Genomic DNA, 215,000 nt, shown 5'->3' on the forward strand with positions numbered 1-215,000 from the left:
GAGAGACAGGAAACGCAGATGGGCTTATTGGGTCTCTACCTCAGAAAACGAAACGTCAGGGACCTCTCTAGGGCCTAACATATTCTAAAAAATAATCGTTTAAAAGTGATCTGTTCTCATTTTATTTTATTAATTCATAATTTGACAACATCTAACCAACATGTTTCTGATGGGGAAATAAACCCATAGCTGCCTGCTCAGTTGATCAGAATTTTGCAGTTCATTGCTGGATAGATGCTGTACTGTGATAGGCTTGCCCGCTGGAATTTCAGCAGAGTGTGTCGTAACCTTCCAAGCCAGCTGGATTCCTGTGAGATCTTGAGATCAGATCATGTGATGAATCCATGTTGTCATGAGGCCACGCGAGGCTGAGTGGCTGAAACACCCGAAACTGCTCAGGTCCAACCAATCAGCTGCAGCTACGGGAGGGCTGGGCTTTAGGTGTGTGACGCCATCGACAAGCGCCCGCCTGTTCCTTCCATTCAGCTATAATGGCGGGGGGAAAGCTCATAGTTTTAGCTGTACAAATGTTAATATGGCACTTTATGAACTTTTAAATGTGTAGTAGACCAACGTAACAGTGTAGTTATGAGGTCAGTTTATCAAAATAATGCTATTTGGATTTACGATTTTAGAGGAGCAGCCGGGACCGGGGGCTAGCCGACCACTCACTCAGCTAGCTAGTAGACCACTCACTCAGCTAGCATACTTCAGCTAGCAGACCACTCACTCAGCTAGCATGCCTCAGCTAGCAGACCACTCACTCAGCTAGCATGCCTCAGCTAGCAGACCTCTGACTCAGCTAGCATGCCTCAGCTAGCAGACCACTCACTCAGCTAGCATGCCTCAGCTAGCAGAGCTCTCATTCAGCTAGCATGCCTCAGCTAGCAGACCACTCACTCAGCTAGCATGCCTCAGCTAGCAGACCTCTCACTCAGCTAGCATGCCTCAGCTAGCAGACCACTCACTCAGCTAGCATGCCTCAGCTAGCAGACCTCTCACTCAGCTAGCATGCCTCAGCTAGCAGAGCACTCACTCAGCTAGCATGCCTCAGCTAGCAGACCACTCACTCAGCTAGCATGCCTCAGCTAGCAGACCTCTGACTCAGCTAGCGTGCCAAGCCACCTCGGCTGGACAACATCACAGCACTGCGTCTCTGTGCACTGTTCCTTTCTTAGTGGTGATGAATGGGCCACAGTGCTGTTTCATTAAGCTCTTTAATTTACCTACAATTAGACGCCATCCCTTTTGTAAGACAAAGCAGATTGTGCGATTGGTAATTAAAAGACGGGGACGATGGATGCTGAAGATGTAGTCTAGATGCACCTCTTCTGTTTCCCCACCAAGCCCACCTACAGTTTAACATATCTATCTATATATCTATCTATCTATCTATCTATCTATCTATCTATCTATCTATCTATCTATCTATCTATCTATCTATCTATCATCTATCTCTATCTATCTATCTATCTATCTATCTATCTATCTATCTATCTATGCCTGTCTGTCTAAAATAATTTGAACAGTTTACTTATGGTATACTACTTTGTCTAATCAAATAGTAACTTATTCAATTCACCAAATTTATTCAAATTTACCAGCCAAGTTATGTTCTACTTCAGAGTACTATCCCTTCCACAAAAGTCATAAAAAGCCTGTTGTTGTCAGCCATGCCGTCTGGTTTAGAATATGACCATAATATGCCAAAGATTTGGGAGGTGTAACTAGGAAGTAGCGTACCAGGAAGTAGCATACCAGGAAGTAGCGTACCATCAAAATATCCCTAGTGAGCGGATGTCCCGCCTTATATCAGTTTTGACCAACTTTCCCCTCCAGGAAGTACAGACTGGTAGGCGGGATCATTTACAAATTGCATGGTGCATGGTGTCCACATTCTACACATGGTCAACATGGAAACCTGTAGGCCTATTATTTGAGATGGGATTGTGGTCTAAAACCTAGCAAGATCTCATTCAGTTCTCATAGGATGAAGGGTTTAGTCCAGGGCATCAGCATTATAAGACCTCTTCAGTTCTCATAGGATGAAGGGTTTAGTCCAGGGCATCAGCATTATAAGACCTCTTCAGTTCTCATAGGATGAAGGGTTTAGTCCAGGGCATCAGCATTATAAGACCTCTTCGGTTCTCATAGGATGAAGAGTTTAGTCCAGGGCATCAGCATTATAAGATCTCTTCAGTTCTCATAGGGTTTAGTCCAGGGCATCAGCATTATAAGACCTCTTCAGTTCTCATAGGATGAAGGGTTTAGTCCAGGGCATCAGCATTATAAGACCTCTTCAGTTCTCATAGGGTTTAGTCCAGGGCATCAGCATTATAAGACCTCTTCAGTCAGTGGCGTTGGAAGTCCATTTAGGTAGGGGGTGCTGCAAGGGAGGGACTCACGGTGTTGCCCGCAATGCGGGCAGTGCCGACGAAAATTTGACGTTTTTTGGACTTTAAACATTCAGGAAACAAGGACACGACGGACGAGAACAAACGCGACTTGTCTTTGATCTCACGGGATCTGCTCCTTCCCATATATAGGCTGCTTTCGCCTGCTCTGGGCTCCCAGGTCCTAGCGTCCCACCTCTCACATACTGTTATATGTCATTATTCAGTATCTTCTCCTTTTCTCACTCACTTTCATGAGTACAACAGACAGCAACACAGGCATAAACACTGAACTTATTATTATTATTATGGAAAACCAGATTATGATGAAAATCAAACACTTTTGAAGAGAGAGCGTATGAAATAAGATTAGAGCTGGGAAGCACAAACTGTTTTTTAATGCATTTTGTTGCTGTTTAACACAGGACAGCACAAAAAACAACATCCACTTAGATACATAAACACTCAAATGAAATCCTCAAAACTCAAAACCTTTAGCACAGACTGAGCAATTAAATTGTGCCTCATCATGTCATGTGTGTCTTCAAGTAAAACCTTTACCAGACTGAGCAAATATTGTGTTTCTCTCCTGTGTGGACTATCATGTGTCTCTTCAAGTGTGCTTCATTACCAAATATTTTCCAAAAACTGAGTAGGAATATGACTAGAAATAACAAAAATGGTTTTAATGAATTCTGCAGCATATATTTAGTAGTAGTAGTATAAACATATATTTCAATCTTCAAATAGGGATTTTAAATCCTCATAACCTTTAGCACATACTGAGCAATTAAATTGTGCCTCATCATATCATGTGTGTCTTCAAGTAAAACCTTTCCCACAGACTGAGCAAATATTGTGTTTCTCTCCTGTGTGGACTATCATGTGTCTCTTCAAGTGTGCTTCATTACCAAATATTTTACCAAAAACTGAGTAGGAATATGACTAGAAATAACAAAAATGGTTTTAATGAATTCTGCAGCATATATTTAGTAGTAGTAGTATAAACATATATTTCAATCTTCAAATAGGGATTTTAAATCCTCATAACCTTTAGCACATACTGAGCAATTAAATTGTGCCTCATCATGTCATGTGTGTCTTCAAGTAAAACCTTTACCACAGACTGAGCAAATATTGTGTTTCTCTCCTGTGTGGACTATCATGTGTCTCTTCAAGTGTGCTTCATTACCAAATATTTTACCAAAAACTGAGTAGGAATATGACTAGAAATAACAAAAATGGTTTTAATTAATTCTGCAGCATATATTTAGTAGTAGTAGTAGTAGTATAAACATATATTTCAATCTTCAAATAGGGATTTTAAATCCTCATAACCTTTAGCACATACTGAGCAATTAAATTGTGCCTCATCATGTCATGTGTGTCTTCAAGTAAAACCTTTACCACAGACTGAGCAAATATTGTGTTTCTCTCCTGTGTGGACTATCATGTGTCTCTTCAAGTGTGCTTCATTACCAAATATTTTACCAAAAACTGAGTAGGAATATGACTAGAAATAACAAAAATGGTTTTAATTAATTCTGCAGCATATATTTAGTAGTAGTAGTAGTATAAACATATATTTCAATCTTCAAATAGGGATTTCTCGTTTCATTTATTAGTTTACTGAATTTTATTATGGACTAAGCCTAATAGGCTACTCACTTTTATTTGAAGGTGCCGAAGGTGGCCTTGCGTTCTGCTGTGTGCTGCACAAATATTTTAATCAAAGGCTCAATGTCCAACCTGTCCAAAATGTCCTGATGAACATGCAGCAACGCCACGTGTGTGAGTCTTTTTTGTGTCATGGTACTCCTTAACCATGTTTTTAGCCGCCGAAGTGTGGAGAATGACCTCTCGGAGGAAGCGACAGACACAGGCAGGCAGAGACAAAGTTCCATCATTTTTTTCACCTCTGCCAGCAGATGCTGAGTTTGTGGCTGCAGTCCCCTCAAAAAATCTGCAATGTCACTGGCTGTTCGCAGTCCTTTATCTTTAGTAAGATCACCCAGCAGTGTGAGTTGCATGTGCAGGCTAGACTTGTTAATCTGACTTGGGAGATGGGCAGCAGCAATGTCATCCAAGCCTGAGTAGCGGCCATTTGCAGCATCTATTACAATTTTCTCTCTTTGGGCAGCAATTTTCATTCCAGGCTGATCAAATCGGCGGTCCAGCTCTGATGTTACAAGGTCCACAGCCTCAAAGAATTCACGTTTCCACTGCTGATGTCCTGTGCATGGTGCGACGTCCTCCTCCATCTGTGTATCTCTCAAACGAGCCGGGGTTCTGCTGGTTCTTGGTGGATCAGGCATTTGTAAATTGTTCTGTGCTGCACATCTATTCACTTTTGCCAATATTTCTTGTACATAGGCATCTTTTCTCAGGGCCTGCATGCGTTTTTTGAGTATAGCAACACACTCCAGGGCACCCCTTGCACTGGCTTGTTTATCTTGGAGTGTGGTGGCCACTGTTTCACATGGCTCAAACAGGGCTTCACAGCTCAACAAGCCGAAGTAGGTCCTGGCCTTCGTTGCTTGCCTGTACAGACCAGATAACTTAGCTCGTGTGTCACCTCTCATATTTTTGTCTTGCTGCAGCACTTTAAGGGTCTCCAAAAGCACTGGGTATGATGAACAAACACGCTTGATTGCCTTTGTGCGCACAGCCCATCTTGTGGGGCACAGTGAGAGTAGGTTGCGCACAACATCTTCTGCTCCAAAAAGTGAATGGAAAAGTGCCTTGCGTTTTGATGACTCCCCTATTGCAACAGAAAGGCCCTGCACAAAATTGAGGGTGTCTGCGACCAGGCGTATGTCCCTGGCAGCCTCTTGCAAAATCAAATCCAGTGCATGATTGCTGCAATGAACATACAGTGCAGTGGGACATTGTGCTTTGAGCTTTGCCTGGACACCTGCAAAACGGCCAGACATGTTGCTCGCGCCATCAAAACAAAATCCTTGAAGGCGATCAATAGGCAAATTTAAACGCTTAAATATGTCTATGATGCAGGAAAAAAGTGTTTCTGCCGTGGAATCAGGAGCATTGTAGAACCCGAGAAAAACATTTATAGAAGATAGTGTTTTGTCCACATACTGTAAGCTACAGGAAAATTGCTCACATGCACTTACATCGGTGGTCCCGTCAGCCGTTAGTCCAAAGAAAGTGCACTTCCTCGCCTCAGACACAATTTCTCTCTGTACTGCATGTGCTAAAATTTCCAACACTTCATTTTGTATATTGTTGGACATCCAGTTGTCTCTTCGCTGAATCCACTCACGTTCCACGGGCATGTCATGCGTCCGTTCCATCATCAGTTGCCATAAAACTCCATCCCGATTGCTATGCCCCCGCAGTGGAAGCCCTTCGCGTCCAAGGAATTTTATGGATCTAAATAATAGCTCCAAAACAGTGCAGGCAATTTTCTGGTTATTCTCAACCTGATCAGAAAGCAAGGCGATTATACTTTTTTGATTGAGAGATGACAGCATTCTCGCTGATTCAAGGTGCATGTCTGATATGTCATGATTGGAGAACCTAGTGGTCCCTTTACGCCAGTTGCAAAATCCCCCACTCGTGAAGGGACTGACCTTTCCTTCAGCGTGGCAGAAACCCTTCTCTCTTGCCTTGCAGCAAACAAAGCATAACGCAATGTTTTTATCTGGCACATAGTGCAACCACTGCCACCTCGTAAACCAGCCTGGCTGAAATGATCGTTCAAATGTTTCTGTCCCAAATCTCCGCCCTGGAAAGCCTGAGTTTGGCTGGCATGGTTTCTCAAATCCAGCAGTAGGCGAAACAGGTGTTGCTCTCGGGCCCTGCTGCTCTGTCAGTGTTAGCAAAGGCCGCGGCTGCTCTGGCGAGTCCGGCTCTTGCGGGTGTGGCAGCGGCTCATCAGCTTCTGCTGCCGCGGCGAAAGAGCAGCTTGGCCTTGGCGTGGTGCTGCTGCTGCTGGTGGTGGAGGAAGGATGAGCTACAGCAGGTGTAGCTACTGTAGACGTAGCAGAGACTGGCAGTGGATCCGTGTCCTCTTCATCTTGTACATCTTGAACAACAACTCTTGCTGCTGCTTTGGTAGCTTTAGGGTTTTTAGTAGTCTGGGCACCTTCCACCCCGCTTTTTGTCATGGGGGCGTAAACCCCGGACCCAGAATTAACACCGGATGGCAATGCGCCTAACAACGTCTTTGTTGCCGTTAGCTTGACGCGGTGATGTTACCTAAACTAGAGTCTGATCAAAACAAAGCTAGCGTTACATAAAACAAAACGTTCATGCAATATGGCATCTCCGCCACCACCGCCTGACACACCGGTCAAAACGGTGAAAGAGGATTCTGATACTTGGGTCAAATTGTCAAGTTAACGTGAAAGTTGACGAGCTAGAAACGCTGCCATCCGGTCTAGGGCGGGCTCTAGGCCGGACCCAGTAGGGTGACAAAATCAATTGTGGGCGGGAGCCAGGCTCTTTCTCGCCGAGAAGAGCCTGGTGACGCGAGGTTAGGTTTTTAGAGAAAAAGTCTAATATTCTTTTCTGCGACATGATGCCGCCCGCCGCCGGTAACTTCCGCGTCCACGCAAAATCTCTCCGGGGAGTTTAGCTGGCCCACTGACTGACTGACCCCTCCCTCCCTGATGGCCGCACGTCAGGTGGTCAGTCAGACTAAGATCAGAGTAATTAATTAAATTTGCACATTTTAAACATCCTACACATCCTACACACCACACATATTGTCTGGCAGAGACCTTATAATATGCTGCTGCGTGTACAATATATTTAAATAAAGAAATAAATCAAAATCCAACAATTTCGAAAATTTAATCTCTTGCCACCAGGGGGTGCTGCAGCGCCCACCGCACCGTGCTTCCAACGCCGTTGTCTTCAGTTCTCATAGGATGAAGGGTTTAGTCCAGGGCATCAGCATTATAAGATCTCTTCAGTTCTCATAGGATGAAGAGTTTAGTCCAGGGCATCAGCATTATAAGACCTCTTCAGTTCTCATAGGATGAAGAGTTTAGTCCAGGGCATCAGCATTGTAAGACCTCTTCAGTTCTCATAGGATGAAGAGTTTAGTCCAGGGCATCAGCATTATAAGATCTCTTCAGTTCTCATATAGGATGAAGAGTTTAGTCCAGGACATCAGCATTATAAGATCTCTTCAGTTCTCATAGGATGAAGAGTTTAGTCCAGGGCATCAGCATTATAAGACCTCTTCAGTTCTCATAGGATGAAGAGTTTAGTCCAGGACATCAGCATTATAAGACCTCTTCAGTTCTCATAGGATGAAGAGTTTAGTCCAGGGCATCAGCATTATAAGACCTCTTTAGTTCTCATAGGATGAAGGGTTTAGTCCAGGGCATCAGCATTATAAGATCTCTTCAGTTATCATAGGATGAAGGGTTTAGTCCAGGGCATCAGCATTATAAGACCTCTTCAGTTCTCATAGGATGAAGGGTTTAGTCCAGGGCATCAGCATTATAAGACCTCTTCAGTTCTCATAGGGTTTAGTCCAGGGCATCAGCATTATAAGACCTCTTCAGTTCTTATAGGATGAAGGGTTTAGTCCAGGGCATCAGCATTATAAGACCTCTTCAGTTCTCATAGGGTTTAGTCCAGGGCATCAGCATTATAAGACCTCTTCAGTTCTTATAGGATGAAGGGTTTAGTCCAGGGCATCAGCATTATAAGACCTCTTCAGTTCTTATAGGATGAAGAGTTTAGTCCAGGGCATCAGCATTATAAGACCTCTTCAGTTCTCATAGGATGAAGAGTTTAGTCCAGGGCATCAGCATTATAAGATCTCTTCAGTTCTCATATAGGATGAAGAGTTTAGTCCAGGGCATCAGCATTATAAGATCTCTTCAGTTCTCATAGGATGAAGAGTTTAGTCCAGGGCATCAGCATTATAAGACCTCTTCAGTTCTCATAGGATGAAGAGTTTAGTCCAGGGCATCAGCATTATAAGACCTCTTCAGTTCTCATAGGATGAAGAGTTTAGTCCAGGGCATCAGCATTATAAGATCTCTTCAGTTCTCATATAGGATGAAGAGTTTAGTCCAGGACATCAGCATTATAAGATCTCTTCAGTTCTCATAGGATGAAGAGTTTAGTCCAGGGCATCAGCATTATAAGACCTCTTCAGTTCTCATAGGATGAAGAGTTTAGTCCAGGACATCAGCATTATAAGACCTCTTCAGTTCTCATAGGATGAAGAGTTTAGTCCAGGGCATCAGCATTATAAGACCTCTTTAGTTCTCATAGGATGAAGGGTTTAGTCCAGGGCATCAGCATTATAAGATCTCTTCAGTTATCATAGGATGAAGGGTTTAGTCCAGGGCATCAGCATTATAAGACCTCTTCAGTTCTCATAGGATGAAGGGTTTAGTCCAGGGCATCAGCATTATAAGACCTCTTCAGTTCTCATAGGGTTTAGTCCAGGGCATCAGCATTATAAGACCTCTTCAGTTCTTATAGGATGAAGGGTTTAGTCCAGGGCATCAGCATTATAAGACCTCTTCAGTTCTCATAGGGTTTAGTCCAGGGCATCAGCATTATAAGACCTCTTCAGTTCTTATAGGATGAAGGGTTTAGTCCAGGGCATCAGCATTATAAGACCTCTTCAGTTCTTATAGGATGAAGAGTTTAGTCCAGGGCATCAGCATTATAAGACCTCTTCAGTTCTCATAGGATGAAGAGTTTAGTCCAGGGCATCAGCATTATAAGATCTCTTCAGTTCTCATATAGGATGAAGAGTTTAGTCCAGGACATCAGCATTATAAGATCTCTTCAGTTCTCATAGGATGAAGAGTTTAGTCCAGGGCATCAGCATTATAAGATCTCTTCAGTTCTCATAGGATGAAGAGTTTAGTCCAGGGCATCAGCATTATAGGATCTCTTCAGTTCTCATAGGATGAAGAGTTTAGTCCAGGGCATCAGCATTATAAGACCTCTTCAGTTCTCATAGGATGAAGAGTTTAGTCCAGGGCATCAGCATTATAGGATCTCTTCAGTTCTCATAGGATGAAGAGTTTAGTCCAGGGCATCAGCATTATAGGATCTCTTCAGTTCTCATAGGATGAAGAGTTTAGTCCAGGGCATCAGCATTATAAGACCTCTTCAGTTCTCATAGGATGAAGAGTTTAGTCCAGGGCATCAGCATTATAGGATCTCTTCAGTTCTCATAGGATGAAGAGTTTAGTCCAGGGCATCAGCATTATAGGATCTCTTCAGTTCTCATAAGATGAAGAGTTTAGTCCAGGGCATCAGCATTATAAGACCTCTTCAGTTCTCATAGGATGAAGAGTTTAGTCCAGGGCATCAGCATTATAAGATCTCTTCAGTTCTCATAGGATGAAGAGTTTAGTCCAGGGCATCAGCATTATAGGATCTCTTCAGTTCTCATAGGATGAAGAGTTTAGTCCAGGGCATCAGCATTATAAGACCTCTTCAGTTCTCATAGGATGAAGGGTTTAGTCCAGGGCATCAGCATTATAAGATCTCTTCAGTTCTCATAGGATGAAGAGTTTAGTCCAGGGCATCAGCATTATAGGATCTCTTCAGTTCTCATAGGATGAAGAGTTTAGTCCAGGGCATCAGCATTATAGGATCTCTTCAGTTCTCATAGGATGAAGGGTTTAGTCCAGGGCATCAGCATTATAAGACCTCTTCAGTTCTCATAGGGTTTAGTCCAGGGCATCAGCATTATAAGACCTCTTCAGTTCTTATAGGATGAAGGGTTTAGTCCAGGGCATCAGCATTATAAGACCTCTTCAGTTCTTATAGGATGAAGAGTTTAGTCCACGGCATCAGCATTATAAGATCTCTTCAGTTCTCATATAGGATGAAGAGTTTAGTCCAGGGCATCAGCATTATAAGATCTCTTCAGTTCTCATAGGATGAAGAGTTTAGTCCAGGGCATCAGCATTATAAGACCTCTTTAGTTCTCATAGGATGAAGAGTTTAGTCCAGGGCATCAGCATTATAAGACCTCTTCAGTTCTCATAGGATGAAGAGTTTAGTCCAGGGCATCAGCATTATAAGATCTCTTCAGTTCTCATAGGATGAAGAGTTTAGTCCAGGGCATCAGCATTATAGGATCTCTTCAGTTCTCATAGGATGAAGAGTTTAGTCCAGGGCATCAGCATTATAGGATCTCTTCAGTTCTCATAGGATGAAGGGTTTAGTCCAGGGCATCAGCATTATAAGACCTCTTCAGTTCTCATAGGGTTTAGTCCAGGGCATCAGCATTATAAGACCTCTTCAGTTCTTATAGGATGAAGGGTTTAGTCCAGGGCATCAGCATTATAAGACCTCTTCAGTTCTTATAGGATGAAGAGTTTAGTCCAGGGCATCAGCATTATAAGATCTCTTCAGTTCTCATATAGGATGAAGAGTTTAGTCCAGGACATCAGCATTATAAGATCTCTTCAGTTCTCATAGGATGAAGAGTTTAGTCCAGGGCATCAGCATTATAAGACCTCTTTAGTTCTCATAGGATGAAGAGTTTAGTCCAGGGCATCAGCATTATAAGACCTCTTCAGTTCTCATAGGATGAAGAGTTTAGTCCAGGGCATCAGCATTATAAGATCTCTTCAGTTATCATAGGATGAAGAGTTTAGTCCAGGGCATCAGCATTATAAGACCTCTTCAGTTCTCATAGGATGAAGAGTTTAGTCCAGGGCAGCAGCATTATAAGACCTCTTCAGTTCTCATAGGACGAAGAGTTTAGTCCAGGGCATCAGCATTATAAGACCTCTTCAGTTCTCATAGGATGAAGAGTTTAGTCCAGGGCATCAGCATTATAAGACCTCTTCAGTTCTCATAGGATGAAGAGTTTAGTCCAGGGCATCAGCATTATAAGATCTCTTCAGTTCTCATAGGATGAAGAGTTTAGTCCAGGGCATCAGCATTATAAGACCTCTTCAGTTCTCATAGGATGAAGAGTTTAGTCCAGGGCATCAGCATTATAAGACCTCTTCAGTTCTCATAGGATGAAGAGTTTAGTCCAGGGCATCAGCATTATAAGACCTCTTCAGTTCTCATAGGATGAAGAGTTTAGTCCAGGGCATCAGCATTATAAGACCTCTTCAGTTCTCATAGGATGAAGAGTTTAGTCCAGGGCATCAGCATTATAAGACCTCTTCAGTTCTCATAGGATGAAGAGTTTAGTCCAGGGCATCAGCATTATAAGACCTCTTCAGTTCTCATAGGATGAAGAGTTTAGTCCAGGGCATCAGCATTATAAGACCTCTTCAGTTCTCATAGGATGAAGGGTTTAGTCCAGGGCAGCAGCATTATAAGACCTCTTCAGTTCTCATAGGATGAAGAGTTTAGTCCAGGGCAGCAGCATTATAAAGCTCTCCACTGAGAATAGCAGGCCAGTGTCATGCTATCACACCACCATGTTTCAGTCAGCTGTGGTGGGTCAGCCATGTTTCAGTCAGCTGTGTGATGGGTCAGCCATGTTTCAGTCAGCTGTGTGATGGGTCAGCCATGTTTCAGTCAGCTGTGTGATGGGTCAGCCATGTTTCAGTCAGCTGTGGTGGGTCAGCCATGTTTCAGACAGATGTGTGATGGGTCAGCCATGTTTCAGACAGCTGTGTGATGGGTCAGCCATGTTTCAGTCAGCTGTGGTGGGTCAGCCATGTTTCAGACAGATGTGTGATGGGTCAGCCATGTTTCAGTCAGCTGTGTGATGGGTCAGCCATGTTTCAGTCAGCTGTGTGATGGGTCAGCCATGTTTCAGTCAGCTGTGTGATGGGTCAGCCATGTTTCAGTCAGCTGTGGTGGGTCAGCCATGTTTCAGACAGATGTGTGATGGGTCAGCCATGTTTCAGTCAGCTGTGGTGAGCTAGCCATGTTTCAGTCAGCTGTGGTGAGCCAGCCATGTTTCAGACAGCTGTGTGATGGGTCAGCCATGTTTCAGTCAGCCGTGGTGGGCCAGTCATGTTTCAGTCAGCTGTGTGGTGGGCCAGCCATGTTTCAGTCAGCTGTGATGGGCCAGCCATGTTTCAGTCAGCTGTGGTGAGCTAGCCATGTTTCAGTCAGCTGTGGTGAGCCAGCCATGTTTCAGACAGCTGTGTGATGGGTCAGCCATGTTTCAGTCAGCTGTGGTGAGCTAGCCATGTTTCAGTCAGCTGTGGTGAGCCAGCCATGTTTCAGTCAGCCGTGGTGAGCTAGCCATGTTTCAGACAGCTGTGTGATGGGTCAGCCATGTTTCAGTCAGCTGTGGTGAGCTAGCCATGTTTCAGTCAGCTGTGGTGAGCTAGCCATGTTTCAGTCAGCTGTGGTGAGCCAGCCATGTTTCAGACAGCTGTGTGATGGGTCAGCCATGTTTCAGTCAGCTGTGGTGAGCCAGCCATGTTTCAGTCAGCCGTGGTGGGCCAGCCATGTTTCAGTCAGCTGTGGTGGGTCAGCCATGTTTCAGTCAGCTGTGTGGTGGGTCAGCCATGTTTCAGTCAGCTGTGTGGTGGGCCAGTCATGTTTCAGTCAGCTGTGTGGTGGGTCAGCCATGTTTCAGACAGATGTGTGATGGGTCAGCCATGTTTCAGACAGCTGTGTGATGGGTCAGCCATGTTTCAGACAGCTGTGTGATGGGTCAGCCATGTTTCAGTCAGCCGTGGTGGGCCAGCCATGTTCCAGTCAGCTGTGTGGTGGGCCAGTCATGTTTCAGTCAGCTGTGTGGTGGGCCAGCCATGTTTCAGTCAGCTGTGATGGGTCAGCCATGTTTCAGTCAGCTGTGTGGTGGGCCAGCCATGTTTCAGTCAGCTGTGATGGGCCAGCCATTTTTCAGTCAGCTGTGTGGTAATGTGTGTAATGTAACAAAAAGCCTATCTAAGAGATTTTGGAAGTTATGGATGGATATTTCGCTGATTTCAAGAATTCGAGGCTTTTGAATTTGACGGCCGCCCCCTATTTCTTTGAGCCAGAGTAACGTTATAGGGATTACAAACTGAATAGCCGGGCATGGAGAGACAGAGAGGAGCAGCATGCAGAGAGGGTGAACAAACACGCTGCTGCAAGGTAATACAAGCGTTCATTTTCTCTCTCTCTTTTATAATAACAATCTGAGCCTGTGTCCTTTTGCAAAAAATAAGCTTGTTTAGTGGACGTATAGGTGCAGGCAGGAGGGGCATGCGCACAAAGTGGCGGCGATCAATACTGCACCAATTTCAGAAATTTCTGCTCAGATTAGTTATTTATACATAAAAGAAAATGTACAAAAATAGGGTCCAGGTTGAAAAATGCCAGAATTCTCCTTTATGTACAAACAGGCACGCACGCACCGACAGCTATGGGGCCCTATCAAAGTCAATATCAAAGGACACATGCGCAGCAACGTGTGTGTGCCTGTGTGATTAACATAGTAAATTTTGTCACACGCGCACACGCACACATGACGTGCGCAAACTACATCACGCGTGACAACAAGCTGCGTACTGTAGCTACTGACAGCGTGTACACGTGTGGCACTGTTGGAGAAATTGTAGGTAATATTTTGGAGATTGTGGGTAATATTTTGGTCAGGGTGGATGCGACGCCTGTGCGCGATGCAGATAAACCTCCGGTGGCGTAGTATCAAGAATGCGAACGCGTGTGTGTGTGAATGCGTAACAAAATTTATCCAATAGTGCCACACGTGTACACGCTGTAAGTATAGCTACAGTACGGATCTTGTTGTCACGCGTGATGTAGTTTGCGCACGTCATAGTGCGTGTGTGTGCGCGTGACAAAAATGTTCTATTATCTTCATGTGTGCGTTTATGCATGCGTTCGCGAGAAACGCATAAACATTACGCGTAACATTACGTGTAACGTTGAGCGTAATTTTACGCGTAATGTTATGCGGGGTGCAGCAGTCAGAGCGCGTATGCGTGCGCGTGCACGCGTGACCATTACAAGTCAATGGGGAAACTACATGACACGTCAAGCGTTGCTTTGCTACACAGGCATCAAAGCATGCGTGTGTGACGCGTTCAGTCAATAGCTGCGCATTAGAGATGCGCGGATGAGCTTTTATGCCATCCTAATCCGCGTGTATGCATGAACCGCCCGCCCGCCATAAATCCGTGCAAATTATTTCATACTATTTATAGATCGGCACCCACCATGTACCCGATGCTATAAACGCTATAAAAGGAGCGAACTTACGTTTTCTGCTGCCGTTGGTGCGATCGCTGCAGTCCAAGAGCATGGAAGTCCTAAACTTCCATGCTGTATTATGTCCAGTGCACCACTTGCCCTCATGTAGTTTACTCGGCTAACGCTATAGTTTACTAAAGTTTAGTTTACTTGATTGCCTCATTGTATGGGAAAATACGAACGCGTCTTCTCTTCAAACACGTCTTCAGCGGAGACTCCTTTTTGAGGGTGACATCATTGACCATATATGGATGAGCACATGGCTATTGTTGTGTTTACGGCCGTCCAGGCCGTGGGTCCTTTGGGGGATCTACAATAGGTGACTAAGAATGTGCGTGACGAAAAATGTTGTTTAAAATACGTTCATAGACTAGTGAACGTAATTAATATTATTTTTCCTCATTAATGATACAACGTTTCAACCACCCGCATCCCATCCGCTATTAATCAGAATGTTTATTTTTATGATCCAGCCCGCCCGCGGGGCGGGATATCCGCGGTCAGCGCGGTTATATAACTGCGGCCCGCACATCACTACTGCGCATGTTTAGTGAGTCGTTTGGACCTCCATACACACACACACACACACACACACACACACACACACACACACACACACACACACACACACACACACACACACACACACACACAGTATGAGAGGGTCTAAATTCTGTTCAATATGTCTCCACATATCTTTGAGCCTTTGTGAAAGGACAAAGTGGGGACACAGGGGATGCTCAGTGACAGACAGGTAAAGGGACAAAGTGGGGACACTGGGGAAGCTCAGTGACAGACAGGTAAAGGGACAGCTGGCCATGGCCTATCCTTTGATAGCATTGTAGTTAGTGAATGGGGCCGGGCGAGAGAGGCCTGCTTATTCAGGGAAAAAGAGAGAGAGGATGAATGTAAATGAAGGTTTACGGTGACTTTTTGAAATCATACCCCTACAAAGGAATAGGATGTTTGACATCTCTTTGCTGGAATCTGCAATCCCTTCTTGATTTGACAAATATGGGGGTTAAAGGCCAATACTGATACAGATATTTTTGACTGAAGGTGCCAGCAGAGATCTTTTCTGTTGGTATTGAATTATCTTTAGAATTTGGCCATTTCCATGCCCTATAGGGATGAGGATAATACTGGGTTCAAACACAATTTGACAAAATGACCGAAGATTACTTTTATAAGAAAAAGAAGAAATTAACCCCTTGTGCATGCTTTCAACTTTAACTCAACAAAAGACCTTAGCATATAAAATATGCATCAATAAGACTGCCATAAAAGATATTATCTATTAATGTATTATTATTATTTTTTAATTGGTATTATTATTAACTTCAGCAGCTGACAGGCAAACCCATGAATGTGAGGCCCCTTGTACGAGTGGGAGGGGATAGGGGCGCAGAAGGAAAGAGCACGGAGGCTGTTCATTTTCAAATCTCTTTTCTCCAACGTTGCTTATATCCTATAGCTTTAAGAATTCATCCTGGAGTTAAAGCGTTACTATTTTACTATTTCCCACGAGTTTGGCATAGGGATCCCTTTCATGTAAACTGCATGAAATTGATCCTTATGCCAAACATGGGGAAATGGTGGGGAAAAAGTAAAACACTGTAAAAACTATTGTACAAATTTGAAGCCTTAAATCCAGGATGAATGGCTAACATCAGAGAATTCATACTTTTATGCAAACATGTCTGGAAGTTGAAGAATTTAACTTTTTATTCCATTAAAAACAACAAAACAAAAAAATCTCATGGCTCAAAAAGTAAAATGGCCAAACTGATGGGTTTTCGTAAAAACTATAATTTTGAAGCCTTAAAGCTCCATTCAGCGATGTTTTGGTGTTAAAATAGGTATAAAGCAGCTCTATATTCCCTGTATGGTATCTGGTCGTGGCATTATTACCACAGTGCCTTCTCATTCTCTAGAATGAGCTCAGAAAGATTTTGGGGTCCGCCAAACTTGATCCAATCAGAAGGCAGAACTCCATAAGAGTGGAGCGCGCTGCACACTCGCGCTCTGCTGCGCTTTAGTTCGGCGTCTGTTCTATTTTTTACACGAGCCACGAGCGAAAGAGACCGCGGTATTCAAGATTCAAGATTCAAGATTTTTATTGTCACTCCATGGTACAAGTATCACGTGTGAAATTCTTGTGCTGTGGACTCCGTTTACAACATAGTACAAATATAACAGGGCATATGAGTGCAAAAACAACAAGAGACACAACAAGCAATAAGGCAGTATAGTGATAAGACAAGTCAGAGACAGTGGCATATTCACTGCACATAGGTGCACGTGTCGTGTGCATACTTTAGACGTGCTTAAACATTTTAAATTCGGCGTATTTGACATACAGGTGCAAATAGCATATTCCTTATTAAACATACAATTAAACTCAGCGTTTTAAATTCGGCGTATTTGACATACAGGTGCAAATAGCATATTCCTTATTAAACATACAATTAAACATTAGACATACGTAATGGTAGCAGCTACAGTACGGTACAGTACGGCTACTACACTATTTGTGTATGTTAAGGAGTCTCGTGGCCTGCGGGAAGAAACTGTTCCTCAAGCGATTTGTGCGTGCTTTCGGAACCCTGTATCTTCTCCCTGAGGGTAACAGGGAGAACAGGCTGTTGTGGGGATGGTTTGTGTCTTTGATGATCTTCAGGGACCTCCTGAGGCACCGCTGTTTATACAGTTCATGCAGATCTGGCAACTCACATCCTGTTACGTGCTGGGCCGCGCGTCTCACTCTCCGTAGCGCCCTGCGGTCCATGGTGGTACAGTTCCCGTACCAGGTGGTGAAGCCGCCAGTCAGCAGGCTTTCAATGGTGCCTCTGTAGAAGTCCCTGAGGATTTCTTTCCTTAGCCCAAATTTCTTCAGGCGCTTGAGTCCGTGTATTCGCTGTTGGGCCTTTTTGACAACAGTGGCGGTGTGGCCGGCCCAAGTCAGGTCCTGGTGGATATTGACTCCCAGGTACTTGAAGCTGTCCACCCTTTCCACCACTGTGCCGTTGATGGTGATTGGGGGGTGTGCGCCCCCCCCCCCCTCCTGTAGTCTACAATGATCTCCTTGGTCTTGAGCCCTTTTCCCACATGCGCTTTGTACCGCAAAATGACCGGTACGTGGTCTAATGCCTGCATGTGAGAAAGGCGCCGTGCCGGTATAAGCGCGACCCCGTCGTCCCCGACATTTCACCAGTTTCGACCCAGTCAGAAGACCGGTATGCTCTTAAGGAGACGCAAGTGGAAACGGTTCCAGTCATTTTCCGCGACAGCGGTCCTTCAATCATGGGCGAGGAGTAGCCTACACACGTTGCTTAATGTTCCAGCGGGCATAATCTAATCATTCGCGCACATTAAAGCAAACTGGCGAAATGATCTTGTGATAGCCTAATAAGAGCAGTATGTCAGCTTGCTGATTTCCGAAGGCAACCCCGGACACATCAAACGAAGCCAGTCTGTAAAAAGTGCTTCAACGCAACGCAGGTGAACGGATAAACATCGAACCAGCAACTATTTCTCTCAGACACGGATCCCAACTTCTTCAAAGTGCATCAACTAATCATTCGCGCACATCAAAGCAAACTACTTCCACGGATTTCGCTTGTGCATTTGCTGTGTCATTCGCTGTGTCTGTCCGTGGCTGCTGCTCTCGAGCAGAGAGGGGAGGGGGAAATCGGCTGTGTTGATTACGCTGGCGGCTTGACGCTGCTCTTAAGTCAAACGAGTGTGATTATTGTGTGACAACTGACAAGCGAACTTATTTCGAGTTTTGCCGACCCCCCAAAATAAGCTCCCCCCTCCCCCCGCCCCCCAACATACAGGAAAATTCGCTGATAGATTCCCACATGCGCGAGCCGAAGTGTGAAGGGAAATGTCCGATATTGACTTACAGGTAATTTTCCGGTACGCATGTGGGAAAAGGGCTTTGGAGACGTTCAGAGAGAGGTGGTTGTCCTGGCACCATTGTTCCAGGGCCCCCACCTCCTCTCTGTAGGCCGTCTCGTCGCTCCCCGAGATCAGCCCCACGACTGCTGTGTCGTCTGCAAACTTCACGATGGTGTTAGAGGTTTGAGTCGCCACGCAGTCGTGGGTGTAGAGGTCATACCAGAAGGGGCTGGAGACGCACCCCTGGGGCGCTCCTATGCTGATGGTTAGTGGGGAGGAGGTGAGGTTGCCCACCCTCACCACCTGGCGGCGGTCTGTCAGGAAATCCAGGATCCAGTCGCACATTGCTGTGTTAAGTCCCAGGTCCTTGAGCTTGCATACCAGCCTGGAGGGTACTATGGTGTTGAATGCTGAGCTGTAGTCCACGAACAGCATTCTTACGTAGGTGTCCTTCCCCTCCAGGTGGGACAGGGCGGTGTGGAGCACGTGTGCTACTGCATCCGCTGTGCTCCTGTTGGGGCGGTATGCGAATTGTAGCGGGTCGTGGTCCGAGGGGGGAGTGGGGCGGATCTTTGATATGACCAGCTTTTCGAAGCACTTGCTGGCTATTGGCGTGAGGGCTATTGGGCGCCAGTCGTTGAGGCTGGTCACTTTCTGCTGCTTGGGGATGGGGATGATTGTCACTGCTTTGAAGCAGGAGGGAACGCGTCGGAGGGAGAGAGACTGGTTGAAAATGTCTGTGTATACGCCTGCCAGCTGGTGGGCGCAGGCCTTGAGGACCCGCCCGGGGATGCCGTCCGGGCCGGCCGCCTTGTGAGGGTTGATACGCAGGAACGACCGGCGCACCTCCTCCTCAGTGATGGTGAGAGGGCGGTCTGGGTCTGTGGGGGGTGGGAGGTGGGGGGGGTTGGTGGTTAGGTGGGGATGGGAGGGGGTGGGGGTGCTGAGGGGTGGGGGGGGGAGGGGAGGTGGGGGGAGAGGTGGCGGGGAGAGGAGGGCAGTGGGGGGGGGGGGAGAGGAGGAGGGGTGGGAGAGGAGGGGGGGAGGAGGGGAGGCGCTCTGGCAGAGGGGTCAAACCTGGCGTAGAACGCGTTGAGTTCGTCTGGCAGGGTGGGTGACTCGTTGTTGTTTTGCTGTTTTTCCCCTTTGAAGTCTGTGGCAGCGTGGAGGCCTCTCCACAGGTGTTTGGGGTTGTTGGGAGCAGGGGGGAAAGAGAGAGAGGTGGGAGTGACTAGAGAGAGACAGAGAGAGAGAGAGACTAGACCTACCTACACAACAACGTTGTTAACAAACCCTTTTTGTCCTACTGTGGTCAGTCATTCAGTGTTTACCCCAATCCCAAGACATGGACATGCCATGAACAGTTGTCATGAACACATGAGCTTATAAACTCATGATCAAAATGAGGTAGATATGTGAAAACAAAAGATGAAGACGAGTGAGTCGCTGATGCCCGGCGTGGAAAAATGCGCTCCTTGTGTGGACAGCCAGGCGCCTACTCGTGAGGAAAATGCGCTTCGCTTCCGCCCCCTGTGTGTCCACAGCGTTAGGTAGTTTGGGGGTTCAATTCTCTAGCTTGAGGTTTGACACCCCTGCTAGTTAGGTAGTTTGGGCGTTTGAGTCTCTAGCTTGAGGTTTGACACCCCTGCTAGTTAGATAGTTTGGGCGTTTGAGTCTCTAGCTTGAGGTTTGACACCCCTGCTAGTTAGGTAGTTTGGGCGTTTGAGTCTCTAGCTTGAGGTTTGACACCCCTGCTAGTTAGGTAGTTTGGGCGTTTGAGTCTCTAGCTTGAGGTTTGACTAGTTAGGTAGTTTGGGGGTTCGAGTCTCTAGCTTGAGGGTTAACACCCCTGCCAGTTAGGTAGTTTGGGGGTTCGAGTATCTAGCTTGAGGGTTGACACCCCTGCCAGTTAGGTAGTTTGGGGGTTCGAGTATCTAGCTTGAGGTTTGACACCCCTGCTAGTTAGGTAGTTTTGGGGTTCGAGTATCTAGCTTGAGGTTTGACACCCCTGCTAGTTAGGTAGTTTGGGGGTTTGAGTCTCTAGCTTGAGGTTTGACACCCCTGCTAGTTAGGTAGTTTGGGGGTTCGAGTATCTAGCTTGAGGTTTGACACCCCTGCTAGTTAGGCAGTTTGGGGATTTGAGTTCCTAGCTTGAGGTTCGACCTGCTTTGCCCATGACTTTGTATCCAACTGAGAGTTCACCCCCCTTTGCCTTGGTCCTCAGTGTGTGTGTGGGGTGGTCTGGATGGATGGGTGTAACCTCAGTGTGTGTGGGGTGGTCTGGATGGATGGGTGTACGTTTGCTCTCTGAACAGCAACCCTTGACCCTCGTGTTCAGTGATGAATGGTCTTTTAGGTGACAAATCACCCCTGAGGCACAGAGAATGGGGCAGCCAGCTGCTGGACAATCGATGCCACAAGGTTTGTCTTTTCACTCTTTTGAAACAAAGCTGTGTGTCTGTGTGTGAGCCTCTCTGTATCTGTGTCTGTGTGTGAGCCTATCTGTATCTGTCTCTGTGTGTGAGCCTCTCTGTATCTGTGTCTGTGTGTGAGCCTATCTGTATCTGTGTCTGTGTGTGAGCCTCTCTGTATCTGTGTCTGTGTGTGAGCCTATCTGTATCTGTGTCTGTGTGTGAGCCTCTCTGTATCTGTGTCTGTGTGTGAGCCTATCTGTATCTGTGTCTGTGTGTGAGCCTCTCTGTATCTGTGTGTGAGCCTCTCTGTATCTGTGTCTGTGTGTGAGCTTATCTGTATACCTGTGTGTCTGTGTGTGAGCCTCTCTGTATCTGTGTCTGTGTGTGAGCCTCTCTGTATCTGTGTCTGTGTGTGAGCCTCTCTGTATCTGTGTGTGAGCCTCTCTGTATCTGTGTATGTGTGTGAGCCTATCTGTATCTGTGTCTGTGTGTGAGCCTCTCTGTATCTGTGTGTGAGCCTCTCTGTATCTGTGTCTGTGTGTGAGCCTATCTGTATCTGTGTCTGTGTGTGAGCCTCTCTGTATATGTGTCTGTGTGTGAGCCTCTCTGTATCTGTGTCTGTGTGTGAGCCTCTCTGTATATGTGTCTGTGTGTGAGCCTCTCTGTATCTGTGTCTGTGTGTGAGCCTCTCTGTATCTGTGTCTGTGTGTGAGCCTCTCTGCATCTGTGTATGTGTGTGAGCCGCTCTGTATCTGTGTCTGTGTGTGAGCCTCTCTGTATATGTGTCTGTGTGTGAGCCTCTCTGTATCTGTGTCTGTGTGTGAGCCTATCTGTATACCTGTGTGTCTGTGTGTGAGCCTCTCTGTATCTGTGTCTGTGTGTGAGCCTCTCTGCATCTGTGTCTGTGTGTGAGCCTCTCTGTATCTGTGTCTGTGTGTGAGCCTCTCTGTATCTGTGTGCTTGGCTGGCTTTCTTTCCATTGTCTTGTGGGTCTCAATTTCCATCTGTGTCAACAGTGTAGAAGTTGTGGCGTTCTTTCAAAAATGAAAGTCTCATTTGATACACTTTTCCACTCGCAAATTCTGCTCAAAAGTCAATAACACAATTCATAACTCAATCCGTTCTGACAGAACACCACAACATATTGGAGAACAAGAATCAGAGAATACAATTGATTGCTTCCTTTAACCATTGTCTTCACTCTGAACAAAAACACCCACTTAAGCAGAAACACTGAAACGGGAGCCATGTGTTGGTCTTCCATCTCTCTCTCTCTGGTTCTTCTTTTCACCCCCTCCCTATCTCCATCCCTCCCTCCCTCCCCATTCTTTTGAATGGCTGAATGTGCACAACCATAATCGTTCATCGTTTCTATTTTCATATCGTCCAATTGTGATTACTGAAGGTCATGATAGGCGATTGAATCACCATAATCTATTCATTAGTACGGGTAGGACGATACATCGATCTGCAGAGATGCATGTTCCGGAGAGGAGCTCTGTATCTTCCCCGCCGTATCCCGGTGGAGGATTTGTGGCGAAGAGGGCCTCGACCTCATCGCAAAATCCCCGGGTTGATCGGCCGGCCACTCGCCTTCGTGGTCGCTGGGTAATCCAGCTAGTTTGTCATTGCCAACATACATCGTCTCAGGGCTGCCTGCCACCTACCCCGCTCACCGACTGAATGGTCCTGTCTGCAAACGCCTCCTTGGAAATTGTCGTCTTCAAAGGATTGGTAATAGGTCGTCGGCTGGGCTAAGGCTTGGTGCTGTTGGGCTACGGCTTAGTGCTTTCGACATGGTTTATGTTGAACACCATCGTGAACGTGAACGGCTGAACGGACTGAGCTGCTATGTCCCTCGTGCCTTCTCATATAGGCATCAATGACATCACCGGTGTCATGGTTGTGCAATGGTAAGCGCTGTGTCACCTCACAGCTAGAAGGTCCTGGGTTCGATTCCCACCTGGGACGCTGTGAGTGCTGAAGGAATGCGTGCCCGTCCGCATATCCTCGAGTGCCCACCGCCCGGGTGGGGTCGTCAAAAGGGCCTTTCTGTGTGGAGTTTGCATGTTCTCCCCGTGCCCCCTGGGGGTTTCCTTCATATAGGAACCCCACACCAAAACATGCAATATCCTGGTTGCTGATGTGGTGCCTCCTCTGGTCATTAGGGGCGCCTGTTCAGAGGGAGGGGAACTGGTTGGAATAGCGCGATCCTCCCACGTGCTATGTCCCCTGTCAGGTGAAAAGAAGCGGCTGGCTAACTGCCCATGTCTCGGAGGAAGCATGGAGCCAGTTTCGGCTCTCCCCAGATCGGCCGAGGGTGGAGCAGCAACCAGGATAAATACATTAAAATAGCACTAATGGGGGATAAAAATGGCATAAAAAAAATCTGGGGGGGGGGGGGGGGGGGGAGTAAAAAAAACAAAACAAAAAAACATCACCGGTGATGTCTACATCGTCGACATCATGATTATGACATCATCAGCATCGTGATGATATTCGTGGCTCTGATGATGTCATCGCCGAGATGTCACATCACCGATGCAACCATTGCATCCGATGATGTCATTTGTGCTGTCATCGCTGTCTCGTGGTCCCATTGCGATGTCATACATCACTGATGATGTCACTACTCATGGGGCACTCCACGGGGCCGACCGGATCCGGAGGCCCTGGATTGGGGCCCATGGCGGGCGCCCCGCCCCAGATTTCTAGACATCATATTTATAATGTCATCTTGCGATCCCTTCAATCACAGACGATCAGATTGTGTTCAACCTGTCCCATTATAGATTATCTATAATGGGACAGGTTGAACATTATACTGTCTGAGGCTGTAACATGGAACACCAGGTCTCAAGTCATGTCCATTCTTTCACTTTGCCAACATTTTCATTTGTGTATTTGTACATTCAATGGCAATAAGAGCAATATCACATATAACATCTGTTTGCAAGTGTTTGTGTTTGTGTGTGTGCGTAAGAGAGAGTGTGCATGTGTGCATGTTTGTGTGTGTGTGTGCGACACACGCAAGCACGCACACACACACACACACAGAGCGTAAAGGTCAGGAGAAGATTGGTTTCATATTGAATAATAAATGCGATCATCTTTTCTGTGAGGGTGTCTTTCAGGTTAAACAACAACATGAGCTGATTGGTCTTAGACTGTTGATGACCATGTGACTTCCTGTCAGACACCCCTGTGTGTGTGTGTGTGTGTGTGTGTGTACACAGCACAGCTAATGTCTCTGGCTTTTTGGTAGGGTCACACACACACACTCACGCACGGACGGACGGATGCGTGCACGCACGCACACACACACACACACACACACACACACACACACAGGGGGTTGTGCTTACCTCCAAAAGCTGTTGGCACGTGTACTACTGTACTAATATTACTGTAGACCAATACAGGTGGAGGAGAGAGAAGTGAAGTAACGTTACTGCCAGTAATAGGCTAACGTTCATAGTCGTAGTGCCATCTTTGCAGACAAGGAAGGAAACATTAAACTGACAGATTTTTGAATGGGCTTTGGCGCAAAGTTCTCTCCATGCGTGAGAGTGGAATGTTCAGTTTGGATTGCTGTATATTGTAGGCTAATCATAAAGTGACTGATTTGGTAGTTTTGTGATTTCCAAAAAGGCGTGAGTCACCCTCTGAAACGCTGTTTCCATTGGAAAATTCAAAGACAGCTGAAAGCTCATAGTGGCTGGATACCAAGCAAAAAAATAATATGCAAATTTGTAATCTAGTTACAGTAGCTAACGGTTAGTTCTCCTTCTCCCCCTTGAGTTTTGTAAAGTTTGCTTTTGCCAAGTCTTTTCAAGTTAACTTGGGTGGCCACAGGGGTTCCCAAACTTTTCAGACCCCACTATGCACCAAACCAAATTTCACAGGGACCACTTCCCCTGCGGATACAAACAATCTGATTTAAAAGAGGCGTGGTAATCTGCTGCATAAAACAGAGCTGGAAGATGACAACAAATAGGTAGAGAAATTCACGCCTATTTGTTTTGGTGCGAGTGAAATGTTCTATTGTCTCTCCTGATTCTAAATATAGCTGAATCGCTTGGTTTGACCAAGTAAAACTATTTTTATAAGCATTTGATGAAATGTCTATGGGAAAATAAATGGCGGTTGAAATCCTTTGGTTCGTATGCCTAACCTGGAGGTGGGTGTGACTTTGGTACTCTATTTTGGGCAGGGAACAGGACAAGGAGTTTGATTCATCACTGTCTCAACAGCAGAGATTAATATTTGAGTGTAATTATTATTTCCCCTGCCATTACTGACCGCACTAAATGAAATCATGTGTGAAAGAGAGAGAGAGAGAGAGAGAGACAGAGAGAGATAAGCTTTTCATTTAAGTTCTATGGAATTGGAGGAGGAGATATCACACACAGGCTAAATGAAGGCATGATTGGAGAGGTTGAGCGGGCGTAGCTGAGGAGAACACCTGGCATTCTAATGAGGGCAGATATTAGCATCATCTGGCCAACATGAAATAAGGCATAAATCAATGACAGCACAACATTCGTGTTCAGATTGAATTGGATTTCTTATAATCACTTCAATCACTTTGCAAAGCTCCACAAATCAAAATAAGGAATTGGAAATGTGTATGTGCTAAGTAAACACTTCCATGTAGTATGTGATTTTTACATTACACTCTGCTGTCCCTTTCAATGCAAAATGGTGGATGCCCCAAAACACAAGCCAAATTCAGGTCAGGCAGTCAAGTAAGCCTTGGTCAGAGGGCCTCTAGACTAGAGCAGTGGTTTTCAACCAGGGGTTCGTGACCGCTAGGGGGTCCACAGAGGTACTGCAGGGGGTCTGCCAATTTTTTGTCAAAATAATTGTGAAAATTAAAAATATATATATTTTAGACAAAATAATCAGTGATGTCATAAGAGTCACACTTCACACTGATGATGTCATCAGTGATGTCATAAGAGCATTATATATATATATATATATACGGAAGTTGGGGAAAAATGTAGGCTATCCGATTTCATATGGCCCTACATTATGCATCTGATCGTCCTGCACTCCAATCTTGGTGCCTCAGCTCCTCGGCTGAGCTCATGTTCTGTCAGGGTTAATCAGCTTGTCAGGGTCTGAGTGCCGGATCAGAGCTGGCTGGCTGCTGGATCCACCACATCTCCACTGCTCAACAGCCACTACATCTCCACTGCTTAACAGCCACTACATCTCCACTGCTTAACAGCCACTACATCTCCACTGCTCAACAGCCACTACATATCCACTGCTCAACAGCCACTACATCTCCACTGCTCAACAGCCACTACATATCCACTGCTCAACAGCCACTACATATCCACTGCTCAACAGCCACTACATCTCCACTGCTCAACAGCCACTACATATCCACTGCTTAACAGCCACTACATATCCACTGCTCAACAGCCACTACATATCCACTGCTCAACAGCCACTACATCTCCACTGCTCAACAGCCACTACATCTCCACTGCTTAACAGCCACTACATATCCACTGCTCAACAGCCACTACATATCCACTGCTCAACAGCCACTACATATCCACTGCTTAACAGCCACTACATCTCCACTGCTCAACAGCCACTACATCTCCACTGCTCAACAGCCACTACATCTCCACTGCTCAACAGCCACTACATATCCACTGCTCAACAGCCACTACATCTCCACTGCTCAACAGCCACTACATCTCCACTGCTCAACAGCCACTACATATCCACTGCTCAACAGCCACTAGATTTCCACTGCTCAACAGCCACTACATATCCACTGATCAACAGCCACTAGATCTCCACTGCTCAGCCACTACATCTCCACTGCTTAACAGCCACTAAGGCTGGCTGGCTGCTGGATCCATCTCCACTGCTTAACAGCCACTAAGGGAGTCCTGAAGAATCAACAGAAATTAAAATGCCCAAGATCGTTTTATTTATGCTGGCATACAGCACACTGTAGCCCTTACCTGCAGTTTGGATCATGTGTGTGTTTGTGTGTGAGCGCATGCAACAATGTGTGTGCAATTTTTGTGCAAAATGCGCGCTTGCACTTGTGTGTGTGCAGGTACACATGTTGAACCTACTTCAGCCAGCTTTTTTGCCCTTGACTCCCCATATCCAGCCAGTCAAATGTCTGCTCGCAGCTCTCGCCATGATTTATAGCCTGGTATTGTTGTTGCTCTGATATTGTTCAATACTGCAGACTGTGATTGCCTCTTCAAACCCCTTGCCACTCTGGACTCTGTACTGTCACCGGGGGGCCCCGAGGGCCCTACACATACTCTAATTGGTTTGGGAAGGATTTGGTGGCCTTTCAACTACAGAGAGACAGAGACTAAGAGAGGAGAAAGACAGAGGAGGTAGAGATGATGTGTGTGCGTGTGCGTGTGTGTGGATGGCTGTGTATTCTCTTGCCATCCCTATATAGTGTGCAACGCAGAAATCAATGCAATGCAATAACAGCAACATATTAAGACAGTGTGCATTTTACACTTGAATAAACAATATATTGACATGCGCACTAACGCACACTGCATGTAAAGTGACCCTCAAATTGGACAGATCGGAGTGGAAATGAAACAATTTCACATGCGGACACAGAAGGGGAAGCTAAAACGTGTCAGCCAGACAGAAAACTGTCAATTAAAAATGATCTCTGAAAGCCAAGGCTTTTTTTCCAAGTTGGTCCAGTCCCAACACTGCCCTTCCCCATTTTAAGTCTGATCAGTTGAGTTAGAAATAAATCTCAGCTGTATCATTTGAACCTAAAGTAACGAAGTAATAGCATAGTAAAAAAAAAAAGTGGTCAATTAAATCAAGGCAGTATTATCCGCATAATATATATTGGAGGGACATATCCACCCAATATTCAAAGATATTCTCAAAACTGCCCTATTCTCAAACCCTGAAAACATACAGTAGCCTACCAGACCAACCAGAATAACTGATAAGATGTCATGCATCATGCCTCACTCAAACGCCAAGATGTTGTAAACATGATAACCTTCCACATAGTTCACCATCTTGGCTCATTCACAGGGGAAAAAATCCCTGTCCAATAATCGTACACTTTGAGCTCCATTGCTCTATTGACATCATGAAGAGCGATTTCTCTGAAATGTGTGTTAAAATGAGCCAATGACACATCCCTTGCATAGGGCAGGCTACATTAAACTGAGACCACTGATGCTTTTAAAGCAACTGACAGTAGCAGGCTGGTAGGTGGCCTTAGGGCAGAGGTTCTCAAATGTTTTTCAGCCAAGGACCCCTTACAAGATAGAAAATATCCCGGGGACCCCCTCATTCTGATTTGTGATTTTGGGCTAAGCTTAATTGCTTCCACGGTAACGTGCTTGACTTTTAATTTGATAGGTTTGTTAATAGAATGTAATCCATGAACCATTTTAGATTTAAAGCATAAACTATTTTCGTTGAACTATGAAGATTTTGCAAAAAATATATATATATATTTTTTTATTACATTACATTACGTCATTTAGCAGACGCTTTTGTTTTGTCCAAAGCGACTTACAATATCACAATTTGTCAACAGTACAGAAAACCACTATGCAACACAATCAATGACAGCCAAGATATTTTGATAGACTAGCACCATGTAGGAAGTAGTTTGAGAAGGAATAAGTAACATGTAGCATTTTATTTTTTAATAAAAAAAAAAAAAAAAAAAAATGTACCTGAAAACTTTTCGGGGACCCCCTGGCAAAGTGCCACGGACCCCTGGGGGTCCGCGGACCCCCATTTGAGAACCACTGCCTTAGGGATCTCAGGGCATCACGGCTAGAGAGAGGGGCAACACAGGCCATGGCCTGATGGCCTCCGTGTAATTCCCACCCTGGTACAGGCTCAGAAATGTAATAAAGTATAAAAGTAATAAGTATTTCTACCGACTGTTTCTGTGCGAGGCTAACTGAAACGCACGTCATATTAAGACTATTAAACTTAAAAGATCTCATCCAAATTTTAAGATGTATAAAGACGATACTTTGTTTAATAATTTGTGTGATATTGTTTTTCCACAAAAAAGGTGCAAAATGCGTGAAAGCTGGTAGAGCACGAGATGAGAGACAGACAGACAATGTTACATCTTTTCTGTCTGTCGTGCATTCAAACTAAAGTAATCAACCTGTTTTGAAAATGTAACGAGTAGAAAGTGTCATGGAAAATTATTGATCAGATGCTTATTGATTGATTAGTTATTGGCTATGGCAATTCCATGCTGTATTTAGTGAACTGTGTTTTTCAGCAATGCAGAGGATTGCTGTTCTGTGAGAACATATGTCTTGTTTTGGGAAGTGTCTATGGGAATAGAGGTTCCTGTGGGAACCTGTGTCTTGTTGTGACTATAGACTGGATTTGTTATGTATTCCAGTGAACATCAGATTAGCTACATGGATGAATGGAAAGAACTGCCCCTCCACGAGAAGAGGGCGGGCATCGATAGTTTCAGTATATGATGTGAAGTAAACAATAATGCGGGGCTCTTGCATTGTCAAATGTAGACAAGAGGAGACCTCCGTGCACGGAGAGATGATTGTGGAAATAAAGAAAACCTCCTATGAACATTTAAAACGGATATGTCATTATTGATGAATCAGCAGGGCACTGCAGTGGATTTTTTCCTCTACAAAAGTACAATTATTTGTGCTAAAATGTAGGGAGTAAAAGTAAATAAAAAGTTGTAAATACTCCGTAAGATAACTGAAAATCCAACAAAGTATTTGTACTTTGTACAGGATGGTGCATCTGAGACAAGACGCCAAAGTCCAGCAGGCTGCAGCTGCACGGTGAGGCTAAGCGGCTCCTGGTGATGGATGACAACGGCCAGCTGAGCATATTGCTGCCTTAATAAAAGCTGCCCCGCAATCCACACACAGCTACGGGTGTCTGTGTGTCTGCCTGCCTCCCTCGCTCCCTCCCTCCGCCCTGCCCTGGCTTTTAGGAGAGAAAAGTGCTTTAGGTGTCAGAAAGAACGATGCCCCTCGTCAGACGGTGACTCACCTCTGAGCGGCTATATTCACACCTCGTGTCTTTTTGCTTTCTCTGTATTTTTCACGGAGGACCCCGAACAACAAGACAGACAGAAGGCATCATCAAACGTTCACCTGGAGAGTTCCAAAAGTTAGATGTTTCAGTCTTTGACTCTTTCTGGACACAATCACGGGACTGGAGTCCAGTGATTATTATTGTCCAGTCACTGGACAATAATACAGAAGCTGGTTGAGAGCACGGTCATAATGGAACTGTAAACACAATAGATTTAGTTCAAGCACAGAGACAGAGAGAAGGAAGAAAAATCCTTGTATTTAATATCCAATGAAAATACAAAACATTGCAAGTAAAAAAAACAGGAATAACAATCACATAAACAAGGGCTGATCCCAGATCAGTCTCGCCCCCTGGTAGCCTACCCCCTTACTACATGTTCTCCATCAGGGTCATGCGTGTGTGGCGACTGTGTGAAACACACACAATTAGTCGGGCCGGTGTAAAAACAAAAAACAAACACACCGGTTTGATATTATGCCCAACACTGAACCGTTAGACCGAATTAAAGAAGAAAAAAATACATGGATTTTACCACTAGGTGTCACTCAGTCAGCAGCCGCTCCCGAGTGGATCAAGTACAGATTTACGTCTAAGCTTGTTTGCCAAACGCCAATATGCCTAAACACTAAATAAGAACAAGCGATTGTAGCACGCCATGACTTTTTTTCCTGCTGTGTTTATGGTAGGCTATGCGCCACGTGAGTAACTTTCATTGAAATGAGAGGGCCGTCATACAAACAAACCAAGGGATTTCGTCCGCCATTTATTTTTCCATAGACATATCGTAAAATCAAATTATTCAGTTATGCGTAGAGTAGAATCAGGAGAGACCATAGAACATTTCACTCGGAAAAAAAAAAAAAAAAAATTGCAGATAAAAAAAAACACAGACCCACCCCCCCCTCCCGCAAAGTTATTGGCATAACTACCGCTCCACCCGGCTCAATCTTTGTCGTGGTGCTGGACGCTTCAGTGAGTTCAAAATGAGGAGAAGGGATTCCGCACAATTAATAATACAAAATGTACAAAAGATGTGATCAAAAGTCAACATCTAAAATGACAGCTAAGACAACTTACAAAAGGCATGCTGTTTGCTGTTGGCTGATGTGGCTAGCGGGTAGAAATGGGGAGGTCTCGCACCAAGTGGACTGAAATCTGGAAGCATATTTTCTTCTTCTTGGGACCTGTTTCATCCATTTCCAGTGGCAAAGCGAGCTGGAGCCCATATATATTTGGTATATGCTTATTATACCACACCTAAGGGTCGTGCTTCGAAAACGCCATTACGTGTGGTATAATAAGCATATATCATGGTCTGAAGTGATCTAATTGCTTTTATAAAACGGTTACCAAGTATGGCAATATGAAAATGATTAGTAGTAGTTATTATATATTAGTAGTAGTTATTAGGTATGGAATACAAGTTTTAATTATTATTATTATTATTATTATTTGTGTGTCTGTGTGTGTGTTTGTGTGTGTGGCCTACAAAGTCTAATGATCAGGTTTACGGTTACAGCGGGGGGAGGGGTGGAGGTAGATCTGAAGTGTAAAAACGTTGGGCACCCCTGTGCTAAGCTAGCTGTGCTAAGTTATAAAAGCCAGAGAAAATTGTACCTTATAAACCCGTGATTAATATTGACCTACGCTAATACAGCAGAAAAGCAATGAAAATAATATTGTTAAAGATTCCACTCAGTGTGAATAGATCAGTAGACAGTGCAGTTGGCAGAGGAGCGCTGGGTACACAGGAAGTCACTGGTAACCTCTTTGTAACCTCTGACCTCAGTCAGACCACTTCCTGTTAATAAAAGCAGACAGAAACAGGAATGAGCATGTCAAGCCTTATGCACAACACCTTCAAACAGAGGTTACTATCTGATAATTATGTTATAAATCTTTATAACACCAAAGCAAAATTGATGACAATATGAAAGAAGAAACTGACTTATGGGGTTATAACAATGGGGCTATACAATTGTATAGCACAGCTACAGTACCAAGCTGAGTCACAGGTTGTATAGCACAGCTACCAAACGTAACAAGTCATAAAGATAATGTCTCTGATATATCAAATCATAAATTATAATTCTTTCAAGTGGATAATGTCATGCATAATGATCAATGTCCCATATAGGTAGGGCCTTCATTTATTATGGCGGCGCTATTTGTTTTGTTATTAAATTTGTATTTTTTGTATAATTTAAATTGGTGAGCGTGTGTGTTTGTAGGGAGAACGCCGTTACTGCACCAGGTAACTTCAAGGCTCCATCCCGGAGCATGGATTGTGCTTCCGCCTCTAGAGTCAATGGCTTTCACAGTGCACATTGTGCCCCGCTTCTTCTCCACGCGCAACCAGTGTGGCGCCACCTCCCGATCCAGCCTTGGATTTTGGCAGCAGAAAAAATCGGCAAGCTCTCTGTCATGGGAGCAGCCAGCCGCTTGACAAAGGACAATATTGTATCGACTATAAATAAATCCAAAAATGGAAAATAAATAAATAAAATATTGGTGAGCTCCATGCTCCTTGGTGCAGAGGATCGCTGCTGCTTATTGCAGGGGGATGCTGCGGTGGTACTGTGCCCAAACCCTGCATTCTGCCCTACACCAGGGTCAGAGTCCTAAGCCAGTCAGTCTATGGAACTGCAGCCTTTCCACCCTCCACAGGACGGTGTGCTCAGGGCAGTGTACAGGGCCTGATAGACTGTGCCTCTGTGGCCACGGTTCTTACGAGGACCTTGACCCAGAGCTCTTCAAAGCTAGCTTTGTAGCCTGGACAGGATAGACGCTCCTAGCCTGGGTAAACCCATCCCCCACGTGACCTGCTCTCAGACCTGTTCTCAGTCAGGAACTGAGAGAGCAGGTCACGTGGTGGCTGGGTTTACCTAGGCTAAGACGCTCCACCCATTTACAGCTGGCCTTAGCATCTAAGCTAAGTCTCTGTGACATCTTGGGCCGAGGCCATAGGTTGTAGAGGTTACCTTCCGTGAGGTTGTCGAGGTTAAAGTATAGCATTTTCCATGCTTTCTGATCTTACCTTCCATGAGGTTGTCGAGGTTACAGTACAGTATTTTCCATGCGTTCTGATCTTACCTTCCATGAGGTTGTAGAGGTTACACATACAGTATTTTCCCTGCTTTCTGATCTTACCTTCCATGAGGTTGTCGAGGTTACAGTATAGTATTTTCCCTGCTTTCTGATCTTACCTTCCATGAGGTTGTAGAGGTTACAGTATAGTATTTTCCATGCTTTCTGATCTTACCTTCCATGAGGTTGTAGAGGTTACAGTATAGTATTTTCCATGCTTTCTGATCTTACCTTCCATGAGGTTGTAGAGGTTACAGTATAGTATTTTCCCTGCTTTCTGATCTTACCTTCCATGAGGTTGTAGAGGTTACAGTATAGTATTTTCCATGCTTTCTGATCTTACCTTCCATGAGGTTGTCGAGGTTACAGTATAGTATTGTCCATGCTTTCTGATCTTACCTTCCATGAGGTTGTCGAGGTTACACATACAGTATTTTCCATGCTTTCTGATCTTACCTTCCATGAGGTTGTCGAGGTTACAGTATAGTATTTTCCATGCTTTCTGATCTTACCTTCCATGAGGTTGTAGAGGTTACAGTATAGTATTTGCCATGCTTTCTGATCTTACCTTCCATGAGGTTGTCGGGGTTACAGTATAGTATTTTCCATGCTTTCTGATCTTACCTTCCATGAGGTTGTCGAGGTTACATTATAGTATTTTCCATGCTTTCTGATTTTACCTTCCATGAGGTTGTCAAGGTTACAGTATAGTATTTTCCATGCTTTCTGATCTTACCTTCCATGAGGTTGTCGAGGTTCCAGTATAGTATTTTCCATGCTTTCTGATCTTACCTTCCATGAGGTTGTCGGGGTTACAGTATAGTATTTTCCATGCTTTCTGATCTTACCTTCCATGAGGTTGTCGAGGTTACAGTATAGTATTTTCCATGCTTTCTGATCTTACCTTCCATGAGGTTGTCGAGGTTACAGTACAGTATTTTCCATGCTTTCTGATCTTACCTTCCATGAGGTTGTCGAGGTTCCAGTATTGTATTTTCCATGCTTTCTGATCTTACCTTCCATGAGGTTGTCGGGGTTACAGTATAGTATTTTCCATGCTTTCTGATCTTACCTTCCATGAGGTTGTCGAGGTTACAGTATAGTATTTTCCATGCGTTCTGATCTTACCTTCCATGAGGTTGTCAAGGTTACAGTACAGTATTTTCCATGCTTTCTGATCTTACCTTCCATGAGGTTGTCGAGGTTCCAGTATAGTATTTTCCATGCTTTCTGATCTTACCTTCCATGAGGTTGTAGAGGTTACAGTATAGTATTTTCCATGCTTTCTGATCTTACCTTCCATGAGGTTGTAGAGGTTACAGTAGTTGGTGCCGTGATCTTTAATGGCATACCAGGACTCAGAGATGGACATGGCCTACAGACAGACAAGAAGACAGAGAGGAAAGAGACCTATAAGGAGTGAGACAGACAAGACAGAGAGGAGAGAGGCCTATATGCATGCCCGTAACTACCATTGAAGACACCAAGGTCATGACCTCTGTATTTTCTATTAATTATTATTTTATTTTTTTAAATAGCCCCGGCCCCCAGATCTATTCATCTGTCATTGATGTTTTAAAACCCTCATACATAACATGATGTATGACATAGTTGATCAGAAATGCAACAATTTGCTTCCTCTCTGTGTGCTAGAAGGAAGAGTCATAACTCACCACAACGTTCAAATTTTGCATTGGGGCTAGAGTTTGGGGACAGTTCTATTGAAGTGAATGGGTAAGTAACTCCCCTGTGTAAGGGGAGTTTATGTGCACATAAGTCCCATATGTGACCTGTATGCAGAATATATATTATGTGGGGAGACATTTATTTTTTGTATCATTGTAAAGCAACAGCACAGTAAAGAGGATATTAATCTAATATGATGTCTGTAGTTCTTTATAGATCTAGCCACTTAATTTTGCTCTCAAAGTGCACCAGATTGAAGCATTTTACTTTAAAATGGACACAATCTCGAACCGGGGGCACACAGCCCCCTCCGGGGCCCCCCACGCCACGCTAAAATGGTGGCCTGTATTTCTCAAACCCTGGCTACGGCCATGCCTATAAGGAGTGAGACAGACAAGACAGAGAGGAAAGAGGCCTAATAAGGAGTGAGACAGACAAGACAGAGAGGAAAGAGGCCTATAAGGAGTGAGACAGACAAGACAGAGAGGAAAGAGGCCTAATAAGGAGTGAGACAGACAAGACAGAGAGGAAAGAGGCCTAATAAGGAGTGAGACAGACAAGACAGAGAGGAAAGAGGCCTAATAAGGAGTGAGACAGACAAGACAGAGAGGAAAGAGGCCTAATAAGGAGTGAGACAGACAAGACAGAGAGGAAAGAGGCCTAATAAGGAGTGAGACAGACAAGACAGAGAGGAAAGAGGCCTAATAAGGAGTGAGACAGACAAGACAGAGAGGAAAGAGGCCTATAAGGAGTGAGACAGACAAGACAGAGAGGAAAGAGGCCTATAAGGAGTGAGACAGACAAGACAGAGAGGAAAGAGGCCTATAAGGAGTGAGACAGACAAGACAGAGAGGAAAGAGGCCTAATAAGGAGTGAGACAGACAAGACAGAGAGGAAAGAGGCCTAATAAGGAGTGAGACAGACAAGACAGAGAGGAAAGAGGCCTAATAAGGAGTGAGACAGACAAGACAGAGAGGAAAGAGGCCTATAAGGAGTGAGACAGACAAGACAGAGAGGAAAGAGGCCTATAAGGAGTGAGACAGACAAGACAGAGAGGAAAGAGGCCTATAAGGAGTGAGACAGACAAGACAGAGAGGAAAGAGGCCTATAAGGAGTGAGACAGACAAGACAGAGAGGAAAGAGGCCTAATAAGGAGTGAGACAGACAAGACAGAGAGGAAAGAGGCCTATAAGGAGTGAGACAGACAAGACAGAGAGGAAAGAGGCCTATAAGGAGTAGGGGTGGGAGAAAAAATCGATTCACCTAAGTATCGCGATTTTTAATGTCACGATTTTTTGGATCGATCTTTTATTCCAGAATCGATAATCGCAAATTAAAAAAAAAAAAAAAAAAAAAAAAAAAAAAAAATTTTTTTTGGTGCTTGCAGTCAGGCCACTCACTGAACAGCAGGCTAGGCGCCGCCTACTGGTTTACTAGTGGTTTTATTACTTTATTAGTTAGTCTGAAGTAATAATTACACTTCAGGGTTAAAGTGGGTGCATCTCATTGTAAAATTGGACTTCAAACGGCCCAAATCTGGCTTCAAACGGCCCAAATTTCACGCGCGTTGGCCCATATCGGCCTGGCCTGCTTGGTATCTAATGCCCGGCCTGAATTATGATCCCAGTCCGCCCCTGTTTTTAACTATATCGCCCAGCCCTACTCATGATATATAATATACAGTCTCTAGTGTATGATTCAACTTTTCCCATGTTCTAATCTAGCGTAAAAAAGCAAACAAACTGAAAAAAGAAAAGAAAAAAATAAACAAAAATCGCAATAAATCGTAATATCGAATCGCAATAATCGTAGAATCGCAATAATCGTGAATCGCAATATATATCGAATCGGCACCAAAGTATCGTGATAGTATCGAATCGGGAGATAAGTGAATCGGCACAGCCCTAATAAGGAGTGAGACAGACAAGACAGAGAGGAAAGAGGCCTATAAGGAGTGAGACAGACAAGACAGAGAGGAAAGAGGCCTAATAAGGAGTGAGACAGACAAGACAGAGAGGAAAGAGGCCTAATAAGGAGTGAGACAGACAAGACAGAGAGGAAAGAGGCCTATAAGGAGTGAGACAGACAAGACAGAGAGGAAAGAGGCCTATAAGGAGTGAGACAGACAAGACAGAGAGGAAAGAGGCCTATAAGGAGTGAGACAGACAAGACAGAGAGGAAAGAGGCCTAATAAGGAGTGAGACAGACAAGACAGAGAGGAAAGAGGCCTAATAAGGAGTGAGACAGACAAGACAGAGAGGAAAGAGGCCTATAAGGAGTGAGACAGACAAGACAGAGAGGAAAGAGGCCTATAAGGAGTGAGACAGACAAGACAGAGAGGAAAGAGGCCTATAAGGAGTGAGACAGACAAGACAGAGAGGAAAGAGGCCTATAAGGAGTGAGACAGACAAGACAGAGAGGAAAGAGGTCTAATAAGGAGTGAGACAGACAAGACAGAGAGGAAAGAGGCCTAATAAGGAGTGAGACAGACAAGACAGAGAGGAAAGAGGCCTAATAAGGAGTGAGACAGACAAGACAGAGAGGAAAGAGGTCTAATAAGGAGTGAGACAGACAAGACAGAGAGGAAAGAGGCCTAATAAGGAGTGAGACAGACAAGACAGAGAGGAAAGAGGCCTAATAAGGAGTGAGACAGACAAGACAGAGAGGAAAGAGGCCTAATAAGGAGTGAGACAGACAAGACAGAGAGGAAAGAGGCCTAATAAGGAGTGAGACAGACAAGACAGAGAGGAAAGAGGCCTAATAAGGAGTGAGACAGACAAGACAGAGAGGAAAGAGGCCTAATAAGGAGTGAGACAGACAAGACAGAGAGGAAAGAGGCCTATAAGGAGTGAGACAGACAAGACAGAGAGGAAAGAGGCCTATAAGGAGTGAGACAGACAAGACAGAGAGGAAAGAGGCCTATAAGGAGTGAGACAGACAAGACAGAGAGGAAAGATGCCTATAAGGAGTGAGACAGACAAGACAGAGAGGAAAGAGGCCTAATAAGGAGTGAGACAGACAAGACAGAGAGGAAAGAGGCCTAATAAGGAGTGAGACAGACAAGACAGAGAGGAAAGAGGCCTATAAGGAGTGAGACAGACAAGACAGAGAGGAAAGAGGCCTATAAGGAGTGAGACAGACAAGACAGAGAGGAAAGAGGCCTATAAGGAGTGAGACAGACAAGACAGAGAGGAAAGAGGCCTATAAGGAGTGAGACAGACAAGACAGAGAGGAAAGAGGCCTATAAGGAGTGAGACAGACAAGACAGAGAGGAAAGAGGCCTAATAAGGAGTGAGACAGACAAGACAGAGAGGAAAGAGGCCTATAAGGAGTGAGACAGACAAGACAGAGAGGAAAGAGGCCTATAAGGAGTGAGACAGACAAGACAGAGAGGAAAGAGGCCTAATAAGGAGTGAGACAGACAAGACAGAGAGGAAAGAGGCCTAATAAGGAGTGAGACAGACAAGACAGAGAGGAAAGAGGCCTATAAGGAGTGAGACAGACAAGACAGAGAGGAAAGAGGCCTATAAGGAGTGAGACAGACAAGACAGAGAGGAAAGAGGCCTATAAGGAGTGAGACAGACAAGACAGAGAGGAAAGAGGCCTAATAAGGAGTGAGACAGACAAGACAGAGAGGAAAGAGGCCTAATAAGGAGTGAGACAGACAAGACAGAGAGGAAAGAGGCCTATAAGGAGTGAGACAGACAAGACAGAGAGGAAAGAGGCCTATAAGGAGTGAGACAGACAAGACAGAGAGGAAAGAGGCCTATAAGGAGTGAGACAGACAAGACAGAGAGGAAAGAGGCCTATAAGGAGTGAGACAGACAAGACAGAGAGGAAAGAGGTCTAATAAGGAGTGAGACAGACAAGACAGAGAGGAAAGAGGCCTAATAAGGAGTGAGACAGACAAGACAGAGAGGAAAGAGGCCTAATAAGGAGTGAGACAGACAAGACAGAGAGGAAAGAGGTCTAATAAGGAGTGAGACAGACAAGACAGAGAGGAAAGAGGCCTAATAAGGAGTGAGACAGACAAGACAGAGAGGAAAGAGGCCTAATAAGGAGTGAGACAGACAAGACAGAGAGGAAAGAGGCCTAATAAGGAGTGAGACAGACAAGACAGAGAGGAAAGAGGCCTAATAAGGAGTGAGACAGACAAGACAGAGAGGAAAGAGGCCTAATAAGGAGTGAGACAGACAAGACAGAGAGGAAAGAGGCCTAATAAGGAGTGAGACAGACAAGACAGAGAGGAAAGAGGCCTATAAGGAGTGAGACAGACAAGACAGAGAGGAAAGAGGCCTATAAGGAGTGAGACAGACAAGACAGAGAGGAAAGAGGCCTAATAAGGAGTGAGACAGACAAGACAGAGAGGAAAGAGGCCTAATAAGGAGTGAGACAGACAAGACAGAGAGGAAAGAGGCCTATAAGGAGTGAGACAGACAAGACAGAGAGGAAAGAGGCCTAATAAGGAGTGAGACAGACAAGACAGAGAGGAAAGAGGCCTAATAAGGAGTGAGACAGACAAGACAGAGAGGAAAGAGGCCTAATAAGGAGTGAGACAGACAAGACAGAGAGGAAAGAGGCCTAATAAGGAGTGAGACAGACAAGACAGAGAGGAAAGAGGCCTAATAAGGAGTGAGACAGACAAGACAGAGAGGAAAGAGGCCTAATAAGGAGTGAGACAGACAAGACAGAGAGGAAAGAGGCCTAATAAGGAGTGAGACAGACAAGACAGAGAGGAAAGAGGCCTAATAAGGAGTGAGACAGACAAGACAGAGAGGAAAGAGGCCTAATAAGGAGTGAGACAGACAAGACAGAGAGGAAAGAGGCCTAATAAGGAGTGAGACAGACAAGACAGAGAGGAAAGAGGCCTAATAAGGAGTGAGACAGACAAGACAGAGAGGAAAGAGGCCTAATAAGGAGTGAGACAGACAAGACAGAGAGGAAAGAGGCCTAATAAGGAGTGAGACAGACAAGACAGAGAGGAAAGAGGCCTAATAAGGAGTGAGACAGACCAAAGTGAAATGCATGACTGAGATTGAGAGAGTGAGAAGGACTAAGGAGGGAAGAGAGTAGGGCTGTATCGAATATAATTGTCTTCACATTTGAATATTCTATTGAGGTTTTCCACAATTATTTGAATGTCTCCTGTGACGTCATCATTACACAAATAAAATAAAAATAACAATAACAATAAAAAAAACTTTTGAATTTGAATAAAGTGATTCTTTTTGTCTTTTTGTTAAATCAAGTTTCTTTAAAGAATATAAGTGCACTAGCGACTCCTCTGGTCGGTCGGGCGGAAGGGAACTGGTGGGAATAGCGTGATCCTCCCACATGCTACGTCCTGCCGGTGAAGCTCCCTGCTGTCAGGTGAAAAGAAGCGGCTGGCAAGTGCGCATGTGTCGGAGGAAGCATGGTGCTAGTCTACGGCTCTCCCCAGATCAGCAGAGCGGGTGGAGCAGCGACCGGGGAAGCAGGGGAAAAATTTACCAAGTACAATTGGGGAGAAAATGGGCGGAAATCAGAAAAAAAACATTCATGTACATTAAAGGCATACACCAACATTCTGAGAGTTTCACCTATTTGCCATATTGCCGATACTGAAAGAAGAATGTAGATTCCTATCTACATCTTCTTATCTTTATCTTCACTGTCCGTGCAGTACAATGTGAGGTACAGCCCTCACTGCTAATTAGCTTAGCACTACAATGGCAGTCTATATGGTACCACTGCCTACTCAAGTTCAGTCGCCCAAAATACACATACCAACAGCACCAGAAAGACTCATGTACATCATCTTGTGACTTGTGTACTCACCACGCAGTGAAATAATAATCCAAAGTTACGGGAAACGGTAATTTTCAAAGTAAATCCATAGCGAGAACTAACCAAGAGGGTTCCCTCTGTAACCAAAGTTACTTCCTCTTTTGCCTGATGCGCATGCACTGTAGATCATCAAAGACACAAACCATCCCCACAACAGCCTGTTCTCCCTGTTACCCTCAGGGAGGAGATACAGGGTCCCAAAAGCACGCACAAATCGCTTGAGGGACAGTTTCTTCCCGCAGGCCACGAGACACCTTAACATACACAAATAGTGTAGTAGCTGTACTGTACTGCAGCTGCTACCATTACATATGTCTAATGTTTAATTGTATGTTTAATTAGGTATATGCTATTTGCACCTGTGCAAACAGAATGTCAATTATGTTTAAGTATGTTTAAAGTATGTACATGCCATTTGCACCTATGTGCAGTGAATATGTCACAGTCTTTGACTTGTCTTATCACTTTACTGCCTTATTGCTTGTTGTTTCGCTCGTTTTCCTGCACCCATATCCCCTGTTATTTTGCACTATGTTGTAAACGGAGTCTACAGCACAAGAATTTCACACGTGATACTTGTACTACGGAGTGACAATAAAAATATCTTGAATCTTGATGACTGCACACAGCGCATGCGCCTCAGGCAAAACAAGGAAGTAACTTTGGTTAGAGAGGGCTGCTCTTTGTTAGGTCTCGCTATGGATTTACTTCGTTTCCTATAACTTTGGATCACTATTTCAGCTGTTGGAATGTATATTTTGGGTAACTGAATGGGAGTAGGCAGTGGTACCATATACTGCCACTGTAGTGCTAAGCTAATTAGCAGTGAGGGCTGTACCTGCACATTACTGCACGGACAGTGAAGATAAAGGCATCTACATTCTTGTTTTAGCGTCGGCAATATGGCAAATAGGCCAAACTCAAAATGTTGGCGTATAGAGACACTGCGAGGTGTGTGGTGGGCCTGCGCAGACAACAAATGTAAAAAATCGCCAATTAAAGTTTTTTTGTACTCCCGAGCAAAACAAGGAAGCCATTGAGCATTCGCGAGAAGAAAATGGGGATTTAGCTGTCAAGGAAGTAAGTTGGAGTGTTCATCTTCCATATACAGTATATGATCTTTGTGTGCAACTACGTGACATAGGAGAACGCCAGCACGTCTGATGCCATCTGTCTGACGTTACACCACCGTTATTTTCATTAATTTAAACATGCCTAAAAGCTCATGTCATAGTATTTCACTTCAGGCCACTGTGTGGGATCGTTTATCCAGCGTTGTTTGGGCAATGAAAAGGGACACTGCTCCAGGCCAAATGAGTTCATTTTCTCGATGTACCTTTCCCTCTCCGTTGGAGGAAGTGTACTGAAATAATCTTTTGACATTATCTAAAAAGAAAACTGTCCAAATCCCTGTAAAACCCTGCAAAACTATTTATATCTGATGAGAGTTTCTCTGTTCGCCCCGGTTTGTTTTGCTAGCTGCAGTCGTCAGGCAGTGCTTCCTTGTATTTCCTCCCGTCTTGGGCGTGGCTTCTGAATGATGACGCGTTTTGCAGGGTCTCTATCCCTTTAAGCTCTAGTAGTTTGCTGCTATGGCAACAATTTAAGATCAACAATCACACAAGCCACACACTAAGAGAAGGATATGGCAAAGTGCAAACTGCACTGAACGGAGCATTCAAATGGTGGCTTGTAAATTCGAATGTCACTATTAATGAACGAATATTCGAATGTCCGAACTATTTGGTACAGCCCTAGAAAAGAGAGACAAAGATACACTATTTGGAACCGATGAGTGTCAACCTACCGAGACGTGACAGCGGGTGAAGAACTGATAGGAGACCAGGCGAAAGTTGATGTCATCCACGTATCTCTTAACGGGTGTGGTGTGTTTGGCTGCTATGAAGTGGACGGAGCTAGACTGCAGCTATTCAACCAAATACAGAGAGAAGAGCCATGTTGAACTGCAAACAGGGTTGGGGAGTCACAGAATACAGGAGTAACTGTATTCCATTACAGTTACAATTTAATGGAAGGCGTTGCCGATTTTCAACAGCGCTTTGTATCATTATAATCTCGGGAATATAAGCAGATGGACAGTGTTTACCTTCTCTTCATGTTTTCTGCTCTATGTGCAGGAAAACACGAATAAAAGGTCAAAGCTGCCCTTCTGCATATATTACCCACATTGCAATAATAATAATAATGATTGATTGGATTTATATCCAATATATTTATTCAAGACACTCAAAGCACTTCACATATCAGGGGAGGGAACTCAACTCATCCACCACCAATGTGTAGCACCCACCTGGGTGATGCACGGCAGATACCTTCCTTTAAATTGGTGGCGTTCTGAATACAGTTACTGTCCTTAAAAAATGTATTGCTTTATGGGATTATTTTGTTTTTTGTTTTGTTTTATTTGCACTAAAATTCATATACCTCCCACACGCCGCAAGAGAATGGCAATGTGGGAGGAGACGCGCAGCCAGGACACTCTCAGGAATGTGTATTTGACATGGAAATATGGTAAATGGTAAATGGACTGCATTTATATAAATAATATAATATTTATATATTTATATTTATAAAATATAATATATAAATATAAAGAACATTTTACTGACAAACATACTGAAGAAGGTCACAACGTTACATCGGTGCATGTCACGACTGCATTGCCCTCGCACTTGCATACATTCAGAGTGACCCAGACAAATTGGCTTAGCAAGACGATTTCAAAGTATTCCAAAAGTAATCCAGTATTTATAATGTTACTTAACTTAATCTAATGGAATACATTACAAATTACATTTTAGGGCATGTATTCACTAATCTGTGGTGGAATACATTTAAAAAGTAACCCTCCCAACACTGGCTGCAAACCAGTGACATCACTCATGTTTTACAAACCAACAGACTCTAACTCACACACACACACACACACACACACACACACACACACACACACACACACACACACACACACACACACACTCTAACTCACACACACACACACACACACACACACACAGGAGGCTCGTCCATACAGGCAGAGGAGGTTGCTCCTCTATTTTTGAGAGAGGGAGATCAACAAAATATATAAAATATTTATATTTTGTATTAATAGATAGCAGTGACACCTGCAGGCCAGGGAAGGAAAGGGCAGTATGTGTGTGAAGTGGTGGTGCGGTTTAGAGGAGGAAGGAGCTCTCTGTCCTCCCTATGGCGGGAACTCATATCCATGTGTATGTAGTTCAGTTTTGTTCATGCTAATCTATGATTGGCCAAAACATGTAATGACACTGCTAACCAAAGAACGAGAATGCAATATTGACATCAGCCCTTACATCTCCCGCCCAGACAGGACAGGGCTCAGTTTAGCCAACCTCACAGTCTGTAATGTTAGCCTGCAGCTCAGCTCATACAGTATGCTGCAGCTAGCTAGCTGGCCAATGCCATGACAATAGTCACATAAATGGGATTAAAATGTGTCATGCAATGGTTTTGTACACGGGAAATAACAATACTTTCACTGACACACACACACACACACACACACCTTGTACAGGCACCTCTGTCCTCCCATGGCACAACCAGCTCTGCTTCTCCACTTCTTGATCTGCACAACTAAGGATTCATAAACCAGTCGACAGGAGATTCCAAAGTACCTGGAAAAGACAACATCTGTTAACTAATATATGTGTCACTCTTATTCTTTAAGAATTTTCCTTTGACTTTGTCACGATTTTTCTCCCAATTTTGTTGTCCCCAAATCCCAATGTGCTCCAAGGTCCCCCTGTGATTACACGAGGACTTTTTCCAGGAGAGTTGAACGTGTGCAGAGGTTCATGCTCTCTCCCCCTCGCTGAGCAGGCGCCCCGACCCAAGAGTGACTCCTACTGGTTAGCAGGAGTAATAACAACACGGACAGATCCCCTCAAAAGCTTCCCGCCCATGAACAATGCTGATTGTGTTCATTCATAAGCAGGCTTGGGGAGTAACGGATGTAATGGGATTACATAATCAGATTACAGTTACACTGAGTAAAAATTGGGATTACTAGCAGGATTAGAATTTTAAAATAAATGTTTACACATTACAACACTTGCCTCACACAAGAGCACTCTGGTCCAACCCGGCCTCATACGAAATAATAGTCTTCAGCCGGTTGCACCAGCTGACATTGTGTTATTTTTCATTTTGTATTGTTATTAATGAGAAGCAGGTGACAGGAGACAGATTGGCTCACAGCCTGCTGTAACCAACACATACGCTCTCAAAGAGCTGTTTTGATTGGCTCACAGCCTGCTGTAACCAACCCATACGCTCTCAAAGAGCTGTTTTGATTGGCTCACAGCCTGCTGTAACCAACACATACGCTCTCAAAGAGCTGTTTTTGGACAGGGGAATTGAGGTGGTGGGCCAGGAAAGGGAATGCACTGGGTTCACCAATGAGATACCATTTTTCATATACCCAGGCACCTGGGCACAGAGTAACCATAGTAAACCCAAACCAAAAGAGGAGCAGCACAAAAATTATACATTAAATTCTGTCCATCAAACCATCGGTTTAACTCGCAGGGGTGTGGGGTTGGTTGGTTCCAATCTGGTACCTAAAGGGCTAGTCTCAACGCCAGACCCATGAGAGTTCTTACGCTGATACACTACGTTACTGCATGCTGCAGAGCTCTCTCTGGGTCTCGGACACTTTCCCTCAGCCAGCTGGTTATTGGAGGGAACCGTTCACTTGGCCAGTGATATGCCAGTGGTGGATTCAGTCCTGGGCGCAACCCATTTTTCTAACCGCTTTCTCATCGGTGCTATGACCTGTCACTCATTCAATTTCAACCCGCCTTAAAAAACCAGCAGTGGCTGTGAAGTGGCACAGACTCACTTATGTATGCGGAGGGCAGCGATTCAACATAATATTTGAGGGGGGCACACTGCTGGAGGGTATTTTTTATTTTTATATATTTTTTTGTTATTCTAGGTCTCTTTGTTCTCCACAAAAACCTGGACATATTTTGTTAATGTCTTTATAATACAAGATGTTTCATTCTTCTAATCTACTTCTCTCTGAAGTAGCCTACATTGCGGTGTCTTGGAACACTTATTAGAGGAGGGTTATAAAGGACTCAAGTGGCTGTCCTAAATGAAATGGTGCCATCTACTGGCCAATTGTTGCTATTCTTAGACTTCTCCATACAAGTCTCTGTTGTCTTATCGTAGAGCCGTTGATAGACATTACAATTTCCAATGGTTATATAATTTATTTATATTTATCTAAAGTTATTGGAAATTAGAGTACATTTTAAAGCAGCATTTGGTATAAAAACAGTAGCCCTATATAGGCTTTGAGATGTTGAATTTGGGCTGGGATTAAGTTTTTGTGATATGATAAGGGTGTATCATGCACCTGCTAGCATGTGTTACTGTTTCTTCCAGGTGTTGCCTTGTATCTGTAGCATTTGGATAATAAACCTTATTTCCATAGCTAATTTTGTTAACCCTTTAAATTACAGCCCATTAATTAGACAATTAATTACCAGCCATGGTCACTACATCTTTACATACTACATCTACATACTTAAATCACTACATAACTTTTACTTTGATCAGAGTATTACATCTTTTTAAATATATATAAACTTATGAGATAGCCTAGTAAAAGCAGAAAAAAAAATCTGTTATCAACACCGCAACAATAACACTTGTGCTCTAAACAAAGAAATAAGAATAAAAAAATATCGTACCATTCTACTTTGCATTGAGCATGGAAAGGTCCAGCACGACACAGTTCCGAGGCACCACAGGCCAGGGCAATGAAGAAGAAGAAACGCACTGGCTCCATTCTGGCTGCAGACGCTATCTGACAGAGTTCAGTTTGGCAACAAGTCACACAAAGAAATCACAAGACAAGATGATCATGTGCTCTTCTGAAAAGGAAACGGCCTTAATTAAATTGACTTCAGAGGAAGAGATAATGATGAAGTCAGGCTACATAAACGGTTGGTTTACAGAGACACCTACAGGCAGTCTGTTGCAGTGGTGGCGTTTCTCAGATACCATAATACTTAAATACAGTACTTAAGTATTTTTGGGGGAGTAGCTGTACTTTACTTGAGTATTTATATTTCTGTCAACTTTAATTAGACTCCACTACATTTCCAAAATAAAATGTATACTTTTACTCCGTGACATTTCCCCCAAGCATCTTAGTTACAAAGTAAAATCAGAAGACATTAGCCTGCAGGCAAACAGGTTTGGCGAATCTGTGCTTCGTTTGCAATTTATGCTTATCACGATCCAAACTTTATTCTGAGCAGTTGGAATCCAGTTGGTCGCAGTAATGCACCATAATGTGTTGCCAACCTCTATAAAACTCAGGAAACATTTCCACTCAAGCCCACGCTGCCAGGCATGTCTTTATTTGCATTTTTATTTTGTATATTTTTACTTTTAATACTTATGTTTATGTATTATATATTATATGTTTTATATATTGTATTGTTTGAGCAGTATGTTGATTTACAATTCATGTTGATTTAAATGTACCACTGCAAGGGTAAATTATTTTGATGTCTTATAAACCCATGAGCAGAAAATTACCTTTGTACAATAAATATAAGATACTTTAAGACTTTTACTCAAGTAACATTCTAATGGGTGACTTTAACTTCTACCAGTGTCATTTTCTGGTAGGATATCTGTACTTTTACTCGTGTGGCTTTCAGCTACTTCATCCACCACTGCAGGAGACATTCAAATGCATACAGTACAGCTCTCCTGCGCTGTGCAGAGATCTTTAGAGGGGCAGGTGCTGCTCAATGCTAAAAAGGGGCACATGCAGACCTTGTGAAAATATTTTTGAGTGTAACGCTTAGGGGACATTCACACCAAAAGCACACAATCATTATCCCCGCCATATCATCAAGTTATTCAACATATAAATAGGCTATGCAGAAAGCAATACAACCATATCTTCTTGAGAAGAATTACGGTACTTTAACCCAGAGGTGTCCACACTTTTTTGAATGGGGGCCAGATTAGATAATGTGAAAATACCGGGGGGTCAGCTGGTGCTTCTCACATCATATGGGTTATAAAAAAAATCACATACAATACAATTGTACTCTAAAGATTTTGTTTACCATCTGAAAATTACCATCTGGGTTGTTCCTTTGGTGCTTGTGTACAAACTGCATGATAGTGGTCATCGTTAGGTGAACGGAAAAAATTCAAATTGAACTTGCTTGATTAACCAATACTGTGTGGAGGGCCACATTTAAAGTATATTTTGAGACAAGCTGAGGGCCACTTAAAATGGGTCCACGGGCCGCATGCGGCCCCTAGCTGGGCCAGACTTTAGAATGCAAACAGCTACTATATAGGCTACTACATTTTTACTGTTTTTTTTTCTGGTGCTACACATGAGAAGGCCTATGCGCTCAGTATGCATGGTGTGTGTGTACGCAAATTCTCACTGCCAGTGGATTTATACATTGAGAAACCCATGTAGAATGTGGTGCAGCAGTTTTCGTGTGTATGCCTGGTATATACGTTTTATACGTTCCAGAGGTGGAAATATGAGCAAACTATCTCACTCAAGTATAAGTGCTGCTACTTTGCTGACAATTTACTTAATTAGAAGTCAAGTTATAGGCATAATACAAAGCAAGTAAGATACTAATTTACATACTTAAAAATTATCGACTTCATATTACTATATATTATTCTATATAATGTACAGTAATATGATACATATATAAACATTGACTATCCAAAGAGGAAACATTGAAAAAATAATAAAACGAACAAAACAGAAATGTGCTTATTTTAATATTAAGTTAATTTAAATTGTTTCAATGGTCTGTCGGTGGATCAATGGAACCAGACTACCTTTCCTATTGTCCATATTGCAATCCACATATTAATAGCTGTATCTTTACCTCCATCGTGTGGCTATGAGACAGTAGTGGAGTTTTGCCCGCCTCTCCAGTCTGTCCTCACTCCTCATTGCGGTATTATTGTAAGGTTAATTATTATAATAGTCATATAATAGCCTATTGTTATTATATTACTATCATGGTATTCATTATTAGGCTACTACTATTATTATATTGCAGATATTACCACCTCCCTCAATTCGCATGCAGACAGACCAGTGGAGGAGGAGCGTCTGTGTGCCCTGCCACTGATTGCTACACTACTTAATTCCCCTCACGTGTGCTGGAGGCCAGGGGAAGATTCACCCAGACAACCAAAGAGACTGACTGAACCCAGCAGACAGCCGTAGAGACTGACTGAGCCCAGCAGACAGCTAAAGAGACTGACTGAGCCCAGCAGACAGCTAAAGAGACTGACTGAGCCCAGCAGACAGCCACAGAGACTGACTGAGCCCAGCAGACAGCCAAAGAGACTGTTGGAGAAAAATATAAGTTCCATTGGCATACATTATCGTAACAGCTAGAATAAGCAAAATAATAAAACAATGTCTTCATCAACTGGCCCTGCTGCTGGAGAAAGACAAGCAGTGTCGTGCGACACTGCTTGTCACTCAAATGGAAGATAGATGACATCTATCTTAGATGTCATCTATCTTTTCCATTTGATTCTCCCGGATGAAAAACCATCTCCATCTAGTGGTCACTGTTTGGTAAATCCCAGAGATTAAAAATAGAAATCATAGTTCAATATTTTCCAATTAGTTCGTTTTATACCCCACCACACTTTTTGTTTGTTTGTTACGCAGGAAAGCAGCAAGGGATGATCGGCTTTTAATCACATCTCAACCCGTTCAGCGGCTCTCTTGCCCCTCCCTTCTACCTGAGCAGTTTGCTCACACGGCTGCCCAGCGTCAGGTCAGCCAAAACAAAATGGAACTTTCGGTTAAAACTTTCAAAATAATGTCATTTAAACAAAAGGCAATAGTCTATTGATGCACGTTGGAGGACAAAATGGTTATTTCAACGAAGCAGCAAACCTTGTATCAAAATATTTGTGATGTTAAGATTACATATGGAGTGAAACTGCAATGTTAACGTTGGAATAAGGGTTTTATTTTTAAAGCCCTAAAGTGGACGACTCGACACTGGTGCTGCACTGAAAGTCATCTCACTTTTTTCTTTTGGCATATTCCGTCATTTGGGTTCCATTTGACACAATGTAAAGACAATGTAAAGTAATCAACTGTTAAGAAAGTCGGATATCACCTTTGGGAAGCGCCAATTTGATTATCAAGGTGCAAAATCTACCGTTTCGAGCGGGTGTGCTCTTTATATCGCCAGCCGTTCAGAGCCGTGGCGTTAAACAGCCAGCAGGGCTTCAGGTTCAATCTATCACCTAAACTGAATGGCTTGGTCACTTTTAGAGCCAAGAAAAAGACAGTCGTTTGTGGATATTAGTGGCTTTTTGGGCCAATCTAAAAGGGCCTTTATTGACACCTTTCCATAAAATAGCAGATATTTCTGACCAGTGTGGCAGCTTTACATAGCAGCTTAGGTATAGGTAGTAAAACGGCTAAAGGAGAATTTCTGTATTTTTCAACATGGACCCTATTTTCATATTTGCTTATGTGCATAGCTAAGTAATTTGAGCAGATTTGATGGCTTCAGTCATTTCCCCACATGCCCCTCCTGAGTCCTGCCTCGACAGCTGCACGTACGTCCAGTAAACAAGCTTGTTTTTGCAACGGACACAGGCTCAGATTCTTATTGTAAGAGAGAGAGACAATGAAGTCTTGTTTAACCTTGCAGTAGCTTGTGATTATGATTGACCCCGCCTCCTCTCAGCCTGTTGCTCCTCTCTCCATGTCCGGCACCTCACTTTGTATCCATATAGCTTTACTCCGGCTCAAATAAACACGAGCGGCCATCGAATTCAAATGCATCGTCCATATTCTCAAAATCAGGAAAATATTCAGCCATAACTTAGAAAATCCTTCAGCTACGCTGTGATTACTCCAAATTAAACATGGCGGCTTTTCTGACTCAAGTCCCGCACAGTCCCTGTCTGGGATCAGCAGGCAGATGGATGTAAATGGAGGCGCTTCTAATTCTGTCTCTATCATATAATATGTTTATGAGCCGGTGCGTGGCAGAAAATGAGCATTTTACAGGACGTACATGCACGGTTCCCACATGCCCTATCAACCTCTGTTCCAGGCCGTTGCGTGGCACATTCTAGCTCAATACTGCATCAATTTCTGTTTTGGGTGACTAGTTTAACATAGAATAAGGTCCATGTTGTTAACTCGTTGAGTGCCATGGACGAGTATGTTCGTCAATTGGTTTAGTAACGTAGAGTGCCAAGGACGAGTATGTTCGTCAATTGCGTTTTTTGACGGTGGGACGTGCATCAAAGCCAGATCCATCTCCTGTGAAAGTATGGTGGCTGTTGAATGTGTAAAAGCTATTTTAGGGACCCATTAGGTGGCGACAGTGCTCTCCAGATTACAGAAAGGCGAGGAAAAAAGAGAGAAGAAGTCGTTGGGGAAACGGAAATCGCATCGCATCCGTATGCATCGATATGCATGAAGCATAACGTTAGCTGTGCCTGCAGCAGCCAATCTGCTGCCACAATTGAGCACCTCCGTGTCCGCTGCGATAGCCCATCCGCATGATTTTGTTATTAGTTGTTATTATTCTCAACTGGAAGCATGGGAGCCGGTGACAAATACACGCGGAACGCTGTAAAAAAGCTGGATGTAGCGGACTTTTCAGTGCAGAGCAAACGCAGCAGAAAGCCCCAGAGACACTCCCATACGGAGGAGTGTGCAGTTGAGGGGGGGGGGGGGGGGGCACGCAGAGCAGCACACAACACTGACCCAGACAGACCCAGACAGCAGGACAGGATTGGCAAACGCAAGCCAGAATATCTGATGCCCACCAGCAGCAAATCAAGACCAGCAAGAAGCTGCAACCAGCAGCGCACGCAGGGGCCAGCGCTGCTGGTTGCAGCTAAAAAATATTGTTTTGCCAAACAAAATTCCTTGGTTTTCGCTGTTCTATTGAAGGAAATTATTTTTGAGGTGTGACTACATCAGAAAATATTAGCTTCAGTCAGTGATGTGCATGAAATGTTTAATTTCACAAAAGGCTCTTTATCTCAGCTTCTAGAAAAAAACGGCTGTTTTTGGTTAAATCAAGCTATCTTCTCCGGCTGATAACTAAAGAACGGAAAATGGTATCAATAAACTTTTTTTTGCTGCTGATACAATAGAGTCTCATCGTTCTTTGTGCGTGTTCGGTGTTTACATAGTAATATCACACAATATTCTGTGGGCCTCAAGAAATCACTGAAAATGCTCTGAAACTCTGGCACTGGGAGCGTCCGTTCTCCAAAAGTGGCTGGCACTCAATGAGTTAAAAAGAAAAGAAAAAAACCCAAAAATAAATTCTCCTTAAAGAAACATAACAAAAATGAACAGTGTAAGAGTCCAAGATTAAAGCCCCAATCAGAAACTTTTTCACCTTAATATAACAGCTTTTTAGTCATTGAAGATGGTCCTCTAAGAGGGAGAATGTCGATTCTATCGGTCCCACACCGCCCTCCAAAGGCCTCTCCTGGCACTAAGCATTTTTGTGCCAGCGTCCCGGCAATCTGGGAACCCAGAGTCTATTTTTATTTGAAAAATAGACTCTGGGACAGCCCTACCTTTTTCCCCAGCTTCCTGTACAGAGAGCCTCTCTTGCCACCGTTACTTCCTTTTCCACGTCCGTTTCGGTTACTAGATTGGCGTCCCGGAGGCAGCATGTGCGGCATACCGCGCATGCACTGTGTACAGCTGAAGCGCTGTGTTCAGGAAAACAAGGAAGTAACTCGGTGCGGATTTGCTACAAAAATGACGTTTCACGTAACTATGGATTATTATTTCATCACGTGGTGAGTACCCGATGTCACAACATGTACATAGAGCTTTCTGCCGCTGTGTTTTGTTGACTTTGAACAGCGATATCGCTATTGCACCCAGAGGGCGCTGTTTCCCCAATAGCAAAACTTGGAAAAGTTGCTGAATGGGGCTTTAAAAATGCAAAGCAGTGTTAATAAATGTTCATGATAAATAGTAGAGGGTACATTGTGATTTCACAAATGATTTGTGGAGACAGGATATGACAGAAAATAACAGGATATGAATAACAGGATATGTGAAAAGCAGCTGTCTTGCCTGGATGCTGATCATTCATAGCCTAGTAAACCATCTGGATCACATATTCTGTTTGCATCGCCGTATCAGTCTGGACTCCAATCTGTCCACAGTGATTTCAGTGGGTGGGAGTACTTGCCTTGAGAGACAACTCATTCAGCCAATCATTGTCACTAAATCCAGTCCTTCAGCCAACCAGCATCAGATCCAGTCAAATCCAAATCCACTTGGAAGAACAACGAAAATATATTTTCCGCCAAGAAACTCCGCCAGTGCATACTCCTGTTCTTGTTTTAATTGTTGTTATTGAGTCTATTTCTGCAATAACTGCAGTTACGGCTGTGTAAACTCTACGAATGTTAACGTTAGCGCTCATGGCTTCGGGAGCCGCAGAGCCATGGGAGCAGCCATTACTGCTTTGCCAGCAGCTGATTGGCCCGTGGACTTTGTGAAAAGGCCCGCCCCGGGCTGGAGGCCAGATTGATCCACAGAACAAAATAGAATATGAGTTCATGTGATCAGGATGCTTTACCAGGACAGATCATGTGATCAGTATGCTTTACCAGGAAAGATCATGTGATCAGGATGCTTTACCAGGACAGATCATGTGATCAGTATGCTTTACCAGGACAGATCATGTGATCAGGATGCTTTACCAGGACAGATCATGTGATCAGGATGCTTTACCAGGAAAGATCATGTGATCAGGATGCAAGACCAGGACAGATCATTCATAGATAAATCAACAGATTGTCATTTTCTAGAATAGAGTGCAGCTGGTTTGCATGCACTCATCCAGTTATTATGACACAACATAATTCACCACAGTATATATAAAATCCAATGTAGAAGACACTATGGGTAACTATAATATCTGGCATTCAAACAATTGATTTAAGCGAAACACAATCAATAAAATATGGATATTATGCTTCAATGAAACTATGATCAAAACAGTCATTTTTACATGCCCTAGTGTTCACTTCTTGTAAATGAAAATAACTGTGAAGTTGAACAATTCATCCATTTGCTGGGGACCCCCTGAAACGCCCTCATAGACCGCTGGTGGTCCCCGGACCTCATGTTGATTACCACTGGTCTAAGGCAATCACTCTCATCAACATGAACTGATTTTAATCAGACATATTGACATGTTCTAAATGCAGAAGAGCATTCTGGGGGGAAACACTGGTGGACCCCTATTGCTGAACTGTCCAAACACAAGTAGTACAAGTTCTGTAAGTTGGCTGATGTGAACTGGAGGCTTTGGCAATAGCAACCTACAGTGAAACATTCAGCAGATATTGCACAGTGTAACAGAGCGAAGCTGCTGTTAGTAATAATCCAAATCTCCCTGGTGATCCCAACCAGCCATCATCATGTTCACATTTTAAAGTACAGTATTGGGGGGGACTAACTCATTAACCACCGAGAGACAGGAAGGCATCTGTGTCCCATTTGGTTCAATAGAGTAGGAATAAAAAGGTATGTGAGCTAACAGCATGTCAGGATGGACAGTAGGAATAAAAAGGTATGTGAGCTACCAGTCTGTCAGGATGGACAGTAGGAATAAAAAGGTATGTGAGCTAACAGCCTGTCAGGATGGACAGTAGGAATACAAAGGTATGTGAGCTACCAGCATGTCAGGATGGACAGTAGGAAGAAAAAGGTATGTGAGCTAACAGTCTGTCAGGATGGACAGTAGGAAGAAAAAGGTATGTGAGCTACCAGTCTGTCAGGATGGACAGTAGGAATAAAAAGGTATGTGAGCTAACAGCATGTCAGGATGGACAGTAGGAAGAAAAAGGTATGTGAGCTAACAGTCTGTCAGGATGGACAGTAGGAAGAAAAAGGTATGTGAGCTAACAGCCTGTCAGGATGGACAGTAGGAATAAAAAGGTATGTGAGCTACCAGTCTGTCAGGATGGACAGTAGGAATAAAAAGGTATGTGAGCTAACAGCCTGTCAGGATGGACAGTAGGAATACAAAGGTATGTGAGCTACCAGCATGTCAGGATGGACAGTAGGAAGAAAAAGGTATGTGAGCTACCAGCCTGTCAGGATGGACAGTAGGAAGAAAAAGGTATGTGAGCTACCAGCCTGTCAGGATGGACAGTAGGAATAAAAAGGCATGTGAGCTAACAGCCTGTCAGGATGGACAGGAGGAATAAAAAGGTATGTGAGCTAACAGCCTGTCAGGATGGACAGTAGGAATAAAAAGGCATGTGAGCTAACAGTCTGCCAGGATGGACAGTAGGAATAAAAAGGCATGTGAGCTAACAGCCTGTCAGGATGGACAGTAGGAATAAAAAGGTATGTGAGCTAACAGCCTGTCAGGATGGACAGTAGGAATAAAAAGGTATGTGAGCTAACAGTCTGTCTGGATGGACAGTAGGAATAAAAATGTATGTGAGCTACCAGTCAGGATGGACAGTAGGAATAAAAAGGCATGTGAGCTAACTGTCTGTCAGGATGGATAGTAGGAATAAAAAGGTATGTGAGCTAACAGCCTGTCAGGATGGACAGTAGGAATAAAAAGGTATGTGAGCTAACAGTCTGTCAGGATGGACAGTAGGAATAAAAAGGTATGTGAGCTAACAGTCTGTCAGGATGGACAGTAGGAATAAAAAGGTATGTGAGCTAACAGCCTGTCAGGATGGACAGTAGGAATAAAAAGGTATGTGAGCTAACAGTCTGTCAGGATGGACAGTAGGAATAAAAAGGTATGTGAGCTAACAGTCTGTCAGGATGGACAGTAGGAATAAAAAGGTATGTGAGCTAACAGTCTGTCAGGATGGACAGTAGGAATAAAAAGGTATGTGAGCTAACAGTCTGTCAGGATGGACAGTAGGAATAAAAAGGTATGTGAGCTAACAGTCTGTCAGGATGGACAGTAGGAATAAAAAGGTATGTGAGCTAACACTCTGTCAGGATGGACAGTAGGAATAAAAAGGTATGTGAGCTAACAGTCTGTTAGGATGGACAGTAGGAATAAAAAGGTAGGTGAGCTAACAGCCTGTCAGGATGGACAGTAGGAATAAAAAGGTATGTGAGCTAACAGGCTGTCAGGATGGACAGTAGGAATAAAAAGGTATGTGAGCTAACAGCCTGTCAGGATGGACAGTAGGAATAAAAAGGTATGTGAGCTAACAGTCTGTCAGGATGGACAGTAGGAATAAAAAGGTATGTGAGCTAACAGTCTGTCAGGATGGACAGTAGGAATAAAAAGGTATGTGAGCTAACAGCCTGTCAGGATGGTCAGTAGGAATAAAAAGGTATGTGAGCTAACAGCCTGTCAGGATGGACAGCAGGAATAAAAAGGTATGTGAGCTAACAGTCTGTCAGGATGGACAGTAGGAATAAAAAGGTATGTGAGCTAACTGTCAGGATGGACAGCAGGAATAAAAAGGTATGTGAGCTAACAGCCTGTCAGGATGGACAGTAGGAATAAAAAGGTATGTGAGCTAACAGTCTGTCAGCATGGTCAGTAGGAATAAAAAGGTATGTGAGCTAACTGTCAGGATGGACAGCAGGAATAAAAAGGTATGTGAGCTAACAGCCTGCCAGGATGGACAGTAGGAATAAAAAGGTATGTGAGCTAACAGTCTGTCAGGATGGACAGTAGGAATAAAAAGGTATGTGAGCTAACTGTCTGTCAGGATGGACAGTAGGAATAAAAAGGTATGTGAGCTAACTGTCAGGATGGACAGTAGGAATAAAAAGGTATGTGAGCTAACTGTCAGGATGGACAGTAAGGATAAAAAGGTATGTGAGCTAACTGTCAGGATGGACAGTAAGGATAAAAAGGTATGTGAGCTAACTGTCAGGATGGACAGTAAGGATAAAAAGGTATGTGAGCTAACTGTCAGGATGGACAGTAAGGATAAAAAGGCATGTGAGTTAACAGCCTGTCAGGATGGACAGGTTTCCTCAGGTCTGATCCCTCACAGGATGACGCAGCTGGAGCCGGCCGCTTCTGGACTGCTGCACACAGAAATGCACACACACACACACACACACACACACACACACACACACACACACACACACACACACACACACACAGTTACTCAATGAAAACTCACTTTGACAAACTTTATTTTGAAACATTTCCAGTCAAATCCTATCCATTCAGGTAGAAACCCATGTACAGTGGAGTTACAATCCACTTCCTGTTTTGTGGCTACAGCAACCTCAAAAGGTCAAAACTCAAACTCTAAATTCCCAATGGGTTTAAAAATACGGACATCACGAGGTGGAGACATTGCATGGCAGGAGAGGGCATACCTGTCATACTGCACAGCTTATCCTACCGACAGTCGGATTTCAAACAAAATACACACCTAGCATTGATTATGTCCCTGTTTATTTGGTCATTTTAATCAATTTGCATGTGTTTCCATGACTAGAAAACTTCAAAAGAGGAGTTCACAAACAAATGGGTGACGTCACTGTAGCTACAGGGATAACATATTTTTGTAGGCAACCCCAGAAGTGAACTTTGTGTTCAGCAAGGTAATATTCACAAAGGTTCACACGTCGTGATTTTTAAAAGTCGCATTTACACTTCAAAAATAATAAAAGTGATCCTCGTTTGTGAAGATTATTTTGCGGAACACAAAGTTTGCCGCTTCATAAACCTTTGTTAACTACAAACCTTATTTCAAGCATTTAACCCAAATCCCCATGCAAAAATCCCATTCACTTTGAGACGAGGGAACCGGAAGTGCTATTATGTGGTCTATGTGAGTAACCCACCTCTGCACTGGAGCGTCAGACAGCTTCATCCTCTTGGGGGCGCTGTCCTCCCGCTCGGCTAGAGCCGTCTGAGTGCGCTCACTAGGCTCAGCACTGACCTGAGTGGAAGAGCGGCCATGTTTCAGCATGATGGAAAACGGATGGAAGTTTTCTCTCACCTCGAGTGTTGCAGTGCATTTCCCTGCTCGTCTTCCAGTAGACTTTCCATAGCTAAGTCAGAGCACTTCCATGACAGAAAGATGTTCTTCCTTCCTGGTTTTTTAATGTACATTTTTTAATACATTCTGCTACATTCCTAGAAATTGATCCATCCCATAATAACGCGCCCCCCCCCCCCCCCCCCCCCCCCCCCCCCCCCCCCCCCCCCCCCCCCCCCCCCCCCCCAACCACACACAGACATCCAGGGGGGGATGCCTGTGTCACAGGGGGGGCACCGTGGTGCAGTGGTAGCACTGTCGCCTCAAAGCTAGAAGGTCCTGGGTTCGATTCCCACCTGGGACGCCGTGGGCACCGAGGGTGTGTCCCCCCCATGTCCCCCTGGACCCTCGTCGATTGTTTTACAGCATTTCAAAAAGACAATGGTCCAACCTTTCCACCCCCTCCACCTTGGAAACCCAGCAGTGAAGTGGTCAAACTAAATGAGTAACGACTGTAAATGACATGAACTCTGGACTATGCCCGTTGAATCAGGTCCGGGCATTCGCCGGAGTTACCCTTCCAGACAAGAGGCATTACTGTTTCCACACATGAGGACAATCTCCGGTGTAGAGAGTAGGGGGGGGGGGGGGGTTAGAAAAGGTTAGAAAACGTGGGGTGGTGATGTGCCAAAAAGTGAGCCATTGCCAAGTAGAGGCAGGTCTGCCACAATTCTGGGGGCTTAGATCCCCTTTAAGTATATTTGGTTATACCCAGAGCCGTGTATATAGAAGAGTCGCGACATCTCCATTCACTCCAATGGACCAGTTTTTTTACTCTCAAGAGTTCCAGGAAGTAAGGTCCTGGATTAAGCAGCACTCTCGAGTTGCAGCAAAATGGACAGTTTGTGTTATACTTTTGATATTTTTTTTTTATCAAATTGTACATTATCAGCTTTATTTTAGCATTCAAAAGTAGCGCGAGACCCCTTTCCTGGCTGTTCATTGGCTAATGAGTCACGCATTTTGGTCCTCCGCTGACGCCACTCTCTCTCTAAATTGCTCTGGTTATACCTACTTGATGCTGATAGGCTCGTTGTCACAAGTGCAACAAATAGTTTGCTTGTAAGCACACGCTTACTCGCTCGCTCGCTCCGGACATGAGCCTGTACCGTCTAAACGAGAGCAGCTGTGCGAGCGACACCTACATAGCACCAGGGGCTTGGGTGGGTAAGATCCGTGTTGGCGGCAGCCCGCTCACCACGGACAATTGTGTCTCTACATACAGCCCCTCCGAGTGGTGTCTGGATATCTTCAGGAGTTCACTGAATGTTTAGAAAGGGCTATTGATAGTCAGTGTGGCAGAAGTGTGCGTATGTGAGCATTTGAGCATCCAGTTTGAGAGAGCGCGTGCAGCTCACCATGTTCCTCTTGCAGCCAGGCTTGGTGCTGGTGGTTGGGCTGTTGTGGCTGGAGTCGCTGGCTGAGTGGAGAGGTTTCCTGCACAGATCCTCTCTCATGTGGACGACTGTGTTCTTAGATTGCAGCTTCCTAGACACAGAACGTACAGTAGACAGGTAGACAGAACTTGTAACGCCACGCAATGCGAACACCTGCTGCATCTAGCTAATTAGCTAGATGCCTATTAGAAATAGGGATTTCCACAAATGCAAACAAACAAAAATATCTCTGACCAAATGTTGTGAAATTTGGTGCAATAGATTATCAGGCCGCTACACGGGCAACCTGATAATCTAGTTTGGTGAGACTCCGGCCCGGTGTTGTGTTGTGTGTGTGTGTAAGGTCTGTGTGTGTTTTGGGCACAACAGCCAGACCTAAAACCACCTAACAGCCTGACCTAAAACCACCTAACAGCCTGACCTAAAACCACCTAACAGCCAGACCTAAAACCATGTAACAGCCAGATCTGAAACCACCTAACAGCCTGACCTAAAACCACATAACAGCCAGACCTAAAACCATGTAACAGCCTGACCTAAAACCATGTAACAGCCAGATCTGAAACCACCTAACAGCCTGACCTAAAACCACGTAACAGCCAGACCTAAAACCATGTAACAGCCAGATCTGAAACCACCTAACAGCCTGACCTAAAACCACCTAACAGCCAGACCTAAAACCATGTAACAGCCTGACCTAAAACCATGTAACAGCCATATCTGAAACCACCTAACAGCCTGACCTAAAACCATGTAACAGCCAGACCTAAAACCATGTAACAGCCTGACCTAAAACCACGTAACAGCCAGACCTAAAACCATGTAACAGCTGGACCTAAAACCACGTAACAGCCAGACCTAAAACCATGTAACAGCCAGATCTGAAACCACATAACAGCCTGACCTAAAACCACGTAACAGCTGGACCTAAAACCACGTAACAGCCAGACCTAAAACCATGTAACAGCCGGATCTAAAACCACGTAACAGCCAGACCTAAAACCACGTAACAGCCGGATCTAAAACCACGTAACAGCCTGACCTAAAACCACGTAACAGCCAGACCTAAAACCACGTAACAGCCATATCTAAAACCTCATAACAGCCAGACCTAAAACCATGTAACAGTGTTTCCCATACATTGATACATTTATGTATCAACGCACTCGATGATCGCCACATCAGAATTTTAGTTTTTCCCCCGTTGCAAAACTCCACATTGGCCCGCTGTGATGCTGTCTCTCTCTCACACACACACACACACACACACACACACACACACAGGACAACAGCGTGATTGAGTGATATCAGGGCCAATCAAAGGCAGATTAGAACGGGTCTGTCCAGGCTTTGACGTTTGAGCCAAATGTGAAGAAATTCCGTCAAGGCATTACTGAGATATCACTTTAACGAGCTTGAAAATGGCATTTGTGAGGTCACAGTGACCTTGACTTTTGACGACTAAAATTTAATCAGTTCATCCTTGAGTCCAAGTGGACGTTTGAGTCAAATTTGACGAAATTCCACGAAGGTGTTCCTGAGATATTGCATTAACGAACATCGTATGTACGTACGTACAACCCGAAACCATAATGCCGCCGGCTCGGCTATCGCCGGCGGAGGCATAAAAACATGTTATTTTTTAACTGAAATGTGACGTCCCTGTCTCCCTTTTCCATGTCTTTTCCCCCCCTTTTCCTCAAGCTTGGGTGTGTGTGTGTGTGCAATAAAATCGATACGGCAATATATCGTGATATTTTGCCTGACAATATTGTATCGATATTTGGACGCCAAGTATCGATATTTAAAAAAAGTTTTTTTTTTTTTTTTTTGCAGGCCATGCCATGCCAGGCCACCGGGCATCTGCATCTGGTGATTCCCACCCATAATCGATACTGTATCGATATTTCCCATATCAATGTTTTTGCACAGCCGTGACACAATAAGAATACTTTTCATGTCAGTGCGTTCAGTAACACACTCAACACTCAGTAGTTTTGACTAAATCTGTCCACTAAGTTATCAGTATAAAGTGATGTACATATTACACTACCTGGGTGGTACACAGTGTGTTGTATCTTTAGCTCTATTATTTAATTTTGAGTAAATTGTGTAGAGTATTGCAATATATCGCAATATGTATCGCATCGCAATATATCGTGATACAATCGTATCGCGACCCATGTATCGTGATACGTATCGTATCGCGAGGTCCTTGCCAATACCTAGTGTGTGTGTGTGTGTGTGTGTGGGGGGGGGGGGTATATTTTCACACGTCTTGTGATTTGTATGATGTTTACCTGTTTTGTTATGACCTGAAAAATGAAAATAAAGTATTAAAAGCTTTCCCCTTGGGTTCGCTAACACTGTAGTTGCTGACAATAAGAGAACTATGTATGTGATACACAGATGGGAAGAGAAGGGGGAGAGCGGGGGTGTATTTCTCATCTAAAAACAATGAAAGCACATTGGGGAGCAGCAATCTGATATGATTTGGCAACGGAAAACGATAAGGTTTGAATTTCTGAAGATCATTGGTGGCAAAATCCAATAGATTCAGAGACAACGGTCCAGGCAGCACATAGACACCTTTAAATCAATAATTCACTTCAGTTGTACACGTACACGCGCGAGCACACGCACACACGTGTACACGCAGCCACACACACATGCACGCGCAAGCACACGCACACACACGCACACCCACAGCCTTCCAGTCATCCCCAGTGATCTCAGAGCCGATGACCCCGGGTCCTCTCAGCCTGTCCTCTCTTCGGTCCTTCCTCCACCGCTAATTCGGCTCCCTGGAGTTGAGCTGTGTGGTGCGGGGGGCTCTGACAGGGTGATCAACTCATTAGCCCGGGAGGTCGGGCGCGGCCGGCCGGGGTCGGGGCCCCTCAGCCCGGCCGGGGAGCATCATGGGGCCAGGCGGGCTGGGAGTCCTGTTACTGAGGCCTGGCTGATCGATGCCGAGAGGCTCTCTGCCAGACTGGCAGTGTCCAGGCACAATATCAGGCTATGTGCAAGTTTCAGGGAGGCCAATTCAAGACTTTTTAACACCTTTCTTTTTAATGCTATCTGGAATTCAATTTAAGAGCAATGAAAGGGAAGGGGGGGGGGGCTTTATTGTGTGCAAAACACTATTTGTCATTGGACATAGCTGGTGAAGAATAAGCTGAAAGTATAAATTGGCAGCATCAGCAAATGTGACAGTCTATTTACAGGGTCTGCAGGTTTCAGGAAGCTCAATTTGAGCCTTCTTGTGCTTTACACCTTTTCAGGGCCGACAATTCAGCATGGGGTTGAGGGTATTAGGGATGGGCATTTCTAGCAAAAACACTAGTCGAAATTCGCTGGGCCAAAGTTGACTTTTCGTCGAATTCGCCCACCCCTAATATACATACATACACACACATATATATATATATATATATATATATATATATATATATATATATATATATATATAATATATATATATATATATATATATATATATATATATATATATATATATATATATATATATATATATTCTTTAGCAAGTCAAATTTGACATGTTCTCCCCTGATTCTAAGTATAGTTGAATCGCTTGGTTTGACCAAGTGAAACAATATTTACAACCATTTTACAGTTTAAGGTCTATGGAAAAATGAATGGCGGATGAATAAGTAACATGTAGCATTAGTAGGTTTGAGAAGGATTTATTTTTTCAATTTTTTTAATTAAAAGACGTTAGTTCAAGAAGGGCCCAGGTGGAGCCTGAAAAGGTGAGTTTTTAGTCTCCGCCAAAAGATTGGCAGCGATTCGGCCGTTCTGACCGAAGGGGGGAGCTCATTCCACCATTGTGGCGCCAGGAACGAGAAGAATCGTGATCGGGGACGAGCGACTTTTGCCCATGCATTCCGAAGCATTCAGGCGATAACGTTGGGTGGCAATGTGCCAAAAAGTGAGGAGTTCCCTTTGTTACATCGCCCAAAAGCCTCAAAATAGTGGTCGCACTAACGTTAAACGGTGGATGATTACAAGTAGGGATGTAACGGTTACCGGTTTAATGATAAACGGTAACTTAGTAGTACGTTTAAATTTTTTAATTATCATTAAAACCGCGACGGTTTGATTACCGTGCGTTAAATGCTGTCAGCCACAACAAGCAAAGCATGAAGCACGTCTCCCTGAGTCCCTCAGACTTGCAGGCATGCGCAGTTGTCATTGTTTGGGATGTGCAATGAAAACATGGCGGACGAAGCTGCTCTGAAGTTTTCTCTCCATCCAAGAGAACTATTTCGGCTATTATAAGAATGCCGAACTGAAGGAAGACGGCAACCCTGTCTGCAGAACCTGCAAAAAGACAATCGCTGCAAAGGGGGGCAATACTTCGAACCTCATGAGCCATCTCCGTGACCATCATCCAATACTGTATAGTGAATGCAAGGTAAGCTAATGCTAGCCTAACTTTTAGCTTCTATTTTAACATTACGTTACTTGTTAATATGGACTTTCGCTTAACGATGTGTGGGGAAAAGGTCTTGGTTTGAAACGCTAACTAGCTAGCTAGCAAGCTAACGGCAGAATCCTACACGCTAACTCGTTGCTACATGCTGAAAACGGCAAAGTGGATTGTTTGAAACTATTTTCCAAGGGCACTGCCGCTAAGCGCCGCCCATCGCAATCCCACTATGGCAGGGGTGTCAGACTCATATTAGGTAGAGGGCCGGATTTGTTCAACTGAGACCTCATGGGGGCCGGATTTTTTTTTTTACTAAAATCAATTCGACTCATTTACCCATTTACTTCACAAAAGAAATACTGCTCTTTCCATTTCTCTTGAAACTGCCTGCATTCCGTGTCAACCTTTCTCTTTTTCGACAGCATCTTGTTCAGGGGCGGACTGGGATCATAATTCAGGCCGGGCATTAGATACCAAGCAGGCCAGGCCGATACGGGCCGACGCGCGTGCCGGCGTCCGAAAAATTTGGGCCGTTTGAAGCTCAATTTGGGCCGTTTGAAGACAGATTTGGGCCGTTTGAAGCCCAATTTGGGTCGTTTAAAGCCAGATTTGGGCCGTTTGAAGCCCGATTTGGGCTGTTTGAAGCCCAATTTGGGCCAAGTCCAATTTTACAATGAGATGCACCCACTTTAACCCTGAATAAAGTAATAAAACCACTAGTAAACCAGTAGGCGGCACCTGGCCTGCTGTTCAGTGAGTGGCCTGACTGCGGGCACAATTTTTTTTTTTTTTTGAGCAGGCCAGGCCAGGCCACCGGGCATTTGCCCGACGTGCCCGATTATGCAGTCCGCGCCTGATCTTGTTGATTCTTTTGTTTTTTGGTAGGTAGCTGAATGCGCGATTCAATTCCAGCGTGGCATCATGGCGGCTTTGTTTACACCTGATGACCTACTGACATACTTCCTTGTAGTCCAGGTTAATTAACTTATGAATGAACTCTTAGCTTGCTTATTAGCCACACGTAGTTCATGATAATGGGGTGCAAATTTAATAATAATAATTATTATTATTTTTTTAATATTCCAAAACATCTCGCGGGCCGGATGAAACCTGCCCGCGGGCCGGATCTGGCCCGCGGGCCGTATCTCTGACATCCCTGCACTATGGAGACCTGCGGCGCCAGACTCCTCGGATGGAAGGGAGAGGAGGCTGGCCAGCGAGACTACTACCAACCTAACATGGTGTTGTGTGTAATGACCTTGTGACTGTGCATGTGGTCATTGCATATACTCAAATCAACAGAGAAGATAGACTGTGTGTGTGTGAGAGAGAGACACAGACAGACGAGCCAGGATGATGATAATGATACGAATAATAAGAACAATAAGAATAAATAATACATTTGCTATTCCCTTGTTTACAGAGTGGGCGTGCAGCAGGCAACAGTGATGCTACAGCTTTGTCCTCCTCCTCCTCCTCAGTTATCAGGCTGCTTCGGCACCCACATAAAAAAAGGTCAAGATCTCAAAGCTCTTTCATATTGGATCACAAAGAACATGATATCATTCCAAATTGTTGAGAGGCCTGGCTTTCTGAGGCTGATGAAGCTTTTGGACTAAAAGGAGACTTGTGTTTATGCAATGTGCGTTGTCGCTTATTGCTGTTAATTTTAATTGTGTTTTTCAATATAAAACGTTGTAAAATGATTTCAGTCAGTCTCTCAGTACTTTTTGAACATTTTCAGCAATTTTGTACCGTGATAATACGATAACCGTGATAATTTTGGTCACGATAATCGTGATGTGAAATTTTCATACCGTTACATCTCTTATTACAAGTGGCATTCAAGTCATATCTGACTAGTTTTCTATTTATTTCTCCCCACAAAAGTGAGGCTATATGTCTGGAATATATAATGCAACACTCACCCTCTTGCATTTTCAAATAGCCTACAAGACAGACAGGTCGGGAAGAAAATAAACCATTCAAGCCGTTCACCCGTTCACTTTTCCCCTTAGGAACCGAAGTGCTACTTCTGGACTCATTCCTGCCGTACTCTATATATTCACTTTTTAAGGACCCGTGTGTGTGTGTGTGTGTGGGGTACATAGGGGCATACCTGATAGCAGAGCTGAGGCTGTGGTACCAGTCGTTGAGCTCCTCCTGGTTGCTGGACATCAGCAGCAGCTTGGCCTGGGGGAAGGTCAGCTGGAGGGGGGAGAAGAGGGGGGTGAGAATGTGTGTTAGGAATTTTGACAAAATCATCGTTAAGATAGCCACCTTCAAAATCTGTCAAACCCTAATCAAGAATAGATCAAACCTTTCCGTGGTATTTTCTGCTTTCCATTCTGGCTATGAAGAAAGGGTGGTCAACTGTGGCCCGTAGGTGCTTGTAGCCTACTCACTGAGAGTTCTGTAGGAATGTTGGAGGCTGCATTGTCCCTTTCTTAACCTTTTCTCCTGTTCTTAGTTTTTTTTATCCAGCTTTTTATTTATTCGTTTTTTTTATCCAGCTTTTTATTTATTTATTGAACATTTTTTTTAAACAGAATTTTGGTGAAATGCTCTCTGTCTTAACCGATCTTGGCACATAAATTGAAAAGAAATTTTGAAAAGATACAGAAATACCCATTGTAATAGGTGAGCGCATCAATAAACTACTGTAATGCATGTATAGTTATTTTGATAGAAAATGATTTATTTTGATGGCACAGGGGTTTTCTGGTCTAAAAACACAGGTGTTCTTTCAGTGTAACTGGTTGAAAAAAATACTGCACTTGGTATTGTTTGGCCTGCGACTTATATTTGTTCTGTATGTGGCCCACAAACAAAAAGGTTTGGCCACTCCTGCCTGCAATAAAGGATCATGTTTCAGAGAGTTGTTGCTTTATAAGGTAAAATAAACTGCTTCCAGATATAGCGGATTTTGTTAATCACAAACTCTGGAATTATAAAACTTTTAGTTTATATTTGAGTGGCACAGCCATGTGTTTGTAATTAGCAGCCTGGGTGGCAGGCCCGATGAGGCAGTAACATGATGCGAACAGTAGAGGGCAGGCCAACTCCACTCACAAACCTTCCTGCTCAGCTTGTCAGACAGCAAAAGCTTCTACTACTACTTCATAGACATTCATCCACCACGGAAAAAACTCCAGTTGAAATCAGAGGATGCTCTTTACAAGAACGCCGAGATGCAATGATGCAAACCTTAATACAGTCAGAGAAACAAGAACGCAGAGATGCCGAGATGCAAACCTTAATACAGTCAGAGAAATAAAAGAAGGCTGCAATCTGAAGAATAAAACATATACAGGAGGAGAAAACACTGATATAAACTGTTGAACTACAGGAGAAAAAAACACATTTATATTAAACTGTTAAACTACAGGGGGAAACAACACATTTATATTAAACTGTTAAACTACAGGAGGAAACAACACATTGATATAAACTGTTAAAACTACAGGAGGAAAAATACACTGATATGAACTGTTAAATTACAGGAGCAAACAACACATTTATATTAAACTGTTAAACTACAGGAGGAAAAAAACATTTATATTAAACTGTTTAACTACAGGAGGAAACAACACATTGATATTAAACTGTTAAACTACAGGAGGAAAAAAAACATTGATATTAAACTGTTAAACTACAGGAGGAAACAACACATTGATATAAACTGTTAAACTACAGGAGGAAAAAAACATTGATATTAAACTGTTTAACTACAGGAGGAAACAACACATTGATATAAACTGTTAAACTACACGAGGAAAAAAACATTGATATTAAACTGTTTAACTACAGGAGGAAAAAAACATTGATATTAAACTGTTAAACTACAGGAGGAAACAACACATTGATATAAACTGTTAAACTACAGGAGGAAAAAAACATTTATATTAAACTGTTTAACTACAGGAGGAAACAACACATTGATATTAAACTGTTAAACTACAGGAGGAAAAAAAAACATTGATATTAAACTGTTAAACTACAGGAGGAAACAACACATTGATATAAACTGTTAAACTACAGGAGGAAAAAAACATTGATATTAAACTGTTTAACTACAGGAGGAAACAACACATTGATATAAACTGTTAAACTACACGAGGAAAAAAACATTGATATTAAACTGTTTAACTACAGGAGGAAAAAAACATTGATATTAAACTGTTAAACTACAGGAGGAAAAAAAACATTGATATTAAACTGTTAAACTACAGGAGGAAACAACACATTGATATAAACTGTTAAACTACAGGAGGAAAAAAACATTGATATTAAACTGTTTAACTACAGGAAGAAACAACACATTGATATAAACTGTTAAACTACACGAGGAAAAAAACATTGATATTAAACTGTTTAACTACAGGAGGAAACAACACATTGATATAAACTGTTAAACTACAGGAGGAAACAACACATTGATATAAACTGTTAAACTACAGGAGGAAAAAAACATTGATATTAAACTGTTTAACTACAGGAGGAAACAACACATTGATATAAACTGTTAAACTACACGAGGAAAAAAACATTGATATTAAACTGTTTAACTACAGGAGCAAACAACACATTGATATAAACTGTTAAACTACACGAGGAAAAAAACATTTATATTAAACTGTTTAACTACAGGAGGAAAAAAACATTGATATTAAACTGTTAAACTACAGGAGGAAAAAAAACATTGATATTAAACTGTTAAACTACAGGAGGAAAAAAACATTTATATTAAACTGTTTAACTACAGGAGGAAACAACACATTGATATAAACTGTTAAACTACAGGAGGAAACAACACGTTGATATAAACTGTTAAACTACAGGAGGAAAAAAACATTGATATTAAACTGTTAAACTACAGGAGGAAACAACACATTGATATAAACTGTTAAACTACAGGGGGAAACAACACATATAAGCTGTTTAACTACAGGAGGAAAAAAACATTGATATTAAACTGTTAAACTACAGGAGGAAACAACACATTGATATAAACTGTTAAACTACAGGGGGAAACAACACATATAAGCTGTTTAACTACAGGAGGAAAAAAACATTGATATTAAACTGTTAAACTACAGGAGGAAAACAAACATTGATATTAAACTGTAAACTACAGGAGGAAACAACACATTGATATAAACTGTTAAACTACAGGAGGAAACAACACATTGATATTAAACTGTTAAGGAGGAAAAAAAGCATTGATATTAAACTGTTTAACTACAGGAGGAAACAACACATTGATATAAACTGTTAAACTACAGGAGGAAACAACACATTGATATAAACTGTTAAACTACAGGAGGAAACAACACATTGATATTAAACTGTTAAGGAGGAAAAAAAGCATTGATATTAAACTGTTAAACTACAGGAGGAAACAACACATTGATATAAACTGTTAAACTACAGGAGGAAACAACACAGATAATAAACTGTGAAACAGGCAAACGGACCAACATGTGTTGCTTAATGTCCCTACATGTCCGTGCTCCTCGTGTGGCGGGGTTGATGCCAGAGGCCTCTCCCTCTGAGTCAACACTAATGACCAGCTCTCTCATCCACATGACCAAGACCCGCCTCAGATTGCGCTTGTCAAACAAACCAATGGGAGCGGCCCGAGCCCAAACAAAAGAGAGCAGCTTTTAGAGCCGAACAATTAGAGGAAAGATGACAGAGGATCAAAATTAGGCCGTCACCATATGAAATAACCTTTCACGTTTACCTGAGGCTGCAGCCCCAACACGGTAAAAAAAATATTGGCCAGCGGTGACATATCGATCATTTCCATCTGTTTGGACAGAACTTTATGACGGTAAAGAGACAAGCATGTACCGATAAAAACAATATATTAATGATGTGTTTTTTGTAAGGAAGGGGGAGGGGGGGGGGGGGGGGGGGAGTGTCTCATTATACATTAAATGGATTAAGATTTCAAATGTACCATCATCAAAAGTATGATCTAATTACAGAGTTCAGTGAGCGGGGGGGGGGGCGAATGGAGCGGGGCGTGATGTTAGGCACTCGCCACTTGGGGGACGGCGGCTTGATTTATGCACAAATAGATTCCACTTCTTATTGCGACGCGGTAATTAGGGATTTGTCAGGAAATCTGACCCTCTTAGGTAGAAATTACTTTGTATAATAAGAACGGCGGAGCACGAAAGCCCGCTCGCTGCACATAATTTAGCTTAGTTATTTATACATCAAAGGGAATCTGTCAGGCATGTGGAAACATATTCAAACAGTGAGGGGATATTAAGGCTGGGTGGGAGGCTGGGTGGGGGGAGAGTAGAGCTGCTGTGGCTGGGTGGGTGGGTGGGTGGTGGGGGAGTAGAGCTGCTGTGGCTGGGTGGCTGGGTGGGTGGTGGGGGAGAGCGATAATGAGGTAAACCACAGCAAGCTGTGGTTACAGCATTATCGCGGGGACGCAATCACATCATGCCATAATTAATAAGAAGTGTGACTGCGTTAAAACAAGGGCCACGCAATGCGCAGAATAGCCCATTAGCGGCGACGTGATGATGGGAAGAAGAAGCACAGATGTGTCTCCAGTGGAGCTGGAAGTGTTGGTGGCATACATGCGTGTAGAAACCCCCGTAGAGTAGCAGAGAAGAGTTTGACCGTGTAAAAAGCCACTCAGTCTGGAACCACATAAAGTGAATGCAGTTGGACAACCCATGCGTGATTTAGTGGAGGTAAACAATGCCGCTGGTGTGATATCCTAAGCCAAAATGCCGAGCACAAATAAAGCCAAAGAAGAGGAGCCTTAACTCTCTTGGAGGAGCGAGTGAGGAGGAGAGCCTGGCTGAGGCACAGGTGCCAGTGTGGGAGAGATGCGGTCTACTGTAGTGGGGGGTGGGAGAAAAAAACGACGACGAAATATCGATCCCCTTGAGATACATTATCGATACATTAGCACCATAATTGTGATACTATACCGTGACATTTATGCTTGAGTGTGTATTTTTTGTCTTTGTTTTCTGTAAACTTAATTTGCACAGATTGAAAAGATTTTAGTGAGGCATTATTTTATCTTCACATGTGGACAAGACGTGTCAGTCTATGTGTGTTAAAGAGGCACTATTCTGTGAATAAATACATAATGCTCCGTTCATTTAGAACTCGCAAGTTGCAAATTGCCACTTGCTACTAGCAAAAATAAAATAAATCGCCACGTTGACTCAGAATTGCTACTCGCAAACTCGGGTATGATTTCTCAACACTTAGTTGTTCCCAGCACGTCGTTTGACGTCATTTCATCATGGCGCCCACGATTGTAACAATTTAAAACACAGTTTTGACACATTTTTTCTTTTCTTTTCAACAATTGTAAGCTTTAAGACCAATCAGCATACCAACGCAATAGTTGGTTAAAGCCATACAATTAAACATTAATGCTGTTATTAGCTGTTAGCTTAGACAGCTAACGGCTATGAGCATCCATGGTTTTGCAACTTGAAGCTCGAACGCCTTTTTAGGGACATTTGTCCTCTTCAGTTACACATATGTCATGATGTATCGTACATGAAATATCCTGTAATGCAACAATTATGGCAGGGTTGCTGTATCGTGATAGCATCATTATCGAGGGTCAAGTATCGTGATAGCATCATTATCGAGGGCCAGGTATCATGATAGCATCATTATCGAGGGCCAGGTATCGTGATAGCATCATTATCGAGGGCCAGGTATCATGATAGCATCATTATCGAGGGCCAGGTATCGTGATAGCATCATTATCGAGGGCCAGGTATCGTGATAGCATCATTATCGAGGGCCAGGTATCGTGATAGCATCATTATCGAGGGCCAGGTATCGTGATAGCATCATTATCGAGGGCCAGGTATCGTGATAGCATCATTATCGAGGGCCAGGTATCGTGATAGTATCAATGCAGACCTGGTGAAGGAATGGATATACACATAGCTGGATAAGCCTCACACACACCTCTCCACAGTGTGACACTTATTACGCACACGTTTTAGCGGCATTGTTGTCATCAGAGCAGTGTTGCTTAGACACTGGCTCAGAATAAGTGGCAGCAAATGCAGAGAAGAGAGTGCAACTTTTTTTGTATTTTTAGGTAATAGTCTGCATGATGTCTGCCAGACTTACATTGTGCATTTTTGAGTCAGCATACTGGCTTAAACCCTACGATTCTTGTAATGTATGAATGATGTAAATGACTGTGTCACTTTGACCGGTCCAAGAGACAGTTTTCAGCAGAGCTATCCTACCAGTGATGCTCTAGAGCCACATGCGGCTCCTGTATGTGTAGTTGTGGCTCCTACTTAAAATAAACAAATACCGGTAAATAAAAATCTACACAACAAAAAGAAAAGAAAATGAGGAAACTGACTTTTTGTGGATTGTGGCTCTTGCAACAATTATTTTTGTGTGTCAATGTGGATCCTGAGTAGGGCAAGGTTGCGTACCACTAGGGCCATATGATTTCTGGAGCGCAGAAAAAAACGGATGGAATCATGTAATTTGGTAATAAAAATTGAATGAAATTGATACAAGTAGGCCTAATTATCAAAGTCAGAAGTAGTCCTAATTATTGTAGTAACCTAAATGATTTATAATTGTAAAATAGGCCTAGAGAAGTCATTCAGTTTTCGAGTGGGGCGTTTTGAGAGGGGGGGTCGGTCTTTTCACTTTGAGAAACATGTCAAAGAGGCTGAGAGGGCCAAGTCAACTAAAACAAACAAAATCAATCCTAACCCCTAAATTAAAATTAAAATGAAAAAATAAATGAATTTGTCAAAAATAAATAAAACCGTTTTCATATGGCCTTGTGCGCCAAATGCTAAGACATGCTTTTCCTTGCTCTTAAATTCCGTGTGCATTCAGCAGGTGCTAACAGCCACCGCCTCTTGACAAATCACATCCACTGCCAATTTCCATAAATCCCTCCCTTTATTTTGTGGCCCAGCCTTGGAACACCTATGCAATTAGACCAAACCACATTTTTTTTTTTACATGCATAGGATTTTAATTTATTTCTTAACTGCAGTGCAAAGCCTTAATAAATGTGTAATGGCCTATCGACTGTTCCTGTTGTTATTTGCACATTTAGTTTCAAGAACAATTTGTTCTTTGTTCTTGCAAGCGTGTTACTGTCAATAAACACTGTTCAGTAGCCTATCCTATGTTGTCTGTGTTTTAATAACCAATGTGTGCTTGTCGAACGCCAACCGATATTCCTGCTCCAAATTCGTCTCTTAATGACAGCACTGGAATAAAGATAGACATTTAGACTATAGACTCTATATAGTCTAAATGTCTATCTTTATTGTATTCTATTCTATTCTAAGTATAGAGGCTATAAAGAATAGACTACGGAATAAAGGCATTTGAAAAGTTTATTTAGGAACCAATTATTTTATAATAACTGAGCTTTATTTTATTTTTTTATGGTGGCTACCGCAACGGTTTGAATGGCTTCGCTAATTTGTGCGGTGAGGTAAAAAAAAATCAATACCGCGGCAGCTCTAAGCGAGAGAGAGAGAGAGAGAGAGAGAGAGAGGAGGGGGGGGGGGGGGAGAATGAGGGAGATTGAGGAAGTAGGAGAGAGGAAGAGACAGAGAGAGGGAGAGTGAAAGGCAGAGAAACGGCCCACGGCCTGCCCAAAAAATAAAACCCCACTTTCTCCACCAAACATGCCCGCGAAAGACAAGAGAAAAAACACCGGAAATTTTAATAATAGCTTCTTCTTCTTTTTCAGACTTTGCATATAGATTGCCATGGCATTTACAGCTGTCAAATTTAATTTGGGTTTAATTCTTCATGGCCCTGGATGAGGAGGGCTCTGGAGTGCTGACAGCCCTTTTCCTTGAGCTCAGGTAGGGGGCCCGGGATCAATAATGTGTCCTTATGAGAAATTAGGCGTAATGCTATTGAGTATGCATTTGGGCCTGGGCGGATAAGAGGCTAATGAAATGCCATTTCTGCCATGAGATAACGTGGAGCGGAGCCGGAGCGGAGCGGCCTGAGGAAGATGTATTTACTGGAGGGCCGGAAAAGATGGATCTGCAGCCTAATCTGATCCAGCAACTCGCAGATTCTGTTACAGCAGGCAGCCGTCACCACCACACACACACTCACGCTGTCTCTCTCACACACACACACACACACACACACACACACACACACACACACACACACACCCACCAAATAATACAGACTAGCCTCCCTGTCAGCTGGCTTTTCATTAGTCACTCGCGGGATGTGTTTAATTCACACTCCTTTGAACTTTGAACCAATTAAGTCACATGGGCTCGGCCGGGCCAATGCGTCAATGGGCCTGTCAATAAAAGCGTGCTTGCTGGACAGGACGTGTAGTCTTCTTAATGGAGAACTTCACCGAAAAACAACGCTGATTTATTTTGCACATTACATGTATCTCGCACATATCTGAAAACTGTAAACAGTTGTCAGTTGCCTGCCAGTGATGTCGTTCATGCACATATGACATCACTGGTCCACAGCTTAACTCAAATTACCTCTTAATAACTGTCAAAAACGAAATGAATGTCTGCAAAATGGTTGACAGTTTTCAGATATGTGATCATGTGCAAAATAAATCAGCATTGTTTTTTGGTGAAGCGTCCTTGAATGGCACAGAAGAGGTGTGAAATCATGGCAACATTTTGTGGAGAGATAGGCATTTTTTTCTTCTAAATTCTGTTACTTCCATTTATAATTTTAATTTAGGGGTTAGGATTGTTTTTTTTTTTATGACTCAGCCTCTTCGACATGTTTCTCAAAGTGAAAACCAAGTTGTCAGATGACGTAAGGGTCCCACACACCGACCCCCCTCTCAAAACACCCCAATCCAAAACTCAATTATTTCCCTAGGCCTATTTTACCATTTTGAAATCATTTTCAATCAAATTATGGGAAACTCTGTAGTATTCCATGTTTTACAGTTGATTACATTTACCAAATTCCAATGATTCATTCCCCCCCGCCCCCCCTGCATTGTGGAAATCATATGGCCCTAGCCTGTCAATAAAACCATACTTGCTGGACAGGCCTACAGAGAAGAGGTGTGAAATCATGGCAACATTTGGGGGGTTATAGACCGGCGGTGTGAGCAGCCGGTGAGCTCTGCATTACCAGCAGAACCTGAAGAGCTCTTTGAGCAACATCAGCCCAAATGAATATTGATACGATGCAGCATCAGCGCTAAACACTCGCTGCATAAACGCTTTGGTTACTCGCTCAATGATGCGCGACTCCTTCCTTTGAATGTTTCATGACAGCGAGTACATCATATAGACAGTACATCATATAGACACAGTTCTTCCAGCCAGCAGCTGTACTGAGACGTGGGAGACGGATGAGACGGAGACGAGACGAGCAAAAGTTCACCTTTTCTGGGGCTACTTCCAAGATTTTTTTAAAAGTAATGAGTGAGTAATTAGGGGAGACTAAGGGACTAAGGGAACAGAGGGTCTCACCTGACAAGCAGAACAAAATTACATTTGCATTTCGTGGGGTTGTCACCGCGGTGTACGGGATGCATCATGGCAGTGTGCGGGATGTGTTTAGGAAAAGCCACGTTTTGGCAGAAGACACTACAGCGAGCAACCATCAAGTTCATAAGTGAGACAAATCAGACCAGCGCACATCAAAAGTGGAAATTAAATAATGTCTCTTCTAAGGATTCACTCATGTGTATATTCAAATCAATGAACAGATGTCTCCGCACCTGTTTCCCATCAACTACCCTGCACACACATTTTTCCCCCCTGTTCAGATATTCAACTTTTCCCGAATTTTTTCCCATGACCGACCTAGGAAGGAAATAAGCTGACGTGTCAATTAAAAGACAGGGTGGGATATCACCTCGTTTTGGAAATATATGAAGTTCTGTCCTAAATTGAGATCTCCTTCATTTGAGCGTACTAAATGAATGACTGCAAAGCTTATAAGAATTATGTTATTTCATGACAGTGACTGATGTCAGGCCTTGACTGACAAGAACATCTCTCCGTCATTTGTTGTCAAACCAGACTGTATTTTTTTTCAAGTTGGAAAATACATTCTGCTACATTGATCCACTTGTAAAATTCCCTGATTTCCCCAAAGACTTGATCACATTCTCTGACTGTCCCATCTGGAATACACCCCTCATAATTGCATGATATTGTAGAAGGCCTGCCTGGCCAGCTGGCACTCACGCTGAGCAGGCCTCCCTGGCTCTTGGTGTGGCCGAACACCTTCTCCACGGTGCAGTCCTGCAGGGGATAGGTGTGCTGGCCGGCAAACTTGTCCCCATTGGTGGGATGGAGCACGCTGCAGCGCTTGGCCTGCAGCAGCATGTCCGAGAACAGGAAGAACATCTTGGGCTTGGCCTCAGCGCCTTTAGGGGCCACCGTCTTCAGCCAGCCCTCACGGATATACCACCTCCCTGGGAGAAGAGGAGACACACAGGAGGGTTAGGACATACCACCTCCCTGGGAGAAGAGGAGACACACAGGAGGGTTAGGACATACCACCTCCCTGGGAGAAGAGGAGACACACAGGAGGGTTAGGACATACCACCTCCCTGGGAGAAGAGGAACGCAGGAGGGTTGGTTAGGACATAGTCTCAACGCCAGACCCATGAGAGTTCTTACGCTGATACACTACGTTACTGCATGCTGCAGATCTCTCTCTGGGTCTGGGACACTTTCCCTCAGAGGGCTGGTTATGGGAGGGAGCCGTTCACTTGGCCAGTCATATAAATATGCCAGTGATGGATTCAGTCCTCTCCAATCAGTAATGACTTTGCGATCAGACGACACGGGAGGCGCAGCCCATTTTTCGAACCGCTCTCTCATCGGTGCTACGACCTGTCACTCATTCAATTTCAACCCGCCTTCAAAACCAGCAGTGGCTGGGAAGTGTCACAGACTCACTTATGTAGAATGCGGAGTGCAGCGATTCAACGTAATATTTGAGTCTAATATTTGACATACCACCTCCCTGGGAGAGGAGAGACGCAGGACGGTTAGGACATAACCCCTCCCTGGGAGAGGAGGAGAGACAGGAGTGTTAGGACATAACCCCTCCCTGGGAGAGGAGGAGAGACAGGAGTGTTAGGACATAACCCCTCCCTGGGAGAGGAGGAGAGACAGGAGTGTTAGGACATAACCCCTCCCTGGGAGAGGAGGAGAGACAGGAGTGTTAGGACATAACCCCTCCCTGGGAGAGGAGGAGAGACAGGAGTGTTAGGACATAACCCCTCCCTGGGAGAGGAGGAGAGACAGGAGTGTTAGGATATACCACCTCCCTGGGAGAGGAGAGACAGGAGTGTTAGGACATAACCCCTCCCTGGGAGAGGAGGAGAGACAGGAGTGTTAGGACATAACCCCTCCCTGGGAGAGGAGGAGAGACAGGAGTGTTAGGACATACCACCTCCCTGGGAGAGGAGAGACAGGAGTGTTAGGACATAACCCCTCCCTGGGAGAGGAGGAGAGACAGGAGTGTTAGGACATACCACCTCCCTGGGAGAGGAGAGACAGGAGTGTTAGGACATAACCCCTCCCTGGGAGAGGAGGAGAGACAGGAGTGTTAGGACATACCACCTCCCTATGTCCACTGTAGCTTTTAAAATGACCCTGCTACAGCCATTTGATTGCCCGTGAAAATCGGGAGTGTTGGCAGACCACTCGCAGTACCTCCACGGCCCACAGTTTGGGAATCACTGAACTAAGACAATCTGCAACTCTGCAATTTCATGGCTCAGTAGTTACTTGTCTGACAGGTCGCAGAGAGTATTTTTTAATGGTTCTTTATCAGATAGTAGGGTCTTGAAACACGGGGTCCCCCAAGGCAGCTGCCTTGGACCTTTGCTATTTTTGATTTTCACTAATGATATGCCTTATGTCTCAGCAAGGCTAAGCTGGCTATGTATGATTCTACTCTTTACTTCACGGCCTCTACATGCACAGAGCTCAACCAGGTTCTGTCTGAAGAGCTGGTCATTTGATACAATTGGATCAAAGCAAATAAACTCATATTCAATAATATATCTAAAACTATGTGTATACTTTTTGGTTCTAACCATAGATTGTCAGACAATCCTAAAATGAGTTTACTAATAGAAGGTCAAACTATACAGCAAGTAAAAACGGTGAAGCTTCTTGGACTTTGGCTTGATAGCTCACTGTCATCATGGTCTGAGCACATCAAAAGGGCGGTTGCCAAGGTAGGTAGAGCTGTTGAAAGTGTGCATCTTTTGTTACACCATTATTACTTTGCTAAAGGCTAAAGGCCAACCTACTCATATTTTTTCACAGAGTTGTTCAAAATAAAACTCCCAAATTTCTTGTCAAAAACATAATTTATAGATCAGAGATTCACACACACACACACACACACACACACGCAAACACACACACGCACGCACACGCACACGCACACACACACACGACCAGATGGGCGATAGCTTAGATTTGTTTTCTTTTACTATGTGTTTTTGGATTTTAACTATTGCGTGTCATGTAATGTGTTTTTTGTCTTGGACCCCAGGAAGAAGAGGAAGGGGAGGGAGGGGGTGTGGCTGCTGAGGGAAACTCCTCTTTTTCACTGTGATTGGCAGCAGCGTGGTGAGGGAGGGGGTGTGGCTGCTGAGGGAAACTCCTCTTTTTCACTGTGATTGGCAGCAGCGTGGTGAGGGAGGGGGTGTGGCTGCTGAGGGAAACTCCTCTTTTTCACTGTGATTGGCAGCAGCGTGGGGAGGGAGGGGGTGTGGCTGCTGAGGGAAACTCCTCTTTTTCACTGTGATTGGCAGCAGCGTGGTGAGGAAGGGGGTGTGGCTGCTGAGGGAAACTCCTCTTTTTCACTGTGATTGGCAGCAGCGTGGTGAGGGAGGGGGTGTGGCTGCTGAGGGAACTCTCCTCTCTCTCTCTCACACTGTGATTGGCAGCAGCGTGGTGACAGCTAATAAGCGAGAGGCTGACATTTGGATAGATAAGATGAAAATTCAGCCTGGGTCCATTTTTGGTTGTAATTGCCCCAGCCAGTAGCCTGTGATTGCAGCTAGCCTGAGTGGCCATAGATGTGCCTTTGGGGCTCAGGGAGGACATCTTCAGCTACAGACAAGCCCACTGTGATGAAGTGAAGGGGCCAGGCGCGAGTCAAATTGCTTTTAAAATGCCATGGGTCTCAAATGGAAAAAACAGTCGGGCGACACGCCATGACTGTGTCAGGTGTTGTGTGGAGATTGCAGCGGCGGTCGTGACCACTCCAGTAAGAATCGTGTACATGTTCAGGGCTCCAGCACTGTCTTTAAAGTCAACTTATAGCACAGAGACACTACTACCCGATGGTTTTCATCGCCGTCTGTTCAGATGACACAACTGTCCGTCTTGTGATCAGGAGTCTTTGTGTGGTTTCGGTTTTCACGCTATAATAGGACTGAGCTGAGACAGGGGATCACACATTACATGATATTTCACCAGGAGAAACGCCACAAACAGTCTCACACAGGTCGGCCCACGGCTTTATTTCTAAACACACACACACACTCGCAGGACATACATTATGGGCCAGTCTTCTACACAACTGGTTCAAAGTCCAAGTTATCAAGTCACAGTTATTATGTTTACTGCTAGCTCAAATATTTTTTCGGGTTTCAATAGATAATAGAAAGATCTAAGATTTGCATATTTAAATGCTTATTAAATTAGATTTTTGGTTGTAGGAACAACAGTTTGTACCAATCCGGTACAGCGGCTCATATACTTTCTCTGTCAGACCACTTGCCTGCCTGCAGCCTTCTGCAGACAGCAGACATCATCCCAGCTGTGTCTGCCTTACTGCGCTCTCATTGGATGAAACACTCTTCCAACATGACCAGATATGACCCTGTTAGATATCTGTATCTGCACTCAGGGAGCAGATATGACCCTGTTAGATATCTGTATCTGCACTGAGGGAGCTCCCCGCTCACATCTGTGGACAGTTCACACGTAACATGCCAGCGCTGATTTTCTAGTGCCAAGCCGAACGCCCATTTGCCCTTGATCGGGGGGGGGGTGGGGGTCACCGACCTCCAAAAACTGCGTCTAGTCTGAAGGCATTACTTGAAGAGCAAGCAGTCACCGTTTGAATATGGGAGTGTGTGTTGTTACAGTAACTGCTGAAGGCTTGTCAATTCAAAGCGCAGTTCAGGTAAGGTTAAATGAGAGACGTTTGACATTTGATCAACATCAGCTGTGAGCGATTTCTCCGTGAAAACACAAACCTAAAGTTCTTATGTTCTGACAGACCTGTGGTATTTCTGCAAGCTGCCATACTGTATGTGGCAACTCCACCATGCTACTGCCTTCAGTCAGAGGAGAGATCTCTGGCCTCCTAGCTGCCTAGAAAGGCAGTTTCACCAAGTTACAGCGAAGACTTCTCAAGACTGTATAGTGCCGCATATAGTAAGACCAATTTTGCTATTGAAATGAAGGCGAAAATGGAAAACAAAATGCTATCATAGCGCAGCATGTGTCTACATACTCATCTCAGCAGAAGAACAGTGCACCTTGCAACCACAACAAGAGCTGTAGAACTGAATTTAAAATGTGATGTCTGGATTTAAAGCGGCAATCCTCCTCAGATGTTTTTTATTTCTGTAGATGCAGTCTGAGGTTCATAAAGGTGGCATTTGTCTGTTCAGCCACCGACATTATATTGCTGCTAATATTAACTATACAGTTATTCTATTTATGTTAGCACTCCTGTGCACCAGATGATTTTCTACCCGACAGCAGGTGCTGATAGAACAGCAAATGTAAAAGCTTTCATGAACTGACTACAGGGTTGAATCACTATTGTATATATCAATCGACAATAGAGAGTAGCAAAATGGATATTCCGATACAAATGTCATGGATGATGACTTTAAGAGGTCTTTGAGGCCTTGAATGTAGGTATTCAAGACATTTAAAGAAGTCTCCCTGATTATACAGGGTTGAGACAGAGGTTTGATATGTTGTGTGTGAAGAGGAGGAGGCATCTCTTGGTGGACCAGGTACTCTTCAGACCCCCAGTCTGCAACAGACCACCCAGAGTGCTTTGAGGCAGCAGCGGGTTCAAAGAGCAGGAAGCGCCAAGCGCGCTCCTTTCCATGTCCAAACCTTTCAGCCTCCCCTGTCAAAGAGCACCTCTGCTCTGCTACAAAGGCATCTGGGTTGGACCTGCCAGGTGGGGAAGAGGGGGGGGGGGGGGGGGTTGATCTACAAAGGTCCCTGCTCCTCCTGATGTGTCCAAAGCCAGATGAATGAAAGGTAGGAGCACGCCACACACCAATGTTGATGAGGTGCTGACCACGGAGGAGAGACACACCAATGTTGATGAGGTGCTGACCACAGAGGAGAGACACACCAATGTTGATGAGGTGCTGACCACAGAGGAGAGACACACCAATGTTGATGAGGTGCTGACCATGGAGGAGAGACACACCAATGTTGATGAGGTGCTGACCACGGAGGAGAGACACAACAATGTTGATGAGGTGCTGACCACAGAGGAGAGACACAACAATGTTGATGAGGTGCTGACCATGGAGGAGAGACACACCAATGTTGATGAGGTGCTGACCACAGAGGAGAGACACACCAATGTTGATGAGGTGCTGACCATGGAGGAGAGACACACCAATGTTGATGAGGTGCTGACCACGGAGGAGACACACCAATGTTGATGAGGTGCTGACCACGGAGGAGACACACCAATGTTGATGAGGTGCTGACCACGGAGGAGAGACACACCAATGTTGATGAGGTGCTGACCACGGAGGAGACACACCAATGTTGATGAGGTGCTGACCACGGAGGAGAGACACACCAATGTTGATGAGGTGCTGACCACGGAGGAGACACACCAATGTTGATGAGGTGCTGACCATGGAGGAGACACACCAATGTTGATGAGGTGCTGACCATGGAGGAGAGACACACCAATGTTGATGATGTGCTGACCATGGAGGAGACACACCAATGTTGATGAGGTGCTGACCATGGAGGAGAGACACAACAATGTTGATGAGGTGCTGACCATGGAGGAGAGACACAACAATGTTGATGAGGTGCTGACCATGGAGGAGAGACACAACAATGTTGATGAGGTGCTGACCATGGAGGAGAGACACAACAATGTTGATGAGGTGCTGACCATGGAGGAGACACAACAATGTTGATGAGGTGCTGACCATGGAGGAGAGACACAACAATGTTGATGAGGTGCTGACCATGGAGGAGAGACACAACAATGTTGATGAGGTGCTGACCATGGAGGAGAGACACACCAATGTTGATGAGGTGCTGACCATGGAGGAGAGACACACCAATGTTGATGAGGTGCTGACCATGGAGGAGAGACACAACAATGTTGATGAGGTACTGACCATGGAGGAGAGACAATTGTGGAGAGAGGTGGCACACATCAGTGTTTCGACCATGCGGTCTTCGTCAGTATAAGATATCCTGACGAAGACCGCATGGTCGAAATGTTGATGTTTTAATAAATATTATATTTTTGCATCGTGGCTACAAGTGCGACCTACTCTCGCCACAGGCCTATTAACCCTAACATACATGTGTTTGGTGGTGGGAGGAAAACCCACACGAACACGGGGAGAACATGCAGCAAACTCCAAACAGAAAGGACCTGGGATGGACCGGGGTTCGAACTCCGGGCCTTCTTGCTGTGAGGCAATAGTGCCAACCACTGAGCCACTGAGTTATAGACTAGCACATGCCTCCTCCGAAAAAATGGGCAGTCGCTAGCCACTTCTTTCAGAGCTCAGAGCTCAGTTTGTGCCCAGTTGAGATGTGGTATCCTGCCTCTGGCTCTGAAAACCGGACGCTTCCACTCAATCCCAGAGGAGGAGAGAAAGTGTCACCCGTGTGATCTGGGTGAGGTTGAAAATGAAATGCATTTTTTGTTCTGTTGTCCAATCTTAAACACAACCACGGTTAATGGGTTAATCGCTGCATCTCTACCCAGGGCTGTGGTGCTGAAGCTGTGTAGCAGGAGCATTTGAAAAGGAAGGAGACATTTGATCAATGTCACTCTCCATTCTAAACCTATATCGCTTTTTTCATCTCAATCCTTTTCTCTCAGAGTAACTCCCCCCCACCCCCCCTCCATTTATACTTTATTCAATCAGAGAGTCACATTGAGGCCTGAGACAGAGACGCCTGGCTGAGACCAAGACACACTCGTGACAACGACAAAGAATACACACAATAGCACTGGCTCAGTCAGTCGGCGGCACGCGGGCGGGGCGGGGCGGGGGTGGGTACATTAGAAAAAGAAATCGCAAACATCACAGAAAATGTGAGACGTTGCTTTAAGATCATTGAGGGGACAGGCATGCAGACAGACAGGCAGGCAGACCTCTCCAGCCTCCCAGGGAAACAGGCTGACTGTCTGCCGTATCGATGTCCCATTGATTCGGGGCTTTGCGTCTCACAATCGCCCCCCTCATCTCCTACAGAGCTACTTAATATGTTTGAGGGGCCCCGGCGCTTCTCGTGTAGAGAGGCAGGCAGGGCTTTTCTCTTCCCCACATTAGAAGCGGTGTTGGTGGGGAGGAAGGCGAGCGGGTCGGTGTGGGGTTGGTGCTCTGAAGTCTGCCTGGTGGGACCGACTGGAGCTTTATTGGCTGGAAGGGAAGAGGGCCTGAGAACTTAGATGAGAGGAAGCGTTTGAAAGTTCCCACATCGGCATTAGAGAGATGAGCTCTCGCTCCCCGACACACACACACCCTGCAAATACACACATGAATACACACACACACACCCTGCAAATACACACATGAATACACACACACACACCCTGCAAATACACACATGAAACGGGCCTGCATACACAAGTGCCTGCAAACAAACACACACTCGTGGCTTTGTGTGCACGTAGATAGCATGGGCGTGCACACACACACATACACACTTTGGCGTCCTTTTTATCTGCCGGCCCACAAGACGAGGCTGGGCTCTAATTGGTCTTGGGGGAGATTGGCAGGCCGAGCGAAGCAACCAGGAGGCCCGACTCTCTGGAGACAAACAGCAGCGCTCCTCCACACGTACAGAGCAGAGAAGAGAAGAGAAGAGAAGAGAAGAGAAGAGAAGAGAAGAGAAGAGGAGGAAGCAGGAAGAGATGAGCGAGAGGTATGGCAGGAGACACGTTCACTCCCTCCAATTAGTGGTAATGTTCTGCTGATAGGCCCGGCCCGCTTTGATGTGCTAAATTCCTGCGGAAAGTTCCGACGCGTTCCATCGATTAGAAGCAATCCAGACGGGCGTCTCCAGAATGTAACACCTCTCCGTACTTGACTCATTTCCCTTCAGTTTATCTAGCCTATGCCTCCTCCCCAGCGCGTCCCACAAGACCAGAGCGAGAGATGCAGAGAGAGAGAGACATACCTGCCTACATTAGGCTGTGAAAAAGAGGGAGATCTTCTGGGTTATCGGGAAAAGCACCTGATACCTCCGAAAGTTTCCTTTAAAAAAAAATGCTTGTGCTATCCTATTGAATTTTTTTTTACCTTATCTGTAAATGGGAGACTCGTAGGTATCCATAGAACCCATTCTCATTCACATATCTTGAGGTCAAGGGACCCCTTCTTTAAATGGTTTTTCCTTCACCAATATTTACCCTACATTTGGAGCAGCATTTAGCCCCTTTCCCAACAAGCTAGCATGACGTGCTTGGTACCTGTGGATGCTTTAGGTCATCTAGTTTCATATAATACCTCTGGCTTTAAAACTCAGCTCGCTACAGCCTCTGGAAGAGAGGGAGAATCCCACAAAAACCGGGAGTGTTGGAACGTATGACCACATCCCAAAAGACGAGAGCGATAGATGCAGAGACAGAGAGAAGATATGGAGGGGGATCTTCAGAGGAGATGAGAGGAGCATGTGATAGAGGCTCGGTCATGAACTCTGTTGTCATTTCCTTGTGTGCTCCTTCCCTCCACACCTGCCCTCAACGTTCCCTCATTAGGGCGCGTGTGTGACGCCTGTCAGCGTCTTCCTGGTATGGAAAAAGTGCTGCCTGGAGGGCTTTTTGTGAGGAGAAGCGGATGATAACGCCCGCTGCTAGCTTACCAGCAGCACTAACCACCTGGTTAACATAACGCCCGCTGCTAGCTTACCAGCAGCACTAACCACCTGGTTAACATAACACCTGCTGCTAGCTTACCAGCAGCACTAACCACCTGCTTAACATAACACCTGCTGCTAGCTTACCAGCAGCACTAACCACCTGGTTAACATAACACCTGCTGCTAGCTTACCAGCAGCACTAACCACCTGGTTAACATAACGCCCGCTGCTAGCTTACCAGCAGCACTAACCACGTGTTTAACATAACACCTGCTGCTAGCTTACCAGCAGCACTAACCACCTGTTTAACATAACGCCTGCTGCTAGCTTACCAGCAGCACTAACCACCTGTTTAACATAACGCCCGCTGCTAGCTTACCAGCAGCACTAACCACCTGGTTAACATAACACCTGCTGCTAGCTTACCAGCAGCACTAACCACCTGCTTAACATAACACCTGCTGCTAGCTTACCAGCAGCACTAACCACCTGTTTAACATAACACCTGCTGCTAGCTTACCAGCAGCACTAACCACCTGGTTAACATAACACCTGCTCCTAGCTTACCAGCAGCACTAACCACCTGGTTAACATAACACCTGCTGCTAGCTTACCAGCAGCACTAACCACCTGCTTAACATAACACCTGCTGCTAGCTTACCAGCAGCACTAACCACCTGGTTAACATAACACCTGCTGCTAGCTTACCAGCAGCACTAACCACCTGGTTAACATAACACCTGCTGCTAGCTTACCAGCAGCACTAACCACCTGGTTAACATAACACCTGCTGCTCGCTTACCAGCAGCACTAACCACCTGCTTAACATAACACCTGCTGCTAGCTTACCAGCAGCACTAACCACCTGGTTAACATAACACCTGCTGCTAGCTTACCAGCAGCACTAACCACCTGCTTAACATAACACCTGCTGCTAGCTTACCAGCAGCACTAACCACCTGGTTAACATAACACCTGCTGCTAGCTTACCAGCAGCACTAACCACCTGCTTAACATAACACCTGCTGCTAGCTTACCAGCAGCACTAACCACCTGGTTAACATAACACCTGCTGCTAGCTTACCAGCAGCACTAACCACCTGCTTAACATAACACCTGCTGCTAGCTTACCAGCAGCACTAACCACCTGCTTAACATAACACCTGCTGCTAGCTTACCAGCAGCACTAACCACCTGGTTAACATAACACCTGCTGCTAGCTTACCAGCAGCACTAACCACCTGCTTAACATAACACCTGCTGCTAGCTTACCAGCAGCACTAACCACCTGCTTAACATAACACCTGCTGCTAGCTTACCAGCAGCACTAACCACCTGGTTAACATAACACCTGCTGCTAGCTTACCAGCAGCACTAACCACCTGCTTAACATAACACCTGCTGCTAGCTTACCAGCAGCACTAACCACCTGCTTAACATAACACCTGCTGCTAGCTTACCAGCAGCACTAACCACCTGCTTAACACATTCAGTGCCACAGCGCTTCAGTAAAATTGTCTGGAGCCTGTGCCAGATTCACTTCCATTCAGTTGAAAACAGCTATAGAATTTTTTCTATTATGGCTATATTAACGGGGCTGGACTTTAATGAAAGATTGAACACTCCTGCTTCTTCCAAAGAAGAAATTTTGTTTCTAGACAGTTCCATTATGAAATTACAGCCTCTCAAAAAAGTGCACTTTCAATGGTTTTCTGTCGTTTTTTTTTACTTTCCAAGTTATAGGCCCTTTTATGAATACCTTTTGCACTCTAATTTCGACCACATTCACTGACTCTGGCTGGTGTTTTCTGATGTGGTGGCGTGTGGTGTGGTTTCTGTGAAGCCTGTGTGACACACACACCTCTCCCCCCCCCCCCCCCCCCCCTCCCTCCCTCCCTCCCCCCTCCCTCCCCCCCTCTCCCCTCTCCACCTCTGAGCTGCGGGCTCCTCCCACACGCACAGTTTGTTTTCTCGTTTTTGCCCCGGACAGATCCCAGCGCGCATCATTTCCTTGATGGGCAAACGCGACTGAACGAAAAGGCATGGCCGTTCGGCTTCGGATGCTGCCTTTCTAGGAAATCGTGTGGAGATAGATAGAAGCATAGAGCTCAGTTGTGAGCGCGGATGCAGCCGAGCCCACTCTCCGCTGTAGGCAGAGCAATATATACGGCGCTGGCAGAAAGCATGCATCGGTTTCCACTTTCTCCGCTGTCTCCTGTACAAAGTAAAGGATCTGAGGTGGGTGGAGCAGCTCCTGTGACGATGTTTAAGGTGGCGCCGTGTGATCCCTTGAAGGGATTCATGCTCACTGGCTAGGTACGACCTTAAACAGCAGAATTATGGAATAATATGAATTATGATTTTAGGACGTCCACAGACGTCCTTGGCACTCCTCGTTACTTTTTTTTAGGACGTCCACAGACGTCCTTGGCACTGAATGTGTTAACATAACACCTGCTGCTAGCTTACCAGCAGCACTAACCACCTGGTTAACATAACACAGGGTTGCCAACTCACACACTTGAGGCGGGTGAAACACTCTTTCACCTTCAATCTCACACACTCACGAACAATTCACGGCAATTAACACTGAGTGAGGTCGCCACATCTCTCTCTCTCTCTCTTCCCCCTCTGTCTCTCTGTCTCTCTCTCTCTCTTCCCCCTCTGTCTCTCTTTCTCTCTCTCTTTCTTTCTTTCTCTGTCTCTCTCTCTCTCTCCTTCTTGCGTGCGCTTGTAAGTGACTCCAAAGCGAGTGCAGCGATAATCCCGCCACTTGCATTTCAAATGGTAACCTTTGATTGAGAGGTGATCAAACGTTGGCTAATTGACACAATGAACTAACTACCGTGCTCCAAGCGTACAGAGACATTTGAATGGCAGAAATCTGTCAAGGATGACTCACAGGAGATCCATGTTTAACATGTGACTCACAGGAGATCCATGTTTAACATGTGACTCACAGGAGATCCATGTTTAACATGTGACTCACAGGAGATCCATGTTTAACATGTGACTCACAGGAGATCCATGTTTAACACGTGACTCACAGGAGATCCATGTTTAACATGTGACTCACAGAAGATCCATGTTTAACATGTGACTCACAGAAGATCCATGTTTAACATGTGAGATCCATGTTTAACATGTGACTCACAGGAGATCCATGTTTAACATGTGACTCACAGGAGATCCATGTTTAACATGTGACTCACAGGAGATCGTTAGGGTTGTGCTACAACCCAGGTTTTACGAGTGAGAACGAGAGCTCTCACTAGTGCCTACTTCGCTGCGTACGCAGCATTATGGAAGACTGTCATTTTTGCTCCAAAAATTACTTTTACATTAAAACCTGACCACGCCCCTTTAGGTGACGTGGTGCCCCCCTTGGCTGACTGCTCGCCCCCGTGACTACGTCACGGCCAGTCACCCCAGGGGCCGCCACTCATTTCTTCCAGCCAGCTGAGATCCGACGCACCCAGAGACGCATCGACGCAGCAAGGCTGGGTAGTGAGAGCTCTCGTTCTCACTCGTAAAACCTGGGTTGTAGCACAACCCTAACGTTTTACTTCGTTTCGAACTCAAGCTCTCACTAGTGCCTCCATTCAACCGACCTTGCTGCCGGGAGCACCCCACAGGGCGACCCGAAAGGCACCGGTGAACCACGGCCATATGGCAACGTTTATGCCTAACCGTCTGACATATTAGAGTGGCAACGATACTACTTTCTTGCCACCGACAGCACCGCGTGCGCGAACTGCGCACCGGACACATCGAGACTGTAGTACCTGACAAAAGTGTGATGAGAGGACCATGAGGCCGCGGCACACATGTCCTCCACCGACACACCGCGCAACAACGCAGAGGATGTCGCAACACCTCGCGTAGAAAGCGCCTTGATACCCTCCTGGGGAACCTTGCCCCCGGCAGAGTATGCCAACGCGATCGCCTCCACTATCCAGTGTGATAAGCGATCCTTGGAAAGGGGTCCGCCCTGGACCCTTTGCCCAAAGCAAACCAACAGCTGATCTGTAATGCGTAAAGAACGCGTCCTGGCCACATAGGCCGAGAGCGCCCTTACGGGGCACAGCATGAGCAAACGTCTCTCCTCGCCCGTCTCTAACTGAACGGCGGGGGACAGAATGCTGATAAGTCTATGACCATAGACCTAAAGCTGGCATTAATAATCTTAGGTTGGTACGCCGGGTTAGGTCGCAACGTAACCCTGCGCCCATCATTACCACACAGGCCTGCTGCACCGAGAGGGCAATCAGGTCACCAACTCTCTTTCCTGACGACAAGGCCAGCAGCAGCGCGGTCCTTAAAGACAGAACCCTTAAATCGGCGGAGTCCAAGGACTCAAACGGATGACCCGTTAGCCCGTCCAGCACCGTAACCAGGTCCGATTTGGGGGAAAAAACGCACCGCGACGGCGGGCGTAGTTTACGCGCCCCTTTCATGAGGCGCAAGACCAAAGGGTACGCCCCCACGGGGCTCCCTTCAATTCCCCTATGGCACGCAGAATCGCGGCTACATACAGCTTAAACGACTGCGGGGCCTGACCCGCGTCAAGCAGGCTCTGAAGGAAACAGAGAACTGGTCGCACACTGCAGTTCACTGGATCCACGCCCTTACTTGCTGCATAGTGCATCCCACATTATCAGGCAAGCCCTGGGCTAGCAACTGGTCCGGTTCAGGAGCCAGACCGCTAGCTTCCACCTGCCTGGGGAGGGGTGGAACACCTCCCCCTCCGCCTGGGATAGGAGATCGGCCCGTACCGGCAATGCCCAGGGCGGATCTTGCGCCAGGGAGACCAGGTCCGCAAACCATGTCTGCCTGTGCCAAACAGACTAAAACGAGCCGGAGGCGCTGTTCCCTCACCCTGTCCCACACCTGACGGATCAGGAGGGGTCGGGGGAAACGCATAGAGCCCCTCCCTTGGCCACGCGTGCGCTTTTAGCGCGTCATGACCTAACGGGGGCTGTCCTCCTGGATCGAGAACCACAGTGGGCAGTGTGTCGCGCGCCGCGATGCGAGAGATCGACGCAGGCGCGACCAACCCTGGCCCAAACCTGTTCCATCACCCGAGGGTGGAGGCACCACTCCGTATAACGGGGATTGCCTCGAGACAGCAGGCCGGTCGTAACTCCGCCGTCCCGGCAGATAGACCGCTGACACTGAAAGGAGACGGGGAAACACCCACAGGTGAATCCCCGCTATGGTTCAGCGCCCCCGACCGCACACCGCCCTGTTTGTTCAGGTGGGCGATCGCTGCCCTATTGTCCGAGCGAATCAGCACATGGTGCCCATGTGTGAGCCGCTGGAAGTGTTACCTCCGCAGGCCGGGGGGACTGCGGAGGCAACGTTCTCTTTCGAGTCTGGCCGCACGCGGACTTGTCCGGCAGTGCGGTCCCCAAGAGAGCTCCCAACCAACAATGGGCCCACGGCGCCATTGATGGTGGGCTTGTCCTGAGGCAGAGCCCGGCGAATCGCCTTCAGCTCTAGCACGTTTATGTGGCGAAGCTCCTGAGCCTCCCACCGGCCGTTCGCCGAAAAATGCCCGCAAATCGCACCCCCTCCCCAGAGGGAGGCGTCTGTGCGAATTACCATCCTGAGCGGGACAGGGCCCCACCGAGTACCTCTCGAGAGGTAACGGGGGTCCGCCCATATAGCCAGCGCCCGCCAGGCCTGACCTGTCAGAGGAACCCTGCGATGACGGTCCCCGGCCGAGTCCAGGCGAAGCCTGAGAACCATATTTGGACCACGAGAGCATGTGTAGCCTCCCTAGCGGGAGCACATGCAGTGCTGAGGCCATCAGGCCCAACATTACTGTGCACTGATGCACTGACACCGAGGGCACAGACCTAACGTCCTTGGCTTGCTGTCCGAACCGTGCGCGCCTGTCGCTCTGGCGAAAGGCTCGCAGGAAGTATAGCTCGAGCCCCAGGAAGGTCGCCGCCTGCGCTGGGACGAAGCAACTCTTCTGCCAGTTCACCAAAAACCCTAAGGTTTGCCGGTGATCGGTCACCACCTTGGTATGTTCCGCGGCACAGACCCTCGAGTCGTCACGCACACCGTGAGGGTTCGCGGGCTCAAAGACATGCCGAATGGCAAGCCACAGAACTCGTAAGCCTTCCCCCGGAAGGAGAACCTCAGGTATTTCCTGTGTCTCCTGACCATGTGGACATGGAAGACCGCACCTTCCAGATCCCTGGAAGTAAGAAATCCCCCTGTCTCAACTTGAACAGGCGGGGAAGAGAGCATTCGGGATGGGACTTCCTCAGCGTCTTGTTGAGACGCCGAAGGTCCGATTTTGGACGCATGGAGCCGTCCATGGCCTCCTCCTCCACGGCCAGATCGGGGGTCCCGTCGAACGTGGGTGGGCAAACTGTAGCGCGTATCCCCTGTGGAGGGTGCGCCGTAATAGGGACGGGGGAACATAGATGCTCCCAGGCATCGAGCCTGTTGGACAAGATGGTCTCTTGTGGCCAACGGAGCGGAACCCGTTCCACCACTCGGATCATACTCTCTCCCTCAATGTCCCCAAAGGAGACAGTGCACGGTCATCAAAAGCAGAGAGCATATGAACTGAATCAAGTCTCTCTGCCCGCTTCGCGCTCAGAAGAGTGTGGATAGCGAGACTGAACATTTTAGAAACACATTTCTCAAGTTAGAAACTATAGAAATGATCCCTGAAATATAGTCATGAGCATATTGCTGGGCCCCGGGACCTTTCGATCCGGTGCCCTGATGGGGGGGCGGGACGTGAGAGGCTACGCCCCCCCGCCGCATGGACAGTTCCGTAGAAGCTGTGCATGCTGGGGGAGAACTTCTTACGCAAGCTCCGCCTACTGACGCGCTGTTGTATCGAAGTAACCCCCCCCCCCCCCCCCTGCCGTGCGCCTTTCGCAGGCTGGGGGGACTGCGGAGGTAACGTTCTCTCTCGAGACGCACGTGGACTTGTCCGACAGTGCGGCCCCCAGACGAGCTCCCGACCAGCAATGAGCTGTTGGCGCCATTGATGGTGGGCTGTCCTAGGAGCCTCTAGCCGAGGCCAGGCCGTAGCCATGGACCAAGGCGAGCCTTGATGCTGGGTATGAGACCCTGGGCGAGCTCCCGACCGAACTCAGGCCTTGGGCACCGAGGACGGTGGGTCTAAAGCTACAAGCCGCAGGCTGGAACTAAGCCCAGCCTTGGTGAGCCAACCGGTGGGCTTGACCTGGGCGCCGCCAACCGAGGCCAGGCCGTGGCCATGGACCAAGGTGCGCCGTACCCCCAGCCAGGCTCCCTGCACTTGCAGGGGGCACCCCAACAAGGGAGTGCGACCCATGGAGAGCTCCCAACCACCCCGGGCCTTGGGCACCAAGGGCGGTGGGCTTGTCCTTAGAGCTACAAGCCAAAGGCTGGCACTGAGCCCAGACCTTGGCGAGCTGTAAGCCCTGCTGGACACGTAGCGCCAGCAAGGAGCAGTATGTCTATTGTAGCGGAGGTATCTCGCGCCCAATGTACTTACTAGCACACAGATACTAACTACACGGGTGCACGCCAGCTATCTGCAAAATGCTATCGTTCTGTGCTAAACAGTACTAATATTGCTATCTGCACCTATGCAAGGCAGGCTAGCTTTAAACTTCTTTGAGAGCGGCCTTGGCCAGCTCTCAAGAGCTTAGCTGCGGACCAGACCGAGGGTTCAAGGCGCCTGTGCAGCGTGCTCGTGCCCAAGGCCGAACACGCACTTAACGTGCCGATTCATACTCGGCCAAGTAGTTTTACACACGGCCCATCCCCTCCCTGACCTTCCCTGCTCAGTAGCAAGAGGAAGCAGGAAGCTAACCACTAATAGCAAGCTCCCGCAGGGCGCACCCTAATAGCGGGAGTACCGCTTAAGCAAGCTAGCAAAAAGCACATGCTAACAGTAAGCAACCCGGAGGCTAGCGAACGTGCGCGTGCAATGGTAACGTAAGCGGCAATAGCCCATCCCGAAGGGGGGGCACCAATACCCACAACCTGTTAACCCGAGAGAACAGACGTGGAAGCCACTAGCTAAGCTGGCATAAGCACTGAGAGACAAGCGTGCGCTAACACAAGCCTGCGCACAGGCCGGTGCAGCGCGTCTCTACCCTGAGTAACACAGGGAAGCAAGCGTGACCGCGAGCATTAGGCCAGCGGCCCGCGAAGCTAGTCAATCTCAGAAGAAACTCCTCAGAGGGAGTTGCAATCTAGTAGATGCTAATTGCACGAGGCAAGCAAACACTTAGCAGACAAGCAAGCTGGCTAAGATGGCGTAAGTACTGAGAGAAGCGGCCCACACAAGGTGCGGGGCGAGCTCAACTAGCTAGCGAATCGCCCAGCTAAAATCTCAGACGCCAGTAAAAGCTACACTACATTCATGTAGGTCCCAGCAACGCCTGTTCAAATTCATTGTGCCGGTCGTAATCGGCCCGCGTAGCCTCACAGCTAATACAGCACCTAGCTGTTCCCCCCTCTCTGTGTCTAACAGGAAACGGGGTTAACGTGCAAGCTAAGCCTGCACCGTAAGAGCTGGAGTACTACACATCGCTAGATACTGGCTGCACGGGGGCAAGCTAGCTACCTAGCTAATTCACTGAAGAGCATTACTACTCTCGCTTAAGGCGCGCCCTACAAGAGGTAGCTGGCGCGAATACTTAGCACACAGACACTAACTGCACGTGTGCACGTTAGCTATCTGTGCTACAAGGTAGTCCAAGCTAGCTGCACTGAGCAAACTAGCTAACTATCTAACGCGCGTGCTCTAAAGCCGGCGTTCCTAAAGTACCTAGCAACAGAAGCAACCGCACGAATGCATCTAGCTATCTGTGACAACTGTGCTATTTAGCCTGTTGTTCTAGTGCTAACGGTACAAGCTATTCTGCATGTATGCAAACCTAGCTAAAAGTTATGAGTGCAGACGTGAGTCTTGCGCTCGAGCCAAACAAACGTTAACCCAGCCGGGGAACGTTAAACGTGCACTGTACGGCGACAGTGATACACGCACTGCGCAGCGGCAGTATTATAAAACAACAGTTAGCAAGAAGATACTCTTAGCTTGGATGACTTGATCCGATGCCGCTGGTGAAGAGAACAGGAACGGGTCCCCGAATCCTGATTTATCTCGTCCACGCGAACCTCTTGAAGGCGGGCAAATTAACCGGAGCGAGTCTAATTGTCCAAACTCTGAAGAGCGCTGACTTCTAGCTAACCGTGGAGCTTAAGAAAACGACGTCCTCCTGCTGGCTGGAAGAAGCGAAGAGTGGCGGCCCCTGGGGTGACTGGCCGTGACGTAGTCACGGGGGCGAGCAGTCAGCCAAGGGGGGCACCACGTCACCTAAAGGGGCGTGGTCAGGTTTTAATGTAAAAGTAATTTTTGGAGCAAAAATGACAGTCTTCCATAATGCTGCGTACGCAGCGAAGTAGGCACTAGTGAGAGCTTGAGTTCGAAACGAAGTAAAACCATGTTTAACATGTGACTCACAGGAGATCCATTTTAACATGTGACTCACAGAAGATCCATGTTTAACATGTGACTCACAGGAGATCCATGTTTAACATGTGACTCACAGGAGATCCATGTTTAACATGTGACTCACAGAAGATCCATGTTTAACATGTGACTCACAGGAGATCCATGTTTAACATGTGACTCACAGGAGATCCATGTTTAACATGTGACTCACAGGAGATCCATTTTAACATGTGACTCACAGAAGATCCATGTTTAACATGTGACTCACAGAAGATCCATGTTTAACATGTGACTCACAGGAGATCCATGTTTAACATGTGACTCACAGGAGATCCATTTTAACATGTGACTCACAGAAGATCCATGTTTAACATGTGACTCACAGAAGATCCATGTTTAACATGTGACTCACAGGAGATCCATGTTTAACATGTGACTCACAGGAGATCCATGTTTAACATGTGACTCACAGAAGATCCATGTTTAACATGTGACTCACAGGAGATCCATGTTTAACATGTGACTCACAGAAGATCCATGTTTAACATGTGACTCACAGGAGATCCATGTTTAACATGTGACTCACAGAAGATCCATGTTTAACATGTGACTCACAGGAGATCCATGTTTAACGTGTGACTCACAGGAGATCCATGTTTAACATGTGACTCACAGGAGATCCATGTTTAACATGTGACTCACAGAAGATCCATGTTTAACATGTGACTCACAGAAGATCCATGTTTAACATGTGACTCACAGGAGATCCATGTTTAACGTGTGACTCACAGGAGATCCATGTTTAACATGTGACTCACAGGAGATCCATGTTTAACATGTGACTCACAGGAGATCCATTTTAACATGTGACTCACAGAAGATCCATGTTTAACATGTGACTCACAGGAGATCCATGTTTACATGTTTACGGGGCGGCTTTAGCTCAGGAGGTAGAGCGGGTCGGCCAATGACGCAAGGGTTGGCGGTTCGATCCCCGCTCCCTCCCAGCTGCTGTCGTTGTGTCCTTGGGCAAGACACTTAACCCTCCTTGCTCCCGATGGTGTGTCGGCACCCTGCGTGGTAGCCTGCCGCCATTGGTGTATGAATGGGTGAATGTAGACTATCTACTGATTGTAAAGCGCTATATAAATGCAGGCCATTTACCATTTGCCATTTAACATGTGACTCACAGAAGATCCATGTTTAACATGTGACTCACAGGAGATCCATGTTTAACATGTGACTCACAGAAGATCCATGTTTAACATGTGACTCACAGGAGATCCATGTTTAACATGTGACTCACAGAAGATCCATGTTTAACATGTGACTCACAGAAGATCCATGTTTAACATGTGACTCACAGAAGATCCATGTTTAACATGTGACTCACAGGAGATCCATGTTTAACATGTGACTCACAGAAGATCCATGTTTAACATGTGACTCACAGAAGATCCATGTTTAACATGTGACTCACAGGAGATCCATGTTTAACGTGTGCTGCTGCGCGTGGAGAGGAGAGGCACATGCTTTAATGACACAAGTTAATAGCCTACTGTTTGCCCTCCTTTGAGACAGGTATAGTGCTTCAATGGTGTGCTGCTAAAACAGTATCCTATATCATGTTGATTGTCATCTGGTTCAATGCGCCAAACTGTCGCAAAAATAATGATCAATAACAAGACTCCACAAGTTTTCTACACATGGTTTGAGCTTCAATTAATTCAATTAACTGAACTTTTCATACTGAAGAATCTAGTGTGTTTATAACTTGGCCGTGCTGAGCAGAACCAGTTCAAAGAAACTGTGCGCATTAGCACGCATAGCATCGTCCTGCGCATACCGCTCCATTTACCAGACTAGAGTTCACAACAAATTGCATCATAAAAGTCAATATTCCAGGACATCACCCTTCCGGTCTACATGTATATAGCGATGTGCCAATTATAATCCATCATTAAGCACCTCCAAGCCGCCTGGAGCATGCGTTATCTGCGATGCCTCCTCGGCGGTGTGTGTGGGCAGCTGCGTTCTGTTCTCGTGCGTCATATTTCCTTGCGAGGAACCCAAATATAACAGACTACGGCTATTGTTACCCACTGACAGTTAAGCTGCCGTTAAGAAGAGTGAGGTGAAGCTCGTGTGATGAAACGTGTCTTGCTGCGGGTTCAGGGAAGTTTGGAGACGGGCAGATCGAGGCGAGGAAAGCAGGAGGGGCGTGCCTGCATGATTGTACGCATCTCTGGGCTCTCGGATCAAAGGGTTGCTCGGTTAGGGAGTGGCGTTACTCGTTGTCTTTTACTCTCTCTTTGTTTAGAAAGGTAAAAACATTTTGTTTAGTCTTTATTGCATATTCAAAATCTTAATTTTAATCATTTAAAATCTAAAGGTTACCAAAAAATAATTTCTCCGAGTCATTTGGATGGGATAAGCATCGTGCACCAATCAGAGAGTAATAAGTAGGAATGGGACCGATCCGATCCAATATCGGTATCCAATAATCATGGGATGCAGCCGATCCACGTGCCAGCCGATCCAGTTTACATGGCTTGCACTAAACAATCAGCCCAACGTAACATGAGACACGCCTCCATTACAGAGATGGAATAGGAGGAATACGAGCTGCGTACGCGAGCTGCAGGGCGGGCGAGGCTGCGAGCCCGCCCTGCAGCGGGTTAGCCTAGGAATCGAGCGCGCATAGCGTGCGAGATTCCTAGTTACTTAAAGGAGAATTTCGTTTTCTTTCAACCTGGACCCTATTTTCCACACTGTATGTGTCTAAGGGACTCATCGTGACATATTTTTTACTACTCACCGAGATAGCCTTGTTTACAGCTCGAGCAATGTGCTCAAACAACTATCAGTGTAACTACACAGGGCAATACTGCACCGCATCGTCAATACACGTTCGCTAATAAAACTGCTTGTTTTGCCGTCTGCAGGAAGGCTCAAACTGTCAATAGTGTTTGGCAACATGGAAACGACTCTATACATGAGTATTATTCTCCGGGGTTTACTGTGGGACAGAGAAAATGTGCGTATGAAGAGGGGAGAGAGAGAGAGTAAGGAGCACAGCACAGCGCTGTTGACGAGAGGTGAAATCCTCCGTGTTGACACAGTGCAAGCTTCCCTGCTCCTCTCTCTCTCTCTCTCTCTTTCCTCGCCTGTTCACGCCCATTTTCTCTGTCCGGAGAGTCGTTTCCATGTTGGAAAATAGGGTCCAGGTTGGAAAAAAAACGAAATTCTCCTTTAAATATGGTCATCATGCCAAAAGAGAAAAGGGGAGGTAGGGGATATTCATTAATGTATTCATTCCATAAAGAAAAGTGACATCACTGCCAGTATGTTGCATGTAACATAAACCTCTTCCTTGGTGTGTGTGTGTGTGTGTGTGTGTGTGTGTGTGTGTGTGTGTGTGTGTGCTCCCGCCACAGCTCAAGATGCCATGCCATGCATCACGTGTACACAGGACCGATGCCATCAAAATCTCACTCCAGCCAGGTAACAGCCAGGTACAGCCAGGTAACTCAACGTTGGCAACCCTGCATAACGTTAACATGAACACTTCTAGCAGTAACGTTACCAACAATACCAATGTTGTAGAACGAGCATCCCACCAATCAGCTCTCCCCGTTTATCCCGTGTTCCTGCCTTCCCAGATGTTCCCCATTCTAGTTACTTACCTGTGTGTATCTTATTTCCTAGCCTGGTAAACCAGCCCGTCACGTAAACCAGCCCGTCACGTCAACTCACATTTCATTTGGTTCTCCGTGACGGTCTGGCCCCGGCGCCATAGGGGGGGGGGGTTAGCAGGGGCGGGAGCATGGGCGGGCGTAGTTGCCTTGACAGACAACTCCTCCAGCCAATCAGCGTCGGACCCAATCAAACCCAAATCCACTCGGGAGAATGGCAAAAACATATTTTCCGTCGAGAAACTCCGCGGTTGCGGCGATACTCCTGTACTTGTTTAATTGTTGTTATTGAGGCTATTTCTGCAATAACTGCACTTTATGGCTGTTTAAACTAGACAAACGCTGACATGACTCCTCGAGACGATCAAGCAAGGAGGCGGCCATTACTGTTTTGTTAGTGCAGTGCTAGTGGGGTTCCTGATTGGCCAACTTGCGCTGTCAATCACAGCGGAGTCGCTAATTGGCTCTTCCGCTTCTGCTAAACCCTCCCCATGGCGCCGGGGGCCAGACCGTCACGGAGAACTAGGGATGCACGATATGGATTTTTAGAGCCGATACGATAACCGATAAATATATTCTTCTTGGCCGATAACCGATACGATATAACCGATAATTATTATATAAAAAAAAAATATATATATATATATTTTTAGTTTTTAACCTGTATTTTATGCACACCTGGGGTTAAAAAAGGGTTAGGGTAGATGTATGGATGTAGTGAGCATAGTTCTGACCTAACCAAATCTAACTGACATCACTGTGAACGCAAAACGAAGAAAACTTCTGATATAATATGATTGTTTTAATAAAGTGTATCACTCAATTATAGTCAATACAAAAATAAAGGCTTTTATATAACGGAAAGCCAAGCTGCTTAGTCTGCAGATAAAACACAATGACAAAAGGCATAGTAATTTAGACTTGTCATACTGATCTGTTAAAATTTTGCATGGGTTCCAGTTCTCAGTGAGTTGTAGCCTGGGCCCAATGAATGGGGCAGGCACTATATAAACCATCTGTGTCGTTTCACTTTTTACTGAAAAATGCTGCCACCAGATTAAAGAAAAGAACCCTATGTTGACTGACTGATGCTTTTTATGTAGCCTAATGTGCGCGCGACTGGATTCAAGGATTCAAGGATTCAAGATTTATTAAGTGTCCCAAAAGGGCAAATTGGATTGCAGGAAGCGTAGTACGAAGTACATACATAAAAACAAATAAGACAATGCGCCTTTGTTTTCATTATTGGCTGTTAGATGGCTCTGTCCAGCACTATGGTCCAGCAGCTAACGCTAACTAGCGCGGTTAGCTTAACGTTAGCGAGTGGTTGCGAGTTAAATACACAATCCCTGGATGTTTCATTTCGGGTAAAGGGGTTTCCATTAGTTTCTATAAGTTTACGCCAGCTCTGTGTATTAAGTGCTTTTGCGGGGCTGTTTGATCACAAGCCACAGACTGTAAATGTCACAAGCATTTTGTCTGCCAAGCGGACGAGTCTGCAGGGTAGGCCGCACGACGAGCTAATGCTAACAAAACTCGCTAACAATAACAACAAACATATCCGCTGCATCATCGCCAGCTTTGGTTTAACGTAATGCCAGCTTATTGGTTTCCCCTCCTCTCGGAACCTGTGTGGGACATGGATTGCAAATTACAGTAGCTTGATAATTCTGAAACTGCAGCATACTGGCAGCAGCCATGTTTGCGTCGCAGCTGTGATGTCACGAATGTGCGACAACAAAAGCTCCGCTTCCGAGGCAAAAAATAAAGCAGGATTATTATCGGATAATTTATCGGAAAAAGGCCATTATCGGAATAATAAATAATAACGCAAATGGCCATATTGGCCGATAATTTACCGGTCCGATAATTATCGTGCATCCCTACGGAGAACCAAATGAAATGTGAGTTCACGTGACGTGCTGGTTTACCAGGCTACTTATTTCCTGTCAGCTATTGTATTATCAAACACTGCAACAGGAAGTAAGCTATGGGCGATTTACAACGCTTATGTTGTCAAGTTAAAAGCGTAGATTGTCTCAGTCTGTTTATAGCTCTTGTCGAGTCATTGTGTTTGTCAGTGTTACCTGTGGGCGGTGGTTTATCCCTGCCTGTATCTGAAGAGCTGCTCAGTAAAGGCTTTTGGTGCTGAATCCAGCCTGCCTGTGTCTGTCTGCACTTGGGTCCACAATCCAGCCTAACCCTGTGACACTGACCTGCAGACAGCACCTTGGTCTTCCGCCCTTTCAGCAGTTTCTGCACCCGGCGAAGCTGCAGCTGGTTGTCATGGCTGCGGGCGTTGTCGTGGATACGCTGGGACACCTGAGAAACCACCGTCACTGCCCCTGCAGCACACACGCACACGCACACGCACACGCACACACACACACACACACACACACACACACACACACACACACACACATCTGTATTACTCAGACTGTCGTAGCCTCTGTGACGTCACCCATTGGTCTGTGGACTAGCGAGTGAGACCATAAACTTATTAGGAAAGTATTTACTGAGGTCATACATCAGAAGAAGGGTAACTTTCCCATTGACTTCTATACAATCGTTTTTGAAACCACATACCGTATAAACTTTGAGTTATATAAAAACTCACCCCCCGTACAGTTGTTATGAACAGCGAAATTAGCTACATGTATTCACCTTATGTTCATACGCGGGGGTGTGCCAAATTCTTCCGGGTCGTGTTAACACTTCCGGCGGTCACGGCGCGAAATATAAAATACGTCAGAAGAAGAGAGTTGTTTTTGTAGCGGACAGTGCAGGGGGTAAAACGAAGAACGTAGCCTACTACTTTGAGCTCGGTACACAGCAAGCAAGCGAGTATCCACTGTTAGCCAGGTCAGATAACATTATCGACGACGAGCACTTTCTTGTAAAACATACCTGGACTCCAACAAAGAAAGCTTCAGATGGTCTGTCCTCCGAGCGCAGCTCGAGCCACTTACACCTATAAGACCCGCAGACGTTAACGTAATTCCCTGGAATGCGAGACTTAACGAGCCAGTTACATGGCATTTGCATTCTTAGACATTGCCGTTTGCTTTTATTTCATATGTTACATACAATTGGCTAAATTATTAATTAATTCAGAGTTAGATGATATTGGAGCAGCCGGCCTTTTTCTTTTTTTTGCCGGAAGTCGTGGCACGACCACACAAACGGGTCAAATGGGCGTGGCTACATAAGGTGAATAGAGACTAAAATATCTGTATTCTTTTGTACCTTTACCTTTATTTCTGCTGTATAGTTGAGCATTTTAACATGGGGGTGAATGGGGATTTAGTCGCTTTTGCAGCCAGCATCAAGCAGCCATTTGAGAAAGTGCAGTTGTTGGTACTTCTGCATTGATGGAAGGTTGGAGCTTGGTATTACTACAGTATAACTGTGAGGAGCATATCAGCATAAGTGATGAAATACACTCCCTGACCTCTGACCCCTGACCCCTAACCTAATCCTCATTTTACATTTAAAGGGGCATTCAGTAATCTATGCCCTGGTCTTTATTAGCCCCTAGTGGTGACTACGAATAGAGTGCCAAAGTCACACCCTCTTCCGCATTCAGTATGCAAACCAAGGAATTTCATCTGTTATTCATTTTTTCCATCTACATTTCGTAAAATGCTTATAAGAAATCGTTTTACTTGGTCAAACCAAGCAGTTCAGCTATATTTAGAATCAGGAGAGACCATAGAACATTTCACTCAGACCAAAATGTAAAATTAAAACACTTTTTCCCCCCAACCTACAGCCCCTACCTACCCCTTTAGGACTCTCTACATTACAGGGATGGGCAACTGGCGCCTTGGGTCAATTTCTAAAAAAAATAAAAAATAAAAAATATACAAGGCGGACATTTTTGGGCGAATAATCTACCAAATGGAGCGTGCTTGAGTATAGAAAGCTTGAGTATTCCATTAACCTCTTGCATTGCACCGTAACACGGGCGTTACATTTCTGATTTTTTGCTGTTCATCTGTCATTAACGTGATGAATTAGGTAGTTAATTCTGAACAATGCTGTTCATGCTACATACCAAATTAATCGTCTGAATCTTGCGCATCGAACCATGTCTTCCTTTTTCGGATCAGATCAACACAGCGGAAGTTATAGCCGTCTTTGTACAAAGACAACATTTCAGATTATTTGGCTTTTTCAAATGGCTTTTTGGACATCCGCCTAGGTATCTCCCTACAAAAACCACTGCCAAATACTCATGTTTTGGTATTTTTTCATCTTCTTTGAGTTGGGATGTGGTAAGGCCTGTGGCTATGTCTCCATTGGGTTTCTAGCCATAAATACAACAACCACAGGTAACTGTTTACACTCTAAAATTGAGTCATAGAGTCATTCTGACACTTGGAACAGAAACTTCAAAGTCTTACCTTTCAGAAAAGGTCAGGCAGTTGTCTGTAACCCTAGCGGTTCAGCCACAGTAAACATTTTAGTTTGGGTAAGTCGTTTGCACCATTTTCTTCAGAAATAGGTGGCTTTAGAAGAGGCAAATCTGTGTTATTTTACTGTACATCCCAGAACATGGCACTAATGGCACTAGCATTGTCCATCCACAAACTGTTTAACGTTAGCATTTGAGCTAACGCTATTGTAACAAATTATATCCAGGATGCATTGCTAAAGTGACTACTAATGTGATTAATGTGACATATTTGGGTGATGTACCCCATAAAATTGCTGTAGTGGGGGGCGGGGCATAGTTCTGAAGCTAGAGCGAACTGTCTGGTAGCAACTGAAACTAGAAGCCCTAACACATTGGTACCGACCAACCATGTCCTGCTAGCTTGTTGGGAAGGGGGATGAATAACGCTCCAAAGTTAGGCTAAATTTTGGTAAGGGTAAAACTGCCAGGGCCATTTTCAAAGATGTCCCGTGACCTCTCACCTCAAAGATATCTGAATGAGAATGGGTACCCACAAGTCTCCCCTTTGCAGATAAGTGCTTTGCTTGATGTGGTTACAGCCCCTCACGGAGAGCTTAAGCCTGGTGTGTGAATTAAAATATCACAACAGCCCTGCTTGGGGTAGATGGGCTGCTGAGTGTGTGTGTGCTGTGTGAATGTGTGTGTGTGTGTGTGTAGGAGGCCTTATGCACGGCCATATTAATTAGCGTGATGCTAGTCTTCACGGCAGGGCCCCTGCATCCCATAATGCATTGCGCCCCCCCTGCACATCAGCTGAGCCGTCATCAGGTAATTGTATGCAAACAACAGCATCCCCTAATAAGCATGGCTCATTTGGTTAAATCAACCCATTCCCTCCAATGTGTTTACCATCACATCAAACCAACTCCCTAATCAGCTCTTCTACAAGATGCTGCTGTTTTATCAGCTGGTGTATTGATCATGTACTACGGTTCCTCTATTCTACAGCTGCAACCGTAATTGTGGACTGCCAATTATTGTTTGTTGATGATTGATTAATCGTTTTGAGGGTTTTTTCTCTCCCAAATTCTCTGATTCCCAATTTGTTAAATGTGAATATTTTCTGGTTTCTTTACTCCTCTACGACAGTAAATTGAAGATCTTTGGGTTGTGGACTAGAGCTGGGTATTGGTTCAAATTTCAAGAATCGATTCGATTCCGATTCACAAGGTTGCGAATCGATTAATTTCGATTCGATTCGATTCGATTCCGATTCGATCAATTTTCAATATTGATTTGGTTAGTGATACCAAAACGTGGTTTTTGAGCTGTACCCTGAATTACATGACTGTCCAGTTATGTAACACAGGGGTTTCCAACCAGCCAAGTAGATACATGGGGGAAAAAAGTTGCAGACCTGTTGTCAATTTTAATGGTTTTAGTTACACATATATTTACTCACCACGTGGTGACAAAGGGTAAATAACAGCCTTTTCATCTGTCAATAAAGACACTTTCACAATTATGCACAGTGATTTGATTTCAGCCTATATAATTTCTAAAAGTAGATATTAATAATGATCAAACATTTCCATTCATGTAGCCTACAGTATTTATGTTTTTGTTTCAACTACAAACATAATTAAACGTCAACTTGAAACTATGTTTCAACTACCACACACAGCACAATATTTTAGCCTGTTTAGTAAAAAAACAATTTTTTTTTTTTTTTTTTTTTTTTTTTAATTAAAAAAAAATCGATCTCTGGACATATGAATCGATAATCGAGGATTAAAATGAAAATCGATTAAAAATCGGAGAATCGATTTTTTGAACCCAGCCCTATTGTGGACAAAATAAGACATCCGAAGACATCATCTTGGGCTTAGACCTTTGATGTGTGTGTGTGTGTGTGTGTGTGTGTGTGTGTGTGCATGTGCGCGACTGCGCGCGTGTGTGCATGTTTCACTGGCTTTGAGCTGCAACACTTTCTGTCTCCACTCTCAATTCCTTGTACAGCCGGGGGGCTGCTCAAATCCTGTGTGCACATCTCGGCAGGGGAGTTTCTAGGGAGTGGCCAGGGGTGGCACTGGCCACCCCTGAAATCTAATTGGCCACCCCAAAATCCTGAGGATGCTGGCATCTGTGGCCAACACTGTCTTTCAGAGGCTGTAGCGGGCTTATTTTTAAGCTAGAGTGAAGTTAGGCAAAATTTTGGTGAGGGAAAACTTTCTACATCCTTCCTAAATGCCACAATCAGTGCTACCCTTGCTTGAGTCTGTGCCCCACTTGGGCCACCCCAGTCAAGATGGCTGGGACACTGCATCTCGCCTCACACACATCTCGCCTTAAACAGACACACGTCACTTATAGATGCAAAACGTCTTGGGGGTAGAGATGTAACGGTATGAAAATTTCACATCATGATTATCGTGACTAAAATTATCACGATCATTGTATTATCACTGTATTCATAAAGAAAATGCTGAAAATGTTCAAAAAGTACTGAGAGACTCACTGAAATCATTTTACAACATTTTATATTGAAAACTCAGATCCAAAAAGGATTGATACTCACTGAAATCATTTCTCAAAGGCTGCACGTTTGCATCTGGGAGACTGTTGCCAACTTTGGTTGATGATGTACAGTATTTACCATGTTTTTCAAAGCACTGTAATCACGGTACCACGGTAATCATGGTACCACGGTTTTAATGATAATGAAAATTTTAAACGGTACGGTTATTGTAAGGAATTTTATCATGGTTATCATTAAACCGGTTATCGTTACATCCCTACTTGGGGGTATGCACACATTGATGAGTTTTGTTGGGGCTATGTTCACTGATGGCTGATAGTGGGCTCTCTGGAGTTCAGGTAAGAATTTTCCAGAAAGCAGATGACCTGATGAGAGCCTTGGATCAGATTACGAGTCAGACCAGAACAGCCAGACTTTGGGTTTAGGTCTTGGTGAACCCAATGATGCTGATGATGTCATACATCTGGGCTAGACGTGAGGGTGACTGGCTTCTCCATCTGACCACATTCCAGAAGATGCTTACCTACTACTTTGCAGCTGGCCATGTCAACCATGTCAGGTATGGCCTCTACTATCTTCATTCCATGGAGAAGCTTCATCCACAAAGCAATTTTCTCCAGGAGCAGCATGTGATGCGACACATTAGTGGAATATGGAATGGCCTGTGGAGCAACCAGTTCATAGAGTCCACTTTCATGAGGTACGGCCACAGTGATGGAGGGATCATTGGATTACCGTGAAGCCATAGGCACTGAATATCTGGGCCCTGAGCCACCACATATGCTGCAAGATTGTGTCAGACATGAAGGAGATAGAAGAGGATAAGACAGATAGGTTCATCTCTATCACAAGGTGGAGGCTAAAGCCATGGGTTAAGCACATGTCAAAGTCAAGGACTTTGTCAGAAACTGGAAACCTGCCTCCATCCATTGGATGCCAATGAACATCCAGGGGAAAGCATCATGAACATCAAGATCACCCTACCAACTGTCTATTGTAGACAGTGCCATAAAGATTGAGGAGGCAATGTTAGAAGATGTTGAGAAGACCTGGCCAGAGGGATCTTACAACACCATCTCAAACAAAGTCTCACCATCTCAAACAAAGTGAAGACAATGACAACAACCAAATCAATCCAAGTTGGCATCTCCACAATTTATTACCTAAATGCCATCGATTCAAGGGTAATCACACTGTTGTCTAGTGACCATGAAGTTGACATGAAGGATGTTCTCACCTATGAGCTGGCACCAGTCCCAACTGCCATGTTTACCGAGGACGGAATGTGAATTTGTAAATCCAAGTCTACACTGAAGAAGTCACTCCAAGTCAAAATCTCCAGGAGATAACCCATCTCCAATGGCAGTGTTGCAGATGTCACTGTCATTGATTGGACCATCCACTGGCCAGCTGATGGCACCATAGCTGATTTAATCAAAAATGTTATGACACGGCTGACTTTATATCTATCAGACAGTGATGTCTACCTCATCTTAGACAGACAGGTGCTATGATTACAGTATCAAGTAGTCCATCACCTGAGTTGTCACAGAGAGAGGGCTCAGCTAGAAACACCATCTCTTAGGTCTTATGTGAGGAACTGACCCAAGATCGGCTTTTCCATCTACAAGTTGGTGGTGACAGGGGAGGAGCCATGTGACAGGGGAGGAGCCATGCCCCATTGAGATCAGGTTGGAAGAAAGAAGGAGCCGATATGATCTACAAAATCAGCAGGAAGAAGCTGACACCATCATTGTCCAAAAGGTCCGCTGTGCTGGAGGAGCACATCAAATCTCAGTGGTTTCTGATGACACAGATGTGTTCATCCTACTCCTTCACCATTACCATCAGGAAGGACTGGATGTCCCACACATCATGGAATCGCCCCACAAGGAAAGGGCAATAGTGGACATCAAGTCAACACTGGCCAAGCATTCACAAGTTGTGAAGAACCTTTTACCAGCCCATGCCATATTGGGATGCGACACTGTAGCGTCTTACTATGGAAAAGGCTCTGTCATCAAAGTCCTCAAAAGTGTACAAACTATCGGCCATTGACAATGTGGTTACACTGTTCCAGCAGGTCCTCGACCAAGTCACTGCCTTCATCTCAGCCTGTTCCAAACTTAGCTGCTCTACCGCCATCGAATGAAGCATTCATTGAGAATGGGCCCACTTTCATGCAATCTTGTGGTGAAATCTCAATGTAAATCTGCCACTAGCATTGAACACTGAGGAATTTGGATGCAAAAAATGACACATGCAACAGGTCACTGAGCCCAACCACTCTACCGGAAGATTGCAAACTTGTCCCAGACACATTTTGGAGATGAAAACCCTTCTAACTCCAATAAGTGCAACTGTGAAGTGCATGGTTTGCCATGCACAATGTTCTGTGCATGTTTCAGAGTAGGATGCTCAAGATCCAAATAGGCTTAACTACCGTGAAGACCATCAGCAAAATGTGCCGTTCACTTCACACCTCCCAATGTGTATCATCTACTCTGAATCTCTACTATAGATGAGCAAAGGCTCAATGAAAGTTCTCATCCAGCACGACCCATATTGTCATAAAAAGTTTGTTTTGCTAGCACGGCCTAAAAGAGTTAATATTATGTAATTTGGAATGAAATACATTGTACATGACCTCCTTTATGAATAGACATTGGAGAAAACAAATGTGATGCATTTGTGTGATGCATTTGATTTGAGTATTTTGCATGAAATCTCATAAATCCTTATTTTTCTGCGATTTTGGCACTTAAGGGCTTAACTCATTGAGTGCCACGGACGTCGATCGACGTCAAAGTAAATAGTGACGTAGAGTGCCACGGACATCGATCGACGTCAAATGCGTTTTTTGACGGTGGGACGTGGATCAAAGCATCAGGCATCTCCTGTACAAATATGGGAGCTATTGAAGGTGTATAACCTATTTTACGGACTCATTAGGTGGCGACAGTGCTCTCCAGATTACAGAAAGGTCCGGAAAACTGCAGGAAAAAGCCGTGATCAAAGAGAAACCGATGCATGCTGCAGCCAGAGCCATATAGATGGCTCTGTCTGCAGCTGAAGTTGGCTGCGAACATCAGTCAATCCGCGCCCACAACTGAGCTCCTCTGCCTCTGTCTGTCTGTCTGCATATACCGTAAATTCCGGACTATAAGGCGCACCGGTATATAAGCCGCAGCAGCAAAATTGACTGTTTTTTACATATATAAGCCGCACCGGACTATAAGCCGCGGGTGTTTTGATGTTTAATTACCATATGTAAGGGTTCGTGCACAGAGAGGAATGTCGGGAAAGAGATGGCTGTTTGGGGAAGCTCCCATTTATTAACATTTCAACAAAAGGTGCTGTCAACAATCAAACCAGGTACCGTAATCCTTGTCTTCATCTTTTAGGTGAAGGTGCAGCGTCAAAAACAGAGTCAGAGTCAAAGTCAAGTCACTAATCCTCGTCTTCCTCTTTTTCCTCCGTACTGAAACCAGCAAAGTCCTCAACTTCAGTGTCGGAAACGAACAGGTTCAGGGTGGCTTCGTCAACCACTCTCCTCTCTCCTTCGTTGTCACTCTCAAAACCAAGGAACTCCTCTTCGTCACTGTCGGTGTCGGAATCGAACAGCCTCTGAAGGCGCCCAGCTGTGCCGGCGTCATCATCACGCAGCAGTCCAGCCTTTCGGAACCCGAATGGAGTTTGTGGTCTTGATGGCTGCTTTCACGGAATCTGTTATATGAGCCCTCATGCTGTCGAGAACGAGCAAAGCTTTTTTTTGGTGAAAGAATCCTCCAGGGCGCTTGACGTAGCACTCAGCCAGCCACTCCTTCATGACACTTTCCATCATCCACCCTTTCTTGTTGACTCTGAGGCATATCCCACTGGGAATTTTCTCTTTCGGCATCGTAATCCGCTTAAAAATCACCATTGGCGGCAGCTTTACTCCAGATGCAGAGCAGGCCAGAACACAAGTGAAATTCGTTCTCTCGTGCCCAGTGGTTCTCAATGTGATCGACGATTCACCTTTCTTGTTAACAGTCCGAGTGAGTGGCAGGTCGAACGTCAAAGGCACTTCATCCATATTTATGATCTGCTCCGGTTCGATGGAATATTCCTTGATCTTCCTTTGTGTGAATTCGCCGAAGTTTGTGATTTTCTCCTGGTAGTCGGGGGAGGGAGTTGTTGGCCGAGTGGCCGTTTGCTTACCGTAATTACCATATGTAAGGGGTCACGCACAGAGGGGATTGTCGGGAAAGAGATGGCTGTTTGAGGAAGCTCCCATTTACCGTATTACCGTAACATTTCAACAAAACAACATAACACAACACCACCTTTGTTTATTTTTACAGTGCACACAGTGTCCGCGGTGTGGTGAAAAGAGGGCAAGAGAGGAAATTAAAACAGAAGTGGATTTATAGTTAGAAAGAGTGCTAAAAAAGAGAGATTTTATTTGTATTTTTTTTTTTTTTTCTGAAAAAATCCATAGATAAGCCGCACCGTTATATAAGCCGCAGGGCCAAAAAACGGGGAAAAAGCCGCGGCTTATAGTCCGGAATTTACGGTAGTTTCTTCACACGATTACCCGCCAGAAAGGCAGCACCCGACGCCGAAGGGCCAAACCTTTCCCTGCAGTCCCGTTTGGCATTTCCTTGTCGCGCTGGGAGCCGCCCGGCGCAAAAACGGAGGCTCCGAAAATAGACTGGGTGCGTGTGGGGAGGAGTTTGTAGCTGAGGGGGGGAGAGGGGGGTGGGGCACGCAGGCTCCACAGAACTACACCACGCCACTACATCAGAAAATATTAGCTAGAGTCAGTGAATGTGCTTGAAATGCTTCATTTCACAAAAGGCTGAATATCTCAGCTTATAATTTGAAACCTGTCTTTTTGCTCAAAACAGCCTATCTTCTCCGGCTCATAACTAAAGAACGGAAAATGGCTTTTGCAGATGATAGAAGAGAGTCTCCTCGTTCTTTGTGCGTGTTCGGTGTTTACATAGTAATATCACACAATATTCTGTGGGCCTCGAGAAATCACTGAAAACGCTCTGAAACTCTGGCACTGGGAGCTTCCGTTCTCCAAAAGTGGCTGGCACTCAATGAGTTAATATCTGAAAATGCTCAAGGGTACTCACCGGGCACCCTCCTGTATTTTGAATAGGTACCCCCAAACTACAAGAATCAGCAGAGAAAAAAACTTTATCCGACGAAGCGAGGTTCAACCCCCACGGCTCCCGGACTATTAGAACAAATAGACAAATCATTCATGCGAGACAGAACCATCTAATGCAGCGCTGATAATTGCTGTAGACCTGTCGGCCTAACATCATTAACACATCCAAACAGATGTGTTAATGATGTAGACCTGTCGGCCTAACATCATTAACACATCCAAACAGATGTGTTAATGATGTAGACCTGTCGGCCTAACATCATTAACACATCCAAACAGATGGATTTCTAATTTCAAGCTCAACTTTTCTGCTTTTGTTCGGAGCGTCTGAACCTGGTCCTCAGGGCGCCTCCTCCACACTCAAATAATCACGGCCTAATTGGCTCGCTTAACTTCACAACAATTCCAATGTAAACCAAACAAGGCGTCCGCATAGACTTTTTTCTCTCTTACTGTACGCGTTTGGAATATTTTCCATTGCCTGCTTTAGAAAAACAACAACTGTTAATTACAGTACTCTTGGTCTCAGCGCTGGCCGAGGCATTAATAATACATGGAGCCCATTACAGATTCTGAAGACATCGTGTGCTTCTCGCAGCTCTTTATTCCATTTATCCAGAGTATTTAGACAGTGTTTGACCATGATGGGACGAGCACTCTGTTCACTGCTGCTATTAAATCTCTCACAGAGTTGGAGGAGAGTTGTTTCCCAGCCAAACTCGCCAAGCATCGCAATTACAACAATTAAAGTTGTGCCGTTTCCACGCCGAACGCAAGGCGCTGTGAGGGGGAGGGGGTGGGGGAGAGGGGAGGGGAGAGGAGGGGAGGGGGGGGGGGGCGACGGAGCAACACAACAAGAGGAATGTGGAAAAACAACAACAACAAAGCCTCTTGTGATTCTCCCCGCTAGTTTTGCTTAATCACATATCAGAGATTTGTCTGGAATTTCTTTTTGGAATAATTCCTCTTACAACACAACCAGGCTCAACCCCCCCACACACACACACACCCTTACAATACAACCAGGCACACCCCACACACACACCCTTACAATACAACCAGGCTCAACCCCCCCCCCCCCACACACACACACCCTTACAATACAACCAGGCACACCCCACACACACACCCTTACAATACAACCAGGCTCAACCCCCCCACACACACACACACACCCTTACAATACAACCAGGCACACCCCACACACACACCCTTACAATACAACCAGACTCAACCCCCCCCCCCCCCCCCACACACACACACACACACCCCCTTACAATACAACCAGGCTCAACCCCCCCCCCCCCCCCACACACACACACACCCTTACAATACAACCAGGCTCACCCCCACACACACCTCACCCCCCCCCACACACCCCCTTACAATACAACCAGGCTCAACCCCCCCCCCCCCACACACACACACCCTTACAATACAACCAGGCTCACCCCCCCCACACACACCCTTACAATACAACCAGGCTCACCCCCCTACACACACCCTTAGAATACAACCAGCCCCCCCCCCCACACACACCCTTAGAATACAACCAGCCCCCCCCCCTACACACACACACACACACACTTACAATACAACCAGGCTCACCCCCCCCCCACACACACCCTTACAATACAACCAGGCTCCCCCCCCCCACACACACACACTTGCAATACAAGCAGGCTCACCCCCCCCCACACACACACCCTTACAATACAAGCAGGCTCACCCCCCCCCCCCCACACACACACACCCTTACAATACAACCAGGCTCACCCCCCCCCCACACACACACACCCTTACAATACAACCAGGCTCCCCCCCCCCCCCACACACACACACCCTTACAATACAACCAGGCTCACCCCCCCCCCCACACACACACCCTTACAATACAACCAGGCTCACCCCCCCCCCACACACACACACCCTTACAATACAACCAGGCCCCCCCCCCCCACACACACACACCCTTACAATACAACCAGGCTCACCCCCCCCCCCCACACACACACCCTTACAATACAACCAGGCCCCCCCCCCCCACACACACACCCTTACAATACAACCAGGCCCCCCCCCCCACACACACACACACCCTTACAATACAACCAGGCCCCCCCCCCCACACACACACACCCTTACAATACAACCAGGCTCACCCCCCCCCCCCACACCCTTACAATACAACCAGGCTCACCCCCCCCCCCCCCCACACACACACACCATTACAATACAACCAGGCTCCCCCCCACACACACACACCCTTACAATACAGCCAGGCTCACCCCCCCCCCCCCCCACACACACACACCATTACAATACAACCAGGCTCCCCCCCACACACACACACCCTTACAATACAACCAGGCTCACCCCCACACACACACACACACACCCTTACAATACAACCAGGCTCCCCCCCCACACACACACCCTTACAATACAACCAGGCTCACCCCCCACACACACACACACCCTTACAATACAACCAGCCCCCCCCCCCCCCACACACACACCCTTACAATACAAGCAAGCTCACCCCCCCCCACACACCCTTACAATACAACCAGGCTCACCCCCCCCCCACACACACACCCTTACAATACAACCAGGCCCCCCCCCCACACACACACACCCTTACAATACAACCAGGCTCACCCCCACCACACACACCCTTACAATACAAGCAAGCTCACCCCCACACACACACACACACACACCATACAACCAGGCTCACCCCCCCACACACACACCCTTACAATACAACCAGGCTCACCCCCCCACACACACACACACACACACCATACAACCAGGCTCACCCCCCCACACACACACCCTTACAATACAACCAGGCTCACCCCCCCCCACACACACCCCCTTACAATACAAGCAAGCTCACCCCCCCCACACACCCTTACAATACAACCAGGCTCACCCCCCCCCCACACACACACACCCTTACAATACAACCAGGCTCACCCCCCCCCCACACACACACACACACCATTACAATACAACCAGGCTCCCCCCCACACACACACACCCTTACAATACAACCAGGCTCACCCCCACACACACACACACCCTTACAATACAACCAGGCTCCCCCCCCACACACACACCCTTACAATACAACCAGGCTCACCCCCCACACACACACACTTACAATACAACCAGCCCCCCCCCCCACACACACACCCTTACAATACAACCAGGCTCACCCCCCCCCCCCACACACACACCCTTACAATACAACCAGCCCCCCCCCCCACACACACACACCCTTACAATACAACCAGGCTCACCCCCCCCCCCAGACACACACACACCCTTACAATACAACCAGGCTCACCCCCCCCACACACACCCTTACAATACAACCAGGCTCACCCCCCCCCCCCACACACACACACCCTTACAATACAACCAGGCTCACCCCCCCCCCCCCCACACACACACACCCTTACAATACAACCAGGCTCACCCCCCCACACACACCCTTACAATACAACCAGGCTCCTCCCCCCCCCCCACACACCCTTACAATACAACCAGGCTCATCCCCCCCCCACACACACCCTTACAATACAACCAGGCTCAACCCCCCCCCCCACACACACACACCCTTACAATACAACCAGGCTCAACCCCCCCCCCACACACACACACACACACACACACACACCCTTACAATACAACCAGGCTCAACCCCCCCCCCACACACACACACACACACACACACACACCCTTACAATACAACCAGGCTCACCCCCCCCACACACACCCTTACAATACAACCAGGCTCACTCCCCTACACACACCCTTAGAATACAACCAGCCCCCCCCCCCACACACACCCTTAGAATACAACCAGCCCCCCCCCCTACACACACACACACACTTACAATACAACCAGGCTCACCCCCCCCCACACACACACACCCTTACAATACAACCAGGCTCCCCCCCCCCACACACACACACTTGCAATACAAGCAGGCTCACCCCCCCCACACACACACCCTTACAATACAAGCAGGCTCACCCCCCCCCCCCCCCCACACACACACACCCTTACAATACAACCAGGCTCACCCCCCCCACACACACACACCCTTACAATACAACCAGGCTCCCCCCCCCCCCACACACACACACACCCTTACAATACAACCAGGCTCACCCCCCCCCCCACACCCTTACAATACAACCAGGCTCACCCCCCCCCCCCCCCCCCCACACCCTTACAATACAACCAGGCTCACCAACCACACACACACACACACACACACACACACACACACACACACCCTTACAATACAACCAGGCTCACCCCCCCCCCCACACACACACACACCATACAACCAGGCTCACCCCCCCCCACACACACACCCTTACAATACAGCCAGGCTCACCCCCCCCCCCCCCCCACACACACACACCCTTACAATACAACCAGGCTCACCCCCACACACACACACACACACACCCTTACAATACAACCAGGCTCCCCCCCCACACACACACACCCTTACAATACAACCAGGCTCACCCCCCACACACACACACACCCTTACAATACAACCAGCCCCCCCCCCCCCACACACACACCCTTACAATACAAGCAAGCTCACCCCCCCCCCACACACCCTTACAATACAACCAGGCTCACCCCCCCCCCCCACACACACACCCTTACAATACAACCAGCCCCCCCCCCACACACACACACACACCCTTACAATACAACCAGGCTCACCCCCCCCCACACACACCCTTACAATACAAGCAAGCTCACCCCCACACACACACCCTTACAATACAACCAGGCTCACCCCCCCCCACACACACACACACACACACACCATACAACCAGGCTCACCCCCCCACACACACACCCTTACAATACAACCAGGCTCACCCCCCCCACACACACCCTTACAATACAACCAGGCTCACCCCCCCCACACACACACACACACCCTTACAATACAAGCAAGCTCACCCCCCCCCCACACACCCTTACAATACAACCAGGCTCACCCCCCCCACACACACACACACCCTTACAATACAACCAGGCTCACCCCCCCCCCCACACACACACACACCATTACAATACAACCAGGCTCCCCCCCACACACACACACCCTTACAATACAACCAGGCTCACCCCCACACACACCCTTACAATACAACCAGGCTCCCCCCCCACACACACACACACCCTTACAATACAACCAGGCTCACCCCCCACACACACACACACACCCTTACAATACAACCAGCCCCCCCCCCCCACACACACACCCTTACAATACAAGCAAGCTCACCCCCCCACACACCCTTACAATACAACCAGGCTCACCCCCCCCCCACACACACACCCTTACAATACAACCAGCCCCCCCCCACACACACACACCCTTACAATACAACCAGGCTCACCCCCCCCCCCCAGACACACACACACCCTTACAATACAACCAGGCTCACCCCCCCCACACACACCCTTACAATACAACCAGGCTCACCCCCCCCCCCACACACACACACACACCCTTACAATACAACCAGGCTCACCCCCCCCCCCCCACACACACACACACCCTTACAATACAACCAGGCTCACCCCCCCACACACACCCTTACAATACAACCAGGCTCACCCCCCTACACACACCCTTACAATACAACCAGGCTCCTCCCCCCCCCCCACACACCCTTACAATACAACCAGGCTCATCCCCCCCCACACACACCCTTACAATACAACCAGGCTCACCCCCCCCCCCCACACACACCCTTACAATACAAACAGCCCCCCCCCACCATCGACATATAGGTGGACTGAGGATCTGGTCCCGTTCCGTGAAGCCGCTGCATGTTAGATCGCCGCTCTGGAGGCAGGTGTCAGTATAGGTCACAAGGCCCGCCTCCCCATGTTGGTGGTTGGGGAAATCACAACCGAAATATTCACAGTACACATCAGATAATTTTTTTCCAAAGGTGGGTTGTATCATTTTAGATAGGTATTATCATGCTAATGCCTGTGCAAGTGGTCATTTTTCTGATCAGTTTGTTTTTAAGTAGTTATTTGACATATAAAACGGGATGATTGACAGCTGTGGCAGCCAGTCTCAAGCCGTCACTGGCTGGACAGGCTCTTCACCTTATAGATCTAGTAGACACTACTTGGTAAAACCGAAGGAAGACACTGCTTGATCTATCTACCAGACTGTATATCGTCGATGGACCGCAATAAAAAGGACATTGTTTTGAGAAAGGTGCGCGAGGAAGTAACGTTGGTTGGGGACTGAAGTAAGTTCAGAAAATATGTGTTTTATTAGTTAATCCAGCTACGTTATCGGTTATTATAATACACAATGGTTTTAATGGAAGCAGGCTAGCATTACCCGCTTGTGTTAACCGGCTGTTTTGCTAATGCGTTAGCGTTAGCTTATACAGACACTGGAGGTTTTATTTTTGGTATTAAAGCAATAAACATTTTTATATAGATATCTCAGGGAAGTGCTTTGACTGTGGGGATGTTCGTTCTTCACAAGCTCCTCTCTTAGCTGTTGTAAGGATATACAGAGAAGAGACCAGGCAGCCTGGCTAATGCACTGGGCTAACGTTGGGTAACTAAAACAGAAGGAAGACACTGCTTTATCTGTCTACCAGACTGTATATCGATGGACCGCAATAAAAAGGACATTGTTTTGGAAAGGTGCACGAGGAAGTAACGTTGGTTGGGGACTTAAGTAGTAAGTAAGTTCAGAAAATATGTGTTTTATTAGTTACTCCAGCTAGGTTATCGGTTATTTTAATACATCAATGGTTTTAACGGTGTCGAGCTAGCATTAGCCGGCTTAGCTTCATTCTTTAATGTCGGCATAACATTACCAACAATCTAACAACCGATAACGATAGCTGGAATAACAGACACATATTTTCAGAACTTACCAGGTTGTCCAACTGCCTGCGTATGCCAGGAAATGTGTTTTATAACGTTACAACTCCCGGGTATAAAATGAGCCTACACAATACCAGCCATTAGCGAATAGCTAACGGGTTAGCCTGTCACAAACAGACACTAGAGGTTTTATTGGGGTGAAGCACGAGGAGAGTATTTAGCCTATATATCTCTGGAAAGTGCTTTTACTATGGGGATGTTCACAAGCTCCTCTCCTCGTAGCTGTTGTATAAGGATACAGAAGAGACAGGCAGCTGGATAACGTTAACGTTAGTTAGACAAACGACCCGACTGAGAGACAGCAGCACTGGGCCGCCCAGTCAGTAAACATTACAACGTAGCCAAAGGTTCAGTTCGATTTCACCTGTTAAACCAACATTTGTTACAAAATGAATTTAAATCATAACGTTAACCAAATGCTACGGAAACATTAGCTAATCAACAGTGCTGCAAAGATCAGTTCATAGGATAATAATTTCCCCCTGTATGACGGTTTGTTACCGAGAGCACCTCGGAGTCTGGCTGGTAGGAGCAATCTCCGACAACCAAATTCAGATTTCCATACAGGCGTCATTTTCATAAACTGACCTCATAGTGGGAATCTACATGGTTACTTTTGACGAGACAAAAAATATTACAACTTAAAATGCCATATTTACAGAGCTAGACTGTATATAAATTAGTGCTGCACGATTAATCGAATCGCAATCGCAATCGCGATGTCAGCACGTGCGATTGCATAACCGCAAAAGTGTGCGATTATTTTATTTTTTTCACGTCTTTTTGAGTGTGTGTGTGTGTGTGTGAGAGCCTCCTTTAAACTAACGTTACACGCGACGCAGCAAACACACGTTTCTCAGCCATCACACTGGGCATCAATACTAGCGGGAGACTTCTCCCATGCACCCCCGCAAATAAGTAATGTTATGTGCAGCAAGGTACATATTATCTACAGAGAGGGCGAGAGAGAACATCCATGATCGCTAACAGCAAGCTATGCTAATAACTAGCTAGCCGTTCGTTCAGAAACGCATGTAAACAGCCGTGTGATCAGTGAGAACGTCAGTAAAATAAGGAGAGAGCTGCAGGTGCTTATGCAGAACTAGTGCGCGATTAAGTACACAGTGGGGATGACCCGCTGTGATGAAGAATATAACGAGATTAACAAGGTTGATAGCAAAACACTGTCGCAGCTGCCAGCACTGGCAGCATCACCTCCAGGCTAGCTAACTAGCCTGTCACATGACGCCTTCATGGTCCCTCGTTAAAAGTCTGCAGATGCACGTTCTCACCTCTCTCTCTCAAGAAGCGTCACGTGAGTGTGGCGTTTAAGGCCATCTGTCGCTACAAAATAAATAAACGGGGTGTATCATTCATTAGTATTGCTGGACAGACATGTAACTAACTTTGCAACTTTGCTGAGCCATCTTCTATGTGCTGTAACACAGTGCAGTTTCTATTTGACTGGTGTTTCTTTTTTACATGTTTGGGACAGGCAAATGTCTCAAAATGTTTTATTTTTTTGTAAAGATAATTTAATTTCAAATTGTTTTATTTTTTTAGTTTTAATATATTTTAAATTGTAACATATTTCATGTAGCTATTTTAGTCTGTGATATGTGAAACTGTGGTATTTTTGTCCAAGGTTATCATACCGTCAAAAACTCATGCCGGCACATCCCTAGATACCTAGTGGCAGTGGTGGCCCAACGGTTAGAGAAGCGAGCTTCAATCCCCGGGACCGGCAGGATAAATCTGGGTGGGGAAAGTGAAAAGGCAGCGCTTGCCCCTCCCTCATTACCACCACTGAGGTGCCCTTGAGCAAGGCCTTAACCCCAACTGCTCCAGTGGAGCTGATCAGTGACCAACAGATCAGACTGTGGTTGTACTGGTCAGCTTCCAGGTATGAATGTGTGTGTGAATGTGAACAGGGCACTCCTGAAAAAGAGAGCATTGCTCTCAGTGAGACTCCCCCTGTATAAATAAAGGTAAAAAAAAAAAAAACTCTTGTTTATTATATCGCAATCACAATCGCAATCGCAATATTGTCCACCCTAATCGCTAATCGCACCTTTTCCCCAAATCGTGCAGCACTAATATAAATACACAACGCACTGTGCGCATTCTAGAAACAGCAGCACTACATAAGAAGGTTCAGAGGGGCGGGGACCTTGGGGGTTCTAACTCAACGGAGCTACTGCGCAGAATCTGGTTCACTGAACTGGCAGGATTTTGGCTTCACTCGACCATACTGGGCGGAGATAGGCGTCATCTCTCCATATTCATATAGCTCAATGCCCCCCACACACTCTCTCTTACAACCAGGCTCACCCCCCCCCCCCCCCCCGTGAAAAGCTGAGGAGTTTAAAAAAGGATCTCTAATGAGAGGAGGAAGAGGCACATTTAGATATGTACCTTCATCTTAGAGTCAGAGGCTGTTTTAATTTGTAAGCAGAGGCAGCACACAACCAAGCACATTTTAATTGATACACATAAATAATTCTTTGTGTACATTTGCACTTGAGTCAGAGTCGCTGTTTATTTGACGATTGAAATGAGTCATTATCAGGATTCATGTTGATTTTGAAGATTTTATTTATTAATATAGCTCCTGCTTAATATCCTCTGATCCGCTCCCAATTAATGATGTCAAACTCCACATCAAACTCCAAGTTAGACTCACATTGAGCTCTGCTGCTCTCGTTCCTCAAGCAGCCGAGCTACGCTGTGACCAGGAAGGAGAGTTCAACAACCGGCAACAATGTGACTTCCGGTCGTATTTCTTCCAAATTAAAAAAAAACATTCCATACAAGTCTAAAGCACACAGATGCCATTGAAAACTTTGATCTTGAAATATGATATTGGAATGGAGTTATCTAGTGTATTAATTATCTTTATAATAGTCTTAATTTTGACGAATCCATGCACGTTATGCAAGTCAGTGCATTTACGTAGTCGATGACGTTGACGCGTCGGGACAGCCCTAGCCAGCAATAAAAATAAGTCCTAACATTGCTGTCCCTAACATGGTAGAAACATGGCAGAAGATAAGATGGCTGCCAGTGGTAAAATAAGTTGTTGTCCCTGTTGTCCCTAACATGGTAGCAACGTCATATAGAAGAAAAGATGGCTGCCAAGTCCCAACATGTTGTCTCTAGCATGATAAACGTGGCAGAAAGGCTTTAGGTTCAATTCAGGAGGGAAACTCGGACACAGGGACGTCATGTGGGCGTGTCTTCAGTCATTAATGGGACTCTGCTCTGTGACATGTAAACAGGAATATGAATGGAATGTTCTAAAATAACTCCTGTAAACACCTTAACTCATTGAGTGCCAATGACGACAGCTGTCGTCAATTCGAATACTAACATAGAGTGCCAAAGACGATAGCTGTCGTCAATTGCCTTTTTTGACGGTGGGATGTGGATCAAAGCCTTATGTATGTCCTGTACAAATATTGTAGCTATTGAAGCTGTATAACCTATTTTACGGACTCATCAGGTGGCGACAGTGCTCTCCAGATTAGAGAAAGGTCCGGAAAACAGCCTGAAAAAGCCCCGTGATCAAAGACAAACCACTCATGCTGCAGCCCAGAGCCATGTAGATTGCTCTGTCTGGAGCTGACGCTGGCTGCGAACAGCAGTCAATCCGCTCCCACAACTGAGCCCCTCTGCATCTGTCTGTCTGTCAGCATAGTTTCTCCACATGATTAGCCGCTAGAAAAGCAGCAGCCGACACTGAAAAGCCAAACCTTTCCCTGCAGTCCGGTGTGGCTTTTCCTGTCGCGCTGCCTGGGAGGCGGCGCACAGAAAGCACTCCGAAAATAGACGCTGGGTGCGTGAGGCTGTGTGTTACTAGTGTGGGGAGGAGTTTGCAGCTGAGGGGGGGAGAGGGGGGTGGGGCACGCAGGGCAGCACACAACTACACCACGTCACTACATCAGAAAATATTAGCTAGAGTCAGTGAATGTGCTTGAAATGCTTCATTTCACAAAAGGCTGAATATCTCAGCTTCTAGATGGAAATGCCTGTTTTTGCTGTTTTTGACCTATCTTCTCCGGCTGATAACTAAAGAACGGAAAATGGTATCAATAAACTTTTTTTTGCTGATGATACAATAGAGTCTCCTTGTTCTTTTTGCGTGTTCGGTGTTTACATAGTAATATCACACAATATTCTGTGGGCCTCGAGAAATCACTGAAAACGCTCTGAAACTCTGGCACTGGGAGCGTCCGTTCTCCAAAAGTGGCTGGCACTCAATGAGTTAATTGAAATATTGTCTTATTTAGATTAAGGTCAATAGCAGGATGATTGCCCTCCATCTAAACAGTCAGTGACAGAGCTTGCTTGGCACGGTGTGAGCTGGGCTGATTCTCTTTGCGTTTCCTCCTGTTGGAGTCGCCTGACAGGCTGGAACCGTTTACAGTCTCACAGGGAGGAATTCTGAAGGAACTCTGTGCCACTGATACAAAGCACATCAGGAGCACAAGCAGTTCTCTTGTCTAGGCTGCTGCTGCTCAATCCTGACACAACAAACACCAACCTCAGCTTCACACACGTGTGCAAATGACACAACAAACACCAACCTCAGATTCACATGTGTGTGTGTGTGTGTGTGTGGCTCCAGACAGATCTCTTGAGAATAAAAGCGCCCGCAAAAACGTAGCTGGGTTAATCCAGAAATATTTCCCCCTTGAAAGGCAACACGGTGATTATTGAACTAGCCACACGATGGGGAAGACACTTACTTGAAAGCTGCTGAAACTCTGGGTTGTCTGGACTGGTGTTCTCTGTCAGGTCCTGTAGGAAATGTTTATACCTGAGAGAAAAGTGAAAATAAACAAGGTCAACATGTGCAACGTGTCTAAAAATATCACTGACGAGAGTGTCAGAAGTAAAGTGGAACAACAAACGGTAGGTATAAGCCAGCGAGACGGGCTTTGGCTTTGTCATTTCAATGCAACGTTCTTCACGCCGCCCAGCCACTATCAGAGGCATGCCTTCACTCATCAGAGCACTCTGTGTCAACTCATCCTGTCAGCGCAAACCAGACACAGCAGCAGTGTCTGGAAGGCTTGGCTAAATAAACCAGACACAAACACAGCAGCAGTGTCTGGAAGGCTTGGCTAAATAAACCAGATACAAACAGCAGCAGTGTCTGGAAGGCTTGGCTAAATAAACCAGACACAAACACAGCAGCAGTGTCTGGAAGGCTTGGCTAATTAAACCAGACACAAACACAGCAGCAGTGTCTGGAAGGCTTGGCTAATTAAACCAGACACAAACACAGCAGCAGTGTCTGGAAGGCTTGGCTAAATAAACCAGACACAAACACAGCAGCAGTGTCTGGAAGGCTTGGCTAATTAAACCAGACACAAACACAGCAGCGGTGTCTGGAAGGCTTGGCTAAATAAACCAGACACAAACACAGCAGCAGTGTCTGGAAGGCTTGGCTAATTAAACCAGACACAAACACAGCAGCAGTGTCTGGAAGGCTTGGCTAAATAAACCAGACACAAACACAGCAGCAGTGTCTGGAAGGCTTGGCTAAATAAACCAGATACAAACACAAGGCCGGATTAACCATAGGGCAACCGGGGCAGGTGCCCCGGGGCCCTCCAAAAAAAAAAAAAAATTTTTTTTTTTTTTTTTTGCTCGGGCTCATGTTGGGCTCCACAGAACTATGACACAAATCTAAGACCAATCAGGACTAGGGATGTTCATCAATTATCGAAAATCGATAATTGATCGTTAAGGATTGGAATCGATCCTGTGGCATTTGGATCGATTTTTTAATTATAAAAAAAAAAAAAAAAAAAAAGATTTTTTTTTTTTTTTTTTTTTGGACTAGGTTTGGGTGGAATTCGTTCCTCCTCGCCCCACTCCATTGCACAGCCGACTAACGTGAGGTGGAGCTTCATATAGTCTCTAGTTTTCTGGCTGGGCACGGGCCTTTGTGCCAACAAAACTGTTTTAAACATGGGAAATTCACACCGGCATGCGCCGGGGACAGCAGTGTTGGAGAGGAGACACATTGAAATAAAGAGTTCATTGAGGAGAACGTCTTTCGTATTTTCTGCCATAGGCATTCATTTTGTAAAAAAAAAAAAAAAAAAAATAGTGAAAATATTGAAAATTTTCTAAGTATTAATATGATCGATAATCGATAATTGATCGTTAATTTTCACCGATTATCGATTTTGGAAAATTTTCAAAATGAACATCCCTAATCAGGACAAAATAAAATGTGTTTCCAAGAAGATTAAGTCTGATGATTTAGTCTCATTGGATGCCTGTGGGCAAGTGGTGACCAGGGGCGCGGGAAGTGGGGGTGCTTGTAGTGCTGCGGCACCCTCTGCTGTTTTGTATTGGAAATGTAATGTCAATTATTTTTTCATCATTGTAAAGCCACAGCACAGTGAAGAGGATATTAATGTGAAGATTAGCCTCTTCCTTTTGCTCTCAGAGTGCATCAGATTCATGCATTTTACTTTAAAATGTACAAAATGTCTTTGTCCAGGGGGGGCACAGCCCCCCCTAGAAACCCCCGAGTCAGACTAATATTTTTATCCTGCTGGTGCTACCTGTTTGCAAAGCCTTGAATCGCCTATGAGTGAGTGAGAAACAGAATCTCAGAAACTGAATAATGCCATAACAGTATAATACTAATGTTAATTTAAAATGAGATATTCCTCTAAATATGGCGAAAAAACATCCAAACATCCGGACGATGGGTAGGGGGGCCCCTGGGAGCTTCAGTGCCCCGGGGCCCCTGGGGGTGTTAATCTGGCTCTGCACAAACACAGCAGCAGTGTCTGGAAGGCTTGGCTAAATAAACCCCCGGTGACAGATTTTCTTTTATATTTTAAAGTAAAACGCATCAATCCGGTGCACTACCTAGAGAGGGTTCCAGGTTTAGGGACAACCTAGAGAGGGTTCCAGGTTTAAGGGCAACCTATAGAAGGTTCCAGGTTTCTCTAATTTCTTTAGTTTTTCACACTTTTTCACATCAAAAGTTCATTTTTCAAGATTTCATTGATAACAGTAATGTACAGTTTGCTGACGTCACCTAGTACTATCACATTTCTACCCCATTTCAACCAATCATTTCACGACATGCAGCTGTCAATCAAATCTTCATTTCAGGATAATTTTCTCTCCCAAAAGAAAGAGAAAATGGCGCCTAGTGCCTGTCATCTGGTAGAATTCCTATCCCATAAACTAACTACTAACTTGGCCAATTGTATGAAACAACAATAAAAACAATAATGTCTAAGAATGCAAAGAAATGTAACTGGCTCGTTAAAACACGCATTCCAGGAATATTATTTACATTTATAACGATAATGGCGCGCACCTCCGAGCCTGACAGCCTCCCTGGCTGCCAGGGGTCGTCTCTCGGAGATTCCAGGCGGGCGGGCAGCACCCATGCATCGGATTGTCCGCACGAAGCCGGTGGCTGCCTGGTACTCCGCGGATCCCTCGCGTAGCACGACAACACGCTGAATCCCACCCGATTTGGGGGTGGAACACGCCAGGATTGGCCGATGCCAAAGCCAGTCGACAGAATTGTCAAATCAAATCATCGACACCGTATATGGTCCGCCTCTCAATTTGTCTTCAGTCTGAAACGGACTCAGATGCGCGTGACGAACGGGTTCACCTCGACTTTAAGAAATGAGATGAGCTGAAGAGGGGAAAAGCGAGCGATTCTTTATTCAGGGCAGGAAAAGGGGAATCAGCTGAAGTGATTAAGTTAAGTGCTTTTGGACTCAGGGAAGTTTCCAGATGGAGCGTGTTCATTATGCGACTTTAGCTCGGCGTTTAAACAAACCAAAACAATGAACACCACGTCTCATCTGCTCCACACTGCTTCAGGTTAGGCTGCACGCTGTGCTTAACAGACTCATCACTGACAGTATCCACAGCTAAAATAGACCAGAAGAAATAAAAAACTGTCAAAAATATATAGTCGGTGTGTGTGTTTTTGTTGTTGTTTTTTACTTGTATTTATCTAGGGGAAGTCCAAAGAGCTTCATGCCTCTTCCAGCAAGGCACACATACTGGGGGCTGTCCAGCAGAGCTGAACAATTAATTCAAAAATCTAAATCACAATTTGAACTTCTGCAGTTTCCAAATCACAGATGCTGCAAAGAGAGGGAGGTCCAAAATGGACTTCTAAATGAGGTATTTTAGTGCTGCAGGTAATCTCTGCTCTAGGGTTGTCAGAAATATCGATACTTCGGTACCAGTAGCGGAGGGTACACCGGGGCAGAGGGTGCACCCGCCCCGGGCCCACTCCACAGTGGGGCCCCATCAAAAAAAAATTTTTTTTTTTTTTTTTGCAGGCCACCGGGCATCGGCCCGACATGCCCGATTATGCAGTCCGCTCCTGTCTGTGTGTGAGAGGGAGACAGGGGCAGACAGGGTGCTGTCTGTGACAGCCTGTCGCTGTCCATCTGCGGTGGTGCTGAACCGAGGGCTGTGCCTCGGTGCTGAAACATCTGAAGAGGCCTGGCTGGCAACCTGTGTTTTTATTTTTCTTCTTCAGAACAAGCTTGTCTGTAAAGTGGCTTCACTGTAGGCTTTCTTGGACATAATATTACTTGGCTCAATGAGTGACAAATTGTGTTTTCGGATATAGGGGCTATCAGCTATTTTACAGTTGTGACTTAAAATGACTTTATTTAATAAAGTCAGTGGTGTGAGTGTGAGAGGAATTCAATCAATAGACAATAACATTGGTGTGTTTAAAATGAGATTCCACTAAATATGGCTAAAACAGATTCAAATATGCAAAAAAGGCCAAAAGCTTCGCCCCCTCTGGGCTGATAGGGTCGCTCCGCCCCTGTTCGGTACTTACTCGATACTAAAGATTTTAAACGGATACAATACTACAATATCGAGTTTATCGATACTACAGTAGATACATCGCTTTCTTCGCCTCCCCCACACAAACTGGACACACACACACACTCATCACACGGCTGCAGCAGCAGCAGAGGCCTTCCTCCCTGCTCTCACCCGGCTTCTTGTTGTCTGCATGGTTTTCGGCTTGTCGCTAACAAAACTTTCCCTCAGTTTCCTGAGGGAAAGAGCCTTGTCAACACGGCAAGTGTCATAGTAGATCACGTCCACAACCAGTTAAGGAATTTCCAGGGGTAAGCTCCCATTTCAACGTTTCAACATGTATCAGAAACATTAACGTAATGTTACCATTATTAGGCGGTAGCCACATTAGCCGCTAAGCTATTCCAAATGTTATATTTTAGAGCCAGCAGCTAACATTAGGCCTGCCTGAGTAATCGACTGTTAATTTATTAAGACACACAATTATTTGCGTCTGATGTGTGACATTCTCTTATAGTCCCAGATTGAATCTGAGGAAAGAAGACCTGCAACAACTAGACCCAAACACACATGTATATATATATTTTTATATTATATTATATTTTCTCATGTTTTAATAATACAAAAATAAATGCCTCTTAATGTGTTGTAATTTCCGCCCCGTGGTATTGAAAATGGTATCGAGTATCGATATTTTCCAGGGTATCGATATCGAAGTTGAAATTCTAGTATTGTGAAGTACAATATTGGTGAAAAGCTTTCATCATACTTAAATTGAGTCAATTCTCCACACTTTTTTTTAATTTAGAAAATAATTTGAATTTACTATTTTAAAGTTCTAAAATATTTAACGAGGAAAACCTGTGATGATGAATCGTAGTTTCAATTACAATTCTGTCAAATAATGGCAAATCGCAATTTGATTTTTTTGTCTATATTTTTCAGTCTTCTAGTATTGGCCAATGGGATATTTCCAATATAACTGCAGTCTTTTACTTGTTGCCCTGTATAATGGCAGCCTTCTGCTGTGAACGAGAAGCTCAGTTTGGGGTTCAGCTCCTTGCTCAAGTGCACTTCAGCACAAATTGTTAAGGGAAAGGAGTGTTACTCACTCACTTTACCCATCAACATCTTGCTAACCCGTCAAGAGGATTCGAACCAGCGAGCTTCTTTGTCATAAGTCCGCCGCTTTCCCCTCTCGGTAACTGCCACTCCCAGTTTGCTGCTATTTTTTTTTTCCTATTTCAAATCAGTCTTACTCTGCACACTTTGGACAGCACAATCTATTTGCGGTGCAGTTAAGTAACTTATCCCCCCCGATGTCTCCATCTAAAGTAGTAGTTGTGGAGAGCGTCAGCTTGCTCAGAAATCTTTACCCTGTTTGGTGGGACGATGTGACCTTGAAGGTGCATTGACAATTGACATTGATTTCCACTGTGTCTGTCTCTGCCTTGCCTCCCTTCTCTTTGTGCAGTCTGGGCTTGTTTTAGAGACACAGCGGTGCCAGAGAGAGAGGCCATTAGCGATGCTAACAGACCGACTGCCACACACCACTTCTGCTGGCCCATCTTGGTGGCATCAGTGGGATGAGCCGTGTGTGGCATGGGAGATTGATGCTAAATGGACTGCATTTATAGAACGCTTTTCTAGTCTACCGAAACCACTCCAAGCGCTTTACAACATAATGCCTATAGATTCAGCCATTCACACACACACATTCATATGGTGGTAAAGCTACAGTGCCACACGGGGTGCTAGTGCAACCATCGGGAGCAATTTGGGGTTGAGTATCTTCTTGCCAAAAGGAGGATTTGTGTTTTGAAGGCAGTTTGATAGTGTTTTGGCTGCTGCCCTCTTGGTTCTTGCGCAGCTCACGTGAAATCAGGGGTTTCCCAAAGAGCCGCAGCTCCGCCTGCTATTGGGGTCCGTGATCCGCAAGCTGCGTGATCACTGGACAGGCGATCTGTCAATCATTCCATAAACATAGTCTTTTCTATCGTCTATTTTTCTCTAAACGGGTGAGTTACCGGTATATAAAAACATTTCATGTCATGTCATGTATGTTGATGTAAAAAAAAAAAAAAAGCTGGTGTGTTTTAAAGCCTTGCTTACTGTCAACAAATCTTGTGAAAAGAACACAATCAACAACTGGTTTGCTCTACTCCCGTTACTTTCTGCCTTCGCACATACCGTTTTTATCCGTTTACCCCAAAGTCACTGAGATAAAGGATAAGATAAAAAAACATTTAAAAACAGCTCACAAAGACATCGTAAGAAAAAAAGGGTTACCATGAAATTCCAGCTGTTGTAGTTATTACCAAATCAAATTCAAACAGGAACAAATCCTGCATTACACCCGGGGACTATTTTCAGTGCTACGGAACTACTTTCCTGAGATGGAAAACGTGTTGACAGCCGGCTGGCCCAGTGCAAAGGGATGGGTGTCGTTAAGATTTGAACAGGTACTACTACTCTTTTTATTGTTTATTTTTTAATTATTTTCTTGTGCATTTTTGCCCATCATAGGATTTGTTGACGGTAAGCAATGCATAAAAATAAAAAACACTTAGATGTGTCATTTCCTGTGTGGAGATGATTCCCCACCAGTGACCAAACTGACACCTCAATTTAATTTGGACAAATGGGGGTGACTCTAAAGCGTCTCAATTAGTGAGGATGGGAGGCGGCAGAACCCACTTTGTGGCCCACTTAGGCTGATAAGATGGCTGCATTTTCACATCAACATGTTGCTGTGGAATACACTCTGACTGCCTGCTAGCTTTCTAGGCCAAGGTGTTTACAGAGAGAAGCTGTTGCTGTTTGCTTCATCAGTGCTCCAACAACATGCATCCTGGAAGATAGGGGTGGGGGAAAAAATCGATACACCATAGTATCGCGATATTTTGCCTGACGATCGATATTGCAAAAAAAAAAAAAAAATGCAGGCCACATGCCATGCCAGGCCACCGGGCTGCTATAAACTTTAGTTCCAAGGCCAGCAGTAAACAAACGGTAGCATATTTTCATTTTGTTTTAACAGTAACAGTGTTGTCATAACAGTAATTTACAAATTCCCCAGTTACTGAATGGGCTGCACAAGATGTTTTGTGCAAGTGAAGTGAAATTGCATTGTTCAAAAACGACCCAAGTAGTCCACACACACATCCAGTTAAGGTGGACTGTAAGTAGACTGTAACAAACAGTTCAGTTTTATGAAACTTTATGAAAGTTGTTGGTCTGTCTACTTGACAATGTTGCTGCAATAAAATGGTTGAAGTCAGATGTACAGACTGGAAAATTGTTCTTATATAAACCAGATGTTGACAAGGTTTTCCTTTGGGGACATCATTTGCAGTTGAAAAAGTAAGAATTCGCAATATTTCGAAATATCGCAATATTCAATATATCGCAATATTCAATATATTGCAATATCGGCGATATCGCAATACTATCGTATCGTGACTCAAGTATCGTTTTAGCCCCTACTGGAAGACTGCTGCCATGACAGGTGGCCACAGACTTGGTTGGCCACTGCCAGGCTGTGTGGATGCTACTGTTAAGGCCACTGGCCCGACACTACAGGGGCCGGTTGCACCAACTGGTCTTAACTATGCCTGGTCGTAACTCCTACGTCGGTCTTAGTTAAGACCATGGACTTACGCCTGTTGCACCAACACGGCTTACGTCTGGTCTTAACTATGCTGGTCGTAGCAATGCGCGTCCATGTGAATTGCCAGGGAATGCAATGATGTTGCAAAAAATGTGCCTCGCGACCTGCTTGGAGCACTGTGCCACTACGCTCTATCAGCCACTACTGTAAAACACCCTCCCTCCTCTCACCCTCCCTCGCTCCAGGGGAAAAATGGCGGCGATTGAGCCAGAAAGACAGTCTGAATGAAATTGAATGTAACGTTCCCAATTCTATGTATTACATTCTAAAAAATTAACGGCAACATTTTGGAAGGCTAAGCCACACAACTAGCTCGTTGTAATCTAACGTCGTGCTTTCAAAGACGGCGAACTGGCGGTGTTACGACGATGACGGTCAAAAAGGTCTCCGCGGAGATCTCTGTTACAGGCAGGCTCTACGCCTCCTCCTGACCAGGCGTAGGAGTTACGCCTGGTCGTAGTGAAAATAAGGCTTAAGCCGTCTTGGTGCAACCGGCGTAGCTGTTAGGTCGTAAAGTTACGACCAACTTAGCTTAAGACCAGTGTAAGACCAGTTGGTGCAACCGGCCCCAGGTGAATAGGGTAAGAGTGGGCTGTTTTGTCTTCCTCATACTCTTGAGGCAGACATCTCCACTTCATTAGCACTTAATTTACATACACCAAAACCTTCAGCTTTTATTCCTGCTTTTTTTCTTCTTCTTCTTCTTCTTCTTATTTAGCTTTTTCTTTTTCAAGCTCCAAGGACGGCGTTTGTAGGCAGGACCTGCATGGTCCTGCCCGGAGGTGCACTCATTAGTTGTTATTTTTGAGGAGAGTGAAAAGAGTGAAGGTGTTTTGTGGGGGGAGCTGCAGTGGATCACCTCCAGACCCGTTGGAGGGGATCGGTCCAACCGCTAAACTCCCCCCCTCCCACCCGGGATCACTCCCAAGCCCGTAGGAGGGAGCCAGCCAGTCTGCTGGAGATCGCTGGGTCTTTTGTTTGTTTGTATTGTTTTTCCTCTCTCTTCAGTTTGGTTCTCCTTTCGACCAGCCTGATCCCTGTGCCTCCCTTCAGGTTTTATTCCTAACTATTTAGAAGATTTTTTTTACAGAGGGGTTTGTTCAGATATCACTCATAGCCTGATTTATATCACATTTTATTCGTAAAAAACATGGCGGAAATGGGATTTTGAATGACCGTCGGACAGTAGTTTTCTCATTTATATCCCAAATGACCTCTGTAAAAACCTTTGGCTCGAGAATTTTGAACCTGGCTTCATCCAATGTTCAGATTTCTGTTCTGGAAATCATATGTTTCTATAATCTAATGTTTAATTGTATGTTTAATTAGGTATATGCTATTTGCACCTGTACGTCAAATACGCCGAATTTAAAATGTTTAAGTACGTCCAAAGTATGCACATGACATGTGCACCTATGTGCAGTGAATATGCCACTGTCTCTGACTTGTCTTATCACTCTACTGCCTTATTTCTTGTTGTGTCTCTTGTTGTTTTTGCACTCATATGCCCTGTTATATTTGTACTATGTTGTAAACGGAGTTCACAGCACAAGAATTTCACACGTGATACTTGTACTACGGAGTGACAATAAAAATCTTGAATCTTGAATGAGCGCATTTCTAAGTAGATAATGCTTCATTTGCATATTTTGACAGACAATTTCAGAAAACTTGTCATATTTTGTTGTTGTTAATGTAAGTAATCAATTGGGGAACTTCCATGGTGATATCATAAAAAAAAAACTCTATTCTATGTGGCCTTATATGGCTCATTTATACTCTATTTTCATACGTAAATAGATGCGTCCGTTCCAAACGGTGTAATCGTCACTGCCCACATACTTCCACGTCTTTCACGTTGGTATCATGTTAATCAATACATCCACCAGTGGGCAGTAGAGAGTCCAATGTATGAGTGTGTGTGTGGTTCTGCTGCGTTTCATGCGTATCCGTAAGCTTTCAGATGACGGACAGAAAATGCAGGAAATGTCTCCGTCTTGAACGTATAATTGGGCCCTTACAGTAACACCGAGAAGCCACGGAGCTGAGGTGCACGGAGCCTCCGCAGCGTTGTTGTCGGCCATTACTCATTAGAAATGAAAGGAAAGCCGAACAAGCTCCAATTAAGCCGCCTTCAATTAAGAGACGCTTAAAAAGAGAAACAATTTCACTTCTTTCCTCGTCTCGTCTTGTAATAACAAATACATTACAGGCATTATCAGCGGCGGATGCCCTCGTCCTTATTAGGGAGGGGAGAGGAAAATCTAATTAAAGCGAGCGCGTAACAAAAAGGGAGCAGTCTAATGAGCATTATTACAGCACATTCCAAATAATGTAAACGGAACTCGCTCGTTTAGCCGCCCTGTCCCGCTCATTAGCCGGCAGAGCAAAAAAGAAGATAATGAGACAATGAGGTAATCTGAAGCATATTTATAACAGCTCAGATATTCTAATGAAGAATGCGGCTTTAGAAAGCATGCGCTGGCCTAGTTAGCCCGCCGCCGCCGCAGCTGCAGCAGCAGCAGCAGCCGCTAATTCCTTTGTAATATGCAGATGATATGCAGACTTTTTCCTCACTCTCTCCCGGCAGACATGTTGGGTCATTTGGGCACTTACACACACGTCAGTGAAGAAGAAGAGACGCAGGAAATATCTGTCTAATTATTTTTGCTTTAAATACGTGCATTACCCATTCAAAATGTCTAATTAAGAGACAACAGGCGCTGTCAAGCTTTTGCATGGGTTAGTGAACATGGCATAGGCTTGTGGGTAATTACTCAACTTTAATAGCTTCAAAAGAAAGGAACGCGCAGCCATAGTAAAGCCAGGACGAGCGGAGATACTCCGCTCTCCAAACTTCGGCAATTAAAATGTAATATGAAGTGATTGTGAAGACTGCGGTCTTATCTTCCTCTAAAAAGGGTGACTAACTGGGATTGTGCTGAAAAAGAATGTAACTTGCTGCAAAATGTGGATATTAGGAGACATTGTTCAGTCAAACTGCAGAATTACTGGAGCTTTGGTTATTGTGCGCCATGAAGTCAACTTCAAATCACCGCGTGGCGAATTTGAATTGGACACTTTTCAGTGAATATATCGCGGGGGAAATAATAGCCATTCAAGCCATGTATGGGGGGCCAATTGTCTGTGAATAGCTCATATTTAATAATCAGATTGTTGAACCCGTCTATTGAGCTGTGAAGTATGTTCTCTTCAACAGCGTCGACTAGTGATTAACAACAACACAATGTCGGGAGAGCCTCGACAATGGAGGCACATCATGGCCAGCCTCGCTTCGCTAGATGAGCCTATAGTGAAGTGACAATGAACTACTGGGTCAAGACAGACGACGCGAGACACCGATCATTCATTGAAATACAACTGGATGGCGGCGGAGCGCAGAGGAGGGAAGGCACTTAAGACGACACTTCACTCAGGATTCTTTCAGAAAGACCACAAAAGGAGAATTCAACAAAAAGCATCACCTTGCGTGGGAGAAGCCGAGCCATGTAAAGCTGCTGGGGGGGCTCTGAGCAGCTGTATCCCAAGGTCTCTATGTGAGAGCTAAGTCTCCATTATGGACACAAACACGAGCGATACAGACAGAGAGGGGCTGCTATTCACTCCAGACCTCATCGCTGTCATAATGCCCAGCTCAGTGGGGAGGAGGGCGGCCATCGCTGCTCCGGTGAAAGCCACTTAATAAAGGAAATGATTTTATTTCTCCCCCCGGCAGCACCGTTAAGTATCCACACTCCAGGCCCGGCAGCACCGTAAGTATCCACACTCCACGCCCTGCTTGCCATCCATCATCCTCGAAGGGTGATAAGTGACAACAATCGCCTGCTATTCCCCGCTGTGGAGACAGGGGGGGCGAGGTAACGGGGGGCGATTATCTGGCTGTGCCACTTAACATCATCATACAATTAAGAAAGACACATCCCTCCAGTCTCCAGAGTTTCACCCAGAAGAACGACAGACAGGCCAACCGATGACAGCGATGGGGGTAGGCAGGACTCGCCATCTTCGGCTGCTCGGAGTCCTCTCTGAACTTCCCTACAGCTGCGCAGCAATCTCTGACACTGCGGGGACAACTGTCGCCAAAAGGCTTATTTTGAAGGAATGGAAGTCCTCCTCTTCTTCACCTTCTTTCCAGGTGTGGCTGGTGGACATGGTCTCTGTGATACAGATGGAGAGACTCAGGTTCCTGAGAGCCAACTCATTTGGAAAGTTCTCGACTATCTGGGACCCGTTTTTAACCTACTTTGACGAGGTTAAGAATGACTAGTGACTGAGGTTAGGGGTAACTGACGGCTTGCCCAGCTGATTTCCCACAGACCCCTTGTATAAGATCCCATACGCATTATCTCTTACAAGCACATAAGCACCTTATGCGGATGGTAGCTCCACGTTACAATGCTAAATGTCAAAAATGTATGGATTTTTTTGATATTATTTTGATATTTATTATTGTTTTTTCATTTTTTTTATTTGACTTTTTATTATTATGACTTCTTTTCCTGTGTCTGAGCCTGTTTGTCTTGTATGTTTATCATTCTATAAAAGATTGAAAATAAAATATATTTAAAAAAAATAACAGCGATGAGGTACGGGGGGGAAGGAATGAGGGAGAGAGAGGAATGATACGTGACTGTGGTCAGCATCGTCACATCGTCACCCCTCAGAATGTCAAGAGTGGTTCAGTTCAGTTATGGTGTTTATAGTCCCTTGTTACACACGCATGTCTCAAAAGGCTTTACATAGCATCATCAGAGTATATACTACATCATATATCTACACGCAGTTATGTTACTTCATATACATATATACACATATTTACTACACAACACATTTGACTAGAACACATTATGAAACTACACAAACGCAGCATATCTTTAGACTGTGGGAAGAAACCCACACAAGCACGGGGAGAACAGGCAATCTCCACGCAGAAAGGACCGGGGGTGGAGGAGATTCAAACCAATGACCTTCTTGCTATGAGGCGACAGCGCTAACCACTGAGCCAAATCAAAGGGAAGATAAGCCTACAGTACGCTGGGGAGGAGAAACAGAACATAAGTTAGACGTGCAGTAAAAGTGGGTAGCACAGATGTTAAGGTGAAGGGTGGGCTCATCTCAGAGACATGATGGATGGACGTAACATCTCCAGTGCTCTGCTGTACGCACGCAGAGACGAGATGACGAGGAAGAGGGGCCTAATTAAGATACAAGCAAGCAGCTTGATAAAGCAGTGTCATGATACCTGCCGCAGCTCCGGCCCATTTCTCCTCTTTGTTCCACTAATTAACGAACGAGATCGAGACCGCGTGAAATTACAAACAACAAAAACGCTTGGTTAACTACGGAGATTTTGACAGTTTCTGGACAGTCTGAGTACTTGCATGGGAGCTATATCAAATAATAATAATTACATCTGTCACCAGGACTCTACGTTGTGCGATGCATCGGATGACTGGCGAAAAGAAAAGAAAACAGGCAAACAGCTCAAGCATGGAATCTATGAGCCGTCTACAACAGCCTTCTCCACAGTGGAGCAGCCATGCTGCAACTCCTCCACAAACTCACGGGAGTTTCTTTGGCACGATGACCAAAAAGCTGAAATGTTCTATGTTACTTCTAGGGATGGGACCGATCCGATCCAATATCGGTATCGGGTGCCGATATTGGCACTAATTCACGGATCGGATCGGAATCGGGGGGGTGGGGGGGTGGGGGTTGCAATATATTTTCTTAATTTTGTCTGCTTTTTGCAAGATATATATATATTTTTAATCTTTAATTGGTCAAATCTTTGCCTATACTGAATATTCAAGAAAAATATTGGTATCGGCATAATATCGGTATCGGCAGATATCCAAATTCAGGTATCGGAAACGGATCGGAAGTGGAAAAAATGTGGATCGGTGCATCCCTAGTTACTTCACTTCAACGTGCGTCGATTAAACACAGACAACTGAGGATGCAGTGAAAATGTTTCCTGGTACTTCTTTATTAACCCATTGATACCTGATGCAGCATTTGTGTGTGTATCCCTTTAAGACCGCGAACCGCGTCACGTGGTTCACGGTCTTAAAGGGATACACACACACACAAATGAGGGATATACACGCAAATGCTGCATCAGGTATCAATGGGTTAAACATCGTCAATCTGTGATGTCCAATGCATTCCAGCAGTTCTTTTGTGATGATGTCATTTACTTTTTTTGGTGCATACACTTTCCCTCAAACATCATCTACTTCTACTTCACTTAGTGATTCCCTACATTAGCCTGAGTGTCAGTGTTCTACTTCACTTAGTGATTCCCTACATTAGCCTGAGTGTCAGCGGACAAACAGTGTTGTTCAAATTCATCCACTGTCTAAAGATATGGACAGTCAAGGCCAATTTATGCTTGGTCTGGCCACACTTTTGAAACCGTCGCCGACAGAAATGAGGACTTGAGTCGGCGAGCAGTGTCTGCTACCTAGTGACATTTTTAGTGTCGCCGACTACGTCACGTAGTGTCGCGCAAGTCTGATTGGCTATATAGACGGCACGCGCGCATGACTTCCTTGTGTTTGGTTTTCGCTCGATTGAAATGAATGAACGTGTGTCCCCGCTATTTTTTATCAGCCTGTCCTTGATGTATGACTTCGTGAAAATCACAAAGAACACCGTGACCAATTTCCCAGAGAGAGAGGAGGTGAGTTGTGTGGTTGTGTGTTGTTTATATGCGGCTGCAGCCAAGTACGTTACATCTTGCCTCAGAGGTGGTTTCACTGTGCGTTCCCTCTCTTCTCTTGGCTGTCTGCACTTATAGCGTTCAGGTGTCACGTGACCGTTGAACCGAGGCGAACGTTCACTGAAGTATAAATGCAACACCATGAGCGACACTTTCTTTTTCGTCTGCGAAAATATAAATTAAGCTTCAGCGTGACGTTTGGGAGTCTGGCCGTCGCCATCTCAATCACTCGCAAAACATAGTCTTTTCTATCGTCTAAAACGGGTGAGTTATATAACAAGCGCAAATTCACAATAGCTGCAACAAATTACAAAAATGCAGTTGAAGACGTTATATTTGACAAACTATCATTCCATTTTGGTCTATCGAGGCTACTGTCTGTAGTGAGAGTGTGCCTGCTTATGAACGTTATTTCTTAGGACATGAATTATTAACTCAGCGTAAATGAATGACGTGAAAATATTTATTAAACAAAATTTCCGTGACTTTTCATGACCGTACGAACCCTGAAATGAGTTTGGTTGTACTTGTATTGTTCAGTAACTTGCAAAATAGTCTTAATCAATATGAAAAAGAATCGTGATAAGATCGTGGATTGTTCTCTTGCCTGAAAAAAGTTGTGATATGATATTTTTGCCATTTGGCCCACCCCCTAACCCCCCTAACCCCCCTAACCTGTGTGCCTTGAACATAAGGTGGTTCAAAATAAAGTGGTTAAATGAAAACTTTTTCTTGCTTTTCATGTTGTTTTTAACTAATAAAAACGGGTCATTAAAAATTAGCGATATCGACTGATATGAAATATTTTATATCGATATACTTTTTAGCTATATCGCCCAGCCCTAACCACCACAACAACAACAACACCAACAACAATATAGAAACAACACAATGTGCTGAGAAATGCAAGCTACATGGCTACCAGCTGTCTTGTGAGCAGTGTGAAAGTGTGTGAGGGTGAGGCTTACTGCTCAATCCTGTGGATGGGCAGCTGCAGCAGCTCCTCCAGTGTCTGCTTGTTGAACTCAGGTCTGTCCTCCTGCAGCTTCTTAAAGCGTCTGAAGGCCTTGTTCTTCTTCAGCTGGATCTAAGACAACAGACAGGAGACACGCTCTGTTACAATAGAGGATCTAAGACAACAGACAGGAGACACACTCTGTTACAATAGAGGATCTAAGACAACAGACAGGCGACACGCTCTGTTACAATAGAGGATCTAAGACAACAGACACGCTCTGTTACAATAGAGGATCTAAGACAACAGACAGGAGACACGCTCTGCTACAATAGAGGATCTAAGACAACAGACAGGAGACACGCTCTGTTACAATAGAGGGTCTAAGACAACAGACAGGAGACACGCTCTGTTACAATAGAGGATCTAAGACAACAGACAGGAGACACGCTCTGTTACAATAGAGGGTCTAAGACAACAGACAGGAGACACGCTCTGTTACAATAGAGGATCTAAGACAACAGACAGGAGACACGCTCTGTTACAATAGAGGGTCTAAGACAACAGACAGGAGACACGCTCTGTTACAATAGAGGATCTAAGACAACAGACAGGAGACACACTCTGTTACAATAGAGGATCTAAGACAACAGACAGGAGACACACTCTGTTACAATAGAGGATCTAAGACAACAGACAGGAGACACGCTCTGTTACAATAGAGGATCTAAGACAACAGACAGGAGACACGCTCTGTTACAATAGAGGATCTAAGACAACAGACAGGCGACACGCTCTGTTACAATAGAGCGGTGGTTCCCAAAGTTAAGAATGTTGCCGCCCACTTTGAAATCTGAAAATCTTCCGGAGCCAACCCAACCCTTTTATCACAAGTTAAAGTCGAGCTGAACCCAAAAATGACTTTTCTTTTCTTTTAGTTCAAATACCTGGGTATGCAGTGCACCTATTTAATAATGTATGCAAACAAAATCACAACAATCTAATTTCTTTAGTTTTTCACACTTTTTCACATCAAAAGTACATTTTTCAAGATTTCATTGATAACAGTAATTTACAGTTTGCTGACGTCACCTAGTACTATCAAATTTCTACCCCATTTCAACCAATCATATCACGACATGCAGTTGTCAATCAAATCTTCATTTCAGGATAATTTTCTCTTCCAAATGAAGTAGAAAATGGCGCCTAGTGCCTGTCATCTGGCAGAATTCCTATCCCATAAACTAACTACTAACTTGGCCTATTGTATGAAACATAAACAAAAAACAAAAACTATAATCTCTAAGAATGCAAAGAAATGTAACTGGCTCGTTAAAACGCGCATTCCAGGAATATCGTATTTACAGAAAGAGCGTAAATGGCGCTCGCTTGAGAGTGCGGTTGTCAGGGGTCGCCCGTCGGAGATTCCAGGCGGGCGGGCAGCACCCATGCATCGGATTGTCAGCTCGCTCCGCACGAAGCATGTGGCTGCCTGGTACTCTGCGGATCCCACTCGCGTAGCACGACAACACGCTGAATACCACTCGATTTGGGGGTGGAAGACGCCATGATTGACCAATGCCAAAGCCAGTCGACAGAATTGTCAAATCAAATCATCGACACGTACAGTATATGGTCCGCCTCTCAATTTGTTTTCAGTCTCCGACGCTCACGCTAGTGCATTCTGTTCCGGTTCACCTCGACTTTAACTCTGATCAGCACACAAGACTAAGATGATGTATTTCCCTATATGTTTTTTATATTATATATTTTTTTATATCATTAACAGAGCATTACTTGGACATAAGAGAAATTAATAATCCATCCACATACAAAAAAGAAATCGGCAAAATACCCATAAGCAGATTGCCAACATTTTCTCCCCTCTTACTCATCAGAAATATTTGCATGCATAACACATTTGTTGAGACTTAATGTGATGAGCAACAGAAGAAATCAATCCACAAGCTATTAGGCCAGTGATACTCAACTTGTGGCCCGGGGGCCAGATGCGGCCCGCGACAGGGTGCAGAGTGGCCCACCGACCATTTTCTAAGTGCCTGCTACCCAGGCACTTACGGTATTTAAAAGAATAAGTCTGGAGCAGCTAGGATCCAATGATGCCTTTTATTTAAGGTGCAAAATGATCAGACAGACAACGTTTCGACGTACATACGTCTTCATCAGGTCTACCGTATGTACGTCGAAACGTTGTCTGTCTGATCATTTTGCACCTTAAATAAAAGGCATCATTGGATCCGAGCTGCTCCAGACTTATTCTTTTAAGTATTTGCGTCCCTCCTGTGATGCACCGGACCTGCCAGTTCCTACAGCTGAAGCGCAGTTGGATCCTTCACTTTTGATACCCAGGCACTTATGTATGTACTTAACTAACTTAACCTAACTAACTATCCGGTGTGCACAACATTGTCAAACTAAACTCCGGCTGACACCCCAAAAACCTACAATCCGCTACAGAAAAATGTATATTATTTGTTTATTAACTGGCACCTGGCCTCCTATCATTTCACGAAAGTGGCCCCCGGGCAAAGCAAGTTGAAGTATCCCTGTATTAGGCTGTGAAAAATGCTACCTTATCTGTAAAGGGGAGACTCGTGGGTACCCATTGAACCAATTTTCATTCAGATAAATTGAGCTGAGAGGTCAAGAGACCCCTTTGAAATAGTTTTCCCTCGCCCAAATTTAACCTACTTTTGGAGCGTTATTTAGCCCCCTTCTTGACCAGCTAGCATATTTGATATTAGCTTGTATGATAACAGGATCTCCACTGTAGCTTTAAAGATGACCCTGCTACAGCCATTTGATTACCCGCAAACATCTGGAGTGTTGGCAGACCACTCGCAGCCAACCTGCAGTACCTCCATGGCCCACTAGTGGGCCGCGGCGCACAGTTTGGGAATCACTGCGATCTAAGACAACAGACAGGTGACACACTCTGTTGACATCACAATTGCTCAAATGACATCACTGATGACATTACAATTGCTCAAGTGACATCATCACTGATGGAATCTGGGGTGGGACAGAATGTAGGGAAACAATGGATGATTAAAATGTGCATTGCATTGCATCCCTAGCATGCAATGCATTCTGGTTGTTGTAGTTGTTGCCCTCCTTAAAAGCAATATGGGGACTCTACAGCTGTTTTCTCAGTTTTCACTGGTCATATAGGGCTCAAATTTCAAAAGTAATTGCACATTTCTACGACATACTGTAGGTAACCTAGTTTTAATGAATCATCAAATTCACAGCAGTAAGGCCTTTAACATGCCGATGCACTGAGCGAGTGTGTCTTAACTCTTAATCGCCGCATTTTGCTTCCCCCGTGCGTATCGTATCGTATATGCTGATATCATTCGCATGCGGCTTGTGGAAGTGATGGGCGGACATGACACAACACTCGACAAACCCTGAATGTCATGTGACTTTGTGGGTGCGTTCTCCCCCTGACAGACTCACAAATCACCTTGTTGTCACTCATGATGCCAGGTTGCCAGCTGAGGTGCGGGGAGGTTGGAGCTGCAGCTGTCATTAAATATGCATTTTGCACAGCATGTCAGCATGAGTATGTGTCAACATACCTTGTCATCCAAATAAACATGGCTCCTGTATTTAAATAGAGCTGCCTGAGTGAAGCACCGTCCTATTTTATAGCATTAAAAACGCCAGTGGATGCCACTTGACTTTAGAGGCCAGCTATGGGGTGTGTTTTGTGCCTGTGTGTGTGTGTGTGTGTGTGTGTATGTGCGTGTGTGTGTGTGCGTGCGTGCGTGCGCGTGCGTGCGTGTGCGTGTGCGTGTGTGTGTGTGTATGTGTGTGTGTGCGTGCGTGTTGCTCACACACAGCTGCTTAGCTGGTCATTATGGGTGTGTGTTGTGCAGCTGTGGGCCATAGTGAGGCAGACAGGTGGTGAGTTAGCTGAATGATGGGACAATGTGAGAGGAATCAGTTATTAAGGTGTGCTCACTGTGCTGGTGGGAAAGTCAACGGGGGGAAATTAGACATTGTGAAGAGCTGACAGCTTGGATTTAGCCTCAAAGTTTGCCAACTTAATGCACTATAGGCCAGGCTTTCCCAACCCGGGGGTCACGTGGAATTCAGATGGGCTCTCCTCCTGACATTTCTAGTTATTGATGAATACAAATAATAATGATAATGTATTATTTATTATTATAAAAACACCACACAATCCAAAAGAAAACAGTTTTCACTCCCCCACCATAAAAATCTAGTTCAAATAAATTGCAGGATATTGTTAAATAGGACTAATAATAATAATAATAATAATAATAATAATAATAATAATAATAATAATAACAATAATAATAATAATAATTATAATAATACGTGTTATTTATAGAGCGCTTTTCAAGGTACTCAAAGACGCTTTACAAGGGGGTTTAGAAAAGGTCAACAAAACAACACATTAAAAACATAATACACAATACAAATCAAGAATGAGGAAACAACACGGTAAAACTAAATACAATACATAGTTATCACAGGTTAAAAGCACTTTTGAACAGCTGGGTTTTGTGTAATGACTTCAGTGTGGCTGTACCGAACATCCGAACAAGATTTCACACAAAAAATATCCACGAAGCCGGGGAAGCTTTTGCTGGTGGCTTGTGTGACGCCATTATGTTTATCTTGAATTGTTCCCATAGCAGCATATTGTGAATGGTGATGATTGAATGAATAAACTACGAGAGCTTAATGTACATGAATGGTTGGTTGAGAAAACCAGAGATCATCCTACTACAAGATTTGTACTGTGTCATTTTCACTGATATTCATTAAAGAAAGTTGATTTAACAAAAAGACTCATTTGATTATTTGTAGAAAACCTCAATAGAATATTCAAATGTGAAAAGATGGTATTGGGTACAGCCCTACTGATCACTGTGGTCAGTGGAGTAAACTAGCATGCCTGTGCTCAACACAGTTCAGCCAATTCCAGGCCTGTTGACCTGGAGGAGAGATCGATGCTAACTTGCATGGCTCAGTCCATAATCAATGCAATCAGTCAATATTCTACAAACACATACTTCCTCTTAATTAAGACAATATTATCTTCTTTGCAGCTTCGATGAATACGAGTAGATGTTAGCTAGCAGGCACATCAAAAAAGATCTGGAGGTTAAGCATCCCTGACAAAAAGGTCAGTATATTAGGGCTGTGCCGATTCACTTATCTCCCGATCCGATACTATCACGATACTTGGGTGCCGATTCGATATATATTGCGATTCTACGATTATTGCGATTCGATATTACGATTTTTGTTTCTTTTTTTCTTTTCTTTTTTCAGTTTGTTTTTTTACACTAGATTAGAACATGGGAAAAGTTTAATCATACACTTCTAGAGACTGTATATTATATCATGAGTAGGGCTGGGTGATATAACATCTTTCATATCAGTCTATATCGATAATTATTTATCATTTTAATTAATAAAGAAAAAACATGAGAAGAAAAAGGTTGCATTTAGCCACTTTATTTTGAACCACCTTATTTTCAAGGCACACAGGAGAGGTAGGTCTAATTTGTCACACACACACATATGCTCTGAGTGCAACTGCAAGCATTGTTTACAGACATGGTGACGTTTTACTTTGTTGACAGCCTAGCGTTGGCAGCCTTCTAAAAGAACGTTTGGTAACGTGTATTTCAGGGTTGTAGTGTTAACATTAGGTGAATCAGAGGTGTGGAAAAGCCTGGGTTTTGCTGCTACAAATATGCCATAGGCTGTAGGGCTGGAGGGCGACCGTGCTGGGGACCGCGCGCCGGTGGTTTGGCGAGAAAATGCGGTACATTTCTCCATATCAGTTTTATAGACGCATCAAGACTCCGCCCAAGCAGAAGACATAAAGTCATAAGCTGTGTGCTCAATAGAGATGACACAATGAGTTATTCTTCCTGTCCCAAAGTACAAGTAAAACCTTTCCAACAGTTCAACTTTGTCTCTGCTGACAGAAGCGAATTGAGCTGCAGATGCCATTCCGTAAAGTAACGTTGTAGACGTCCGTATTTGTGAAATTGGTGTCTTAACATTAACGTTAATTTCCCGGGCGCTTATTAATAGATAGGACACATGTTAACACGTTACGTTAACACAAATTGAAACTCAACCACATCGAATTATTTGTAACGCCGGGTGAGCTCAAACGAGTGGCGTCAGCGGAGGACCAAAATGCGAGACTCGATCATTAGCCAGGAATGGGTATCGCGCTACTTTTGCATGCTAAAATAAAGCTGATAATGTACAATTTGATTCAAGGGGGGGGGGGGAACCCTTTCAGAGTACAACACAAACTGTCTATTTTCCTGCAACTCGACAGTGCTGCAGCCAGGAGATGTCGGGACTCTGGCTCTGGATCAAGGGATATGATTTGCTGTGTGTGAGTGGGGGTGGGTCATGGGGCGGGTGCACTCGGAGTTTGTCTGTTAAATGATTGGTTTCCGTGTCACTTGTACTAACAAGGTACATGATTGGCTGTATGAGTAGGGGTGGGAATATATGGTCACGATACTTGGCCCTCGATAACGATATTATCACGATACAGCGATTCTGCGATAATCGATATATATTGGAAGAAATTTAACCTACGATACATCACGATATCTGTGTAACTGAAGAGAAAAAAATACCCCTAAAAGGCAAGCAGCAGGTATTATGTATTTATTAGCAGAATTGACATGAACTCTCTCAGAGTTCACTCACTCACTCATACCATTTTCGATACCACAGAGGAAAAGTTACAGATTAAGTATTTTTATTATTATTATTAAAACAAGAAAACCTATATAACCTACCTACCTATATAATTTCTAAAAGTAGATATTAATGATCAAACATTTCCATTCATGTAGCCTACAGTATTTATGTTTTTGTTTCAACTACAAACATAAATAAACATCAACTTGAAACTATGATTCAACTACCACACAGAGCATAATATTTTAGCCTGTTTATTATATGATACTTGGTGCCAGTGTATCGATAACGTATCGCAAAGTGGAAATATCGCGATACCGTGAGTATCGATATTTTGTCCCACCCCTATGTATGAGCCACGGAGCAGAGGGAAGCGCTCTATATGTGATTGATGAAAGTGGGAACATTTCATACATAAACAGAAAAAATGCGATTATCGATTCTGGAATAAAAAATCGATTAAAAAAATCGTGACATTAAAAATCGCGATACTTAGGTGAATCTATTTTTTCTCCCACCCCTACAGTATATACAGTATATATATACTGTATCATCATATACAGTATGATTCTTCAATGTAGCACTTACTGGCCAAACACACCATACGCCAAAGCCATGCAGAACTGCAAAACATTCTCAAATGCTTCCGAGTGCTTTTAACTTGTGCGGAATTGTTTTATTTTGAAAATTCGACTGGAAGTCGTATCATTCTTATCGCTAGTGGAACACAGGACTATATGCACTGCAGCCAGCCATCCAGATCTCTGGCGTGACCGGATCCATGGACCGGACTCACAAACAGATGGAATTAAAATGTGTCAGACGACGGTTTTGTACGCGGGAGATAAAGCCACGGCTTCAGCAGACATGAGTTCTGGCTAACTAATGACATTGACATCTTAGCCTCTAATGTTAGCATTACGTTAGCTAGCATCCCGCTAACTATAACTATCAAGCAAATTCTGGGAATAACGTTACCCAACATGTAATTCAAGATCACTAAAATGTGTTGTTGACAATATGTCTATGCTGTCTGTTAAAGTTAGGCCATCTAAGACAGAGGTGTCCAAACTTTTTGGAATGGGGGACAGATTAGATCATGTGAAAATGCCGGGGGGCCAGGTGCTTCTCACATCATATGGGATATAAATAAAATAAAATAAAAAATCACATACAAATGTACTGGAAAGATTTTGTTTACCATCTGAAAACATTAGTTCTGCATGTGCTGTTCCTACTTGGTGCTTGTACAAACTGTATGATAGTGCTGTCATCGTTAGGTGAAGGGAAAAAATGCTAATTAAACTTGCTTGATTAACCAATACTGTGTGGAGGCGGGCCACATAGTCTATTTTGAGAGACAAGACGAGGGCCACTTAAAATCAGTCCGCGGGCCGCAATTGGCCCCAGGGCCGGAATTTGGACATGCCTGATCTAAGAGCAGCTATCTGCTATGGTTTTTCACTGTCTGCAGTGCACAATGAGATTATCATTTCACAGCACACTGTGGAATAGGTCTAATCACAGTAACGTGAACATTCACATTCACATTCACAACCCCCAATCATTACATAATGTTAGGCAATGTTAGGCAAACAACAAATGACTAAATCAATTCTTAATGATCATTTAATGACAACAATAGCCAATGAGCTGCATTGAGTCATTCTGGTAAGAACTGCGCATGGTGCAGCATCATCAGAATACAGTACTTTAATTGAATTAAAATAAATTGTAATCAGAGATGAATCATTGTGTCCTTAAAATGATTTATGTTCATTTTCAACTTAGGAGCATAATGTAAGGTGATAATCACATCACATACACCCAGTTCATAAATGCTGCAATACTTCAAATGCAAAGGCTTTCATCATGTGGGCCAGAGGCTCAATCCTCATTGTGTTAACTCAGTTGGTGATAGTGACTTTAACATTTATTTATCAGATAGATAGTGACTTAACAGACATTTATTTACATTAAGATCTTTGAGCGTATCACTTTAAGAAATTACCAATATGTATACAAAATGTCAAAGAAGGTAACGCTTAAAATGTATTATTGCGGTGGCAAAAGCCGTGTTGAAAAATCTGGGTGCACCTAAATTATGTGCTGCTGCACCTAAATTAAAAAGTAAGGCGCACCGGTGCACCCACTGTAGAAAAGTTAGTCTGGAGCCCTGTTTTATTTTGAAGGTAAAAACGTCTAGCTTCCTGTATTCTGTATATTTCTAGCAAGCTTGATGCACGTTGAGGACTGAACTCTTGCCACATCAGAGTAAAACAGATGGTTGCATTACCCCGCAAAAAAACAGTAAAGCCTTATAAAAAGTTTTCTTCGGAGCACTTGAGACTTGAGGAAATCAATGCATCTGGGCGTGAGTTGTAGGGTCGTTTAATTACTTACGAACGTTATGCGCAAACGATTATATGCACGCGAAGGTTAGCGGGCAGTTATCGCCCATTATGTAATTTTAGCAACTTGTTATCAGACTCTGCATGTCGTGCTAGTTTGTTGAATGTCAATGCAATTCACTTTGTGCCATTAAGGCTGTAGTAGCCTATGCTGTGTGGTCAGTTTTCACAACGCCCCATTGTATCGTCATGCCCCAACTCCCCCCACCCCCGCCCCCTCTCTACTCTACACCCGGAGGTGTTCCACATGTCTGAAAGGGTACACTTCACATAACGCCCGGCCGGGTCATGCTCAGGAGAAGCTACCCTGATATAATCCAGAGTTCATGTCTGAAAGTAGCTTATGTCTGTTACCTAGCAACCGACACTACTTTTTTAAAATTTAGGACTTTTTAAAATATAGTATAGCCTATAATTGAGTAGGTTTGGTCAGTGAAATGTTTTATGGTCACATAGCTGAATTGCTTTCTTCCTCCTTAAATAGGGATTTTACTAAATGTAACTGTGGGAGGAAGTGTTCTATGAGGCTATTTACACCTGGCGTTAACATGCGTTTTCTGCAATCTGATTTCAATCAGATTGCAGAAATGGTTGTCCTCTCAATCCGCATAAAGTTGCTGTATCCAGATTGAGAGGACACATTGCATTTACACTTGTGTTCAATGTGTACACAATGCATCCCTGACCACCTCCGGAGGTGGTTTGGCCAATCAGATTGCAATCCTTCTTCACTGCGTTTTGGGGGTGTTTACACCTGGCATTTCAAGTGATAAAACACAATCTGACTGCAATGTGATCACAGAAAACGCATGTTAGCGCCAGGTGTAAATGGCCTCTATGATTCAGAATATCGCTTGGTTTGTCCAAGTCCTTCAAACAGCGATGTTGGTTGAATCCTAAAGCCCAGCTCTGTATCATACTTTTCTTTGCTTTACTTTCTGCTTATGCATCGGCTGAATCTCCCTACATGAATCATCAAAGTCTAGTCTAATGTGATTTTATCTGATGTTTGAGCATCCTGTACCAGGCTGACATGTAGGAGTGTGCTGAGCATCTAGTGCGAGCGCACTAGCACAGTAGATAAGTGTGCACACGTACCGCGAGCACCTTGCTGGCATTGTGGATGTTGTCCACATAGATGTTGTAGTGCTGCAGCTGTGGACAAAACTGCTCAAAGCCGCGGCCAAAGTAGCCATTCTCCAAATGGACCAGCAGAGATCTGCAAGAAAGGGCACAGGTCATTAGGGCTGCACCATTAATCATGTTCAAATCTCCATCTCCATTCACACCTCTGTGTCATCTCACATCCGCTGCATCAAAACAAGCGCTCCTACGGTAAACACCTGACGAAATGCACACATGCAGGGGGCAGAAACCAGAGGAAAGGAACACTGCAGAGAGAGACACGACAGAGGACAGTAGAGTAGACACAGGAATAGACCTTATTCGGTAACCCCGGACGGTGCCATATTGTTGACATACCGTCCTGCAGCTGACAACTATAGTAACAGCCTTATTGTCGTTTCTGTTCCATTACAAAATAGCGATGGTGATGACAGCAATAAAAACCCCAGAGTTGTTGTTTGTATGCTGCCGTTAATGCCTGTAATAATAAACTAAAGAAAAAACGAGGTGAACAGACTTTGCTGTGAGGAGCTGTCAGAAAGTTTCACCTGTCTCTCCCAACTATCCACACACCTCTCCTGTGTGCTGACGTATCCTCCGTCTCGCTCCCTTCACGTCTGTGGACGGTAGAGATAGAAACAAACCACGGGGACTTTATTGCTGCCATTACTACAGCCATGACCTAACGCAGGTCACCATCCGAACACAACAGGAACGATACAGGTAACGCTAACGGCGGCTAGCTTCCTATAAACGCTGCTCTTACATAGGCTGTCACTTGAGAGCTGCAGCGCTACGTCAAGAACATGGCGGCAGTGGGCGTGCCCGTACGTGAGTGACGTCAATCGAATAAGGTCTATATACACTTCTTATAAGAGAGGGGAGGGAGATGCAACTCCATTGTTCTTATGAGTGTATTGTGTCTGTTATAAAGCAAGCACATATCTTTGACAGACTGACAGCACATGTGTTCAAAGCATTGTGAAACGCTTATTAATTAAACTAATTCCACTCAAGCTAAGGTAGTGCTGCATGCTCTGCTCTGCTCTGCTGCATGTTTGTGTGCATCACAGAGCCTCGACACGTGGGTCTGTGATGCACAAAGTGGCCTCCGCACAGCGTGAGCATTTCTCCTCCAGTCAAGCTGCATCATGGGACTTTGAGTAAGTGCACATTAGCGCCTGAACAACAATGCACTGCTGCTCTGCATTCAGCGCAGAAACAAGGCGCTCAAATACAGCGGGATGAGAGAGGTGAAGCATCACTTTGAGCTAAGGCACACATGTTTGGAGAGAGGTGCGGAGGAGGAGGTTGAGCAAAGTTCAGACGATTGCTTCCCGGTTAATGGGAAGTTTAGCGGGGAAGGCTCTCCGTGGCCTCTCCCTGTGCGTGACATATTTACTGGGGGCACCAGACGCCGGGGTCTACCTTCAGGGCACACGGAGCCAGGGCCGCTTTGTAGTGTGAACGCTGAACCCGCCAACAAACCCAGCAGATCAAGGCAGCGGCAAAGCAGTCGCTCCCGCCTGTCAGCCACGTTACAGCAACACGGACGCAAGTGGCTGGGGGTGTTGACACTTGTGAAGTAGCTTGTTATCCAAACTTAGAGGCAGTACCACACACAGACACACACACACGTACACACACACAGACACACACACACACACAGACACACACACACACGTACACACAGATCGCACTCTAATGATGTTCCCAGAGACTGTGCGTTGCTACATGCTGGAAGGAGCACTTTGCCGTTGAAGTTGATTTAAATAGATTTTAATGAAGTTGCGCACCAAGGTAGCCTCTGTTCATAATCAGGAGATGGCGACGCAGCCAAGAGAGTTCTAACGAGGGCAAAGGGCGGGAAAAACACTGTTTCCGTGCACGCCCCCCCCCCTCCCCTCCTCCCTCACAGCCAGAGGCTATTATGATAAATATGAAATTATGGATTACATTTTTTTTTACTTTTTTTTTTTTACTTTTTTCACTTAAATTGTCTGGCCATCAGGAGAGGGATGAAGACAACATTAGCATTCCTCCCGCGTCACGTGAATCCACATGAATTCGGAGCAGTTGCGACATCTGGGGTGGCTGCAACCTCCACCAAACAATCCAGACCTATGTGGCTTCATGTGCGTGAGGCTCGCCTCCGACAACAGAGGAATACTAATTGTTGCTGCGCGGTCTGACTCTGACCATCCCCCACGCCCCAAAAAATAAAAATAAAAATAAAACATGAACAAAATAATAATAAAGACCTATAATAGAACCTTCTCACAGCAACCGTTTTGAGGTGGTAAAAGCAGGAAGTAAAGCAGGTGTAACCAATAACATGGAATGACGGTTCCAATCCCAGTTTAGGTGTTCCAATGTCGGGACCCTCGTTGTTGTTATTGGTTACACCTGCTTTACTTCCTGCTTTAGCACCTCAAAAACAGTTGCTGTAAAAGGGTCTATAATAAACACACGCTGCGTTGATCTCAATGTGCTTCTTCCCTTTGCTGTCAACGAGGCGTGACTTCTGTCATGTGACACCTTATTTGATCTATTTCCACCGCACATTTATTCTCATTAAGACCTAACCCCCCCCCCCCCCCAGACACCTGCTTTGCAATATTCAACTCTCAAAGCCGGCTGTTGATATTGTGATCAGGTGACAGCTCTTTCAAGTTGGTTACTTCCCGTTTGTTATGTCGCAGTCGGGGATAATTAGCTTGCTCCTTCCATTGCCTGGTCTCTCTACTCCCCATAAACAGTCATAAGCAGGATAAAATGGCCGCACGCGCAGCATATCAATATAGTCACATGTCGCCTTCTCTTATGTAACCCGGACATGTTTAACCAAAGCAGAATTCATTAACTCCCCACTCTGGAGTCAAGTCAAACCAGGGGCTGTCAAAAGAACACACACAACACAACACACACACACACACATACCTACACCCACACACACACACACACACACACACACACACACACACACATACACACAATATAGCTGACAAGCTAGCCTGTCACAGAATCTTTCTGGGATTGAAGCGTTATTTCGAATCGCACATAGGTTACGCAAAAACCACGCCCTGTGACCGCCTACGCAGCAGTCAAGCGCCGGGATTGGCCAGGCGCTCATGCTCATGTTGGGCTCTCTGTTACAGGGACACCATTCCTGTGAGAAGCAACAACACCAAGCGAGGCTGCAGCGAGGCTGCAATGAGGATATTGAAAGACAAAATCCTACATCGCACCAAAGCATACAATGTATTTTTGAAATAAATGTTTAAAAATCGATGGTGTGTTAAAAGCTTGTGTTTTCATTGGCGTTATTACAGTAATTTATTTTCAATGTCCGCTATCAAGAGCAATTTGGTTAATAAAATCACTGGGCTGGGCACAGTGTTTGTGGTGTGTGGGAAATGTTTGTTTGAAAAGCTTGTGTGTTACGTTTTCATTAGCGTTAATACACTAATAATTCATTTCAATGTCCGCTATCAAGAGCAATTCAGTTGGTTCATGAAATCGCTGGGCTGCGTGCCGTGCAGTGGTTGTGGTGTGGGAGATTCCAGCTGTCAAAAGAAGAAGACAAAAGACTTGCTCCTGGCCAATCCCGGCGCTTGACTGCTGCGTAGGCGGGCACAGGGCGTGGTTTTTGCGTAACCTATGTGGGATTCGAAATAACGCGGGATTGAAGTCGTTTCTTACCTGCTTTAAAAATAATCGACTAGGGGTGCACAGTTCACGTTTTTTGCCACCGATCACCGATTGCCGATCGCCTATGGGAAATATCTGCCCAACCGATCATCGACCGATCACCGATCATATAAACTCCTCAAAAAAAGCTTGGAAACGTTATTTCGGTCGATTATTTCTCCCCTTTAATAATACCAATTGGCATTGTATTTTATGTCGTTGGAAAGCCTGATTAGTGATTAGTGATAGGGCTTTTTTTGAAAAAAAATAAAATAATAATAATAATAATATAAAAAAATATCGGCAATCAGCCGAAATATCGGCAATCAGCCAAAATATCGGCAATCAGCCGATCGCATATTTGAGGTCAAAATCGGCCAATACAGATTGCTTGCCGATCGATCGGTGCACCCCTAGAATCGACAACAGGACCTGCCGCAAGTCTCCTAAATGGGCGTGGCCGTGGAAAACCATGGAGCAAAAGACCCACGTGACACGAATACAGGAAGTGACTCAAAGATGGGGTGTCTCGCTTTGATACCCCACTGTCTCTGCTTTTACCTCTACTACCCAGACATCCTGACCGACCAGAGGAGGCACTAGCGCAGCGTCCAGGACACGTACCCTTAATGCGGCTTTCCACCCACCACAGACACGGCCAATTGTGCCTGTATGGATGGCGTATGTATGGGCAGCTCGTGGACGCCCGACCAAGTAGGGCTGTGCAATAAAATCGATACGGCAATATATCGCGATATTTTCCCCCGCAATACCGTATCGATGTTTCAGAAAAATATCGTGATATATCGCCATATCGATTTTTTTGCACAGCCGTGTGTTCAGTGACACAATAAGAATACTTTTTATTTCAGTGCGTTCAGTAACACACTCAAGTTTTGACTCAATTTGTCCACTAAGTTATCAATATAAAGTGATATTTATTACACGACCTGGGTGGTACACAGCGAATCAAATTTTCAGTAAATTATGTAGAGTATTGCAATATATTGCAATATGTATTGTATCGCAATGTATCGTGATACAATCGTATCGTGACCCATGTATCGTGATACGTATCGTATCGTGAGGTCCTTGCCAATACCCAGCCCTACGAGCAAGCCGGAGGTAACACGGGGGCTCGAACTTACGACCCCCATGTTGGTAGGCAGGTAATGTACCGCCACACTCTACCCGAAGACTACCCGGATGCCCACGTTGTCCAGAGTCTTGAACTCGTTTCCCAATCCCACTCCGGGATCATCTACATGACCGTCAGGAAATCTCGAGTCCATTCACCCTACAGGATGATCTGAGCGAGTGGCGGGCAGGCCAACGACAGATTCACCCACAGAGCACCATTGAGTGCGTTTACATGCAGACAATAAACGGATAACTGTGAATAATCAGTTTATGGCAATAATCTGATTTCTGCGTTTACATGCACTTTAACACATTCAGTGCCAGCGACGCCATATGGCGTCATTAGAAATTTACCGTAGAGTGCCAGCGACGCCAAATGGCGTCAATAACTCGAATTTTTTTTTTTGACGGGGGGGTGTCGATCTATGCCTCTTACATCGCCTCTTACAATATCAGAGGTATTGAATGTGTCTAACCTATTTTACAGAACCCTTAGGTGGCGACAGCGCTCTCCAGATGAGAGAACGTGGAGTGAAACACACAGAAGAAGTCATTGGGGGGAAGGAAATCGCATCGCATCCGTCCGTATGCAGCGGCTTCATTGAAGCAACGTTTAGCTGTGCCCCTGCAGCAGCCAATCTGCTATCACAGATCGCAGAGCCAAGTACACAACACAGACCCAGACAGCAGGACAGGGTTGGCAAACGCAAGCCAGAATATCCGATGCCCACCAGCAGCAAAAGATCAGCAAGAAGCTGCAACCAGCAGCGCATGCAGGCGCCAGCGCTGCTGGTTTCAGCTAAAAATATTATTCTTCCAAACAAAATTCCCTTGCCTTCACTGTTTTATTGAAGGAAATTATTTTTGAGGTGTGACTACATCAGAAAATTAGCTTCAGAGTCAGTGATGTGCTTGAAATGTTTAATTTCACAAAAGGCTCATTATCTCAGCTCGTAGAAAAAAAGCTCTGTTTTTCGTTCAATCAAGCTATCTTCTCCGGCTCATAACTAAAGAACGGAAAATGGGATCAATAAACTTTTTTTTGCAGATGATAGAAGAGAGTCTCATCGTTATTTGTGCGTGTTCAGTGTTTACATAGTAATTATTAAAGAAATTATATGACTGTTTTAAAATGCATTGCGGCCTATGTGGCACAGCAAGCAACCTTTTGCCCAAGGGCCGTGGCACTGAAAGTGTTAATAATCCGACAATAGGAGAAACCCGGGTTTACATGATTCAGTCAATTAGTCGGATTTCTCTCCAGAAAGGCACCATTAATTCCGGAATAAAACAACAGAATATAGCTGCAAAATGCAAAATCACATTTTCCTAATTTATTTGTCCAGTGCAGAGGATGGTTTAGGTGAAAATTAGGTTGTGTATCTCGTCTACTTTACTAAAATTGGAATAGGCGTCGCTTTGGAAGTGCATCTGTCAATAATGTAGCGTGGGGAAAGGTGGAGTAGTATGGGATAGCTAAGTAGGGTGTATGTCTAACTGTATCTGTCTGTTATGTTGTTCTGTGCATGTGGGGTTTGGGGTTTTGGAGTGGCAAGTGAAGGGAGCATAGGGCCAGTGGGTGGAGACTAGGGGAGGAAGTGGGAATGGTCGGGAGAGCTGTGTGAAGCTGGAAGAGAGCAGACGTGCTGGGGAGAGCTAGGCTAGGAGAAGCTAGCGAGGTGTTGGCGTGCCTGCCTTCATGTGTGTCTGTCCGTTCGCTAAATAAAGAGTTTGATAAGCCAAGGATCTGCCTCGGTGTGCGCCTCATTCCGCCACAATAATATTTCCAACTTTACCGAGCACACAGCACAGAGGCAGGCAGGTGAGGTGACTAAGCACGTCAAATGTTCATGACCCACAACGTGTGTTGAATTGAAATACTGTAGCCTACGTGTCAGAAAACGGACAGAATTTGTCACGGATTTTAACGTTATGTGTGTGTTGTGTTTTGAACGACTCTGAGTCTGTTGTCTGTAGGCTACGTCATTCTATTTGCAATCCGAGACAAATATTCGTCCCCTCCTGTAGAATATCCACATTTCAACATAGTGCAGTGCAGCAGCGGTGCCGTTACAGGGACACCGGCTCTGTGCGGGGAGAGAGAGCAGAGCTCCCCGCTCCGCTCAGCCAGGGGCTCCGTGCTCACCGTCATCTCGCCAAGCCGGCTGTGGTGCGCTGTGGCCGGGAGAGAGACCGGGCATGCCGGTGAGAGAACCGGGAGGAGAGCCGAGGGGCCAGTGAGTGCAGCGCGTCTCTCCCTCAGTGCCTCTCTCTCCTGCAAGTCGTACATGCGCAGATATATAAACCCGAAAGAAACCCGGTTATGCTGGATACATGCAGAGAGAAAACCGATTATTGCCCAGAAACCTAGGTGTGTTTATCAGTTTATTCATAACCCGATAACGGCCATAAACGGATAAAGCTTATCAGTTTATGCTGTTTACATGACCATTTCAATAATCAGGTAACTCCAGAAATCCGCTAATAAACAGTTTATTGGTGTGCATGTAAACGCACTCTATGAGAGCCAATTATGATCAATGACTCTCTGTATCATCGCAGAAAACCTTAGTGTGTATACCAAATAACACAGTGGAGTAAACAGAGGAGAACATGGGGAAATCTATAATCAATCACTCAGCGGTGGTAAATCAGTCCAGCACTAAACACACTGTCTCTCTCTATGGAGCACTTTTTAAATGGAGTACTTGCCATTATGTTTCAACCATTGATTCAATAAGGGCCTCATAATGAAGATGTATGAGAACTGCACAACCATTTATCCAATACATCAGCCTGTGTCATTCATACCTCCGTCTTCATTCTAGCCCTCTCAACACAAAAGCATGCTGCCACTCTGCCGAGGATGAGGACCTGAGGGAGGCCCCCGGCCGCACTCATTATTTAGTCTGGAAATGGGATTCCCAATCAAAGACATCCCATTGGCTCGGTCGCTTAGCTGCTGTTGTATGACACTTGGAGCCTGGCTTGCACGTCTAGGCTTTACACAGACCTGTGGACGACTAACACAGTAGTAGTCATTTGCAGAAAGAACATTTCATTCTCCAAATTGATTTAAAAAAAAAAACTGGCTCATGGATAGAGCGAGCTAGTTGAATTAAGCAGGTTGGATGATTATCAAAGTGAAATTATACAAGAGGACTTTTTTCTACAGCCACTTTGAGAATTAACAAGGCAATTATAAAAAACGGACCCCCAATTACATTCTGACTTATTGCTTGGAGGAGAGAGCAGCATGGATATCACTAAAAACATGGACGTGTGTGTAGGGGTTGCAGGCATCTTGCAGGAAGGGGAAAGGTCTTGCGTTTCGCTGATTCTGATATCAGTTTGCTGATATAATCAGGCCCATATTCGCAAATGCGCAACTTGCATGTGCGGTTAACCGTCACCACACATTGCCAATTGCTAACCGGCACGGCGTGACGGCACGGCATGACGGCACGGTGGCTCAGTGGTTAACACTGTTGCCTCACAGCAAGAAGGTCCCGGGTTCGAACCCCGGTCCGTCCCAGGTCCTTTCTGTGTGGAGTTTGCATGTTCTCCCCGTGTTCGTGTGGGTTTTCTCCGGGTGCTCCGGTTTCCCCCCACCATCAAGAAAGACATGTATGTTAGGGTTAATACTCCTGTCGGTGCCCCTGACCAAGGTACTGGCAAAATAACTGGAGTTGGTCTCCGGGCGCTGCACAGTGGCTGCCCACTGCTCCTAGTTCTAGGAAGTAGGGATGGGGGAGAGTACTCGGGTACTCGAGTACTCGTTTGTAACGAGAGTACTCGAGTACCGTTTCCGCTGTCCGGGTACTCGCCCCACCCCCCTCCCCTATAAAAATGGCCGATCTAACGTTAACAGCGTCTGGCGAATCGCCAGCAACACAGACGTCCATGTATATTAACGCAATCTATATTCAGCAGATGTAAAATAAACAAGATTTGATTGCAGTTGTTTTCCGTTCATGGCCAATTTATATATAGATGTGCAAGCAAAGATGGTAACGTTAGATGTTTTTTACTCGGACGGACCACTTTGACTAACGGACCCCTGACAGTAACTTTGTTTACCATAGCCAAACGTTCCGTGTTTCACCACGGGCGGGGACCATCACTCGGATGTTGTTGGTGGTTTTTGCGGTTAACGTTAGCGAACATTATTACTGTTTGCAGTTATCATGTTTGCAGTTATCACTTTTTGGCAGAACACCAGAGTTTTTAATAAGTGGATTTACTTAACAGTGATCAAGAAGCAGTATGGAATGATTACCGACATGTATTGGGAATTACTTTTACTGAGGTAGGCTAACGGCTAACACCGGATCACCTTATCACAGTCAATCTGTAAAAACTAAAAAGTGCACCAGGCAGCGCTTTTTCCATGCAAAATTGGTAATGTGTGTGAAGTTGCTGTGAACAGCCCCATACAAAGCAGATCACCCCTGCTCTCATCACAGGCATTTGGCGAATGCTAATGGTAACTGCTTAACATAGCCAAACTTAGGATCTTTCATGTGTGTGTGTCGTTCCCCCGGGGGGGGGGGGGGGGAGGGGGGGGGAGTACTCGAGTACTCTTTCATAACAGAAGGAGAGTACTCGAGTATTTAAATCCCTTACAATGCCCATCCCTACTAGGAAGGTTCCTAGTAGAGGATGGGTCAAATGCAGAGGATGAATTTCCCCAAGGGGATAAATAAAGGATAACTAACTAACTAACTAATAGAGATGCTGCGATCGAGATTTTTCAATTCCGATCCGATTTCGATATTTTAGCTCAAAACCGATCCGATTCCGATCAAATTTCGATACCCGATTCGATACCGATTTCGATCCGATACCGATACAGCACATATTTAAGTCTCTCTATGCTGTCTGATAGCTAGCAGGCAACAAACATTTTTAGGGTTAGGTATGTATGTGTGTGCTTTGGTAATATAGGCTCCAGGCTGGTATATACAGTACCTCCAGGCTGGTAAGCAAACTCAGGGATCTGGGACTAAACACGGCAATGTGCGACTGGATCCTGGATTTCCTGACAGACCGCCGCCAGGTGGTGAGGGTGGGCAACCTCACCTCCTCCCCACTGACCATTAGCATAGGATCGCCCCAGGGGTGCGTCTCCAGCCCCTTCTGGTACCGTACGACCTCTACACCCACGACTGCGTGGCGACTCAAACTTCAAACACAATTGTGAAGTTTGCAGACGACACAGCGGTCGTGGGGCTGATCTCGGGGGGCGACGAGACGGCCTACAGAGAGGAGGTGGGGGTACTGGAACAATGGTGCCAGGACAACCACCTCTCTCTGAACGTCTCCAAGACCAAGGAGATCATTGTAGACTACAGGAGAGGGGGGGGCGCACACCCCCCAATCACCATCAACGGCACAGTGGTGGAAAGGGTGGACAGCTTCAAGTACCTGGGAGTCAACATCCACCAGGACCTGACCTGGGCCGGCCACACCGCCACTGTTGTCAAAAAGGCCCAACAGCGACTACACGGACTCAGGCGCCTGAAGAAATTCGGGCTGAGGAAAGAAATCCTCGGGGACTTCTACAGAGGCACCATTGAAAGCCTGCTGACAGGCGGCTTCACCGCCTGGTACGGGAACTGTACCACCATGGACCGCAGAGCGCTACGGAGGGTGAGGCGCGCGGCCCAGCACGTAACAGGAGGTGAACTGCCAGAACTGCATGAACTGTACAACCAGCGGTGCCTCAGGAGGTCCCTGAAGATCATCAAAGACACAAACCATCCCCACAACAGCCTGTTCTCCCTGCTACCCTCAGGGAGGAGATACAGGGTTCCAAAAACACGCACAAATCGCTTGAGGAACAGTTTCTTCCCGCAGGCCACGAGACTCCTTAATATGCACAAAATAGTGCAGTAGTCGTACCGTACCGTACTGCAGCTGCTACTATTACGGATGCCTAACGTTTAATTGTAAATTTAAGTGTATGTTTAATAAGGTGCCTAACGTTTAATTGTAAATTTAAGTGTATGTTTAATAAGGTACATGCTATTTGCACATGTATGTATAAAACATCGAATTTGGAATGTCTGAACACGTCTAACATATGCACATGACATGTGCACCTATGTGCAATGAATATGCCACTGTCGTATAAGCCACCGACTTGTCTTATTGCTTATTGATGCCTATTTCTTATTGCCTATTACTTATTGCTTGTTGCCTATTTGTACTATGTCGTAAACGGAGTCCACTGCGCAAGAATTTCACACGTGGTACTTGTACAATGGAGTGACAATAAAAATCTTGAATCTTGAATCTATAGTATGTAAACGATTTAGTTCATCTAATTAATTTGATGTAAAACTAAAACATAACAATCAAATACACACTTCTTTTGTAATGGGTGAACACTGGACACAAATAATTATTGTTTCCTCACACATACACCCCCACTCTGTCTCACACAGGACACTCACAGCCCTGTCCCTGTCTCTCTCTCTCACACACACAGCCCTGTCCCTGTTTGTGCATACATTTCCACTGCCAGATTGGAGGAGTCTTTTGTCATTTTCTAATGTTACTTCTCTTCAGTGCAATACGTTTTGATAACGACCTGCTGTACAGCGCCGTTCGCTCAGTCAACTAACGTGTCGTTAACGTGAGTTAGAGGAGAAAGATATAGCTGCTGTTAGCTAGCTAATTAGCCATGTTAGCTGCCTCAGTGGGTAACGTTAGCCTATAGAGAGTATTTATCTGACGTTTATGTTAGCTACTCCTCAAACCTGCGGGTGGAAATGGTTTATGCGATGCGATGTATGTTGAAGCAAGACAACGTTTTAATGTACCTTGAATTGGACAAATTACGACGGGTCGTGCTCACGCAGATCTAAGCCCTGGCCATCCTAGGCTCAACGCGAGACTCATCAGTCATTCGGTTGAGTCTCGCAAAGTTGAAGCAAGACAACGTTTTGGCCCTGGCCATCCTAGGCTCAACGCGGCCTCTGTGTGCTGCTTCTGCTGCTGCATGCTGGATAGAAATCGTGGAGCGGAGTCATGGAATGGAGTGCTTATATCGGAGCCTTGGATCGGTCATTTTCGCTGGAATCCGATCCGATCCGATCCATGTTTTTTGGCTGTTATCGCGCCGATATCCGATCACATGATCGGATCGCAGCATCTCTACTAACTAACTAACTAACCAACCGACTACAACCAAGACAACCAACACTGTAAAAATTTAAAAAGCACAGCCCAGCAAAAGGTAATCAAAATAACCTTAATGAAACAGTGGAGGCACCCGCCGTACAACGTACCCAACGCGCACACACACACACACACACACACACACACACACACACACACACACACACACACACACACACACACATATAATAACATATATAATTTTAGCCATCAAGAAAATCTCTGGGAATTTATTTTTTCCCATCCCAGGAATTACCGGAGTCTCCTGGCCAATCCGGGAGGGTTGACAACCCGATCTGGATCATTTTATCTTTTTGCCTGTGTGAAAGTGAACCGAGCCGGACCAGCTGAAAAAGGAGACACTAGCTGTGTTTACATGGAGCCGTTTATTCCACTATTCACTCATCAGAATAGCAGCTCAATTAGAAGAAAACTCTCATATAAACAACTCAATCAGAATAAATTGGTGGAAAACAGTCATGTAAACACTCCTTCAGATGACTTTCTATGGGTGGAATATCTCTACACCAAACCTCAACGTCGCACGCAGGCTCTCAACAGACTCTGTGGAAAGCTGGACTGTTTCTGCGCAATCGCATGCTGGCTGATTTGAGTAGGGACTGTCATGGCGGCTGCCAAACAGCTGGTCTGTGGCTAATACGCTACGGTACAGCTCACTCCACGCTCACCTTCTCCCCTTTCATATCTGCTGGAGCAGTAGGCAATAAGCACCAACACCCGCGGCAGGCCCGTCAGCTCGTGCATGCCAGTGCTGGACTCACTGTTGTGCGCATGTGAGAAACGTTTATTCTGATTACATACTGTGTAATACATCTTATACATCTGTAATACATCTTAATGCCATCATTAAATTTGGCCTCATGTACTCGTGTGGGACTCTTCCTTCACTGAGAATGTGGGGGGAAAGTCTTATGTAACCACAGCTAGTGTATCACTCCCATATCTGGTGTGAACCAAGGAAGCCCACTCAGGTTCTTCAGAGTTCCTCAGAGTTGATCTTTATTTAACTCTTATGCAACAGACACATTAATTAGCCCTGCCCACCCACCCACACCTCTTTATAAAGCCTCTTCGTCCCTCCCTCCCTCCCTCCAAAGTGTGGATGTGTGTTTAATTATTCAGAAGATACTTACTGGTTTACTGAATGAATGGATTTAATTGAACTGAAGATGCTTCCTCTAATGTCCTGCTTTAGGGTTCCTTTGGCCTTCAGAATCTCCACAAAGTACTGTGAAGAACAAGAGAGCAGGGGGGGGGGGAGACAGGATGAAGACTTTTCTCACCACTTCTATTAATAAGCTTTTCTCCCCATCTACAACTGGGCTGTCGTCTCTGATTGGATCCCCTGGCCTGAGACGGAGGGAAAACATCATTTGATAAGGAAGTGCTTACACTACTGACATCTCAATGACTCTGCCAACATGGAGAGAAATGTAAGAGCAGATCACCAAAGGGGAAGACGCCAGGCTGCATAAAAGCAGACAAGTTCATTCATCACTAAAACAAAACAAACCGGGGATGCACTAGCTTGGTGGCTCAGCCCTGCAGCCCACCATGCTAACGATAAACGTTACATGGCATGTCTGGTTGGCTGGCGGGACGCACACAAATAAATACAGAGAGCGATGCTGTTGATAATAAAGCAACAGCTGTGCTGGTCTCAAGTCATTTGAACTGAAAATGGGATTAGCTAATTGAATGTGCATTAGGCCTCAAATGGCTCTTAATTGGACCGAACGGGTGTCGTGACGCTGTGAGTAATTGTGTATAAATAAACGAGGCTGCGGTGGTGGAGGCTAAAGTCTGTTCTCTCTGCAGGGATGAATAGTGCAGGACAGGTGCAATACAACTGTGAAGTGTAGCTTGAGCCTGTTGCTATGCATTGATTGTACAGTATGAGTGTGCTGCTTAGCTTTGAATGCATCAAATCTATGGAGAATTCATCTGCCTCCGAGTATGTTTTGCATTTCAATTTTTGCATTTCAATTTTTTTGCACTGTTGTTAGTTTATTTGAGGCTGGGTCCAGACCTTCGATTCTACCCGCTGCTCGAGTTTCACTGCTCTTGGTCTGGCATCGTCATAGGTGGGACACCTACATTTGCTGGCCAAGGTCCATTCTTGGTGGCCCAAATAAAAACGTATGTAAAAACAATACAGAAAAGACAATTTAGCTACATGCTGCTGATGGGTACTCATAGTGCTGTGAGCCAATTATATGTGTGGGTTTGTGGGGAGGGGGGTTATGTTCTGAGTGAATTTGTTTGTGTATGTTGTTATGTATTTTGTGTGTTTTGTAGACGTTTGCGGTTCTTATGTTTTTCTTGCTTTATGTTAGAAATGTAAATCAATACAAAAGATGTATCAAAAGAAAAGACAATTGAACTCAACTTAACAGCCTGTGACAACTGTGACACTTCAATCAATGAAAAGACATTAACAGAATGAAAATATTTAATCATGTATTTCAATTTTTACTAGGGGTGCTCCAAAAAGTCGATTCTGAAAGGATCGCGATTCTTAATGCCACGATTCCTGGATCGATTCCAAACTCCCAAGAATCGATTCTTCTTCGCATTGTAAAAAAAAAAAAACAGTGCACCTGAACGCAACATGCAAGATACCAGCTGAATAAGTGTCCAAATGTTCATGTCATTTGTGTACTGTACTGCCACGGTGCCACCACCTCTTGCACTTAAGAACTCTGGTGAACGTATTCCCCCCAAAATCTATAAATCCTTCTCAAAGTCTACAGATCCCCCCCAGCCTATAAATCCATCTTATCTGAAGAACATAAGGGGGGAATTCCCCCCTAGTTTGCAAAATGAATTTAGGCCCTGACTGTAATACATAAGTTGAATTTGAAGTTCAGCATCAATACATTTGTCATTTTTTCATCTTAGATTTACCTTTGTGTGTTATTGCAATATAAAACTACATAATTGAGAATCGATTCTAGATTCTGGAATCGAGAATCGTTGGAATCGAGAATCGATTCTGGAATCGGATTGTGACCCCAGGAATCGGATCGGATCGTGGCTTAGCCGGATCGGAGCACCCCTAATTTTTACACTCCAAGTTCTTTATAAATATATGGTATATATATATTATTATTATTATTACTGTGCAAGTCTTAGGCACCCTTGATTTGTTTATGTCAATTTTGTTTGTTTCTTTTCCGCATTAGTGTGTCAGCAGATTGCTCTTTATAGTACATTTTGGATATTTTGGGGATATGTTTAACACCAAGTTCAAGTTGGTAACACTGTGTGCCCGTCGTTACTGTACTGTTTACAGTTTTTGTAGCATTTTGAACTAAAAGGTGCAAAGGATTAGGGGTGTAACGTTAACGTGGCGTTGGCAAAGGCTCGCAGTGTGGTGGCCACAGCGGGCCACCTACGATATTCGGTTGCCAAGAGTAATTTTTTGCATGGTGAATGTGGAACGCTGGACTGAGCCTACATACAGTGGTGAGCAGCTCCAGCTGCTGGCAGTAGTGCTGCTCTGTGGTGAGCAGCTCTCGGGCCGTGCGGCTGCGTTTCCTCTCCCAGCGCTCCCTCTGATCCTGGATGTTGCTGCAGCCAAACGGGCCGGACGGGCCGGGAGAGAAGCTCATGATGAACACGGAGGGAGGAGGAGCAAGAGCAAGCTGCACAAAACACAAGCAAACACATATCAGGGTTAAAAGCAGAGGCACTGACGATGAAGATCAACCTGCCCAAAACATAGTCGTCGCAGAGCCGGATTGCTCAGGGGGCATCAGGGCCGGGGGGAGGGGCTGGGGGCTTTTGGGTCTCATAGAGAGGCAAAGTGAACGTCACTTCCTGCTTCAGCACTGTACCAGAGATTTTCATCCACAATTTATTTCCCCATAGACATTTTGTCAAATGCTTATAAAAAATAGTTTTACTTGGTCAAACCAAACGGTTCAGATATATTTAGAATCGGGGGAGACCATAGAACATTTCACCCGCATTTTTTTTTTTACCTTTTGGTCTGAGTGAAATGTTATGCGGACTCTCCTGTTTCTAAATATATCTGAACCGTTTGGTTTGAACAACTATTTTTATAAGCATTTTACAAAATGTCTATGGGAAAATAAATGGCGGATGAAAATCTCTGGTACAGTGCTGAAGCAGGAAGTGACGTTCCACTTTGGCTCTCTATTGAAGAGGCGGATAGCAGTTGCGTAGAAGCTGTCCCTGTGACGGGAGGTTCTGGTACTGCAAGATTATGAATGAGATATATGAATAATATGAATATATATTAATATGAATATGACATATGAATGAGTTTGCTGTGGCTTTATATTGTTAAATATTTATTCATAATATTACACAGCAGTGGGGGTGGTAAGAAGATTAAAGAGGCAACCTTAACTTAGGGAAACTGGACAAAACAGTGATGAAAACTCAGAGAACAGTAGCCCCGTATCGGTACTCGTTCCGTTAGCTACCGCTAGCTGCCAGAAAGAGACCCGTGTACATACATAAGGCCCAATCTCAATGTCCCCCCTAAGCACTGAGCCCTGAGCCCTCACAGACTTCATTGACATCAGCTGGTAAGTGATTGAGGGGGAGAGGCTGCAAGGGCTCAAAATTAGGGCTGTGGCGATTCACTTATCTCCCGATTCGATACTATCACGATTCTTGGGTGCCGATTCGATTTATATTGCGATTCTTAAGTATTGCGATTCTACGATTATTGCGATTCGATATTACGATTTATTGCGATTTTTGTTTCTTTTTTTCTTTTCTTTTTTCAGTTTGTTTGCTTTTTTACACTAGATTAGAACATGGGAAAAGTTGAATCATACACTAGAGACTGTATATTATATCATGAGTAGGGCTGGGCGATATAGTTAAAAACAGGGGCGGACTGGGATCATAATTCAGGCCGGGCATTAGATAGCAAGCAGGCCAGGCCGATATGGGCCGACGCGCGTGAAATTTGGGCCGTTTGAAGCCCAATTTGGGCCGTTTGAAGCTAGATTTGGGCCGTTTGAAGTCCAATTTTACAATGAGATGCACCCACTTTAACCCTGAAGTGTAATTATTACTTCAGACTAACTAATAAAGTAATAAAACCACTAGTAAACCAGTAGGCGGCGTCTGGCCTGCTGTTCAGTGAGTGGCCTGACTGCAAGCACCCAAAAAAAAAAAAAAAAAAATTGCGATTATCGATTCTGGAATAAAAGATCGATTAAAAAAATCGTGACATTAAAAATCGCGATACTTAGGTGAATCGATTTTTCCCCCCACCCCTAGTCAAAATGGTATAAAGAGGAATGGGACAGCACTCTCACGTTACCCTGACAACACCAACAACAAGTGCAGCCATGTTTCTCAGCTTTGTGGGGTTGGGATTTGTTCTCTTACATTTACTTTTTTTTTTACAATATTTTTTATTAGTTTCAGTTTACAAATGATTGTAACTGTGACAGTTATAATAGATTATTTTACAAACAGGTAGCCTATATACCCGCTCCAGCCACCTTCCTCCCACCCCTCACCCCATTCCTTCACAAGACAAAAAAAAAACATAAAAAAAAAAAAAAAAAAAAAAAAAAAAGTATACATGTGAACTTCTTTTTGGTAGCGGCAACGTTTGCTCCTTCCATCGTGTTTACCGTTTCTTTCACACTTCCCGGGAAACCCCCTAGTAACCACGGTAACCAACATGTAGCATCACAACGCTATGAACTGTGGGAAACCCCCTAGTAACCACGGTAACCAACATGTAGCATCACAACGCTATGAACTGTGGGAAACCCCCTAGTAACCACGGTAACCAACATGTAGCATCACAACGCTATGAACTGTGGGAAATCCCCTTCGGGCAAAGTCTGCAGAGCTGCGGACTTAGGGAAAGTCTGCATCTAGGGCTTGAAAATGTCTGCCGAGAGCCCTCGTGCACTTGATGATTTGACAGTGGGACGGCCCTAAGCCCTCGCACACCTCGCGGTCACGCGCCTCAAAGTCTGTGAGTCTGTGAGTGCGGACATTGAGATTGGGCCGTAGACTAGCAGGCGACTTTCGCTCCCAAGCTGTCTATATGGCTAGAAAGCTCGACGCTGCTCAAAAATGCCTCTCTTCATCTGTGAAGTCTGTGCTGCTGATATTATTTTTTAGCGAGCTTTCGACCAGAGTGGCGCTGTTGAGCACTGCGACGGCTGGGAGCTGCAACCAGGAAAAAATAATATCACCAGCACAGACTTCAGATGAAAAGAGGCATTTATGAGCAGCGTTGAGCTTTCTAACCCCGACATCGAGAAGCAATGAACCCTTGTTCTCAAGTAGGTGGCTTTGAAATGTTTCTGTGGCACTTTGTAAATACGTGCGTATCGCTGATGTAGACGGCTTGGGGGCGAAAGTCGCATGCTAGTCTATGTAGGCACACGGGACTCTTTCTGGCAGCTAGCGGTAGCGGTAGCTAACAGAACGAGTACCGATACGGGGCTAAGAGAACAGCAGCTGTGGTGATTAAGAGAGGCTGACCTTGATCCTTTGTACAGTGGAACCTGCTTATAGTGATCAACCACCTATATGGATCAACAATACTTACTATGAATTAATTTATTCCTACACCTGATTGTCTGTCTGTCTGTCTGTCTGTCTGTCTGTGTGTGTGTCTGTCTGTCTGTCTGTCTGTCTGTCTGTGTGTCTGTCTGTCTGTCTGTCTGCCTGTCTGTCTGTCTGCCTGTCTGCCTGTCTGTCTGTCTGTCTGCCTGCCTGTCTGTCTGTCTGTCTGTCTATCTGCCTGTCTGTCTGTCTGCCTGTCTGTCTGCCTGTCTGTCTGTCTGCCTGTTTGTTTGTCTGTGTGTCTGTCTGTCTGTCTGTCTGTCTGTCTGTCTGCCTGTCTGTCTGTGTGTGTGTGTGTGTGTGTCTGTCTGTGTGTGTGTCTGTCTGTCTGTCTGTCTATCTGCCTGTGCTCTGTGGAGAGATTGCTGTCTCTCTGTCTAGACCGCTGCATTTGAAACAGCTGTTACTGTACGTATTTTCAAACAGTGAATAACTAAATAGAGAAGCTGTCCGTTTCATTACTTTGTGTGTACTGTAATCATGTAATAAATATACAAATATCAATTTATGGTAATCAGCATGAGAAATAATAAAAAATAAAAATATATATCAAACAAACAAATAGCTGTGACCACATATATATGCAAATTTCCAAAATGCAGGATGGCAAGGGCAGCCCACCCTACTCTGCCTCTGCCACCCTGCATTTAGAAAAATCCCCCATGCCACGCCCCCTTTTAGCCAATTGTCATGAACACAAACACACACCTTGACCTCCACGCCACATTCCAGCCTCCTAGGGCGAAAAACTGTGCCTTCAAATGAGTGGTGAACTTTCTGTGGAACTGAGTGACTTCAAGAGCTGCTAAAAAGTGATAATAATAATCTGGTTACAGTGATCAATTTGACCCGGTCCAACATGATGATCACTATAAAGACATTCCACTGAATAAGAGAGCACGCAAGTTGGCTGTAGCCAAACGAAGGGTTGTCCCCTTCCTTATTGATTCATTCTTTGATTTGTTTTTATGCATTTATTTTTGTATTCTATTTCCCCCCCCAATGTACATTATATAGCGGAGTGAAGACGAGATATTTAAAAGAAAAGTGGTGATAACATTGCCAGCAACTATGAATTGAATTGTATTCCCATTTTCACCAATAGAGAAATTTGTTTAGTTTAGTTCATTTTATTTCATTTTTTGATTGTTTTTTTTTGGGGGGGGGGCATCATATTCCTATGAAATATATTATATAGCCTATTATTCCTGCATTTATGTCAGTCACTGGTCAGCAAATGGCAGGATAAATAATGACTGTCTCTCACTGATTGATCTCCCCACCAACACCCCCCCCCCCTCCTCCTCCTAAGCAGGGATAAGAGGTGTCCTCCCTGTACTCCCTCATTAGTGTCATCTCCTCTGTGTTAGCGGGGCAGAGGAGTGGGCAGGGAGCAGCGCTTTAGCAGCAATTAACCCCTGCAGCGTCCCGAGGGAGGCTTACACTGTAAACAACAGGCCTGATCAATGCTAACAGCTCCCACAGAGAGCCAGCATGATGTGAGGGAGCCTTACACTGTAAACAACAGGCCTGATCAATGCTAACAGCTCCCACAGAGAGCCAGCATGATGTGACGGAGCCTTACACTGTAAACAACAGGCCTGATCAATGCTAACAGCTCCCACAGAGAGCCAGCATGATGTGACGGAGCCTTACACTGTAAACAACAGGCCTGATCAATGCTAACAGCTCCCACAGAGAGCCAGCATGATGTGACGGAGCCTTACACTGTAAACAACAGGCCTGATCAATGCTAACAGCTCCCACAGAGAGCCAGCATGATGTGAGGGAGCCTTACACTGTAAACAACAGGCCTGATCAATGCTAACAGGTCCCACAGAGAGCCAGCATGATGTGAGGGAGCCTTACACTGTAAACAACAGGCCGGATCAATGCTAACAGCTCCCACAGAGAGCCAGCATGATGTGAGGGAGCCTTACACTGTAAACAACAGGCCTGATCAATGCTAACAGCTCCCACAGAGAGCCAGCATGATGTGAGGGAGCCTTACACTGTAAACAACAGGCCTGATCAATGCTAACAGCTCCCACAGAGAGCCAGCATGATGTGAGGGAGCCTTACACTGTAAACAACAGGCCTGATCAATGCTAACAGGTCCCACAGAGAGCCAGCATGATGTGACGGAGCCTTACACTGTAAACAACAGGCCTGATCAATGCTAACAGCTCCCACAGAGAGCCAGCATGATGTGAGGGAGCCTTACACTGTAAACAACAGGCCTGATCAATGCTAACAGCTCCCACAGAGAGCCAGCATGTGATGGAGCCTTACACTGTAAACAACAGGCCTGATCAATGCTAACAGCTCCCACAGAGAGCCAGCATGATGTGAGGGAGCCTTACACTGTAAACAACAGGTCTGATCAATGCTAACAGCTCCCACAGAGAGCCAGCATGATGTGAGGGAGCCTTACACTGTAAACAACAGGCCTGATCAATGGTAACAGCTCCCACAGAGAGCCAGCATGATGTGACAGAGCCTTACACTGTAAACAACAGGCCTGATCAATGCTAACAGCTCCCACAGAGAGCCAGCATGATGTGACGGAACCTTACACTGTAAACAACAGGCCTGATCAATGCTAACAGCTCCCACAGAGAGCCAGCATGATGTGAGGGAGCCTTACACTGTAAACAACAGGCCTGATCAATGCTAACAGCTCCCACAGAGAGCCAGCATGATGTGACGGAACCTTACACTGTAAACAACAGGCCTGATCAATGCTAACAGCTCCCACAGAGAGCCAGCATGTGATGGAGCCTTACACTGTAAACAACAGGCCTGATCAATGCTAACAGCTCCCAAAGAGAGCCAGCATGATGTGACAGAGCCTTACACTGTAAACAACAGGCCTGAGCCCTGTACTACGAAACTAGTTTAACAGATCCGCGATAAGTCTCTTTGATCTGGTTTGACTGAACAGGATCAAAGCTATCTAGTTAACTGATACTACGACGCTGGTTTTTTACTAGGTAAGTGGACCTGGGATCTGCCTGTGCACGCGCACGTTTTTCGCTCGTGCACAGGCGCGCGTCCACGCGAAAGAGGTGCGCTAGCCAATCACATTATGAACAGCTGAGTTGATCCACGCCCACACCCATTTCCACACCCATTTCCTCGTTCCATGAAAGCGCAGTGCATGATCAGAGTTTTAGCGGATATTTAATGTATCCGCGATTTAATGTCAGAATGAAAATCCGCGTTGGATAGTCTGCTGAAGGGCTGTCTAAAGCAGCAGCTTGTATTCACATCAGTCATTTGATTTACTTCGATCAGCGATTTCTGTCTGATACAGCTGCATACATTGATACAGCAGCAACAAATGTAATCTCAGTCTATACATTTCCACAATCTGTAAGCCTATTTAGACCATAGATTTAGAAACGCATGCTCAATGAATAATGATCTCTATCACTCATGTGTGTGGTTGCACTGATCGAATAATTCATATATAAAATAGCCTAGTATAAAGCCTAATAGCCTACTATAAAAGAGAAAACTGCTGAACTGAATTGAGACGATGCGGGCATAGTTATCATTGATAAAAACTAGCCTATTTTTGCTCATATATTGGCATACAGCCTACAGGACACAGTTCCAGCTGAAAGATGCAAGAATAGCCTGCATATTTAGTATTGGGGCTATCTTATCCCATATCTATATTATATGTATAGGCTTTTCTGGCATGTAGGAGAATATCACCCTCACTCCATTTGAGGGTCCATTCATGATATGCGCCGCGGTGATTAATAGTGATCATATTTCTCCACACATCGTTGAGCTGTTAAGACATAAAGTGGTAAGTAGGCTTAATTTAATTATGTAGCCTACAGAGCCACAAATGTTTTTCTTGTTATATTCTCAGTTGACTGCAATCTATTTTTCATATGGCGATCTTATATGAACGGTGAGTGACTCCAGAGAGCCGATTATATGGGTCTGTCATGGATTTTGATCTTATCCTCTGAAGCTAACCTGGTCGCGACCAGGTTAGCTTTGCAGCGTCAGTTGCCATGGTGATTGAAAGTTAACTTGCTTTGTAGTACGGCTAAACCAGGTTTAAACTCAAACTTACTCGGATAAGGCATTAAACTAGCTTCGTAGTACAGGCTACTGATCAATGGTAACAGCTCCCACAGAGAGCCAGCATGATGTGACAGAGCCTTACACTGTAAACAACAGGCCTGATCAATGCTAACAGCTCCCACAGAGAGCCAGCATGTGATGGAGCCTTACACTGTAAACAACAGGCCTGATCAATGCTAACAGCTCCCACAGAGAGCCAGCATGATGTGAGGGAGCCTTAAGCCTGGATTATGCTTGACGCTTTGGCCGGCCGCACGGAAATGAGAGACACGGAATCCGACGAGGAAACGTGTGGAGCTTGTATACTCTGTGTGGGTTTCTGCAGGCGGAATTGAGCGCGAGTCTTGAAAACTCCACTTTGTCCGCCCGTCCGCGTCCGCGTAGTTACAAATTTCGGCTTGCGCACGGCCGCTCGAAAACCGTCCGCACGGAGCCTTGCGGAGGGGCGTGTCTGATGATTTGACGTCACTTTTCCGCGCGGACACTCGCGTTCCTCGCTGATGCGGAAAGCATAATGAGACCTTTACACTGTAAACAACAGGCCTGATCAATGCTACCAGGTACAGCGCTCCAGTTAAAGGAGAATTTCGTTTTTTTTTAACCCATCTCCTGGCAATAATTATGATTTGGCCACTCACCCAGCGATGTCCGCTGCGTTTCTGGCCGTCCTAGCATTGTTTTGAGATCAATAGCGTCCAAGTCAGTTGTAAAATGGAGCTGATTTGGGGCCAAGTGTGAGCCTGTCTTTCCTGCATCTAAATAGCTATTTTTATTACCGTTTTCGCCACATATCGTCATAATGTGATCCCTCAACATCCACCAGAGTGATATTTCACCCCAGGCCATTTCCTGGACTCTCACAGGGATCAAATTACCTCAAACGTGATCTCGGTCACCAAGTCTCGTAAAGTCCCGAAAGATACTTTCCTGCCGGCTGGCCAACTACAGGTACACGCTTTGCGGTGGTGGTTTTAGCGTAACCTATGTGGGGTTTGGCGTAACCTATGTGGGATTCGAAATAACGAAGGTTATGCCAAACCCCACATAGGTTACGCTAAAACCACCACCGCAAAGCGTCCTACCTGTAGTTGGCCAGTCGGCAGGAAAGTATCGCGGGACTTGACGAGACTTGGTGACCGAGATCACGTTTGAGGCAATTTGATCCCTGGGAGACTCCAGGAAACAGCCTTTGGCGAAATATCACTCTGGTGGTTCTTGAGGGATCAGATTATGACGATATGTGGCGAAAACGGGAATAGAAATAGCTATTTAGATGCAGGAAAGACAGGCTCACACTTGGCCCCAAATCAGCTCCATTTTACAACTGACTTGGACGCTATTGATCTCAAAACAACGCTAGGACGGCCAGAAACGCCGCGGACATCGCTGGGTGAGTGGCCAAATCATAATTATTGCCAGGAAATGGGTCCAGGTTAAAAAAAAAACTAAATTCTCCTTTAAATTGGCCGATTTCAAAATGGCCCCTCATTCCGTCGCTCACCACCTTGCAAAGCATCCTGGGATACCTGCCGTCAGGACATCGCAAATGACAAGACAAGAGTAGGGGCCAAAATCAAAATAGAACAATTGAAGACGGAAATACAGCAAGGCAGCCAACCAAGCTGCAGCAGCGGGGCAGGGCTTGACAGGGTGAAGGCGAGTACATCGCTCTTATCGCTTGGCGGTGGGCAGGTACCCTGAGCCCGCGTAGCGGGCGAGGCCGGGCGAGCTACGTCTGCGAGCCCACGAAGTGGGGAAGCCCTCGCGAAGAAACCAACGGGGGACAATACTGTGACTTGAAAACTAGACAACGTTGGACCGCGCTCAATTTATAGTAATAATAACAACACATCAAGAGGAATAAAAATAAACAGACAGATGGGCAGACAAAACTCACTAAAAACGTTGCACTTACACAGCAGATTAGCCCTGCTCTAGTCATAAGCCTATCAGAACACAGCAGATTAGCCCTGCTCTAGTCATAAGCCTATCAGAACACAGCAGATTAGCCCTGCTCTAGTCATCAGCCTATCATAACACAGCAGATTAGCCCTGCTCTAGTCATCCGCCTATCAGAACACACCAGATTAGCCCTGCTCTAGTCATCAGCCTATCAGAACACAGCAGATTAGCCCTGCTCTAGTCATCAGCCTATCAGAACACAGCAGATTAGCCCTGCTCTAGTCATCCGCCTATACAAATTTATACAATCTTTAAAGCAGCTACGAGCAACTTTTTCGATTGTTATTAAACAGTATAATTACAATATTGATGCATCACATCTTACCTATAATAGTAGCTGAGACCAAAGCCGTGTCAATCGGAGATTGCTCCCTTAGGTGATTATTAAGTCTGTGTCTGTCTAAACTCGCGTCAACAGGGGGCTCTCTCTCTCTCTCTCTCTCCTACCGCCGGACCGGCTACACCCGGAAGTGAAATGCGGAAGTGAAACCCGGAAGTGAAACGCAGCTGCCTGCCTACCCCGTTCGCGCTGCATAGCAACATAACATAAACAATGTGAACGCCACGCATACTCTCGGGAACATCTCTCGTTATATTCTAACAGGTTTTTTGGAAGTTATTTTGTGGTTATGGCCGAAGTGGCTGCTGCAAACCGTTTCATTTCACTTCCTGATCTGCCCTGGCCAGAGACAGACTAACACTGGCCGATTCACTCGGGGTTCAAGCGAGACTACTCTGCGTTGGTCTCGTCGACTATTAGAGGTAAGATGTGATGCATTGATATTAAATTTATACTGTTTAATAACAATCGAAAAAGTTGCTCGTAGCTGCTTTAAGTAACATTAGAGTGTACTGGTTTCTCAAGACTGATACCAATGTTTCAATTGGAGCTGCCAATAGCCCATATTGTGCATATATTCCACTCTCAACTTAAATCTAGAATAACAAAAACATACAGCAATAAGAATCATCATCATATCCATATCACGGGTGGAGTACTATTAGTCTAGTACTCCACCCCTGGTATGGATATGATGATCAGTCAGTGTCTAGTAACTAGACAACATGTAACAGTCACAAATGCCTACATTGCTTTTTGGAACATTTGGTTGCAGTAACAGATTAATCCACTGGGTGGATTAATACACTGACTGGACATGTAAGATCGGTCTCACCCTTTGACAGTCAACGCAGCCCTAGTTAGTCCACTTCCCTCGCTATATACACACTGCTGGAAACTACGGTATGTAAAGTTACATAACAAGTTAAACTGCAACCTTTCATCATCATTGAAGAAAACGAATTCGCTTTTTAAAATGTCAACAATAAATATTTAACGTTAGTGTCGTTTTATGTTGATTACAAGCGACACAGCTTGGTCCCCACCCTAAACCGTGGATACTACTGCCTGGATAAATATCTTTTCTAATGTTGTTGAACTAACAGTTCGGTCAGTTAGGATACCAATACTACTTCGTGTTAGAAATACAATGCTGTCTCAAGTCAGAATGATATCATTATATCGCGTCTATGACAGTTAATGTTAATGTTAGTTACCTTCAGACACAGTGCTCCAGACGTCTCCGGTGGAATGTTTTAATCAAGGCGCTCTTTTTTCGTTAGCCTTCCTTCTTCCGGGTCGTGACGTCACCGCGCATGCTGCTTGGCTGCTCAAAACCAAGACGGACACGCTGACAAAAGACGTCACACTCCGTGCAGGGTGGCTGAAACTAACAACAACAACAACAACAACAACAACAACAACAACAGGTAGGGACACTAGGGACGTGGGATCCAACCCCCCAGCAGGTTCCATACTGCCCCAAGATGTTTTGACTGGAGGGAGGAGCCCTCAGTAATGATATACTGTGTGTGTGTGTGTGTGTGTGTGTGTGTGTGTGTGTGTGTGTGTGTGTGTGTGTGTGTGTGTGTGTGTGTGTGTGTGTGTGTGTGTGTGTGTGTGTGTGTGTGTGTGTGTGTGTGTGTGTGTGTATATAGCTATATTGTATATATATATCTGTAAGCGGAGTATTGATCACTATAAGCAAATTATTTAAACAGCATGTGTATAGGAATCATTCGGGACCAAGCTTTTTGATCAATATAAGTGGTTGATCACGGTATAACCGTGATCACTATAAGCAGATTCCACTGTATTGGCAGAGCCTGCAATGATCTATATAATCCAATGTCTCTGGTAGTTTGGTTTACTTAACAGGCAACAAGTGCTGTTTCTCAGTATCCACTTGGCGCTGCTCTGCCTTCCGTATGTTCTTTGAAAAGAAAAGTTAGCTCAGCATTTTGAAGCTCATATGAATCTTTGTAGGGAAGATTACTTTGATGTAATCAGGTCCTGATGCAGTAGGATATAGCTTGAAATCCATGAGGAGTGTACTGTGGACTTGAAAGTAAAATAAATAAATAAATAAATAAATAAATAAATAAATAAATAAATAAATAAATAAATAAATAAATAAATAAATAAATAAATAAATAAATAAATAAATAAATAAATAAATAGGATGCATTTTTCTGGAACATATCCCAGTAGTCAGTAACAGTGGTTGCAGTGGTTAATGGTGCCTGCAGCCAACAGGGCGTCGTGAACACTGACATCTAGTGCTGATAGAGACCCTCCAAAAAAAACACATATGGGAGGATTTCTCACACAAACTGGGAAGCAACAAATATCACTGCTGTAAAAACAGGTGTGGGGTATTTATTTAGGGATTCTGTATGTGTAGACACTACATTCATTACCAGTGTTAATTAAACTAGTCGACTAGTCTCATTACATGGAATTACAGCTACTTGTACTTGGTGGTTCAACTGAATTCACATTTGATTCGTGTTTTTATCAGTTTATTGCTATTTTATCATTTTGATGCAGTGTAACAACCAAGTTTCATATATATAGCCACATTTTGAACAGGCATGGTCTGTGAGTGATTGAGTGAGTGAGTGAGTGAGTGAGTGAGTGAGTGAGTGAGTGAGTGAGTGAGTGAGTGAGTGAGTGAGTGAGTGAGTGGGTGGGTGAGTGAGTGAATGAATGAGTGGGTGAGTCATTTGCACGTGTCAAGAATCGTTCGTCTGATCGGCTGCACTCTTGGCTGGTGTGTTGCTGGGGACCCAAGGAAATGCAGTGTCGGATTTGGTTCAATTTGGACGTGACATTCAATATTAATAAACTTTGAGGGAACAAGTGAACAGCTCAAGCGGTACGGGTACATGCGGTTCTCCAGAAAGCTGCAAGCAAATGGACTAGAGTTCTCAACGGGCCTGAAAATTCAATCCCGACGCGACCCGAAACCTAGTAGGTCGAAGCCCGAGCCCGACGCGACCCGACCAAGTCGCATAAATGATCAGCTCGAACCCGGCCCAAGTCCGACACAGAGAACTCTAAAGCTGTGCGTGTGCATGCATGCATGTGTGTGCATGTGTATAAGCATGAAAGAGAGTGAGAGCGAATAAAGAGAGTAGCAAGAAAGAAATCCAGAAATTGAGCCAAAACACTGCAAATTGCTGAACAGATAAAATGCATCTTTAATGAGAAAGTTCATTAAAATGTATGATGATATTGGCGGATCCACTCTTCATTGTTTTCCATTTTATTGTGTTTCCAGTACATTTGGTATTATAATAATTGGCACCAAAACAGACCTGTACAAATTAGGCCTATTTTGCCTTCAGGCTATGTTAGGACGGAACAGTGCAAGAGACCACAGTCAAAGGTTTTTTTTTTTTTTTTTTTTTTTTTTTTTTTTACCTGAGGTTAGGGGGGAAAAAAACGTATAAGCGTCAATAATCTACACAAGTACAGCAACTCTCCCAAGGTTTGGTAGCCCTTCAGTGCATTATTCATAGCAGCTATTGCCAGAGGACTCATAATTGACCCCTGCTGCACTTTGCAAAAAACTTCATGAGATGAAAGAATGTGATGTTTTGTAATTCAACTTTTCAGTCCCCCTCTCTCCAATCCGATAGTATTGGATTTCGACTCATGCCTTATTCAACACATAGGAGGCCACGCTACCTTAGCTTGAAGATGTCATATGAAACCAGGTTTGCAAAACCAAGAGATATCAAATGAGTTTGCTATAAGAGAAAGGGAAGGGGGGGGGGGGCGAATAAAAGTCACATCAAAATAAATAGGAGCTCTGTTGGACAGAGTACAGGGGGAAATGTTACTGTCAAATAGCACTTTTTCCCCCGCAGGATTCTGCCACTTGATGTGAAAAAATCTGTAAGTGTTTATTGATGTGGAATACCATTATCTCCCCTTTGCTGAAGGGGGCAAAGGCTTAATTTACGTTTTAAATGCTCCTGTGCTGCCTCTTCAGTTAACTTCTGAGTTGAAATTGACAATGTTTTTGTCAAATGTAATCACAGCGTTCAAGTGTGGACACTTGAGGAAGGCTCGTGCTTAGAAGTGCATAATTGTATCACTTACTGTTAGTCTTAATTAGTCACAATTGTAAATTCGGCAAATCCATTTCAATTGAGTTCAGCGATTGTTTTTGAACTCTGCGGGGTAAAGTCTGCTGCACGAGAAGGCCAACACTCTTACTCCCTAATTGCAGATAATCGTTCAAAGGGTGCCTCACTCTTCCTGTGTCTTACAATGACCTTTTAAGCAACTGTTTTCCAACTTGACACAGACATGAGATCCTTTTTAAATCCCACGTTTGGGGAGGCAAAATCATAGATTATGACGTCACGTTTAAAAAATAAGCGACACATCTTCCAAACAAATACATAAACCAAAATAGATGGGAGGAAAATAATACAAATGAAGATGGACTGTTTTTTTTTTAGGATTTTCAAAAGCAATTTCCTGTAATTGCCTATTGTCTACTTTTTAGTGGCCTTGATTAAAAAGTCTCAATCAGCCTTTGCGACCCGGCACTCCACACTCCCCTCGCTGTTTTGTGTTGTAGAGAACGGTGAGCTCATTAAAGTGAAATGACCGTTTGGCCTTCGGAGGAGAAAAAAAAATAATCACATGGAAACAAACAGACAGACAAAAGTGAGTGACACTCGAGTGGTGGAGGGAGCATCAAAACAGTGTGTGTTTGCAAAACCCAATGGTTTTCATGGATAATGATAAACTGTCATGCCTGCAATTACCGAAAGCGCTGGATGGCAGGCTTTTTTATGCGTGTCAATGAGGTCTGCTCCTAATTGACGGTCAGGGACACTAACTCACTCAAAAGCTGTCGCTCAAGCGTCAAACTGCAAAATGGGCCTGTATTGAATTTGTGTTGGATAGACACGGTCTGGGGACTGTAAACAAGGCCCGGCGGGGCCGACACGGGCCCATCCATCAAACCCACACGGGCCCAGTGTGGCCTTTCTGTGGCCAGTTGGCTAATATGGGCTGCCCACAGAAAGCCCACACAGGCCCATTAGCCAATTTCCCTACTAAAGCCCAGGCCCAGTGTGAGCAGCACTAAAGCCCAGGCCCAGTGTGAGCAGCACTAAAGACCAGGCCCAGTGTGGGCAGCACTAAAGCCCAGGCCCAGTGTGAGCAGCACTAAAGACCAGGCCCAGTGTGGGCAGCACTAAAGCACAGGCCCAGTGTGAGCAGCACTAAAGACCAGGCCCAGTGTGGGCAGCACTAAAGACCAGGCCCAGTGTGAGCAGCACTAAAGCCCAGGCCCAGTGTGTGCAGCACTAAAGCCCAGGCCCAGTGTGGGCAGCACTAAAGACCAGGCCCAGTGTGGGCAGCACTAAAGCCCAGGCCCAGTGTGAGCAGCACTAAAGCCCAGGCCCAGTGTGGGCAGCACTAAAGAGCAGGTCCAGTGTGGGCAGCACTAAAGCCCAGGCCCAGTGTGAGCAGCACTAAAGAGCAGGTCCAGTGTGGGCAGCACTAAAGCCCAGGCCCAGTGTGAGCAGCACTAAAGCCCAGGCCCAGTGTGGGCAGCACTAAAGCCCAGGCCCAGTGTGGGCAGCACTAAAGCCCAGGCCCAGTGTGGGCAGCACTAAAGAGCAGGTCCAGTGTGGGCAGCACTAAAGCCCAGGCCCAGTGTGAGCAGCACTAAAGCCCAGGCCCAGTGTGTGCAGCACTAAAGCCCAGGCCCAGTGTGGGCAGCACTAAAGCCCAGGCCCAGTGTGAGCAGCACTAAAGCCCAGGCCCAGTGTGGGCAGCACTAAAGACCAGGCCCAGTGTGGGCAGCACTAAAGCCCAGGCCCAGTGTGAGCAGCACTAAAGCCCAGGCCCAGTGTGGGCAGCACTAAAGACCAGGCCCAGTGTGGGCAGCACTAAAGCCCAGGCCCAGTGTGAGCAGCACTAAAGCCCAGGCCCAGTGTGGGCAGCACTAAAGCCCAGGCCCAGTGTGAGCAGCACTAAAGCCCAGGCCCAGTGTGGGCAGCACTAAAGACCAGGCCCAGTGTGGGCAGCACTAAAGACCAGGCCCAGTGTGGGCAGCACTAAAGCCCAGGCCCAGTGTGAGCAGCACTAAAGACCAGGCCCAGTGTGGGCAGCACTAAAGCCCAGGCCCAGTGTGGGCAGCACTAAAGACCAGGCCCAGTGTGGGCAGCACTAAAGCCCAGGCCAAATGTGAGCCAAATGTGAAGAAATTATGTCAAGGCGTTTGTGAGGTCACAGTGACCTTGACCTTTGACCACCACAATGGAATCAGTTCATCCTTGAGTCCAAGTGGACGTTTGAGGCAAATGTGGCAAAATTCTGTCAATGCGTTCCTGAGATAGCGTGTTAACGAGCTAACAATGGCATTCGTGAGGTCACAGTGACCTTGAACTTTGACCACCAAAATGTTATCAGTTCATCCCTGAGGATGTTTGAGGCAAATTTGATGAAATTCCATCAAGGTGTTCCTGAGATATCGCGTTAATGAGCATGAAACGAGTGGTCGTGAGGTCATAGTGACATTGACCTTTGACCTTTGATCACCAAAATCTAATCAGTTCATCCTTGAGTCCAAGTCGACGTTTCAGGCAAACTTTGACGAAGGCGTCAAGGCGTTCCTCAGATATCACGTTAACGAACATCGGACGGACGGACAACGCGAAACCATAATGCCTGGCTGTCACCGGCGGAGGCATAAAAATCGTGTAGGTGTTACGGGAGCCGAGCGTGGTCCCCGATGAACAGATGAGGTTAAGTTTCGATAAAATTGTGAAATAAAATAATAATAATCATGAAGACAGGTGGGCTCATTGAATCCACAAGATTCCCAGCTTTCCAGACATACCCAATTTTTGCAATTCCAAGACTGTTTAAGTGTGCAGAAATATTCAACTAGAATAGGCGAAAATAATAAATTGATTCTGTATGCAAAAAATGACGTGGTTTTTGCCCAAAACTGCATGGGATTAGCATAAAGTGGACATAACTGTAAAGGGGAGACTCGTGGGTACCCGTAGAACACATTCTCAATCGGATATCTTGAGGTGAGAGGTCAAGGGACCCCTTTGAAAATGGCCATGCCAGTTTTTCCTTGTCCAAAACGTAGCCTACATTTATAGCGTTATCTAGCCCCATTACCGACAAGCTAGCATGGCCTGGTTGGTTGGATGCCTTTAGGCTTAGGCCTTCTAGTTTCATGTGATACCAGTTACTTTAGAAAAGAGCCCGCTAGCCTCCAAAAGACAATAATACACCGCCTATTATTCACATTTCAACTGAGCTGTGCAAAATATTAAACTGACGGTGCAATGCATGCTCTTGCACCCCAATAGAACTGGGCCTGGTTTGGCATCCATCTGGTGAGATAACTAAAACCCATGCTCTTAAAAGAAACTTTGATTTGTATTTTCCGACTATCACATTGTAAATGATGTGTGTAACGGTAACATTGTTGAATTCATGTGAACGTGGGTGAATCATGATCGTTACAACAGCAGCCCACCACTAATCATGCATTAATGCCACTAATCATGCATTGGGAGGAAATGAGCAACAAAAGCAGCCTCAGACTCCCTTTGCAAAGAATAAAAGGGGATTTGCTTTGAAAATAACGGACAAAATACCTCTGCAGAATAAACCAATTATAATAAATTATTATTATTATAATGAGTTAAAAGACATTATTATTATCATTATAATGAGATCAAAGAGAGCTAAAAATAAGGTAGCTATGAAAAGGGTTCCTGCACTTCTTTGTTCATCCTTACTACTATTGTTGAAATACTATTGTTGGCTTTGACTTCAGGTAGCTTTCCAAAGGTCCATGCATTGGTTAATTGCGGTGGGTTGAGGTTCAGCCAGTAGAGGGCAGTAGAGGGACAGTCTCCCCGGAGACTTCTGTTCCAGAAGCAAGACCAGTTGTGACCCCGCCATTTTGGCCTGAGATTGTTGTTACTTTGTCATGTTGAAAATGCTGGAACACAGAGACATCGCGCGAGAAATAAGGGCAAATAAACATATGAACAAATGAACAGAAGGACATTGGTTTTGTGTTGGGAGACCTGTCACCTGTATGGTCTAGAGTGTTGGGAGGGCCTGTCACCTGTACGGTCTAGAGCTCATCAAAGACACAAACCATCCCCACAACAGCCTGTTCTCCCTGCTACCCTCAGGGAGGAGATACAGGGTTCCAAAAACACGCACAAATCGCTTGAGGAACAGTTTCTTCCCGCAGGCCACGAGACTCCTTAATATGCACAAAATAGTGCAGTAGTCGTACCGTACCGTACTGCAGCTGCTACTATTACGGATGCCTAACGTTTAATTGTAAATTTAAGTGTATGTTTGGTGCCTAACGTTTAATTGTAAATTTAAGTGTATGTTTAATAAGGTACATGCTATTTGCACATGTATGTATAAAACGTTGAATTTGGACTTTGGAATTCTTGCCTATTACTTATTGCTTGTTGCCTATTTGTACTATGTCGTAAACGGAGTCCACTGCACAAGAATTTCACACGTGGTACTTGTACCATGGAGTGACAATAAAAATCTTGAATCTTGAATCTTGAATCTTGAATCTTGAATCTTGAATCTTGAGCAGACCTGGGCAACTGGCGGCCTGTATCACCTGTATGGTCTAGAATGTTGGGGGGACCTGTCACGTACCTGTCACCTGTATGGTCTAGAGTGTTGGGGGGACCTGTCACCTGTATGGTCTAGAGTGTTGGGGGGACCTGTCACCTGTATGGTCTAGAGTGTTGGGGGGACCTGTCACGTACCTGTCACCTGTATGGTCTAGAGTGTTGGGGGGACCTGTCACCTGTATGGTCTAGAGTGTTGGGGGGACCTGTCACGTACCTGTCACCTGTATGGTCTAGAGTGTTGGGGGGACCTGTCACCTGTATGGTCTAGAGTGTTGGGGGGACCTGTCACGTACCTGTCACCTGTATGGTCTAGAGTGTTGGGGGGACCTGTCACCTGTATGGTCTAGAGTGTTGGGGGGACCTGTCACCTGTATGGTCTAGAGTGTTGGGGGGACCTGTCACCTGTATGGTCTAGAGTGTTGGGGGGACCTGTCACCTGTACAGTCTAGAGTGTTGGGGGGACCTGTCACCTGTATGGTCTAGAGTGTTGGGGGGACCTGTCACCTGTACGGTCTAGAGTGTTGGGGGGACCTGTCACCTGTATGGTCTAGAATGTTGGGGGGACCTGTCACGTACCTGTCACCTGTATGGTCTAGAGTGTTGGGGGGACCTGTCACCTGTATGGTCTAGAGTGTTGGGGGGACCTGTCACCTGTATGGTCTAGAGTGTTGGGGGGACCTGTCACGTACCTGTCACCTGTATGGTCTAGAGTGTTGGGGGGACCTGTCACCTGTATGGTCTAGAGTGTTGGGGGGACCTGTCACGTACCTGTCACCTGTATGGTCTAGAGTGTTGGGGGGACCTGTCACCTGTATGGTCTAGAGTGTTGGGGGGACCTGTCACCTGTATGGTCTAGAGTGTTGGGGGGACCTGTCACCTGTATGGTCTAGAGTGTTGGGGGGACCTGTCACCTGTATGGTCTAGAGTGTTGGGGGGACCTGTCACCTGTACGGTCTAGAGTGTTGGGGGGGACCTGTCACCTGTATGGTCTAGAGTGTTGGGGGGGACCTGTCACCTGTATGGTCTAGAGTGTTGGGGGGGACCTGTCACCTGTATGGTCTAGAGTGTTGGGGGGACCTGTCACCTGTACAGTCTAGAGTGTTGGGGGGACCTGTCACCTGTATGGTCTAGAGTGTTGGGGGGACCTGTCACCTGTACGGTCTAGAGTGTTGGGGGGACCTGTCACCTGAACGGTCTAGAGTGTTGGGGGGACCTGTCACGTACCTGTCACCTGTATGGTCTAGAGTGTTGAGGGGACCTGTCACGTACCTGTCACCTGTACGGTCTAGAGTGTTGGGGGGACCTGTCACGTACCTGTCACCTGTACGGTCTAGAGTGTTGGGGGGACCTGTCACGTACCTGTCACCTGAACGGTCTAGAGTGTTGGGGGGACCTGTCACGTACCTGTCACCTGTATGGTCTAGAGTGTTGGGGGGACCTGTCACCTGTATGGTCTAGAATGTTGGGGGGACCTGTCACCTGTATGGTCTAGAGTGTTGGGGGGACCTGTCACCTGTATGGTCTAGAGTGTTGGGGGGACCTGTCACCTGTATGGTCTAGAGTGTTGGGGGGACCTGTCACCTGTACGGTCTAGAGTGTTGGGGGGACCTGTCACCTGTATGGTCTAGAGTGTTGGGGGGGACCTGTCACCTGTATGGTCTAGAGTGTTGGGGGGGACCTGTCACCTGTATGGTCTAGAGTGTTGGGGGGACCTGTCACCTGTACAGTCTAGAGTGTTGGGGGGACCTGTCACCTGTATGGTCTAGAGTGTTGGGGGGACCTGTCACCTGTACGGTCTAGAGTGTTGGGGGGACCTGTCACCTGAACGGTCTAGAGTGTTGGGGGGACCTGTCACGTACCTGTCACCTGTACGGTCTAGAGTGTTGAGGGGACCTGTCACGTACCTGTCACCTGTACGGTCTAGAGTGTTGGGGGGACCTGTCACGTACCTGTCACCTGTACGGTCTAGAGTGTTGGGGGGACCTGTCACGTACCTGTCACCTGAACGGTCTAGAGTGTTGGGGGGACCTGTCACGTACCTGTCACCTGTACGGTCTAGAGTGTTGGGGGGACCTGTCACCTGTACGGTCTAGAGTGTTGGGGGGGCCTGTACGGTCTAGACACTGAGCAAAACTAGTTTTCTGTGAAGCTTGTCTGTTTTGGGGATGGCAAATCAATCTCAGAACAAATGATTGAGGAAATAATGGCAGAACGATGCCATTAGTGATCTGTGATTTATTGTGAAATGGTCTAATGAAGACTTTTCTGAGCTGACAACCTGAGGGTCTCGGCTGCGGGCCTGAGCTCGATCGTGCGTTCCTTTATCGCAAAATAACTGGGATGTGGAGGCTAAATGACGTCACATCCGTTTTGTTAGCGTTCCATTTGCAGAAAACTTTAGCTGGGAAGTTCACTGTTCACTGGTCAGATCCAGTCACTAGCCAGGCTAACCATTGTTAGCAATAACTAACAAGGCATTTCGCTGCATTTTGCGCATACAAACACCGCAGCCTCATGTCCACACAGACAGAAGTTAGGCAGTGCTGTGTGTACAGCTGATTTAATGAGACACAAACAAAACAGAAGTGCTAAACAACATTACTACGATTATAACTACTGTTGTTGCGCGGCGCAGCCATCTTGGATTTTTGAGGTCGGGGCTGCTGAGGCGAGTTTGGAATGGGAAATACCAACGCTGGTGACGTCACCGTTCCAGCTCATGACCTTTGAAGTCGTAAGATTACCAGTTCCCAGTTATAAAGGAATGCACCACAAATCTCCCACTATTTCTGGCTGATGAGGAAGGAAGTTGAAACAATGTATAATAATGCCTTTCTGTGCCTGTGTCACCATGTGCTAATAATGATACTTATACTGAGAGCCAGAGCAGTCGCTCAACACATTAAAGGAGTACACCCTGGAGCTTATTTGCAGCTTTAAACATGATGTTTAAAGTCACCCTGACAACTTGAACAGAGTCCATATTAGAGAAGCATGTGAGGTCATAGCGCTGACTGCTTGTCTCCATCATGAAGCTCGAACACAACATCAGGCTTTAGCTGCGACTCCCAGGCTCCTCCCCCCCCCCCCCCCTCCCCTTTACTTGCCTAATGATTTCTTCCAGCCTCAGAGTATCTCCCCAAAGCTGAATCCCCCAGCGGGCACGGCGCCTTTAAACTCAGCAGAAAGCCTATTTACCCGCAAATTAAAGCAGCGCATCGGTGTAGCGCGCGATCCCATGCCTGCTGAAAAACAGGCCAATTACTTGGAAAGAGTGAGCCCAGGGAATAGGCCTCATCCAGAGAGTGGGTGCAGCGCGGGGGGGGGGGGGGGGGGGGGGGTACATGTTACCATGGAGAGGGGTGGGGCACACACCCCAAAACTTTCTCCCCAAAAGTGAGGAGAAAAAGGGGAAGCCTTGCAGGTTCATTACATCATGGAGTTGGATGGTGTGCGTGTGTGTGTGTGTGTGTGTGTGTGTGTGTGTGTGTGTGTGTGTGTGTGTGTGTGTGTGTGTGTGTGTGCGCCGCGCGTGTGTGTGTGTGTGTGTGCGTGCGTGCGTACACAGGCAGTCAGAAATGGCCGCCCTCCAGTGGGGATTGCTTTGTTGTCTTTGTTTAGGGTGTAGATCGGCAGACTCCAGGGAAGACGATGGGAGATGGATGTGTGTGTGTGTGTGTGTGTGTGCGTGCGTGTGTGTGTGTGTGTGAGGGCTTAGAAGGATCTTTTACACTACAGATACCCCCACCCCACCCCACCCTCCCCTCCCCCTCCATTTCCGACGTTGTTGCACTTCTTCAAGGAAAAGGGATGCAAAAAAATGCGATGTGCATCATTCCCTTTGGAAGCGTTTTGCCTTTGGGGGAAGTCTCCCCTCTCCCCGGCCGTTCCAAATGAAGGATAGTTGTACCCGTCGCCATGGGAACGCTAGAAGCTGCTGTGCCGAGCGGTTGAAAGAGGAAGCCGCGCCATTTGATGCATTTTGGGGCGTGATGCCGTGGATGATCTCATGTTGACGTCCTCCATATAGCTTAGTAGAGATGAGCGACGACACCATTATATCTCTGTCTGTTCCAAGTCAATTATCTGTATCCCAGGAGGCGTCGCTTACATTCAAAGTGGGTGAGGTTTAAACTGAAAGTGGGTGTGGCTTAAAGGAGAATTTGGGTATTTTACAACCCTGGACCTTATTTTCATAAAAAAAATTATGTTTAACAACTTACCCAGAGCGGAAGTTCTCCTAAATTGATGCAGTGTTTAGCGAGAACAGAGGCCGATGCGGCATGTGTGAACTGTGAACCGTGCATGTACATCCTGTAAAAAGCTTATTTTCTGCCACGCACAGGCTCATGTCCTTATCATATCATAGAGAGAACTGGAATCGCTTCTATTTACCTCCATCCGCCTGCTGATCCCACATCCTGGGACTGTATGTGGGACCTACTGCTACATGTAGCCAGAGCTATCTGTAAGTTATACTAGCTACTGCTACATGTAGCCAGAGCTATCTGTAAGTTATACTAGCTACTGCTACATGTAGCCAGAGCTATCTGTAAGTTATACTAGCTACTGCTACATGTAGCCAGAGCTATCTGTAAGTTATACAGTAGCTACTGCTACATGTAGCCAGAGCTATCTGTAAGTTATACAGTAGCTACTGCTACATGTAGCCAGAGCTATCTGTAAGTTATAGAGTAGCTACTGCTACATGTAGCCAGAGCTATCTGTAAGTTATACTAGCTACTGCTACATGTAGCCAGAGCTATCTGTAAGTTATACTAGCTACTGCTACATGTAGCCAGAGCTATCTGTAAGTTATACTAGCTACTGCTACATGTAGCCAGAGCTATCTGTAAGTTATACTAGCAACTGCTACATGTAGCCAGACCTCTGTAAGTTATACTAGCAACTGCTACATGTAGCCAGACCTATCTGTAAGTTATCCAGTAGCTACTGCTACATGTAGCCAGAGCTATCTGTAAGTTATACAGTAGCTACTGCTACATGTAGCCAGAGCTATCTGTAAGTTATACTAGCTACTGCTACATGTAGCCAGAGCTATCTGTAAGTTATACTAGCTACTGCTACATGTAGCCAGAGCTATCTGTAAGTTATACTAGCTACTGCTACATGTAGCCAGACCTATCTGTAAGTTATACAGTAGCTACTGCTACATGTAGCCAGAGCTATCTGTAAGTTATACAGTAGCTACTGCTACATGTAGCCAGAGCTATCTGTAAGTTATACAGTAGATACTGCTACATGTAGCTTAATTAAAGGAACCGGCTCTCAGAAAGACCTCTCAACATCTCCATAGCTGTGGGAAGTAGTTTTAAGTGGTGGGTGCTGTGGAGATGACGTTCCAGTTTCGCCCTTTTGCTGCTGCCGGCTGCTGGTGGCGGCTTCACAAAGAAAGTAAAAGAGGAATAATTTAACTACTTAAGACCCATTATTAGCCACTTACTGAAGTCAAAATATTGTTAGAATATGAACATAACCAACAAAAATTTAATGAAACTTTTTTAAACTATTTATTTTATTTTTTGCTGTAGCACCCTCAGCACCCCCACTTCCCACGGCCTTGAACGTCTCTCTTTCTCCATCTGTACTATCTTGGGATCATGTTGTACAGCTAAACTAAAGGACCAACTAACCCTCATGTTGTAACCCTGCTAGGTCATATTATGTGATCTTCTACAGCTTTACAAGTCAACTTTTTGGTGGCGTGGCTCCCAATGTCAGCAGAAATCCTGTAAGTCACAAGACGTCATGTGAACGCTAGAATCCAGCTTGTACAAAAGACTGAGAAGCAAAAGACCTCATGTGAGTGAGGCCAATATTCTCACTCACTGCTGTTTAAGAGACAGGTAGGGTCAATCTACTACGGTGTCTGACTGTCTGTCATGTCGGCTGATAAGACGGCTGTATTTTTACATCAAGATCTCACCTTGTGCCGTTTTAACATGCGTCACCCTAATGTAGGCTACAACAAGCTAATGCTCCCAGAGACAACGACAAACACCAACAGAGACAACGACAAACACCAACAGAGGACTTTGAAGTCGCCTCCGTCGCAGTGATGTCCTCATTCTCCACGTTGTAGCCAGTGACCATAAAGAAGGGAAGAGGGAGACAGAGTAAATGCTTTTGCGCTTGCATCACTGCTCTTTCCTTCCCATCCATTGCTTTTGCCTTGACTGAAATTACATATCTGCTAACCTAACTGCCCCCCACTCAGATAGCTTTTGACTGTAATAAATTGCCTCATGAATTGCCGCTTCATAAATGGCTCTTAAATCGAGATCAGGCGTCGGTCTGATGATGTTTTAATTGTAACTCACAGAATGTATTAGCTGTGACCTACAGGCTTTTTGTGGCAGCTTCCATTCAATATGTATGTGCGTTCAGACACCTTGGGTGCAGAAAGGTTAATTAACCTCTGGTGGTAGACCTTTCCTTTGCACTTAACTTGGTCTATGTCCTGATAGTGCCATTAACCCACGCCCTAGCCTCTTAACCTCCTCTATCATTACCCACGTAAAACCCATTAAAACTTCACATTGATTTTTTTCACACCCAACTTTTACATATATACTTTTTTCATGGCTTTCTAGCATTTTTCATATACCAGAGATGTAACGGTGACTAAGATGAGAAACCATATACATTTTATATTGCTATGTTGTTGGCGCAAAGTTTCATTTTTGTTGACTCTTGTTGGTAACTGCGACAAGATATGCTTAACTTTTAAACACATTTAAATAAGATTATAAACAGAGGTGTGTGGAAAAATTATAATGGAGTCTATACAACACCTATAGTGCCCTCCAGGCTGGCCAGTAAGCTCAGAGATCTACCGTAGGTCTGAGCCAGGGGCGGACTGGGATCATAATTCATTTATACCAAGCAGGCCAGGCCAATACGGGTCGGCGACCAAAAGTCGACGGCGCGACTGAATATAATGCTAACGCGATGATACATGTTACCTATTTGTTCACTAATAGAAACATCAACATTGCCTAGATAACTGCAAGTATAATATGAAGAAGTAAAACCAAAAACATGCCTCTGTACAAACGCTTCACAAACTTCGCAAACTTTATTTAAGGAAGAGTGGTCAGATCGTGCATACTGCGTTATTCTCCACAGGCTTAAGAACTACACGTCATAATAACAATAATAATTAACCTCAACATATTCTCAGTTTCATTAAACATCTTCCTGTTTAAGAAAGCCCCTAACATTAAAGACATGCTAGTGTGTTCTGCTCAAGCTCCAACCTCTGTTTCTGAAAAATTAGGCCAACAATGGTTTTAGTCTATATAGCCTATAGCCAAGTGTTGAGCAATGCAAAACTCAAGGCTCCAACACAAGAGTCCAGAAATGAGCAGTGGCCTGCCTGGCCTGCTGTTCAGTGAGTGGCCTGACTGCGGGCACACACCAAAAAAAAAACTAAAACAAATTGCAGGCCAGGCCAGGCCTGGCCACCGGGCATTTGCCCGAGGTGCCCGATTATGCAGTCCGCGCCTGGTCTGAGCACAGCACTGTGTGACTGGATCCTTGACTTCCTGATGGACCGCCACCAGGTGGTGAGAGTGGACGACCGCACCTCCTCCCCGCTGACCAGCATAGGAGCACCGCAGGGCTGCATCTTCAGACCCTTCTGGTACGACCTCTACACACCCACGACTCCGTGGCGACGCAGGCTTCAAACACCATCGTGTAGTTTGCAGATCACACGGCAGTCGTGGGGCTGATCTCCAATGGCGACGAGACGGCCTACAGGAAAGAGGTGGATGCCCTGAACCAGTGGTGCCAGGACAACCACCTCTCCCTGAACATCTCTAAGACCAAGGAGGTCATTGTGGATTACAGAAAAGGGGGGGGGGGCACGCACACGCACACCACCATGAACGGCACAGAGTTGGAGAGGGTGGACAGCTGCAAGTACCTGGGAGTCAACATCCAACAGGACCTGACGTCGTGGTTGAAGTGTAATACCTGATAATGCCTATAAAAATATTCCATCTCACACCCTTCATTTCATCGCACCCTGCACTGCCACTGCTAGTGTTCTTCATTGTTGTTTCTCATATTTATATTATTACTGCTGATTATTGATTATTATTATTATTATTATTGTTGTTTTTCTCTTTTCAATTGATATTATTATTGCTCTTGTGTGGTCCTGATCTTATGCTATGTTTCATCACGGGTTGCTTTTGCCCATACTCATGTCCTGCGGAGCCTCCTGGAATTTCACACGAGTGTACTTGTGACAATAAACATCTTAACTCTGGGATTTCAACTGATCATTTTCTGTTTTTTATTTGGCTTTTGAATTGTGCTCTTGCACGGACTTCCTTTTGTTTCACTTTACCTCTGCAGGCCTTTTGAAAATGAAATGTTTGGATCAGATCCATCATGTTCTTACCACCGCTTCACATTGAGAGCCAAACCTGTTGCATTTGCCTTGTGTCCTTGGCCTGTGCCTGCGTTCTTGCAGGTTATTATTCCCATTCCAGGTGACATGGTCATGTCTAATGTGAGACATTACAAACCAGAGGTTGAAATGACTTGTTGTCTCTGGGTCTTAACGGAGGCACAGCATTGGACTTTGGGAATGACGATTGACCTGTCATCATAGACAGAGACAAGTCTATCGCTCTTTGACTAGAGGAAACACGAGCGCATGTGAGGCCTGAATGAGGGCCAAATATGAATTGGTGCGGCAAGTCTCTCCTGTAGATTCAGTCTTGAATTCAGTGACTCAGAAATGAAAGGTTTCTTTCATGTCGGGGGGGGGTAGTCCATGTGGTGGCTATTTTCACGATCATATTCCTACTTTAACACCTGCACATCACGGCTGATGCGCTGCTGCTCCGAGTAGCTGTTTATAGGAGCTTTTACTTTGTTAATTTGGCGACGGCTGAAGTGTTAATCAATGTTGTTGCCACGGCAACTGAACAAACAGCGCAGCAGAGTAGTTAATTGTGCTCCATTGTTTCTGACACATGCAAAGCGAGAGGGAGAGAGGGTGTGCTGTGGCCTGGTTTCACTCTCCCACCTCTAAATACCTGTTATTCAAATTCAGATTCACTTTAATCGCCACACTAAGTAATCAGATTACAAACGAGGAATTCGACTTGGTGCAAGTATGCAGTATAACGGTCACATCAATAATATATATATTTTTTAAAGACAATCACAAAGATTGAAAGTGCAGTCCTTTAAAGTGACATACTGTATATGATATGATGGGGGTGGGGGTCATAAAGTCATTCATCAGGGCATCCGGGCATCGTTGAAGAGGTGGATGGCAGTTGGGAAGTTCTTGTGACGAGAGGTTCCTCAGTCTCCTGCCATGGGGGAGTGCAACAGAAAGTATGTGGCCTGGGTGGGTGTGCTTTCAAGTTCAAGCACGAGTGCTTTCACATCGCACAGAAAATGATATCAGACAAACTGTAGACAAACTAACTGTAAAACTTACTGCAAGCAAACTTTCACGGGTGGGGCTTGTCAGTCACGTCAGTCATCCTTCTAGAGAAGAGACTCTGTAATGGATGGGACTTAACATTTTAGCAAAGCACAATGCTGAAAGTAAGTCAAACCGTAGCTACTACAAATTAAATTACTGACTTCAAAAAAAGTAATAAATGACACAAAAAAGCAGTGGGGGTGAGAGGATGCAGCCTCACACTGCAGCTTGTCCAGAACGTGTCAAGAAGGTAAGCAGGCCACAATTCACATGTTCCATCTTCTAATCCCAATGAATGTCCTGAGGAGATGGCAGGAAGAATGAGAAGAAAGGCGGTCCCACAGATGGCTGTGGGCTGGTGTGATGATGGGGGTGGGTGGGAGGGGTTTACTTGTGAAGGGGGGGAGGGGGAGGTAATTATTTTGAAGGGTATTAAGTCATCAGATTTACTTTTATCTTGATTGCATTGTGGAAGTCGTGCATAATTAATGGCGGGAGCTTATTAGGGAAAAGATGATTAGGCAAATTACACAGGTGTCGGATGCATTTTTCATGATGAATTTTGCCGGGGACAATCCTGTGTTTCCATCTGTTCTGCTCCTATCAGAATGTCACTTCAGGGGAAATGCATACGACGGCACAGTCAAAAGCAAATTGCAGGCCCGGGAGAGAGAGAGGAAATAAAAAGTATAAATAAGACTTAAGGGTTTATGCTGAAATCAACATAAACAGGGAATTGCCATTTTAGAGGCATTATAATCATCAGCAGGCTTATGGCAATTGGGACATAATAAGCTGGTTGGGTTTAATGGACACTGGGAATTTCATTTTTATGATTACAGCATGCAAAAAAAAAAAAAAAACGACTTTGTCCTTCACAGTTATGTGTGGTCTGAGCTCATTCAGTCTCCAACTATGTGGGCCATTACTGCAGGTATAATTAACTCACCTTGCATTTGCTCTTTTATAGTGGAAGGTTGAAAAAGCCCAGTAGTACCGCCATGCGTTGTTTATCACGCCCTGAGCATAGCCTTCTATCCTCCATGCTTTTCATGGCAAGCGTTTCCATTCAATGCTTTTTTGCTCTTTGAAATACCTTCCTTAAAAGCGGCGATAAATGGAATGGCTCTGACCTCGGTTTTGGATTTTAATTTACACTTTGAGACATTTTGAATCGTTTTCCCACATTTCGTAAACATAGTGTTGATGTAATAATGAGACAGATTAGACATTTTAGCAAAGCACTTACACTTGAACTGCAATCATTCTGCTAATCAAGCTAAAGGCTGCATGTCACGATCATAGCGCCCTAAAGAAAAGTGGGAAAGAAGACTGTGCTTGTTCCTCCAGGCTGATGCTGTTCTCGGCTTCCTTTCTGAATGATCAAACCTCATCAGCTCTTGCATTATTAAAGGGGAAAGTCATCTTGGCACAGTGTGACCACCATGTCGTTTCATGGTGTGGTCCTCTCCCTCCTTTATTGGGGCTCTCCAAGGAGTACTTCAAGGCCCCCTCAGATCATTAGGATCTCAGGACCTCTCACACCTGTGAACCTCCTTCATACATTTCAGGCCCCCCCCTACCACCCCCTCCTCCCCTCCCCACAAGCCAATCAGCAATGCTCTTTGTGATGCTCTCCTCTCCATTTCACTCTTGCCTTCGGTTGTTGAGCTGCTCATTAGTTTGAAGACATAACAGAATACAGTGAGTTGTTGGTCAATTGGTTGGTCAATTTGTTGGTTGGTCATTGGTCAACTTAGCTGCCATCAAAACGAGATATCTTGCTTCCATAATTTGATGCAAGTCCAGTTGCAACAGGTTGGAACAGGTGTTGGGCCGGACATGTCCAGTTGAAACAGGTTGGAACAGGTGTCGGGCCGGACATGTCCAGTTGAAACAGGTTGGAACAGGTGTCAGGCCGGACATGTCCAGTTGAAACAGGTTGGAACAGGTGTTGGCCCGGACATGTCCAGTTGAAACAGGTTGGAACAGGTGTTGGGCCGGACATGTCCAGTTGAAACAGGTCGGAACAGGTGTTGGCCCGGACATGTCCAGTTGAAACAGGTCGGAACAGGTGTTGGGCCGGACATGTCCAGTTGAAACAGGTCGGAACAGGTGTTGGCCCGGACATGTCCAGTTGAAACAGGTCGGAACAGGTGTTGGCCCGGACATGTCCAGTTGGAACAGGTTGGAACAGGTGTTGGGCCGGACATGTCCAGTTGGAACAGGTTGGAACAGGTGTTGGGCCGGACATGTCCAGTTGGAACAGGTTGGAACAGGTGTTGGGCCGGACATGTCCAGTTGGAACAGGTTGGAACAGGTGTTGGGCTGGACATGTCCAGTTGGAACAGGTTGGAACAGGTGTTGGCCCGGACATGTCCAGTTGAAACAGGTCGGAACAGGTGTTGGCCCGGACATGTCCAGTTGAAACAGGTTGGAACAGGTGTTGGGCCGGACATGTCCAGTTGAAACAGGTTGGAACAGGTGTTGGGCCGGACATGTCCAGTTGGAACAGGTTGGAACAGGTGTTGGGCTGGACATGTCCAGTTGGAACAGGTTGGAACAGGTGTTGGCCTGGACATGTCCAGTTGGAACAGGTTGGAACAGGTGTTGGGCTGGACATGTCCAGTTGGAACAGGTTGGAACAGGTGTTGGCCTGGACATGTCCAGTTGGAACAGGTTGGAACAGGTGTTGGGCTGGACATGTCCAGTTGGAACAGGTTGGAACAGGTGTTGGCCTGGACATGTCCAGTTGAAACAGGTTGGAACAGGTGTTGGGCCGGACAACAGGTTGGAACAGGTGTTGGGCGTGGCGTGGGTGTTAATCACGATTAAGATAATTAATCGTTTGTGGTGTCATTTGCAATATATGCCCTCAAAAGGCAAAACCATGTTTATTTTTTTGTAAAATAGTCAGTAGCAATCTATAACAAAATGATATACTTATTCAACATAAAATCAACATGCATCAACATTAAACATGTTAAAGTCAGCAGTCATTTCAGAACCACAGTGAAATAGGCAGGTCCTCTGCTCTCAGGTGCTGCTTACTTTGACTGTCTGTTACAGATGTCAGAGCGCTGTCCATGGTTCTGACAGCTTGCTCTATGACCTCTCTACTTTCCCCATACAATAGCCTAACTCTTTCAACTGTAAAATCCAACACGTTGGTAATATATACATAATGGTAATTATATATGGTAATTGGTATATTACCAATACGCGCGCGTGCGTGCACGCACACACACACACACACACACACACACACACACACACACCAAGGAACTAGCATTATTGGGACAGATACTGTAACATTATCACAGCTGGTGTCTGACATTCTGACAATGTACATTATGGCACAGAGTGAGTCTGCCTGACAGGAACTCATCTACAATCTAGCAACAAGGCAGCATCGTGTGAGTAAAACAGAAGGCTGTGGGTTTTAGGTAGAACTTCAAAATCAGATGGCACATCAATAATGACTTCTCAGATGGAGCCCAGGCCAGCAGTTGCACAACTGAGGGTGACAGAGAGAGGATGGCTGAATGGACAGACGTGTGAGCTGAGAGGAGACATTGGATTGGCTGAATGGACAGACGTGTGACCTGAGAGGAGACATTGGATTGGCTGAATGGACAGACGTGTGACCTGAGAGGAGACATTGGATTGGCTGAATGGACAGACGTGTGACCTGAGAGGAGGCATTGGATTGGCTGAATGGACAGACGTGTGACCTGAAAGGAGACATTGGATTGGCTGAATGGACAGACGTGTGACCTGAGAGGAGACATTGGATTGGCTGAATGGACAGACGTGTGACCTGAGAGGAGACATTGGATTGGCTGAATGGACAGACGTGTGACCTGAAAGGAGACATTGGATTGGCTGAATGGACAGACGTGTGACCTGAGAGGAGACATTGGATTGGCTGAATGGACAGACGTGTGAGCTGAGAGGAGACATTGGATTGGCTGAATGGACGGACATCTGACCTGAGAGGAGACATTTGATTGACTGAATGGACAGATGTGTGACCTGCGAGGAGACACTGGATTGGCTGAATGGACAGACATGTGACCTGAGAGGAGACATTGGATTGACTGAATGGACAGATGTGTGACCTGCGAGGAGACACTGGATTGGCTGAATGGACAGACATGTGACCTGAGAGGAGACATTGGATTGGCTGAATGGACAGACATGTGACCTAAAAAGAGACATTGGATTGGCTGAAGGGACAGACGTGTGACCTGAGAGGAGACATTGGATTGGCTGAATGGACAGACATGTGACCTGAGAGGAGACATTGGATTGGCTGAATAGACAGACGTGTGACCTCAGAGGAAACATTGGATTGGCTGAATGGACAGACATGTGACCTGAGAGGAGACATTGGATTGGCTGAATGGACAGACGTGTGACCTGAGAGGAGACATTGGATTGGCTGAATGGACGGACATCTGACCTGAGAGGAGACATTGGATTGGCTGAATGGACGGACATCTAACCTGAGAGGAGACATTGGATTGGCTGAATGGACGGACATCTGACCTGAGAGGAGACATTGGATTGGCTGAATGGACGGACATCTGACCTGAGAGGAGACATTTGACTGGCTGAATGGACAGACATGTGACCTGAGGGGAGACATTGGATTGGCTGAAGGGACAGACGTGTGACCTGTGGATTTGATTCCTGTCTCTTGGCGCTGGCAGCGGGTGGTGACAAACTCGGTAAACTACCCCCTCATTTACACACACACACACACACACACACACACACACACATGCTCGCGTGCACGCACACACACACACGCACACACACACACACACACACCTCCCCTCCACGCCATTTCCATTTCATTTTCCGCAAAGCATGAAATTAAAGCTATTTATAAGCTGGCTGATAATTACATTAAACTTATTCCATCGCGATTAGCTTTCTGCTTTTTATGATACAATGTCACAGTTTTAATTAAAGTGTCTCTCTGGCAGCCTGCCTGTTTATTAACTTCTCGTGTTCTCCAAGAGCATCCAGACCAAGATGACCACCTGATGACAGCCTGCTGAGTGACAGCCATGCATCCACATCAGAGGCTACAGACTGCCCAGACCAAGATGACCACCTGATGACAGCCCTGCAGCCACATCAGAGGCTACAGACTGCCCAGACCAAGATGACCACTTGATGACAGCCATGCAGCCACATCAGAGGCTACAGACTGCCCAGACCAAGATGACCACAGGGCTGCGTGTTGAGTGACATCTTCTTCACCCTCTACACCCACGACTGTGCCCTCGTCCACCCCAGCAACACCATCATAAAATTCGCCGACGACACCACCGTGGTCTGGCTCATCTCCGAAGGGGATGAGACGGCCTACAGGGACGAGGTGGAGCAGCTGTCAGGGTGGTGCAGGGACAACAACCTGGTCCTTAACACCACGAAGACAAAGGAGCTGGTCATCGATTACCGCAGAAACAAGACGGTCATCCAACTGCTCTACATCGGCGGGGACAGCGTGGAGAGAGTTCCGTCCATCCGGTTTCTGGGTGTCCAGACCAAAGAGGACCTGTCCTGGAGCACCAACACCACGGGGCTGATAAAAAAAAGCGCAGCAGAGACTTTACTTCCTGAGACTTCTCAGGAAGCACCACCTCCCCCAGAAACTGCTCGTAGCTTTCTATCACTGCTCCATTGAAAGCGTCCTCCTCACATACGGCGTGTGTGTGTGTGGTTCGCCAGCTGCACAGCAGCTGAAAAGAAAGCGCTCCAGAGAGTCATCAAAACCGCTCAGAAAACGGTGGGTTGTCCTCTCCCCACCTTGGAAGAACTGTACACCTCTCGCTGTCTCACAAAAGCAAAAAAACAACTCAGAGACCCATCACACCCTGGACACTGCCTGTTCGAGCTGCTGCCCTCAGGCAGGAGACACAGGACAATCAAAGCCAGGACAAACCGGCTACAAAACAGTTTTTATCCGAGAGCAATAATTGCACTGAACGCTGCTACTTCTTAAATGCACTTTTGTTTTTGCTGCTAATCCTTAGTGCAATTCGGGAGATGTGCAATATGTGGCCAGGGCCAGAAATGTTTTAGATGTATGGATGTTTTACCCCTCTAATTCTTTTTACCATTACCCCCTTTTTTTATTACCTTTTACCCATTGTCTGTCTTTGCGTATTGTCTGTCTGTTACTATAGCACTTTTTTAACCTTTTACACTGTAGAGGATGCATTTTCCAATTTCATTGTTGTGTAAATGACAATGACAATAAAGGATCTTGAATCTTGAATCTACAGACTGTCCAGACCAAGATGACCACCTGATGACAGCCATGCAGCCACATCAGAGGCTACAGACTGCCCAGACCAAGATGACCACCTGAGGACAGCCATGCAGCCACATCAGAGGCTACAGACTGCCCAGACCAAGATGACCACCTGATGACAGCCTGCTGAGTGACAGCCATGCAGCCACATCAGAGGCTACAGACTGCCCAGACCAAGATGACCACCTGAGGACAGCCATGCAGCCACATCAGAGGCTACAGACTGTTCAGACCAAGATGACCACCTGATGACAGCCATGCAGCCACATCAGAGGCTACAGACTGTCCAGACCAAGATGACCACCAGGTGAGAAGTAAGCGGTGTAGGTCGGGTCCTATAAATTACACACACACACACACACACACACACACACACACACACACACACACACACACACACACACACACACACACACACACACACACACACACACACAAACACAAACTATGGTTAGTAAAAGAAAGTTGGGATCTAATGTTAGGAGTAATACTTTTGAAAAAAGAAAAAGAAAAGTGAAAGTGTACCCGGTAGGTATTGTGCACTGAGACCTACTGTAACTTACGGGTAAGAATGAAGGAGCTGCTGAATTATTTAAAGGCGATATGTACTCAATAATAAATAGGCAATAAATAAAATATACAAGCATGTCTTGATTAAGGTGTGTGTATTCCCCTCCCCTGATGCTGACAGGCCTTTGATTTGTGTGCGCGTGTGTGCGTGTGTGTGTGTGTGTGTGTGTGTGCACGCGCGTGTGTGTGCGTGCGTCCGCGCGCGCGCGTGTGTGTGTGTGTGTGTCCTTCCTTTCTCCATTCGACACTTCCACACTAACACAGTTGAAAAGACATTGCTTCTTGGCTGGAGGGATGTTGTGTGGAAAGGAGCCAGAGGAGCCCCTTGCCTATGGCGTTGGCTTAGGGCAGTGTTAGAAGCAGGGACCACCCTAGATGCTCATTCATGTTTCATTGTGGAGAGACAGACTCTATGAGTGGAGATGTGTCCCACTTGAGTGGATGGTGGACATGGCAAAGGAAAATGGTGGAGAGCAGTAATGAATACCTTGTGGATATTACTCTCGTCCGTCCGTCCGTCTGTCCCCCTGATCGATTAAATCATGCAAAACACTGCTAATTATAAGACTCCCCACTGGATGATTTGTGTCTCAGGGCTGAGTCAAATGTCATGGATGAGTGTTTGTGGCTTTGGCATTGACTCTTCACTCCACTGGAGACAGATGGGCTTGAACTTTGTATGCAGCTCTTCTTCCAAATGAGCTGAGAGCCCTGGCCATGTAAGCAAGGCTTAGACCAGGGCTGCCCCAAATTCTTTCCCATGAAGGGCCAAAACTCAATCTGGGTGGAGGGCCGAGGGCCAGAAATAAACGTTGTGGAATTACATTAAAATGTATTGTGTTTTATAGAAAATTAACATTCTAAATCTAAAATAACATTTCAATATAATAATCTACTTTTTATCTGTTTGGTAATTGTAATCATTTGCAATTGGGTTATATATATTTAAAAAAAAACATCTGCATTTGTGGGGAGCTTAAACATTTAATCAGTAAACACCCAGTTAAAAACAGTTGTATTTTCCACCTTTGTAATCAAGAGAGACATTTGACTTAATTCACAACTTGAAAAATCCTCAAGGTACTTTGAAAATCAGCTTTATTGTCCATCTTTTGTAAACAATTTGCCATGACAATTTGCAGGGATGCAATCTCAGGAGTGAACACAGTGAGTATCCGCAGCCACATTCAGACACTGTTTCACAAAGTCACCACATGAAAAAGCTCGTCCACCCTTTGCAATCAGTGCAGATATCTGATAACTTGCCGAAGTTGCATTCTGGATAAAAAATCGGGAGGGGAAAAAATTAAAAAATTAAAAAATTAAAAAATCCAAATCCGTGGCGGGCCAAAACAAACAGAGTGCGGGCCAAACTTGGCCCGCGGGCCCCAAATTGGTCAGCACTGGCTTAGACCCATATATTGGTTTGTTGACATTGGCAGTGTTGGGCAGTAACTTAGTTGCTGTAATTTTATTACTTCCCCCAGTAACTAAGTCATGTAAGGGATTACAATTTCCAAAAAAGTAATTATATTACAGTTACTAATCCAGGTAGCCTGACTTCAAGTGACTGCATGACTCTCTCCAGCATTGGCACAGTGCGTGGCTATGTGAGACTACTGCGTTGCCAGAACATGAGTCGTCAAGTCAAGTTAAGTTTATTTGTATAGCACATTTCATACACAAGGGCAATTCAAAGTGCTTCACATAAAATGGCTGACACAAGAAAATAAAAGAATAAAAGAAGAGAATAAAATAGGCATTTAAAAACATCACAACAGAACTTTAAGAAAGAGCATAAAAAGTGCATTAAGCGACAGGTGCAGCAGTTACAAAAAGAGCTAAAAACTGACAGAGGACTCATTGGGTTACTTTGCATAATAGAATAAATCAATTTTTCTATATCAAAACAGTAGGTAGGCAAATACATAGAAAGCGTACAGTTTGGCTGATTGTTAACTCCTCCTGAAATGTTAATTGTTGTTCCACTAAACAGGTTTTATCTCACCTTTATAGACCGGTGTGTGTGTGTGTGTGTGTGTGTGTGTGTGTGTGTGTGTGTGTGTGTGTGTGTGTGTGTGTGTGCGTGCGTGCGTGCGTGCGTGTGTGTGTGTGTGTGTGTGTGTGTGTGTGTGTGGCAGGGGGCGCTGAAAAGAATAATAGTAAAGTAATGAGTAACGCAAAAAATTACTTTACTTTAGATATCAAGTAATAAAGTAATTGCATTACTTTTTAAAGGAGTAATAAGTAACTAATTACACAATACCGAGTAACTTGCCCAAAACTGAATATAGTTTTTTTACAGCCTGAACACACCATACATACGCCAATCCCACGCTGAAGCAAGGTAGCGCGGCCGTGGAGGCAGTTTCATTTCAGCGTCCTTGTTAACAGACGAGAGCGATCACATCAGCCGCACGGCCACGGCACGCTACGCTGAAGCTATGCTGAAGCTATGCTGAAGCTATGCTGCACGCCTGCTGCAGCGATATAGCTTCGGTTCTATTTTTCTAGCACTCGAGCAGCCAGGCATGAATGCAAGTTGTGAGCGGCAGCAGGGCAGCGCCGGGCAAAACAGAGCGAGGCGTGCACAAAACACAGTGTCTCTGGTGTGAATGACAATATTGCTCAAAGCTTCTGTGAAGCGTTGCTTCAGCGCTGCGTCTGAGATGCTGGTGTCAGTTATCAGCCAGGCAGTGCTGCCGTTTCTTCAATAGTGCCTTTAAGGCTGAGTAATGAAACTTGTCTCACTTTCAGTGGAGAGTATTGGGGGAGAAACGGAACATTTCTTTTGTTTATTTACTTATTTATTTGTCATGAAACTGTTCAAAATTACATATACAGAATATTAGCAAAAAATATCAGCAGCTCTCATCCAAAAATATCAGCATCAGCTCTCAAAAGCCCATAGTGCCATTTGCATAGTGACACAATGAGTCATCAATGTATGAGCACGTAGCATGGATGGGTGAATTGCTCACAATACTGTAATTGTGTTGATGCTTTTCTTTTTATTTTTAACTTTCATCTGCTGCTCAGGTGACCATGTGCTTTTCAGATTCCCCCAGATCGTTCCTTCTCTTCACCACAGAGGGTCATCAGTAGTGTTACAAAGTGGAATGAGATGAATAGTTTGTGGTCAGCTGAGCTTCTCTCTCTGTGGGTTTTATTTCTATTTTTAGTCACAGGATAAAATGGATGTTGAACCTTTTTTTTTATCTTAGTATGGAGATTAAAGGAGAAATTGACCCTCAGATCCTCTACACTGTTACATACCGTCAGTCTGTGATGATGATGGATGGAGTTATTTAGTGAAGTGTTGTAATTTACTTTTAGTTAAAAAAAAGGTTCAGTTTAGGGTTAGGGTTTTCTTATTTAACCACGACCATACCAAACCCATACCCATACCCTAACCAAATTGTTGTACTTGCCTAACCATATAATAAGCAATCTTTGGAACGTAATTTAACATTTTCTAACAAGAACGTTTGTGTTAAAAATGTATATGGTTTGACCAGGAATAGAACCCCAGTTGTCAGATTGAAAGACAAGCACCTTTCCCCTTAAGCCAGAAGCCCAAGCACACCCTGAGTGGAACATTTTCAACCTCTAAACCTAACCTTAACCTTAACTCTAACCCTAACCTTAACCTTAACCCTAACCATTTGTTTTTACTTGCCTAACCCGCCCCGAACTACAAAAACCAACATCCCTAAAACAAAAATAGAAATGCAATGAAACATGTTTGAAGAGTTGTATGGTGATTGCTCTGCTCTGCGTCATGGCTTTCTTACAGAAGGTCTTCAGGGTTAATGGCACTGGAAGCCACCCAAGCAGACTGCTTCTGCTCTGTCTGTCTGGTATCTGACAGCCTTCTGTATAGGCACAAACTGTTGCTGATGAGGAAGGTGTTCACTTTGCTTTGATTACTACAAGGATTTGTACACAGGTACACCAGTGTTTAAAATATCATTTAGATAAGAACAGTTCACCTAAAAGGGAGGTTTGGGATTAGGTGTGTTTTCTGTGTTTGTTAATGAGATGTAGATGTAGATGTTGGATTGTTTATTGGTACAATTTATTTATTTATGTATTTACTTAATTGGTAGAACACCCCCGCTAGAGAGCGGACATGTAGGAGCCTTAAGTGTTACACAATTATAAACCTGGTATTGAACATCAGACCAAAATATTAATTTCACTCATGCAACTCTTTTATTGCAAGTCACGGTTGCTAAGCAACATGGTTGATAATGCAACATTAGATGAGGTGTAGCCTATATCACTTAGGTGAAGAGAACTGGCAGCACCAAACCGTTTATCTTCCTCCTACAAAAAGCTCAGTTAAATGAGTTAAATGCTGCTACGTGAATGATTTATATGGCGAATATACCAATATACCAGAACACTCTAACGATTTGTGGGTTGGCTTAAATCGTATTCTATGATGTAATCTTACACACATTTACTCGTAAGCAAGGCAACATTAAACTGACAGATTTTTAAATGGAGTTTAGTTTCAGGACAAACTGTGACTTTCTTGACATGCATATAGTTATCTTTTAAATTGACAACATTTTACATGTACCCTGAGGCACAATTCAAATGGGATAAAAAAAAAAGTAACGTATCTCTCTGTTCACAACCATTCATATTTTTTCACACGCTGGTACAGGGAGAAAAGCAGGAAGTGACATTCTCTTTGGCTCTCTATTGCTCGAGTGACATTACTGATGATGTCACAATGCCTATTACATCATCAGTGCCTATGGCATCATCTCTGCTCTATTGACATGTGCAGCTCACAATTGCACAACTTTGCATCACTGATGACATCACTCACTGATGACAACACAATGGTGTCACAATGTCTATGACATCATCAGTGATGTCACATTTGCACGAGTGTAACCAAAAACCACAATAGCTTGAGTGAGATCACTGATGATGTCATAGGTATTGTGGACATCATCAGTGATGGCATAAGATGATTTTGGTCAATAAAGATGTCACTGATGGTGTCACAATGTCTTTGACATCATCAGAACTTTGAACATCACCAAGAGCCCTCCACGTTAACAACGCCGCTGCCTTCTACAACAACAGGCTCGTGAAGGCTTTATCGCGCTGGCCATAATATGCTCGGTTCCAACCTAGACTTGTTCCAAGTCAAGTCGTCACTTACTGCAATTCAAACTTAGTAAAGACTTGTACTGGCCAGGCCTTCTCTTACAGTAGGTATGTATAGGACCCGCTGGCTGGTCATCGATATGCTGCTCACAGCCAGCTGAGGAGACAGCGGACTAAAGGGTAAATGTAAAGTGTAAACACCTGGCCTTTAAAAGCATGTTAAGGTGCTCCTCAAGGCCAGGACACAAAGGTCTCACCCCTCTCTGTTGGCAGAGACCCTCATCGTTCTGACACCCGCAATGCTACACTCTCCCAATGGCAATGCATCACACTACAATATAACATCTGACCTTTCCCCATCATCTCAAATGTGCAGGTGTGCGGGTGTGTGTGTGTGTGTGTGTGTGTGTGTGTGTGTGTGTGTGTGTGTGTGTGTGTGTCGCAGGATTTGATAGTTGGCTGTGGGTCATAAGCTTAGGTTGGGTGAATGGTCCTCTGAGGTGAGGCTCTCTGGCATGTTTTCTTTCGTCGACACTGGGGGTTAATTACCAACAATAGGCGCCTGACCTTCTCACAAGTCCACCTGTGAAGCACTGGAGATGTTTGCAAAACACCTCCATGTGTTGTTTCTCCGGCTGCCCTTTGTGTGTGCACGTGTGAAAGAATGCATGGATAAGATATTATTTATTGTACTACTAGATTATCAGGCCGCTATGCAGCCTTCAAGGTGGGACTCCGACCCGGTGTTGTGTTGTGTGTGTGTGTAATGGTGTTGTGTGTGTGTGTGTGTGTGTGTGTGTGTGTGTGTAATGGTGTTGTGTTGTGTGTTTGTGTGTAATGGTGTTGTGTTGTGTGTGTAATGGTGTTGTGTTGTGTGTGTGTGTGTAATGGTGTTGTGTTGTGTGTGTGAATGGTGTTGTGTTGTGTGTGTGTAATGGTGTTGTGTTGTGTGTGTGTGTGTAATGGTGTTGTGTTGTGTGTGTGTGTGTGTGTGTGTGTGTGTGTGTGTGTGTAATGGTGTTGTGTTGTGTGTGTAATGGCGCATTCCTTTATGGCAAAATAACTGGGGATGTGGAGGCTAAATGACATCACATCCGTTTTGTTAGCATTCCATTTGCAGAAAACTGGAGCTGGGAAGTTCACTGTTCATTGGTCAGATCCAGTCACTAGCGAGGCTAGCCATTGTTAGCAATAACAGTTGATAACATTTTGCGCATACAAACACTGCAGTCTCATGTCCACACAGATAGAAGTTAGGCAGTGCTGTGTGTACAGCTGATTTAGTGAGACACAAACCAAACAGAAGTGCTAAACAACATTACTACGATTATAACTACTGTTGTTGCGCGGAGCAGCCATCTTGGATTTTTTTAGGTCGGGCTGCTGAGGCTCCTACGAGTTTGGAATGGGAAATACCAGCTCTGGTGACGTCACCGTCCCAGCTCATGAACTTTGAACCGTAAGATTACCAGTTCCCAGTTATAAAGGAATGCACGATAAGGTCTGTGTGTGTTTTGGGTGTAACAGCCAGACCTAAAACCACATAGCAACCTGACCTAAAACCACGTAACAGCCTGACCTAAAACCATGTAACAGCCAGACCTAAAACCACATAACAGCCAGACCTAAAACCACGTAACAACCTGACCTAAAACCACGTAACAGCCTGACCTAAAACCATGTAACAGCCAGACCTAAAACCATGTAACAGCCAGACCTAAAACCATGTAACAGCCAGACCTAAAACCACCTAACAACCTGACCTAAAACCACGTAACAGCCTGACCTAAAACCATGTAACAGCCAGATCTGAAACCATGTAACAGCCAGATCTGAAACCATGTAACAGCCAGACCTAAAACCATGTAACAGCCAGACCTAAAACCATGTAACAGCCAGACCTAAAACCACATAACAACCTGACCTAAAACCACGTAACAGCCTGACCTAAAACCACATAACAGCCAGACCTAAAACCATGTAACAGCCAGACCTAAAACCACATAACAACCAGACCTAAAACCACATAACAGCCAGACCTAAAACCACGTAACAGCCTGACCTAAAACCACGTAACAGCCTGACCTAAAACCATGTAACAGCCAGACCTAAAACCACGTAACAGCCTGACCTAAAACCACATAACAACCTGACCTAAAACCACATAACAGCCAGACCTAAAACCACATAACAGCCAGACCTAAAACCACATAACAACCTGACCTAAAACCACATAACAGCCAGACCTAAAACCACATAACAGCCAGACCTAAAACCACGTAACAGCCTGACCTAAAACCACATAACAACCTGACCTAAAACCACATAACAACCAGACCTAAATCCACATACAACCTGACCTAAAACCACATAACAACCTGACCTAAAACCACATAACAGCCTGACCTAAAACCACGTAACAGCCTGACCTAAAACCACATAACAGCCAGACCTAAAACCACGTAACAGCCTGATCTAAAACCACGTAACAGCCTGATCTAAAACCACATAACAGCCAGACCTAAAACCACATAACAGCCAGACGTAAAACCATGTAACAACCTGACCTAAAACCACATAACAGCCAGACCTAAAACCACATAACAGCCAGACCTAAAACCACGTAACAGCCTGGGCCCGGGCCGCGTGGTACCGTGACGTCGGCCAGGGCCTTAGTCAGCCACAGGCCCGATGTCAGAAACGTGCCTAACAGACAGACAGTTCCAAACTGTTCCCTATAGCAACACAATGTTAGGTTCCAAACTGTTCCCTATAGCAACACAATGTTAGGTTCCAAACTGTTCCCTATAGCAACACAATGTTAGGTTCCAAACTGTTCCCTATAGCAACACAATGTTAGGTTCCAAACTGTTCCCTATAGCAACACAATGTTAGGTTCCAAACTGTTCCCTATAGCAACACGATGTTAGGTTCCAAACTGTTCCCTATAGCAACACGATGTTAGGTTCCAAACTGTTCCCTATAGCAACACGATGTTAGGTTCCAAACTGTTCCCTATAGCAACACAATTGCATGAAAAGCGTCTATACCTAAATGCAGCTTCCATAGAAAAGAGCTGACAGAGTGCATCGTACGCTTGTCTCTGAAATATAGAATGCGGGGCTCCATGGCTCCATGTGTTATCATCAGCTTTGTTCATGATGTTCCTCTCTTATAGCGGCTGGTAAATAAAGTAGCACAGAGCCTAATAGTTCAATCTGAGAGCTGCCAGTGGTGCTGTGTTTAAAAGCCTGTACCCATCCCTTCATTACCGAGCATGCAGCCCTACCTCTGGCCACACGGGCCCTTTCTATTGTACCGGCTGCCACTCGCCTTTCATTTGCAGCCCACGCTCCAGAGGAGACAATAGAGCAATTGTGCAGCGGGAGCAGGTAATCTTTATGGAAAGCCTGGAAACAATGGGAAGCGGAGGGAGTTCACATGGTAATAAGTGGACAAACCCAGGAGCGATTAACTCTCTTGTAATCCCATTGAGTTCAATCAAAGCCAGCAAGTAGGACTTTCAGAATAAAGGCAGGAAATGAGGAGCCAAAGGAAATGAATGGCTTTTGAGTGCAGCCAGCAGCACCTGTAGAAGTGGATGCAGGGGCCCGCCTCTGCAAATGAACCATTCCAGGCAATCGGGAGAGGCATTTGAACCCGGGTGAAACGCTCACAGAGAGAGAGGGAATTTAATCTACCTGCTTCACTTTTTTAGTCACTTTGACTTAAGTTTAATACTCAAACTTGAGTCAACACTTTGACTCAAGTTTTATATATATACACACATACGGTATATTATGTATATATATGTGTATATATATATGTGTATATATATATATATATATATATATATATATATATATATATATATATATATATATATATATATATATATATATTATATATATATTATGTATATATATGTATATATATATATACATATATATACACACATATATTATGTATATATATATATATATATATATATATGTGTATGTATATATATGTATATATATATATATATATTATGTATATATATGTGTATATATATATATATATATATATATATATATACATTTATTTTATTTAACCTTTATTTAACCAGGAAGTCACATTGAGGTTGAAACCTCTTTTACAAGTGAGACCTAGCCAAGACAGGGTCAGCAACGTGGAAAAAAAAAACGTAACATGACAACATCAAGTTACAGACACACAGCAACATAGATGGGACTAAAACAAAACATTAACAGGACTGCATAAATCACAACACAGCTACAATAATTACAACGAAAGCACCTAAAAGCAACAACATTATGTTACAATGTAGATAAAACAACTAAAATTACAATGGCTACAGTGAAAATAAAAATGAAATAAAAGGGCAGCAATATTTAATTGTATTTAATATTGACATATTAGTTGAAACAATTGCAACCAAAAGTAGCCACTTCCTTAATTCTAAGTTTAAAATCATGCAAGGAGATAAGGGTCTCGAGTTTGAGTTTGGCTTGCAGATCATTCCAGGACCAAGGACCATAGTAGAACAGACTTGCTTTACCAGCCTCTGTTCTGACAGGAGGCACTTTGTATTGAAACCAACGATGTGACCTAAGGTTATGGGTGGTTTCCAAGGGTGTAAACTTATGGTTTAAATAAGAGGGTAATTTACCTGAAATAATCTTGTAAACTAAAATGTACCAGTGTTGAAGCCTGCGCAAAGTAAGAGATGTCCATCCTACCATGCTGTACAGGGTGCAATGATGGGTCCTGAAACCAGAGTTAGTTACATACCTCAATGCTGAATGATACAGTGGATCAAGTTTGGACAAGATGGAGGCTGAGGCAAACCTGTATATATTATCACCAAAATCAATCTGAGAAAGGAAAAGTGCAGTAACTAAGCGTTTTCTCGAAACCATGGAGAAACAGGACTTAAGCCTGTACAGAAAACCTAAAGTGAATTTTAATTTCTTCACAAGGTATATATATATACATATATATATATATATACATACACACACACACACACACACACACACACACACACACACACTTTGATTCTGCATCGAGAAAGCAGACAGCAGGCTTATCAGGGGTTTGTGGGGCTTAAAAAAGAGAGGGGGGGAAAGCCTGTTTTGGTCCTTGAAAAATGATTTACTGAACTCGACTGAAAATGATCGTATTTATTTGATGGTCAAAACCAAAAAGTGCGGAAATGTTTAATCAATGAAAAGGCTTTCATGTTTCCAGAAAACTGCTCAGCACTGCTGACATACAATAAGAGCATTTACCAACTCCATCCACTACCAGCCTACTACTACAGCATTATAGTGTCATATGAGACAGTCATATTCCGTTTTCCCAGAGCTGTAGAAATCTAAATCCAGTTATGGATTTCGTGTTTACTGAAATGAGATGCTTACAGGATATTTGAATATGTGACTAGACCCTCTGTCATATAAAGCATTCCCAAAAGGGGAGGGGTCAATAGCTAATCATTGTCCATGGCAATACAATGAGAACATAAGATATCGACTGGAGGGTCTGTTGGAAGAACTGTGGAGACATGAATATAATGAAAAATCAAAGAACTCAACGGCATTTGTTTTGTATTTCATATGGAACAGGGATGGGCAACTGGTGGCCCGTGGGTCGCATGCCGCCCCCCTCCTCACTGAGTGTGGCCCTCGAGTCAATTATTATTATTATTATGGGTCCATGAACCCTATTGTAATTGTTATGTTTATTATTATTAGTGGCCGGGCCAGCGAAGCGGCCAGGCCACTTCTTGTATTTGCCATTATTATTATTTTTTTTCTTCCTCCCGGGAAGTTCGACTTCCCATGGATGAAAACTAACCAAACTTTGCACAAAGGTCCAGTCCCATGCCAAACGCCTTTGACACAAATTTGGGGCCAATAGTCCTAACGGTGGCACGACAGCGACCGTCTATAGTTTAAAACTTAAAAAATTCATAAAAAATCAGGCATACGTGCTTTCACCGAAATGTGCGCCTAAATGAGGGGAAACTTTTGTACAATGCAACCTATGGCCAATTATGAAGTTTAAAGACCGCAAAACTGCAAAAACTGCAAAAACGAATTAAACCCTACTCCTCCCACATTTTTTCTTCAAACGACACCAAACTTCAGTATCTGCATCGTTAGACTGTTCTACACAAAAGTATCAAACCAGATTTTCGATCGGTCAAAAATTGAGCCCACAGTGCATAAAAATGAATCTGATGAAGGTCGTGATGACCGAAACGTTATTCTATTAAACTTTTATTTGCATTTGGAGACAGTGTGCGGGAGTAACTTCTTTCTCGCCCACAGTGCATCAAAACGTTGAATTCTGGCCCCGTGTATAGCTTAATTACCTTAATTACCTTTGGCAATTAGGTTGTATTTGTGATGTCATCAGTCAGTCAAGCAATTGTGATGCCATCACTAATGTCACTCGAGCAATTGTGATGTCATAATATTTTTTTTCCCCATTGACTTGCATGGGGTTTCGAAAAATCTTGCAGTAAATTAGCTGTAATTCAGAAACCATAACAGCTACAGCTACGAAACTTGGTAGGGAGGTGCACAGAGGGGCCTTTTATTCTACACGAAAGAATTACACAAATTGAGCAGATGGTGGAGCTATAACAGCCCTCTTTACATTCTGGTCCATAACTTCTGAACCGTATGGTCTATCATCAAACTTCTTTTTTCCCTGGATTCCTTGGGTCCTTCCGCATCTACTCATCTAGGCCACGCCCATTTCCGTCTGACTAGATTTTCCGCCATTTTGAATTTGGTCCAAAACTGTTTTTTTGCAATTCCCCCTTGAAATTTTGTCCAGTCTTCACCAAACCAAAGCACACATCATGTGATGAGTGTCCTGCACAACACTGTTTCGTGGTATTTGAAAAAAGCACACCGTTGCGATATAATCGACTTCCAAACTTCTGTGGGTGGGGCCAATTTCACAAGAATCACCATAACTCTAGAACACAACGTGCGATCCTAACCAACCTTGGTCCAGGTGTGGAAGGATGTACTCTGAGCCTATAGGATAAATATTGTGTCATTTCGCCTTTAGGGGGCGCTATAGCAGCATTCAGTACCTGTACCTTCTAAATTGTTTTATTTTGAAGGGCGGCAGGAAGTGCTGATTCATTGTCATTATGGCCAACCTTCCTTCTTGTATTGACACTTGACACTTCTGAGCTGATTTCAAGTCTCAAGGCTCAAAGCCTTGAGACTTGCCCGGCCACGACCCATTGCTGCGCAGCAGCTATAATTGTTATTATTATTCTCCCCTAACACAGTATGCACCTCAGAAACCATAAGGCCCAGAGTAGCCAAACTTTGCACATACTGTAGGTTGGAAATGTCACCCACTACTCAGAAACAAAAGACATACCTGGACTTGTCTCATGCCACGGCACACCATTTGGGAAGCACTGCTCTCTAGAGGCGAGGGTAAGCTCTTCTCCTTTGAGATTGTGAATGACAGTGGGGAGATCAGGATCACAGCCTTCAACAAGGCAAGTATATAGTATATAGAAGGACATGATATTACATGTAATATGTTCTGATGTTTGCCTGATGGTTTTATTGTCAGAAAAGTGCATCTCTCCTCCTGATGGGAGGCTAGTTTCTAGTAAAGGCGGCAGCACTGTTTCCAGTAGGAACAGTCCTGATGGGAGGATAGTTTCTAGTAACGGCGGCAGCACTGTTTCCAGTAGGAACAGTCCTGATGGGAGGATAGTTTCTAGTAAAGGCGGCAGCACTGTTTCCAGTAGGAACAGTCCTGATGGGAGGATAGTTTCTAGTAAAGGCGGCAGCACTGTTTCCAGTAGGAACAGTCCTGATGGGAGGATAGTTTCTAGTAACGGCGGCAGCACTGTTTCCAGTAGGAACAGTCCTGATGGGAGGATAGTTTCTAGTAAAGGCGGCAGCACTGTTTCCAGTAGGAACAGTCCTGATGGGAGGATAGTTTCTAGTAAAGGCGGCAGCACTGTTTCCAGTAGGAACAGTCCTGATGGGAGGCTAGTTTCTAGTAAAGGCGGCAGCACTGTTTCCAGTAGGAACAGTCCTGATGGGAGGATAGTTTCTAGTAACGGTGGCAGCACTGTTTCCAGTAGGAACAGTCCTGATGGGAGGATAGTTTCTAGTAAAGGCAGCAGCACTGTTTCCAGTAGGAACAGTCCTGATGGGAGTCTAGTTTCTAGTAAAGGCGGCAGCACTGTTTGCAGTAGGAACAGTCCTGATGGGAGGATAGTTTCTAGTAAAGGCGGCAGCACTGTTTCCAGTAGGAACAGTCCTGATGGGAGGCTAGTTTCTAGTAACGGCGGCAGCACTGTTTCCAGTAGGAACAGTCCTGATGGGAGGATAGTTTCTAGTAAAGGCGGCAGTACTGTTTCCAGTAGGAACAGTCCTGATGGGAGGCTAGTTTCTAGTAAAGGCGGCAGCACTGTTTCCAGTAGGAACAGTCCTGATGGGAGGATAGTTTCTAGTAACGGTGGCAGCACTGTTTCCAGTAGGAACAGTCCTGATGGGAGGATAGTTTCTAGTAAAGGCGGCAGCACTGTTTCCAGTAGGAACAGTCCTGATGGGAGGATAGTTTCTAGTAAAGGCGGCAGCACTGTTTCCAGTAGGAACAGTCCTGATGGGAGGATAGTTTCTAGTAAAGGCGGCAGCACTGTTTCCAGTAGGAACAGTCCTGATGGGAGGATAGTTTCTAGTAAAGGCGGCAGCACTGTTTCCAGTAGGAACAGTCCTGATGGGAGGATAGTTTCTAGTAAAGGCGGCAGCACTGTTTCCAGTAGGAACAGTCCTGATGGGAGGATAGTTTCTAGTAAAGGCGGCAGCACTGTTTCCAGTAGGAACAGTCCTGATGGGAGGATAGTGTCTAGTAAAGGCGGCAGCACTGTTTCCAGTAGGAACAGTCCTGATGGGAGGATAGTTTCTAGTAAAGGCGGCAGCACTGTTTCCAGTAGGAACAGTCCTGATGGGAGGATAGTTTCTAGTAAAGGCGGCAGCACTGTTTCCAGTAGGAACAGTCCTGATGGGAGGATAGTTTCTAGTAAAGGCGGCAGCACTGTTTCCAGTAGGAACAGTCCTGATGGGAGGATAGTGTCTAGTAAAGGCGGCAGCACTGTTTCCAGTAGGAACAGTCCTGATGGGAGGATAGTTTCTAGTAAAGGCGGCAGCACTGTTTCCAGTAGGAACAGTCCTGATGGGAGGATAGTTTCTAGTAACGGCGGCAGCACTGTTTCCAGTAGGAACAGTCCTGATGGGAGGATAGTTTCTAGTAAAGGCGGCAGCACTGTTTCCAGTAGGAACAGTCCTGATGGGAGGATAGTTTCTAGTAAAGGCGGCAGCACTGTTTCCAGTAGGAACAGTCCTGATGGGAGGCTAGTTTCTAGTAAAGGCGGCAGCACTGTTTCCAGTAGGAACAGTCCTGATGGGAGGATAGTTTCTAGTAACGGTGGCAGCACTGTTTCCAGTAGGAACAGTCCTGATGGGAGGATAGTTTCTAGTAAAGGCAGCAGCACTGTTTCCAGTAGGAACAGTCCTGATGGGAGTCTAGTTTCTAGTAAAGGCGGCAGCACTGTTTGCAGTAGGAACAGTCCTGATGGGAGGATAGTTTCTAGTAAAGGCGGCAGCACTGTTTCCAGTAGGAACAGTCCTGATGGGAGGCTAGTTTCTAGTAACGGCGGCAGCACTGTTTCCAGTAGGAACAGTCCTGATGGGAGGATAGTTTCTAGTAAAGGCGGCAGTACTGTTTCCAGTAGGAACAGTCCTGATGGGAGGCTAGTTTCTAGTAAAGGCGGCAGCACTGTTTCCAGTAGGAACAGTCCTGATGGGAGGATAGTTTCTAGTAACGGTGGCAGCACTGTTTCCAGTAGGAACAGTCCTGATGGGAGGATAGTTTCTAGTAAAGGCGGCAGCACTGTTTCCAGTAGGAACAGTCCTGATGGGAGGATAGTTTCTAGTAAAGGCGGCAGCACTGTTTCCAGTAGGAACAGTCCTGATGGGAGGATAGTTTCTAGTAAAGGCGGCAGCACTGTTTCCAGTAGGAACAGTCCTGATGGGAGGATAGTTTCTAGTAAAGGCGGCAGCACTGTTTCCAGTAGGAACAGTCCTGATGGGAGGATAGTTTCTAGTAAAGGCGGCAGCACTGTTTCCAGTAGGAACAGTCCTGATGGGAGGATAGTTTCTAGTAAAGGCGGCAGCACTGTTTCCAGTAGGAACAGTCCTGATGGGAGGATAGTTTCTAGTAAAGGCGGCAGCACTGTTTCCAGTAGGAACAGTCCTGATGGGAGGATAGTGTCTAGTAAAGGCGGCAGCACTGTTTCCAGTAGGAACAGTAAAAGGCGGCAGCACTGTTTCCAGTAGGAACAGTAAAAGGCGGCAGCACTGTTTCCAGTAGGAACAGTCCTGATGGGAGGCTAGTTTTTAGTAAAGGCGGCAGCACTGTTTCCAGTAGGAACAGTCCTGATGGGAGGCTAGTTTCTAGTAAAGGCGGCAGCACTGTTTCCAGTAGGAACAGTGAACTAGTTGAGGAGGACGGGGACTGTGGAGCAAGGTTACAGAGGCACCGGGGCCAGGGAACACATCGTATTGATAATATGGGAAATCTGATCACCTTTAGTCTGCGCCTTTTCATTTGGGGCAGAGAGGGCGAGGGAGATAGAAAAAGCAGAGGGACAGAGAGAGCGAGGTTAAGAGGAAAGACAGACAGAGAGAGAGAGAGAGACGGTAAGAGATCCTGCTAGTCTCCGAGTGTCTCTGTGTCTCTGGTCTGGTGCAGTCTGCTGTCCTAATCTGTGGAGTATCGACAGCCAGCCTGTCTTACTGCTGCCTGTCTTACTGCTGCCTGTCTTACTGCTGCCTTTCTTACTGCTGCCTGTCTTACTGCTGCCTGCTGCCTGTCTTACTGCTGCCTGGCTGCCTGTCTGCCTGCTGCCTGGCTGCCTGTCTTACTGCTGCCTGGCTGCCTGTCTTACTGCTGCCTGGCTGCCTGTCTTACTGCTGCCTGTCTTACTGCTGCCTGCTGCCTGTCTTACTGCTGCCTGGCTGCCTGTCTGCCTGCTGCCTGGCTGCCTGTCTTACTGCTGCCTGGCTGCCTGTCTTACTGCTGCCTGGCTGCCTGTCTTACTGCTGCCTGGCTGCCTGTCTTACTGCTGCCTGTCTGCCTGTCTTACTGCTGCCTGTCTGCCTGTCTTACTGCTGCCTAGCTGCCTGTCTGCCTGTCTTACTGCTGCCTGGCTGCCTGTCTTATTGCTGCATGCTGCCTGTCTTACTGCTGCCTGGCTGCCTGTCTTACTGCTGCCTGGCTGCCTGTCTTAGTGCTGCCTGTCTTAGTGCTGCCTGTCTTACTGCTGCCTGTCTTACTGCTGCCTGGCTGCCTGTCTTCTGCCTGTCTTACTGCTGCCTGGCTGCCTGTCTTACTGCTGCCTGTCTTACTGCTGCCTGGCTGCCTGTCTTACTGCTGCTTGGCTGCCTGTCTTACTGCTGCCTGTCTTACTGCTGCCTGTCTTACTGCTGCCTGTCTGCCTGTCTTACTGCTGCCTGTCAGCCTGTCTTACTGCTGCCTGTCTTACTGCTGCCTGTCTTACTGCTGCCTGTCTGCCTGTCTTACTGCTGCCTGTCTTACTGCTGCCTGGCTGCCTGTCTTACTGCTGCCTGTCTTACTGCTGCCTGGCTGCCTGTCTTACTGCTGCCTGTCTGCCTGTCTTACTGCTGCCTGTCTTACTGCTGCCTGGCTGCCTGTCTTACTGCTGCCTGTCTGCCTGTCTTACTGCTGCCTGTCTTAGTGCTGCCTGTCTTACTGCTGCTTGGCTGCCTGTCTTACTGCTGCCTGTCTGTCTTACTGCTGCCTGTCTTACTGCTGCCTGTCTGCCTGTCTTACGGCTGCCTGTCTTACTGCTGCCTGTCTGCCTGTCTTACTGCTGCCTGTCTTACTGCTGCCTGTCTTACTGCTGCCTGTCTTACTGCTGCCTGTCTTACTGCTGCCTGTCTGCCTGTTTTACTGCTGCCTGTCTTACTGCTGCCTGTCTGCCTGTCTTACTGCTGCCTGTCTTACTGCTGCCTGTCTTACTTCTGCCTGTCTTACTGCTGCCTGTCTTACTGCTGCCTGTCTTACTGCTGCCTGTCTTACTGCTGCCTGTCTTACTGCTGCCTGTCTTACTGCTGCCTGGCTGCCTGTTTTACTGCTGCCTGGCTGCCTGTCTTACTGCTGCCTGTCTTACTGCTGCCTGTCTTAGTGCTGCCTGTCTTACTGCTGCCTGTCTTACTGCTGCCTAGCTGCCTGGCTGCCTGTCTTGCCTGGCTGCCTGTCTTACTGCTGCCTGTCTTAGTGCTGCCTGTCTTACTGCTGCCTGTCTTACTGCTGCCTAGCTGCCTGGCTGCCTGTCTTACTGCTGCC

General features: G+C 45.2%; 1 protein-coding gene across 1 annotated transcript; it reads right to left on the reverse strand.

Moving 5' to 3' along the window:
* Positions 1-31,650: 31,650 nt before the first annotated feature.
* LOC310798628 (rho guanine nucleotide exchange factor 39-like) lies at positions 31,651-173,738 on the reverse strand (the record flags this gene model as incomplete). Its single annotated transcript, XM_083661170.1, has 14 exons — positions 173,605-173,738; positions 162,864-163,046; positions 160,533-160,627; positions 147,337-147,457; positions 137,103-137,221; positions 121,618-121,688; positions 100,002-100,130; positions 75,706-75,935; positions 65,613-65,701; positions 59,005-59,134; positions 57,458-57,547; positions 42,348-42,467; positions 34,325-34,403; positions 31,651-31,742 (listed from the first exon to the last, which is right to left on the reverse strand). Exons 2-14 carry the CDS (start codon positions 163,011-163,013, stop codon positions 31,651-31,653), a joined length of 1,515 nt encoding a protein of 504 aa, XP_083517296.1. The 5' UTR covers positions 163,014-163,046; positions 173,605-173,738.
* Between the last annotated feature and the right edge of the window lie 41,262 nt (positions 173,739-215,000).

This window comes from Poromitra crassiceps, assembly GCF_964638095.1.
Source record: "Poromitra crassiceps genome assembly, chromosome: 2".
NCBI lineage: Eukaryota > Metazoa > Chordata > Actinopteri > Beryciformes > Melamphaidae > Poromitra > Poromitra crassiceps.